Source organism: Crinia signifera, chromosome 1, assembly GCF_055691185.1.
Source record: "Crinia signifera chromosome 1, ASM5569118v1, whole genome shotgun sequence".
NCBI lineage: Eukaryota > Metazoa > Chordata > Amphibia > Anura > Myobatrachidae > Crinia > Crinia signifera.
In genome coordinates, this window is record NC_139217.1 from 462933156 (window position 1) to 463219765 (window position 286610).

A 286610-nucleotide genomic window follows, 5' to 3' on the forward strand; every position below is an offset into this window, starting at 1 on the left:
CTTGTGGTTTTCCTTGTTCTATGCCGTGGTGTAATTATTAGTATATAATTAATTACAGTATCCCTTTATCAACAAGTGATAAAACTCATAGCGAATTATAGCATTTGTTGCTTAATCGGCTCCCAACTGTCGTGTATGAAAAGGACAAGCTCTGATTGGCTGGAGCACCATTTATCAATCACTCGTTGGGCTTGGGGGTCAGTAATCACATGACCAATACCGGGATCTGTTTTGCTTGGTTCATTTTATGACTCCAGATAAAATCTTTTCTGATCATGAGGTTTTATGTTATCTGGGCATATCTATATTTATTGATGCACTCAGTTATTTTATATATGATATGGCGTGACTCAAAGGCGAGCAACTATTGGGCCAGTGCCCCAAGGGAAGTCCAAGAATGTGTGTTTAGGGACTGAATCAAATACAACTAAATACAGAAAGCAGAAATGTTACTCGCATACATGGCCGCCACAGTTGTGATGCAGTGAGCAGAGAGGCTTAGGAACACCCCTCTGAGTGCTGTCTGTAATACCCACCCCCTGTATTCACATGACATGCTGAGAACGGTTAAACTGTTGTAGCCATATTTCTGCAACACTCAGAGATTTTGAAAGGAGATTTGGATTTGTACGTATATTGCCACTTAGAGAAAAACAGAAATCAATCGCTGTATAAACAGGGGTTGATCATTTGAACTTGTGTTACCTACAGTGACAAATTCTCCAAAATGCTGCAACTTATTGGGTAATTTCAGAGTGGCTGTTAAGTTGCGGCATCTGGCTAATGATTTTAAGGAAGCAATGTAATTTGTTAGTGACCCTTTAATGTTTGGACCACACTACTACATATCTACGTAATGGATTTATTGCACAGAGACACTAATTCCATCATGCTACTGGTGGTCTGTACCAACGGTGCTGCAGATTAGTACATTTACTGGGGGACACCTGAAGTGTTTTATTGTCTTGTAGGACCGGCCATATCCCTGTTCATACACATCTGGTTTCCCCTTGGCAAAATGGTATCTCCCAATTTTCTGGTAGCGGGAAGGTTACGACTATAGTGTGGTATAGAAGCTCTACAGTCAGGGCGTTTTAACCCTTTCAGTGCCAACATCTCTGTGATGTTAAAAATGCCAGCGTTGCTCTCATTTATAAATTTAAATAAAAAATGTGTACGTAAAGATTATATTTCCTATATAAGGTAACGCTACAGGTCATTATGACGAATACTAATGTTTGGTTGGCAATTTTCACACCTATTTTGACATTCATTTGGCACTCAAAGGGTTAATAGAGAAATGGGTCCCATGCAGCCTCCATTGCGGGCTGCCTCCTCATCATGAAGGTCTCCAGGAACATGGCAGTCATGCCTTGTTTCTGGGGACAGCTACAGTGTGCACGTGCAAATCACTCGGAAACTGTCATGGCGGCCATTTTCCAAGTGATTTCTGTCTGCAGTGCGGAAACACCACTGCGGAACTCAAGTTAGGCCGACCGTCAATCGATCAGAACCAAATGTTGACTTTACTTCCACGGGTACAAAAAGGTTGACATGGCAGTGGTTGATGCAAGTTGTTGTTTTTTAAGGTTTAGGGGGGTATTCAATCTTGGATTCCAACTGTCGGAAGGTTCAGACAGTCGGATTCCTGACACCGATTTCGCCCATCTAGACAGAGACTCGACAGGCGGAATTCAATGTTCCACCTGTTGAGTGTCAAAGTGGGCGTGTTGGCGAAAACGGACGTGAATTTGACAATCCACGGCCGTTTTCAACAAAACAGATTTGACTTGTTCTAAAGTCGAATCTGTTTTGTCGGAAACCGCCTCCAATGCTATCGGAAACGGCAGCATTGAATCGGTGGGGGGCGCTAATTCCCCTGTTGGAAATAGTGGCCAACATTGAATACCACCCTAATTCTTGAATATTTGGTAATCTGTGACCACCATCAGTAAAATGGTATACCCTCAGGGGCTCTCCACACAAGTTTATTCCCAGTAGTAGTCCACATGTATAGTAAATAATAAATAAAATAAAACAAAAATAAAAGGTAGACCATTTGTGTCGACCAATGTCATGTCAACATCTTATAGCTGTTGACCTTAAGCACTGTTAATGTTTTCTTTGTTGACCTGTTGGTTGTACCTAGATATTGTCTGTCCATCATCCGGTGATAGAAAGCTTTGCGTAGTTATATCCTAATGGCTAAGCACTGGTTCCCAGAAGGTCAACACCAAATCCTCGATGTGTAAAAGATCGACATAAACAAAAGGTTGATGTTAGCAAAAGGTTCAACAAGTGGTAGGCACATGGAAATGTTGACATGAGGTTTTTTATATTTTTGGGGGGTGTCATTTTGTAGAGTTCAGCATGTGGACCCCCCAATTAGTGTAGCGCAGGGCTGGGCAACACCGGCCCTCCAGATGTTTATGAACTACACATCCCAGCATGCCTTGCATCAGTTTCAGCATGGCCACATAGCAAAACTAATGCAAAGCATCCTGGGATGTGTAGTTCATTAGCGTCTGGAGGGCCGGTGTTGCCCAGCCCTGGTGTAGCGGGTACTTTCTCATTGCAAACTCCACTCGCAACACATTACCGTTCTCAATCATGTGGATGGTAAAGTGTAAAAAAAGGAAAAGAAAGAAATAAAATTCCAAAATCTACATTTACACGTCGACCAAATGATGTAAACCTATTGAGTATTGCCCACCACCACTGATAGATGCCGCTAATTGGACATTACCATACACCCTAGCAAAAATAATGGTGCAGATCTACTATAAAACTCCTGGGCCCCTAATCTGGGAGGGGCCCTGAAGCTACATATTTTTTTTTTTTGCGCGAATATTTCAACAAAATCAATGGAGTTTTTAAGTGTGTGTTAATAATATCAAGTTATTTTAGTGATGGAATCGGCACCCGTCTCACTGTTGGCGCAAGAAGATGAAAATCAAAGCTTTGGTAGAGTAGTGTATGGTAATAGCGTGTCACCAATATCACCATGACACCAGGCTTCTAGTACAGGGGGCAATGACGGGTGAGAAGGAGCCGGGACACAGAGGCTGAGAGGACCTATCCTAGGGAGGAGGCCGGGAGCAATGACGGTTGAGAAGGAGCCTGGGACACAGAGGCTGAGAGGGCCTATCCTAGGGAGGAGGCCAGGGGTAATGTCGGGTGAGAAGGAGCTCGGGACAGGGATCGGCTGAGGGCCTGTCCTAGGGAGGAGGCCGGGGGAAATAACGGGTGAGAAGGAGCCTGGGACACAGAGGCTGAGAGCGCCTATCCTAGGGAGGAGGCCAGGGGTAATGTCGGGTGAGAAGGAGCCCGGGACACAGAGGCTGAGAGGGCCTATCCTAGGGAGGAGGCTGAGGGCAATGACGGGTGAGAAGGAGCCTGGGACACAGAGGCTGAGAAGACCTACCCTAGGGAGGAGGCCGGGGGAAATGACTGGTGAGAAGGAGCCTGGGACACAGAGGCTGAGAAGACCTACCCTAGGGAGGAGGCCAGGGGTAATGACTGGTAAGAAGGAGCCTGGGACACAGAGCCTGAGAGGGCCTATCCTAGGGAGGAGGCCAGGGGTAATGTCGGGTGAGAAGGAGCCTGGGACACAGAGGCTGAGAAGACCTACCCTAGGGAGGAGGCCGGGGGCAATGACTGGTGAGAAGGAGCCTGGGACACAGAGCCTGAGAGGGCCTATGCTAGGGAGGAGGCCAGGGGTAATGTCGGGTGAGAAGGAGCCTGGGACACAGAGGCTGAGAAGGCCTATCCTAGGGTGGAGGCCAGGGGTAATGTCGGATGAGAAGGAGCCCGGGACACAGAGGCTGAGAGGGCCTATCTTAGGGAGGAAGCTGAGGGTGATGACAGGTGAGAAGAGATCTGTGACAAAGATGCATCTGATTGGGTAATGTTGCTGGCGCTGGGAAGTGGGTGCTGTTAGGTGAATCCTGATAGAGGGGGAGGGGGCCTAGTGCTGCAAGTGGGTGCTGTTAGGTGAATCCTGATAGAGGGGGAGGGGGCCTAGTGCTGCGAGGTGATTACAGAAGGAGGGTGTCAACAACCCGGTCTCTGTATGTGCGGAGTTGGCAAATGCTCCCCATGTTTGTGGGTCATCTTTCTCCGCAGTCCCAAAACATACCGGTGCGTTAATTATATATGAGGGTGCGTGATAGGGAATTTAGATTGTAAGCTCTGTTGGTGCAGGACCGATGTGAAGGACTAATATTTTCTCTATATGGGAATACGGAATACGATGGACAGTAGATAAATAATAATATAGACTTTATGGACACACAAACTAATTCCAAATTAGTGAAACTCCTCCGACTTTCTCGACCAAAGCCATGTCAACCCATTTTAGCTGTCGACTTTCAGTGGGCAACCCAATCCATGTCAACCTAATGACCGTATCCCTGAGAGATACTAGCAAATGAGAGCAGCCAGGGCCAGAATCCCCCCCCCCCCATGGGGTACTGTCCCCTACTCACATTAGACAAAACAAAACACCCCACCCAGGTGAACCCTCATATAACACCGAGCTGAGGGTGTCTCTAGGCAATGTGACTGTTGCCGCGACGACAGGATGCAGAGACACAACAGAAACAAACGCTCATTCTTAGAATTCTGAGACGGAATCTGCGAAGAGATCACAGTCTCAGATAAAGCGGACGCTGAGAGGATCACGTCTTTCTGCATATTCAGAGAAGATGGGGTGGGGGGACAAACAACAGCCTCCATGGCCTGGGAAAGGGGCAACGTGACATGGGAGAGGGTCTCCAGCCGGAACCTGTGTTAGGGAGGAATGTTTTGATTTAATCAAATTGTGTTTTGTTTGTGATGGTGGTGTCTGGTGTGTGTATTGTGAGGCTTCTGTTACATGTGTGTTTCCTGACTCAGGACTCACACCGGCCAGCATTACATTGTGTGCACTTACTGGGGTTCCTACCCCTAGCAAAGCACAGGCACAGCAGGGATCAGCCGCTGTAGCCCACGGCGACCAAGGCCATGATGCCCACACACTAGGCCTCTGCAAAGTCGCGCACTGCTCTGTTAATGGACTGGTCCTATCCGAGCGCCTGATTTCGCAGGCGCCATCATTGTCGGTGTACCAGCCTTATACCTTACACAGACGGATCTGAAAAGAGGCGCAATGAGACGGACGCATGGCCCGCAATTCTGTCACAGTAGTGAGCCCATGCATCAGTGCCACATTGCATCACAGTTACACCCCCTGGCCGCAGGTGGAGATGAATTTGGCTTCCATCTGAGATAGTTGTTTATACTTGGTTCCTAGCGTGTGGGCAGAGTGATTAGGCTCAGTATACGTTACGCTACGAATTCATAAACCTATCGATTATCGACCGCAATTCGCACGCAGATTTGCACGGGGCTTATTTTCTGGACGGCAGCTATCTACTCACAGTCATCGGCAACTTTGCAGATGAGCGATCGAGCCTGAATCAGGCCTGTATGACTATATCTAAACTCCATTCAACATCTATTTTCGATCATTAAAGGCGAATGTCATTCATTTTAATACGACCAAGGGTTAGAAGCAATCTATTTCTGTCCGCGGATGTATTTTACCTCAGCAGGCATTTGGTAATTCACAGCTAGGCCTAAAACTCAGGCTTCAAGACTACCACGAACGAAACACAATTCTCAGTGATGCTGGGAAACCGCACTATAATCATGGTGTATTCTCCCTGTAACCCTGGTAACGATGACCATCCGCACTCCGTACACCTGGTGACGCTCAGCTAGTCTGTGGAGATAAAGATGGCCGCCGAGCTGATTATTTGCTTTGGACGACTCCTCTGCTGGGAATATTTGAGGGCTGTGGTAATGCTCTGTGTGAACATTGAGGAGAATTAAGTCAGAACATACCAGCGACTCAGGGTCCCCTAGAATGCGTATGCAGCCCACCTGAGTAAATGCTGTCTGGCAGTACTTGGATCTATCGCTCGAACAGAAGAAAACACATTACACAACCCACATGGCCACTAAAGCCCAGAGGAAGGCCACCAAAAGCAGCTGTTTGCCCCAAAATGAGTTGTTTCAACAAGCGGTGGCGAGCAGGACACTATCTTGTGCCAGCGGTTATAAACTGCTGGTACGTTATAGAAAGCTCCAGATGTACTTTGCCTTGGAGAGTGATAAAGAGGGTTTTTGAACACAATTTTCAGGAGCAAGAAATCGCGTGACCGTCCCGAACGCCCGGAAAAGGCACACAGGCGGGACACACAATCCCCCCCCCCCACCTCTGCCATCCACTTAGTGAGCTGCTACCCATCCTGCCCTCTATACCGCATCACGCCTGCCCACCCTGGGCCGGGCGAGTTTGCTACAGTGGGGATTGATTCTGATTGACTCGCTAAGCAGCAAAAATTCACTGCTCAGCGAGTCATGTAATGTCGCCCGCACCAATGCCAGCCCCCCCAGCCGTCATTTCCCCTCGCAACCATGCAAGTAGATGTGTAATCACCGACCATCGAACAATTTCTCCTGCCTTCGCAAATAAAAATCAGTCTCAACTGACTTTTATTTGCGAGCGCCTGGACGAGGACAGGGCAGGCGGCTGGGCACCGGCCCTCCCGCATACTTATGGGACTAGTGCTTCATTCCTTAGTCAGATCACGTAGAAATAGTCCTCATTTCAACCCATGTGTATGCCCCATTAGACTGAAAGGGGTATAACCAGTGGTGTAACTATATTTAGCACCCGCCTGACAAAAAAAATTTCTGGCGCCGCCATCCAGGGCCGGCGACAGAGGAGGGTCAAGGGGGACAAGTGTGATAGGCCCCAGAGCTTCTGTGACCAGCCCGGCTGCCGCCTGTACTAGCTTGCCTGTCAGTGACTTCTGCGGTCCGGCCTTCTACTGTGTGTACACCCCGCCGCCTGTAGCCGCTCGGCACTTGGAACCATCTACTCTGTGTGTGCGCACAGCACAAGGCCACGTCTGCTCGGTACTCGGAGTCTGTACTGCGCGCAGGCGCACGGCCGTACCCACCGCTGGTGCTGTGGCCTCAGTCTCTGGCTCCTGTACTTTTAATGCGCATGTGTGGCCTGCACTGCCACTGCGTTCTTTTGTGTAAGTGACAAGTCAAGGCAGGCAGCACCCACAGCAGCCAGGAGCCAGCAGGAAGTAGCAGTCAGGAGCCAGGCCAGCAGGAAGGAGAACAAGAGAAGTCTGCACCTGAAAGCAGGATCTGGAGCCGCGAAAGTTTGGTGAAGATCATGCAGAAGAGGGTTGTGTGGCCTTGGGATTAGGTGGCGGGATGGGGGCCCCAGAAAAATCAGTGTACAGGGCCCAATACATTCATTATCACTTTACATACATGCTCATTGCCAGGGGTTTCATGTTTGTTGCCAGGGGTTTCATGCTCGTTGCCAGGGGTTTCATGCTCTTTGTCAGAGGTTTCATGCTTGTTTCCACGGATTTCATAGTTCATTGCCAGGGGTTTCATGCTCGTTGCCAGGGGTTTTATGCTTAGGTTTTTACACTTATTGCCAGGGGTTTCATGCTCAGGTTTTGATGCTCATTGCCAGGGGTTTCATGCTCAGGTTTCGATGCTCATTGCCAGGGGTTTCATGCTCAGGTTTTGATGCTCATTGCCAGGGGTTTTATGGTTGCAGGAACAACGGCTTTCCCAGCACTTACACTATATGCTCTGCACTTCCCTAGGACCTTGAGCATCTGTCTTCTCCTAGGCGGTGGCCATTTTTGCAGATATTTCTTCAGAAAATTGCTTGCGGATGGCCATAGAACACAAGTAGAGCCGGCTCCCCCAAGTCGCTGCTTGGTCTGCTGTGACATTGCGATGCCAATGTGCATAACTGAGCTATCACTGGGGGAAACCCGATGATCTGCCTGGCTCTTACTGTGTCTATCCAGACACAGTGGGTCTAGATAGTTTGGCCTGGAGCTACAGCTTCATCAGCCCCTATGTTAATCCGTCCCTGCAGTCATTTCGGAACAAACATCGCAGGACATTACTAATATAATATACTGCATGATATACATTTTTGGGTGGGAGTGCGAGCTCAGTGAGGATAATTTGATTGGGATGGGGAACCCAGTTCCACCTAGTTATACAGGGATTATACTGGCTGACAGCAGAGGATAATAGCTGAAAGCTGAATACAACACAGTGGCAGAAAATGGGAAATACTTTTAGCATACTTGCCTACTTTTAAAAACTAGTTTCAAGGAGATTATAGTTGGTAGTAGAAGTTTGCAAAGCGCCACTTTGTGAGGGCGTGTCATGCTCCACCCAAAGGGCGTGTCTAGTTCCATATATGGAGAGCTTGTGAAAAGAGATTGTGAACGTGGCACCTAGAAGCGTGGGTGTGGACTGCTACATCTGAGGGGAATATTTTATTATGAGATATCCAAATGTAGATGAGCCCCAAAGCAGTTAGTAAGAGATACTATACTTGGTAAAGTGCTGGGAATGGTGCTGATGATTCAATGTAAATGTATCTATCTCTCATTCCTTTTTTCCCAAAAAAGGTAACAGCTACATAATGTGGGCTAGGTGACATGAGGGAGATTGCTAGACTAATGAGGGAGAGAGGGAGATTGCTGCTATTTCAGGGAGTCTCCTGCAGAATGCAGGAGGGGAGGTAACTATGATGTAACAGTGTAATGTGGGCTAGGTGACATGAGGGAGATTGCTAGACTATTGAGGGAGAGAGGGAGATTGCTGCTATTTCAGGGAATCTCCTGCATAATGCAGGAGGGGAGGTGATGTAACAGTGTAATGTGGGCTAGGTGACATGAGGGAGATTGGGAGACTAATGAGGGAGAGAGGGAGATTGCTGCTATGTCAGGGAGTCTCCTGCAGAATGCAGGAGGGGAGGTAACTATGATGTAACAGTGTAATGTGGGCTAGGTGACATGAGGGAGATTGGGAGACTACTGAGGGAGAGAGGGAGATTGCTGCTATGTCAGGGAGTCTCCTGCAGAATGCAGGAGGGGAGATAACTATGATGTAACAGTGTAATGTGGGCTAGGTGACATCAGGGAGAGAGAGAGATTGCTGCTATGTCAGGGAGTCTCCTGCAGAATGCAGGAGGGGAGGCAACTATGGTGTAACAGTGTAATGTGGGCTAGGTGACATGAGGGAGATTGCTAGACTAATGAGGGAGAGAGGGAGATTGCTGCTATGTCAGGGAGTCTCCTGCAGAATGCAGGAGGGTAGGTAACTATGGTGTAACAGTGTAATGTGGGCTAGGTGACATGAGGGAGATTGCTAGACTAATAAGGGAGAGAGGGAGATTGCTGCTATTTCAGGGAGTCTCCTGCAGAATGCAGGAGGGGAGGTAACTATGATGTAACAGTGTAATGTGGGCTAGGTGACATGAGGGAGATTGGGAGACTAATGAGGGAGATTGCTGCTATGTCAGGGAGTCTCCTGCAGAATGCAGGAGGGGAGGTAACTATGCAGTTTTAGCTGTGCTTTGGTGCTGGAACATATATACTTGTTATTACACAACGCTTTTATATATCCAGTGATTGTGTATTCCATGATCAATGCAATCACCTCAGAACTCAACAGAGTAAATTTCTATTGTGTCATTGTTATTCTGCTTCTATCCTGCTCCCTGCATCATAATGATAATAACGTGTAAATCCTGAGGTGCCGGTGGCCGCCCAGCCGAAACCACCTTTATTGAAGAACCATGTTTTCCTTCCTACAGGTGAGAAATTTTGGTACTTGTGAGTTATCCGGGCTGCCGATTTTGTCCTTAAGTTTAGTTAACTTAAGGACACCCGACCGACGCGATGCCCGCGATTTAGCCCCAAATCGGGGGCATCGCGTCGGTCGTGGCCGTTATAAGGGGCCGCGACGCGATGCCCGCGATTTCCCATAGACAGTAATGTTAAAAGACACGATGGACCCGATTTCCCATAGACAGTAATGTTAAAAGACGCAATGGACCCGATTTCCCATAGACAGTAATGTTAAATTAAAATGACAATGTGAAATTGGCCAATATGGGCATTTCACATTGGATATGTTTTAAAAAAAAATGTTTCATGGCCCCCCACCACCGTTAACGCCACCCCGCTATTGACGCCAACCCGAAGCGTGGCGAGCGCAGCGAGCCCGCGAGGGGCGGCGGTACGCGTCCTCCGACCTTTTCATACCCCTACTATCCACTAGGGCGTGGAGTGAGAATAGAATAGTGTGGCGAGCGCAGCGAGCCACCGAGCCCGAAGCGTGGCGAGCGCAGCGAGCCCCGCGAGGGGCCGCGGACACCTGTGAAGCCCGCAAGGGCACGCGGATACCTGTGAAGGTATCCGCGTCCCCTCGCGGGGCTCGCTGCGCTCGCCACGCTTCGGGCTCGGTGGCTCGCTGCGCTCGCCACACTATTCTATTCTCACTCCACGCCCTAGTGGATAGTAGGGGTATGAAAAGGTCGGAGGACGCGTACCGCCGCCCCTTGCGGGCTCGCTGCGCTCGCCACGCTTCGGGTTGGCGTCAATAGCGGGGTGGCGTTAACGGTGGTGGGGGGCCATGAAACATTTTTTTTTAAAACATATCCAATGTGAAATGCCCATATTGGCCAATTTCACATTGTCATTTTATTTTAACATTACTGTCTATGGGAAATCGGGTCCATCGCGTCTTTTAACATTACTGTCTATGGGAAATCGTGTCGGAAATCGGGTCCATCGTGTCTTTTAACATTACTGTCTATGGGAAATCGCGGGCATCGCGTCGCGGCTCCTTATAACGGCCACGACCGACGCGATGCCCACGATTTCGGGCGCGATGAAAAAATCGGCAGCCCGGATAACTCACAAGTACCGAAATTTTTTTATCCAGAAACAGAGTAGTGTATTTACTAAGCCTTGGCTTGGAGAGAGATAAAGTGTACAGAGATAAAGGCATACTCATACATCCCAACTTTGATGGAGACAGAGCAGCAGGCAGGCAGGATGGGCTGCCAACTCCACCCCCACTGCCGGACACTGCCGGGCCTGGGCAGGACCATCCCAGAAAAACGGGACGGTCCCGCAGAAATTGGGACAGTAGGGAAGTATGGCATGCCTACCTACTTTTTAATTGTCCACTCCAGCAGAAGCCCCTGGAATCCCTTTATTGCCACCTGCAGAAGCTGCCCCCATGCAATGCCCCGTAGAAATATCGCATTTGTAGCTGACAGAAGGTTCCATCAGACGGGGCCGATGTGCAGTGCTGGCCACACATGCGCAGACCCCTGGCAGCAGTCACAGTACATAGCAGGGAGTCCTTGTCCTTGTGCACATGGGTTAATCAGCTCGCTGGGGTCGCATATTCTGCCTGTCCCAAGCATGGCGCAGGAGATGTGAATGAAAATGGCATGGGCACACCGTAAGCAGAACCCGGAATAAGCCCCAACTTTGACCACATGTCCGTGACACGCTTCTCTTATGTGCAGATGCCACCCAGTGATGCCCACTGAGATGCGACTGATATGCGTAATACCCTGAATCGTGGATACGCTAAGTTACCTACGCCGACTGCGATGCATGCACTGTTTGGTGAAGATAGCAAGATTCCTATTCAGGATGAGGCCCAGTGCGTAACAGAGCAGTGTGTGTGAAAAACCACCGTTTCCCAATGGAAAACGGGCGAGATTTAATACGGTTCAATTTTGTTTAGCAAAAAAAAAATATTGCACTAAATTGCACGTCACATGTGCTATATTCATCCGAAAATCGCATATGTAATAGGGTGGGAATTTTTAGACAATTCTGGCGAGTTTTTAGTAACGGGAAAGTACGATATTTTTAGTAAAGGGAGTGTGTCGTTTTTTGGTCAAATAAAACAATGCAGCGTGGGGTCTTCCCCCGAGCATAACCAGCACCAGGACTATTTGAGCCGATCCTGGTTTCCTTAAAAAATAAATAAATAAAGCGTTAGGGGGGGTTGGGAGTGTTGGGGTCCCCCTTATTTAAGAAACCAGCACTGGGCTCTTTAATCAGTCCTGGTTCCTAAAATACAGGGGACAAATAGAATAGGGATCCTCCGTATTTTGGAACCAGCAACGAGCTCCAACAGCCAGCGGTGTCATGAACATCCTGGCTGATCAGCAACAAAGGGATACCCCAAGGCTAAAGCCTTCCAGGGCTGAAGCCCTGGGCTGTCCCCAGCGCCCCCCCAGGCAATGCATGCGCCATAACGGATGTCAGTACTTTCTGCACAGGTGCCGTTGCGAACAATCTCTGAACTGCGCAACTGCATCCACCTCAGAACCAGGCCAAGAATAATCCGGATCAGACTTTCTGTCACCACCTGTATGTTACATTATTTGACGTAGGCTTTGGCTTTGGGTGTTTTTAATGCTTTTTTTAATTTATTTTAATTGTTCTAAATAAAAGTTCTGTTTTTTTGGGGCGATAGCAATCTCTCCCACGTCGGACACACCCCGCCAGCCAGACTCCTAGATCCTGCACAGGACTCCTACCTCTGAATTAGCTGAATCTAGCTTTGTACATCTAGTGTAGACGTGCCTGTTGTGTCATTAATCTGTGACTGGGGCCGTCATTATGTCATTACAGCAAACTGCTCTGTCAACAAGTTCAAACATGGGAACGGCATACATTTCAGGGGGAATAGCCGGATATTGTGCTCCAAGTGTAATTGAGACACGCTCTCTACCTCCCTATAGGACACAAACAGCGCGCAGACAATGCAGATACCCCACCGGTCGCTGCTGTGAGGGCCTAGTAGAGGCAGGGGCTCTGAGGACCCCTCTCTCCCTGAATTCCTGCTCAGCACTTTACACCAGGAATGTCTGCAATGCCTTTGTGTTCACATACTGGGCCCGAATCCTCCACACTGCTCGCCTATAATGGCTGAGGATTTGTTATATGCGAATTGTAAGGAGGAGGTGGGTGAGATCTAATTTCTCTGCGACTTTCTCAAAGTATCGCGTTGCAGAGGGATCTCTCTACCCCTCACGACTTGGCCGCACTCTCTCTCTCACAACTCTCCGCTCCGCAAAAGCAAACAGCGATCACACGTGTGTGAGGACACTTGGGAACATTGAAAGCTGAAAATGTACATACATGTAGCTGTGGGAGTGAGTGGTAATGGGATAAATATTGGCACAATTGTGGCACTAACAGTGTTTTGTGGTAAAAAGCAATCAAAGAGGGGAAATCAGCAGGGCATGATCAACCAATAGGCTGATAAGGCTGCTAGGTCCTGGGGGGCCACTGCGCATCAGAGGGGAGCAGAGTCTCTGCAGATTCCATGCGGGTGGCATGGAATCTGCAAAAACGGCCTAGCAGAAATGGCTGCCGTCTTTGAGGAGACATATGCTGAGGTCCTACTAGACCTTTAGGGTATGTCAGCGGAAGACCCCATTGCAACGAGCATGTAACCCCCCGGCATCGAGCATGTAACTCCCTGGCAACGAACCTGAAACTCCCTGGCAACAAGCAAAAAAAATACCCCTGGCAATAAACACATAACCCAAAGCAACAAAAATGTATGTAAAAAAAAATATATATATATTTATATATATAAAAATGTATGGGGGGTGTCCACTTCTGTATTAGCCGATGGCGGCTGGAACCCTAGTTAGCAGGACCACTGAGAGGAAATTCAGGCCCCAGTACATTGTGGTTAACCCTCTGCAGTCCAATTTGTTTTTTTTTGCAATCCAAACAGTCTGGTTTAAAATGTTTCAATTAATTGTCTTTTTTTTTCTTTCTTTTAATTCCCAAGTGGTCTACATTGAATGTTGAACGATGTTAATGATCTTATTTCAGAGCGGCTCACCACTGGATCTGCTACCAGCGCTAGGGCTGTTGAGCCTGACTAGACGTTGGATTTGAAGTACATACTGGAACATACGCTCCGAGGCCAATATCCTTAATGTTATCGGCGCAGCTTCCAGACAACTGATCGATTGCATACACACTGAACGATATCATTAACGATATCGTTCAGTAACATCACTCGGCACCTGCTTGGACTCGCCGTGTTGCCGCTGTGGTCAACATTGATCTGCATGTCCAGGCGACAGTAGAACGCATGAGGACTCATGAGGACTTGGCTTAGCCGCTAAAAAAAAACACCTACATCGCTGTGTGTGTGTGGGGGCCATAGTGATAGCACAAATGTCGCTGGTTGCCAGTGTTCTCTGGTGGACAGCTCCCTCAGCACACAGCGCTGACACATCGCGTTGTGTTCTGAGCAATCACAGTGACATCACCATGTGTGTAGGGCCTTAAGGTATGTCCCCATTTTCTGAATGGCAATTGCAGGTTCCTCAATGCAGGACGCCGGCGGGCAATTAAAATGCTGCACCGGCTTTTGAGCCAATCAGAGCTTGTGTACCATTAGCCAATCAAAGCGGCTGCCAATATACAAGCTCTGATTGGCTCACCAGCCGGTGCTGCATTTTAATTGGCCGCCAGCATCCTGAGTTGATGAAGACTGCGCTACAGGACCTGCTTAGTTCAGCGCGCTGAGCGCAGCGCAGGCAGCACGGATAAGGAGGGGGTGAGGGAGCAGGAGTCCGGCGGTAAGTGAAGAGAGGGGGTGAGTGAGAGGGGTGAGGGCAAGGGGGGAGACTGGAAATCTGTCCCAGGCCACTGGTTTATTGCTGCAGGCAGAACACATTTATTTTTAGGTTTTTCTATCAGTTCTATGTGGATTTTCTGCAATTGATACACCTCTTCTGATGAATTAATTGTTTGCCCGCCTGTGCTTTCCAATGAACCAATCAGGTTGGATAATATGACATCTACAAGGGCCCCTTGTTTCCGAAAAAGAGTTGGAGAGGTTCGGAGTCTCTGGGCCAATGTCCCTCTAAGCTGAGTGATCTCTCTACTGAATAAAGCAGGTAGGAGCCAAATGTAAAAACCCGGTCATCATTATTCCTCCCAGCCCTACCGGTGCCACCTGTGGTCATGCCACTGATTGGCACATCGATGCCCAGAGCATGCACTCCAACCAGAGGTCACCAATACAGCATCACAGGGTCACGACACAGAGAAATACGCTGCTGCGGGCAGGGCTTGTAGGCTGATACAACAAGCTGTACCGTCACTGAATCAGTTTGGAGGAATTTACAGGTACAGATAATGCCTGGAGCATTTGGACGCCTCCCAAAACATGGAAGGGGATGTCCCAAACACTCAGGACACCCTCCGTACAACCTCAGTACAAGCAGCCACATGGCCTGGAGACTCTTGTTTTCATCAATCAGTTATCATTCTGTTTACTCTCCCCCGCAGCACATATCTAACAGGCAGGTATATGAGAACCGTAAGATTCATATCTGACTCCTGTATCATTCACTAGCCTGTTGTGCTAGTGTTTCGCATACTACTTTGGGTACTTGTCTAAGGCTGGACACTATCCAAACTTCCGGGGATGATGCAGTTGGAAGTAATACATTGATTAAAAAAAAAAAAAAAAAGGTGTAAATCCGCCCATATGTAGTGGGGTTTGCAGGGGATGAGAACAGGTGTGTACTGGTACACATCCGTACGCATCCGGCCACCTAGAGAAATAACTCACCATCTAATTACTTTTCCTCTGGTCTTCGCAGCCGCCATGTAGCCCCGGACTTACTTGGTGGCTACGAACAAAACAGCCGCTTCCAGACGGCCACTGATGTCTTCTGCCCTCCCCCAGCAGTAATAACAGGGCTGCATTTTCACGGACACTCCCAGAAATGCATTGTACAGGAAAGGAATCATTTGTGTCAATGGCCCTTATTCTGATCGGTGCGGCCGGATCCGATTATGCGGCCAGGACCGTGCGTGCGAAACCCCGCCTTCCATACGGATCGCAAACTCCGTCCGTACGCGGTAATAAGCTGGCCGAACGGACCGTACGTGTATTTTTCACGGAATACGCCTCCTCCATCTCAGGGAACCTCCCCCATCATTCGATGGTCGCAGACCATCGAATGCAGGACCGAGTGCTCCACCAGCTCCCGCAACCTCAGACCACACGGACATTTTTCCGTGCAAAAGCAGATCTGGGCGGGCAGCTGACATCCGGCGATGTCATATGTCCGCCCCCTACACGTGCGTCACGGCCGCATTACCATACGTACGCCCAGCGGTTGCCTGGGAACGCCCATGAAACGCGGGGCGTATGCATATGGTAATGAGCCCAAATAGCCCTTCACGCCCCTCTCCACCCCCTGTTCGGAGTGTTCACATTTCATGCGGGATTTGGCCGTACGCCCCGCTCGCACATGCGCAGAGACGCCTCTGCACATGCGCAGACACAAAACATTGGCGGCACGAACGCACGCAGATATTACCACACCAACCAGAATAAGGGCCAATGTCCCCAGGTAAGAGCTGGAAATGGGGCAGCATTATGGTGGTAATAACCCTAACCCACATACCCAGCCCTCTAAACCTAATCCTCCCTGCTAAGTGCGTAAATCTAACACCCTAACCCTCACAGCTAATGCCTAACCCACGTACCTGCCGCCTAAACCTAATCCTCCCTACCAAGTGCCTAAATCTAACCACCCTCCCCACAGCATAACCCTGTGTTTGCACTATATCCTTAGGGCCCAGGTTTTATTTTGTGGGAAAATATTGTGAACACACAAGAAATGCACAAACCGCAGAAAATACAGAGCAAAGAATCTGTGATTACAGCAATGTCAGCGGCATATCACAGAGCTAACGTCCGCCTTTACAGCAGAAACTAGAGGGAGTTCCGCCATCAAACACTGCGGCTGGCGGTGCAGATTATTCATATCTCCAATTATTTTCTTTAATTAAGTTTTAATTGCTTATAGCACCATCCCATGCATGGCCAATTTAGCGGAACGCATCGATTTGTATCCATTTTTTTACACAATACTTAAGCCACAAAAGGTCATCTTTCCTCAGGCGCTTTGGGCGGCCGATACATTTCCTCGGGTGACCGGTATTCTCTGGCAGAGCAGACACCTGCAAGGGCAGAAATGCACTGTGTGCATTGGTGGATTACGACACAGGGGCGGGGCCAGTGATGTCACAGCAGCTCAGCAGCAGGAGTGGTGGGGAGAAGCCATCTATAAATGCAAGGGAAATTAATCTCATGACATCACATCTGTGAGGGAGTAATGCTAACCAGGGCTGTCATCAGGGGGGGCTACCGAAACTCCAGGCGGCATGGGAGCCCATCCCTGCATGGATGCCAGGCAGCAAGCTTGTTGCAGCTGGCACCTGGACAGGCAGCCATGGAGAAAGCCCTGGTGGCATTTCTAAATTGACGCCGAACACAAGACAACTGTAGCTTGCGGATCAGCAGCCAATCAGGAGCTGCCACAGTGGGGGCCAGACAATTGTATCCGTCCTGGGCCCCGCAATTTCCGATAGCAGCCCCGATGCTTACCACTACACCAACTGAGCTACACCCATTTTTATGACATTGTATATAACTTGAGACCTTGAAGTCACCATGGGAACATTCAAAATGTTGACATTCATAATACCGGCACAGGAATGTTGACATTTATGGTGTCCACTTTGTTGAAATGTCAAAAGTGAGGGTGCGGGTACTTATGTCGACCCTGCCAGGACTCACTTTTTGTCGACATTCTAACACACTATGGCCCTAACTGTGCGGAGTTTGTATATTATTTATTTACAGTGTCTTATATAGCGCAGCAGATTCTGTTACAGTGTCTTATATAGCGCAGCAGATTCCGTTACAGCGTCTTATATAGCGCAGCAGATTCCGTTACAGTGTCTTATATAGCGCAGCAGATTCCGTCACAGTGTCTTATATAGCGCAGCAGATTCCGTTACAGTGTCTTATATAGCGCAGCAGATTCCGTTACAGTGTCTTATATAGCGCAGCAGATTCCGTTACAGTGTCTTATATAGCGCAGCAGATTCCGTTACAGTGTCTTATATAGCGCAGCAGATTCCGTTACAGCGTCTTATATAGCGCAGCAGATTCCGTTACAGGGTCTTATATAGCGCAGCAGATTCCGTTACAGCGTCTTATATAGGGCAGCAGATTCCGTTACAGCGTCTTATATAGCGCAGCAGATTCCGTTACAGCGTCTTATATAGCGCAGCAGATTCCGTTACAGCGTCTTATATAGTGCAGCAGATTCCGTTACAGCGTCTTATATAGCGCAGCAGATTCCGTTACAGTGTCTTATATAGCGCAGCAGATTCCGTTACAGCGTCTTATATAGCGGTGCAGATTCCGTTACAGTGTCTTATATAGCGCAGCAGATTCCGTTACAGTGTCTTATATAGCGCAGCAGATTCCGTTACAGTGTCTTATATAGCGCAGCAGATTCCGTTACAGTGTCTTATATAGCGCAGCAGATTCCGTTACAGTGTCTTATATAGCGCAGCAGATTCCGTTACAGCGTCTTATATAGCGCAGCAGATTCCGTTACAGTGTCTTATATAGCGCAGCAGATTCCGTTATAGTGTCTTATATAGCGCAGCAGATTCCGTTACAGCGTCTTATATAGTGCAGCAGATTCCGTTACAGCGTCTTATATAGCGCAGCAGATTCCGTTACAGTGTCTTATATAGCGCAGCAGATTCCGTTACAGCGTCTTATATAGCGCAGCAGATTCCGTTACAGCGGCTTATATAGCGCAGCAGATTCCGTTACAGCGTCTTATATAGCGCAGCAGATTCCGTTACAGTGTCTTATATAGCGCAGCAGATTCCGTTACAGTGTCTTATATAGCGCAGCAGATTCCGTTACAGCGTCTTATATAGCGGTGCAGATTCCGTTACAGTGTCTTATATAGCGCAGCAGATTCCGTTACAGTGTCTTATATAGCGCAGCAGATTCCGTTACAGTGTCTTATATAGCGCAGCAGATTCCGTTACAGTGTCTTATATAGCGCAGCAGATTCCGTTACAGTGTCTTATATAGCGCAGCAGATTCCGTTACAGCGTCTTATATAGCGCAGCAGATTCCGTTACAGTGTCTTATATAGCGCAGCAGATTCCGTTACAGTGTCTTATATAGCGCAGCATATTCCGTTACAGCGTCTTATATAGCGCAGCAGATTCCGTTACAGTGTCTTATATAGCGCGGCAGATTCCGTTACAGTGTCTTATATAGCGCAGCAGATTCCGTTACAGTGTCTTATATAGTGCAGCGGATTCCGTTACAGTGTCTTATATAGCGCAGCAGATTCCGTTACAGTGTCTTATATAGCGCGGCAGACTCCGTTACAGTGTCTTATATAGCTTGGCAGGTTCCGTTACAGTGTCTTATATAGTGCAGCAGATTCCGTTACAGTGTCTTATATAGCGCAGCAGATTCCGTTACAGTGTATTATATAGCGCAGCAGATTCCGTTACAGCGTCTTATATAGCGCTGCAGATTCCGTTACAGCGTCTTATATAGCGCAGCAGATTCCGTTACAGTGTCTTATATAGCGTAGCAGATTCCGTTACAGCGTCTTATATAGCGCAGCAGATTCCGTTACAGTGTCTTATATAGCGCAGCAGATTCCGTTACAGTGTCTTATATAGCGCAGCAGATTCCGTTACAGTGTCTTATATAGCGCAGCAGATTCCGTTACAGCGTCTTATATAGCGCAGCAGATTCCGTTACAGCGTTTTATATAGGGCAGCAGATTCCGTTACAGTGTCTTATATAGCGCAGCAGATTCCGTTACAGTGTCTTATATAGCGCAGCAGATTCCGTTACAGTGTCTTATATAGCGCAGCAGATTCCGTTACAGTGTCTTATATAGCGCAGCAGATTCCGTTACAGTGTCTTATATAGCGCAGCAGCAGATTCCGTTACAGGCTCTTATATAGCGCAGCAGATTCCGTTCCAGCGTCTTATATAGCGCAGCAGATTCCGTTGCGCTTTACAATAGTAGACAGAGATAAAACAAACTGGGTAACAACAGACAGACTTGGGGGTTAGAGGGCCCTGCTGCAAGCTTACAGTCTATAGGGATATAGGAGGGAAACACAAGGACAGGCACCAGTAATAGCATAGCAGTCCCACCAAGTTACAAGTCCAGAAGGGAAGCTATATAATACATAAGTGCCTCAGAGGGTTATGCGTGTAGAACTTAAATATGATAGGCTTACCTACAGAGAAAAGAATAACCTCCCACTAGGTCTGTCTTTTAACACCGACTTGCCTGCAACTTCGCCTGCTGATGTGTAGTTATTTATATGCCTTACTTCTCTGGATTCCCCTTCCTCGCCTTTCCTCTCCCACGTTCTTCCCTTATGTGTCTGTCTTGTATGTCTTCCCCATCAGTCTGTTATGGTTCCTTATTACAAAATTTGGTCAGCCTAATGTTTACTTATGCTATTCAAATTTTTTTTGCTTTTCTCTTCTGTACCCAATGTTACAATAATGCATATAATGTGGAAGTAATTGTAGTATTCCATGTTTTCATTTTGCTGACTTAATAAAAATTATTTGGAAAAAAAAAAATATGATAGGCTTGCCTGAAGAGGTGAGTTTTCAGGGAACACTTGAAGGTTTGTATATTCTCCCCGTACTTGCGTGGGTTTCCTCCGGGTACTCCGGTTTCCTCCCACAATCCAAAAATATACTGGTAGGTTAATTGGCTCCCAACCAAACTAACCCTAGAACGTCTGTGTGTGCGTGTACATGTGGTAGGGAATATAGATTGTAAGCTCCACTGGGGCAGGGACTGATGTGAATGTTCAACTCTGTACAGCGCTGCGGAATATGTGTGCGCTATATAAGAAACTGCTAATAAATAATGTCAGCGCCTCATCAGTGTCAACATGATGAATGTCAACAAAACATACTGAGGCCGTAAGAAGGGGTGCTGGTGGGCCGCCACTATGAGTAAGTAGGGTAGACCGCCACTGTCTGCCGCCACCTACCCCCATAGTAGAAATCTCACCTCTCCGACACGGACATCTGCACATCCGCTGTAACTTGAATGAAGCAGTGTTTTTATTGGGATAATGACAGAGGCAGCGTTACACAACCCCATAAAATAAGAACCCAAGTGTATTATGTTAATGATTGGATTAATTAAAAAAAAAACAGATAGAAAAGTCATAAAAAGAGGTACGTGTAATTATAGAGGATTTTCTATTACAATTACAGAGGCCTTTCCAGACTGTGACGCTCCGATCCCGAGATGAGTGTGTACATGGTTCAGTCATTCCATAGATAATGAGGCCTTTGTCTTGGGACTGAGAAGACAGAATGGCTTTCCCAGAGATTATTATTATTGTACCCGGCGCGCCGAGGAGTGATGTGTATAAAGCACTGTCTCATTAATGATAATATGACACTGGGTGAGGCACCCAGATATAAGCGTTATACCATATACTGGGATACGGAGAGCTTGCGGCTGGTCGCTAGGAGCGGCTGAAGGGGTTCCTTATACATTTTTAGTAATAGGCACTGAATTGTCAAGCAACATTTTTCCTGCATTGAGAGGGCATCTTATAGACATGGTAGCCGTAATTATGCGCTGGAAGACCAACTAGAATCATAAAAAAAAAAAGATTTTTTTTAAAAAGTGTCAAATGACTGGCCGGCCACTGATTGGCTGAGAGAGAGAGAGCACTCTCAGCCAATCCATGGCCTCCCTTCCACTTAGCCCCTGCGATAGTCCAGCTCTCTCAGCCAATCAGCGGCCGCCCAAATAGGAGCAACCGTCCAGTCTTTTGAATAGGATTTTCCAATTCCGCCGACTCCGATCTGATGCACACAGGACCGTGCATCGGATCCAACTGGATGTCATACACAGGTGATCGGGAACAATTTCACCTAATTTCTAGACCCGATCTGCCCGAATCGGGTGAACTCTGGCCCAAATCACGTAGTGTTTTTGGACCTTAAAAAGGTACAGGAAATTAATTAATAAAAAATGTGAGATTTTAATGGAATTCCCCTTTATCTCTTTCCACAATATCACTCTCCAAGGCTTTAGTGCCCCAATGTCAGACTAAAAATAACAGTGATATAATAAGCAGTTTTAGGGGTTTATTCAATTGTCCGCCACCTGTTTTTGGATTAACACAGGTATGGGCACTCCTGACCCCCAAGGAATCCAATTTGATAAAAGCCATCCTCAAAGCCGCTCATCTGCTGGTAATACCAGAACGGCTTTCTCAGCGATGATGCGGGAGCGCACAGCAGCGCTCACCGCTCATCATCGGGGCACACACACTTGCTGTTTCATTTCAAAGTCGCCCAGTGTGTGTGGGCCTTTGGAGGGACTTCTGGGACAAGGGTGGGAGGGAGCTTGATGCCACCAAGCCCCGCCCCATTATAGTAAATCTCATGATTTGCATCGCTCTGGGAGGGGGTGGGGCTAAAATGATGCAATGTTCATCATTTTAGCCCCGCCTCCTCCCCAAAAGAGTGGCAAACTGCAGGATTTTTACCCATGGAGGTAGTAGTTGTGGGGGGACTCGGGAGGGTATCACGGACATGTGGGGGGCTCGCACACCCTTCTCAGAGGCTGGGAGGGGGACCCGATTACGACCTTCCCCGTTGTCTGTGATGTACAGATGAGGGAGCACATCGTTATTGAGGGCCATGCTGCTAAATTCCTGTTTCCCTATATACCAGCGCTTCTCAGCTCCTCACCGCGACACGCTAACAGTCCATGTTTTCCAGGTCTCTTCATTTGAAAATAATTATAAACACCCGTGGATCTTTTAAAATGTGTCAGTAATGAATACACCTGTTCTTCCGCAAGGAGATCTGGAAAACATGCACTGCTAGTGTCACATATGAAAAAGGATTGTGAAAAACTCATGTCGACCTCTTCATGCTTTGATCATTGCCGTGTCGTCTTTTTGTCAATGTTGACCCGTGCATGTCAACATTGTCGACATGCACAAACAGACCCCCAAACGGTCTGTAACATGACGGTTAAACGCTGATTGATTGTTACTTTGGGAGAGATGTTCTAAGCCTTGTATATAGAGCGGCCCCTAACTGCCACTTTCCCGACCATACTTTGGCGTCCCGCCCTAATGACATGGGTCGCCCAGATATAACGTTACCTAAGGCCGGCGGATGTGAGCATGGTGCCTGGTAAGGATTACACAGCCTGTGCTGCATATAGGTCACCTGGGTGCTGTATGATGCACAGTGTAAATTGCAGGTTACACCAGAAATATTTACAATGAAACTGTGCATCAGTATTTAATCCGTGTCTGGGGCCGGATGACTGATCCCGTAAACGTGCAGCAGGTACAGCAGCGACACAGACACCTCACACACGGGAGGCGGCGCAGGCTGGGAAGAACAATGCACATATTTAAATATGGTTTAATAGAATCCAAGTGGCACAGACGAGATGAAAAGACGGGATGAGGCTCGGGAAGTCTGTCTGGCTGCAGGCACTATGGAAAATATATGTGCCGCCTCTTCCCTGCTGTAATGAGGAGTCATTTATAGGGCGAGCTCGGGGTGGCCAGAGGGCTGGGCCTACACTATGCTGATTTACAGATCTGGATTTCTATAAACACTAACAACTCCATGAATGGAATGATTCATATTGCAATTAAAGTTTGTGGCGGCGGCTGCTGCGGCGTGGCGGTGTCTTGCTCGGAGGACGAGGCATGACATGGGGAGAGGGCTGACATACTTGTCTGTTGTGTCATTACCCCGTAGTGGGGAGATCTCCGCAGCTCAGAATACAAATTGCTCTTAGTTGCTCATTAGCGAGTATTACAAGTCTAGGTGTGTTGTGTTTGTGACTCTCATTACACACTGTAGTCACACACTGCGACGGGCAGCTGCGTAGTCTTTCATGTCCCCACACCCTGTCTGTCGTCTGACCTTTGACCCTTCTAGGCTTCGGCCCGGCGCTCAGCGTGGCAAAATGAATTGAAATGACACGATATTGATATTAAAAGGGGGACATTAATAGCAGTCTCAGGCAGTGGCATAAGTTCATCCCAGTTGCCTGGAGGCAAGAGAAGTATTGGTGCCCCCCCCCCCCCCCCCCCAAATAGCTCATTCAGTAAGGTGCCTGTCTCCAGTAAGGTCATGGGATCTAATACAGGTTGTGACACTTGCAAAAATGATGTTAGACGGAGGAGTCAGCCACATTAACAATATCAACTGCTTTCAATTAACTGATTCAAAGGGGAGGAGAGGTGCCCCCTTGGGATCAGGAGCCCGGCGGCAGATGACTCCATTGCCTCCCAGAGTTCTGCCTCTGGTCTCAGGGGTATAGAAGGCAGGGAGACAGTGGGCCTGATTCTACAGCATCTGTGCGCGTGCCTTTTGCCGGTATTGCTGGTGCGGCTCTATACAAATACCGATCCAAGCCCCTCCCCCGGTGTACAGCCGCACATCTCCATGTGCAAAACAGGTCAAAATGTCGACATGGAAATGTCGACATGATTAAAAAGATGACATGGTCAAACGGTTGAAATTTATTTTTTGTGACATGTCGACATGGACCCCCAATTAGTGTAACGCTTCGCTCGCCTTGCTTCGGGCCTGGTGCCTCGCTGAGCCCTGCACCCTTTACTGTTCACAATTGTAGTAGACACGGAGGCTAACGTATGAAAATGTCCCCAAAAAAGTATTACGAAATACGTGAAAAACTCATTTTGCCCTTTCCATGTGTCGACCCTTTTCAAGTCGACCTTTTCACCCTGTTTACCTATTGACTGTCTATCTAGACACTGTAGAGCTATCAACCAGACCCACTGAGCTGTCGACATTGACACAATAATAATGGATGAAAAATGCATGTCGACCTTTTCATGTGTCGATATTTTCCATGTTGAGGTCGACATAGACATTGTCTGTGAGCTATACCACACCCCCACCAGTCGTACCATGGAAACCTGCCGCGGCCACGTGGGAATCAGGTCCAATTGCTTTTAAGTCTCCAGCCATTTGACGTGTTAAATGTACAAATGCGCTATCGACATAGGAGGCAGCCATATTGTGGGCGGAGCCAGTATGGATGATATCGCTGCCTAGCGGGGAAAATAGTGATCAACAAAAATTAAAGTCGTCATTTATGGAATCCGCCAAATAGACTCCAAGGGGTTCAATTACTAAAGCTGCATCCTAGAAAATGATGGACAGATTCTGCTTGGTTGCTAAGGGCAACAGCACCTCTTTTCACTTTTCAAGTTTTATTAAATGTACCCCTTATTATCCGAACATGAGGAAAAGCTACTTTAAGATAAACCTATAAACAGACCCTCGATTCTCCATTTGCTAAATACGCATCACCCTATAAATGAGATGATGGTCAGGAGATTTATAATTGCAGGGGAGCGTTCTCTTATTAGCGGTTAGGATAAAACAATGAGACGTCATCTAAATATATTAGAAAACAAAAGTCGGAAATTCTCCGCACACATTCCCAGCAGCCTCTCTGGGGTTTTATAAAACCTTTATTCACAGGCTGATTTTTTTTTCTTCCTACATTTAATTAATGGTCTGTGTATAGTTATTATCTCTGCTTCCTATATAAATATCTCCTGCTTTGATGTCTGCGTGTCGCTCGCACACTCCCTGTGTTTTACAGACAGTTTTTAATTAAATGTATAAGTTAAATCTTTACGGGCAGACGGTAAACTCGGTCGGACAATCCAACTGGATCTAGATACAACCGGTGTATTCCATTTACCGCCTTCCCAGGTGATCAAACGGTCTCACTGGTTTCTTGTCACTATACCCTGGTTGGGATGCGCTCAGATTAGGTCGACACATGAAAATGGTTGACATGGCTAAGGTCGACAGGGTTGGAACGTCGAGACAATCATTAGGTCGACAATGGCAAGGTCGACAGTCAAAAGGTCAAAATGATTTTTTTCACGTTTTTTTCAGGCGCATTGTCAGACTACCAACATGGTCAAAATGCCGGCACAATCAAAATGCCGACATTTAAAATGTCGACATGTCAAAAAGTTTTTCTTTTTTGTTCGGTGTCTATGAGGACATAGACATAGGGGGTGGGCAGAGGGCGGCATGGGGCAGAAGCATGGGGAACGCCCATAAAATGGGTGTGCACATAGAAACGACCAAGGTGTAAAGCAAGTGCCTGGTAGGGTGTTGTGTAACCAGGGAAGGCCAGCTCCCTTTAGTAATACAAGTGGAAAAGGAAAGATCGGTGGAGTAAGTTGATCAATTGGGTATGACAATTATATAAGAAAAAAATTAAATAAAAACACAATTCTTTAAATGTAAACAACTGCACTTCAGAAATACAATAAAAAGATTATTATAAAAAAGGACAATGGAATATGAAGTTTAGTAATACCTTATAGTGGAGTCTCGATTGTTCCCAATGTGCTCCTCAGGTTTTAATGAGTTGTGGCCCTCAATTGGATTTCCTTATAGCCAAAGTAGAATTGGATGGGTTTCCATAAACCTGTGTTGGTTTATGTGACAGACACAGGCAGATTGGGACCGGAGCGGGCGTTTTCACACCCTCCCTGATAACGCCTGCATTTTTCCAGACACACCCAGAAAACGGGATGCAGTCAAAATTCCGATGGTCAAAATCCCGAATGGGTCATAATACCGACAAGGACAAAATCCCGACATTTAAAATACCGACAAGGACAAAATCCCGACATTTAAAATCCCGACAAGGTCAAAATACCGACATATAGAATGTACAGGTGAAACTGTCAACATGACTTTGGGTTCCACAGGTCGCGAGGTTGACATGGTTTTTTTCACAGTTTTTTGACCCGACATGTGCCGACAGGCGGTATTTCATGCTCTACCATCCACTAGGTCGTGGTGTGAGAATAAAATAGTGTGCCGAGCGCAGCGAGGCACCGTGCCCGAAGCATTGCGAGCGAAGCGACCGTTGCGAGGGGCTGCGGTTCACTTCCAACTGTGTCCATGTCTACTGTGTCGACATTCGGGTAAAAAAACTGTGAAAAAAACCATGTTGACCTCGCGACCTGTCAACCCAAAGTCATGTTGACAGTTTCACCTGCACATTCTATATGTCGGCATTTTGACCTTGTCCGGATTTTAAATGTCGGGATTTTGTCCTTGTCGGTATTTTAAATGTCGGTATTTTGTCCTTGTCGGGATTTTGTCCTTGTCGGTATTATGACCCATTCGGGATTTTGACCGTCGGGATTTCATACCGAATCCCAGAAAACGGCCTGGCACCACCCACAATCGGCAGCTTCCTATCAATCAACTTGCAGACAACCTGCGATCAGAATGATTTCTGTCACAGCTATGTACGATGTGTACGCATGCGAAGTCTTTCTACAATTAGTCGCCACGCAAGTTCGCACATCAGCAATCAGGTCGGAGTAATATCCTTCCTGTAGTTGTTAGGGAAGGATTCTTTATGGTAAGGGCAGATAAGCTGTGGGATTTCTTATCGTGGGATGGGGAATGGACTAATTAAAATAAAATGTATATATGGATTGGATACCTTTATTACAAGAACTAGGGGTAGGGACAAGCACTGGAAACGAAGGGTTGTGGATGGAAAGGTCTACACTGTCTAGATCGACATGTTAAATGTCGACATTGTTAAAACAAGCAAAAGGTCACTTTCTCACTAGCACGGTTCACGTTGACCGGTTGAAACCCGCCCATTGTGGGTTAGCAGCTGCTGCACGAGTGTGGCGCTTACTTCATATGTCGACTCGGTTACCGTATAAACTGATAAAACATAAATGGGAGTAATAAACGTTACTGGAAGCTGCCAAATATCTAGCGCATAACTAACGCGAATATAAAGTTTATTGGCCGGTGATATCAGCAGAATAAGGACGTCATTATGATGTCTGTGAAGCTAGCGGGTGACTCAGATTATGAACAGCCCAGTTACTTAACCAGTGGTATTGGTTTACTGCCAGAAACAGGTACAGCCGTACTCACTGTTACATGTGCATTGGTGATGGGGCGGAGTTTGAGCATAACATTGTCTCATACAGTTCTCCAGCTGGTGATTGCTTACGGCAAACAAGGCCCTTTCTAGGGCTGGGCGAGCCGTACAAGCGCATGACACCCCCTGTCTCTTTCAGACAGTATTTCATGCACTCTGCGTGTCACTTGCATGGAATACTGTTGAAAAATGGCGCACCCAAAATGGCCACAGCAGAGACACTTGTAGAGGATGCTAGAGGAGGGGGCGGCCATTTTGCGAGTGACATTTACTAGACAGAGCCAAAGGGAGGAGGCAAGCAGGCGCGATGAGCAGTGACGGGACAGTGGTGTAGGCAGCAGTATGATGAAAGAGCACGTTGTGGCAATGGTAAGGGGGCATTACTACGTGAGACATGTTTCATTGTGTCAGGGGCAATACTGTGTGGGCATAATTAGGTGCAAGGGGCATTACTGTGTGGGGGCAATATATGGTGTACGGTGCACTATTGTGTTAGATTGGTCGCGATCGCCAATACCACGTATCCTTTATAGAACGTCTGACGACCGCCGTTAGGCTCATTGGAATATTCATAGCGGTAAGTCACCCATTTTATTAATGCAAAGGAGATGGGAACAGAGCCAACAACCCAGAGTACAAGACAGAGTATATTCTGTCCCTCTCGCCTCTGCTTATCATTAGCGCCCCTATGAAATATAAATTAGCCTAAGGTGCTCCCTGGCATTCACCTGCTGGAGAGACGGCGCTGGCGCGGCACCACCGTCTCACTAATGAGCCTCACTATCTCTTGGAGATTATTCAGCCTGATACTGATCCCTATTTGGGGAAGGCGGAGGCAGTGGTAAACACACGAGACCTGAGGCCTTATCTGTCGGATCTCAGCGCTGGTCTCTGTGTCTGTGAAACGCTGCTCGGCTTCCAGGAAACATCGGGTCATCTTATCAGTGACATCACACTGGCACCGCCCTAAGTGACATGTACTCACAGATACAGTGGGAGCACAGTTTACATGAGGGCATGCCAGTGCTGGGAGGGGAATGGGCCATTGAGTCGACCCAATTTAGGTCGATATGCATTGGGTTAACAGGATTTAGGTCGACATGGGTCCTAAGGTAGACACAAGCATTATGTCGACAATGGGAATGTCGTCAAAATGATTTGTTTCATGTTTTTTTTTTGTCCTGAATGTTGACATAGTCGACATGAACACGGTCTGTGTTTTTGCGTCCCCTTGCATGGCTCGCTGCACTCGGCACACTATTTTATACTCCCACCATGCCCTAGTGGATGGTAGGGCTTCAAATACTGCTGTCGGCACATGTCGGCTAATGTTTGTGTCGAGCTTCTGACCCTGTTGACCTATTTTAACAATGTAATGACAGACTGCAAAGGCAGCTCACAGCAAATTGCGCGCCATAGACGCATGAGGGCATGAATCAGACCTGGTCTAAATTCAGATGCTGGGCGATTATTGGACTACGGCGATGCGCGTGGCGTGCAGGAGGCCCTGCTGCATTCAGCTTCAGCAAATATTTCTATTTTGTAAGCCGATCGTAGGGTAGGGAGGGGAGGGAGTGGGTGTGTGTGTGGGGGGGGGGGTGTTGTGTGTGAATCCCGGCCGTTTCATGGACGTATCAGCGGTGGGAGCGCCCAACAAAACGCTGGGAGTGTCAGGGAAAACGCAGGCGTGCTTAAGCCCGTGCTAGTGGAGGGAGGATGACGTCAACAACAGGCCAAAAGTAGCGGTTTTGATCACAGCCACTGAGTAAGTTCCGGGCTACCTGGTGGCGGCGAAGACCCGGGGCCCAGAGGAAAAATAAATTGATGGTGAGTGTTAATTGAATGATTTTGCCTATAGCCGTATGGCTGCAAATGGATGTGTACACATCCATTCTCAACCCCGCCTCGACCATTCGTAAAGCTGGGTTCTCTTGGGGGTGGGGGCGGAGACAGACCCTGTGGGAGCAGGTCTGAATCGGGCCCTGAATGCCTCCATTGCATATTATGCCGCACAAAACTAATTAGCTCCAGTGCATATTATGCCATACAGAACTAAGTGCCTCCCGTGCATATTGTGCCGCATAGAACTAAGTGCCTCCAGTGCATATTGTGCCATACAGAACTCAATGTCCCCGGCGCATATTATGCTGCACAGAACTAAGTGCCCCATTGCATATTGTACCACACAGAACTAAGGGCCTAATTCAGGTTGGCTTGCAACAGCAAAATATCTCTCTAATGGGCAAAACCATGTGCACTGCAGGGGGGGGGGGGAGATGTAACATGTGCAGAGAGCGTTAATGTGGGTGGGGTGTGTTCAAACTGAAATCTAAATTGCAGTGTTAAAATCGATCAGTCAGTATTTACCCTGCACAGAAACAAAATAACTCACCAATACGTAATTCTGCCCCACCTGCAGTGCAGCATGGTCTTGTCCATTAAAGAAGGAATTTGTTATTGCAAACCAACCTGAATCACCCCCTAAGTGCCTCCCATGCTTATTATGCCACACATAGCATTGTGCTTACAATATAAAACTGTTAAGGTGCCCACACACTAGAAAGATCTGCGATCGTAAGATGTGCGCATAATTAGCCTTGAAATCTTTTTTCCGTCCTGGTCAAAAGATTTCAGACGAGCGCACATCTTTACCAAAGATCCCGTGTGCGTTCCTATGGATCTTTTGTTAAATCTTCTGATCTTTTGTGCAGCACGTAAGATCAGAAGATTCAGCTAAAAATCTACGGGAGCGCGCAAGGGACCAAAATCGGCCGTTTTTTGACCGATTATCGGTAAACATCGGAAATCGGCCCAAAAATCGTTCTAGTGTGTGGGCACCTTTAGACTGGGCATTCTTGTGCCACTGTATTACTATGAAAGGAACAGGTCATTTATATTCGTGCTACCCCCACTCCCACAGACAATATCAGCCAATGATATCTTTAGGCGTGTTTATGTAAATCAATCTAATAGAGTGATGTGAGGAATTATCTCACAGTCATTTGTTTGAGATACACCAGGTACAGACATCCTGCTACAGATAACCAGTAAGATATATAACAGCCATACAGATGGAATACTCGGCCACACAACCTGGGATCATACTTATATCATACGTGCTGCTGCTGATGTCCATGTCACATACAGTATGACAGGTATTATACATAGTGGCCAGGAAATCGTGGGGACCCCACCTCATTACTGCAGGGCTTCCGGGTGGGGTGGGGATTATTTGGTCTACAGCAATATGGTCGACAGTCATTAGGTCGACATGGGAAAAGGTCGACATGGTTCTAGGTCGAAAGGTCATTAGTTCGACAGGTCGTTAGTTCGACAGGTCATTAGTTCGACATTGTCTAGGTCGACAGTCAAAAGGTCGACATGGGATTTTTCACTGTTTTTTTACTTGAATGTCAACACAGTCAACATGGACACAGTTTGAAGTGCACCGCATTCCCTTGCATTGCTCGCTGCGCTCGCAATGTTTTATTCTCCCACCACGCCCTAGTGGATGGTAGGGCATGAAATATCGCCTGTCGGCACATGGAGTTTTCACTGGTTTTTGAGCCAACATGTGTCGACAGGCGGTATTTCATGCCTTACCATCCACTAGGGAGTGTTGGGAGAACCAAATAGTGTGCCGAGCGTAGCGAGGCACCGTGCCCGACGCATTGCGAGCGCAGCGAGCGATGCAAGGGGATACGGTGCACTTCAAACTGTGTCCATGTTGACATTCAAGTTAAAAAAACTGAAAAACCCCATGTCGACCTTTTGACTGTCGACCTAGACAATGTCGAACTAATGACCTTTCGACCTAGAACCATGTCGACATTTTCCCATGTCTACCATAATGCTGTAGACCAAATGACCGCATGCCCATCTCTCGGTATCCGGATGACAGGTCGACAGTGTCTAGATTGACATTCAAGTAGGTCGGCATTAAAAAATAGGTCAACAATTTTTCATGCTTACGAAGCGTGGCAATGGTCGGCAGTTGAAAGAACAACACCAAAAGGTAGACATGCACATCAAAATCATGACATGGCAATGATCGACACATGAAAGGTCGACATGAGATATTCACAATTTTTTTTACCTTTTTATACTTTACCATCATACTTTAGGTAAAAGGTCTGTGCCACTTACCTAAGGTGCGGGACCCGATAACGCTACCACACTGCAGTGCGTCCAACTGATGGAACCCAGAAGGGCCCACTAGCATCAGCAGATGGCAGCTTCCGGGTTGTGTTCCACAGTGGAATGCAAATCTTGGAAGCGCTGCAGCCGGCCGGTCAGACCCATGGATCAGCCCATGCCGGAAAGAACACACATACATAGCCTAAGGCTTAGGCCCTAAGCGCTGGTCTAGGTGGTGCAGTTATATATGATTGGGCCACAGCTTCATTTATAGAGGAAATTGCTGACCTCTCGTGCCCCCCCCCCCCCCCCCCCCCCAAAAAAAAATATATATATATACAAAGTTTTGACTGGCCCATGGCAAAATTTAGATGGTACTTGTTATTAAGTACATACCTACCTCCGCCACTGTCCTGCTCATCCTCCCCTCCTATGTCAATGCTCAGGGGTGCAGGACGTACAACTGTAACCATCCTTAGTGCCACAGTGAAGCCGATTATTTGGGTTGGGTACAAATAGGTGACTGTCACGATGTCAGCATTCATGTCAACATGAAAAAATGGTGACATTCATCATGTGGATCCTAGAATGTTGACATCGTCCTTGGTTGCCCAGGAGTGACTTAAGGTGCCCATACACTGCCTGCGATGTCTCACAGCAGTGTACGGACACCCGACAGCCTGCGAGCCGCCGGGACCTTCCCGTTGTGATGGATCGCATGCGTCCCTGCTTCCCGCCCGCCTCGTCGCCAGGAGGAACAGGTGGTCGGACGGCCTGCCGGTCCAACCACCTGGTCGAGTCTGATGCGCACGGGACCGCGCCCGTGCGCATCGGACCCGACTGCATGTCCGAGAGGGACGATATGGTCCGATTTAACGGGCCGATTGGTCGCAATCGGCCGAAATCGGACCAAATCGCCTCGGTGTATGGGGGCCTTTACTGTCTACTGGGGGTGCAGTGTGGGTTTCTTGGTCCTGATTGGTATGTGATTATCATTCCAAAACCCTTCGTGAGACGCTCGACATTGAATGATTACCCCACTGGTCCCCACCGCAAGCTGGCCAGACACTTACTTGGTGACTGCGATGAAATCAGCCTGACCTGACGCCGCACACCCTCCCCTAAAACACTTGGCCAAGCCTGCGTTTTCCTAGGCACGCCTGCGTTTATTCTGTCACGCCTTCGTTTATATTGCCACTCCCACTAAACACCCATTTACCACCCCAGTCGCCTACTTCCTGCCAATCATCTTGTGAGCGACTAGCGAAGGAAAAAAGTAGCAGAATATCATCGCTGGAAGGCCTTGTGCATGCGCATTGTGGCCCAGGCGCATGCTAGGCGTATCGATCATCGAGCTGTGCAAATTTGCAGGTATGAATCGTCCCCATTGTTACTGTCAACATTTTGACAACAGCCAGAAGTGAGTCGGAAGTTAGGAATTTCTAGAAAGAAATGAATGAATTAATGTCCATCTGATTTGACGCATAATTATACATCGTCTCTGCGGAATCCATGTTGGAGCGTGTGCCCTAAGCTGCAGGGGAGAGCCCGTGTACCCGCCACCCCCCGCATCCCTGGCACAGAGCTAGCCTGACCTCTCAGCGGATCCATTCCATGTATTGCTAATGAAAGCCAATCACTGCCATTTCTCACTCAACATCTCGCAGTTTCCATGTAAGCTCGCTGGCTTAGCAATATGGCCCCCACCGCTTCCAGGGCCACCCAGCAAGAAGATCTGCTCTCCAGGTAACATGATCTTCAGCCCAATTCTGTGCCGCCCGCCCTCCCCAGTGTCCCAGGCCGCTCACCCATACAATATCACTCTGTTCCTGCAGTCTTTAGGCATGACAGGAATTCCTCAGCCACATTCATCCTCTGATACCTGCGGAAGCTGATTGTACAGGTGTATGAGCTTAAATACGGCGGAGGACACACAAGAAAACCGGGGCAATGTTAGATTTAGGCGGTGGCCATAGTGACCAATCAGATGCTCACTTTCATTTCCTGACACTGCATTAGACAGAACATGGCACACCCTCCAATGTATTATTTATTTATTTACAGTTTCTTATACAAAGTGCCCTGTACATGGTCTTCCTGCCAGTGGTGGTCCCAAACAGCTCTCGGACTGGCACTCACCACACTCCAGTAATGGGCTGCACATGTCCTCCGGAAGATGGGGCGTCTTGCCCAGAAATGCAGTGCCGCGCTGATTTTCTACCCAGATTTTGGAGATCTGTGAATATTTCGTTCTAATTTGGGTTATCCCAAGGTATAATCCATACCTCACTCTTTTACCGTCAAAGAGAACTAGCCGTGTATCCTATTTGATCCTTGGTTACCCCAGAAGAAGTCCCTATGGGACGAGACGTGTAGGGTTATTTCAGGCAATGTTGGCCAAATGTCGGAACAAGTATTGAAACTCTTTGTGAAACCGTCTATTGGGAGAAATATTTTATACTGCTGGTCATATAAACATATATTATTATCTTTTACCATTGTATACTTTCTCTGGTGAAATCTGTATAAGCGCACCTCTACATCCTTCTTCTTCTCATATATATCGTATTTTTCACTCTATATGACCTAGTTTTAGAGGAGGAAAACAGGGAAAAAAATATTCTGAACCAAATAGTGTAATGCCCGCTCCCCCCCCTTGTACTTGTATGCCCGCTCCCCTCCCCTGGTACTTATCAGCAGCTCACAGTGGTCTGGGCAGCAGGGATAATGCAGTGTGCTGTGGGGTCCGTTTGGTGAATTGGATATCATCGTGGGGTCCCTGCGGCAGATGGAAACTAGTTCCCATCTGCTGCAAGGACCCCACCGATGATATCCAATTCACCAAACGGACCCCACAGCACACTGCATGATCCCCGCTGCTGGGGGGGGGGGGGGGGGGGGGGGGTTGGGGGGAGTAGAGGGCTCTGCTGCAGCTCCTGAGATGCTGGTGCAGCGGCATCCAGGAGTTTTTTTGCACTTTTTTTTTGCAGTATTTGCTCCATAAGATGCACACACTTTCCCCCCACTTTTTGGGGAGAAAAGGTGCTTCTTATGGTGTGAAAAGTACGGTAAATAAATAAATAAATATATATATATATAGTTTTGAGGTCGACCGGCACTCTATCCCACTCTGTGGGAGGTAGTTGCCCTGGTGTCTTCTCCGCACCACGTGCTGAATGTGCAGAGGGTACGTGGATGAGCAACACTCTAAGTCTTAGTAATCCAGAGAAAATTTGGTGATTAACACCACGAGTAGCATCAACGTTTCAGTTTTATTTCCTGACGAAAGTTTTGAAGTTTTCTCACTAAGCGCCAGCTCCCCGTGTTTTTTGAAGAAGCGCTGACAGGGTCTGTCCGGTGCTTTTGCTTGAGGGCCTTGACCTATTGACAGTTGACCCATCGACCATCCAATATTCCTACGTAAACGCTTGTACAAGAGAATCCTCCTCTGACGCAGATCGTTCCCTTTAAATCCTGGGAATGTAGCACAAGTCATGGCAGGGAAACTCCAATCCTTGTAAAAGCCAACCGGATACATTATTATCTCTTATTTATAAGGCGCCACAAGGGTACATGTAATTCCCCTGTCCGGGGAACGTGCTCTGAAGCGATGGCAGGCAGGTGCCCCCTTCTCATGCAGTACATGTATCACAGCCCGGCACTTCCTGCAGCGCCGCTGACTATTTTGGGAGGAGATTCCAGTAACGGAGGAACTGAGGAGAGCTGCCACCTAGAATAGATGGACAGACAATGGCTTGTGTTCACTCACGTCTATAAATCTCGTAAAAGTGTCCAATGTACTAAAAAAAGCAGCAGATCAGATGTCATTCTTCCCAAACCTTTCCAACAGCTGAGAGGGTTTGGAGATTAATTCGAGTTCCCATCATAGAAATCTGACTGGCGACCTAGTTACTGGTTGGGTAACAGTGACCGTACAGATATACATAACACATACAGGTATAGGCTAGATGTACTCTGGGGAGGGTGATGGACATGTACAGGGGGAGACACAGGGGACATATATTCGCTAAGCTGCACATCGCCTAAGCAGCCGTCAGCCATGCCATTGGTCACTGCAACAGCCAGTTAGGTGACAGATAAGTAGAGACAGTACAGTTATAGATTGCCATGTACTGTACGAAACAGGGGAGACACGGGGGTACATATGGCTGAGTGGCACAGTTCCTAGGCAGCCATATTGCGGGCCGGCGCCATCTTGGTCATGCTAGAGCTGCAGCTGGGGGGGGGACCAGCATGCAGGAAAAGGGGGGATAGTCAGAAAGAGGCTGTGAGTCCAGGGGGCCAGGAGTTGGAGCTTTACTAAAGCTTTTAAAAATGAAGAGAGGTGATGTTGCCCATAGAAACAAATCAGATTCTGTTACTATGGGCAACATCCGCTCTTAATTTTTAGAAGCTTTAGTAAAATAAAGGGCTGAGCGTACATGCAGTTGGTTGGTGTGCCCCATTCAGGATGTAAATAATTGTCACATGGCCTGCGGGGTTCCCCTGAACAGCATATTTGCAAACTTGTCTCGCTGCTGTAGTAAGACAAGCCAATGGCTTCTTCCCTGATGGAGATTTCTCTGACACTCTCTGATGTCCGCACCCTCACTGCCATCAATGCACCATCCCATTCACTCTCCATGATGTACCCGCTGTCCCTTCTCTTACCTCACGTACAATGGCTCGTTCAGCAGCGGCATCTCATTAGGGGCGGGATGTTTTAACATCCGCTGCCCCCCTCCGCCCGCCCTCCACCACCCATCTCCGACATAATTATCACATATGCTCTAACATATGCAATAATTATGGCAAAGGACAGCTCTTGTGTTAAGGGCTGTCCTTTGCGGTGAGTCAGCGGGTCCCGGCGGGTCCCCCCTCCCTCCCTTACCTGGCGCTGCGGGGGGCTGGCTGTCCTCCTCCTCCCTGCACCCGGAAGAGGAACACAGCGCAGGGAGGTAGAGGCCACAGGTCTGTGCTGCCTGGACACAGGTGAGTGGGGGAGGGGGGGGGGCGGGGCGGCCCCCACATCGCGGTAACCCGGCGGGCAGGGGCGGATTGGGGACTAAAAGTGGCCCTGGAAATTTCTTGGAAGTGGCCTCATGTATGGGGTCAAAAAATCAATAATAGGTGGAGCCTGCCTAACAATAGAGGGCATTACTACATCACTATACTTAAGCCCGTACACACTGGGGGATATATTGCTGAGATGGTCGCTGATTAAAAAGAAATTGCCGGGAGAGCCCGGCAGTGGAAATCAGCTGGTCGCAGGAGCATGTTCCTGCGACCAGCGATCACTATGGGGGAGAAAACGGAAGTGCGCACCAGCGATATATCGCTGGTGCACACTCCCATCGCAGTCAATATGGTCGCTCAGCGACCATATTGCCCGTGATATTACACAAAATCGCCCTGTGTACGCACCTTTTAGAGACATCAGTGACAGGCAAGAGTAAAGCATCAATAGTGTCAGCACCCTTGCACCCTGGACTGATACAGCACACATGGCGGTGCCCCTGGACTGATGCGGCATACATGGAGCACCCCTGAAATTATACAGCACGCCTAGCAGCACCCCTGAAATTATACAGCACGCATTGCAGCACCCTTGAAACTGTACAGCACACATGGCAGCACCCCTTAACTGATAAGGCACACTTAACAGCAAACTTGCAGTAAGAAAAAAACAAAATACATTATTTTAATAAAAAAAAAAAAAAGCCAGCTGCCCTGGACTGAGACGACACACATAGTGGCACCCCTGGACTGATACGGCACCCCTGGACTGATACGGCACACATGGCGGTACCCCTGGACTGATACGGCACACCCCTGGACTGATACAGCACACATGTCAGACACAAAGAGAAATATGTTTAGGGATGCCGAAAAGCCAACATCATGTGGATCCATACATGTATACACAGCCACCCTCATACATGCATACACCGCCACCCTCATACATACATTTATACACCGCCACCCTCATACATACATTTATACACCGCCACCCTCATACATGCATACATTTATACACCGCCACCCTCATACATACATTTATACACTGCCACATTCATACATGCATACATTTATACACCGCTACCATCATACATACATTTATACACTGCCACATTCATACATGCATACATTTATACACCGCTACCATCATACATGCATTTATACACCGCCACCGTCATACATGCATTTATACACCGCCACCCTCATACATACATACATTTATACACCGCCACCCTCATACATACATACATTTATACACCGCTACCATCATACATACATTTATACACTGCCGCCCTCATACATACATTTATACACCGCCACCCTCATACATACATACATACACCGCCACTCTCATACATACATTTATACACTGCCACGTTCATACATACATTTATACACCGCTACCATCATACATGCATTTATACACCACCACCTTCATACATACATACATCAATACATAGTGTCTCTCTCATATATATCCACAAACACAACATAGTGCAGTTACTCAGGTATGCACCCCCCCCCCAACACAGCTCCAAAGATGTTTAAAATTGTCGTCGTCCCCCCCCTTCCCCCAAACACAACCCCTGGCTACCCGGCCCCAACAAGGCCACCTCACCTTCCCCGGGTAACTTACTGGGGAGTTGTCTTCAGTGCACGCTGACTGCACGCTATGCAGGGAGGGAAACAAATGCATCATGATGGCCGGGCGACGTATGGAGAGGGGGGAGGAGCTACGCGGACTGCCGCGGACCGGGTGCCCACTGCCCATAGCTTCTGCGATGAGGGGGGGTGCTGCATAGAGCCGGGCGGCCCCGTCTCCTCTGTCTAGTTAGAGCAGGTGCTCCGCGGACGAGGTGCCCAGTGCCCATAGCTTCTGCGACGAGGGGGAGGGGGTGCTGCATAGAGCCGTGCGGCCCCGCCTCCTCTGACTGGTTAGAGCAGGGGTGGCCAACCTGCGGCTCATTAAGGAGAGAGCCACTGGTTGGCCACCCCTGCTCCATGCAGTCAGAGGAGGCGGGGCCGCCCGGGGACACAGGCTAGGGCTGACAAATGCAGTTAATGCACTACACAAAATGTAATGAGGCGGCCGGCCTCAATTCGGCCTCAATGCAATCGGCCTCCCGGGAAACTTCCCGGTCAATTTAATGGCCAATCCGCCCCTGCCGGCGGGGGATGTTTAGAGCATACCAAAATGCGGTAAAAACCCAGATAGCATGGTTTTTACCGCATTTTTAGTTTAGAGAATCCCCCCCTATAACCTTAAGGATCCCAAATGCTATATTCTGCATATCTCTCCTTACAGTAAGAGAATAATTCGATGTCCAAGATGGGACTTGGTCACGTAATCGATAGGGACACTGTCCTATTGCAGTATAATGCCGGTATTTCCCTAAATGACCCCTTGTCTATTCAAATGGACATGATTAAAAGCATTATTGCGTAGACTGTATTGTGATGACGGTTGCCATTCATATCCCAATGTCCACTTAAATGTACGATAAGACTGTCAACACTTTCTCGCAGGTGCCAGAGTCAGCAACGTGCATGGAGTGCCGGCCACCCACCCACCCACAGGTGACACCAATGTGCCTGCTCCTGCTTAGTGACAGGAGCCGGTAGCTGCACTGTAATTCTATGTGCAGCACCAGACTCCTGTCACCTTGGAGAAGCTGGTACTGCAGTCTCTGAGGGAAGCCAGCATCCATTGAAACCCCCCCCCCCCGAGTGAAGGAAACAGGGGGCCGGGACGGCACACTATTATATTCTCCCTCTATTCCCACTGGGATGGTCAAGAAAAATCATGAAAAACTCATGTCAACCTTTTTCTATAATGCATGTAGACAAACAGTGGTCAACCTTTTGACTGTCGACCTAATGAAAGGCCCGGGAAAGTAACGTGTTCCCGGGGCTTGTAGACCGCGGATGCTGACAGCTTCTATGGATCACTGGATCCATTTGCAAATTAGCATCAACATTGGTTCAGCCTACAGGAGAAACTTTTCAAAATGGCCGTCGTCTCCAGAATTTGCTAGAGTTACCAGATGGCCAGCCTGTCTTAGCATGGACGTATGTACAGTTCACTGTAGGATGAACCATTGACCAACTAGACGGAATCGCAGGTTGCGTCCCAGGGGGTGGTTTATTCACAAAGCTGCAGCTGCCAGCTCCCTGCGTTTTTAAGGAGCGTATTTATTAAAATAATGTGGGATATAAAATAAAATTTTTGAGAGAAACCAGCAAATATTAAACATTCCCAGGATTTAAGGAGGGACCACAGCAAATATCTCTGAAGTCTGCCGCAACCCTTCCATATCCAACCACAACGGAGCTCCCCTTGGTTTCCATGGGAACAAGTAAGTTCCATTAAACGCCATTTTTTTAAAAATAAATATGGATAATGGACATTATTTTGCAGTTATTTCTAATGAGTGGTTGTTATATCCGTTTCCATATCTTGTAAGTGCATAAAGGTCAGGCTATCTCTCTTCCTGGTTCCTGGCTGGTATCAGGCCCTGTCTGGGCCTCTGTTGGGTCTGGGGGGGCCCACTCCTCTATCTGTGTAATCTCCCAGCCTTCCCTGACAGCCAGCAGCAGACCCATTGTCAGGATATTTATCTCCTGACCCCGGTTCATGCTTTGTACTACGCTCTTAATCCACACAGAAGTTCACCCAGACATCTCCTTATCTCCTCTCCTACAGGTTCCAGTCTGACCATAAATCCCTGAATCTACAAACCCGGACAGCTGAGCCTGGTCACGCAGGGTGATGTCATTTGTGTCCACTTTCCCTTCCCAATATACATGTAAGGCTGGTTCTCCGCTGGCGTTAGGACTGGAGTTGGTATCGCACCTAAAGTCAGCATCATTAAGGTCTGGTGGTGGGCGATAAAAGTTAATCTGCTGACCACAATGGGTTCACTTGCAGTGAACATAACTTTTGTGGAGCAAGTAGACTCTAGATCAGTGATTTTCAACCTTTTTTTCCCACACCAAATCAGATTTTAAAATTGGCACACCATCAGACCCCCACAGGAAATATACACATTGGCCCCACAGGAAAAAAAAATACCCATTGGTACTCATATGAAAAAATAATCACACTGGTCCACACAGGTAACAAATATAAAATGAGTCGATTCCCACCATGGCCCTTGTTGTGCAGAGTTTGTATATTCTCCCTGTGCTTGCGTGGGTTTCCTCTGGGTACTCCAGTTTCCTTCCACAATCAAAAAATATACAGGTCGGTTAATTGGCTCCCACAACATTAACTCTAGACTGTCTGTGTGCATGTACATGTGGTAGGGAATATAGATTGTAAGCTCCACTGGGGCAGGGACTGATGCGAATGTACAGTGCTGCGGAATATGTGTGCGCTATATAAATAACTGGTAATAAATAAATGAATAATAAATAAATACATTAGCTCTCACGTTTTATATCTTGCACTGATGAAATCCAATAAGATTGAAACAGCTGTATTGCATCATTTTAGCCCCGCCCCTTCACATGGGCATGCAAATTGCATCATTTTAGCCCCGCCCCTTCACCTGGGCCTGCAAATTGCAGATTTTAACGGTATTGGGGGCCAGTATAATGGAAAAGGGGTTTCCTGGTATACCTGCGCACGGAATCTATCTACGTGTATACCTAGGACTAGCAGCTGCACTTTTAATGGATGACTGAGTCTGTTTGAGGTTTACAGTATAAAGAGAATTGGTTTGGTGCCGCGCTCTGTCACTAAGATTCTAACAATGGTTGGTTAAAATAAATAGGTGTTTTTATTAATGTATAAACAGTATCTGTGCAACAGAACACTTGCTCCTTTCAGTGCATTGTCCAGTCTATAGAGGCTGGAAGAATGCACTCCTTCAAGAGCAATGGTACGTTACAAAAAAAAGAAAAAAATTGAAAAAAATGCATATACATATATATCAAAAAAATGTATCAGAAATAACAAAATATTATCTAGGATAATTAGTTCATAAATGGTGTGTCTAGAACCGACAACACAGTATGGTAGGATATATATGTGGGGTAGTTGCACGCAAATAAATTGGAGTACGGACTGTATATCCAATAAATTGCGTGGTGTGTACACTTCAAAGTGATGTGGGCACAATATTGTCTGGGTTTCAAGAAGGAAATTTTGAGTGATGGTATAATGGATAAGTTCAGCGGCGTCCCGCTATTTGTAATCTTTGGGGTATTGGTTCTATATAATACTGTTGGTACCTGTGCGCATGTAGTTGTTCGTGTTCGGGAGTGGTAAGGGTCTTTTGGAGGTGGCTGGGGAGCCCCGGGTCCCGGACAAGTGTAGCTGCGTCTGTGTCCCTTCCGGCACCAGCGTCTGCGTGCGGTGCACGGCTGACCGAGCCACAGAATACACAGATGCTGCCGCTAGTCTCGGGGAGGTGTCACGGCTCACCGTTTCAGGACGCTGTGCCGTATCCTTTGCAGTGACCGTTATCCTCCCAGACAGGACCTCGCTGGTTCGACCCGCTCTCCCTCTTGCAGATACTCACCGCTGCCGTTACACCCAGTTCTGTGTCAGTCTCGTCCCGGCTTCTGCTGCGTGGCGGCGTGTGCACCCGCCGATCGCTGGATAGTGGGGTGGTTGCGGATGTCGGTTCTTGGATGAAGTTGATTGCTGGATGGATTAGTTCTGGTTCTGTTAAGGATTCTCCAACGCGTTTCGGCTCTTTAAGCCTTCTTCTAGGGATTGGGTATTGGGGGCCCGGCGCCACCCATGGCTAAGCAAAGTTTCCTAGGGATGGTCATCATTGCCATAGATGGTTGCCATTGTTTTTAGTTACCGAAGGTCATCCATTTTCTTTGACGGATTGGCCTGTGGGCCAATCAAAACATGGGGCCAGGGCTTCATGGGTGTCAGGGGCCGAGCTATGCTACATGTCCCGGCCCCTTGGGGGAAAAAAAACCCCTTTGTTAAAGCTTGATAAAAGTATTCTACTACGACCAAAAAACATTGATGATTTTGGATCATCGATGGTCGATGGCCGTCTTTAGCGTTTCCTCTCTGGGCTTCTTCTGGAGAAGTATGCCCTGGACCCAGGGGCCCCTGTGGGTCGCATGCCCCGCACCCATCACGGATACGCCACTGCTGCTGAATCGTTGAGTCACAGCAGAGAAAGCGCCAGTAAAATCTGTGATATACAGAAAAGGAAGAGAACCGACAAACAGAGCCAAAATAATCAACTATATTGTCAGGTTCAGCCAGAGCCCATTAACTTCCACACAAACCTCCACTGCTGAAGTCAGCAAGTTCAGGGACCCGACTGCCCCCATAATAACTCAAGGCTGCAAATGTAAAGGCGCAGGCCGGAGTATGTCAGCCCGGGATAAATATTACTGACTCTCCGCATTCCTCTGCAATTCTCAGTAAACTGCAGAGCGTTTAATATGAAGCAGAGACACATGATCCTTCCCTGTTGTCATCACTTCACCGAATTACATTCCATATCTGGCAAGAAACAAGGATAAATGAGGGGTTTAAAGGCATTTTGTTTTAGGGTTATGATTCAATTCGGACGTCCTTCAAAGCGCGGGGCAGAATGAATCTCCGCCAGTTGTTCAGTAGCCTTGTTGTCATCCAGCATTATGACCCCCCCCCCCCCCCACCCAACGAAATCATCAGATTTTTTTAATGAAAATGTGAAACAAACTATTTTTATTATGTATATATCATATTAATACATAACAAACAATACAAAATAAATGATAGTTATCAACTGCTAAGTACAAAATAAATAGTTGCGTAAAAATGCAAAAGTTGTAGGGTGGGCCTGGCAGGGGAGGCAGGCGGGTCATGTGCCTCAGGCCTTATTGAGTTGACTAGTTTCCAAAGAGTTTAATAGGCTGTAAATTGGCACCGCCCACAAAACTGGAAACAGTAATAAAACAAACTGGGTAGTAACAGACCGCTATAGAAGTAGGAAGGCCCTGCTCACAGGCGAACACTAAGGGGGGTATTCAATACGGCGTCACGACTATTGATCCGTCCTGACAGCCGTGACCCTGGCCCATTTTCGTTTGCATATCTCCAGGCGGGATTAAATGTCGGTGAAAAGGGGGCGTGTCTGCATAAACGGCCGTGGATTGTTGAGATTCGTCCGTGATCGCGGCAATTCACGGCCATATTCATCATAACGGGCCGGTTCTGTCAATCTGCCTCCTCAATGCTGTCGGGCAAGACAGCATTGATTAGGTGCCCGCTGCTATTTCCCCCGTCGGTGCGTTTTTGTGTGGCCCTCACAGAAAACACTGGGGTGTCACACACATATGTCAGCCGGCTGTCATTCACCCAACGTACGGCCTGCAGTCACAGGCCATCGCTGGCTGTGGCCGTACTTGGCTTGGCTAGATGACCTACAGTGGAAATATATACTTGTCTAAGGAGATCAGCGGAATTTCCAGCCAGTTTTCTGCCATTATCCTGTGTCATATAACAGCGCATCGGCCATATCATTACTGGAATCTCCGCGACGTTAGTTTATGGGTGTAGTCCCCGCGGCACTGCGTAAGTTGCGCTTAAACATAGAATTTGGCAGCAGATAAGAACCACTTGGCCCATCTAGCATCAGGGCGATCCTGCAGAGTTGCATGTGGCAGAGCAGGGGTTAAGTGTGTTTATACAGTGTCTGTAATGTAACCCAGGACATTCTCCTTACATCTAGACATCCAGATCTCAATCTGTCTTTTCCTGGCAAGCGTTTAACATGATAATATCAGCTGAATGCACTGACAGAAGTGTTTGGTTAGTCTGCGCCGCGCACAGATCCTTGTCTGGCCGCGAGCAGCAGATCATCTCTCAGACACCGCTGTCTAGAACACAGAGTAGGAAACAAAATGCTGTATGCATAATAAACAGGGAAAAAACACTCCGGGTGTCGCCCGTAGCAACCGGATTCCAGCTATCATTTCTCTATTGCATTTCAGAAAATTATAGCATAGTATTGGTTGCTATGGGCAACGCTGCCTCGTGTGTTTTAGAAGCGTTCATAAATCTAAACAAGGGATGGGGAACCTTCGGCCCTCCAGCTGTTGTTGAACTACACATCCCAGCATGCCCTGCAACAGAAGTAGCATGGCCACATAGCAAACCTGTAACAAGGCATGCTGGGATGTGTAGTTTCACAACAGCCGAAGGTTCCCCACACCTGATCTACAGGATGGAATTACATTCTCCACTGATAATTTTACTGACACATTAACCACACCCCCAAATGCCATTAAGGACCCAGCGGGGAGCAGCACCGGACAGTAGCGATGGACCATCCCGCCTTCCAGACTCCTGTGCCTCCAGCTCCCATTGGTTACTAAGTATCTACCACCCTCCCAGACTCATACATTTATTTGTAAGAAAGACATCAATCACTGAGACTTTGACCATCAATATTTTCAAAATAATCGATAGTTTTATGAATACTTTTGCCATGGATGGTGGGAGAACCAGATGGCTTCCTGCCATCGATGGTGCAAGGACACAGAGCATAGCCACCTGGGAAAGCTTACTTCAGGTTCTGATTGGCCCAGGGGCTGTCAGTAAAAGAACAGAGATGATCATCGGTTGGTGAAGCCATCGATGGTTAACCACTGTATAGTGTGCAACCATCGATTGCCATCTCTAGACATCAGTGAAGAACAGGCTGAGACTTTAAAAGTGTAAAGTTATGATAGAACCAAAATTCCATGTAGTGTTTATTTTCTCTTAGACGTACCCGGGCTGCTGACCTGGCAATGCTGGCACGTAACGAGCCCGTTCTGTGTTACCAAACATCTCTGTTAAAACATATGCTGAAATTGCCTCCCAGATCTGCTCCTAATTACACAGTCACAGGGGGCAGCCATTGCCTGGCCTGAGCCTGGGCAGCGCGGGGGGTACTGGGGGCCTTATTCTGGTTCACTCTTTCTAACAAAATCCTTCTTAGATGGACAAAACCATGTGCACTGCAGGTGGGGCAGATGTAAAATGTGCAGAGAGAATTAGATTTGGGTGAGTTATTTTGTTTCTGTGCAGGGTAAATACTGACTGCTTTATTTTTACACTGCAATATAGATCTCACTTTGAAGTAAAACCCCACCCAAATCTAATTCTCTCTGCACACGTAACATCTGCCCCACCTGCAGTGCACATGGTTTTGTCCACCTAAGAAGGATTTTGTCAGAAAGGGTGAACTAGAATAAGGCCCTGGGTGAGCTGAGGCTCAGATAGCGCCAGGAGACCCTGAGACAGGTGCAGTGCATTGTACAATAATGAGGCTGAGCAAATCCACGTACAGCAAACACCAGCCAATCGGATCCTATCATTTGTTTTAAACACAGCCTGCAACAGGACGGTTAGGAGATGATTGGCTGGTGTTTTATCTCTCTTCACTGTATCACTGTATTACTCTCCAAGGTTTAGTACATCTCCCCTCCCAAAAATGTGCAAAATAAAGGATAAAACAGAAATGTAAAAAACAAAACAAATCGTAGGAATATTTCAATGTTTTTTTTTTTTTTTAAATAAATTTCTCTAGATGATTTTCCTGCCACACCCGTTCTCCTATCATCTCAGTCATATTTACTAAGGTGGAAGGTGGGGGGGGGGGGGGGAAGTGTTTTGGTTCTGGTCGGCGGTGAAAGTTTAACGCCGACGCGATTTCACACATTGATAAATGGGTCCTTGCGAGGAGAACACATATCATGGGCCCCTAACAGCATATCCAATCAGCCCTACACAGTAGTGTAACAACGCCATCGCAGTCCAAGCAATAGCGCGAGGGAGCCAGAGCCAGCGCTGTGTGGGCGTAGGGTCTCTGCAGGGTTACATGCCTTCTGTCCGCCCGCATGGAATCTGCGAAAATGGCCGTCAAAAAATGGCCACCGCCTTGGAGGAGACTGATGCGAGAGGTCCTACTGGACCTCTAGCATTTGTCAGGGAAGTGCCGGATTAGGGGACCACTTGCGCGCCAGCAAGCAGGTGACCCCTGGCAACGGGCATGCAAGCCCTGGCAACAAGCATTCAAGCCCTGGAAATGAACATGTAACCCCTGGCAACGAGCATGTAGGTAAATTTTATGAGGGGCAGAAACTTTCTAGCCCTCCACACACGGTATATACATATATATATATATATATATATACATACGGTATAAAACCCTCACCCAGGTGCGCCATCGGATAACTTTCACACCAATATGTTACCAATCTCTCAGCCGCCTGGCGTGAAATCTGCTTTGATATCTTGTCCCAGCGAGTGGCCTTAGTGAAATGTAGATGTTTTCAAGCGGCTAGAAAATGAGGAGGGGGCTTGGTGCTGGTGTCCGTGGTGCCTTCAGCTGGCCTTGAGATAGAGATGAAATGCAGTGTGTTATAATTCTGCACAGACACCTCATTATCTCACCCTGTGGGGAGGAAAATATCCGCATATTTTCCTAGGAGGCCCCCGAGCCGGCCAGGTTTTCCTCTCTGGAAGAGACGCTTTGCTGAGAGTCATAATAGCGCTTTGCAGAGCGAGTATTTTCTTTGGATGTTTGTGAATTCGGGTCACGCCAAGGTGAGGGCCTAGGTCAGCGCCGGGTCTTCAGAGAGAGACAAGTGCAAAAAAATTAAAAAATAAATAAATACATTTGAACCAAGAGACCTTGTTACGGAAAGTTTTATTTTTATTGACCCGTAAATAACCTCAATGCTAAAAAGTTTCCTTGCCAGCAGCCGGTTTTCCGTACGTGGCCAGATGGTGCTGGGGGGGGGGGGGGGAGCGGGGGGCGGCTTTGGGGTTTTTCCACACCCAGATGATTTTAATCTATCGCTTTATAGTTTTGCTAATCACATTAAAAAAAATAATAAAGTCAGCGTTTTTTTCAGCCCATATTCAGCGAATTAATTCTTAAGACGATCCCTTAAACATATATGTACTAAATGAATCCTTCCGAGAGTAATTAAAAACCTTTACGGTTGTGGTCTGGGGAGAGGTAAATCCCCCCCTATAAGAGGATGATTCAGAGTTGTAAGCTACGCAGTGTCAATTGCGTTAAAGTAGGCTATACGCATTACAGGTTCAGATTGGCCCACGGGACAGTCGGTAAAACAATAGGAATCTCCATTGGTTTCTGCAACCATCGATGCTCATCCATTGAATAGTTTGCTGTCATCGGTGGTCATTTGCCACTTCACCATCAATGGTAAACATAAGATGGCTGTCCCTACCCAGATAACAATAAGTAAAATACAATATCTACAATCTGCATAAAAGAGATTACCAAAGAGCATCACAGTGACCGCCATACTATGCAGAGAGCATCCCAGTGACCGCCAAACTATGCAGAGAGCATCCCAGTGACCGCCAAACTATGCAGAGAGCATCCCAGTGACCGCCAAACTATGCAGAGAGCATCCCAGTGACCGCCATACTATGCACAGAGCATCACAGTGACCGCCATACTATGCCGAGAGCATCCCAGTGACCGCCATACTATGCAGAGAGCATCCCAGTGACCGCCATACTATGCAGAGAGCATCACAGTGACCGCCATACTATGCAGAGAGCATCACAGTGACCGCCATACTATGCAGAGAGCATCCCAGTGACCGCCATACTATGCAGAGAGCATCCCAGTGACCGCCATACTATGCAGAGAGCATCCCAGTGACCGCCATACTATGCCGAGAGCATCCCAGTGACCGCCATACTATGCCGAGAGCATCCCAGTGACCGCCATACTATGCAGAGAGCATCACAGCATAGTTGCCTACCCTCCTGCATTCTACAGGAGACTCCCTGACATAGCAGCAATCTCCCTCTCTCCCTCATTAGTCTAGCAATCTCCCTCATGTCACCTAGCCCACATCACACTGTTACATCATAGTTACCTCCCCTCCTGCATTCTGCTGGAGACTCCCTGATATAGCAGCAATCTCCCTCTCTCCCTTATTAGTCTAGCAATCTCCCTCATGTCACCTAGCCCACATTACACTGTTACATCATAGTTACCCCCCCTCCTGCATTCTGCAGGAGACTCCCTGATATAGCAGCAATCTCCCTCTCTCCCTCATTAGTCTACCAATCTCCCTCATGTCACCTAGCCCACATTACACTGTTACATCAGTTACCTCCCCTCCTGCATTCTGCTGGAGACTCCCTGATATAGCAGCAATCTCCCTCTCTCCCTTATTAGTCTAGCAATCTCCCTCATGTCACCTAGCCCACATTACACGGTTACATTTTTGGGGAAAAAAGGAATGACAGATGGATACATTTACACTGAATCATCTTCACCATTTCCCAGCACTTTACCAAGTATAGTAGCTCTTACTAACTGCTTTGGGGCTCATCTACAAGTCAGTTTAAAAGATTCCTCTCAGATGTAGCAGTACACCGCCATGCTTCTAGGTGCCACGTTCACAATCTCTTTACACAATCTTTCTATATATGGAACTACACACGCCCTTTGTGTGGAGCATGACAAGCACCCTCAATTGGGCGCTGTGCAAAATTCTACTACCAACTATAATCTCCCTGAAACTAGTTTTCAAAAGTACACAAGTATGCATCACAGTGATCACCATACTTTGCAGAGAGTATCACAGTAATCACCATACTATGCAGAGAGGTCATCACAGTGACCGCCATACTATACAGAGAGCATCACAGTGATCACCAGTCTATGCAGAGAGCATCACAGTGATCACCAGTCTATGCAGAGAGCATCACAGTGATCACCAGTCTATGCAGAGAGCATTACAATGATCACCATACTAGGTTAGAGGGAATCACAGATACCACCAAACTACGCAGAAGGCATCAAAGTGACCACCATACCATACAGAGAGCATCAAAGTGACCCCATAATAAAATGAGCATCAGTAACTTCTATATAATTCAGACATCAGTGACCGCCATATAACACAGCGGGCATCTGTTACCATCTTGTTGGGCACCCGGGAAGGTGAAAGAGATGGCAGAACTGCCAGATAGTCAGCAAGCTACAGAATTACTCTTAATTACGCTCTGCGGCTTTATAATTAAATACTTGATCTGACCCTGGATCAAGGCACCAGCTCCAGGAAAATTGCAAACAGCCATGAATATGTCACTAAGAAAGCCTATGGGGATACGTTATCTAATAGTAATTATATAAATGTTAGGGGTACAAACAGCACAGATCGCCTGCCAGGGGCACCCACGTTCTAGAGGAATAACAATGTATAGAAGACTGTATCCATGTTTCTTGTGTCAACAGGGCCCCTGAACTTCATGTCCGCACATACAGACTATCCATCAAGAGAGCACGCAGCGACTGGAGACTTGTTTACTGTGGAAAGTAATGTCATAAGCCCCTCCACATCTGTCTTCCAAGTTCTTAATGCACGTTGCCATATCAGTGGAAAAGTCTGTCACACTCTGTCAGTTGCGCATATCTGGAGACCACAGCAGAGCTTGGGGAATATTACACAGACATCAGCGGGATACTAGGTCGACACTACAAAGACTGACATACATTAGGTCGACCACTGAAGGTCGACACATGCAAAAGGTCGACATGGCTTTAAGTCGACAGGGCCATTAGGTTGACACAATCATTAGGTCGACATGGGGAAGGTTGTCATGGGTTTTTAATATTATTATTTTTTGAGCCGACATGTGCCGACTGGTGGTATTTCATGCCCTACCATCCACTAGGGCGTGATGGGAGAATAGAATAGTGCCTGAGTGGACGAGGCGCACCATTACGGTGTCCATGTCGACATTTGGGTAAAAAAAACGTGAAAAAACCATGTAAACCTTTTGACTGTTGACCTTCCCCATGTCAACCGCTTGTGTTTACCTAATGCTTATGTCGACCTCAGTTTGGTCGACCTTATGATCCACCACTAATATTTTAGTAAATCCTGGTTAGTATAAGGATAGCATACAGCGTGCCGGACCCTCAGATTGTTCATATTACTTACATTTGGTATGTAAATGACGGGTTGACAGTGTCTACGTCGACATTAATTTTTCATGATTTTTTTATTCCGTCTGACTTTCACGCTTTATGATCTACGTAGACTATAATTGAAAACAATAAAGTGTGGGGAGCGCAGTGGTAGCGAAGTGAGACCCCATGTGAGGGTACACGCTACACTAATTGGGGTTCCACGTCGACAGATGTCAACATTGATGCAAAAACATGAAAAATCCACATCGACCTTTTAACGTGTCTACGTTTTCCGGTTGTCCTTTTCTTTGCGTCGATCTTTTATCGATACGTCTCTACCCCGTCATACGGCCCCTCTGCCCATTTGGTCGGTGGCAGCGTGGCGGGCAGGGCTGGGCCGAGGACGACGCTCAGTGACAGGAATGTAACAATAGACCTTACTGGAAAGATAAGAGGAAATTGCATCTTTAATAATTTACTTGCTGGGTTTGCAGGAGCCGCCGCCGCGCTGTAGGTGCTGCTGTCTCTGGAAGAAAGAAAAAAAAATAATTACAATAAAAATCTCCGCCATCTGTTCCTGGAAACAGGGCCGACTCCAACGTGCAGGCCGAGACCGCAGGGGGCTCCATTGGCTCTTTAGAAAAGGGACAGTGCGTTATGAATGGTGTCTAGACAGAGGTGAAAGGTTAAAACAGAGTAATCCATTGAACATGTTAAACTGATATCCTAAGCAGAAGAATAGAAAAGATCAATACGATTTGTACTCAGTGTGGCCATCGGCTCTCGGTATGGCGGAATAAATCCTGCCGCAGAGGGCAGCGGGCACCGGCAGTATGCAAGGGGTTAATGTGGGGGTGCTGCAGGAGTAACATGTATTTCTCTCTGGGCCTATTATTGGAATTAATTCATTAAACTCAGCGGTGCGGCTGGACAGGGGCAATAGAACATGGAAAATGGAGGATAGACAGTGACTGGCAGCAACTTACCAGCGGCAGAAGAGGAAGCGGGGTGGTGGGGCGTAAGAGGAGGAAGCGGGGTGGTGGGGCCTACGAGGAGGAAGCGGGGCCTACGAGGAGGAAGCGGGGCCTACGAGGAGGAAGTGGGGTGGCGGGGCCTTCGAGGAGGAAGCGAGGTGGCGGGGCGTACGAGGAGAGAAACGGAACTTTGCAGCATTTATGTAAGAAATATTATATATTTGGAACAATTTATTCAGCAGTTGCCCATAGCGATATCTTTTATCTCAACAGCAAACATCCAAACTAACTGCAACTGGGGAACGTTGCTTGGTCTAGGGCAGGGATGGGGATCCTTTGGCCTTCCAGTTGTTGTTGAACTACACATCCCAGCATGCCCTGCTACAGTTTTGCTATTTGGCCATGCTAAAACTGTTGCAGGGCATGCTGGGATGTGTAGTTCAACAACAGCTGGAGGGCCAAAGGTTCCCCGTCCCTTGTATTTTGTCATTTTGGGGGTGTACAAAGCAGGACTTCTCCCCTGCAATGTTTAGATGTCAAGTGCAAACTTCCCCCTACTCATAGGACACTGGCACAGTGATCGAAAAGCAAGACTGTCCCAGTGAAATAAGGACAGTTGGAGGGGGCTATGAGCAAAAATTAACTTTTGTAAACTCGCACTTTAGAAAATATATACCCCAGCCCTTAAGTACCACAAACAGGACATGTTTTCTGGCTTTTTTTTTACCATGCTCAAGACATGGATGTTAAATGAGCAAATTAGCGTACGTTTCCGCAGAAAAAGACGTGGAATCGCTGAGCCACGTAATTTCCGAAAATCAGAACATCACTGAATAGATCGAATGTGATTTTGATCTATTATATGTGAAAACGACAGATATTTCCAAGGATCCAGATCTCCTGGGATTGAATAACCCCCTAAATCAGGCATGGCCAAACAATGGCCCTCCAGCTGTTGTGAAACTTCAAGTCCCATCATGCCTTGCCACAGTTTTGCTATTAGGGAATGATAAAACTGTGGCAAGGCATGCTGGGATGTGTAGTTTCACAACAGCTGGAGGGCCATAGTTTGGACATGCCTCCCCTAAGTGCTCCTAATTCCTCCAGCGTCCATAAACCACACTGGCCTGTTAATTGGCAATCTTAAAAACAGCACAAGTCATAGAGATAAAAAAGAAATGGGAATGTCTAAATTGTTCGGCTCTCACATAAAGCTGTTGTTTGAAAAGGACAAGATGGGTGAAGCTGGACCAATCGCAGCCCTCCAACATCAGACCTATAGGTGGTCACAAAATGGCTGCCGCTGTGGTGTGATGGCTAGGCCTATAATACAGCACTTAGCGTGAGGGAAACAGAATCTGGAACCAGAGACCCACACAACACCACAGAGACAGAGACTACCCTGAAACAGGCCGTCTCCCAAGATAAATAGATTTATACTAATTTTGCAGGATTAAATAATTAAAGTGCACTATTAGAACCTTGTCTGATGTGTTCAGAATTTAAACTTGAGGAGACGCCGTGCTTCCATCTGAGGGAACGCGCAGGCTATATAGAATATCAATATGTATTAAATAAGAAAGGAAGAGGAATAAGGCAGGAAGATCAGGTAATCGCTGGACAGAGTGCAGAACAGTTCTGTCTCAGAGGTCTGGTGCCTGTCCGTGTAACCCAACGCCAGCAGACAAGAGGCGCTCAGGTGCGCTCACAGTCAATACCCCCGCTCCTTCCAGCAGAACGGATTATTGCAATAGTTAGGACATTAAAACTTTGATGAATTCTGTTTAATCCTAAACAATTATTATTATTATGACTGGAACAGTTTCTCCGCCTGTGAGCGATTTGTACTGCACCCAAAGCCCGTACGGCGACATGGCCATAATACGGACCCTCTCCATGCGTCTGAACAGACACCCCCCTGTCCCGCACAACAGCGATGGCACTCCTATGGTAATGCAGCAGCAGGGGGGGGTCATGCAGCATCAGATCATCGGCGACACTGTGCGTCGCACATGCCGGCCATCACAAATCCTACCAAATGGCCAGGAGACTTCAATCCTCTTATGGAAATCTTGGCATCCCCCCCCCCCATCAATGGCTGCGTCATGCCTCCATTTCAGAGAGGCTCACTAACAGTTCACGTTTTAAGGATATCCATGGTTACATCAAATTGACGAAGGTACAAATTAAGTCACCTGTGGACAAGCATTTATATACTTAAAACCTGGGATGTAAAGAAGCGTACACACTGGCTGATAATATCGTGCACCATCGTCTAGCCTGTACGATCGATATATCTGTGCAACACAGCCGATGCCTGATATATCTAATGAAAGATTGTTGTATCGTTCTGTGTGTACGAACGATAGGCCGACCGCCCGCACAGCTGCGCTGGGAGCCGCCGGTGATTGACAGCTCAGTGGACGGGTATGAATCATTGGGTAGACAGCAGGATGGTCGACACCATTAGGTCGACATGCATTGAGGTCGACATGCAGAAAGGTCGACATTTTATACTCCCACCACGCCCTAATGGTACGGCATGAAATACCGCCTGTCGGCTCACAAAAAAAAATGTGAAAAAGCCCTTGTCGACCATCCCCATATCTAACTAATGCTTGTGTCGACCAAATGAACATGTCGACCTAATGGAGACCACTCTGCCCGATCTGTCTGTACATAGAATCTACTAGTGTGAACCCAGCTTTAAGCATCTCCATACACACTGCCCGATACGTCCTGCCTGCACTTACATGCAGGTGCATTGGAAAAACAATAACATTAATTTGATACAATTTAATGTTTAATACTTAATAACTTCCATTGTTAGGTAAAAGTTTTGAAGAGTTGCACAACCCAATGGCCGCTCGTGGTTATAAGGGGATCCGCCATAAGCACACACAGTGTAGTAAGACCAGGAGCTGGTTACAACCGGCGTCACATCAGCAGCAGTGTAATACAGAGCTCACACTACACAGCAGCTGCAGGACAGCAATAACTCAGAGACAGGCTGCGTTTCCGCACAGTAATGAAATATTTATTTAGCCATTTACAATATTTTCCTCATAACAGTTGTAATATTTTTTTCTAAAATAAGCCTCAAAACATTAAAAAAATGTAATATTCAGCAAATTAATTATTGCATATATGTAAATTATAGCAGCAACATAAAAAGTTCAATAACACCAAAATATATAGACATATTCCATACCACTGAGGTATTTAGTCAACTTTCTTCAGCCGTCCCTAGCGTAGAGAGTCCGTATGGCCTTTGAAATCATTCCTTTACCACAGGCCTGGCCAACCTGTTCTGAAACTACAAGTCCCAGCATGCCAGGCCAGTACTTTGCTATTATGGAATGCTACAACTGTGGCAATGCATGCTGGGATGTGTAGTTTCACAACATCTGGAGGTGAGCGACAGGTTTTCTGACTAGAGACATAAAATAGAGGGAGGGGGGGGGGGTGTGTGGAGTTGGTGACAAGTGTGAGGCAGAATTTACACTTGGCATTATGGGCCAGCAATGTGTGTAGTGATTGGGCCTCAGTGATTGTTACCGGAGAGTTGTAGGTGCTTGAAATCCAATTAAGAGAGGCTACGGCCACACGTGCCCTTATTTACATGTTAGTGGTATATAAACATCATTTTCACACTCATACTCATAAGCTCCTAGCAAACTTCAGTTATTTACAACATATATGAAGTATTCCCTAGTGCCCGCTTATGACAGAATTAGTCCTGCTGCATTGTATTTTCATATGTAGATTAGGAGTCATTCTGCGAAACGCGTTGGTTAGTGAATATTAACACTCAGAAACAAGATTCCAGTCAAAGTTCCACACAGGTAAAATAACGCTTCTATAGAATAAGGCTGTTAGGTTGCGGGTAGTGTTGGCATGACCAGGCCACATTACAGAGGAGATCATGTGACTGGACATATGACATTTACTATCCGCTCACACCAAAGCTCGGGGTCTGTAGTGACCGCTCGTGGTAATCTGACAGACTGTGCACCTTTGTTGGCGATTCTGTACACCTGGCGTAATGCTTTCCCGCTATGTACACAATGTTAGAAGATTATTAGAGACATTTGGGGCCAATTTATTGTCAGACATTACTGACTTTCAGAAGACATATAAATCGGATGATATGTAGCGCCTGTTTTTAGGTATATATATATTTTTATTTTTAACTCTTATAATCAGTTCTAGAAAGCATGAAAATCAGCAAATGGAGACCTGTTCCGTGTATGGAAGCTTCTGTATGTCTTGCATCAAATAGTAACTAGTTACATAGTGGCAACTTTCGCAGTGCAATAAACACTGAAACTTCGGGGTATATAGTTATTTCAGTTCATAGAATAGTACAGTCAAACACTGCTACAGTATGTGCTGCTGGGGACCCTGCTTCTCCCACTATATAACTCTCAGCCTGTGGCTTCCTGCTGCCTTCATTCCCCTCCTCACATCATGTCACTGCCCCTGTCACATGCAGCCCTGTCCTCACTGACATATCACTCATCTCCTGATATACTCTGTGCTGCTGGGGACCCTGCTCCTCCCACTATATAACTCTCAGTCTGTGGCTTCCTGCTGCCTCCATTCCCCTCCTCACATCATGTCACTGCCCCTGTCACATGCAGCCCTGTCCTCACTGACACATCACTCATCTCCTGATATACTCTGTGCTGCTGGGGACCCTGCTCCTCCCACTATATAACTCTCAGTCTGTGGCTTCCTGCTGCCTCCATTCCCCTCCTCACATCATGTCACTGCCCCTGTCACATGCAGCCCTGTCCTCACTGACACATACCTCATCTCCTGATATACTCTGTGCTGCTGAGGACCCTGCTCCTCCCACTATATAACTCTCAGTCTGTGGCTTCCTGCTGCTTGCTTTCCCCTCCTCACATCATGTCACTGCCCCTGTCACATGCAGCCCTGTCCCCACTGACACATCACTCATCTCCTGATATACTCTGTGCTGCTGGGGACACTGCTCCTCCCACTATATAACTCTCAGTCTGTGACTTCCTGCTGCCTCCATTCCCCTCCTTACGTCATGTCACATGCAGCCCTGTCCTCACAGACACATCACTCATCTCCTGATATACTCTGTGCTGCTGAGGACCCTGCTCCTCCCACTATATAACTCTCAGTCTGTGGCTTCCTGCTGCCCCCATTCCCCTCCTCACATCATGTCACTGCCCCTGTCACATGCAGTCCTGTCCTCACTGACACATCACATATCTCCTGATATACTCTGTGCTGCTGGGGACCCTGCTCCTCCCACTATATAACTCTCGGTCTGTGGCTTCCTGCTGCCCCATTCCCCTCCTCACATCATGTCACTGCCCCTGTCACATGCAGCCCTGTCCTCACTGACACATCACTCATCTCCTGATATACTCTGTGCTGCTGAGGACCCTGCTCCTCCCACTATATAACTCTCGGTCTGTGGCTTCCTGCTGCCCCATTCCCCTCCTCACATCATGTCACTGCCCCTGTCACATGCAGCCCTGTCCTCACAGACACATCACTCATCTCCTGATATACTCTGTGCTGCTGAGGACCCTGCTCCTCCCACTATATAACTCTCAGTCTGTGGCTTCCTGCTGCCCCCATTCCCCTCCTCACATCATGTCACTGCCCCTGTCACATGCAGCCCTGTCCTCACTGACACATCACTCATCTCCTGATATACTCTGTGCTGCTGGGGACCCTGCTCCTCCCACTATATAAAACTCTCAGCCTGTGACTTCCTGCTGCCTCCATTCCCCTCCTCACATCATGTTACTGCCCCTGTCACATGCAGCCCTGTCCTCACTGACACATCACTCATCTCCTGATATACTCTGTGCTGCTGGGGATTCTGCTCCTCCCACTATATAACACTCAGTCTGTGGCTTCCTGCTGCCCCCATTCCCCTCCTCACATCATGTCACTGCCCCTGTCACATGCAGCCCTGTCCTCACTGACACATCACTCATCTCCTGATATACTCTGTGCTGCTGGGGACCCTGCTCCTCCCACTATATAACTCTCAGTCTGTGGCTTCCTGCTGCCTCCATTCCCCTCCTCACATCATGTCACTGCCCCTGTCACATGCAGTCCTGTCCTCACTAACACATCACTCATCTCCTGATATACTCTGTGCTGCTGGGGACCCTGCTCCTCCCACTATATAACTCTCAGTCTGTGGCTTCCTGCTGCCCCCATTCCCCTCCTCACATCATGTCACTGCTCCTGTCACATGCAGCCCTGTCCTCACTGACACATCACTCATCTCCTGATATACTCTGTGCTGCTGAGGACCCTGCTCCTCCCACTATATAACTCTCAGTCTGTGGCTTCCTGCTGCCCCCATTCCCCTTCTCACATCATGTCACTGCCCCTGTCACATGCAGCCCTGTCCTCACTGACACATCACTCACATCCTGATATACTCTGTGCTGCTGGGGACCCTGCTCCTCCCACTATATAACTCTCAGTCTGTGGCTTCCCGCTGCCTCCATTCCCCTCCTCACATTATGCCTATTGGACAGTATGTGTATGAGATGGCAGCATCAGGTTTCGGCAGAAAAGTATTTTCTAAGCTTTGCAGATATCCATAAACGGTATCCAGACTGATCATAGACTGTCATATGGTCGACCACTAATAGTCGACAGTCAAAAAGTCGACAGTCAAAAAGTCGACAGTCAAAAAGTCGACATGGAAAAGGTCATAAACAGATCTAGGGCTGAATAAGCCAGGCAAGCAGCAAAATCCAATGTACATCCAATGGCATCCTTATGGTGACATCAAGATGAGCTCTGAGTCCTTTAGATCAGCAAGAGCTGCTGCAGGTGTACAACATACAGAGACCGGAAGGTGGGGAATCGGAGGATTCTGAAAGGGTGCGGGTTTCTCCATGCGTGACTCGACGATGATGGGCCAGACCAACGCACTGCACATTTTGTTTCCGAATAAATAATAGGTATTTGCTGAATGCCGGTAAATTAAATACGTTTAATACTGTACAACACACAACATAAAGAAACATCTCAATGAGAACAGTTTATTATATGTAGGGTTAAGCATTTAATTACCTAGATGCTGGGTTCTAGAGCGAATACGGAGCCGGAATTTTTCATGAACAGATCTGACTGAGAGGCCATAAGAAGTTATAGGGACGTGATCTGGGTGTACACACCGTGGACTGAACAATCTTCAGCTACTCGTCTTCCAAAGCGGTTACTCATCCGTCTTAACGTAAATACTTCTCAATATACAATAAATACACTTCTAGAAAATGGAAATTACTGTTTTTTACATTGTATTACAGAAAGTTAATTTTCATGGTAAGAATTTGCTCTTTGAACCCAATGACAACATAAAGGTAAAAAAAACAACAACATAAATCAAATATACAGGTATATAAATGCACAGTAGTAGAAGTAGAACGGATACATACATTCGGCCTAGTGGTGCGATTTCCTATAGTACATAAATTCCTATAGTCATGGACTAGATAGAGACAGACAGGCCCTGGATATTCCCCAATAACAGCAGGAAATAAAGAACAATGTTTATTTAATGGATTTGGGATACGGATATTTTATTACATGGTTGTCATCAAGCCATGCCCACCTCATGAATCTCCCAAGTGGTTAGTCACCACCCCCGAGGAGCTGAGTGCTTATGGAGAGGGTGGAGCATGTTGTCGACTGAAACAGCAAATTGCAAGAACACTGCCCACCTCAGCAGACTCCCCTCCCCCTCCGAGTGGCCACCCAGCAGCTCAGGTACACTTGAGAGCAAATTGCAAGAAGCTCTGCCCATCTATTGTTTGTTTTAACCAATTAATAAACGCAACCACCCAAAAAAAAAACCCAGCCTGTAGCACACAAATCAGCTTCTACTATGGTTTGGATGAAAGCCCGTTCAGTCTCTGACTGTGTGGACGTCGGCGAGTACACCAATGTAGTCTGATTCAAGGAGCCAAGTGCCCTTCGGAAGCTAATTATTGTAAACTTCATAAAGGGCAGGTTCCGCCTTCTCGTTTCCCAAAGTGGCTTCAGGATCTAATATGGGCCGGAGGACCCTCTATTGTGTTTGCTGTGCACACACCGTCTCCCTAGTATCTTGTCTGCACTTCCAAAATAATTGAATCCAAAAGGTTGGATTAAAGTATTCCTGCATTAAAACTACAGGCTAACGTCTCAGAACCACACCATGCCGGCAACATGCAGGCTATTAAATACTACAATGATGTTCGAACTGTCCACCATACAGCGGTGTAGAACATATGTGATTGGTGACCTTCAACATGCGACCGGTAGACATTAAACTTGAGAGGCTGATCCCCCTTCCACTCGAAGAAAAAACCTCTAGTATAGAATACCCAACACTACTCGGTCTCCTAAGCCACCATTAACCAACTTTTTTAAAAACAAACATCCTTGAACACTATCCACCATTCTAAAGCACCTAACCATCCAATTCCGGTCCATAAACTTACCTATGTCATGTTTGCGAATCAACTCCGAGAACAAGAGCGGAACATTTTTGTCTGCTTCAGTCATACCGCCCACAAACTCTTGTACTTTTGAATAAGACGTACAAAGTGCATTTCTTGTTGATAACGTGCAGATACATACAGGATAGAACTTGGCACCGTCGTCCCCCCCCCCCATTTACCGAAATAAATAAAGTACTGTAGGTACTGGGTACATTGAAATTGCCAAGGGGAGGTGGTGACATGGAACTATGAGTATCTTGCAAAGAGATGGGTACATTTTATAGAGAAATAAGCTTGAAATGATATATCGAAGCCCAGATTCTCTCCCGGGATAAATTGGAATCATAAATCAATCTGACGTCCACACGAGTGTCGTTTTTATCAGCAGTTCTTGTACCTCCATAGAGGAACAGTATTGTGTTACCGATCTAAACGCCTGAAAGGAATAGGACACTTCCAGGTCCCATCAGGGCTATTATCAATTAAACATTGAGGCATAGGACGGAGTTGGTTTCTCAAAGAGAATATGAGTGTCAGCAATTTGACTTGATCAAGACAAATAATTATATTATAGATTTATCTCCGTAGAGGATGAGAATTCATATTTTGACCGATACCAAGAATCATTTGCTCAGAGCTACTGAGCAATGAGATTTCCATTGAGCATCTCAGGAGGAACAGCGTTGTGGTCCTTAAACGAGAAGCTAATGGGAGAAGGCACAAAATCGGTACATATCCATCGTGGTCGTCAATCTGGACAGAGAACATCTGCCTACATTAGGAAAATGCTCGGTAGGTTCCCCAGCCCATACATTCCATGTGACGTATTATCAGGAAAGGTAAGAACGCGCAGATTCTAAATGCTCGTAGGGTTCAGAGCTGGTGGCGACCAAATATTTGCCAGCAGAAAGCATTCGACCTGCTGGAAATACTACAATATCTTATACCTGCTAATCCCATTCCATGCAAACCACAGCTATACCCAAGTGTTCCTCTTTAAAATTCAAGGAGCGCTTATGGAGCTGCGCTGGTTGCGCGGATTCAATGTAGACATTCCACGCCAATCGGCAAACACAGCTTACTGAAGACAGAGCCCGGTGCACCCAAGATGCCAGCAAGCCACCTTAATGAATACGGCGCAACCAGAGTCACTGTGCCGGAGCTCTGCAGGAGACACCATCATCCCGGATCATTCAAAAGGAAACTAATTCAACGTTTAATAAATATTCCGATTGATCCCGATCATTCCCCCCCCCTTTCCTGCATGAGAGAGGGTGTTTTTTTTTCACATCAACCATTAAAGTTGGAGCAAAAAGACCCAAGTGTTAGTTGTGTTCCTAAAAGGGAAAAATAAATAAAAAAAATCACATTCCAGTCGCAACGCTATTACTTAAAACATTAACGCACGGCCCAAGAATGCAAGGCGCTTATCCCGGTGCTCATTAATGGGGGACTTGGGACATCAAGCCAAATTTCCTTATACTCCCTGTGACTGCAGGATGAGCACAGAACAGGAAACCACCCTGCCTTTCCCCTCTCGTCTTTGGAATTCGACGTTTAATAAGCACCAGGAATGATTTACTAAGTCGAGGATCAATAGAGAAAGTAAATAAGGAAATGGCCAAGCTGTGACATCATTTCCTGATTCCCTGCAGGAAGTGAAGCGGTGACCTGACGTTCTCCACTGCCCATACAGCGGCAGTCGCCTCCTTCATTAACTCTCCTTGGCCAGGACGACAGCTTAAAACACAGTGAGGCAGCAGTGGACTGTCCCAGGCTAATTTTCGTTGCAACTCAAGACAAGGCCTCAACGGAAAGACCCGTCTTCCTTGTGGTTGACGTTATTAGATGACACAAGTCAATAATCATAGCAAAAATATGTGCAAGGTGCTCAGTGTGCCTCGACCCTCCCACCAAGTAGCAATAGCTTACACGCACGTTGTAGAGGTATTATTATGAAGGCCCAGGGGGAAACGCCATTTGATTTTCCAGGCTTATGGCTGAAATAGAGCACATCTGAAAGCTGTTCTGAATGCATTTGCCCGTATATCTGGGGAACCAGCTCACTGCCTAGCAGACGAATGCGAACAGAAGTGGTTCTATGGAAATATAATAAGATTGCATGCTCCTGTTCCATGATACCATGTGGGTTACCTATGCAAAGCGGTGTCTGTACCTCATCTCTCCGATGTGATGCCAGCGCATTCCTATCAATATGGGCCCAAACAAAATGGCCGCCTCCACAGTGTGTCACTTTATCTAACACACTATGGTCTTGCAATTGCCATTTATTGTATACCTGGCCCACGTGCCGGTAAACTTACTTTAGGGTAAGCGTTCTAAAACATTCTAAACAAGTCAATTTCACCAGTGTCGTAATGCGCCATGCCAACATAACAACCATGCCTACACAGTATTTCTAACGCTCCCGATTCGCCCAATACATGCACTTATAACGGGTGCACGGTGTACGATGAAAACTCCACATGGGGCTCCTGGCTTCAGGGGGCCCTGCACTGTACACCTAATATACACTTCCATTGTAGCAGTTATTGGGTCCCTCCTCCACTATGGTACCATCTTTCCAGTGACATCTTCAGGAAAATGGCACTGTAGAGCCAGAGCAATGACTGCAGCATTGTGCTAGAGCTCTCTTGTTGCATATGCCATCTTTCTGAATATCACTGGGAAGATGGTGCCGTTTAGGAGGAGGGACTTGCTTGCCTGCACATGATTACCAGGGCACTACTGCACTATTTTACAGTTACTAAATAATTCCATAATGGATACTTCTGTCTGGCAGACCTAAAACATAGGAGCCAACACTCACAACGGGGGTCATCCTGATGATCATTGTTTAGAAGCGCTGCAAACATCTCAGTATAGACGTCTTAAGCGCCAGACCCTCAACAAAGCCGGATAACCAGCGGAACACAACGGGCGGGCTCCGGACACATTTTAAACATCCTGGGGGATTTGTATCAAGCCTTGGAGAGAAGTAACCCAAACCAAGCAACCAGCGTCTGCCATATATAAAGCACAGTCTATGAATCGACAGACACTTATTGGTAAACTACTCCATTTTCTTGCTATCATTATAACTCGATACATCTCTCTCTCTCCCCCCCCCCCCCATACTTTTATTAGTTGCAAAAAGCTACTTAGATGTACGGTTAGATATAAATTTCCTAACCGCGGTGCAAAACACGTGGAGTGCCCCCCATCGCAATACGCCAGCTGGTGAAGTATCTGCAAACAGACCGATACGCTGTGGGTGTGGTTTCTTTGTGAATAATAAAAAGTTACTGGAGTACGCTGGAGAGCTCGGTGTGACATCAGCGTGACATCACATATGTAATATGTAGGCGTGTCCCTTAACGTCACCCTGACACAGCATTAGAGAGACAAACAAAAGCTACAAGTAAAAGAAAGTTCTTAATCTCACAATCAGGGGTTAAGAAAAAAAAGTGGTTGATGTGGGATGTTTCGTCATCACAATGTGTGTTACACAATGATCTCATTCTATTAGTGTGCATTAAAGGAAACAAGTGAAGGAGGGGCGCCCTATATACAAAATATTTACTATAAATGACTTTTCCCCTAATTGTCATTTTATTCAGTAGAAGCAGCAACATAGTGGACGGGGAACAGAAAGATGGGGGGGGGGGGGAGGGGAGAGACTAACATACGTGAATAGTACATCTGGAGACAGTAACTTAAGTAACACTGTTTTAATTCGAGCCTCTCTGGATAATTCAAATAAGTGTTTCAGTATATATGTACAGTACTGGTGTATCTGTCACCTTCAGATCTCTTTCATCTACAAGCCCACAAATGCCATTCTGCATACATGTAATGTGTCTAGTGAAAGTTGCGTGAGGACACCGTACATGCCATATATATATATTTAAAGTCCTATGGAGGTAGTAAACCCCTTTAACACTCTTGAAAATGCCGGTGGGCGATTAATAATGCACAATCATTTCAGCCACATCCCAGTCAGTTCTTTCGAGCACTGTCTTTTTGATGTCGTTGTTGAGGTTTGTTAATTAGGTTTAATTGTTAGAATAAAAAAGTTAACAGCACAACCTGGCGTTTCCTCTGTCGATATAACCCTTGTGGCGCAGGAAAATGAATAGTTATCACATATTGCACGGCAATTCGTCAGAAACGTTTGCCGTTCCTATAAACGTTAAGCTAAGTGAATGACAGTTGGGTTGGTTAGTGCACACTTCCATATCCACCACTCTTATCAAAGTCTCCCATTATTCCACTCAATACTCAACCGCAGGTAAAACAGCCTCCCATGTTCACCTGCTCAGCCACACGACGGTTAATTACGGTCTGATTGTTTTTTTTTTAACCACACCGTACAAAAGGAAAAAAAAACAATCGTGAACCAGTTCTTTCGAAAGAAAACAAAGAGTGCAAATGAAAACATAACCCGTATTCTAATACGCCATCAATCCGTGATTCAAGGCCTCGAACGCACAGCTCCCCGCTGGCCCGCACACGGCCGACAATAGGGGAGGTCAGCGATGAATGCCTGCTCAGACCGTGCCTCTCTTTTGTCCTCCGGAGACATCTGCCTGGGATGCCTCCTGCCAGTTGGCCTGTACAGGCCCTTGCAATTGTGTGCAAACAAAGACAGCCATTCGCCTTTCAATATACATCTCTATTGCACCCACGGTGACAATGTTTCGGTGCGTGTGCCAAGGCTTATACAATATGCAAATTAAACGACAGAGGAGGAAGAGGCCTTCATCGCTGGGGACCAGACTGTAAAGGCCACCCCCCCCCCCCCCCCCCTTCCTCCCCTGGCTGAATGAGTGCATTAGCATGCTGTTTAATTGACAGGTGTCTTTCCTTCAGTGTTTTCGTAGAAAGGTTTGAGAGTCTGGTTGGTAAGGTACGTCCCGGTTTGCACGAGGGTTGCCCCTACCCTAGATTTGTGTCCTGTGCCTGCTTACCCCGACCCGCCCTCCACATCAGCCCGTGAGTTTCTGGATAGTCTTGTTGTAGTACTGTGTGATGGTTGGCGTCAGGGGGTTCCAGCTGTTGGCGTGTAGCTCTATGACCTCAAGCAAGAGGGACCGCGTCAGCATGGACTGCGATGGACACAGCATCTTGTCCCGGACCGCGGCCAGCAGGTCTGTCATCATCTCAGGCAGCTGTTCCTCCAGGAGACGGCCCGCGCTGTGCAGCTGTCAACAGAGCAGAGGTTACAAGTGTCACGCTAAGTGGCCTTTGCCCCAGGTGCCCAGTGTCCCTTAGCTCAGCTGGCCTATGGCAGACTGACACATATAACTGCCCTCACACTGGTGCACACAGCTCACCGCAGACTAACAGGTATACAGTATATATCCCCATAGTAGTCAATGGCCGGAGAGAATGACCTGCCATGCATATTAGATAGGAAGTGCCCCCCGGCCTTATACATATATGGCATATATGGTGGTACTGAAGGCAGAATGCTGCCCACCTAACTCTGTGTCTGCCCCCTTTGCCGCATTGTATCCTCTACAGATTGTAAGCTCATGTCCATTTCTGTTTTATATACATAATTATGGGGGCGTGCTACAAAATGTTGACTCGTTATGTTGACATAGGGTTTTCATAAGGTTGACATAGGGTTTTCAGCAGAATGTGGCCTGAGAATCTACCTTAACAGCAGCCTAACTCCAAACCCTACCCTAACAGTCTTAACCTAACCCCTATCATAGCAACAGTCTTAACCTAACCCCTACCATAGCAACAGTCTTAACCTAACCCCTACCATAGCAACAGTCTTAACCTACCCCCTACCATAGCAACAGTCTTAACCTAACCCCTACCATAGTAACAGTCTTAACCTAACCCCTATCATAGCAACAGTCGTAACCTAACCCCTATCATAGCAACAGTCTTAACCTAACCCCTACCATAGCAACAGTCTTAACCTAACCCCTACCATAGCAAGAGTCTTAACCTAACCCCTACCATAGCAACAGTCTTAACCTAACCCCTACCATAGCAACAGTCTTAACCTAACCCCTATCATAGCAACAGTCTTAACCTAACCCTTACCATGACAGTTTTAACCCAACCAGTAGTCTAACCCTAAAACATACCCTAACAGCAGTCTAACCCTAAAACATACCCTAACAGCAGTCTAACCTCACTCCTACCCTAATTGCAGCTGAAGCCTAACCCTACCATAAAAGCAGTCTAATCCTAAACCCTACCCTAACTGCAGACTTAACCGAAACCCTACCCTAACTGCAGACTTAACCGAAACCGTACCCCCTACCCTAACTGCAGCCAAAGCCTAACCCTACCCTAACTGCAGCCAAAGCCTACCCGTGGCTACCTGATCACATGACACTGCTAAATCACATTGCTACGATCAGGTCTAAATCCCCCCCCAGGCTTCACCCCAAACCCTACCGCTATCTCTTACCCTAAAACCGTCTGTCAACAGTGTGAATGCTGACATGTTTTCCATGTCGACATAACAGCTGCACATCTAGTATCTGCTCAATGTAACTATGGCCCTCATTCTGGTTGGCAAGCAAAGCAGCGTGATTTTGCTGGTTTGCGAGCCTTGTAGCGCCGCCTGCCCGATCGCCCGCCATCTGCAATCCCGCCCGCAGGGCTGCGAATGGAAGATTTGCATATACATCCATTGGCAGCCTTGTGTGGGAGCCCATTCGATGGTCGATGACCATCGAATGATTTTAGAAGCGCTCTCTCCCTGGTGACTTAGATAAGCGGCGCCCTGCTCTGTGAACAGGGCGGGCAGCTGACATCCGGTGATGGTGACGTCAGCTGCCTGCCCATGGAATCCAGGTAGCCATCCCCGTTTGCATGGGGACGCCCAGGAAACGCTGGCCGTTTGCATGCTTCCTGTACATCCACCCCGCTGCAATGCAAGTCTCCGAGGGCGCCAGCAGAGAAGACCTGCACATGCGCATATACAATTCTACACCGGTCGAATTCGCAACGGGCCGAACCGATTAGAATCAGAGCCTATATATCCATGTGATTATATACTGTCTATACTTGTGTACTTATTTTGGGGAGGGGGATAGACAGTCCACCTTTCGTGAACCCCACATCAGAACAAAGGCAGATATTCATATAAAGCTGCAGCAAGTGCAGAGACAGGCGGCATTTCCCTGCATGCCAGCAACGCCCACCACGCATTCCCTGCATTAAGGCATGGGATGTCCAGGGGCATATTTGCACCCTGCAGCTGGTTCCGATCAGAACCCTTAATGAGGCCCTTAGTGACGGCCTTCAGCATCCATCAATAGTCGGAGAAGGGAGTTGGGACGCGTGAATCAGGACATTATTAGTGGTGCATGTGCGCTATTCTTGGGAGTGACAGACTGTCCACTCCTGCAATAAGTAACCTGGAATATAACATTGTAAATAACACAACTACAGCTATTGCCAGGTGTAGGAAGAATTCCTGACATCATTGGTTCCAAAGGCCACGTACAGGAATCACCCTTAGGGCACTGGGCTGGGGGCTTACTACACACCACTCGGGAACCCCAGATAACACAGAGGAGTCCTCGCCAAGGTTCCGTGATCTTGTGTGCTGCGGAAGGATTTGATCCTGGCGGCATGGCACGTCACGTTCCTGGACACCAGGTTCTCTATGAAGAGTGCTGTTCTGCATGCCAGGAGAGTGTTCCGCTCTGGGATACACAGGAAAGCCCGGTCTTCCTACAGACAGTCACACTGACAGCTCGCTGCAGTGACAGGCGGACATACTATCACTGTAATGCAGGGTTCAGCCAGGCTGGAGACTGGAAGATAGACACGGTTCCCTAATCTAAGTAGGTCACAACTCTGATCCCAGACTGCACTCTTATCCACCTCCCCCAGACACCAGAGACGGAGACTGTCCCGACGCTCTATGGAAGGGGACTGAAGCTACTGTCATCCGGGTACTGATACCCTGTGTATGACATCTGCTACTAATAAGAGTTACAGTAGGTATTGGATGGACTGCATTTTACGGAACCCAATCTGCACCTGGCTCCAGGTACTGTAACAGGTGGGGGATAATATCTTCACGTTTCCTTGTTACAAACAAATGAGACGGTGAAAGGGAGCAGCGCAGGAAGCTGGACACAGTAACATCACAGTACTGGATCTCACCTCCATGGAACAGCACAGTACCGCATCCTCCTTCACATCGTACGACTGTAAGAGCTGCAGGGAAAGAAGCATCAGAAACAAAATGTTAAAAACAAAATGACAGCGAGTATAATATCACTAATAGATCGTACGTCGGGTGACCGTCATATGCACAAATGTAATGCAATAAGGACTTCCCCAATAAAACACAGGAACCCTGCGATGTCACTATAGTGACATCATCAGGGAGATTCAGTTTCAGGCGCAGCTTCATTTAACCAATTCCACCCTTTGATATTTGGAATCTTTTTTTAATAAAAACTCTTAACGGAGTTTCCCTAAAGAGTAAGGGCCAGCGCTAGATCACCGGATATCATCTGCCGCCTGCAATGTAAATACGTGTTATCTAGGCATTACGCTGTAAACATTTACGACAGCCTAGATGTTAATCACTTTTCCAAATGTGTTCCCGAATGACTGACAATTACTTAGCACTTGGTGCTGGGCCAAGACTGGGCTGAAGTCTCAGGGGGGAGAGTACGGAGATAGCGCCAGATCCCCGAGGACTTGTCTGTACTGAGGGCTGTGCTACACCACAAGTACGCAAAACGGTGTATTAGGACATAAATAGCACAGAGAGGGGGTGGAACACATACACACACAGTCATTTATAGAAACAGAATGGGACGGCACATCAGAACCACGTGGGCCATCTAGTCTGCCAATTAATGTACAATTACACCTACTTTTCCTACATGCATTAGAAAGATGTTGGAAAAGAGGTGGTGGTCAGGCTTGGTATGATTTTGTGGCATCAGATGGGTGGGAAAAAAACAATCAAATAACTGTTTACAGGTGTCTCGTTAGGAGGATGGGACTGAGGGAGGTCTCCCTATAAGTCTGGAGTCTCCTGGACATTCTGGGAGAGTAGGCATATTATAAATAGGGCCCTTTCATGTTGCCTCCTCTGAATAATATACATGGGAAGGGAGTGGGGGTGTTCCGGGGGAATTGGTATATCTGTCAGAATGAACTTAGGTCTACAGTCATTAGGTCGACCCCATTAGGTAGACTGGCTGGAACGTCGACCTGATTTAAGGTCGACATGGGCCAATGTCGACATGACTTAAGGTCGAATTTGCATAAAGGTCGACATGAGGAAGGTCGACTGGTCATAAGGTCGACATAGGTTTTTCACTGTTTTTTTATCCGAATGTCGACACAGTCGACATGGACACAGTTGGCAATGAGAATCGGACCCTCGCATCGCTCGCAATGCATCGGGCACGGTGGCTCGCTTCGCTCGCCACAGCTTTAATAACCTCCTCCACACCCTAGTGTATGGTAGGGCATGAAATACCGCCTGTCGGCACATGTCGGCTCAAAAAAAATGTGAAAAACCCCATGTCGACCTTATGACCAGTCGACCTTCCTCATGTCGACCTTTATGCAAATTCGACCTTAAGTCAGGTCGACCTTGGCCCATGTCGACCTTAAGTCAGGTCGACCTTCCTGCCAGTCGACCTAGTGGGGTCGACCTAATCGGCACATGTCGGCTCAAAAAAAATGTGAAAAACCCCATGTCGACCTTATGACCAGTCGACCTTCCTCATGTCGACCTTTATGCAAATTCGACCTTAAGTCAGGTCGACCTTGGCCCATGTCGACCTTAAGTCAGGTCGACCTTCCTGCCAGTCGACCTAGTGGGGTCGACCTAATGACTGTAGACCTAAGTTCATTCTAATAGATGATCGCTTCCCATTCCAGGAGGTCTGGAACACACAATGGTGCAGTGCTGAGCATTACTGCCAGGGTTCCTGCCATGGCCCTAACTGTGTGGAATTTGCATGCCTACAGTGCCGGATTCTGCCTCGATAAATCGGCCCTTTTGCGATATTGTATACAATAATTGTAACGTGTATGGGCACCTTCAAACTCCTCTCATAAGTGAGGCCTTCAAACAGGACCCCCTACGACAACAGCCAACTAACTACCTCTGTATGTGTTCTAGTGATGTCACCGACTCCTACACGACTACAGGCCAAATAATGGTGCAGCTTGTACAGGACCACGTACAGGGTACATTGGGTGTGAAAGGTTCAACAGAAGTGGTGGCAGACCGGACAGTGGTCATTACCTCCCTAAGGCAGGTATAGATGGGGCAGACGAGGACTCGGAAAGGTTCTCCCGCGCTACTCCTCATCGTGCCAAACACTTCGCAAAGGAACGTGATGAACCCCAACCAGCTCTCCACATCTGATTGGTGCAGATCCTCCCGGACAGAGAAATCCTTCTGTAAAACAAAGTCAACAAAAAACCACATCAGTTGGTGACACGAGGCGCCCTTAAGAAATAGGGAACTGGAAGCGCAATCAGACAGCTCAACAAGAGGAACCTGTTTGAGAAAGAAACTACTTTTGTCTTAAAGTTTTGAAATAAATTGGAGAAGAGGAAACCATTAAACCCAAACGCGGTTAGTTCAGTTTGTAAGAGATGAGACGGTTTGGCTGATGTCTTGTGTCGCCGCTGTTGCATCACTTCACCCAACCGCACAATTTCCAACTGTCAAAAAATGTTGTTGCGGCACTCAGTATGAGCTGTACTCCATTCTAGTCCACGGTCAATAGGTCAACACCAAAATGTTGACATATGAAAAAGTCAACGGGTTTTTCACGTGTTTTTCCTGAGCCATGTCGACCTATTTCAATGATCACATCAGGGTAGAATAAGACGTTCACATATAATGTCAGACATCAGAACATATGGGCATTGTCTTCTGAATCCAGTTACTATTATTGAGTGGTTTACTGAACACGTATGACTTCTGTTACTGTGACAGAGGTGTCCTTTTGTAATACGTCCAGGGATCTCCTGTATTGCAATTTTGTTGCATTTCTGAAGCGAATAAAAAGCACATTTTAGAGAAATGGATGGCACAATTTAATTGCAGATTCCATGGGGCAATTTGGGGATAGGTGGATGTGGACACATCTGTGGGCTTCCTGAATAGGCTGCCAGTATTACACCACCACTTGTATATGTAATCACCTTGTCGTTTAGGATAAGGTGGCTCGGGTTCATTAAACACTTTCTGAGCACAAGTAGGAACATGTTGCTTATCTCTGCTGGTACGGAGGTATTTTTAGTGACACAGAACTTGGGAAAAACGTATCTACGATCTATAGACAACTAGACAAGCATCCAAAAAAACATCACGAAAACCCCCCTGCAAACTAGTAAAACTATTGTTCTTCTAAAAAGCAATGGATAAGTTGCTCAGTGCATGCTGCCATATACGTGTTATATATATATATATATATATATATATATATATATATATATATATCTCATATATATAAATAAATATATGAGAGATATATATAACACATATATGGCAGCATGTGTGTGTGTGTGTGTGAGATATATTTAACACACACACACACACACACACACACACACACACACTGTGATGGTTAGCATTACTGCCTCACAGTGTTGAGGTCATGGGTTTGATTCCCACCATGGCCCTGTGCAGAGTTTGTATATTCTCCCCATGCTTGCGTGGGTTTCCTCCGGGTACTCCGGTTTCCATCCACAATCCAAAAATATACTGTAGGTTAATTGGCTCCCATTAAAACTAACCCTAGAATGTCTGTGTGCGTGTACATGTGGTAGGGAATATAGATTGTAAGCTCCACTGGGGCAGGGACTGATGTGAATATTCAACTATTCTCTGTAAAGCGCTGCAGAATATGTGGGTGCTATAGAAGAAATTGGTAATAAATAAATAAACAATATTTTCATGCATACTATCTAGTGTGTACGCACTGTATTGTCATTATTATATCCCGTCAGCTCAATTCTGTCTATATCGTGCAGGGGTGGCCAAACGGATGTGGTACATTTACCCGACAGTCGGGATTCCGACAGTCATTAGTCATACGTCAGAATCCCGACTGCACAGCGTGGGGAGCGCAATGAAGCCCCTTGCGGGCACCTATTTTATTCCCCCTCTATGAGGGTCGTGGACCCCCACGAAGGAGTAGTCGGGATTCCGACGTCGGAGTAATGACTGTCGGAATCCCGACTGTACGGGAGCCGCCCGGCACCCGGCCAAACTGGTCTTCAAGATTTACCAATGGTTCACATTCCCCAGATCACCTAGCTGGTGCACAGCTGTAGTCATTACTAACTGTCACATATCCCAGATCACCTAGCTGCTGCACAGCTGTAGTCATTACTAACTGTCACATGTCCCAAATCACCTAGCTGGTGCACAGCTGTAGTCAGTACTAACTGTCACATGTCCCAGATCACCTAGCTGGTGCACAGCTGTAGTCATTACTAACTGTCACATGTCCCAGATCACCTAGCAGCTGGTGCACAGCTGTAGTCATTACTAACTGTCACATGTCCCAGATCACCTAGCTGGTGCACAGCTGTAGTCATTACTAACTGTCACATGTCCCAGATCACCTAGCTGGTGCACAGCTGTAGTCATTACTAACTGTCACATGTCCCAGATCACCTAGCTGGTGCACAGCTGTAGTCATTACTAACTGTCACATGTCCCAGATCACCTAGCTGGTGCGCAGCTGTAGTCATTACTAACTGTCACATGTCCCAGATCCCCTAGCTGGTGCGCAGCTGTAGTCATCACTAACTGTCACATGTCCCAGATCACCTAACTGGTGCACAGCTGTAGTCATTACTAACTGTCACATGTCCCAGATCACCTAGCTGGTGCACAGGTGTAGTCATTACTAACTGTCACATGTCCCAGATCACCTAGCTGGTGTACAGGTGCAGTCATTACTAACTGTCACATGTCCCAGATCACCTAGCTGGTGTACAGGTGCAGTCATTACTAACTGTCACATGTCCCAGATCACCTAACTGGTGCGCAGCTGTAGTCATTACTAACTATCACATTGTCAAACCTGTGCATCCATTCCTACTATAGATCCGCAGGTGGCCTGAGACATGAACTGTTGGTAGATCTCGAGGACAGGTTTGGCCACCCCTGGTTAGTGTACAGTATATGTACTATATTGTTTATTCAGGAGTTCCAGCCAGTTCAAGGGAAATCGTTGACGACAATGCAACGCTCGCGGTGTCGTCTAAAGTGTATCCAGCTTAAGAGATCTGGTTGTCCCGAGTAGCGGGTCGACATTATGTCCACACCTGGTATCAACATGGTGCTAAGTGACAACCCATAGAGACAGCATGAGAAGAGCTACCCTGGTAACTCTCAGTCACCACCAAGCGGGTACCCTGTGCCCACTCAGGGTTAAGCCCCAGATTGATTCTGCTCCCTGCTAACGCTATCGTCTGCTCCCATGCCAGAGACCGGTGTAATAACTTTAAATATTTACATGTCAGCCCTACTGTGAACACGCGTGGCGCGCTGACTGCATGCACATCTGGCGGACATGTGTATCAGGTCCTATTGCTTCAGTGATTTGTTATTTCACACCTCAATGTGCCGTGCTTCTATGGCAATCATTACTGTTACTAAACTCTGCAACCACGGGAGCCAGGCCGTGGAAATAATGTCTTCCTATTGGGCCACTGCGGTGCGCACAGCGGCGATGAGGTCACGTCTCGCGGTGCTACCATCACGTCATGCAGAACACATTTATTTAGGCTGCATAACTACGTTAGGAATGTTCAATACTTTGGCTGCAACGCGCAGGGAGGACGGAACATTATACCAGTCTGCCAGGCGAATGGGTGATGCCACAGGATTACATTGTAGGGATAGAATAAACTATTTCCTGCTATAACTCACAAGATACTGATGACTACATAATCTACTGCACCTTATGGCGATACAGAGGGCACTGGGATTCAACATCTGGCATAACGAATGATTAGGCAATTGCTATGATGTAATTGGATGATGTCATCGCGGTATGTCATAATTCAGTGACCAGGACAGAACAGGAGGAATACCGAGATCACTTAATTATGGATAACGAGGCCCAGATTTAAGTTTTTTCTGGGTTCCTCATCTGCCAACATAGAAGAGACTGATCAGGCCACCTTAGGACCGGCCATTCCACTAATAGAAATCTTTCCAATTTTCTCCTAAATACAGGTTGTTCACGGGTAGCGTGCATGTGCGCTAGGAGGACACTACTAGGTTTGTAACTCAGGAGATCCAATCTGTGGGTTACTGTATGTTATGCTGACCCATTGCTTATGTTGACCGTTTATGAGTTGTTTACGTTTTTGGATGTCAATTTGTACTATCCCGCTGTAACCCAGGCACATATACTACCGCTCTCTCCCAATGTAACCCAGGCACATATACTACCGCTCTCTCCCGCTGTAACCCAGGCACATATACTACCGCTCTCTCCCGCTGTAACCCAGGCACATATACTACCGCTCTCTCCCAGTGTAACCCAGGCACATATACTACTGCTCTCTCCCGCTGTAACCCAGGCACATATATTACTGCTCTCTCCCGGTGTAACTCAGGCACATATACTACTGCTCTCTCCCGGTGTAACCCAGGCACATATACTACTGCTCTCTCCTGCTGAAACCCAGGCACATATACTACTGCTCTCTCCCAGTGTAACCCAGGCACATATACTACTGCTCTCTCCCAGTGTAACCCAGGCACATATACTACTGCTCTCTCCTGCTGTAACCCAGGCACATATACTACTGCTCTCTCCCAGTGTAACCCAGGCACATATACTACTGCTCTCTCCTGCTGTAACCCAGGCACATATACTACTGCTCTCTCCTGCTGTAACCCAGGCACATATACTACCGCTCTCTCCCGGAGTAACCCAGGTACATATACTACTGCTCTCTCCTGCTGTAACCCAGGCACATATACTACCGCTCTCTCCTGCTGTAACCCAGGCACATATACTACCGCTCTCTCCCAATGTAACCCAGGTACATATACTACTGCTCTCTCCCGATGTAACCCAGGCACATATACTACTGCTCTCTCCCGATGTAACCCAGGCACATATACTACTGCTCTCTCCCGATGTAACCCAGGTACATATACTACTGCTCTCTCCCGATGTAACCCAGGCACATATACTACTGCTCTCTCCCAGTGTAACCCAGGCACATACTACCGCTCTCTCCCAATGTAACCCAGGCACATATACTACTGCTCTCTCCCGATGTAACCCAGGCACACACAGTATACTAATGATGTCTCCCAATGTAACCCAGGTACATATACTACTGCTCGCTCCCGATGTAACCCAGGCACATATACTACTGCTCTCTCCCGATGTAACCCAGGCACATATACTACTGCTCTCTCCCGATGTAACCCAGGCACATATACTACTGCTCTCTCCCAGTGTAACCCAGGCACATATACTACCGCTCTCTCCCGCAGTAACCCAGGCACATATACTACTGCTCTCTCTCCCGGTGTAACCCAGGCACATATACTACCGCTCTCTCCCGCTGTAACCCAGGCACATATACTACTGCTCTCTCTCCCGGTGTAACCCAGGCACATATACTACTGCTCTCTCCTGCTGTAACCCAGGCACATATACTACTGCTCTCTCCTGATGTAACCCAGGCACATATACTACTGCTCTCTCCTGCTGTAACCCAGGCACATATACTACTGCTCTCTCCCGGTGTAACCCAGGCACACATACTACTGCTCTCTCCTGCTGTAACCCAGGCACATATACTACTGCTCTCTCCCGATGTAACCCAGGTACATGTTCTACTACTGCTCTCTCCTGCTGTAACCCAGGCACATATACTACCACGCTCTCTCCTGATGTAACCCAGGCACATATACTACTGCTCTCTCCTGCTGTAACCCAGGAACATATACTACTGCTCTCTCCTGCTGCATTTTGCCAGCCAAGCTATTTTTCGTGGTGAACTATACGTTTATTATTTAGACGCATAACCCGTTAAAATGCCCCATAGACGACAGGGCTCCTGGACTTCTATGTAAGAATCAAAAACCGACAATCAATTTTAAATTGGAGTCCGCTGATCCTCTGCGCCGCTCTCTGCATTTCACGTAACATAACTCTGCATGTACGCAAATAAAAGCAGACAAGTGTTTAAGGAGCCAGAGATAAGGGCTGTGAATGGCTGAGTGAGTCTCAGGAGTAGTCTGGGAGAGTGAAAGGCGACACAGAGCAGCCAGCAGAGATAGTGGAGGAGAGTTATTAGCTGTAGGATAGAAGAAGTGCCAATCACTTGATAATGAAGTGAGGGGAGGAAAGAAATGCAGTGCGATCCCAGATAACATTCCTGAGGAACAGGCAGCAGGAAAGTGTGATAGGACTGGAGAGAGGGAAGGAATGCAGCCTGGGAGGAGGAGATAATGCCTGGCTGGGGCTGAAGGCAGACAAAAGGGTGCCTCTATTCCAGGCACTTAAAGGACCACGGAGCCCCAAAATGGACATTTTCACATATGAACCTTAAGGGGAATTTTTAAAAAAAAAAATCAGCTTTACTCTGGTGCAGTGAGGTTAGACAAGAACGTACTGGAACCATCTCAGACACACCCCTCACCCTGGACCCTGTGCTAGTCGGCTACTATACAGATAGGGCCCCATGGTTAGTGTAATGGTTAACACTGCTGCCTTCACAGCGCTGAATTCTGGGGTTCAGTTTCCACCACAATATTGTGTGCAGTTTGTATGTTCTCTCTGCTGGCATGGTGTCCTCCCAAAATATACTGGTAACTTACGGGGCCTACACACGGGGAGATGAGCAATGTGCTGCTGAGTGATCTGTCAGGGACAGTGGCCCAGACACCGGCAATTATAGAAACATAGATTATACAATTATACATTTATCCAGACTGTTGGATATTAATAGCTTGGGCGATAACAACGCACCAGCCCGCGCATTGCTATCTCTATGGTCCCTACACATGGAGCAATGTAGGGGCATTTTCTAAAGGCGGCCATACATCAGAAAGGGGTGTACACATGCTCCGATTTTGACAGGTTTTAGATTAGATTTTGCTTATAGAAGCAAAATCAAATCGAAATCGGTTTTTAAGAAGCTTTAAACCCGCAATTCGATTCGATGCTCGCTCCCGTTTTTTCTATATCGAAAAGAAAAATAGACTGTACAGGCCAGGAAATATCGAATTCGATATCGAATGCAAAAGTGCAGATCGGAAGTAAAATCAAACGGAAAGCTCAGGCCAAATCGGTCAAACGACCGATTGCATGTGCTTAAAAACATCAGCTCCCAATCCCAACTGATCAACTGATGCAGCACGTCTGATCCGAGGACCAATCCTCCATCCCGCGGGACCGCGCATTGCACGATTGTGTGCACACAATCTGCATAAAATCCATCATACAACCAGCCGAGATTGTACGAATGGGTACAATATCGTTCTGGTGCATGTGGGCCTTAAGCGATCTAGTCAGATCGCTTAGAAAATGGCCGGGGATCGCTATGTGTGTACGAGTTAATTAACTCCTGACAAGAATTAACCCTGGGGTGTACTGTAGACGTGTACATGTAGTAGTGAATATTTATTTATTTACAGTTTATTATACAGCAAAGGGCGGCTCTTGTGGTAACATGAGGTGCAAGCAAGCGGGAGGTGACCTGATGGCAGGATGTAAGCAAAGCAGAGATGGCCAAGGCATAAGGGCAGGGGGTTGGAGAAGCAGCCTCATGGCTAGGTTATGCAACAGAAGGGTACGCTTTGACGGACAGGTGGGTTTTCAGCGCCCGTTGGAAGCTTTGCAAGGCCGGGGAGAGTAGCTGTGAGTATAGATTTAGGAATGTATGTGTACAGAGGGAATGGGATCATTCGTCAGACTGCATTTAGGTGTACAGACATTAGGTCGACTGGCAGGAAGGTCGACCTGACTTAAGGTCGACATGGGCCAAGGTCGACATGACATAAGGTCGAATTTGCATAAAGGTCGACATGAGGAAGGTCGACTTGTCATAAGGTCGACATGGGTTTTTCACTGTTTTTTGAGCCGAATGTCGACACAGTCGACATGGACACAGTTGGCAATGAGAATCGGACCCTCGCATCGCTCGCTATGCTTCGGGCACGGTGCCTCGCTGCGCTCGGCACACTATTTTATTCTCCCACCACGCCCTAGTGGATGGTAGGGCATGAAATACCGCCTGTCGGCACATGTTGGCTCAAAAAACAGTGAAAAACCCATGTCGACCTTATGACCAGTCGACCTTCCTCATGTCGACCTTTATGCAAATTCGACCTTAAGTCATGTCGACCTTGGCCCATGTCGACCTTAAGTCAGGTCGACCTTCCTGCCAGTCGACCTAGTGGGGTCGACCTAATGACTGTAGACCTAAGTTCATTCTAATAGATGACCGCATCCCGTACAGAGATGTGAGGGGATAGCATACGCAGAATATGCAACTCTGTGCGAGTACCAACAGGCTGGCAAGACTGGGGGACAACATTCATACATTGTAAGCTTGCGAGCAGGGCCCTCCAACCTCTATGTCTGTCTGTAATCACCCAGTTTGGCTCATCACGGTTTCCAATTGTTAAGCGTAACAGAATATGCTGCGCTAAATAAGAAACCGTATATAAATAAATAAATAATAAAATGTGACTAGAATATGTAAACTCATAACATGGAAAATCATAACATTTAGAACTAGAGAAGAGTACACTTTGCCAACTAAGAGAGACTACACAAAGCTGGCTTAAGAAACAGCGCCATCTACTGTCATTTTAGAATAATTGATCAAGTAATACTCAGCCTTTAGCTGTTGCAATACTTCCATATCATCAACCAATTTAAATGACTAAGTTAAGTTTTGGGACCATACAAAAGTTCTCAAGGGAGGCAGAGAGGGCCGAGGGCTGGCAGGGGGTGGACCCAAGGGGTACGCCCAGCAAAATGCTGGGCATACCCCTGCGAGTGCAGGTGGGTCGATGCCTGAATGTTCTGAATCAGACCCTAAGTATCATATGAGACAAAAAGGTCATTACAGGGGGCAGGAGCCTCTTAAAGATAAACTGCGAGGGGCCATAATAACCAAGGCAAACAAAAAGTAACAGGATATGTGGTTGGACACACACACAAACACTGACACCAAGGACTCCGGCTCACACATAGTAACACTGTTCCAATACTCTCTGCCCATAACGAATTCTTCAGAAGTGCATTTTTGTCTGTGTCACTAGGAAAGGGCTATCGGATAGCAGTAAATTATGCCTGCTATTCTGAGCCTGTTAGGAGAGATGCCCAGGAATAAAGTGAGGCCCGATAGCTTAGACTGCTCTCATTCTATTTCCCCCTGTCCCCGGGGACAGCCGGATCGGGCATGTTTAAACCATGACCAGCAGGTCCTGACCCAATCCGATAACTAATTGGAAGCAATCATGGGAGCGGGCCTTGGGTTTAAATCACGTTGATATCAGTTTCCCATCAAATGCAAAAAGTGGTTAAAGGACAGCAATGCTAGCCATTACACCAACTATGCCGCCCAAGGCATGCAGACGCATTACACTGGGCGGCACTGATTCTGTGGAAGGTTCTGACGATCAGGGCAGAGATAACGAAGATATGGACGGTCATTAAGAATGGCTGACTGGCACACTAATATAATGTACACGTATATTTAGTGTGCACCATACAACGCATGCTGTCAGTAGTCTGCATTACATTGCGCTCGGTCTCTGTACTGCTAAGGTGGAATAATCCATAACGCCGCGCAGGAACAAAGACGGCACACATGTCAGACAAGACGCTACATGTTCGGGTCTTCGCTTTTACGACTCATATACACATTGGCCTTTAAGCACTGTATCCAGTTATATATTGAACAGGAGAAGCAATGACGGCAGGGTGGACGGGTGTTATAGAGCAGTGGTTCTCAACCTTGGGCCTCAAGGTCCCCCAACAGTGCACGTTTTCCAGGTCTCCACACAGAATCACAGGTGAACTAATTAGCTCCACCTGTGATCTTTTAAAATGTGTCAGTGAGTAATGAGTGCACCTGTGCAACTGCCAGGTGACCTGGAAAACGTGCACTGTTGAGGGTCCTTGAGAACCGAGGTTGAGAACCACTATTATAGAGAATGAGCCGCTCTATGAAGCAGGGAACACAAGAAAAACATTCTAGGCCTCATTTCAACATTGTGGAAAGGCCATGACCCTAATATTTCTACAGAAACATCGCTCACCGCAGTGACTATACACATAATGCCATATAGTAGGGACAACACCTCACATAATGCCTTATAGTAGTGCCATCACTTCACATAATGCCCCATAGCAGTGCCATCACTTCACATAATGCCCCATAGTAGTGCCATTACCTCACATAATGCCCCATAGCAGTGCCATCACCTCACATAATGCCCCATAGCAGTGCCATCACTTCACACAATGTCCCATAGCAGTGCCATCACCTCATATAATGCCCCATAGCAGTGCCATCACTTCACATAATGCCCCATAGTAGTGCCATTACCTCACATAATGCCCCATAGTAGTGCCATTACCTCACATAATGCCCCATAGTAGTGCCATTACCTCACAATGCCCCATAGTAGTGCCATTACCTCACATAATGCCCCATAGCAGTGCCATTACTTCACATAATGCCCCATAGCAGTGCCATCACCTCACATAATGCCCCATAGCAGTGCCATCACTTCACACAATGTCCCATAGCAGTGCCATCACCTCATATAATGCCCCATAGCAGTGCCATCACTTCACATAATGCCCCATAGTAGTGCCATTACCTCACATAATGCCCCATAGTAGTGCCATTACCTCACATAATGCCCCATAGTAGTGCCATTACCTCACATAATGCCCCATAGCAGTGCCATCACCTCACATAATGCCCCATAGCAGTGCCATCACCTCACATAATGCCCCATAGCAGTGCCATCACTTCACATAATGCCCCATAGCAGTGCCATCACCTCACATAATGCCCCATAGCAGTGCCATCACTTCACATAATGCCCCATAGTAGTGCCATCACCTCACATAATGCCCCATAGTAGTGCCATTACCTCACATAATGCCCCATAGTAGTGCCATTACCTCACATAATGCCCCATAGTAGTGCCATTACCTCACATAATGCCCCATAGTAGTGCCATTACCTCACATAATGCCCCATAGTAGTGCTATTACCTCACATTAATGTCCCATAGCAGTGCCATCACTTCACATTATGTCCCGTAGTAGTGCCATAACCTCACAAAATGCCCCATAGCAGTGCCATCACTTCACATAATGCCCCATAGCAGTGCCATCACCTCACATAATGCCCCATAGCAGTGCCATCACTTCACATTATGTCCCGTAGTAGTGCCATAACCTCACAAAATGCCCCATAGCAGTGCCATTACCTCACATAATGCCCCATAGCAGTGCCATCACTTCACACAATGTCCCATAGTAGTGCCATTACCTCACATAATGCCCCATTACCTCACATAATGCCCCATAGCAGTGCTATTACCTCACATAATGTCCCATAGCAGTGCCATCACTTCACATTATGTCCCGTAGTAGTGCCATAACCTCACAAAATGCCCCATAGTAGTGCCATCACCTGTCCCATAGTAATGCCATCACCTCACATAATGTCCCATCAGTTCACATAATGTCCCATAGCAGTGCCATAATTGTAAATAAAGCCCAATAGTAGTGCCATAACCTCATAATGCCCTATAGTAGTACAGTCCATCACCTCACATCATGCCCCATAGTAGTGGAATCATTTTACATAAAGCCCTATATTCAGGGTTGCCTACCCTACCGAAATGGCCAGGAGGCTCACAAAAATCAGCCCCCCCCCCCAGAACTGCACTGAAATTGTTATACACACTACAATACACACAGACTATATAACAACTTTAGTCTTCTATACAGACACATAATATAGTGTGTGTACACAGGAGGTCGTGTGCGTATAAAGTATGTATGTTTCAGGACCGGCTTGGGCAAAGCTGGCAGGGCGTGAAGCTGGTACACATGACGATGTATAGTCTTGCCCGCTGTCATTGTTCCCAGTAACTGGCAAGGAACGGTACACAAGTTCATATAGATGGGTATGTTCCTGCATGTCAATGTCTGCTGCCATCAGCTTCCTCTCCAGACACGATCCCATTACGGGCACATCCCTGCACTTCCTAAAAAACCTCTTTCCACAATAGACTTTCAAGAGTCTTCCTTCATTTTGGGGGAAGCATTGCATTCTGAAGGGCCCGTCTCTCACACTTCAAAGGGAATGTGTTACAGTCCCAGCCAGGAGACACAGTCAACATGTGACCTCTGACTTCTCTTACTGTGGAGTTATCCAAGTGCTCATCATCACTGTCGCCGGCTCTCCCTAAGAGACCGTCTCGAGGGAGAATGGGAATTTGGTGACCACAAGCTATGGGGCCCGTCCACATGGGCCGGTTGCTTTTTTGTTTTTTTTCCAACCTAGCCAGGAAGACTGCCTGGAGACTAGATTAAAAATAGTCCCATGCAGAAAATGCTGGTAATAACTGTGGTCTTGGTTTTCTTTGTAAAATGCATTTTTGTGTTAATTAACAGATGCCGCAGGAACGTCAAAAATGCAAAAACAGTTCTTTTTTTAAGTATTCAATCTTTACGGATGACAAGTGTACGGCTTTATAAAAGGCCCATATTGTTCCTTGTGGACAGTACGAGGCCTTTACTGGCAACTAGAGAGGAGATGCGCTGCAAATGGAAATTGCCGGGACTACATTCCTTACCGTGGTCTCCATGAGCCTTCACAGTCTGCCAGTAAGATGCAGAGAATGAACATTTAACGCTAGAAGATGCTGGAGACACGCTAACACTAACAAATTAGCTGCAACTCATCCCGCCAACTACAAATTTCATAGGCAAACTTTATTAGGGGGTCACCCAACAGTTCAGGGACATAACTATGTCATTGTTTCTGTTGGCGCACCATGACATTCAGTGGTTCGGGCACAAGACTGATGAAGGGAATGGGAGAGAATTAATTTTTTTCCTTTCCCTGTTTATACTTCTGCACCTTAGTGACTGGTAATAATCGGACCCCTTACTGGGGGAAGGGGTGGTCGCTGTTACCACAGATCACAGCCAACGTTGTGGCAGAATGTCCCGAGCCTGATGGCATCTAGAGGACCTTCCCCAGCTGTCGGGACACAGGTCTGACTCTTGGGACAACCCTTGCTTGGAACGGCGTTATGGGCAAGGCTGATGTGATGGAAAGCTCCCTAGCCAAAACTTCAGCTTACTGCGTCCACCAACTCCACCCGCACTCCAATATTGACTTTATTGAACCTCAAATGAAAGTTTAAAGGTGGCGCCTTAACTTTGTGCTAGACTCAGGGCCCCTCCCCTAGATTCCGGAGCCCGTAGGCAGTTGCCTAACGGTAAAGCCGGCCTTGACTATAGGTATGACACAATATCACAACAAGCCGGGTGTGTCCGCATCTTTTGCCGTGCCAGAACGTGGACCACCCCAGACCAGCAAAGCCCAGTTAGTAGCAGAAGTTTCCTTTGGTGAATGGGTCTGGTGGCACGAGCTCAGCTGGTTACAATAGGCAGTCACAATTTGCTGCCCAAGTCTGTGGAAAATAGGTTAACGGATGGAAGCAAGCGGCGTCTGGTAGCTTCTTTCCATGTATTAAAAGGGATTTTGGGTCCCGTTGGCTGCATGACACAGTGACAATAAGCTCCAGGAAATCCTCGCCTCTAATGCAATGGAGTCATTGAGAGAAAATTCTTAAGTTACTTTTCAGACTGGCTGGGATTAAAGGGAGCTCACTCGGTGACAGATGGCCGGGCTCAGAGACTAATGCATTAGGCTGGCACAGTCTGCGGCGTGACAAAGACATCAGCAAAGTAGACTGGAAGACAGCGGCAGTCACAATAACTGGGGAGGGGGGATATGCTGGATGACAATTAAACATTTGTTAACTAATTAGTGTTTTGTCAGCTTAAAGCCTTGCAGTAATTCCTCTAAGAACGCCATAGTACTTATTTAAGCAGATTTGGACGAGGTGACTTAATTCTCGAAGGGTCACACATCATTAATTTATTATAATCGTGGTTTTTGTAGTTTACCCCATTTGGTATTATCTGATTGGAGGGTGGGGGGGAGGCATTTAGAAAATGATGCTGATGCCGCAGTTTGGGACTGAAATAATTCCAAAAGGGAGCAGTCGCCACAGCAACGATGGCTGCCTGGAACCGGCGACCTTCTGGGAGGTATAGCGTACCTCGGCAAAAAGGCGCGACTGCCAGGCTTTTTGGCTGAACTCTTGGCCGCCTTGATGCTCGCGGAGAAATATTTAGATGACATTTTAAATAATCCGACTTTTTTCATAGCTTCTATACATGATATACGCAATTTTATTTGTTCTAGAAGATGGTATCCAGCTATTATTTACATAATGAAGAAGGCAGAAATCAAGCATGGAAGCCAAAAGTTAGCTCCTCGGTTTTAACAAACAAGCAGCATTATCCCACAGCGGCACGGAGCGAAACATGGAAGCGATGCTGGAGACAGCGTCGCGGTGAGGTACAGAGAGGGTTGGCGAGGGGGCCGATCTGAGATTCTCCCATGAACCCCATTATCAGGAGCGAGATGCTTTCCTCACTTCAGGAAGCCTTGGAGACAGATTAAGTGGACAGAGAGAAAAACGGTCATTTTTCAATCACAGCTTGTAACATGGCAGTTAGGAGCTGGTTGGCTGGAACTTTATTTCCGTCCGCTTTTTCGGGTATGGCTCATTAGGTCGATAGTCAATAAGTAGACCATAATTGGTCGACATGCTTTAGGTCAAAAGGTCGACACAGGAAAAAGTCAATTTTTTCCTGGGGCTGTTGGGTGTCTATGTCAACATGTGTCGACATGGACACCAAATAAATGTATCGCGTGTGCTCGTCAAACTTTTATATTGTCCCTCTATACCCACTGGAAAGGTGAAGTATGAACAAGTCGGTTTTAAAAAATAAATAAAATATAATCATGGAAAACACATGTCAACCTTTTTCGATGTCGACATTTTGTCTATGCCAACCTCTTTCATGTGTTGACCTAAAGGTCGACAGTCAATAGGATCGACACCGCTGGCTTGACATATTGCAAGGTCGACAGGGGTCTAGGTCGACACGGGACAATGTCGACATGACATTAGGTCGACACAAGCATTAGGTTAACAGTCAAAAGGTCGACATGGGGTTTTTCACAGTTTTTTTACCCGAATGTCAACACCGTCGACATGGGTCCTGGATTAAGTGCACCGCATCGCTCGCCATGCTTCGGCCAATATTTTATTCTCCCACCACGCCCTAGTGGATGGGAAGGGCATGAAATACCTCCTGCCGGCACAAAAAAAACTGTGGAAAACCCCATGTCAACCTTTTACTGTCGACCTAAACCATGTTGACATAATGCTTGTGTCGACCTAATGTAATGCCGACCGTGCCCCATGTAGACCTAGACCCCTGTCAACCTTGCAGTATGTTGACCCAACGGTGTCGACCATCTTTAGGTCGACAAACCGACCGTATCCCCTTTAATCTACCCTTTCTCCAAGGCACAACCCTGTCGTCCCAGGCCCTGTCGACCGTCAGTGGTCCACCCTATGATCGTACCCAGCAGGAACTGATGGGATCGTGTTATGAATCGAGGTTCTCTTTGCGCTCTGGGGAAGGCTCCTGCAGTTTCTAGTGTGTGTTCTGTACGTGGGTTCAGCCATTGCAGAGGCAGCAGTAGGGCTGGGGGCAGGCGTTCCGGCTAGGGAAGGGTAAAGGCAGAAGAAGCCTTTTTATATCAGCGTCCTGATGCACATCCCGGGTTGCTATTGCTGGAAGAGCTGACTGGAGGTGGATCACAGAGGGATTCGGTGCCCCACCCACCCTGCAATGCTGACCTGTAATTCACCGAGGGGCAGATGTAAATTGCTTCCCCATTTAAAGCTGTTTTTTATTTATAGAGGAGAGAAGAACTTGAGGTTTCTTTTATTGGAGCTGTTGAGGCCGGGCTGGACTGAAATATAAATAATCAGAGTTCACGGCAAGTGTGTCCTTCCCCGCGGCTGGGTAGTGATGAGGGTTCGGGGGCCTAGTGGGATGTGGGAAGCCCGGAGTCGCTCCGGAGGCTGCAATCCGTAGCCGGTCTGTCCCTCCACAGGCAATATTCTCATGGACTTATACCAAACAGGTCAGGGTGTAAGGATATCCATGTCCAGTCAGAGATGGTTAAAAAAAAACCTGACTGAGGTGAAGTCACCTGTGCTCATGCATGGATAGACTTACAACATGGAGTGTTTGGCTGCCTTGAAGTTTGGGATACCCCTGACTTATTCCCACCTCGGCTCTAACTGTGTGGAGTTTGTATGTTCTCATTGCACTTGTGTGGGTTTCCTCCCACTATCCCAAAATATGCTAATTGGTTCCTAAAAAAAATTAACCCTAGCCAAGGTTCCTGGATGTACCAGGAGCTAGTGACATCACAGTGAACGCTAGTCTGCTATTGGCTCATCTAACAAGATGGCAGCCTCCCTTATGCACGGCCACGGAATGCAGTAGACAAAATAACTTAGAAAGCAATTTCTGAGCGATATTTTGAACAATGTCGGCTAGTGCAGGCATGTCCAAACTGTGGCCCTCCAGCTGAAACTACACATCTCAGCATGCCTTGCCACAGTTTTAGCATTCCCTAATAGTAAAACTGTGGCAAGGCAGGATGGGACTTGTAGTTTCACAAAAGCTGAAGGGCCATAGTTTGGACATGCCTGGTCTAAGGGCCTTATTCTGGTTGGTGCGGCCGGGCCGTACGCGTACGTCCCGGGGTTTTTTATGTTCTGCGCATGCGTACATTCGCTAATGCGCAGGCGCGAACACTCCACAACGCTTACGGACGGGTCTCTACGTGCGAAAAAACCTATACGCGAGTGTACGTGCATTGGGGGCGGCATAGGGGCGTGATGAGGGGAGGGGCCGAAATAATGAGGGAAAATGGGCGTAAATATGGGCGTACACGGGGGTGTGCACCAAAAATGAGCGGTGCTACTACCGCACGATCGACTAAAGCACCGTTCATTTCGGACACAAAACAGGCGGCCGCCAACCGCCATCTCAAACCACCCCTACAGATACCGCATGCCAGCGTGCGCCTGGGTTAGCTAATTTACGCTGATTACTACCAAACACATATACCTGAATGTAATAACCAATGCTGCAGTCTATTAAGTCCAAACCATGATTTCACTACCTGCAAGCCACACACATCACTCTAACACATTGGAAGCTTATCTTTCTATACTTCTCTACATTTAAAGGTTTGTTTAATTTAAGGTAAGAATCTTTGTAAGACCTGCTTATATATGCTAAGGTAGGTATTTGTTAAACAGTTAGACACATTCACTACGTGCTTTCATAGACTTTACACAGTAGCACACTCAATCTACACAAGTCGACATGTGTCAACGTGTTCACTCTAATACAAACATAGGTTTTGTATTTATGACACAATAACATAAACCACATCTAACACCTACAAAGGATGTTTCAGCAATGTTTTAAGCCCATGGCCACTATTTTGCACATTAATTAATTCAATCAATTAATTTTCATAATTATAGTTGAAAGGCAAGATTTGCAGGTCCATATATGTGAAGGGTATGCCAGCGTACACGGACGTACGCTCACTCTCACGAGCGGTGACATAAGCTGACTTTTCTATTGAAAACAATAGGGACCCGTCCGTGCAAGCTGGCGTACGCTCAGATAGCCGCAAGAAGTCGGTGAGAAGACGGCCGAGAGACGTCCGTAAACGGTGGTGTACGCTCAATTGTACGCCAGTTGTCGGAGTGTAAGGGCTGGCCCGTCCGTGTACGTTGGCGTACGCTCAATTGTACGCCACTCCCCTTTGCCGATGTTTCTGGCCGTACGAATGCGGCTGAGTTGTGGGTGGACTTAACCCCAACGGCCGCGTATGGATAGCGTACGTTAATAGCGAACGTACGCACGTTTGGCCGCTACGATCAGAATAACCTCCTAAGTGTGTATGGCGTTTAAGGACAGGACTAGGTATGCCGATCCCGGGGCATTTTTTCAATCCCAAATTTTGGGATTGAAAAATGCTCAATCTTGGGACTCCCGGGATTGGCCTCCCTGATTAAAAAAATGCTGTCCCCCTCTCAAACAGGCTGCCCCGCACATACTTACATGGTGCAGCCAGGAGCAGGGATGCGGACTGTGGGAGCATCGGTTGTGGGAGTGGCATATGATCGGTGCGGCAGACAGAGGGTGTTCGTCGGTGCGGGCCCGGGGTTGCTTCCTAAAGCAGGAGGCAGGGCTGGAGGTACGGGCCGGGGTTGCTGCCGGAAGCAGGCACCCGCTGGGTGCAGGGGTTATGCTGGAAGGGGGCTGGGTGTAAGTGGTGCGGCTGCGCAGCTTGACCTCTGACCGTCACGCTGCGCAGAGCCGCACTGTCGTGGATTGGGAAAAGCCGGGCAGCGTTTGAGCAGGTGCTCAGATGCTGCCCACAGTCTAAGTCCCCGGATTGGAAACTCCAAAACCAGAATTGAAATCCCACCTATTTTGGGGTCAAATCCCGGGATCCTGCCAATCCCGGCATTGGCCACCCTAGACAGGACTTGAACAAGCTGTAAAAAAAAAAAGAATCAGAATTTTTAAACCAGATGTAGCAGCTCTGGTCTGAAGAAAGCTGGCAGTGGCGCCATCTAATGGTAGCACAAGGAATAGCAGGAAATCTCTTGCACAGTTTGACACCTTGAGGATGTCCTCAGTACCGGCCATTAGAATTATTATATTATTTGGCACCACAGTTTGCTTAGCACAGAAGCTAGTGCATATTAACAACAGATCAGCCTTATTATGCCCACACACAGTACGATTTGTGCGTTATGCGTTCAGTGCTAGATTGCATCGCATCTACTTCAAATCGCATGCGATGAGCTACAACAGTGTGCGGTTTGAACTAGATGCGATACGATCTAGTACAGAAAGTATGGGCTGTACATACTTTGTTTGACTTGCAATATAATGATTGTATATGGCAAAATGCATCCGACCATCGCACCGTGTATGGGCACCATTAACGGGCCTACACACATAGCCATGTATGCCAGCGATCTCACCGTTGCTAGATTGTACAGATCCCTCAGCACACAGCGATGTGTCAGCAATGCTCTATGGTGAGAACACTGTCGAGCTAACTAGATTTATACTGCATGCAGTACGAATCTAGACGGGCGATAGAGGCCTGCGGAGCCACGCATCGCTATTGCTATGGCCCTGCACACGGAGCGATTTTGGGTCATGTTAATGCCGATGAATTATAACCAAAGAAACAATAAGTGAAAAGCGCAGGTTACGTATTATGTCCGCAACCAGACACAAACCACAGTATAGAAGTAAGGAGATAAGAACTCCGTAAAAGGTTGTATTTAAGTCCCTAATGGACAAAAGGGGGTTACAGGAATGGAAAATACAGGTATAACAGGTAATGCAATAGACTAACAATGAATACAATGATCAGGCTCTACTAAGGGAAGAAAAACAGATACAGGATACAATCAGCCAACAATACAATAAGTATAAGTACCGTGAATGCAACCGTTACCGTCTCATCAAATATGCGAAGCGCAGTCCGGTCAGAGCTCGCTATTGTTCAGGATTGAACTATAGCCCGGTTGAAGGTCAGGGAAAGAAAGATGTGCCGAAGTGGCCGAGGCAGCCCTGGGTCTCCTATCTTATAGGGTCAGAAAGGGGAGGTCAAAGGCCATTCCTATTGGTCAGAGATCGTATGTCAGGTCCGCTGTGATTGGGGGGTAAGATGATACACCTGGTTTGACTAGGTGCAGGGGAGTGAACTTTAGGAGTCCTTTGTTCGTTAGTATCGTCGGCAGGGATTGTAAACAGCTGTAGAAACTGGTTACATCTAGATTCCTTTGTTATATACTTTCAACCGAAACTGTCTTGGGAATATGGAATTATGTCCATAACTATCGGGCCGTGTCTATTGCGAAATATTCGCAATGACCGGAATACTACGCATAAGAAATGGAACGGAACGGTACTAAACATGATACAGACAGATGTATGCAGGGCTAACTAAGCTATGTGTGGCGTAAACCTTTAACTACATTTTACTTAGTGTCGGTATGTATTTATGAATTTATGTGTGATAGTATGGCTACTCTTCTGGTCCACTTTGTCACACAGAATCGGGTATGGAAACTTTATTAGCGCAACTCTGCGAACCAAAATGGCGGCCATTCTATCCTAAAATGGCGTGTGTGCAACTCGACTTCCACAGTCACTTTCTCAGCAATCAGGATCACTGTCTGAGGAGGAGGCTGTTGGCTGCAGGAAACGCGTAGCAGACTAGCAGTATAACTCATTGAGGCAAGAAACCATAGACAGATGGGAACCACAAATAGAATAAAGGATTATGGGCCAGATGTATGAAGCTTCAAAAAGTGATAAATTGGAGAGTGATAAACAGCCAGCCAATCAGCTCCTACCTGCCATGTCACAGACTGTGTTTGAAAAATGACAGGTGGGAGCAGGGCAGCCGAGAGGGGGGGTGGGGGGGGTGGGGGAACGGGTACTAATTACCTGGGCCCAGGCATGCTGGAGGGGTACCGCAGGGGCCCTGGTCCGACCCCTCCCTGGTAGCAACACTTCTACAGCATGTGCTGATAGCAGGCTCAGCATGAGCCTACTGTCAGCACAGTACATGCTGTAGGTGTGTGCTGCTGCTGAGTTTAGAGTTTTTAGAGTTTTCTTTCACCCTCCTCTAAACATTTTGGTGGCGTGGCCTAAGTGCAGGAGGTGGCCACACCTCCCACACTTAGGCCACTCCCTAAAATTTTACCGGGGCCCGGCATTCCTCTCGGCTGCCCTGGGTGGGAGCCACTTTATCACTTTTTGAAGCTTGATACATCTGGACCAAAAGGTTTTAAAAATGAACAAAGCTAATCTGATTCTATCCTTTTCTAGTAGGCCATGAAGAAATGACACAGAACCTGGTTGGTTGCCATGGGCAACATCACCTCTTAATTTTTAGAAGCTATAGTAACCGTGTCTGAAATTGCTGTAGCAGGGGTAAGTGTAATATTTGGCATTTGACCAAATAACTCAATTGTTGGCCACTATGTGCTATATAAAGTATACGGAGGTGGTTCAGTAAGGTAACAAGACCTCTCACGTGTGTCCTGTTCTCCATTTCATTCTACTTAACCTTTCAATGTTGACATCACAACTGTCAACATTGTTGTGTTGACCTATAGAGTGTCAACATGGCGACGGCGTTCCTTCCTTAGGTGGTACCATTATATAGATGATCAATTCTGAATGAGGAGAACATGATCCTGACTGGAAGGCAACCACCACCAAATGGATCTTTGGGTCGACATGCATCGGGTCTACCAGAGGGTGGTTGACACTTGAAATAGCTCGACAGGGTTGGACGGTCGACACAAGAGGTCGACAGTCAAAAGGTTGACAAAAGTTTTTTTGGAGGTAAAAATTGTCCCGAATGTCAACATGGTTGACAAACTGTACAGTTACGCTCGCCTTGCTGCGCTCAGCACACTATTCTATTCTATTCTCCCTTCACACCCTAGTTGACTTTTGGGACAAAAAAACCCGAGAAAAACTCATGTAGACCTTTTCAGTGTCGACCTAGCCATTGTCGACCTAGTAGAACCCCAGGTGCTGGGATTTGTGGTACACCTCTGTAACACTGCGCTGAGTTCGGGGAGTCTCCAGTTACATTATTTATAGTTATACTTAAAGTTTTTGAATAGCGAGATGGGTCTATAAGGCTGGAAGCACATGCTGGGACTTCTAGTTCATCTCCCAGTAGTCAGAACGAGGAGTGCCCCATGTCCAGGAGCCACATCCTGGTCCCGTCTCCAGCCAGGGGTAGAGGTCACAGGATAGACAGTGTTTAAGTTGACAGCCAATAAGTCACTATGCAGTGACACCGTTCCCACAGCTCCCGGAGCTGAGATGCGTCTACCTATGACCTACGTCAACATCACTGATGATACCATGACCGCTGTGAAATACACAGACCTTCAATACTGAACACATATCTCTTACCCAAATGATGCTAAACCCTGACTGCATCTCAGTAAACTCCATGGAAACGCCAGGAACACCCCCCCCCCCCCCGTCACTTTACACCACGTCTCCATATTCCCATGACCCAGCCGTCTGCCGTGCGTTCAGCAACGACTTTATATAATCAGGCACAGAGGCCCAATCCTAACAGCAGCACTGAGCGCTGGATAAACAGTGCACAGTAATAGAATCAGTCCCTGATGCTGTAAAGGTACCGATGAAGAGCACAGAAGGAGGTGAGCAGAAGAGAAAAGGCAATGTATATAGGAAAAGTATGAAAAAGCACATGTAGGGACTAATAGTAATAATTATATATATATATTCTGCGTATGGGTATGGGACATTGGGCCAGTCCACCTGAAATGGGTCAGAAGGTCGACACAAGACTTATGTCAAAGGACGACATGAGTGGATTTTAGTCCCGAATGTCGACATGGACACCATTAAAGTGTAACGCTACGCTCCCCATATCTCGGACACGCCATTCTATTCTCCCACCATGCCATGGTGCAGGGATGGGGAACCTTCGGCCCTCCAGCTGTTGGGGAACTACACATCCCAGCATGCCCTGCAACAGTTGTAGCATGGCCACATAGCAAAACGGCAACAAGGCATGCTGGGATGTGTAGTTCCACAACAGCTGGAGGTTCCCCATCCCTGACACAGTGGATGGTAGGGTATGAAATGCCGCCTGTCAGAACATGTCGGCTCAAAACAAAAGCATGAAAAAGTCATGTCGACCTTTTGACTGTCGACCTAATGCTTGTGTCGACCATACAGCCATGTCAACCTACTTCTGGTGTTGACCTAAGCCCTGTCAACCTTCAGTGGTCCATCCAATGAACGTGTCCCCTGCATTTATTGTTTGTACGTGATGTCAGGGATGCGGCCATTTGGTCTACAGCATGATGGTCGACAGTCATTAGGTCCACGTGGGAAAAGGTCGACACGAGAAAAGGTTGAAAGGTCACTAGTTCGACAGTGTTGACAGCCAAAAGGTCGACATGGGGTTTTTCACTGTTTTTTGAGCCTTCAGGCGGTATTTACTAGGGCGTGGAAACAAAATAGTGCGGAAGCGCCGTACCCGAAGCATTGCGAGCAATGTGAGGGGATGTGGTGCACTTTAAACTGTGTCCATGTCGCCTGTGTCGACATTCGGGTAAAAAAACAGTGATAAACCCCATATCGACCTTTTAGACTGTCGAACTAATGACCTGTCGAACTAAGGACCTTTCGACCTAGGCCCATGTTGACCTTTTCCCATGTCGACCTAATGGTGTCGACCTAATGACTTTCGACCAAATGATCCCAACCCGTGATACCATTGAGGGGCGGGTGACGCTCCATGAGAGGTAACAGGGAAGGCGGCGGCGGCGATGTCCCTGTAAGCCTGCCGCAGACACGGACTCAGCGAATTTCCCCAACGCACCGCTCCAGAGCTGCTAGCGTTCTCTTTCACATAATCACTTCCCACTTAGCAAGCCCCAAGGTCACCCGAAGGACACGTCGCTCTCCCATCCAATATCCTTCATGTTTTTTTTACGCTTCTCACTGGTGGATGCGAATGAAAATCCTTCTAACATACCAGTTGGCAATCAGCGATATCTGAGCGAACACATGGTATCTATTAGAGGCTGTTTCACCGGCATCGTTCTGTTAACTTCTATAACAGCTGTCAGTGCGGACAGGACCTCGGGGAGCCATCAACTTGATGTGGGAATAAAAGTATTAAATACATCGGATTCACTGCTCTACATGACGGAATGGGCAGCTACACGGATCCGGTCGCTGATCTGTGTCACGCCGCCGCGGTGCTAACGTGTCACAGTTTGCATTCCGGTATCTTAACAAAATAAACAAACAAAAGAGGGTGCCGAAACGGTGACGTGTCCCGGGGCAACGCAGACAGAAGAGTTATCCTGCTAGATCATTTTATTCATAGGTAGCAAAACGCTTTACTGTTTATTGAGGCAATAAGACGGCGCTTCCTAGGGGACGGGCTCATCGCGTACCGCGGTGTTCTAAGGCGATCTCAGGCATTTATGGGACAAATGAAAATATGCATGCACGCACGCGGTGGATAATAAAGCGGAAACAACAGAAGAGGTTATAGTATATAAGTGCACCATGCACTCTCTCACCCCCTTTGTATGTTATAGTATGTGCTGGTCTATCGGAGTCCGCAAAGTGGGAATGACAGGCTTGTAGTGCTGCATTGCAGGCGTGCACTATACCAGGCATGTCCAAACTGTCCTCCAGCTGCTGTGAAACTACACATCCCAGCATGCCTTGCCATAGTTTTAGCACTCCCTAATAGCAAAGCTGTGGCAAGGCATGATGGTACTTGTAGTTTCACAACAGCTGGAGGGCCGTAGTTTGCCCATGCCTGCACTATACAAAGTGCTGATTATACAGCGCTGCAAAAGTGATTTCAAGCAGTTTAAAGGCCCAAAGCTTCTTTCATTTATATCTTTTTTTTTATGTACCTAGATTGGAAACTAGGTAGCAAAAAAAAAAAGATGCAGATTTTTTTGCTTGGCAGCCGCAGCGGACACCCAATGTCAACAACCGATTTTAACCCCAACATTTCTACTGTAGACAATTTCCCTTTGCTGACCTTAGCAGGTGTCAACATTTTGAAAGTGGTGACTTATTGATGACAGTATAACAATATGGGTACATACTGTATAAAAACCCAATTGATCAGTCTTCCTTTACATACGAACCAAAATTCTGGGCCGCAAACGCAGCTTAATTCTGGGTCATGTATCAATACCTGCTGCCCACAGAGGGGGAAATCATTTTGGGAGGCGACTAAGCCGGTCATTAGTGGGGACATGTGTTAGAAAGCATTGGTATGATACAATCTTTATGAGGATACGGCAGGGTTGACTACTTTTAGGCTGCCCTTTCTGGTAGAGAAAGGGCAGCCGACAGCTCGGGGAAGTTGGGGGCGGGGCCAGTAGTGTGACATGATAGAGGGCGTGCCAGAGGCAGGGTTTTTGCCCACCTTCCGAGGGTAGGAAAGTATGCCCCAGGTGGGTTCTAGGAATAAGGTTCTGTTCACTTGAATTATATATCATACATATGTTATATTATACTGCACAGGACTATGGTGTATTCCCTACAGTGCATTACCATGCATGCACTAGCTATGTACTATACTTATATTTATCAATAACCCCAGATCATGCACACTCTAGTTAGCCAAGCTTTCACATTGGCTAGCCACACCCCCTCTGAAGACTGACCACACCCCTAAACATGGGCCCCAACTACTGCATCCCCCCACCCCAGTTAGCCCATCATGCCCCGTCCGACACCAGGACACAGTGTACTGATTCACCAAGTGCCTCGTACCTTAATAATATCGGTAGCGGATGATGAGGCTCCCCCCCCCCCCCCATTCCGCGAAATGTCTCTACAGAATGCAGAACACTGTAAGACATTATATTATATTTATACATATAGGCACAACACTGCTTGTTCTGGTAGCAGAGAGGGCCCGCTGACCGCTCCTATAGAACAGGGACCTCATTAAACAAAATGCATATCTGTCACATATCAAGATAAATTGCCTTTCCCCTAAATATTGCACATACCAATCTATATTAAATTGGCAGGGCGGCTGTTAACTGATACTTAATGGGGGGGGGGAGTAACAAATGAAGAGGGGGAGACGGCAGTACAACAGAAGCCTCCGCCGCCACTGTCTCTAAAGTTTTACACTGGGGAAAGTTCTCTGTGAATGTTAGTAAAGAAGCCAGGGACACAATGAAGATAATAGACACAGAGGCAGACAAGGGGATGGTATAATACCTTCCATACACTGCTGTGCAAACACTGCCCATAATAAAAGGCCCTGCCAGAGATACTGTGAGTGTCTCTCCCATGGTCACGGAACAAGTAGTCCCACAATACAGACAAACAAGCGCCGTCTTGTACAGACTGGATGTTGTACGCAGGTTGTTACATTATGGCTTGGTTCGCAGCAGACGTTGTTTGTTGCACGGGATTAGACACAACTCTCAGTAATGCGAAGTGTCACATTATACGCAAGACACAAGATCAGCTTCTGGTGCGATATATCGTTTTATATGCGGTTATAGAACATGTATTGTTGGGCCATAGGGCTGACTCAATGAAGGTTGACACACAGGCTGACGGGGCTTAAATTGACAACTGAAATAGGTCGACACAAGTCGGCTAAAAACGTGAAAAACTCATTTCGACCTTCCCATTGTCGACCTGATGTCTGTGTCAACATTCTAACCATGTCGACCTAGTAACCGTTTCCCGAAGTAAACTGATGCTTCAGGATTCTAGGGTTCCCACCTACCGCGAAGCGAATGCACCTAATCTGTCCGTTCTCTCATGGCGTCATGGAGGTACCGTCGACACGGTGCAAGTATCTCAAACCTTAATGTCGTCAATGGGTCACTGTACCGACACTGGGGCGGAAGTGATAAAGTGGAAGGTGATAATACACCATTCAATCAGCACCAAACTGCCAAGTTACAGAGTGGGTTTGAAAAAGTTACAGTTAGGAGCTGATGTACGTGGTCACTTCTCCAGGCTTATTAAATCTGCCCCACAGGTAAATATAGTAACGTCTGCTCATAGGACAAGTAATGCGAGACATGAATATGTCCGTATCACCCAGGGCAACGGCCTGTCGGCTCACGATGTGTTCTTTACAACAGAAAAAGTGGGTACACACTAACAATGTGTCCAAGCACTTGCCAGAGGATGCGTGCGTTCGGCTTTACTCTGCTCCCCAGGCTCCAAATATACGCAGCCTAGCGAGCGGGGCTGAATTACCCCCAATGAGCATCCTCCACTCCATTATCAACCAATATAAAGTGGTGAGTCTGAATGATTTGTGGGTTAAGGGGAAGCACCAACCTGCTGCACTGAGAATCATTCACATCAGACTAAATTCCCTTCCACACGAGTCCACAGCGACACGGGTGGGGTTAATCGCTGTCAGAAACCAATTAAACTACCAGTATGTTTTTGGCTTTGGAAGGTAACCCATGCAAACGTAAGGAGGACATACAAACTACACACAGAACGAGCCTGCGTCAGGAATTGAGAGACATGGGGGGGGGGGGGGGGTCAATTTTCGACAATATTGTAGACAGTTGGAGATATTGCCATTTTTTCACAAGAACAGACATCAGACCTATTCAATCTATTCAACTGTCCTAAATTTTCTGATGGTCGCTTCAGACTGTCGATAATGTTGAGGCGGTCGGAAAGCCTTTGACCTGCGAAAACGGACGCAGAATCAACAACTTAACGTCCGTTTTCGGCAATGCAGATTCAACTGTTAAAAAAGTTGAATCTGCATGGGCAACAATGCGGCTGAAAAGAGTCGCATTGAATAGGTGTGTGCCGCAATTTCCGACTGTCCGAAATATCGTCTCACATTGAATACCCCCCCTCCCCCCATAAAGTTCATTCTAGCACCCTGCACCTTTCAAAACCAATGCAGATCCTCTTTCCTGTCAGTGGTGTCGCTGACACAGCAGGTAAAAAATAGGAACTTCAGGAGTTATGAAAAGGTGCAGGATGCTAGGATGACCACTAGAGACAGCAGTGTGCAGCTTCCATTACTGGATACAGGACGCAAGTGGGCACACCACTGGAAGTAGAGGTGGTCACTTTGTGTAGGCCACAGACTCGTGAAAGGTGACTTGTGGTGTTACGTAGACCCTGCTGGCCTGGATCCCGGGACGGATCAGCAGTACAGTCTGCGGAATATTTTTAGGGCGCGCTTTGAAATTCCTTTTACCTTGGGTGCCCGTGAGGGTGTCTAGTTTATCAGCAGGCAGAGAGGTGCAAGACGCACATCCTTATGTTTTAGCTGTTGGTAGAAACGGTCGCCAAGGAAAGCAGTGTGCAATTACAACCACCGTGATGTCCTCTCTAATAATACTTTGCTATGCATACTTTGCATGGAGACATCTCTCTTCTAAAAAGAGAACATGGATTTCAAACCATCCATGTGATCCAAGAAATAAATGTCAGCTATCAGTAGCTGATTAGCAGTGGGAATACAGCTGTGCTATGCACTTACGCCACAAGCACTGGGGATAAGAGACTTATTTTTATTATCGTTTCAATGGCGCCGGCGTACTCTGTCCTGCTACTCGGCAGAGGCGGATAATTACACGGGGTATTGGCTGCAACGCTGCCAGTGTCTGGACCCCCACCTCACTGCCTGATATATCCCTGCGATGCATTTCTAACTAATGTATACGCAGACATGGCATTAACGCTGCGGACGCCATTAAACGGCGCAAAGCGCATTGGAACAGAGGACAGGGCTAACGGAACACACATTCTGGTCTACACACGCTCTCTAGTACACTCCTATATGGAAGATCTGTATGGAGTTTGCACATTCTCTCCATGCCGGCATGGTGCTCCAGATTCTTTTAACACTCCAAAAACATATGTATAGGTTAATTGGATCTTAAGCCCCAAGCACACTAGCCGATAAGCCCCGTAAGCGATATAGTCAACAATTCGCTTGAACTCCTGAGCGAATGATATTGTGCATACATACTGAAAGATATTATCAAAATCCCCTATTCCCCCACTAACTTGCAGTCTCTAACATCCACTTTCAACCGGGCAGAGGTTTGCTGGGCGGAACATTTTACACCTTTTCACCCCCCCCGTGATTCGCAACCCCCCTCCCGCGATTCACAGACCCCCTAACCAGCAATTCACGCCCCCCCCCCCACGATTCACGGCACCCTTTGTGCCCCCCTCCCGCAATTCGCAGACCACCCACGTCCCCCCTCCCGCGATTCACGCCCCCTCCCACGATTCATGGCACCCCCCTTCTGTGATTCGCAACCCCCCCCTCGCGCAATGTGGGAGGACCAGATGGTTTCCCTACATCGATGGCAAAGGAGAACCGATCAAGATTCAAATTTTTTTATGGTGCCGGGACACGGAGCATAGCTCCGCCCCCCCACACCCGACAGTCCCGCCACCGAGTTCTGATTGTCCCACGGCCTATTCAGTCAGATATAATGGATGACCAGCGATAGCTACAACAATCAATGGTTATCCAAGTAATATTTTACTATTATCGATGGCAGGGTGCAAAACCGCCATCAATGCCAACTATCAATGGCATCTGCACCAATGGCCATCCCTACTCTGCAACAGGCTAAAACCTTTACTACCCCTCATGCCCACACACCTCTATCACTGCACAGCCTCCTGTTTTCCTGTGTCGTGACCTCCGCCAGTGGGGAGCCGCTGACCCAAAAACACCCTACTATACTATTGCACACACACACCTAAACAATACGCGCACACACACACCCCCCCACCCACAAATGTCACTGTACCATCCACACTATCAATGTACATCTTACTCTGTAACCGCTTTTTAATTAAACAAAACAATACACATCCCCTTCCAAATCATATGCTCTCTATTTAACACATTTCACCTATAACTCAAGTTGCAATACAGGCATCTGTCATACAATTCTAACCATCTTTCTCCTATACAAATGTTCACAAATTAAGGGGGCGCAGCCCCTTACGACGGTGTGAAGAGCGCCAGTAGGGCGCGATGAATCACCTAGTTTCTTAGTAAAAGGTTTAAGAGAATTGCATAAAACAAATAGCTAAGCAGATAATCAAACCCCGTTGATATAGATGGTTTGTTATATGAATACCATAGGGCAGTGTTGTTCAACCACTGTGCCGTGGTACACTAGTGTGCCTTGAGCTGTTCTCACGTGTGCCCCCAGATCTAGAGGTGCCCAAACCCATTTACAGTCACCACCAGTTCAACTGTTATTTACTGGTCTCTTCTTTTTATGTAAAGGGCCAATGTATTTTATTTGTGTTACCTGTGGGGACCAGTGTGATTGTTTTTTAAATGGGGGCCAAAGGGTTTTTATTTTTCCTGTGGGGGCCAATGTGTTTTGCCCTGTGGGGATCTCATGGTGCGCCTTGGCAAATTTAAAATCTTATTTAGTGTGCCGCAAGGTAAAAAGGTTGAAAATCACTGCCACAGGGTATTGTTCAAATGAACTAGCCACCAGCTTAAACAGCCATACACAACAATGAAACGCTGCCCCTAGTGGCCACTTATGTCAAGTAAACTAGCACTGATTGTTTTCCGCATTGCCATGTTGAGCTGTGGAAAGCAATGTTGATGAATCTCCGTCCGCTTAATTACATACATACAGATGCCACTGGTATTAAGTTGCAAATGCCAGCAGCCACAGGAGGGGAAGAAAAAGGATAAAGAAAAAAAAAATTTGACAGATGGCATCTGATTAGTGCGGCGCTGAGACCATTAATTCGGGAGTCAACTGTAATTTCAGTCAGCGCGACGGATCCCTTCTCCCCTGCTGTGTTCCCCAAAATGAGGAAGGGTGGCCGTAGAACAAGAGACGGGAAGGGCCCCCCCCCCCCCCCCACGAGCCTATTAGGGCGGTGCATTAATACCACCTCGAAAAGAAGTAAATCCTGTTATTATATAAGTGTTAAGATGGCCACACGCTGCGTTAATGCAGCTCGCCCCGATGGCATCCATCTTCCCAGCACATTTACACACATGCCCTGTAATAATCCGATATAGACTTCCACAGATTTACTGAGCGCTAATGGCCAACGAGGGCAGAGGTTCCCAAAACTCAGTCCACAGGGCACTCTAACAGAGCAGGCTTTAAGGATATCCATGATTTAGCACCGGTGACTTACTTAGTATCTCGGTCAATTTGATTTAACCATCTGTGCTCAACCAAAGTCACGCATCGGAAAATGACAACAATTAATGACACATAAGAACATTTCTATCGTACAACACCCAAACATTACCCCCGACACTACGCTGCACGGACTCTGCCGACATACCGCACGGCGCTGGTAGAGGTTCCAACACGTCACGTGTCTGTCCCCAGGGTGTAGTCTGTGAGCCTCATCAAGTTGCCCCTATTTCTTCCGACCGGCTCGCGTTTGTTTTTGAAGAATACGATTCTGACTTTTAATATTTTCTTTGGGCGGCTGATTCGTGTGAAAAGGGAGCATAATATTTTTTTAGTAAATACGGTGGAGAAATGTGTTAAGTGTCAAAAAGTTACGGCCTGAAGTTCAACTGTGGATCGGAAGATCGTTCAGAAAGTCAGCGGAAGGACGCCGGGGGGCTTATCCAAATCTCACCGCTAGAAGTAACCTAGATCCTGGGTTCCATAAATGGCAGACACAACTGTGCGCGGAGGGAAAGATCACGTTATTTGTATATACGTTGGAGACGAGCCGCAAAGGCAGTTTTACCAACTTTTTGCCTGTTTACAAGGGTACGGGCCATAGGGCCTACAGTAATTTGTTCCACAGTCAATAGGCTAACTAACATTAAAAGGTTGACATTAGCTTAGGTCGACACCATCAATAGGTCCACATGGAAAGGTGGACACCTTATAAGTGTACCGCTTTGCTCGCCATGCTTCCGCCATGGTGCCTCGCTACGCACGGCGCACTATTATCATCTGTCAACCTTTTCCATGACCTATTGCTTGTGTCGACATTTTGACAATGTTGGCTCAAGGTATGTTGATATTTTTTTGTGTGTCGACCTATGGCGAGTCAACGTATTGACTGTTGACCTTAATACTAGAGCAATGTAATAGTTAGCATTACTGCCTCACAGCGCTGGGGTCATGGGTTCTATCCCCACCATGGCTCTAACTGTGCGGAGTTTGTATATTCTCCCCGTACTTGCGTGGGTTACCTCCGGGTACTCCAGTTTCCTCCCACAATCCAAAAATACACTGGTAGGTTAATTGGCTCCGAACACATTAACCCTATAATGCCTGTGTGCGTGTATATGTGGTAGGGAATATAGACTGTAAGCTCCACTGGGGCAGGGAATGATATATATATATATATATATATATATATATATATATATAAATAAATTAATTTTCACAAAGTCCGCACTCAAGTAGATATCCTTAGATAGGGGGGGGTGCTCCTACCGATGACCAAACATCCAAGTATATACAGGTTGAGTATCCCGTATCCAAAATGCTCGGGACCAGGAGAATTTTGGATAACGGATTATTCCGTATTTCGGAATATTTTAATATTTCAATGATGTATTTTGAAGTATCTTGCATTTATGCTGTATAAACACATAATATACACACAAATATATTTAATTACCACATAAAATACACACAAATATATTTTAATTGTTCAAAAAACAAGGTTTCAAAACGTGAAACATAATGTGTGTACTATCTCAGCACTGAATTTGAATGCCAAGCAATCATTTTCTTGTACATATATAGTGCCAGTTACATATCATGTCCCCAGTGATGCTGTTACAAATGTCCCCAGTGAGTTTTTAGCAAAAAAAAATTTTTTTTTCACTTTCTGGAATGTCCGTATTTCGGAATAATTCGGATAACGGATATTCGGATACGGGATACTCGACCTGTAGTAGAGGAAAAGGGCACTCACCATTGAAGTAAAATTTTCAACTGTATTTTATTCCATAGCATCACAGGTAAGCTGACATATATATATATATATATATATATATATATATATATATCTCGAAAGAAGGGGGGGGGGGATTGGGGTGCGCTACCTATTACAAAATCTGTACCTCCCAATGTAACATAATAAAATCAATATAGCATATTCGATGGTGTTCACAATGATTAGGCCCAGTCCATTTTAAGGTGTAGTCCTTTTATTATAGATGAAAATAGTTTTTTTTCATCTATAATAAAAGGACTACACCTTGAAATGGACTGGGCCTAATCATTGCGAACACCATCGAATATAAGGAAACGAATTTCTGAAATGCTATATTGATTTTATTATGTTACATTGGGAGGTACAGATTTTATAATAGGCAGCGCACCCCAATCCCCCCCCCCCCCCCCTTCTTTCGATACTACAATATTCCTTACTAACAGGAGGAATTTTGGTGGTGCTGCACACACAATTGAGCACAATGCAGAGTCATCTGGATTAGTAAAGAGAGGACCGGCCATCCAGAGATAATCACAGGATCCCCGCCCACAGTATCTAACACCATCACTGGGATATTCAACGGCCAATCATGTATAGGTGCCAAAACACAGCGGTCCGATATGGAGCAATCCCGACCATAATGCCCTCTACTAATTCAAGCTACAGACAGGATATCCTACAGTCCGTGTTCGGGTTCTGCCATTACACCTCTGGTGAAAAAGATGAATATCTTAAATCTTAACCCTCTTACAGTAAAGACTCCCTCCCCTGTAGTAATACAGTAACTGTCCACATTTAGTTAATTGTTTTACCTCTGTCTGTCAATGGGTTATTGGCCGATCTTTCTATTGATGAGAAGTACGTTTGTTGATCTATTGTCTGTCAGGTATCTGTGTTATGAATGTTTATCATGGAATCAGCTATTGTTCATATGTTTGTCTACGTATTGTGATTCGTGTATTGTTGGTATATTGTAATGGTCGGTCTTTTCCATGTTGAACCAAAGTTGTTTTCGATCATGTTGATCAATAGGATCAGTTGGATTACAGACGCATATGTCAACCTTTTTATTGTTGATCAAGTTCAGGTCGATTGGTCGCCTGGATACCCTTTACGCTTTGGCCATATCCGCCAAGCTTTACACCTTTTTGAAATGAGTTACATTCCCAAATTCACTGCCAAGCCATTACAGCCATTATACCCACTTTGGCATAATCACCTTTCCAAGGTTAGGGTTAGGCTGTGTGGGTTAGGTACTATGGGGAGGTTAGGGTTAGGCTGTGTGGGGGAGGGGGTGTTAGGGATAGGCACTATGGGGAGGTTAGGGTTAGGCTGTGTGGGGGAGGGGGTGTCAGGGATAGGCACTATGGGGAGGTAAGGGTTAGGCTGTGTGGGGGAGGGGGTGTTAGGGATAGGCACTATGGGGAGGTTAGGGTTAGGCTGTGTGGGGTAGGGGGTGTCAGGGATAGGCACTATGGGGAGGTAAGGGTTAGGCTGTGTGGGGGAGGGGGTGTTAGGGATAGGCACTATGGGGAGGTTAGGGTTAGGCTGTGTGGGGGAGGGGTTGTTACCGATAGGCACTATGGGGAGGTTAGGGTTAGGCTGTGCGGGGGAGGGGGTGTTAGGGTTAGGCACTATTGGGAGGTTAGGGTTAGGCTGGGTGGGGGAGGGGGTGTTAGCGATATGCACTATGGGGAGGTTAGGGTTAGGCTGTGCGGGGGAGGGGGTGTTAGGGTTAGGCACTATGGGGAGGTTAGGGTTAGGCTGGGTGGGGGAGGGGGTGTTAGCGATATGCACTATGGGGAGGTTAGGGTTAGGCTATGTGGGGGAGGGGGTGTTAGCGATAGGCACTATGGGGAGGTTAGGGTTAGGCTGTGTGGGGGAGGGGGTGTTAGCGATAGGCACTATGGGGAGGTTAGGGTTAGGCTGTGCGGGGGAGGGGGTGTTAGGGATAGGCACTATGGGGAGGTTAGTGTTAGGCTATGTGGGGGAGGGGGTGTTAGCGATAGGCACTATGGGGAGGTTAGGGTTAGGCTGTGTGGGGGAGGGGGTGTTAGGGATAGGCACTATGGGGAGGTTAGTGTTAGGCTATGTGGGGGAGGGGGTGTTAGGGATAGGCACTATGGGGAGGTTAGGGTTAGGCTGTGTGGGGGAGGGGGTGTTAGGGATAGGCACTATGGGGCTGTGTGGGGGAGGGGGTGTTAGCGATATGCACTATGGGGAGGTTAGTGTTAGGCTATGCGGGGGAGGGGGTGTTAGGGATAGGCAATATGGGGAGGTTAGGGTTAGGCTGTGTGGGGGAGGGGGTGTTAGGGATAGGCACTATGGGGAGGTTAGGGTAAGGCTGTGCGGGGGAGGGGGTGTTAGGGATAGGCACTACGGGGAGGTTAGGGTTAGGCTGTGTGGGGGAGGGGGTGTTAGCGATAGGCACTATGGGGAGGTTAGGGTTAGGCTGTGCGGGGGAGGGGGTGTTAGGGATAGGCACTATGGGGAGGTTAGGGTTAGGCTGTGCGGGGGAGGGGGTGTTAGGGATAGGCACTATGGGGAGGTTAGGGTTAGGCTGCGTGGGGGAGGGGGTGTTAGGGATAGGCACTATGGGGAGGTTAGGGTTAGGCTGTGCGGGGGAGGGGGTGTTAGGGATAGGCACTATGGGGAGTTTAGGGTTAGGCTGTGCGGGGGAGGGGGTGTTAGGGATAGGCACTATGGGGAGTTTAGGGTTAGGCTGTGCGGGGGAGGGGGTGTTAGGGATAGGCACTATGGGGAGGTTAGGGTTAGGCTGTGCGGGGGAGGGGGTGTTAGGGATAGGCACTATGGGGAGGTTAGGGTTAGGCTGTGCGGGGGAGGGGGTGTTAGGGATAGGCACTATGGGGAGTTTAGGGTTAGGCTGTGAGGGGGAGGGGGTGTTAGGGATAGGCACTACAGGGAGGTTAGGGTTAGGCTGTGCGGGGGAGGGGGTGTTAGCGATAGGCACTACGGGGATGTAAGGGTTAGGCTGTGCGGGGGAGGGGGTGTTAGGGATAGGCACTACGGGGAGGTAAGGGTTAGGCTGTGCGGGGGAGGGGGTGTTAGGGATAGGCACTATGGGGAGGTTAGGGTTAGGCTGTGCGGGGGAGGGGATGTTAGGGATAGGCACTACGGGGAGGTTAGGGTTAGGCTGTGCGGGGGAGGGGGTGTTAGGGATAGGCACTACGGGGAGGTTAGGGTTAGGCTATGCGGGGGAGGGGGTGTTAGGGATAGGCACTACGGGGAGGTTAGGGTTAGGCTGTGCGGGGGAGGGTTTGTTAGGGATAGGCACTACGGGGAGGTTAGGGTTAGGCTGTGCGGGGGAGGGTTTGTTAGGGATAGGCACTACGGGGAGGTAAGGGTTAGGCTGTGCGGGGGAGAGGGTGTTAGGGATAGGCACTACGGGGAGGTTAGGGTTAGGCTATGTGAGGGAGGGGGTGTTAGCGATAGGCACTACGGGGAGGTTAGGGTTAGGCTATGTGGGGGAGGGGGTGTTAGCGATAGGCACTATGGGGAGGTTAGGGTTAGGCTGTGTGGGGGAGGGGGTGTTAGCGATAGGCACTATGGGGAGGTTAGGGTTAGGCTGTGCGGGGGAGGGGGTGTTAGGGATAGGCACTACGGGGAGGTTAGGGTTAGGCTGTGCGGGGGTGGGGGTGTTAGGGATCGGCACTATGGGGAGGTTAGGGTTAGGCTGTGCGGGGGAGGGGGTGTTAGGGATAGGCACTATGGGGAGGTTAGGGTTAGGCTGTGCGGGGGAGGGGGTGTTAGGGATAGGCACTATGGGGAGGTTAGGGTTAGGCTGTGCGGGGGAGGGGGTGTTAGGGATAGGCACTACGGGGAGGTTAGGGTTAGGCTGTGCGGGGGAGGGGGTGTTAGGGATAGGCACTACGGGGAGGTTAGGGTTAGGCTGTGCGGGGGAGGGGGTGTTAGGGATAGGCACTATGGGGAGGTTAGGGTTAGGCTGTGCGGGGGAGGGGGTGTTAGCGATAGGCACTACGGTGGTTAGGGTTAGGCTGTGCGGGGGAGGGGATGTTAGGGATAGGCACTATGGGGAGGTTAGTGTTAGGCTATGCGGGGGAGGGGGTGTTAGGGATAGGCAATATGGGGAGGTTAGGGTTAGGCTGTGTGGGGGAGGGGGTGTTAGGGATAGGCTCTATGGGGAGGTTAGGGTTAGGCTGTGTGGGGTAGGGGGTGTTAGGGATAGGCACTATGGGGAGGTTAGGGTTAGGCTGTGCGGGGGAGGGGGTGTTAGGTATAGGCACTATGGGGAGGTTAGGGTTAGGCTGTGCGGGGGAGGGGGTGTTAGGGATAGGCACTATGGGGAGGTAAGGGTTAGGCTATGCGGGGGAGGGGGTGTTAGGAATAGGCACTATGGGGAGGTAAGGGTTAGGCTGTGTGGGGGAGGGGGTGTTAGGGATAGGCACTATGGGGAGGTTAGTGTTAGGCTGTGTGGGGGAGGGGGTGTTAGGGATAAGCACTATGGGGAGGTAAGGGTTAGGCTGTGTGGGGGAGGGGGTGTTAGGGATAGGCACTATGGGGAGGTTAGGGTTAGGCTGTGCGGGGGAGGGGGTGTTAGGGATAGGCACTATGGGGAGGTAAGGGTTAGGCTATGCGGGGGAGGGGGTGTTAGGAATAGGCACTATGGGGAGGTAAGGGTTAGGCTGTGTGGGGGAGGGGGTGTTAGGGATAGGCACTATGGGGAGGTTAGTGTTAGGCTGTGTGGGGGAGGGGGTGTTAGGGATAAGCACTATGGGGAGGTAAGGGTTAGGCTGTGTGGGGGAGGGGGTGTTAGCGATAGGCACTATGTGGGGGAGGGGGTGTTAGCGATAGGCTCTATGGGGAGGTTAGGCTATGTGGGGGAGGGGGTGTCAGGGATAGGCACTATGGGGAGGTTAGGGATAGGCTGTGTGGGGGAGGGGGTGTTAGGGATAGGCACTATGGGGAGGTTAGTGTTAGGCTATGTGGGGGAGGGGGTGTTAGCGATAGGCACTATGGGGAGGTTAGTGTTAGGCTATGTGGGGGAGGGGGTGTTAGCGATAGGCACTATGGTGAGGTTAGTGTTAGGCTATGTGCGGGAGGGGGTGTTAGCGATAGGCACTATGGGGAGGTTAGTGTTAGGCTATGTGGGGGAGGGGGTGTTAGGGATAGGCACTATGGGGAGGTTAGTGTTAGGCTATGTGGGGGAGGGGGTGTCAGGGATAGGCACTATGGGGAGGTTAGGGATAGGCTGTGTGGGGGAGGGGGTGTTAGGGATAGGCACTATGGGGAGGTTAGTGTTAGGCTATGTGCGGGAGGGGGTGTTAGCGGTAGGCACTATGGGGAGGTTAGTGTTAGGCTATGTGCGGGAGGGGGTGTTCGGGTTAGGTTGTGAGGGGGAGGGGGTGTTCACGATAGGCACGATGGAGAGGTTAGTTCCTATAATCTAACAATTTTAAGTATACATACTGTACATACATATATTATATGTTAATAGTGTGCAGGAGAGGATCCTCATGTCATGGTGTGTTACATGACATCACAGAGCCAGTTGTGTGACATCACTACTCACCAAATCATCAGGTATAATCATCCTGCTTGTACGACACGCACCAATATACAATGTGCTGCGTTGCTCCAGCTATTAATAGGTGCTTATATACATTATTTACATTCCATACACATGTGCCTATTATTTAGACATGTATAATTCATCGGTAATGCATTAAGCGGAGGCCGAATCCTCCCAGGGAATGGGCCGTGGAAAAAGACACAGTGCGCAGTTCGGATTCTCAGTGTTGGGAAGCATGGGACTCTCGCTCGCAGGCACACAAGGCGGATTTCCTCTCTCCAGCTAGGACATTCCTCAGGAGACTCTGCAGCAATAAACACACACATCCCCACTGGTACAGACAGAACTTATAATTAGGAGGCTATCCAGGAAGTGGACTGCGCAGCCAGGGACGGCAAGACTTCACATATTTCCCCTCTCTTGCGCTTAACCTATTCGCGGCTGGGAAAAGGAGCCTGCGAGAAGCGCTGCCAACACCAATTTACTTTCTGTAGGCGATAGCTATATTCATTGACAATATTTATGGTTGTTGCCAACTACTCGCTGCCATATTTGTGAGGAACACTGCACTGAGTTACAAGTAACTGACCAAACACATGGGTATGGGTTATAGCGTCGACAAGCATTTGGTCTACCATGGGAAGGTCGACAGTCAAAAGGTGGACATGAGTGCGAAAGGAACAATGCACATGATTAGTAATCTGCAAGGTTACTAGAACTATATATACAGATGTATCGCTATAGAATAATCTGACAACACGCTCAAAGCGGATTCGCTGATTTCCAGGAAGAATCTAAAAGTAACGCCCTGAAATTTGCATACAACCTGTGGCAATGTTTATTCATCTGTGATTGGTTTATCTACTGCCATGTGACTTTTTACTTTCAATGGTACTGTGTACAGCGGCAGCGGACATGTGACCGCCCTGCTCAGGAAAACTCTACAGTTACTTTGTTATATTATTACATTGTTATATTGTAACAGACGTTTCCTTAATCACAGCGCTGGTTGATTTACCAAATGTTATTAACGAAAATATATTTAGCCTATAGTAGTAATAATCCGCTCAGAATCGGGCAATTCTAGCCAAAAATACCTTGGGCTGGGTTATAGTTCACCGGCTTCACCCGGCACCTTCCTATCCGCAAGTTACTGCAGAAGCTCAACGCATCGGACGGGTTCAGTTTATTTTGTCAACATACATTATGTCATGAGAATGTCAACAATGTGGATAAGCTTGGCATGTTGGCATTGACCACATCATGTAGACACTGACAAAATGTTCCTGGTGGTCCATTGGTGATTTGCCGAGTCTGGTGGCTACAGTGGTGTCTTCCAGTTCCAGAGGTCAGCTGACAGGGACTTCCTACGGTTCATGCGTTAAGTATTGCTAACACTCCCCAAAGCTGGCCATACATCTACAGATGGATTGGGCTGGTTGGAACAAAAACCTGGTAGTATCTGAGTGGCAGTTTGGCAGTTTTCCAGCAATTCAAAGCAAATAGTCAACTGTCATTTGCTCTCATCCATTACCAGGATTTTGTTCCATCCAGCTCAATCTGACAATCGATCTGTAGATGTATGGCTGGCTTAATGTCTGACCCCAACCTCCCTGCCAGCAGCCTAGCCGTAAGCCTCCGTCCATGTACCCTGACCACTCCGCTCCCACAGACTAACCCAACCTCCCCTCCCACAGCCTAACCCCAACCTCCCCTCCCACAGCCTAACCCCAACCTCCCCTCCCACAGACTAACCCCAACCTCCCCTCCCACACAGACTAACCCCAACCTCCCCTCCCACACAGACTAACCCCAACCTCCCCTCCCACAGACTAACCCCAACCTCCCCTCCCACAGACTAACCCCAACCTCCCCTCCCACAGACTAACCCCAACCTCCCCTCCCACACAGACTAACCCCAACCTCCCCTCCCACAGACTAACCCCAACCTCCCCTCCCACAGACTAACCCCAACCTCCCCTCCCACAGACTAACCCCAACCTCCCCTCCCACACAGACTAACCCCAACCTCCCCTCCCACAGACTAACCCCAACCTCCCCTCTCACAGACTAACCCCAACCTCCCCTCCCACAGACTAACCCCAACCTCCCCTCCCACAGAATAACCCCAACCTCCCCTCCCACAGACTAACCCCAACCTCCCCTCCCACAGACTAACCCCAACCTTCCCTCCCACAGACTAACCCCAACCTCCCCTCCCACACAGACTAACCCCAACCTCCCCTCCCACACAGACTAACCCCAACCTCCCCTCCCACACAGACTAACCCCAACCTCCCCTCCCACACAGACTAACCCCAACCTCCCCTCCCACAGACTAACCCCAACCTCCCCTCCCACAGACTAACCCCAACCTCCCCTCCCACAGACTAACCCCAACCTCCCCTCCCACAGACTAACCCCAACCTCCCCTCCCACACAGACTAACCCCAACCTCCCCTCCCACACAGACTAACCCAAACCTCCCCTCCCACACACTAACCCCAACCTCCCTTTCCACAAACTAACCCCAACCTCCCGTCCCACAGACTAACCCCAACCTCCCCTCCCACACAGACTAACCCCAACCTCCCCTCCCACAGACTAACCCCAACCTCCCCTCCCACAGACTAACCCCAACCTCCCCTCCCACAAACTAACCCCAACCTCCCTTTCCACAAACTAACCCCAACCTCCCCTCCCACAGACTAACCCCAACCTCCCCTCCCACAAACTAACCCAACCTGCCCTCCCACAAACTAACCCCAACCTCCCCTCCCACAGCCAAAAAGCAACCTCTCCTTCCATAGACTAACCCCAACCTCCCCTCCCATAGACTAACCCCAACCTTTCTTCCCCTCCCATAGACTAACCCCAATCCCCCCAGCACAGCTTAACACCCTCCAGTAGCCTAACCCTAAACCCCGCTGCAGTCTACCCCCAACCTCCCCTCCCACAGACTGACCCCAATCTCCCTTTCTAACAACTAACCCCATCCCATGCACAGCCTAAATCTAACATACCCTCCAACAGCCTATCCCCAACCTCCCCTCCAGCAGACTAATCCCAATTTCCCCTCCCGCAGCCTAATCCTAACCGCCATGATAATTAGGATGGACACTACCCCCATGGATTCCTGCATTGGCATATGGACTGCAGAGATCGCAGAGAGTGGGGGGCATGTTAGTCAGGCGCTTGTAAACAAGTCCCCCTGAAAACAAAGATAGCCTGGAGAGCAATCGGATCAGAGTCAGAAGCTGGGGCCGGATAACGGCGCGTTTAATGGTTGGTGGAAATGTGCCAGAGATTAAAGAGGTGAGGGAGAGGAGAATACCGGTGTTAATAGGGTGAAGGTGGCGAGATGCTAGCTGAGATGGGGCCCAATTCAGACCCGCTCGCTGGTCAAGGCCACCCCGAAACAGCCCCACTTGAGTGAAACCACGCCCATGTGCACAGCTGCAAATGTGTTCACAGCTGTGAGAAAAGGGGGGGGGGGAATTCATTCGGAATCACCATTCAGTGGATTCCCCCCTGTTCGCAAATGCTGCGCAGGCCGCTGTTGTAGGTCGGAATGCCTGTGTTTTCTGGGGCACAATGAGGGAACACTAGGTTACTACCACCCTGTGTATGGACAGCGAAGGCTAGCCCTTGCTCGATCCGTTCCTACAGACTGCTTGAACGTTCCTCTGACAAACATCCGCGCTGTAGTTCTGCATCAAGCGCCAAGGCCAGGAAATGCCAGACATCCAACATAACAAGCAAGACTGATCATTTGTAGTATGGAGCCAGAGACGCGTTTCAGAACTGTGCCCGGTCACTCGACTGCGAACTGGGCTAACTGCGCCCTAGGCTTCGCTGGGTACGCGTCGGTTCTCTGATTTGGACAGGGCCTAGAGCAGTAAAAATTCTCCTCTGCAATGGAAGGAGACGGAGCAGCACCACATACATACAGGAGTAGGGCAGACCCCGCGGGTGTCCCGACGTAATAGAGTGCCACCTTGTAGCACTAGTACCAGGGGCTTCCTACGCCTGGTATAGCCGATAAGTCTGGCTAGAACAAAACATACCAAACACAGGACACAAAGTTCAAGACAACAATATTTTAACGTTAACCGGTGATGCAAGATACTAGGAAGCGGCTCCAATCGCTGACCATATTGGCAGGCGCAACCCGACTGGCACAAACCCTTCAGAACCCAGCATCGCAAAGCACACTCGAACTAAGAACAGTAACAACTCAAGTGCAGGGGATTACACGGGGAGGCAGTGCTGAACTTATCACGTATGTCAACAGCTCCAGTCCCGTATGTGACTAATGAAACCCTTTTAGCTTTTTATATAAATATGATCCGCAGACACACTTCTAAATGTAGTAGAGATCTGTCATCCTACATGTTCATTCTGAATGACAGCGAGCCTGGTCATGTGACACATTTTTACATAGCTCCCCAACAGACACCCCTGCTTACCACGTATTCCGCCCACGCCTGCGTGGGCACCAGATCTGCAGACGATTGATGTCGGAGCCAGGAAGCAGCTTAGCAATAAAACGGTGCTGAAAGCTTTAAACCGTGTCTGTTGCTGGAACCTTTTCTTTACTACAGAATCGCGGACTTGTTTAGAGAGACAAATGGCAGCTATTTAAAGTTCGGTAACTTTCGCCACCTTTCCGCCACCAGTCAATCACGTTTTCTGATAGCGGGTCCGGGATCGAGGGTCTGGGTCAGGACTGGGCATCTTGTGGCTTTCCAGCTGTATGGAAACTACAAGTCCCAGAATGCTTTCCCAGATGATCGGTGAGAGGGTATGCTGGGGCTTGTAGTTTCAGAACGACCGGAGAGCCACATGTTGGCCAGGCGGGTATGGGTCATTATGTTGACCAACTGAAGGTCGATATGGGCTAGGTCGACATGCTTATGGTCAACACAAGCATTAGGTTAAGAGTAAAAAGGTCGACATGGGGTTTTCACTTTTTTGTCCCGAGTGTAGACTTGGTCGTCATGGACATCATATCGGTGCTCACCAGACTATTCTAAGTGAAAAACCATGTTGCTTGTGTCGACTTTCAACCATGTCCACCTTAAGCATGTTGACCTTATTTCAGATGTCTTCCTAGCCCATGTCGACCTAACGACCGTATACCGACCAGGCCTGGTCTAGGTGATTTCCTTATTCCTCGTTGTGGAACAGAAAATGGTCAGTAACTCTGAATGTTTAAAATATATATTATAGACAAGGACATCCTTAATACATGGAGCGCAGCTGATATTTCAGAAGTTTAAGCTCATTTTAGCCATGTAAGTATACAAATAATATTGCTATAGGCAATCATTTTGTGTGATTTACATTTGAACTACACAGTGCAAATGTCCCGGGCAGTGTCAGGTCATCCAGGAAGTACACTATGCATTGCGCTGATTGGTCAGTCACAACGACCATGTCTGGACTGGCGCTGCGCCTCGTTCGTGCTGGAGAAAAACAGGCGTACCCAGCATCGTTCACAGCAGCTGGGATGTGACGGGGGCATTTTAGGAGATTAGTGCAGACGGCGGATAATTAATACTATAATCTCTGCTTAATTCAGAAACTCGATTAGTGCAAATGAAAGAATAAATTACTTTTGTAATGCAATGTGGAAGAGCAGCAGTGTGAGAGCAACTAATTACCGGGGAGCAGCGGTGACCGTGTTATTGCATAGAGAGGGAAAGCGAGGAAACCTAAGGTTGCGGGGGAATGGGGTGCTGGCGATCAATGTCAGTGGCAACTCATTGGGGTACCAACAGTTGGAATATTGGGACCCTCTCTGTACTAAAAAAGTTCAACATTGTTGGTCCCACACTTACGCTTGGGGCCCCAGGCAGAACAAGGGCATGTTGTCACGATGGAGCCCAAGGGGAACAGTGGTATGGCGGCCTGGACACCTGGAACCCCAGTCGGAGCAGCAGTACACTGACAATTGAGGATGCAGACAGAACAATCACATACGCCCGTGAATTCAACAATCCATGGCCGTTTCCGACAAAACAGACACGACTTTTTAAAAAGGATATGACACCCTTCAATGCTGTTGTTGACGACAACATAGAATAGGAGAGTGCTGATATTTTCCCTGTTGGGAAATACCGCCACAGATTGAATACCGCCCTTATTGACCAAAGTAACACAAGAATAGCGAATTGTGCGACTTTTCTCAAAGTTTGCCACTAGAAAAGCAGCAGATTACTGACAGGTTCCCCTAAGATGCTACATTCCCCAGCTACTACGGTCAGTGCGTCTGCATTTCGCCACCGATATAAAGATGACATTTACGTAACCGTAGCACATGGGAGAAGAACCACTTAGAGAATACAGTCATTGCTTTGAGCGATTTCTCCGGTGTCTCCTGGTTTTTATAAATATTTTTTAGTCTTTGAAAAATAATAATAAAAAAAACCCTTGAACCATATGGGAGCGATGTTTTCAGTTTGCGCATGTGAGGGCTCCCTGGGCGAACGGACTCGGCGACTTGCATAGCACGGGACAGTGCGGGTGGGGGGAGGCGTGCCAAGGTGTCGCCCATTGGGACACCCAAGTGTTTCATAGGCATTCCCATGATTGCCTATGAACGCGGTGCGAATAAAACACATTTGTGACAAAAAAAATGGCGGCTCACTCACGCCAGTCATCTCGGCGTATTGAGGCTTTATATATGAGAACGCATCCTTATAAATGGTTGTCACTGCCAAGTTGTCTCTTTTCAGCTGGGATGCAGTCATGCAACTGTGGTTTCCATGGCGATCACACAATACTTGTAAAACTATAAGCCATTAACAACCAGGTAAACAGTCTTTTTTGCATAGTGATGAAAAGAAAAACAAGGAGAAAGGGGTACAGACTACATTAGGGGGACCGAAATCTCTATTAATCCACCACATTTCCTTATCTTTGCTGGCTGCCTGACAACAGATCCACTTCTCATTTAATGCATCCTCTTTACATTCCGTATGAAACTCATCACCCTGGTAATGATACAGGCTTCTCCCCCTCTGCTGACGATAATATATGTGGTCGCGGACAGTAATATACCACAAAAATCTTTCTCCAGGAACCAATCTCCGGTTCCCTTAAAATGAGAGGAGAATCCTGCCAGCTGTCTATGCTATGGGTCTGTCCTTCAACAATTTCTGACAAGTGCGATAGGATACAAAAGTCTTTATTTTACTCTTGCAATGAAAATAAATGCGGTTTCCATATTTCATTATATTGGTTAAGTTTCAAATGAGGATTCAATTTGATCAAATCATATAAGGGAGCGTCTCCTGGCTGTCCCATTATTCACCCCAAATAAGGAAAGAAGATCTCTCGTCTCTCAGATACTATTGTGAGGGCACAACCTCCTCTGCTGCCCACCATATATTTGCCACCATAGGCTGCGAGCATTGGCAGCATTACTTTCGGACCTGTATACAGCTTTGGGTATATTCGCCAGTAAATAGATAATGAACAGAAACAGCTACCACTGAAACGCACTCACCTGCAGCATGTTGAGCAGGAGACTCCGGAACTTTGTCCCTTCTACCATGAACAGAGCCATTTTGTCACAGAGTTTGGCAGCGGTGTGGGCGAAGCTCCTGTCCGTCACAGCCTTCTGGTAAATAGTCTTTACAATCTCGCCCAACATTTCCTCTGAGTTGGCGGAGTTCTGCGCCTCCTCCATGAAGGTGGTGAGCTTGTAATCCACGTCGCTGCTGTTGTTCCTCATGCTGTTTAATATTTCTATCAGTTTGTCCATTTTGGTCCGTTGAGGATTGGTGGACTCAACAGCATAGTCTTCCTGTCGGAGGGAAGAAGTGACATATGTATATTATACAGGGTAGGACACACCCAGCAGTCACTAACGTTACAGCAGCACAGTCTTCCTGTCAGAGGTAAGAAGTGACATATGTATATTATACAGGATAGGACACACCCAGCAGTCACTAACGTTACAACAGCATAGTCTTCCTGTCAGAGGTAAGAAGTGACATATGTATATTATACAGGATAGGACACACCCAGCAGTCACTAACGTTACAGCAGCATAGTCTTCCTGTCAGAGGTAAGAAGTGACATATGTATATTATACAGGATAGGACACACCCAGCAGTCACTAACGTTACAGCAGCATAGTCTTCCTGTCAGAGGTAAGAAGTGACATATGTATATTATACAGGATAGGACACACCCAGCAATCACTAACGTTACAGCAGCACAGTCTTCCTGTCAGAGGGAAGAAGTGACATATGTATATTAAACAGGGTACGAGGCACCCAGCAGTCACTAACGTTACAGCAGCAGAGTCTCCCTGTTGGAGGGAAGAAGTGACATATGCATATTATACAGGGTAGGACACACCCAGCAGTCACTAACATTACAGCAGCAGAGTCTCCCTGTTGGAGGGAAGTAGTGACATATGGATATTATACAGGGAATGGGACACCCAGCAGTCACTAACGTTACAGCAGCACAGTCTTCCTGTCGGAGGGGAGAAGTGACATATGTATATTAAAAAGGGTACGGGACACCCAGCAGTCACTAATGTTACAGAAGCAGAGTCTCCCGGTCTGAGGGAAGAAGTAAAATATGTATATTATACAGGCTACGGGACACCCAGCAGTCACTAAATTTACAGCAGCAGAGTCTCCCTGTCGGAGGGAAGAAGTGACATATGTATATTATACAGGCTACGGGACACCCAGCAGTCACTAACGTTACAGCAGCAGAGTCTTCCTGTCGGAGGGAAGAAGTGACATACGTATATTATACAGGGTACGAGACACTCAGCAGTCACTAACGTTACAGCAGCAGAGTCTTCCTGTCGGAGGGAAGAAGTGACATACGTATATTATACAGGGTACGAGACACTCAGCAGTCACTAACGTTACAGCAGCAGAGTCTCCCTGTCGGAGGGAAGAAGTGACATATACACACAGATATTGTGCCCTCTGTCTATATGTTTTCTGTCTCATCTCTCTTCCCCAGAACTCCCAGCAGAAAACCCTGTAAATGCCTCAGTCTATTTTGATTTTCGTCTCGGTGTTAAGTAACAGTGCAGAGGAATTTATTTAATGAGCATAAAGGGACAGAGGCGGCGCAGTCTTAGCTGTCAGATTCCAATTTATAATGTGACTTATCATACCTCTTGCAGCACAAGATTAGTGTCAGCACTCCCCCTGCTTACACTCCCCAGCTGCTGGATCACTCCTAATTACAGCTCATGGCTGGTTGTCACCTACTGTCACTGCCTACCAGATACTTCCGTGGATTGTCAGCTCTTCAGGTTTTTCTGCCTATGCTCTTGCAATGACTCTGGTATCCTCAAATAACACCGGCTTTGTGTCACGGGGATTAACGAGGTAAAACGAGTAATGTGTTCGAAGAAAAACCCAATTAAATAAGCGGCTGGTTCCCAGCCTAGATACAAAAGCGTCCCCTCCCTACGTTAACCAGGGTGTGGTGTAGAAGATCCACACTGTCTGGATGGTCATTAGGTCACCCCTCTATGGTCCACTTGCCAGGGTCAAAAGGACAATCGCTGACGCAAAAAAATAAAATTTACTTTTTTCTCTTTATGTTTTTTGGATTCCAGTTTGTAGGTTTAGCCATTATCTAAGCAGATCATTGTGATAGAAACATTATTACATCATTATGGCTTAAAAGTGGATAAAACTAGTACCATCATGGGCTCTCTTCAGTTGCCGCAAGTGTACATGTTCACCACACTTTGCGCCTCATCCCGCTATGCTCGCCATAAGTTACAATTCCCATTCGCAGTCCACGTGGACCATGGTTCCGGCTTAACGGGTCTACAGTGTCTACATAGACAGTCAATAGGTCGACATGCATAAAAATTTGACACAGAAATGCTCGCCACGCTTCAGGCTAACTGCCGCACTCCACTTCGGTTCCCAATCGGAGACCCCGTGGGTGTTACAGTTCGAAAAAGTAAAAATAAAGGTACTCTTTACCTAGAAGGGCGCCCATCACGGGCATCGCATGTACCAAAAAAATCGCATGCGATGCGACCAACGCGATTACCGCGATTTCCCATAGGGAACAATGTTAAATGTCCCAATTGACCCGATTTTCCATAGGGAACAATGTTAAAAGGCCCACAGAGGCCAAATAGCCACCCAGAAGTGTGAAATGGCCCCCCCAATTGTTAACGCCACCCCACGCGCAGATGTCTCTTCTCCTCCACCTACAGTGTTGGAAGGTATGTTTGTGACATATTGGGCATTGCAGTGTGTGCCATATTATGTCTGGGGCATTGCAGTGTGTTTTTTTTTATATTATGCAGATTTTTTAACATTTTTTACTTTAGTAGCTCTTCGGGCGGTTTATTTTGTCGCGAGTAGCTCCCGACCCAAAAAAGGTTGGAGACCATTGCTATAGAGTGTAAAGATGGCAGAGTGCTGTACCCATAGTTCTTACTATCCTACACAAGTGTTACCCCGGGGAATATAATGTATAGCCGGCTCTCGGGAACCCTAAAGCAGCAGCGCTACATGAATACGTCACCAATCACCGGTTCTCTTCCGTTACTTTCTTCAGGTCATTAATAAAACCGTTTTCTGGGCAATTTTCACACCTATTTTGACAAACTCACTTGGCAATCAAAGTTAGGATATATGGACATGCATTGGCCTTAGGGTGACACCTGAAAAATAGGGCGACATGGCTGAGATCAACCGGGTCGGAAGGTCGACTAATGCTTAAATAGGTCGACATTACATTTTCACTTTTTCTTGGTCCAGATGTCAACGTGTACAGCGCCCGCTTCGGGCACACTATTTTATTCTTCCACTATGCCGTATGGTAGGGCATGAAATAGCACCTGTCGACACGTCAGCTCAAAAAAAGTGAAAACTTATGTTGACCTTCCCTTTGTCGACCTAATGCTTGTGTCGACCGTCCAACCCTGTCCACCTTAGCAATGTCGACCTTCAGTGGTCAGCCTAGTGACCTTATCTCCTCCTCTCTACACCCAGCCCAACCACTGGACAGGGGGCGGGGTAGTAAGCTATGTCGATATACAGGATGTCGACATGATCTGACATTCTGCATGCTAATACTACTATTTTACCCTAACTGCTGATTGGGCAGAAATGAGCCAATCGGTGACCGGCTTTATTGTTCTTCCCCACAGTGGGTTGCCACCTGTGTGGTTTATGGACTTTCCCATTGGGTGTGGATCAGTTGGTCACCAGCAAGTTGTTAGAAAATCATTAGGTCGACATGTGTCTAGATTTTATTCTCCCATCATGCCCTAGTGGATGGTAGGGTATGAAATACTGCCTATCGACACATGTCGGCTCAAAAAACAGTGAAAAACCCCATCTCCAGCCTTTGACTGTTGATGTGGACCTAACCCATGCCGACTTAAGTGCATGTCTACCTAATAACCGTCTAACAAATTGCTGGTGAGCCAATGACGGTATCCCTTCCCACTGATACCAACCAGTGTTTTCCATGTATTCTTATTTGGGAATCTTTCCTTTTGTACCCCTCTGTTGTGTATGTAGGCGATATTCGGCGCAGTCCTGCAGGAGATGATGCCAGTCTCCCCAGGAGGTGGGTTGCGTTGCCACGGCGGCCAGCGCACATTGTATATTTAATCTTATTTTTGCTCTTCTGAAGAGTAGCCAGCAATTACTGGTAATGCAATCAGCGGGCAGGGAACGCTGCACATTGCAGGCATTAAGGTGCCAGATGCGCTTCTTAAAACTATTACATGTTTTAATTTGCAGGCCCTGTTTTAATAATCATTGTTGCTTTGTCAGGGTGTTTGTGTTCATAGGAAAGCAGAACCGTGCGGGACAGTCTGTCGCTGAGCTGTACGGTACGTGCGCAGGCTGCAATGTATATACACTGTGACGCGGGGGTACTGGGGAGAACTTTGTAGTATCCGGTCCACACTAGGTCAACCACTAACGGTCAACATACAAAAGTCAATGCAAACAAAAGGTTAATATGAACATGATCGACGCGAGTAAAAGTCGACACAAATGTATCTTTCTTTTTTTTTACCTTCTTGTTCTTACTGCACGATCCAAGTGGGCATAGAGTAAGATTGTAATTGTATGCCGAGCGCATCGAGCCGTGCGAGGGGAAGCCGTACACTTATACTGTGTACATGTCGACACAGACACCAAAAAACATGAAAAACATTTGTCGACCGTTTCCCGGGTTAACCATGTCCACATCATGGGTGAAATTTCGTAGGATGAGAGATTCAGAAAGTGAGAGATTAGGTAAGAAATCTCCATTTTTTTTTTTTGGTGGCAATCATTTAAAAGTAAATGGGTTTTGCAGTGTCAATGATTGCCGCTTTAAAAAAAACCCTGGAGATTTCTTACCATTTCTCTCACTTTCTGAATCTCTCATCCTATTACATTTCACCCTGACTTTTGGCCTAGTTAATAATATACCTATAGTAGTGCCCTAGTTTAGTTTATGTAGTCCCCTAGTTTACATGATGTCACATTGTAGGGCTGCCAGTACACATTATGCCTCCATTTCTATTTTATATGTATGTTGTTGCACTCCTTTCTGCGGTCTTTCGCTGTGCAATATGTACAAATCAGAATAAGACCCAATATATGGTAGCAATCCAGTGGCTGTAGGTTTTCCCTGGATATTGGGGTAATATTTCTGTTCTACACATACATGACCTGTGCAGAGAGTTCAGATGTGGCAGGGGTGTGGTCACGCATGGGGGCAGAGTGCCAGTGCAGTACATGACCAGTGCAAAGAGTTCAGATGTGGCAGGGGTGCGGCTTGGTATGGGGGCGGAGTGCCAGTGCAGTACATGACCAGTGCAAAGAGTTCAGATGTGGCAGGGGTGCGGCTTGGTATGGGGGCGGAGTGTCAGTGCAGTACATGACCAGTGCAAAGAGTTCAGATGTGGCAGGGGTGCGGTTCGGTATGGGGGCGGAGTGTCAGTGCAGTACATGACCAGTGCAGAGAGTTCAGATGTGGGAGGGGTGTGGCCGGGGGGCGGAGTGTCAGTGCAGTACATGACCAGTGTAAACAGTTCAGATGTGGCAGGGGTGCGGCTTGGTATGGGGGCGGAGGGTCAGTGCAGTACATGACCAGTGCAAAGAGTTCAGATGTGGCAGGGGTGCGGCTTGGTATGGGGGCGGAGTGTCAGTGCAGTACATGACGAGTGCAAAGAATTCAGATGTGGCAGGGGTGCGGCTCGTTATGGGGGCGGAGTGCCAGTGCAGTACATGACCAGTGCAGAGAGTTCAGATGTGGCAGGGGTGCGGCTCGTTATGGGGGCGGAGTGCCAGTGCAGTACATGACCTGTGCAGAGAGTTCAGATGTGGCAGGGGTGTGGTCACGCATGGGGGCGGAGTGCCAGTGCAGTACATGACCTGTGCAGAGAGTTCAGATGTGGCAGGGGTGTGGTCACGCATGGGGGCGGAGTGTCAGTGCAGTACATGACCTGTGCAGAGAGTTCAGATGTGGCAGGGGTGCGGCTCGTTATGGGGGCGGAGTGTCAGTGCAGTACATGACCAGTGCAGAGAGTTCAGATGTGGCAGGGGTGCGGCTCGGTATGGGGGCGGAGTGTCAGTGCAGTACATGACCAGTGCAGAGAGTTCAGATGTGGGAGGGGTGTGGCCGGGGGGCGGAATGCCAGTGCAGTACATGACCAGTGGAGAGAGTTCAGATGTGGCAGGGGTGTGGCTGGGTATGGGGGCGGAGTGCCAGTGCAATACAGGACCAGTGAAGAGAGTTCAGATGTGGGAGGGGTGTTGCTAGGTACATATCCAGTAAGAGAGCTCAGGGCGCCCCCACATATCCAGTAAGAGAGCTCAGGGCGCCCCCCACGTATTCAGTAAGAGAGCTCAGGGCCCGCCCACATATCCAGTAAGAGAGCTCAGGGCCCGCCCACATATCCAGTAAGAGAGCTCAGGGTGCCCCGGGGTACATGCCCAGAAACACTCAGGGGTAGCTTTCTGAAACTTATAAAGATGACATAACAGGTACATTGTATAAAGAGCTGGAATTGGATATGTTGCTATGGGCAACACAATTGAAGATGAAATCTCCCCCTTACCAGCCCCAGTGCGGTCCCACATTGCTATGTAGACAGTAAGACCTCCGTTGATATTTCTTACCTTTTCCTTCAGCCTCCTCCGTAACCGATCTTTGGAGGACTGGAGCAGGGTGACCTTTGGCCTCTCCCGATCCTTGCTGGGAATACTGTCTTTCCGCTTGGCTTCAGGCTCGGTGCTACTGGGCTGCTGGCACGGTCTGTCTGTTGTCTCTGTGCTGCGCTGAAGTGGTTCTAGGGGGGTATGGGCTGTGCAAACTGAGGCATCCTCGATCTTTAGGCTCTCGGTCTCTTTGGCATGTGTCTGTGGGTCTTTGTCATTTTGCAGGTGCTTCTGGTTGTGGTGCCAGCGGCGGTTTTGGCTGTAACCATGGTGACCCTGCTTGCCTGAGGAGTGCTGTGGTTGGCTTCCTTGGTACGGTTTCTGGTGCTCCCTGGCGTTGTGTTTGGCAGTAACTTGCTGGTGCTCGTTATGTTGCGGTGGTGGCGGGGGTAGGGGCGGCTTGTTCCCGCCCGGTGTCTTCTGCTGTTTCCTGGAAAACATAAGGTGCACATTTAGCGTATAACCGCAGTAATGGAAGCAGTCTGTTTTCTACACCAACGGTTCCCAAAATCGCTCTCCAATGCACCCTACGGATGTTGCCAATAGCAACCAACCAGAATCTGCTTATTTATTTAGCCCCTTCTATAAGATAGATAGAATCTGATTGGTTGCTATGGGAAACATCCCATCTTCAACAGAACTACCATTTCCGCAATTAATATCCTTACAGTCCAGGTTTTAAGGATATCCACGGTTGAATTTTTGCCTTTAAATCAGAGTGACCGCAGTACCAATTAAGTCACCTGCAGGGTCATTGGGTCGACATGGGGAAGATTGACAGTCAAAAGGTCGACATGGACACTGAAACGTCGCACCGCGTCCCCTCACATAGCTCGCAGCACACAGTTTTATTCTCCCACCATACCCTAGTGGATGGTAGGGCATGAAAAACCCCATGTCGACTTAACCCCATGTCGATCTTCAGTCATGTCGACCTAGTGGTGTCGACCTTATGCTTGTAGACCTAGTGACCGTATCCCGAAGAGAATGCATGCAGCACATACTTTTTGTACTGTGTGATGCGATGCCCGCGGGGGCCTTAAGGGTATGCATTCAGTGACCCATTTTCTCCAACACCCTTGGTGGACAAAGGGTTACTGGGGACAACTCAAAGCTATACCTAAGGGTAGAAGCCCTCTTTGGTGGGGCCCAAAACTGGCACTCTCAGATGTAAAGTTGACAAATGTATAGAACTTTATAATGTGTGTAGGAAAGACCAGGTAGCCAATACCCCCAGCCAATCAGCAGAGGGCCTGCGTCTCACTGCCTATGAAGTACCCACTGACCTAGCAGACTGTACCCTCACCGGCCCCAATGTAATTCTAGTGACTGAGGACAATAATAATACACAAAGGTTATTATTCAAAATAGGTTCATAGCTCTTGGAACACAAGAGCTTGGACAACATAGAAAATGAGCCCTCTTCTTACAAACACCCGTGCCAACACATAGGCAGAACCACAATGCCCTGATATATGACACTTGTATATCTGTGTACGACAGAGTCTCTGAATCGTAGCAATCTCAGCCTTATTTACATTGCAGGTACTGTTCTGCTATGTATACAGACTCATATCATGCACAATATACAAGTATAATAAACTCATCAGCAGAGTCTCATTGTACATCATAGTCATATCATGTGGTGACTAAGATGCCTTCAGAAAAAAAAGAAAGAGAGAGATGCCGGACTCTAGCAGAGAACTTGGCGGCTCTCTTGTGCCTGGGATCGCACATTGGGTGGCATATTGTGTAGCGGTATGGGCACACATTTGGCCACATCTTGGACCTCAAGTGCAGACTATTGGGCCACAACAGGGCATCATCGTGTGTTGGTGTGTATAGGTGGTAAGTATCCACCAATCCCTCTTTTTATGGTACGGTAGTTGTTGGTGTTGTCCCGGTGGCTATTCTCCAGCAGATGCCAGGTCTGCGCCCCTGCTCTGACCTATTCAGGGCTTTCTGGTTCCTTCCTTTCCAGCATGGATTACTTTTCATTGGACAACGCTGATACAGTTTTCCATAAGGTAGAAAATAAGACTAGAAGCAGCTGGCATCCAATTCATGTGGCTAAGCAATCCTAGGCACTCATGCCTAAAGTTGGCACTCCAGGATGTTTTGTGCCTGGGTACCCGGGGGCAGTGTACGGTGGGTGAGCCCTGCAGCAGTTCGTCCAGCTTACAGGGCGAGACTACAAAGGAAGAGGAGCAGGGAAGACACTAACAGGCATAGCGCCAATCTTACTTTCTGTATGTGCTATAATGGCGGTGGCACTCTGGAAAATGTTTGGTTTGTAATGTTGAACGTCTGGCAGCCAAAGGAGAAAACAGTTGTCCACTCCTGCTACGTACAATGCATGGGGACCACAAAGTGTTCCGGAATAAGGAGGAGATGCAAAGCACTCTGGGGGAAATGTATGAAGCCCGGGGAAGTGATAAAGTTGGCGGTGATAAAGCAGCAGCCAAGCAGCTCCTAACTGTAATTTTTTAAACCAAGCCTGCACTGACAGTTAGGAACTGATTACTTTATTACTTCTCCAGGCTTAATAAATCTTCACCTCTGTATCTTCGGCCTTCCTCCGGACTAACGGGAAGTACTTTTTGGATAAGAATGAGATTACTGGAATGAAACCGCTGGGCAATGCGGGTGGTTTGTGCGGAGCCCTGAGTGGCATATTGGTGGCATGTTTGGGGGCATAGGTAGGCATGTGGGGAGTGTCAGGAGCCATACAAGGATGACTGCGGGCATTTTAGAGACCAAGGAGGGGAGAATTCAATGCCATGCGGTACGTCACAATGGCCACTCAGGGGCCTGTTTTGGGATTAGCGAGAAGGTTGGCAGGCCGCATTTGTTGTCCCCGAGGTGCGACAGGTGGCCAATCACTGAGCTATTTCCACCGTCTCCGGAAACACCGTCACTGGCCTCATTCTGGATAATGTTTTACTATAATAAATCTCTCACTCTCACCGCGGCTAATTAATAGAGCTGGCTGCTAATAACACGGAGGAGCATTTTAGTGATTTGGCGGGGTCGTGTGCGGAATGTGGGAAAGGATATGAAAGCCATTACTCTATTACCAGGAGAGATTCTCTTAGAGGGACACAGCTCAGCCAGGAAGAAGCAGAGCTTATGTATATCCTCCCAAACAAAACTATCTGGGCTGCCCCAGGCTTTTCCGAATGAAAGTGTGTACTGTACAATCCCCCAGGCGCCTGACCTATCAACACAGCAAGCAGGCCGACACCCCCCAAGGGACACACCGTGGAAACATTGGAGAGAAAATAATAATGCCTTAAACGGTCAGTCTGGTCCAAGGCTGCCCTCTCGGAGATACAGTAAGTCATAGGGACATGACAGACAGAGGACATGGAGAGTGGGTGGCTAGGTTACATGTAGTTGTGGTCAATCTTTCTCTGATCACCGCCGCTAGCCAATCCCAAGCTCCCAACAGGCAATGCCAACTAAGCCATTTGCCTTTGGCCGATTGTGGTAGGTCAGAGAGCGCGAGTCCAGTGACTTACTTTGTATCTCACAGACACCGGGAAGACAACGGTCTCCTTATCTGTACTGATCAGTCAGCCAATGGCGGGATCGTTCCACTTCTGGCCGATCCCCTGCAGGATCTGCTCCTCGCTCTCATATGGTGACGGGTGTAATATCTACTACAATAACTATAAATGTGTTACACTGCAGGGCACTGGAGGACATTATAGTCTAGGGGTAGATTAATATTTGTAAAGGGTCCCAGGTGCCTCGAGGGATAAAACTTAACACACTACTGGTGACATTATTCAAAAGTATATAAAGCCCGCCCCCCCCCCCCCCAGTTTATATTATGCCACACCGAAACCACACCTTTGCAAATAACATTATGCCACACCGTGCTCCAGTTCACATTATGCCACACAGTGTCCCTCTACCCAGGTTACTTTATGCTACACCATAACCACACTCTTCCAGTTCACATTATGCCACACACTGCCGCCCTCCAGTTCACATTATGCCACACAGCACCCCCATCTCACATTATGCCACACACTGCCCCCCTCCAGTTCACATTATGCCGCACAGTCCTCCCTCCAGTTCATATTATTCCACACAGCACCCCCATCTCACATTATGCCACACACTGTCCCCCTTTCAGTTCACATTATTACACAGTGCCGCTCCCCCAGCTCACATTATGCCACAGTCACCCCTCCAGTTCACATTATTACAGTGTCCCATCTAATATTATGCAGCACAGTGCCTAATACACAAGTACCCAGTGCCCCTCCCCCCAGCTCACATTATGCTGCACAGTCCCCCCTCCAGTTCACATTATTCCACACAGCACCCCCATCTCACATTATGCCACACACGACCCCCCCTTTCAGTTCCCATTATTACACACAGTGCCCCCAATCTCATATTATACCACACAGTGCCGCTCCCCCAGCTCACATTATGCCACAGTCACCCCTCCAGTTCACATAATTACACACAGTACCCCCACCTAATATTATGCCGCACAGTGCCCCTCCCCCCAGCTCACATTATGCCACAGTGCCCCTCCTCCAAACTGCTACTTCCTCCCTGTGATCTCATATCTTGGAACCCGCAGGCTGGAGCACGATCTTTGCTACACTGAGCAGCCCCACAACCACTGGATTTGTATGTAAACCATCGACTTTATGCACAAATCTCAATCAGGCCCTAATGCAGTGTACACAGGGTACGATTCAGGGTCACTTACTATTTGATTAGTCCAAATCAATTAGACAGTGACCCTGAATCGCACATTTACAGACGTATATGATCCAAATTCGATCCCGATGTGCTGCCCCACAGTATTGAAAGCAGAAATAGACTGTGCAGGCACCAACAAAAAATATCAACCCTAGTGTGTGCCTGTACATATGTTTAGGGCAGACTGGATGGGCCAAGTGGTTCATCTCTGCCTTCACATTCTATGCTTCATATGCCGGTCCTCAGGTCAGAGACCTTCACAAGCGTATAAGAAGTTCATACAATAAAGTGCATATCTATTATCAGCCTAGAGGTATAAAGGGCCAATCGCAGAGAAGAATCCTTTTAGAACCAACAAACGTAATTTGATTAAATAAATAGGAGACTTTTGGGACAGAGACTGACGGATGGTACCCCCAAAGCAATGCACCAGTTCCACAACAGCGACAATTCGGAAAGTGTAGAGTAGGGGGGGGCACTTAAGGCCAAGAAGAAGAACATTAAGGGTATAAGCTGTTTAGGGCCATAATCTTGTACAGCAGCATACCCGCGCGGTGAAGAAATAGAAACTGGAGAAAACTACAAAGGCGGGATCCACCACTGGGTGTGCGTAAGATCACCCTCAGCAAAAAGAGGTGAATTCAAAGGCTATATTATCATGATCACTAGGTTCCATTCACAAATGGCTGAGTTCACCGTGAGACACCAATGGCCGCTGCGGAATCCTTGTGGCGCCATATAAATAAAATATTATTATTATTATTATTATTATTATTAATAGGACACACACTCTTGGGACACAATAGTAAATGGTTATCTAAAACATCTATATATTTTCGATCATTCCCGCAGTTGTCCGGTGGTGTGAAGGCTGCACGTACGATGGAGTCGCTGGTCACATCTCAAGTGTCCGTTTCAGAAATCGGGGTTGGTCAGCCATGATTTCTGGCCGTACCGCGGCTTGTGTCTGCATGTTTTGATATATGGTCTTGGCAGTGGCATTCATGTGGCCATTTTGAGTAAGCTTAGGCTTATCCAGATGGCTAAAGGCTGCCTGATGAGGAGTAAAAACGTGGCATACTGGAAAGGCAGGGGTTACAGATAGAGTAAAGTTTTACAAAAGACATGCACCCTTATCAGTGAGTGGAGGAGTGTATGGTTCAAACCATTCCAGTTTACTGGACATGCAGGAGGATGGACAGGACAAAGGACAGGAGTCATTCAGTGTGAGCAGAGGAGGACAAAGGACAGGAGTCATTCAGTGTGAGCAGAGGAGTAAGAATGGAGGCTAGTGTCCAGTGATGAGAGCCCATGTTGGAGCTGTGCAACACGCAAGGTGAAATTGTATTCCATGGCCCTCTGGAATTATGGAGGGGCAGGTGGGTGCTGCTAGGAAGAGCAAAGATTCCATATTTGTAGTGTGAAAGCAGCAGCATGAGATCAGTGGAATGAACAAGGGGTATAGCCATGTTCAGGGGTACCCTAGAAGAATGACAAGAGGTTTGAGTCTTGGAGAGGATGATCTGGATGAGAGGTTGGAAACCACGTGAGGTGGAAGGCCCCCAGCAATGTGTCCATGAAAGATCCCAATTAGATAGACTGCAGAGAATCCCCATTGAGCAGGGGGGGGAGAAGGCACCAAAAAAAATCCCAGTTTGCAGGATAATTTTCAAGATCAATCTACTGAGTTTCAAAGCCCTACATGACCAAGGCCCAAGGTACCTGAAGCAGCTTCTGATTCCATACTGTCCCAGCTGATTACTGCGATCTGTAGATGAAGGACTGTTAGCAGTACCTAGGATCTCCCGTAATTCATCTGGGGGTGGAGCTTTAAGTCATTCAGCTCTGACTTTATGGAACTCACTTCCCCGCACAGTTCGAGAGACCCCCACTCTAGAATGCTTCAAAATGCGCTATATAAATAAAATTATTATTATTATTTTTGGGACATGGTGGAGTACCAAAGATCCTGCACCTAAAAAAAAAAAAATCAGGCAGTTGTGGAAGCTATACAGACACCATGCACCAACTTATCGCCAAAGGTTATTTCCATTCACGTGTGGATTCAACGCCGCCTCTCTCTTTTGGCACGTCCGTGTACGTTGACAACATAAAAGCCTTTTGAACCTCACGCAGTCAGGACACAGGAATAAACGGAAAACAGCATGTACTTTACGTGTCGAGCTGTACAAAAATATTTTAAATGACTGCATTTCATTCTACTACGAGAGAACGGCAATCGGGGGCACGAACAAAAGCCACCGAACGAATCAGCCAGCAGAGAGAGAAACGCAACAATCTTTTATAACAATTTCTACTATTTGTTTTCACCAATTCCACAGACCTTTTCAGTGAAATAAGTTCTCTGAGGACACGCAAACAAAGCTTGGCCTTAAGAATCAGAAATTGTTTTTCTTTTTTTGGTAAATGACTAAGTTGTGCAGCCGCGTCTGTACAATACTTGACTTTTTTCAACTGCGCCGCAATTCAGAAAGCATAACTGGTGTTATTTTAGGTAATGTGCATAGTGATTACGTACAGAACAGCGGTATGTAATAGTACGGTGTACTGCGTCCTTGCCACTGAAAAGTGTAATTGGGGCCGGCTGGCACTTACCTAGCAGAACGCTATTTATTTCGATTCCTTTTTTTTCTGTTATCGACAAAAACAAGCAGAGCTTACAGTGCATGCAGGTCAATGTAACAAGCAAACCAATGCGGATTTAAAATCAGACCTACTTAGCCTATTGTGTGAAGAGAGAATTTTCGTGCCCTTTATTGACTCGTTCAGGCTGATGCGCGCCTCCGTTCTCCGCCGCGGTGTATATGGAAGTCACATTTGCTTGGACTGTGGCATTAAAACAGGGACTCTGAGATTCCTTCAAATAAGTGAGACTTTAGTTTAGAATTCACCTAAACTAGGTCAGAAGAGGACGCACAGGCAAAGGTCATAGGTACATACAGATGTTTTCACATACATGTAGCCTCCTTGCGGGTTAAACAGCCCTTCTAGTTGCACCATGCCACAGCATGACCCAGGGCTGCCACTAGTAATGTTGGGGCCTGGGACTGACCTTCAGCCCGGGCCCCCAGCGGCGCACCCTGGCACACCCCCCCCCCCACTCGTGCCGGCACCGCCCCACCACCCCCCCTCACGTGCGCTGGCACCCCGCCTCCCCCACCCCAATTACTGTCGGCGGCGCAGCAGCATCTTCTCCAGGGACTTAGAGCACTCACTGCACAGTGCAGCCTGCAGAGCGCCGAGCCCCTTTGTATCCTAGGCTCGGCGCTCTACAGGCTGCACTGTGTATTGTGCGAGCCTGGCCGCCGGCGCCAGGTGTTGGGATTTGTGCGGTTTCGGAGGGGTGGTGCCATTCCACTGTGGGCAGCTGCCCGGGCCCCTCCAGAGGCTGGGGGCCCGGGACAGTTGTAGCCCTGGCACCCCCCTGTCGGCGGCCCTGGCATGACCTGATAACGCAGAGTCTCTTTGGGGTAAATTTACTAAAATGGGATGTTGCTACAGGCAATCAACCATATTCTATCTTTTATCGTCTAGAATAGACATGTGTAAACTGTGGCCTTCCAGCTGTTGTAAAACTACACACCCCAGCATGCCTTGCCATAGTTTTAGCATTCCCTAATAGCAAAACTGGAACAAGGCATGATGGGACTTGTAGTTTCTCAACAGCTGGAGGGCCATAGTTTGGACATGCCTGTTGTAGAAGGTGCTAAATAAATAAGTAGGTTCTGATTGGTTGCTATGGGCAACATCCCATGTTCAACAGAACTCCCATCTTAGTAAATTTCCCTCTTCGTGTGCGACTACCATTTCCATTATTTTAGTCAGCAGAAGCAGCTTGTGTGTCCTATTCACCCCGATTTGCCATTAGAACGCATTGGAATGGAAAAAGTTGCAAAGATTCTTGTTGCTACCGGGTCACACAGAGCTCCTGATTTATGCAACTTGTAGGGCACAGAGGATAGATGTATGTGGACACATTTGTAGTAAGGACCGAAGAGGGAGGAGGGGGGCCTCTGACTTTAGGTCGACATGACAACCGTCGTAACAAGTTTTACACATTTCTTTTACATTTTCATCCACATGGACTATAATTTGGGAACGGTAAACTGCCCAACGCATGGCGAGCAAATTCAGCCACGTTTTACGCTAACTGGTGGTCCAAGATCAAAATGGACACTCCAAAAACCTAAAAACTCTCGACGACCATTTCATGTGTAGACTATGTCCTTGTGTCGATCCGTTTCCTATGTTGACCTTTTGGGGTCAACCAGACCTGTGTGTGTGTTGATCTGGTGAAAGGGACAATAAAATCCCTGTAGCAACAGCTGGAAAATAACCTCACAAAGCAAAAACAAATCCCCCAAAGAGCCGCATAGCCGTTGGTGAAACTCCAATAAGGTGCATACACAACTGAGCGATCTTTACCCGTCCAATCGATTTTCACGGGGGAGGACGGGTTTCCATAGCAGAACGCTATGGGAAGCCGTCAACTCGGCTGGTAATACCAGCAGATGAGCGGTGGTGGCCGGAAGATGTGGGAGTGTGCACTGGGCGGCTTTCTCTCAAAATAGCCCAGTGTGTATGGACCTTAAGACATTGTTTCCCACTCTCGGTCCACCAAGGCTTTGATGATTACCATACTTGAGCACAGATGGTTTAAATCACAAAAATTGTGTTCCTCTTACCATGCTGGGACTTGTAGTTCACAACAGCAGGAGCACCACAGGTTGACCAGTCCTGTTATAGCCTATCTAGAAGGTCAGTAGGAGATTGAAAAGGGCAATTCCCAATACTGATCCCGGTGGGACACCACTAATAAATTTAGCATCGTCTGAAACGGTTCCATTTATAACTACCCTTTGCCGTCTATCAGCCAGTTATCAGCCCACGTACATACTTCTTCCTCCTGGCTGAGTAATCTCCTCTTATGTACAGACTTACGCACAACAGTGCTGAACCCTTTTGCAAAATTCCAAAAATAAATCACGGCCATGAAGCAGACCAAGACGTACCCCTTTCCAAAAAGTAATAATTACTAAGGGTAACCCGTACGTCCAGAAACCGCTGGCAACCCGATTAAGAAAACATCACCTGTAATCTAATTACCAAATCGCTTCTCTCAGGATCCCGTGAAACGACATACGCCTCACTGACGGATTTTAATGTCAGTGTTCCGTCTTTGAGCCCGGTTTGGGGACCCTACGCAACCCCAATGGTTTACGTAAAAATCTAATGTTTGTGGATGTCAGATGTAAGACCTGTTCTCGGCATGTGCAGAATGGCGTTTTTGCGCAGTCGCCTGCGGCCGCCCCTTAGCTGCAACATGATTTATATGCTGTTGCGGCTCAGTGAAGGAAGGGGGCGGTGGCCAATCGCTCCCCCTGGCGTTTCGCCGTTCGTTAAGCAGCAAATTTACGCGGCATTACTGAGCCAACCTGAAAGAGGCCCTTGGTCGCGATGGTGTTCCCACGGTGTCCTTGGAGACAAGAGTGTACACAGTGTAGACCAGCAGACAAGGAATCGTGCCGGAGTACAGTTCAGAAACTGCTACTTGATACTTGGGTAGAGTGACTCTACAAACTGGCAAAGGCCTGGCGGAGACGCAGTTCATCGCTTTTGACGCAATTCTGCTCTAGAAACATACGGACAGTTGGTGCAATGATACCTCGAAGATTTCAAGCCGTATAGAACAAAGTACTAACCCAGTGGTCATGATAAGGGGGCCATGCAATGTGTACTTATAGGCCGAAGCGGTTCATTCTCACACTTGTAAGATCTCTGAACAGACTCCGTCTTATACAGGCCGGCACAGTAAACACCGCTGGCTGGCAAGACATGATTAATGAGCAGCACAAGGTGTATCGGAGCAATTAGAGAGTTTACACGTGTGCAGGGCAGATACAGGAGCTGGCGAGGCGGCTGCACGCGGGAAAAGTGACAGAACCAGGACAAAGGCGCTCTCGCCTCATGCTCCCAAAGGACTGCCGTGATTTATCAGCAGTCAGACTTTCTAGGAAATGATGTTGTGCGACCTTGATTTATGCAAAACTCTAGAACACCGAGAGGTTATCGTGGCTCCAGTTCTGAAGGGTTTTCTTTCCTTACTGAAGAAATTAAATGTTCGACGCTGCAATCTGCATGTACAATGTGACGTCAATGAGCGGGTTATTAAATAACTTCGCTGCTAATGGCACTATAGAGGCAATTGTCCTTTACTCTACCCCATAGGGCTCATTCACATGTATGCGCTAGGAGACGCCTGCGATCCTGCGCGCTTTAGACAGCTTTTAGTTATGGACTTAACACATGTTCTATGTGCGTTTCCTGCGTTACCTTTAAACCAACACAATCTCCTGATTGGTGGCAAATGCGTTAGCAATGTGACATTGGACGGATGGTGCTTGTCCTGGTTCCCATTGGTTATGGTATAAAGGGTCAACGGTCAAAATATTGATGGGTTCTAGGTCAACACCAAAATGATCAAATTGCACAAGGTCGGCAAAGACAAAATGTTGACACATGAAAATAGCATTTATCGTTTTTTGGTCAATTTGTAGAGTTTAGCACATGGGCCCCAAACTTCTGTTGACTATTCATGTATTGACCGTTGCCATGTTGAGCATTTGACCATGCCGGCCTAGACACTGTTGCCCTAATGGCCAGATACCGTTCCCACTGCGCGTAGGACTGAGTCTGGGAACCCCTGATCTACACCACTGTGTTTATATAAAATGTTCCCTTTGGATCCTTTAGGGGAGATGTTCCTAAATGGAAATCAAAGGTCTCCAAAAGTAGAACGGATTCCTATTTATAACCAATCAGGAAAGACGGAAAAGAAATATCTTTGGGGATGGCTACCAAGCAGTGGCGGCTCCAGGGGTGGGGGCTGCAGAACAGTTCCAAATTCAAATAGGGAAGCCACACCCACTGCCAGTAAGTCAGTTTGGAATGGCAGTTGCTGCTGCTCCACTATTTGAATTTTGAACAGTGCTGCAGCCCTGAAGCCGCGACTGGTACCCAGACACTTGTTGCCGACGACCTTGGCTTGCCTGTCTGCGCCCACGGAACCCCACTTCCAGGACTTCCAAAGAGTTACTTGCTTCTATATTAATAGCTCTATTTACGGACATGCTGTCGGACGTGGAGATTGAGCGCTGTGCGCGGCGGAGACCGTATAGGCAATATTATTAGTGTTCAATGACCTCATCGGTAACTGTTGCATTATGCATAGAAACGCCGCCTTCCCTTTGTTTATCCCGAAGATAAGTGTATTTTTACAGTCGTCCATTATTGACATTTGCATTTTCTTTACACAAATTTTCTGGAATGTAACAGCAGTATAATTACAGATCAGCATCAGTCGTAAAACACTTTCTCATTAACTAAGAATAACGCGCGCTCTCGAAATCTATCGCAGGTCAGATTCCTGCAAGTGGTTATATTTGTCTGTGCAGCGCTCATTAATAGAAAGTTATGAACCTCTAGAAATAGCGAGGTAGGCTTACTGGGAGCTTTCCGAGGAATTACCATTTCAGAGGAATTTCGCGGGCTGTGAGATTCTGTGGAGCAGGGACGGAGGACGTTTTATTACACCGACAACCGAGGCGAAGGGGACGGTGACCTCATCTAATTACCGTCAGTATCTAGGGAGGGTGTTTTATACACAACCTAGCCATCCTGGGCCCTACACCAGCATGTCCCTCTAGGGAACGGATAGACCGCACTGGGAAATGGATATGGAGGCTGATTCGGAGATACATGTCCGCTCCAATCGATTTAATGCACACATTTTAAACCTTGGCATATGGGAAGAAGCCGCATTGCGCATGTGCAGATCTGGGGACGCGATGACGCTCAGTGTCCCAAAAACAGACTATTCCCAATTGTAGTTCGTGAGAATCAAGAATACCCCCAAAAATGTCGATCTCGTGACCAAGCCAACATTAAGTACGGTCTACCTTTTACCTGCTGCACCTGTGTACCTGTCGATGTAATGCATGTATACCATATAGGGATGACTTATTAACTGCCGCCCTGTATATATTACAACCTCATACAAAAGACATTAATAGTGACCACCTCTGAACCCGTGCCTCAGACAACCAAATGCTGTGCCTCACATTGCACGGTGTGTAGCAGGTGCACACTGTATGGTGTGTAGCAGGTGCACATTGTGCCTCACATTGTACGGTGTGTAGCAGGTGCACATTGTGCGGTGTGTAGCAGGTGCGCATTGTGCGGTGTGTAGCAGGTGCACATTGTGCCTCACACTGTGCTGTGGGTAGCGGGTGCGCATTGTGCCTCGCATTGTACGGTGTGTAGCAGGTGCACATTGTGCCTCACACTGTGCTGTGTGTAGCGGGTGCACACTGTACGGTGTGTAGTGGATGCGCATTGTGCCTCAAATTGTACGGTGTGTGGCGGGTGCACACTGCTTGGTGTGTAGCGGGTGCACACTGTACTGTTTGTAGCGGGTGCACATTGTACTGTGTGTAGCGGGTGCACATTGTGCCTCTCATTGTACTGTGTGTAGCGGGTGCCAATTGTGCCTCACATTGTACTGTGTGTAGCGGGTGCACATTGTGCCTCACATTGTACCGTGTGTAGCGGGCGCACATTGTGCCTCACATTGGGCCTTATTCTGGTCGATGCGTAAATTTCCGAATTCTTTCGGTTGGTGTTTTTTAGCCGTCTGCGCATGCGTGGGCAACGCTATGCGCATGTGCCACGCACGGTCTCCGTACTCGTTCTCACTAATACCGTACAGAAATGTGCACCGCATTCACTCGTGAAATATGGGCGTCATTCGGAACTACACAGGGGCGCAGTTTCAAAGTGGGCTAAACTGGGCGTAAACATGGGCGTACACGAGGGAGTGCACTAATTCTGGTCGGCGTGCATTCGGATAGAATACCGACTGCAAACAAACCAACAGCCAGGAAATATGCGGTCTTCATAAGCAAGTTTCACTTTGCGGACACCACTCGGTCATGCGCTAGGCATTCGGATCGCCCAATTAGTACGGCCGCACCTGAACCACAGTCAGCTGAACACAATACAATCCACTCCTCTACTCATTACTTACACTTTTCATTGCTTCAATTGGAACCATTGCAGCCTAAATGGACCATTACTAAACACACAAATATATGCTGAAAGCACGGCTGCATTTTTTACACACATTTACACTGCAAGCAATGGACAGAACTTGGTATCACTAATATAAATATACATGTCACATTAACAATCAGCAATAACACCACACATTTGGGGATCAAATGAAAAATTTATTACAGTTAGGGAAAGCATAACATTTTAATAGCATGTTATGTGGCACATGCCAAAAAATAAAGGGACCATAACAGGAATGTACAAAACAAACAAAAATGCTTCCCGTCCGTTCTGACGCGGTAAGACCGTGCAGACGCTGTAAGACCGTGCAGAATATGTGTGTGTCCACCGCACACGCAAGGTTTGGATGTCGTCCGTAAACACGCCCTCTTCTTAAAGAGTGAGTCCGTCCGAATGCGAAGGACCTGTGGGCGTTTCTTCTTACGATGTCCGCACAGCGTGGCGTGCGGTCCGCTCCGAAAGAATTCGGAACGGACCGCACCAACCAGAATAACCTCCATTGTGCTGTGGGTAGCGGGTGCGCATTGTACTGTGTGTAGCGGGCGCACATTGTGCTGTGTGTAGCGGGCGCACATTGTGCTGTGTGTAGCGGGCGCACATTGTGCTGTGTGTAGCGGGCGCACATTGTGCTGTGTGTAGCGGGTGCACATTGTGCCTCACATCTCATCTTTAGTATCTCCTACAAGGGACTATATTAGGCAGATGGTAGGTCTTAGACACAAAACTATTATAAAATGTGTCGGGAAAGTTGATTCCAACAAAGGATATTCGGTAACACTTGGCTCTGGGTGGCTAAAAGGGAAGCGGCATTGTGTGCAGTGGCCCTGTCATGGGCGGAGCAGGGTGTGCCTGACCTTAGGTGGGAGAGGTCAGGATGGGCGGTGAGAACAGGAGAATGATGTCATTGTAAGGGCGCACACACATTGGAGAGTTAGCCTGCACAGTAACCATCGTCTGGGTGATGTGCTGCTACCAACAGGAATCATCACTTTCTAACAGACTTACTAGGAAAATTCTATATAGATAGGCATTAGGACCATTTCATATGTCGACCTTAATCAAGTGTCAACCTTGTGCGTGTTGATCCTATGATCCACACCTTATTAATTCTATAATTCTATACAGGGGCCTTAGCAGAACGTTGTCGGCTCCGTAGCAACATCTTGAAGGGGCCCCTGTACCAATGCTTCTTGAGAGAAACCTCTATGTTGCAGTTTATGCTCCACAGTAGTGCCCTAGTTCATTTTCTGAACCACAGTAGTGCCATAGTTCATTTTCTGAACCACAGTAGTGCCATAGTTCATTTTCTGAACCACAGTAGTGCCCTAGTTCATTTTCTGAACCACAGTAGTGCCCTAGTTCATTTTCTGAACCACAGTAGTGCCCTAGTTCATTTTCTGAACCACAGTAGTGCCCTAGTTAATATTATACCCCACAGTAGTGCCCTAGTTCATTTTCTGAACCACAGTAGTGCCCTAGTTCATTTTCTGAACCACAGTAGTGCCCTAGTTCATTTTCTGAACCACAGTAGTGCCCTAGTTCATTTTCTGAACCACAGTAGTGCCCTAGTTAATATTATACCCCACAGTAGTAGCCTACGTTCATTTTCTGAGCCATCACAGTTCCCTAGTTTACACGATGCCACATTATAGTGCTGCTCGTACACATTACGCCGCATAGTATCTACATTACAACATACAGTGCCCTAGTTCAAATTATGCCACATTACAGTGTTCATATATTGCCTCCATTTAATATTGTACCACATTAAAGTGCTGCAGATGATCCCATATTACGGGGTGTGGTATATTAGGTGAACAAGGTCTAGGATGACAGCAAAAAGTCGACATTGGAAAAAGGTTGACAAGCAAATGCTCAACAGGCAGTTCCTACATTCTTATGTCGACACCTAGCCATGTGGATCCACAATGAGTGTACCACTTCGCTCGCCATTGCCAAATGAAGACCACATGGATGATAAAGTACAAAATAGTTCATAAAATAAAAACAACATTTCCCATAAACTCATGTGGACCTTTTAATGTGTCGACCACAGCAATGTCAACCTTTAGCTTGTGTTAACCTTTTTGCGTTGACCTATTGGGTATTGACTTAGACACTGTCTCTGTCAGACATCCAGATGCCATACATTACAGTGGCCTCCAGCTCATATTTATATTGTCCAATTCATACAGTCACATTACAGTGGCCTCCAGTTCATACAGTCACATTACAGCGGCCTCCAGTGCATACAGTCACATTACAGCGGCCTCCAGCTCATATTTATATTGTCCAATTCATACAGTCTCATTACAGCAGCCTCCAGCTCATACAGTAACATTACAGTGGCCTCCAGCTCATATTTATATTGTCCAATTCATACAGTCACATTACAGCGGCCTCCAGCTCATACAGTCACATTACAGTGGCCTCCAGCTCATATTTATATTGTCCAATTCATACAGTCACATTACAGCGGCCTCCAGTTCGTACAGTCACATTACATCGGCCTCCAGTTCGTACAGTCACATTACAGCAGCCTCCAGTGCATACAGTCACATTACAGCGGCCTCCAGTGCATACAGTCACATTACAGCGGCCTCCAGCTCATATTTATATTGTCCAATTCATACAGTCACATTACAGCGGCCTCCAGTTCGTACAGTCACATTACATCGGCCTCCAGTTCGTACAGTCACATTACAGCGGCCTCCAGTGCATACAGTCACATTACAGCGGCCTCCAGTGCATACAGTCACATTACAGCGGCCTCCAGCTCATATTTATATTGTCCAATTCATACAGTCACATTACAGCGGCCTCCAGTTCGTACAGTCACATTACATCGGCCTCCAGTTCGTACAGTCACATTACATCGGCCTCCAGTTCGTACAGTCACATTACAGCAGCCTCCAGTGCATACAGTCACATTACAGCGGCCTCCAGTTCATACAGTCACATTACAGCGGCCTCCAGCTCGTACAGTCACATTACAGCGGCCTCCAGCTCGTACAGTCACATTACAGCGGCCTCCAGTTCGTACAGTCACATTACAGCGGCCTCCAGCTCGTACAGTCACATTACAGCGGCCTCCAGCTCATACAGTCACATTACAGCGGCCTCCAGCTCGTACAGTCACATTACAGCGGCCTCCAGCTCATACAGTCACATTACAGCGGCCTCCAGTTCGTACAGTCACATTACAGCGGCCTCCAGTTCGTACAGTCACATTACAGCGGCCTCCAGTTCGTACAGTCACATTACAGCGGCCTCCAGCTCGTACAGTCACATTACAGCGGCCTCCAGCTCATACAGTCACATTACAGCGGCCTCCAGTTCGTACAGTCACATTACAGCGGCCTCCAGTTCGTACAGTCACATTACAGCAGCCTCCAGCTCGTACAGTCACATTACAGCGGCCCCCAGCGCATACAGTCACATTACAGCGGCCTCCAGCTCGTACAGTCACATTACAGCGGCCTCCAGTTCGTACAGTCGCATTACAGCGGCCTCCAGCTCATACAGTCGCATTACAGCGGCCTCCAGCTCGTACAGTCACATTACAGCGGCCTCCAGCTCGTACAGTCACATTACAGCGGCCTCCAGTTCGTACAGTCGCATTACAGCGGCCTCCAGCTCATACAGTCACATTACAGCGGCCTCCAGCTCGTACAGTCACATTACAGCGGCCTCCAGCTCGTACAGTCACATTACAGCGGCCTCCAGTTTCGTACAGTCACATTACAGCGGCCTCCAGTTCGTACAGTCACATTACAGCGACCTTCAGCTCGTACAGTCACATTACAGCGGCCTCCAGCTCGTACAGTCACATTACAGCGGCCCCCAGCTCGTACAGTCACATTACAGCGGCCCCCAGCTCGTACAGTCACATTACAGCGGCCCCCAGCTCGTACAGTCACATTACAGCGGCCTCCAGCTCGTACAGTCACATTACAGCGGCCTCCAGTTCGTACAGTCGCATTACAGCGGCCTCCAGCTCATACAGTCACATTACAGCGGCCTCCAGCTCGTACAGTCACATTACAGCGGCCTCCAGCTCATATTTATATTGTCCAATTCATACAGTCACATTACAGCGGCCTCCAGTTCGTACAGTCACATTACATCGGCCTCCAGTTTGTACAGTCACATTACAGCGGCCTCCAATTCATACAGTCACATTACAGCGGCCTCCAGTTCGTACAGTCACATTACATCGGCCTCCAGTTTGTACAGTCACATTACAGCGGCCTCCAGTGCATACAGTCACATTACAGCGGCCTCCAGTGCATACAGTCACATTACAGCGGCCTCCAGCTCATATTTATATTGTCCAATTCATACAGTCACATTACAGCGGCCTCCAGTTCGTACAGTCACATTACATCGGCCTCCAGTTCGTACAGTCACATTACAGCGGCCTCCAGTGCATACAGTCACATTACAGCGGCCTCCAGTGCATACAGTCACATTACAGCGGCCTCCAGCTCATATTTATATTGTCCAATTCATACAGTCACATTACAGCGGCCTCCAGTTCGTACAGTCACATTACATCGGCCTCCAGTTCGTACAGTCACATTACATCGGCCTCCAGTTCGTACAGTCACATTACAGCAGCCTCCAGTGCATACAGTCACATTACAGCGGCCTCCAGTGCATACAGTCACATTACAGCGGCCTCCAGTTCGTACAGTCACATTACAGCGGCCTCCAGCTCGTACAGTCACATTACAGCGGCCTCCAGTTCGTACAGTCACATTACAGCGGCCTCCAGCTCGTACAGTCACATTACAGCGGCCTCCAGCTCATACAGTCACATTACAGCGGCCTCCAGCTCGTACAGTCACATTACAGCGGCCTCCAGCTCGTATAGTCACATTACAGCGGCCTCCAGCTCATACAGTCACATTACAGCGGCCTCCAGTTCGTACAGTCACATTACAGCGGCCTCCAGTTCGTACAGTCACATTACAGCGGCCTCCGGTTCGTACAGTCACATTACAGCGGCCTCCAGCTCGTACAGTCACATTACCATGGCCTCCAGCTCATACAGTCACATTACAGTGGCCTCCAGTTCGTACAGTCACATTACAGCGGCCTCCAGTTCGTACAGTCACATTACAGCAGCCTCCAGTTCGTACAGTCACATTACAGCGGCCTCCAGCTCGTACAGTCACATTACAGTGGCCCCCAGCGCGTACAGTCACATTACAGCGGCCTCCAGCTCGTACAGTCACATTACAGCGGCCTCCAGCTCGTACAGTCGCATTACAGCGGCCTCCAGCTCATACAGTCGCATTACAGCGGCCTCCAGTTTGTACAGTCACATTACAGCGGCCTCCAGCTCGTACAGTCACATTACAGCGGCCTCCAGTTCGTACAGTCGCATTACAGCGGCCTCCAGCTCATACAGTCACATTACAGCGGCCTCCAGCTCGTACAGTCACATTACAGCGGCCTCCAGCTCGTACAGTCACATTACAGCGGCCTCCAGCTCATACAGTCACATTACAGCGGCCTCCAGCTCGTACAGTCACATGCATGCGAGATGGTGTTAGCAAACTGTGTGTGTGTGTGTGTGGCTTTTAAATTGACCGTTTTAATATGGTTAATCTTGGACTGGCGGCCAGCCGTGTGTCTTGATGCGACGTGTCGCCGTAACGCTAATGAATGCTTTTTTCAGTTTCTTATGGTCTTATGCCCACAGACCCATTACCTACAGATGGCAGAAACCCGCCTCCCTGGGGCTCTGTAAAAACGACAAGAGAATTCTGCACAAACTCTTCTACAACTCGGATCCACGGATTGCTGTCCTGGTGTAACCACGAACACTGCGCCCCAATGCCTTCAGGGCAAGCGAGTGTGCGTCCATGTGGCTTCGATTCTACAAGTCATGACGGCTGTAATTGGGGGAAGAAAAGCTTTGATTGAGAAAAGATTAATTTCTGTTTCTGATGAAAGGAAGGCATAAATATAGCCCGCCCGTAATTCTGTCCTTACACACTTCCATAAAGCAAACTCCGCAAAAGTCACATCTTCAACATGGCCAATAAAACTCCATGTGATCTGTGAAACACACATCCGAGCATATTGTGCGAAGCTGTTTTCTGCTGGTTCCTTATTTGCGTTCTATAGAACATCACAATCCCGGCTGCCTGTCTGTCCGTCCCCAGTAGACAACATAGACTTATTCTCCATTCAGCAGGGTCATGTCACTGTGATCGGAAACAATGGGAACTGCGCCTTCCCTAGCCCTCGTTATCATGTTTACCCTAGGCAGCTAGGCAAAACAGATCAGCCATTCCGAGAGTCGGAGAGGAACCTTCACAAACAATGTCATCGAGGAACGGAGCGTATTCACATGGGCGTGTGATAAATATGCCCATTTCTTAAATCAAAAAGTTCAACTTTTGATCCTGAATACTTTTGTGATTCTGAGAGATTCACAGCTACGCCTGGCTCACCGGTGAGGCAGGAACACGGTCGTCCATTGCTACCGGCCGTCTATCCTACAGGAGGACCATCGAAGAGCGGCCTGGTCATTTTGGTTCAATATATGTAGATAAACGTGAAGCAGCCACTAATAGAATCCAGCTTCAAATGAGTTAATAAAAAACACGAGACCTTTTATTTCCCTCTCTCACTTTTATGTCCTGAAGAATAATTGCTTGTACGTTGCTTTAAACAATAAATATTTCTTAAAACAAAAAAAAGTGGGTAAAAAAAATAAATAAAAAAAAGGCAGTTGCTTCCTGTTTGGATGCTGCGAGGAACACATTCGCGTGTAAATTAAGAAGAGTTCTCTGCGGGATATCATGTCAAATAAAGACCATATGTGAAAGCTGCAACTAGCTGGTGGCCCGGGTTAATGCGTTTGTTTTCTTTTTGGCTGAGTCTTTTTGAATTGTATATAATTTAAAAATAAAAAAAAAATCTGCTGTTGATAAAACGGTTGCGGCCATTACTTAACACTACCCAGTGCTCGGACGAATGCGACAAGTGCGGCTTTTAGAGGAGGAGCAATTAGTCACAGTTTTGTCTCATGTCCTAACATAATCCAGATGGAGACAACCCCCCCACCCCCCAACAAAAAATTCCAACCCAAGCAATTAACCAAAGGCTTGGGAGAGATGCGATCGTTAAGATTCCGTCACTGACATCTCTGTAATGCGGCCGTTAATAAATAAGTCTGAGGTTCTTTGCTGATCACCAGAGGATTCTGGGTTCCCGTTACAGAGGGCGGAAAAAATGGCTGCACTGGTGAATTATTGTCATTGGTGTGGGTGCTTTTCCTACGCATGGAGTGTACACGTAATTCTGGACATCTGAAGCTTCTCCCTCCAAACCAGTCCTTCACTCATCAAGGCCTGCAAAGAGTGTCAGACATTCGGTACAAGGACGCTGGCCCACGTCAATGCCAATAGATGTAGACGGAACGGCACGTTCCATCTAACTGTTCGCAGATGCAGGATTGCCTTGAAATCCACAGATCCCGGGCAGCTGCTGGATTTTGACAAATTCACGGTTCTGTTCGTGGAAGCACTGCCGTAGCATTTCCTAGTCTTGGGTGCGCTTTGCAGATTAAGGGGGGTATGCAATGCTCCGCCTCTATTCCCGACGGTGGAAATAGCGGCAGGTCCCCATTCAGTGCGGTCTTTAACGACAGCATTGAAGAGGGATCACAGCAGAACGAGCCTGAATTCAGAAGCTGTGGGGCCCGTTCTGCCGATAACGGCCATGGACTGTCGGGATCCCGGGCTGCAGATCGACTACCGCAGACACGCCCACTTTTCGCTGATCGGCAGGCGGGACACTGAATCCAGCCTGCTGATTTATTGTCGGGCAAAATGTCACCTGGCCTGGACCACGGCTAAGGGAGGGATAGACAGCCGTGATCCGGGACTGCATACCCCCCAAAGCCTATTGCCGGGTGGGTATAATGCTGCCATGTAGGAGCCAGCAATCGGTGATACCTGGCAGACATGAAGACATGGCATACCACTCTGAAAAAGCAGAAAGAAGATTCTGCAGACCACATGGTGGAAACGTATTACAATTTGGAGAGAGCTAAAGTACTAATCATTCAGAGTCCTTCATTTTTCAATTGCAGTCTGTTAACTGGCAGTTAGGAGCTGATTGTTTGATACCATTTCTCTCAAAGCTTTAAAGGCACTCCTGCAGTCGCTAAAATTTTGATAATTACCAGCTGGGGGGTAACGGAGCATGAGAATTATAAAAAAAAAAAATAGAATACTGTAAAAAGAGAAAACCGCTGAGATCAGACCCAGGAGTGTCTCTGACCTCCGAGTAGATCTGTCACCCAGAAGCAGATGTCCCCAGGCTGGCCCTATGAATGATTGATGGAGCAGCTAAGGAGATTTTCGTCTTCTTGGTAATATCTATATTTGCAGTATATCTGTCATGGTTTCAAGACTGTCTTTGCATGTGGATTTGCACTCCGTGGGGAGACTTAGGAAGGGATGACTGGCATTTTGTTTTAGTCCATCTACATAACAAAATATTAATAACATGGATGTTACAGCCATCGCAAAAATACACCAGCATTATCTGAATGCTTCCCCTTCTCGTTGGCCACATAGTATATTACAGTTACTAGGAGACCGGGTCTGCGCCTCTGTGATGTCACAAATTCTAATTACTGTTATGCAGGAGGATACAAACAGCAGAGACATAGTAACAAAATATTACCTGGTACCCAACCAGCCTACGTACACATAACAGGCAAAAACAGTTACATGTATATACAGGACGTCGTTTGTGAGCGATCGGCATGAGCCCAGAGGAACGGAGGGTCCTGCTTGTAAGGGCTTTCACTATAAAAGGTGTTACTAGCTATATACGAAGTAGGCAAGACATCAGCAGGTAGTCACCTGGGATCACAAAGTTGTTGGTAGACTCGAGGGTCTAGGGAAGCATTGAGGTCAGGTAAATAGTGAGGTGTTCAACTTGGATTCTGAAGGGCATAAGGAGCCAGGGGATGGACTAATAGCCCTCTCTATCAGTCCATCCTCTGGCTCTAGATCCCCTTCAGAATTCAGGCAGCGTTGCCTGAAAGTAGTAAGAGTTTGGCGGCAGAATTAAGGAGGGTTTGAAAAAGAAGAGGGGGAAGGTGAAGGGAATCCAGTGAGAAGGTGGTTACAATAGTTGAAGTAGGAAATGATGTGGGAAAATGAAGTAGGAAATGATGTAGGAAATGATGTAGACCTACTTTGGAGGTGTGGAGGGAGAGGAAGGGCCTTATCTTAATAATGTTTAAAGATGGATCCAGTGGACACTAAGGAGCAACTGGCCATGGCGAGACAAGTCAACAGTTATGTCCAGGTAGGTGAATAGGGCGGCTGAAGAGATGGTGGTAGAGTGACGGAGGGGTGGTGAGATGAACAAGAGCGGAAGTTTAGTCTTGTACATATTAAGTTTGAGAATGCAATGAGAAACCCAAAATGAAACAACATTAAGGGGTATATGTATTAAGCCTCGGGGAGAGAAAGTGGACAGAGACAAAAGTACCTACCAAAAAAAAAAAAACACAGCCTGTAACATAGCAGTTATCAGCTGATAGGTGATGGTACTTTATCTCTCACCAAGCCTTAGTACATAGACCCAATAGTTTGAAATAAAAGATAAGGGGAAGATCAACACGTTACAAGGTGCAGAGTGTAAAGGGAAGGTGGTCTTCATCAAAGGTTGCAGCGAGGTAAAGGAGAACCAAGACTGAGAAATTAGCCTTGGACTTGTCAGAGAGAAGGTCACTAGTGACAGACCATGGGTGACGGAGGATGACCACTGTGACAAGCCACAGAAACACATATGGGAAAGTCTACAGTCAGATTTGGAAGGTTGTCAACGGGTATTTTAAATTCCAACCAAGATGAGGAAGTGAAGGTCTAAGGATTTTAGGGGAAATCCAGGTTTCAGTGATGGGGAGGAGGATGAGGGTACAGAAGATGAACAGGTCATATGAGAGGGTGCAGAGTGAATAGAAAGTATGTTCGAGATAGTTCTCGTTACCAAGTTCTATAATATGTACGGAAAATTCTCTAGACTTAAATGTTTGATCTGGATTTAAGCACCGTGAACAGGTTTGGTCATGTCTGAGCCACTTCCAAAATGTTCCAGCTTAGCGAATACATTAACCCCCCCTCCCATGCGAACGGTGTGTTTTAACGCCATAAAGATTGCTGTTCAAATGGCACAATAAGATTCCTATTAGAAAGCTGGAATGTGCAGGACAGAGAACACTTCACAGTCCCGACTGCCGACTGAGAACGTCCCAAATGAACATCTTTTGCGGTTACCAAACCCACGCTACAGGTATAACGGTCGATACAAAAGCGAATTCTCACATCGGAGAGCAGCCGAAAGTTTCCACAGCCCCAGGTGCACTGATATACAGTGTAGGCAGTGACACACAGACACACGCCGCACTCTGTAACTGCGCTTTCTGGAGACCAGTAAGACAATAAATGTCATTTCAGACAGGAATGAATCACGAAGACGGAGCACAGGGCAGACAATGGTTTGTACAGTGTCTTTGTGGATACATTTTCCCACGTCTCTATTTCCACGGTTGGTTTCTTCAGCTCGGGATGTGCCTGAATTCACCTTTTCCTCCATAAAGGTTCCGTTTCCTTCCAAGTTTTGGGGTAATAACAGAACACGCCCAGCTCTGTCTATTATCTGAAGTGGATTGTGGGAAAGGCGGAGAGAATGGATATAATATAGGGACGGAGATGGCTATTTGTAGAAGTACGGGCAGTGCCTTAATTTCCCTTTGACCTATGGCTCGAGAACGGTTCTCCGACTCTCCAGACAAGTACGTGCATTCAGGCGCATTGTTGTCGCCAGTTAAATAAACCGCAAGCTCTGCAGTCACATATACTTACTAAATACTACTTACTTAATATAAGAGAGTGCAAGCTGAAAGCCAGCAAGATAAAGATCTGCAGGGCCAGTGTTCTTGGCCCTGACTGGCAACGTATAGATTTAATTCGGCACGCTGGATATTAATCTCCGGGGGCGATAGTGATGCGCAGGGCACCGCCTCGCAATAGTGACATCGCTTAGCAAAATACCCTGAAATCACCCCCTGGTGTGTATACCCCATTAATGTAACACTTTTACCACCCAAAGGTCTTTTCCCCCAATTACTATTCCTCACCTATGTCACATTTGTAGAACAGAGTTGCTACCTCTCACTAGTGCGATGCCTTGGGCGGTTGGGTCGTGCTGACTCGGGGAGTCCCGTGCTCTGGACTTGAAGCTAGGCACACACCATACAACCTGCTCAGCTGGAGGTGTTCTCGGACAAAGAATTTAGCGCATACACACTGAACAACAATGGATACCGCTGCTATCAACTACCAACTGTCATTTTTTTCAAACATAGCTGATTGGCTGCTGCGCTATCACCAGGCTTAATACATCTGCACCACTGTCCGGGATTCAGAACAATCCCGGGCCGTTTCACTTCTCTCAACCGCAACTCGACTATTGGTATTCAAAGTACCGACAGACAAGGGTCGGAAAGTCCAAGGATTGGTGAAAACGGGCGCGGAGTGTGAATTCTGCAAAACATATCCGACTTGCTTTAAAGTCGAATGCTGATGATCATCTATATATAGGTCTAGTGTCACGGAAACACTGCCATCTGTTGGCAGCATGCAAAACTACATCTCTTTCTCTCTCGCAGAGGCAATCATGGTCCCAGGAGCAGCAGCAGGAGAGGAGAGTGGTGACATTACAGTGGTATTCACACTCCCGCCCAGGTGATAGGACAGAGGATACACGCACACAGTATAGGATGCCACAACATAACCATGTTAATCTGGGTTCTAGGACCTGTAAGGAATCGGAGATATAATGTAAGCTGCAGGCTGAGGCAGCAGGCGCTTAGCAGATACCAACCAGCGAGTGATGCTCCATGCAGAAGAGTCCTCATTACAGATCATTTATAAAGCTTTTTACATGTTCCAGAGCGCCCTGTATAATGCACGGGAGGAAATGAGAAGCAGGCCGTTCTTCTATAAATCTTTCCATGTAACAGCACAGAGGGGAATAGGAGGCTGAGTGCACGACAGGACGTCATGTGCAAGGCCCAGGCTGTAGGCTCTGACCTCAGGGATGGGGAGAGACACCACAATAGACATCTACTATATGGCTGCGAGACCGGTGGATACAGATGCTCCGAAAGTTAAAAACAGTCAAAATCAAGTGATAACCTGGATGGTGATGGTTCCAGGCCTTGGATTGTTCTGTATTTATGTCCTCCACGTGTTGATTCCCCAACCAGACACTGGTCTGCACCAAGCGCGTGACAGGGGAAACAGCGGCAGGGCCCTATTCAATGCTGTATTTCCCGACAGCATTGAACAGGCAGAACGGACCGGACTTTAAAAGCGGTCGGGCCCGTTTTGCCAAGGACGGGCGTGGATTGTCGCGCTCACGGCCGTATTGCGATGATCCACGCCCGTTTCTCGTGGAGATGACCTGTTTTCCAGCGCTCGGACATTGAATCCTGCCTGCCGGATCTCAGTCGGGCGGACCGAGACCGTACCAGGGTCCCGACTGTTGTGACCCGGGATTAAATAGCCCCTAAAACTCCTAGAATGTTAGAGAATTACCCTATATGATGTGGCCAATATGTGGTGGGTAATAAAAAAAAAACCTTTATTTAATTGCAAAATGTATTTAGATTATAATTAGTAACCTGCATTTTTTTCTTGTGGCACTGCAAGTCTCAGCAAGGCAGCACCTCTCATGACCTATAAGGCCTAATTCAGGCAGGGTCACTAAGACCGATCGCTGCAGTGTGCGTTGACGGCGCCATCTTTGTGGCCATATTGTAAGCAGCAGCAGGTGAGCCCTGCTCCCCATTACCGGCCGGCGTGTGCAAACAAACCCGTTGCGTCAGCCCGGCATATCCGCTTAGAAGATTCTGGCCCCCATCCAAATCGTGTTGTTGAGCGGCTTCAAATAAATGGCCTTTAATCATGAGGAGGAATAAAAGGAGTTACGAGCACAAGTTGGACATATAAAGGAAGAAAGTTCCACTTTATGGAAAGAATATGGATTCTTCCTAATTAACAGCATGTGTCGGTCCTGACAGGCCGTACGGGCTGAGAGAAGCGCACAGACGCACGCCGCAGCTGCTGCCCCTGCTATGGGAGAGCAAATGACTTTCATTAAAAAGAACATTCAGCACAGGGCCAGACTGACAACGGGACAGACAACACTACAGCCCCAGTCCTCCAAATATGCCGATCTGTGTCTATTTACTAAGTCTTAGATGGAGATAAAGTGGACGGAGAGAGTACCAACCAGCCAGCTCCTAACTGCCATTTTCATACCCAGCCTGTAACATGGCAGGTATGAATCTTAGTAAATAGACACTTTAGTTACTGTACGTTAAATCCTTTAGCAGACAGCGCACCGCAACAGGTTAAATAAGTTTTGCGGACCAGATTCAGTAAAGGAAAAAAAAAGTAATTTAGTGTCTAGAACAAGCCATGTTGGTACGCAAGGGGAGCAAACACACTTATATTGTTTCTGTGCAGGGTAAACACTGGCTGCTTTCGCATGCAGCCCACATATGTTATACAGCTTTATTTGAACACTGCAATTTAGATTTCTATTTGAACTCACCTCATCCAAATCTACCTCCCTCCGCACATGTAACATCTGCCCCACCGGCCAGGAAACATGATTTGCCCATTTGATTCAGGCTCGTAAGTCATTAGCAAAGCAAAAAAAAGCACTGAAAGTGCCAACATTTCTGGGAGCGATGTTCAAAATATCTGCTAAAAATGCCGGCGTCGCTCACATTTGTTATATAAATTCAAAGAAAAAATGTTGTGTAAACGTAGATTACATTTCCTATATGAGGTATAAATGACAGGTCATTGCGATGAAGAACACTGTCTGCTTGGCAATTGTCAGGCCTATTTCGAAAAATACCCTTGGCACTCAAAGGGTTAAGCACAGTAAAAGTAACAAGAGCTGGTATTGGACGGCGGTTTGTGACGCTTACCTGCGGTCATTTCTTTTTCTCCTGAATAACTTTTTGGTGTGCGCTATCTCTGCTTCGTGGGGCTGCGGGTGATATGCCTGGGGGAGAGAAGAAAGTGTGGGGGGGAGTAAACTCACTCTTAGTCTAACATCGCTTCAGGTAACTTAGACTTCTACAACCTAAAATCAGGCATGTCCAAACTACGGCCCTCCAGCTGTTGTGAAACTACAAGTCCCATCATGCCTTGCCACAGTTTTGTTATTATGGAATGCTAAAACTATGGCAAGGCATGCTGGGATGTGTAGTTTTCACAACAGCTGGAGGGCCGCAGTTTGGACATGCCTGACTGAGATGTTATAACAATGTGAACACAAAGATACAGCAGGAAAATCAGCGAATACTATGACACGGAGAGCATTCCAGGGGACGGGGACAACACATTACCAAGGTAACATTAGAACTCAGTCACCTCCAGCATATGGAATACACCCAGGAGCAGCAGTCTTCTGTCACTACTGCGTCCTTGTGTGGATTTATAGACTTCTATAGAAAACATCCTCTGTGTAGTTGGCAGACAATAGCCCAATACACTATTCCATGTACCTCAAGGTCCCCAGACTGAAGGTTAACGAGGAGCACGCTAACAATTGAACACTTGAATAACTTTATTACATACCGACAGTCACGTATAACGTCACCAGACGCTAACTTACAAGTACCATCCTCCAGGTGAGCAAGTTCATTGGGTTCTCAACCTCAGGCCATGTTTTGTGGATGTGCACAGGTGAGATTTCTGGGTCAGATATACCTTCTGTTCCTCAGGCAGACATCCTTAAAACATGACCTGTTGGCACGACAGGATGCGTTGGAAAATCTTGAGAATCGCTAACTGTGGCACTTCGGCTGCTATTTGACTACATATCCCAGCATGCCCTGCCACATTAGTATTAATAGGATCAAACAGCACAACTATGGGAAGGCATGCTGGTTAGTGTAGTTCTGCAGCAGGTGGAGTGCACCAGGATGCTCTGGAATAAGTAATGCTCAGCCGGGTAATGGTTACAGTAAAACCTTCAAATAAATACAAAGTTTAGTTAAGACATTGAAAGGCTGGAAAGAACGGATATTGCTGCAGGGTTCCAGGACCTCTATCCGGCAGATCATCGCTCTCTCGTATCGCCATAGAGACTGCACGAGCTGGTGCGACATCGCGACTGGGTATAATAGGAAGGGTCGGGCCTGCCCTGGCTAGCACACATCTCATCTTAGCAAGGAGAAGTACATACATAGAGATATATAGATATATATGGCTGAATGCACATTAATGAACAGGGATGCCAAGGTCAGATCATTACTGGTCCGCTTCCAGGACACCCAGAGATATGGAATACACAATTCCCACAAGTGAATCTAAAGCTACAGGAGGCCGGAACAATGACAGGAATTCAGCTTTTACTTCACAGCATCGGCTAGCTAACATTACCGCGCCATCACTACTGCACATGTAAATTACCTGGGGCGCAACAGACATTAAATGAAATACAGCCAATAGTGGCCAGCGACTGCCTGTGCACTCACCTTTGCTGGCTGCATATACTGATGGCCAGTGACTGACTGTATGCTCACCTGTGCTGGCTGCATATACTGATGGCCAGTGACTGCCTGTGCACTAAACTGTGCTGGCTGCATATACTGATGGCCAGTGACTGACTAAGCTCACCTGTGCTGGCTGCATATACTGATGGCCAGCGACTGACTAAGCTCACCTGTGCTGGCTGCATATACTGATGGCCAGCGACCGACTAAGCTCACCTGTCTGGCTGCATATACTGATGGCCAGCGACTGACTAAGCTCACCTGTGCTGGCTGCATATACTGATGGCCAGTGACTGACTAAGCTCACCTGTGCTGGCTGCATATACTGATGGCCAGCGACCGACTAAGCTCACCTGTCTGGCTGCATATACTGATGGCCAGCGACTGACTAAGCTCACCTGTGCTGGCTGCATATACTGATGGCCAGCGACTGACTAAGCTCACCTGTGCTGGCTGCATATACTGATGGCCAGCGACTGACTAAGCTCACCTGTGCTGGCTGCATATACTGATGGCCAGCGACTGACTAAGCTCACCTGTGCTGGCTGCATATACTGATGGCCAGCGACCGACTAAGCTCACCTGTCTGGCTGCATATACTGATGGCCAGCGACTGACTAAGCTCACCTGTGCTGGCTGCATATACTGATGGCCAGTGACTGACTAAGCTCACCTGTGCTGGCTGCATATACTGATGGCCAGCGACCGACTAAGCTCACCTGTCTGGCTGCATATACTGATGGCCAGCGACTGACTAAGCTCACCTGGGCTGGCTGCATATACTGATGGCCAGAGACTGGCTAAGCTCACCTGTCTGGCTGCATATACTGATGGCCAGCGACTGACTAAGCTCACCTGGGCTGGCTGCATATACTGATGGCCAGAGACTGGCTAAGGCTAAACTCACCTGTGCTGGCTGCACATACTTATGGCCAGTGACTGAGCTCACCTGTCATAGCTGCATATACTGATGGCCAGTGACTGACTGTACGCTCCTGTCATAGCTGCATATACTGATGGCCAGTGACACTACGCACTCACCTGATGAATATACTGATGGCCAGTGACTGACTGTGTGCTATTATATCACGCTCGGTTTGCAGCATGTGTGTGAGTGCCAGACACCCCCATGAATAGGAAGTGACCGTTATTATGGTACAGGGACCTACAACACGTGTTACAACCCATGGCCAAGGTAAACAACACCCCAAAGTGCAGAGCAAACTCACTCTGCCTGAACCCCCTGTGCAGAGTTTCCTATAAAGCCCATATAGGTGGAGAACGGATTCAGAGATGGACAGTGAGTCACATTTCCGAAAGCTGGCAATCGAAAGCTGAAAGATCGGTGTAATTGAGGAAGTCAAACTGTAGACATAGTGGTTATATGAACTCTCAGCCCCGCAGCTGTGTCAGGCTGCAGGGACTCCACTACAGCACAACCTCAGTATAACACTGGGAGATGGTCAGGACACAGTCCCCTCATCATCTGCTGGGATCTGGTTATTCTGCAGTCTTCAGTGTCATTGTAATACAAGAAAGGGGGTAACCCTGTGACAAGCAGGGTCCCCAGCAGCATAGAGTATATCAGGAGATGAGTGATGTGTCAGTGAGGACAGGGCTGCATGTGACAGGGGCAGTGACATGATGTGAGGAGAGGAATGGAGGCAGCAGGAAGACACAGACTGAGAGTTGTATAGTGGGAAGAGCAGGGTCCCCAGCAGCACAGAGTATATCAGGAGATGAGTGATGTGTCAGTGAGGACAGGGCTGCATGTGACAGGGGCAGTGACTTGATGTGATGAGGAGAATGGAGGCAGCAGGAAGCCACAGACCGAGAGTTATATAGTGAGAGGAGCAGGGTCCCCAGCAGCACAGAGTATATCAGGAGATGAGTGAGGTGTCAGTGAGGACAGGGCTGCATGTGACAGGGGCAGTGACATGATGTGATAAGGGGAATGGGGGCAGCAGGAAGCCACAGACTGAGAGTTATATAGTGAGAGGAGCAGGGTCCCCAGCAGCACAGAGTATATCAGGAGATGAGGGATGTGTCAGTGAGGACAGGGCTGCATGTGACAGGGGCAGTGACATGATGTGAGGAGGGGAATGGGGGCAGCAGGAAGCCACAGACTGAGAGTTATATAGTGGGAGGAGCAGGGTCCCCAGCAGCACAGAGTAAATCAGGAGATGAGTGATGTGTCAGTGAGGACAGGGCTGCATGTGATGGGGCAGTGACATGATGTGAGGAGGGGAATATGGGCAGCAGGAAGCTACAGACTGAGAGTTATATAGTGAGAGGAGCAGGGTCCCCAGCAGCACAGAGTATATCAGGAGATGAGGGATGTGTCAGTGAGGACAGGGCTGCATGTGACAGGGGCAGTGACATGATGTGAGGAGGGGAATGGAGGCAGCAGGAAGCCACAGACTGAGAGTTATATAGTGGGAGGAGCAGGGTTCCCAGCAGCACAGAGTATATCAGGATATGAGTGAGGTGTCAGTGAGGACAGGGCTGCATGTGATGGGGCAGTGACATGATGTGAGGAGGGGAATGGGGGCAGCAGCAAGCCACAGACTGAGAGTTATATAGTGGGAGGGGCAGAGTCCCCAGCAGCACAGAGTATATCAGGAGATGAGTGATGTGTCAGTGAGGACAGGGCAGTGACATGATGTGAGGAGTGGAATGGATGCAGAGCTGAAAGCAGTATAAAGAGTGGGATCTGTCTGCACTGAAACCAGATATGCTACAAAATCACAGACAGAGCATCTTTTTCTGCATAAAGAAACCAACCAGCACCTGAATTATACTGAGAACCTGCAGGATAATCCGGTTACCAGGTTACCAGCCAGTACAGCAGTCACAGGCCTGAGAAAGATGCTGAAGACATCCTAATAAAGGATTAGTGTGTACGTGTGTCATCTTTCATACACACGTACACAAAATGGCTGCCTATAATATATATGCGAGAGGCGCAGGACGGGCTGCGAGCTCCAACACCCTCAGAACCCGTCAGTAAAACTTGCTTTTGCACTTGATAAACTCTCTCCAGCAGTCATCAGCGGCCCACACATCCCCCTGACAATGGAAGGAAGAGGGTGTAAAAGAGAATTTCATACGGCTGACCCCGGTATTGTTCCAAGTCATGGAAAAAAGCTTCCTCCAGACTAGCGCTGACCACAGGCCGCTGTTCCAGCTAGGAGTCAAAGCGCGTCACGCTGTTTTTGGATACCGAGTTGGAGGGACATCGGCCCGCTCGCGCGTACCTGCTGACTATCACGTATGCGGCATTCTCTGCTTCTGAGGAAACTAAAACAAACTGGACTTTGTCGGAATTATTGTTCGAAAAAATTGGCAAATTATCAAAGATTTCAGACATCTCACAGTAATAAGAAATAAAGGTGATATAAGGATAGAAATGTTTTACATCACGTCGTTAAGCGGCGCTCCTCGCAGTGACTGTAGGAAAAGGATTGGGTCACTTAACCCGGTTCTCGGTTACCGGCAGTAGGCCGGACTAACCAGGGCTACTGGAACCATAAACTTGAGGCCCAAGCCCTCTTACCATCATTCCACCGGCCTTAGGTCAGTTTGCACCAGTCCAGCCAACCAATGCTTGGTGTCAATATCATGTAACAGTTCTGTCTGACAACCACAATGGTCCAGTAACCGTTGGCCATACACACGCAGATTTATCTTCAGATCTGTCTGGCTGGAACAAAAACCTGGTTATGAATGAGAGCAAATGACAGTTGACCATTTGCTTGGAAATGCTGGAAAACTGACAAACTGTCTCTCATCCATAACCATGTTTTTGTTCCAACCAGCCAGATCTGCAGATAAATCTTACTAGTGTATGGGCACCTTTTGGAACACAAGGCGGATGGAGAATATAATAGTGCAGCGAGGCACCGTGCCGGAAGTATGAGAGGGGACACGGTACATTTATATGGTGTCCATGTTGACCTATGTCGACATAGGCACCAAAAAAAAAAACACGCGAAACACGTGTCGACCTTTTTCCATGTCGGCCTTTTGCTGGTGTCGACCTTTTGACCATGTCATCCTAATGCATGACAACCTTTTTGATTAGCCGACTTTTCTGACCCGTACCCAAAAAATTTACTGATCAGTAGATAGATCTAGGAAATAGCGGGATACGGTCATTGGGTTTACAGCAAGTTGGTCGACAATCATTAGGTCAACATGGTCAAGATCAACAGGTCATTAGGTTGACACAAACATTAGGTCGACAGTCAAAAGGTTGACATGGAGTTTTTCCACTGTTTTTTGAGCCGACATGTGCCGACAGGCGGTATTTCATGACCTACCATCCACTAGGGCGTGGTGGGAGAATAAAATAGTGTGCCCGAAGCATTCGAATGAAGCGAGGGGATGTGCAGCATTGGAAACTGTGTCCATGTCGATTGTGTCGACATTCAGGTAAAAAAAAAAAAAAAAAAAAACAGTGAAAAACCGATGTTGAACTTTTGACTGTCGACCTAAACCCATGTCGACCTAAAATCCACAGGAGGGGGAGCAAGCATGCTCTAAGTGCACTGAATGCTGGACTTTGTAGTGCACCAATCGCTCCACTGTTTTATACTGCTAGGAATTACAACTCCTCAGCAACGCCTTATCCCAACCCCAAGGGATTAATAAATGGCCAAACATCCAAGTGCATCACGGAGGCCACAATGGGTCCATCCGGCGTCCCCTGTTGCTGTAGCGTTCACCGGGTCACGTACTGAGGCACGGTAATGGCCCGTTACCTGGCGGCAGCAGACAGGAAGCGTGTGGTGTAAAGAACCTCCAGTCTCTTACATTGTCACCGAGTCTATTTATAACCGCAGCGAGGAAATGCTGGAGGGAGAAGGGGGGGGGGGGGGGGGCAGGAGTCTCCTACCAATGGCTCTCATTTATAGAGGTCCAGGAAACGCTTTGCTGCATTATTTCCTCCAGCGAACTATGAATGTCAGATTGGATTGAAGAAATAAAAGGTTTCCCAAGATAGATAAAAACTCAGAATTTATTTCCCATAGACACAAACACAGAGGGGCGGGGGTCTCAGGGCGCCGGGGGGACAATGGGAAGTACACAGAGTCGGAGCAGATATTGACAGCCCCGTCACTGAAGATCACCGCTGAACGGCCTGGGAAAATGAAACAATAACAGCCATTAAGGAACCTTTCATTTATTTTTAACTGAATGGAAGCGGGACAAAGGGAAACGCTGCTGAAGTTTTGTGTTAATGGAGGCGGCCATTCATAAGAAGGCAGCTCGTCAGATCACCGGGAACCAGCGGCAGCGCCAATCTTCACATGCCACCTTCAGGACAGTGACAAAACTAAGACCTACGATTGGTTAGCATTACTGCCTCACAGCGCTGAGGTCATGGGTTCTATCCCCACCATGGCCCTAACTATGCGGAATTTGTATATTCTCCCCGTGCCTGCGTGGGTTTCCTCCGGGTACTCCTGTTTCCTCTCACAATCCAACAATATACTGGTAGGCTAATTGGCTTCCAACACAATGAACCCTAGAATGTCTGTGTGTGTGCGCGTGTACATGTGGTAGGGAATATAGATTGCAAGCTCCACTGGGGCAGGGATATTCTCTGTAAAACGCTGCGGAATATGTGCGCGCTATATAAATAACTGGTAATAATAATAATTATCTTCCACAGGAAAGTAAAATACACTCTAATATTTTAGGTGTAAAATTGGCGTTTGTGCGCGCATCAGATTATTAATCAACACACACACACATCAATCAGCATAGCCGGGTACTAGCAGCACCCCACTGACAGCACCGATTACATGGAACTCTCCCTATGATCAATGGGATCTGCCAATTAGGGGGGGGGTGGTGTGTGTGTGTGTGTGTCAAGCATTAGGTCAACATGGTTCTAGGTTGACATGGGTCAAAGTCGACATGGTTCTAGGTCGACAGGTCATTAGGTCGACACAAGCATCAGATCGACATGGGGCTTTTCACTGTTTTTGACCCAAATGTCGACACAGCCGACATGGGCACAGTTTGAAGTGCACCGCATCCCCTTTGCTCGCTATGCTTCGGGCACACTATTTTATTCTCACACCACGCCCTAGTAGATGGTAGGGCATGACATACTGCCTGTCGGCTCAAAAAATAGTGAAAAACCCCATGTCAACCTTTTCACTGTCGACCTAGACCATGTAGACTTCAGGCTTGTGTTAGCCTAATGACCTGTCCATCTAAATCCATGTCGATCTAGAACCATGTCGGACCTGACCCATGTCTACCTAATGGTGTCGACCATCATGCTGTACACCAAATGACTGTATTCTGGGAAGGGGGGTGGGGGGAGCGCGTCGCCGGCTGTAACGGAGCGTGTCGCCGGCGGTAACGGAGCGTGTCGCATGCGGTAACGGAACGCGTCACCCTAATCTCCCTACAATCACACACGTCCCGTATAGCAGCTATTAATATGAACTGGGCTGATAGCAGCCTGGACTTGGACGTGCTCTGCACAGGAGACTCCAACGTTCTCGCATTACTTAATGACCTGGACATAACCGACTGGCTGTGACTCCTCGGTGATATTATGATCGCAGGGACAATACCCCTGTGGCGCCAGTGCCAAGATGTCTGCAATGTCCTGGCTCGGGACACTTGTTGTTCGGACACTTGAACTCTGTTTACAGTGTAGATGTAGCTTTGCCGTTACGTGTCATGAGCCAAAAATAGCGGGCCTCGCGACGTGGAAAATGTGATATTACAGAGTTTTGTGGCTTCCTCTGTGCATACTTCACAAGTTCTTGCCAGTTGCAGAGAAAAAAAAATCTATAATAAGCTACTTGGATAGAGTTGTAGCACCCCCAAGTGGCAGCAAAAGGAGCTGCAATAATGAATGGAATCGGGCATAGCCTGACAGTAGGAGCATAAAACATAGAAGGTAAAATACTATATATTTGTATTTATTACCAGTTATTTATATAGCGCACACATATTCCGCAGCGCTGTACAGAGAATATTTGTACAATCACATCAGTCCCTGCCCCCAGTGGAGCTTACAATCTATATTCCCTACCACATGTACATGCACACACAGACATTCTAGGGTTAATATTGTTAGGAGCCAAATTACCTACCAGTATATTTTTGGATTGTGGGAGGAAACCGGAGTACCCGGAGGAAACCCACGCAGGCACGGGGAGAATATACAAACTCTGCACAGTTAGAGGCATGGTGGGAATCAAACCCATGACCTCAGTGCTGTGATGCAGTAATGCTAACCATTACACCGTCCGTACTGCCCCGTATATATAACACATGGTGGGGATAGAACCCATGACCTCAGTGCTGTGAGGCAGTAATGCTAACCATTACACCGTCCGTACTGCCCCGTATATATAACACATGGTGGGAATCAAACCCATGACCTCAGTGCTGTGATGCAGTAATGCTAACCATTACACCGTCCGTACTGCCCCGTATATATAACACATGGTGGGAATAGAACCCATGACCTTAGCGCTGTGAGGCAGTAATGTAACCATTACACCCTCCGTACTGCCCCGTATATATAACACATGGTGGGGATAGAACCCATGACCTCAGTGCTGTGAGGCAGTAATGCTAACCATTACACCATCCGTACTGCCCCGTATATATATAACACATGGTGGGGATAGAACCCATGATCTCAGCGCTGTGAGGCAGTAATGTAACCATTACACCATCCGTACTGCCCCGTATATATAACACATGGTGGGGATAGAACCCATGACCTCAGTGCTGTTAAGGCAGTAATGTAACCATTACACCATCCGTACTGCCCCGTATATATAACACATGGTGGGGATAGAACCCATGACCTCAGTGCTGTGAGGCAGTAATGCTAACCATTACACCATCCGTACTGCCCTGTATATATAACACATGGTGGGGATAGAACCCATGACCTCAGCGCTGTGAGGCAGTAATGCTAACCATTACACCGTCCGTGCTGCCCCAATATGAAAAGCATTGCATCGTTAGGGCTAAAAGGATAGTTTGTGAAACATTGGATGAGATGGTACAAAAATGTCCACACTGAAAGATTCAGCCAAAGCTGTACATAAAGCCATCATGTCCGCTACCATCCCCATGTGTAGAGTCCCCCCTTAACCTTTTGAGTGCCAACATCTGTGAGAGATGTGCAAAATATCCGCAAAAAATGCCAACGTCGCCCACATTGGTTATATAAATTCAAATAAAAAATGTGTAAAAATAGATTTTATTTCCTATATAAGGTAACATTACAGGTAATTATAAATAAAAAGGTTTGCTTGGCAATTTTCACATTTATTTTGACAAATTCACTTGGCGCTCAAAGGGTTAATATGTCTCTCTCTCCGTCAGCCAATGACAGTCACCCACTACCATGGTCTCAGCCTCCAATTTGCAAATCCAAGATTTTTGAGCAAACAGATAAGATGCTTCAGGGCGCTGAAAAGCAGCTAATGAGACTAAAGGCCCCCATACACTAGGGCGACTTGTCCTTAGGACAAGTCGCCCCCGACTTCCCCCTGAGCTTCCCCGGCTGCTCCCTGGGGGAGCTTGATTAGATTGGCACTTGATGTGCCATTTTTTACATGTGATAAATCGTCTCGATTTATCACATGTAAAAAACCCGGGGAGCAGGAAGGGGGGCTACAGAGGTGGGAGCAGGGGGGCGGGGGACACGTCTGTGTCCCCCGCTGCTGGGGACGCTGCGGGGGACAGCGTCTGTGCGAGGCGGTAGAGGGAGCAGGGGGGCTGGGGACGCTGCGGGGGACACAGGCGGCAAAGAGCCGGGCAGGGGGAGCCGGCCGGGAGCTGTCAGTAATGAATAAAAAAAAAAAGCCCATACAATGAATGGGCAGCCTGTGATTGGCTGCTGAGCGCTCTCTCAGCCAATTGCTGACTGGCTGAGAGAGCGCTCAGCCAATCACAGGCCGCCCATTCATTGTATGGGCTTTTTTTTTTTTATTCATTACTGACAGCTCCCGGCCGGCTCCCCCTGCCCGGCTCTATGCCGCCTGTGTCCCCCGCAGCGTCCCCAGCCCCCCCTGCTCCCTCCACCGCCGCGCCGCCCCGCCCCACTAGGTCCCAAGTCGGGTGGTCGGACGTGCAGCAGGTCCGACCACCCGACGCAGATCCGATGCGCACGGGACCGCGCATCGGATCTGAGGGGACATCAAAACTAGCCGATTTTGGTCCGATTTCGGCCAGATCCGACTGATCTGGCTGAAATCTGACCAAAATCGGCTAGTGTATGGGGGCCTTTACTAACCAGAAGTACTCACCTTACTCCCAATACAAATTATCCTACAAAAAGAAAATGGTCACTATCGCTAACATAAAGTAATCAACTATGTTCCCGTCTGAGAGGATTATATTCGGAAGGATCGTGTCCAAAAACTTTTTCCGTACGTTTATACCCTAAAGACAGTGTAAATGAAAAACAAACAAAATACAATAGTGTGGTATGCCCTGAGGAAGTTCCAAGAGGATCGAAACGCGTTTGGTCAAGAGGGGAGCGCCAATTTCCAACAGCTTTTCCAACTTGAGGATGGTTTTAACATCACAGCCAGGGGTCTGATTTGGAGTTCTGGACCTTATGACCAGGTTTTTTACCCCTTTTTCCACCTCTCTCTGGATACATTTACGTGCTCCCCATGTACGGGTTTTGTTTTATTTTGCTCAGATGTATTTTATGAGATTTTTTGTGCAATAAAATAATTTTGATTGACAAACTTTGAAGTCGTCTACCTTTTTGTCAAATAAGGAAAAGAAACCTTTATATGAGTGTTCCTTGATCGCGAGTAGTGGTAGGCTTTCTTCCATCCAAAAGTTACATCAACTCTTGTTTATACGGTGAAGGGCAAAAAGAAACCTTTATATGAGTGTTCCAGCTTCCTTGATCGCGAGTAGTGGTAGGCTTTCTTCCATCCAAGTTACATCAACTCTTGTTTATACGGTGAAGGGCAAAAAGAAACTTTTATGCTTCCACTGATACTTACCTTCTTGTGAGATATGGTATGGTCGTGAAGATTCTTATCTCCAAAAGATACCTGATTGTGAGTTATACCCCTTTTACACCAAAACGCCGGGTCGCACCCGGCTTTTTTAGACCCAGGTTCAAGCCGGGTGCGACCCGGCGTTTAGTGCCATTTACACCGGGCGGACAGCCCGACCCGCCCCCCCCCCGGAGCTTGGAGATGACAGCGCGATGTCATCTCCAAGCGGCAATCATTGCCGCGTGCCACCGCCGGACCGGAACGCTGCTGGGGGCAGCCCAGCACTAAGGTAAGCTGCTAGGCTGCCCCCAGTCCCCGCGCACACTCCCCCCGCCGTCACACAGGAGGTGAATGGATGCCGCACACAGGCATCCGTTCACCTCCCTCCCCCGCCGCCGCTGCTGCTGCTGTCTGCAGGGTAAAGCAGACAGCAGCGCCGGCTGTCAGTGACTGTCAAGCTGACAACCCGCCCAACCTGCGGACGCTGCGGTCCGCAGGTTGGACGTTCCCCATTCATCCGACCCGGCGTTCCCATTTACACCGCCCTCTACCCAGGTCCTAGCCGTGTTCTACCCAGGTCAGGACCTGGGTAGAAGTCCCGTGTAAAGGGACACGGCGTTAGGGATTTACACCGCCGAAGATCCGGGTCTGATCCGCCGCTGACCCGGATTTTTCGGCGGTGTAAAAGGGGTATTAACAAAGGAATAGTGAAAGAACCTGCGCTCTAAACAAAGGGTGCAGCCCTATCATATAAGATAGTCACCAAAAACTATCCAACAATAGTAGATACAAAAAAAGGGTTTTGATAGGGCGCTCCCACTTGGGATATGGATCTTTTCAATATCTGTCGGTCCTGTCGAATTGCGGTACCTCAAAAAGAGAAGAACAAACACATCGCCATCTTCATAGTGTGAGTATTAAAAATAAACATGAATAAAATATCTCTGGTCAAAAAATATTCTCCGTACCGCAAAAGAGCCTTCTCTTAGGCCACAAGATTTTTCGTGTAGTGTTGTCTGATACTCTGTTTGGGATAGTATTCCCCTTTTCCTCCTCTGCTTGTATACCTCGGTTAAAATTAAATGGTGCACATAGTGTAAAAGTATAACAATTTATTTAACAACGATTCACATATAAAATTAGCATAGTACCGTGTCCGGCCTTATCATCAAGGCTATTGGTATCGCTTAATGGATAATCAAAGGAAAAGTTCCAGGTAGGATCCCGGGTGTCCACCAAGGAAAAGTCCTCTCACAACAGCCTTAGTTGGTATAATGGCAAGTCCAGTCCAACGGCATCTATGCATATAATGAAATTCCACCTAGGTGGAATTTCATTATATGCATAGATGCCGTTGGACTGGACTTGCCATTATACCAACTAAGGCTGTTGTGAGAGGACTTTTCCTTGGTGGACACCCGGGATCCTACCTGGAACTTTTCCTTTGATTATCCATTAAGCGATACCAATAGCCTTGATGATAAGGCCGGACACGGTACTATGCTAATTTTATATGTGAATCGTTGTTAAATAAATTGTTATACTTTTACACTATGTGCACCATTTAATTTTAACCGAGGTATACAAGCAGAGGAGGAAAAGGGGAATACTATCCCAAACAGAGTATCAGACAACACTACACGAAAAATCTTGTGGCCTAAGAGAAGGCTCTTTTGCGGTACGGAGAATATTTTTTGACCAGAGATATTTTATTCATGTTTATTTTTAATACTCACACTATGAAGATGGCGATGTGTTTGTTCTTCTCTTTTTGAGGTACCGCAATTCGACAGGACCGACAGATATTGAAAAGATCCATATCCCAAGTGGGAGCGCCCTATCAAAACCCTTTTTTTGTAAAAGGGGTATTAGTTACGCCAGACAGCATATACTGAAGTGTGAAAGATACCTCCTGTATGCATCCATTTATTTATATGGCACAACCAATGATACGATTCGGAATTGTGGTGAAGGCCTTCCTATTAACACCCCTCTGACTACGAGGATCACATTGTGGTCTGGAGCATATAAACGTACAGAAATATTCTAGGACACCATCCTTTCGCATATCATCTTCTCAGACAGGGAAGTACTTTTTTAATTTATGTTAATGCTGTTGACTTGGATTCAAAAAGAAAATGGTAAATATAAAAGATTTTGCCTGCACTGCTCCCCTTCACTGGATGAACTCCCTCGCGCTATTAGTCTCTGCACCTCATGTGACCTGTCCGTCTCCTCCCCTATAGACTGTAAGCTCCGTGGAGCAGGGCCCTCCTCCCTCCTGTTCTCACAGTCCTCTTCTCCTGCACTTCCATTACAGCTCTCTCCTACTCAGTGATGTCTACACCCGCATCTCTTCTCACTCGTAAATACGGTCACTAGGTCAACAAGCATTAGGAGGACTACTGAAGGTCAACAAGGACATTAGGTTGACATAATCATTAGGCCGACAGTCAAAAGGTTGACATAGGGTTTTACACTTTTTTTTAGCCAACATATGCCGACAGGCGGTGTTTCATTCCCTACCATGCACTAGGGCAGGGGTGGGGAACCTTTTTTGTGCCAAGGGCCATTTGTATGGGGAAAAAAATAATTCGGGGGCCATATGTAAAAATATCTCTTACAAATTGTCCTGCTGCAGCTCTCCCACGCTCCGGCGGCTGCCTCTGAATAGGACTGACAGTCTCCGGCTGCTGTGACCGGCACTACCGGGGACAGGGCCTGTGACCGGCACGACCGGGGACAGGGCCTGTGACCGGCACGACCGGGGACAGGGCCTGTGACCGGCACGACCGGGGACAGGGCCTGTGACCGGCACGACCGGGGACAGGGCCTGTGACCGGCACGACCGGGGACAGGGCCTGTGACCGGCACGACCGGGGACAGGGCCTGTGACCGGCACGACCGGGGACATAATGTTGACCATTTAAGCGTCGACCATGTCCATGTTGATCTTAAGCTTGTGTCGACTTGTCAATGCTGACCTATAGTATGTCAACCATTACCAGGTGTTGACCTAGTCACTGTCGACCATTAGTGGCATACCTAGTGACTGTTGACTCAGACATGGTGGACGTGTCTCTGATCTGAGCCTATACAGTAACCTCACCTGCCATGTTGGGAGCACTTTCTCTATGTCATTCAGATTAATTTCATCTGCGTCTTCGCATTTCCCTTTGCCAAACCTAAAAAGAGAAGAGAAAGATAACGGTTGTGGGACGTGCCCCCCCCTTAGAGTGAGTGTGTGAGAACAGGAGGCGCGCAGTGCGGATTCGCAGAGCCAGAGCACAGAATACACCTCACAGCTGCATTATTCCCACACTGGGTGCTGCGGTGCCCTGGGCTGGCCGTATATAACCAATGTAACAGGCAAAAAAGACTATACGGTCATTTGGTTGATCCCATTAGGATGGCATACATTGAATCAACCACTGAAAGTCAACCAGCCTCAGGTAGACACCTGAAATATGTCAACAGGGTCTGAAGGTTGACACAAGCATTAGGTCAATAATGGGGAATTTTTCACTTTTTTTTAGCCGACATGTGCCGACATGCGGTATTTCATGCCCTACCATCCACTACGGCGCGGTGGGAGAATAAAATAGTGTTCCGAGCGTAGCGAGCCATGTGAGGGGACGCGGTGCACTTCGTGTCCATGTCAACGGTTTCAACATTCAGGACAAAAAAAAAAAAAGGTGAAAAACTCATGTCGACATTTTGACTGTCGACATAAGGCTTGTTGACGTTCAGACCCTGTCGACCTTACCCATGTCGACATTTCAGGTGTCGACCTAAAGTTGGTTGACCAAATGACCCATACCCAGCAAACCCTGCCCATCACCACATAACTGAAGCAGGTTCAAATATAACAACAATAATAATAATAATAACAATAATAATAATAGTCCTAAGGATAATATATAAAACACAACTGACTTAATTTTATATTTTTCCACATTTCTCAATGGCCTGAGGGGTGACATGGAAAACATTGTTATACTCTATAGTCTCCAGAATAATAATAACAAAAAGAAAAAAGTTTAGGAACTACTGGTAGAACCAATACCAAACGCCCCCTACTGGAGACAATGGGCAGTATTCAATGAGAAAAATTTGCCGTGTTTTATGGCGAGTTTGTGCTTTTCTCGCGTTGGACGGAGACTTTTGCTCTCAAAAAGCGAGCAACCCTATTCAATGTGCACTTCTCGCCGTCTTTCTAAGTGATTTTCACCGTGTCTCTCCGTGTAGCAATTCTCCATCTTTTCATGGAGAAGTGGAATGTGAACTTTTAAAATAAAAGGTTTTTTGTTTTAATTTTGGTGTAAAAAAAAAATCAGGAATTTTATTCTGAGAAGGGGCATGCTATTTTTATTCATGTGTTTATTATAGCACATGAATAAAAATAGCCGAGAGCCGCTCATTAGATATTCATATATTCACTGCACCCGATCATTACATATGCATGATTGGGTGCAGTGAATACCTGGTCCCCTGTTGGCTCTCCCGGGGGGGGGGGGGCATCTCCCTGTCTGCCGCCGTCCTCAGGCTTCCTGCGGCAGTCACCTCATGACGCCGGATTGGCTGAGACTCGCCGCGAGTCTCAGTCACATTGAATACTCTCTAAAGTGCCGTGACGGAGAATCTCCAAACATGTAGAAAAACACGGCGAGTGCATGGCGAGAGAAAAAAAAAAACTCTCGCCATGCACGGAGAATATTCTCATTGAATACTGCTCAATGAGAATGACCAGGACGAGATCTTTCAAAAATATATTCCAATTGTAACTTGTAAATGGTATATTAAGAAAATGTTCAGAACAAAATGAGAACAAGTAAAACCTTAAGTAAAAGTTACCCTTCTCTGTCTATTTGAGGGAGCGGATGCTTAGGGGTGCTGCGGAGTTTTCGATGAAACTGAGTGAAGTCCAACTTTTCTGGTTGCAAGTCCCAGGTCGCTCCACTGAGAATAAACAAAAGGAAATAGTCATATATTACACGAGAGAGAGAAACAAAACAGTGAATTCTAAATACATGAATCATTATTTTTAAAAGGGAAGGGACATAGGAGCAATATAACACATCATGCGATTCCCTGTGTGACAATATATAGATACAAAAATCACTGTGACACAGACAGAGAGAGAGAGATCTCCTGCAGGATAATATGGAAGAAAGGTAGCAAAACAAACCCTGAAAATTTTAGACCATTCAGCCTTACATCCAATGCGGGAAAAATATCAGCAGGAATAAGGAGAGATAGTATCCAAAATTTCTTAGAACAGGAGAAGGTGATAAGTAAGGCTCAGCATGGGTTCGTCAGAAATTATGTCAGACTAATTTACTTAGCTTCTATGAAGAAGTCAGTAGGGGGCTGGAAATCTGTTGATGTGATACTTCTTGATTTCACTAAAGCTTTTGACATGGTGCCTCATAAAAGGTTATTAATACAACTAGGTAACTCAGGGGTAGCAGATAAAATTTGTAACTGGATTAAAAACTGGTTGCACAGAGTGGTGGTAAATGGCATACATTCCAGCTGGGTTAAAGTCCAAAGTGGAGTCCTGCAAGGTTCAATATTGGGACACACCTTGTTTAATGTATTCATTATAGATATAGGTAGTGACAGAGGGTAAGATTGCAATATTTGTGGAGGACACGAAATTCAGTAAGGAAATTATCTCAGTAGAGGATGTGGATACACTACAAAGCAACTTAAACTGGAAAGGTGGAAAATGCGGTTTAATATACAACAATGTAAAGTAATTAATTATGGGAACAAAAAAAAAAAAAAGCTACTTATAGGCTAAATGGTGTTAATTTAGGGAATTCTGCAGTGGGGAAGGACTTAGGGTCATCATAGATGATACATTGGGTAAAAAGGTCTTGAATCACTAGAATACAAAGATACGGTAACCAGACTGAATATGTTTTCTCTGGAGAAACAGAGGCTGAGAGGTGATATGATTAGAATGCTCACATACAGGATTGGGAATCATATGGAACTGGGAGATGATTGGTCACTATCAGGCCTATACTTAGGACACACGGCCATGTACTGAGGCTCGAGGAAAATAAATTCCGTACTGAATTAAGAGGATTCTTCACCATTAGAGCAGTAACATTCTGGAACTCATTACCGGTGGGGTGGTTACAGCAACTACTTTTAATGAATTTTAATCAAAACTGGATACATTTTTTGGCCACTAAGGGAATCCTATAGATATGACTTAAGCTGGCCATACATCTACAGATCGATTGTCAGATCTGGCTGGGTGGAACAAAGTCCTGGTAATGGAAGAGAGCAGATGACAGTTGACCATTTGCTTTGAAATGCTGGAAAACTGCCAAAAACTGTCACTCAGGGGTAGATTTATTAAGCTCGGTGAAGTGATAAATTGTCTGGTTTTTATCACCGGCCAATCAGCTCCTAACTGTCATTTTTCAAACCAAGCCTGTAACTTCACACTTAGGAGCTGATTGGCCGGTAATAAAAACCAGACAATTTATCACTTCACCGAGATTAATAAATCTGCCCCTCAGCTACTATTTATTTACGGTTCCTTATATAGCGCAGCAGATTCCGCTGCACTTTACAATTGGAAAAAACAGTGATGACACAAACTGGGTAGATACAAACCGACATGGAGGTAGGAGGGCCCTGCTGGAAGAGGTGAGTTTTCAGGGATCGCTTGAAAGTTTGGAGAGGAGACTCTTAGTGTACGTGGAAGGGCATTCCATAAGGTGGGTGCTGCCCGACAAAAATCCTGTGTAAGTGAGTAATGAGTGTGGATGAAAGACGCAGATACTGTGCAGAGCGGAGAGGTCGGGTGGGGATATATTTTGAGATAAGCAAAGAGATATAAGTCGGTGTAGTCAGCGTGATGGCTTTGTATGTAAGTAGAAGTATTTTATATTGAATGCGGCAATATACCGGCAACCAATGGAGGGACTGACAGAGCGGATCAGCAGACTACCAGGTATTTGTTCCAACCAGCCCTATCTGACAATCCATCTGTAGATGTATGGCCAGCTCTACTCAAGTTAAGGGCCACAAGTCCGATAGGTTGAACTCGATGGACAAAATTCTTTTTTCAACCTTAATTACTATGTTACCACTAAGCGGTATATGAATGACCGGCAGAGGAGAAAGGAATGTAAGTGGAACCCCCGAGAGAACGGTAGAATGTGCCGCAACTGAGGGCTAGCCCTGTAGCAATGGGACATCTTACCTAATGGAATCAAACGTGCTCGCTGCCCAAATATCTGTACCCAGCATGTCTAGGGAGCCGTCCTTGTTTCCGTTCTGTAAAAGCAACAAATGAGAAAAAAAAATGTAAGTATTAATCAAAATGAGATTGTGACACTTTAGCTGTAAAAGAAACAAAACCCATTATATCAGCTATGTAGATAAAGGTATCAGGGTGAACTCATACCCAGTCACATTGCCGAAATAACCTGTTACTGGCTGGGCATTCAGGGTCAGGACTCATTGTGAAACGGTCCCTGAAAAATAACCAGCACCGGGCTCAAACAGCCGGTGGTGTCATTCCACAGCCGGGGGACACTTTTTACATAAGGTCCCCCGGCCAAACCATGAGCACCCGGGGTGGTCAGCCCGGGCTGGCGTCCCTGGGGAAGTGGGGACTACCCCAATAAAGGGGTCCCCCTTCAGGGGAACCCCCGGGGCTGTCCCGCCACGTCTGGGCTGATGCCATTGTAATAAAAATATAAACGCATTGGTGGACAGTGGAAGCAGCAGCCTTTGGAGGATTTTCTCTTGTGTCCGAGGCTGCCGACGCTGCTGGATAGAGTTATAGGTGTGGCTACTGAACGGGGAGGAAGGTGCAGCCACTCAGCGGGAAGGCAGGCGCAGGAGAGGAGGCAACGGAGGAGACCTCACAGCAGCGGCGACGATGTGTCGTGCAGCCAGCAGTGGAGGTCTGATGACCCGGTGACCTGGCGTTGGATTTCTCCGGCGGCAGGCATGACCTAGGAGGTGCGACGCAATGCGCATTGCAGCGTACCACCTGTCATGTACATGCAATCTGTGCACTGTATATGTGATTTATTGCTGAAATTGCATGTAAATTGTCCTAGTGTATGGGAACCTAGGCCCAGAGACTAGCAGAGGGCCAAGAGACTAGCAGAGAGCCCGTCTCCTTGGATGAGACTCTCCACCTACAGCTGCGGACTGTCAGGGGACACTGTGCACCCAGCACCTTCTGTTTCATTTTATGGCAGGCGTTGCTATGTTTATTTCTATATAGTTTGTTATTTTGTTGATTTATATTCTTGTTGCGACCTGGCCTCTGCGCTGAGAGATGGGCTTAAGCGTGATGCACCCCGCGATGCACAGCAACGATACTCTGTGCTGAGCGATCTGTGCTGAGCGATCTGTGCAGAGCGTTGGCTTTGCCACGATCTAGCAGGATGGCGACGTGCGGGGGCCCATGCATCTCCATCACCCGTGTCTATACACACAGAGCGATCAGTGCTCCATTTTTAAGCATGTGTATGCCCCTAATTCTTATTTGTTTGCTTTTTTTTTAGCAAGTATTTTAATTGTAAGCTTTAAAATAACACAAGATACGCAACAAAATAGGCAACAAAAGCAATATACAAAAAGTAAAAACACAAACAAAAATTCAATGGAAACATAAACAGGACAGATGTACAAAGCACCATAAAAATATGTGGAATATAAAACGCAGCGGGTACACATAAACGGTTATAGATATCAATAAAATAAGGAATAGGATAAAATATACAGAAAACATAAGAGGCGACCAATGAATAAGACTGGATATAAAATATGGGAGCAGCAATCACGTATAGCGCAAACTGTAAATACTAACACAAAAGTAGGAGGGTGTGGGCACGCGGAGAGGCTTAGACAAGATAATAACTGTGGAGGGTATAGGAATGACCAGGTGTAGGGGGATATAGAGCATATCCGGATGCCTGTCAAGCGGTCCAACTCCTGTCAAACTTTAGAGGACAATTGTTTATGATACATCGAATGCTCATGGTAGACCGTTGCATTAACCATGGCAAGCCCCACCATCAGGGTGGTTCTGATGGGCCTGGTGTCCCGGCCCAAACAGAGAGACGGCCCGGATGGCAGGGGTGTTGATCGTTGCCACCAGGTGATTGAAGTGGGTGTAGCCAGGCAGGGATAGCGCTGGTGACATTTCGAACACAGAGCTGGTCATGAGCCAATCAGAACTTGCAGTCATCCAGCAGCTGCCACAGCAGCGGCCCCCGATTGGCTGTTGGTCTGCAATCTCCAACTATCTCGTATCACTGGCAGAAACCAGTGGGAGGGGCTGCACACTCAAGACAGGTATCCTAGGACACGCCACCCATAATGGGGCTCAATAGTCCCTGCGGATAACAAAAAGTTGAATTTGTTGATAGCGGACATATACTGTGGTCTCCAGGGGGATCCCATGATACATTTCCAGACATCAGTCTAGCGGGTGTGGATTATTAGCAAGACAGTCACCAGGTCATCCCCAAAAGGTCGATAAGCAATAAGTTGACAGGGTCAAAAAGTCGAATCATGAAAACACATGCGGTTTTCACATTTTTTGGTTGTTAATGTCGACAACTGTCGACATGGACCCCCACAATTATTTTGATACATACCCATCCATGGCTCACCATGCTTAATTGCTCGGTGACTCAGCGCTCTTGGCACACTATTATATTTTCACTCTATGCCAACATGGTTGGTGAAATAAGAACGAGCCGGTTTAAAAACATTGAAAAACACGTCAACCTTGTCGTGTGTCTACCTTTTTCACGTCAACCTTTGACTCCCGTCGACCTTTTGCTGGTCATATTTTCCAGGTCCACCTTTATGACACTGGGGTAGACATATTGACTGTGTAGATCTTTCCACCAGCAGCACAGTCCCATTAAGATCCCTCCCACTGGGGAGAATAAGGACCAATATATTTTAAGTACCTAGAATCTCCCGTAATCAGGGCCGGCGCCACCACTAGGCAGCTCTAGGCATTTGCCTAGGGCGCCGGCACCTGGAGGGCGGCAGTTCGCCCCTCACCCCCAGCGAACTTGCGGCCCGGCGTCCCTGCAGTGCTGGGGCGGTCAGGGGTGTCCGTGCCGTAGGGGTACCTGCAGTGCCGTCATGTGTATAAAGCTGGCTGCGGCCGGCGGGGTCCCTGTAGTGAATAGAAAATAACTAGCGCTATGCGCGCAGCGGCGCGGGATGCGCTAGTTATGTTCTATTCACTGCAAGGACCCCACCGGCCGCAGCCAGCTTTATACACATGACGGCACTGCAGGTACCCCTACGGCACGGACACCCCTGACCGCCCCAGCACTGCAGGGACGCCGGGGCGCAAGTTTTTTCCACAGGTACCACCCCTCCCTCCCCCCGGCACTGGGGCGCCCCCACCCCGACTCGCCTGGGGCACACCGGTGCCTTGCACCGGCCCTGCCCGTAATTCATATGGGGTCCGGCTTCTAGCCATGCAGATCCGACTCTATGGAATACGCTTCCCTGCACAGCTCAACAGACTCCCACTCTAGTATCCTTCAAAAATAGACTCAAGACTTTCCTGTTTGCTCAAGCATTTCTGTAATTCCTTTAAGTATAGCTTATGAAAAGCTTTCTGTATTTAACAGATTAAATGAATGTAATACAGTACAGGAACAGTGAAGTGCCTTGAGTCCTATTGGAGAAAGAGTGACATAGAAACAAAATGATTATATTATTACTACTAACGAGCGACCAGATTAGGGGTCTCTCACCCCACGGTGCACAGCGAGCAGATATCTGAAGAAAAAAACAGTTGAGCTGGAAAGACAGAGGTACGGTAGGGGACAAATAAGCAAAGGTGTGGCTAAATAAAACGCACAGGTAGTAGAAACCCCAGAGGACAGCCACATACAACTATTATTACTTATAATAAAATTGTTCTTTGGGTATATTATTTGGTAGACCAATTACGGGAACCATAAACGGTAACCTTCAAAGTTATTGTTACTTCATTTCTGTGAAATACAGCAAATACACCAGATTCCCTGACACTATGGCCCATGTCCAACAAGACCGCCACAAGCTTTCTCGAGACGATTGGTTTCTTTGCGTGCCAACGGAATTGGTTGAAAGAGTGTGAAAATTGCCAGGCAAACCTTTTTTATTAACCCTTTGACTGCCAAGATTGCTGTGATCCTCACAATATCCCTTAAAAATGCCATTGTCGTTCAGTACTGCGAGTGTCGCTAGCATATTTTTTGCGCCTATTTTGGGAATTGCTCACGGCAACATTGGCCTTCAGAGGGTTAAAGGCTAAATTGGGTTGGTTCAGCACAAAATGAAATCGCCAATTTAAAGCTGGCAGGTGTATCACCGGAATCGCCCTGGATCGCAGGAAGGGCCGGATTGTGGTTGAGGCACAAAGCCAGCATAAATTTGCAGCTTAGTGAAACAACTAACCGCACCTGCCAGGAATGCGAATGCCCACACCCCGCCGCGCGTACATTCCCGGCGCCGCATTGCAAATAGATGGTTTGCTTAAACATTCATTTGCAAGGGTGCGGATGATGCCAACATCGGTGATCTAATGATTTTTACCATGTTTGCGAATATAATTGGTCTTGACTGAGCAATATTTGCGCCGTCCGGTCAGAGAACGGGGCAGGCGGCTGACATCCTGTGAGGTCAGCCACCTGCCCCCACCCCCCCCCGCAGAAAGCTGCCCGCCTGCTTTCGCATTGGGGACACCCAGTGTTTTTGTGGGTACTCCCAGGAAACGCTGGGTGTCCCCATGCGAACACCCCCTGCCCGCCTCCATCTTCAGCCCCCACCCATGTGTTGAACACCTTGGTGACTATGCAAGCCATCGGAGGCGTCCTCACCGCAGCCCTGCATATGCGCATATGTGAATATCGTTTGCATAGAGCGCAAACATCGGTCCCTGGTGTGAATACGCTATGGACCCAACATATCACCCCCAAAATCCCATTATACATAATAATCAGCGAAGTAATAGTCATTTTCCGGAGACAAAAAAACGCAGCACGACCACAGTACATATAGTAGTAGTAGTGCAAATATTGTGGATTACATTTATCCTAAAGGAGACGTGGACTGGGCAGATGAAACTAGCAGATCCATAACAAGAATAAACAGGACATCCAGAAAATAAAAGAACAAAGGAAATAGAAGCTAAATATGGGCATTACAAAGAAAACTAGCAGGTTTCCTATATACGTATTGTTAAAGCTAGATGGAAGTCTAGTCCCAATGAGGAAGAAAGGGCTACAAGTTACAGAGGCTTCCAATAATAACCTATGGGTTAAGACTCCAGGCGTCCGTGGAATTGTGACCACCAGTATCAGTCCAATCTTTATTTACTTTCAGGACACTAGCAAACAGTTATGTTGCATTATGGTTTCTTAACACTAGAGGGCGCAGTGCTCCTTCTAATAAATAGGTTGTACATTATAGTACGTGATGTTTTGGGACACGACACCGGTCTTGACCTCTCCCGCCCAGAGTTTATTAAACAGGGATCGGAAACCACAGAGTTGTCTCTCGCTGCGGCTTTGTGTAATAGGGCACTGTGCCTATCCATAGGGATCAATAGAGTGTGTAGGAGATACAATGAAGACCCAATGGACAGTTTTGCTGTTATTTATTAATGCAACCCCGTTGCATTTCATTTAATACAATTTGCAGTTTATTAATCCTGCGGGCAAATGCAAGGAAAGGTAAAGGCAATACCCAAAAGCGCTAAACACCTGGAGAAGTATAAACAACTCTTTCATACAGAATGATGGACCATTGCTAAACGGGAAAGTACAAAACTGAAACTGGCAAATTCTGACAGCAATCTGTACAGGCAAATACATCCTTGCCAATAAGGACATGCATGTATACATCCATTATTTATGTGGCTGCCCCGTATCCTGTACAGAATTAAGAGGGGGGGGGGCTACCTAGAATATTCCAAAAAATTTCAAAAGACAGAGGATCATTTAAGCTAAACCCTGCATGGAAATATCGGACTAGTGCGGCCCAAGCTGGTTCTACAAGATCAACCAGATGGAACAAGAGACTAATACCCCATATAGGCCAGGATACAACATAGGACAACTAAAAGACACTAGAGCGGCGACAGAAATGAACAATTCAGACAACGTTCTCCTTAAATCCAATGAATGAATCGTTGAGATTACAAATGTGACAATAGTGTTACCTAGGAGCCTGCAAACCAAAGATGAAGGTAAAACGGACCAGGGTATATCGCCGTCGTGGGTAGTATCTGAAAACTGAGACACGTCCCCATTTTCTGTGATGCTGGACGTCACGACCCCTAAGCGGCCGCAGTGTCTTAATCTTGCTGCAGCGAAAGCTAGGTACTCAGGGAAGTTTCTGCCGCTGGAAGGTCCCCATATCTGTGCTACACATACAACTAATGTTTTCCATTCACATGTTCTGCCACACCACAATGTGGGCACAAGGAGGATGCGGCCATCAAGATAAACCATAGGAAATCTGGGAAGATTATCAGGAATGCTCACACACACACCGCACGATAATCGGGACATTATGGACGATACTTTCCGCCGAGGACGACTGATCAGATAATCAAAGAGTTTTCAAACCTTTTTATTCGGCATTTGGTCAAAACGCACTACATGAAAACACACACAGGTCAACCGGATTATTGTTCGAGCACCCCAATAATAGCATTGCGTGTAGCTAGCTTTAAAGGGCACTGCGACTGTCGCAACAGACCATGTGTCCCATAGCCGCTGCTTCCTTGTGTCCGCCGCCTCTTCTGTTCCTGTTCCAGTTAGAATGGAGATTGATCATTCTATAGGCAGATTCCCAGACACCGGCTGAACGGCCTGTAATCAGATAGTAATCTGTATGTAAAGCACAGCAGCCAGATTACACCACCCGGCACAATGGATTTATGTATGAGCAAACCAGTACTGACAACTGCAATGGCTGCAAACCTCTGACATACCCGAGTCACAACACACCAATGCAGGCGGCTCAGGGCGTCCGTCCTGTACTTCATACCAAGCATTCCTGAGAAAGAACAGCTAGGAGGCATTATCAATTACCCAGTAGAACAATGGAGGCACCTCAACAGTCCAGGTTGTAGGGATAGCTCTGCTTGGGCACAGATCGTATAATCAAAATGACTAATTAAAGTCACGTGTGACAAAGCATGGATATTCTTATAACCTGGACTATTGAGGACTGCGTATGGGAACCACTGTGTAATCTGTGCCTTGAGGTCTGCGTTTGGGAACCACTGTGTAATCTGTGCCTTGAGGACTGCGTTTGGGAACCATTGTGTAATCTGTGCCTTGAGGACTGCGTTTGGGAACCACTGTGTAATCTGTGCCTTGACATCAATGACAGTAATTATCGATCACACGCTGGCTACAGAGCACGGTCACTTATTACAGATTATAGTGTCCCAGACCTATAAAGGAGGTGGCTAAATACAGTGACCGGCGTTGGGATTGTGGGACAGGAAACAATCTGTGCAGAGAGGAATAACTTCCCCCATAACTCCCTCCTCTACCTGAAATGCACGAGTTTGGTTCAAAAAGTCAATAGTGAGAAGGTCTGACGCCAGTGGATGACATTGCACATATGAAAAAGGTCAACACAAAAAAAAAAAGGCTGACACGAAAACAGCAGACACATGAAAAGGTTGATGAAAGATTTTTTTTTTTTATGTTTTTCTCAAGTATAAAGAGGCTAGCGCACATAATACCCAGTTTAGTGCATTGCTTCACTCGCCATGTTACAGACCAGGATTACCGCTCCCAATCCTAGTCTATATGGATGGTAAACGTGAAAAAAAATCCACAACACTCATGTTGACCACGTGTTGTGTTGTCCACTCACATGCGACCTTTTGACCATGTAGACCGATAATCCAGATACCAAATGCACATTCCTGGGGAGCGCTTAGAATTTGGACTTCTACATTTGTCAATGTGATTAGGAAGCAGAGGATATTACAGGCTCAGAGAGCTATGATAGTTCTGTGTAGATGTGCCGCGACGCTCACCTGACTGTGACTGTGGCTGTGGGCGGGGCCTCTCCTTTTTGGCGACGTTCTGTTTACATCCAATTGTTCATTACATTCCACTGTCCACTGCAGGGATAAAACAGATATAGGTCACACACCAATAGGGGGCATCAGTCCCTGTACAATATACATATAAAATGATGGGACGGAGCCAGTGATACCGCAGCAGCGTGACAGATTTCAGCCTTTTGTCCTGCAGCATATCCCATAACACTATATTAAATATGTGATCTAAGCTTCAGCTCTCTGTAATGGAGAAGGGGAGATCCTGCTGAACCTTATTCTCCAGCAGAGGCTCAGTGGGAAACCTTGAAATATAATACAACAATCTCCTCTAGCCCCCCCAAGTGCGAGGTCCTCCTTGACTCCTCCCTCTCCATTCACGCCACACAGTCCTGTCCCAAACCGGCAGTTTTCACCTCAAAAATATTTCCAGGATCAGAGCTTCTCTTACAACAGAATTCTACCAAGACCCACATCCATTCTCGGGTCATCTCCAGACTAGACTGCTGTAATCTCCTCCCATGTGGAATCCCTGACAAATGTCTCCCTCCACTCCAATCTATTCTCAATGCTGCTGCCCAGCTCATATTCCTCACTTAATGCACTACGTCCATCTCTCCTCTTCTACAAGCCCTTCACTGGTTCCCCTTCCCATTCTGTATTCAATCCAAGCTTCTCACACTCACTTACAAAGCGCTACCCCATTTACATCTCTGACCTCATCTCCCTTTACACTCCTGCCCGCCCTGTTCACTCCGCTAATGCACTCCGCCTCTGTCTACTTATTACTTATTACTTTCGCCCACTCCTACCTCCAATACTTTTCACGTGCTAATCCCTACCTCTGGAACGCTCTACCTCTCTCCCTCAGACTCTGCACCTCTATACAAAACTTCAAACAGGCTCTCAAGACCCACTTCTTCCCCAAACCCATCCAACTCTCACCCTAACCCTATGCACCACACTCCCTGTCTACCCCATATGTCACCCCTGTATGTTTTCCCCTCCCCTTTAGAATATAAGCTTTCACGAGCAGGGCCCTCTTCCCTCGCGTGTCCTGTACTTATCCTCTATTGTAGTCACCTGTGAGTCACTGTGTTCTGCCCCCTGATACTTATGTCAGTGCCGCCTGCTGATGCAGCTGTGGTTATGTCCCCTGTATTTGTCCTCTATTGTAGTCACCTGTAAGTCACTGTGTTCTGCCCCCTGATACTTATGTCAGTGCCGCCTGCTGATGCAGCTGTGGTTATGTACCCTGTACTTGTCCTCTATTGTAGTCACCTGTGAGTCACTGTGTTCTGCCACCCTAATACTTATGTCAGTGCCGCCTGCTGATACAGCTGTGGTTATGTCTCCTGTACTTGTCCTAGATTGTAGTCACCTGTAAGTCATTGTGTTCTGCCCCCTGATACTTATGTCAGTGCCGCCTGCTGATGCAGCTGTGGTTATGTGCCCTGTACTTGTCCTCTATTATAGTCACCTGTAAGTCACTGTGTTCTGCCCCCTGATACTTATGTCCGTGCCGCCTGCTGATGCAGCTGTGGTTATGTGCCCTGTACTTATCCTCTATTGTAGTCACCTGTAAGTCACTGTGTTCTGCCCCCTGATACTTATGTCAGTGCTGCCTGCTGATGCAGCTGTGGTTATGTCCCCTGTACTTATCCTCTATTGTAGTCACCTGTAAGTCACTGTGTTCTGTCCCCCTGATACTTATGTCAGTGCCGTCTGCTGATGCAGCTGTGGTTATGTGCCCTGTACTTGTCCTCTATTGTAGTCACCTGTAAGTCACTGTTTTGCTCATTCATGTAGGATGTAGGATGTATGTAGGATAATAATAATATCACATGCATTCTGCTTCATGAATAAGAGCACTGTTGGGGACATAGATTGTCAGAGTACTACATGAATACATTGAATTTTATATAAGGTAGGCCAGTCCATGAATGGAGGTACTCTAAGCAAGGGTGAGTACATAATACCATTATCTGGGGGTGGTACAAAATCTCTACACCACAATGTCATTCAGAATGTTGACATGGACGGGAGGTTGACATGTCAAATGTTGATATTTACATAATATCAACATTGTCAAAATGGCAAGAAGTATCCTTATCCCTAGCTGCAGCCAATCCCTAACCGCAGCTTAACCCCAATCACAGCCTGCCCTAAAGCTAACCCTAACTGTAGTCTAAAACCCAACATTAACCCCAAACCTATCCCTAACCGCAGCCTAACACTAAATGCAGTCAAAGCCTAACCACGGCCTGCCCTAAAGCTAACCCCAACCGCAGCCTATCCCTAACCACAAAACGCGTCTGGGTGAACACCGAAGAAATATTAAAAAAAGGTGTTAAAACTCATGCTCTTTCAGAGCATTTTAGAGTACACCATGGCAGCTGTACATCTGAAATAAAAACTTTCTGTGGAATTAAACATATAAAAAGGAATATGAGACAAAGGGACCTGAAATCAGCTTTAGCAAGGGCTGAGATGAAGACCATATATGAGTTAGGGACCCTTATTGCCTGGGGGTCTCAACTCAGATCTTTGCTGCTATAAAATTTTCTTTGCTGATACATTTCCGCTGCTACAATACCACTCGAGCACTTTATCTCTTTCCAGCACTTTATGAATGAGCACCTTAAAATGGTTATGTTTTTTAATGGTTTTAATTGTTTTAAATTGACTGTATTTAAGAATGGCAGAAGACTTATATGCTGTTTTTCTGTTCTCCATTAAAAATATCACCATGATAAAGGGAACAAGAGAATATTATGGACACTTTAGAGAAATTTTAGTGAAGGAAGCACGTAACGCCTAGATTGCATTCAGGCGTTCAAGTGCCATGACAACCCTGGACGCTGGGATCACATGACAACGCCAGCGGCAGGAAGCCGGCATCCGAGTGGAGGGGATTATGGGACTTGTAGGAACACAGTGTCTAGGAATCCAACCGGGCTGCCGGAGCTTCGCTAGGATAGGTCAGAAGGGATATATAAGTCGAGTACAGCGGGCGATATGCACACCTTGATACAGTCCCCGGACGGGGAAAAAACGCGTCGGTGGTGAAGCCCGTACCTTGTATCCGTTGCAGCTAATAGAAGGAGAATTTCAGATGCTTGGGGAAGCAGGACAGCGTATCAGAGGAGAAAGGAGAACCAGTATCCCGACTCCATTCAAATAGATAACACGCTTATTTGAACTGTGCGTCTACAGTTCCCCGTCATCTGGTAATTACCCCCTTCTTATGCTGATATCAGAAGGATAACTCCTATGTTGGATTGTTTTAAATGTGATGTCTCTTGTTTATTAAAAATTTGCATGCGGTACTACACCATGAGAGATTCTGTTTATATTCCCTACATGTGGAGTATTTGCTGAATGAAAGTCATTTAGCAGAAGAGGTATGCTACAGAGCGCCGGATAAGTTTGTAACTCCTACTGTGTGTGTTTGGTTATCCCTAACCACAGCCTAAGCCTAACCCTAATCACAGCTTAACCCTAACCACAGCCTAACCCCAATTGCAGCCTGCCCTAAAGCGAACCCTAACTGTAATCTAAAACCTTAACCCCAAACCTATCCCTAACCGCAGCCTAACTTTAAACCTAACCCTTACTGCAGCATGTTAATAATATGGACACATTCCCAATGTCAATATTCTGCGCAAGTCAACAGAGGCCAACATTTTGATTGTATCTGATTATCTTTGTAGTATCGCCTAGCTATGAACTACTAGAAGAAATTAACTAGATTCTTGGATAATCAGACACAACGTTCACTTTTGCAATGCACAACATGTTTTTAAGCCCTTTCTGTACAATTGTATGATAACGAGGCGCAACCTCCCCGTGGGGTGCAGACTATTCATTTAAAAGTGTGATTAATAATGCTGTAAAGAACCTAGGTTATCAATGTGCATGCACTTAAAGGGGCAGATTCAATTAGCCAAAGTGTTTACCACACACCTACAGATCTGGATTTAACATCCAGATATATCCAATTATTAGTCAAATTCCTATGCGATCAACGCGACACATAATTCAGAATCTAAGGTCGGGCTGAATCCTGGGGTGGCTGTGCTTAATTTTAAACCCTGCAGCTCATTGAATCTGCCCCAAAGCTGGTGACCCCCGCTGGCAGCTAATCTCTTTGCGTTTATGAGAATGCAATCTATTCATGCACTTGAATCGCTGAGGTATGAGGCACCAACTTATGAGACATGACCGGTTTACTCTCAAATTAAACAAGCAGGCTTCTACTAATACAGGTATTATGACCCTATAAATCATACAATTACAATGCACATCGATATGTGGTATGGGATGTAGAAAGCAGAGAGGCTTTGGAATCCATGTCTGAGCTCTGACTACACTGTGACATCCTCCCACCCCTCTGCCACTGCATGGCATGCTGAGATTCCGTCTGTGTGATTTTCCCCCAACAGAGAATTTGAAGATAAGATTTCTGAAGGACAGACGCACTGACCGATGTACGAGCGTTTCCACATAACCTCACCTGGGAGATATCGCACTGAGTTTTGTTGCCCTCTTCTTCTGCCTCGGTCTTGTCGGTCAGCAGCCCCTGAACCTGGTACTCCAGAACGTAACTATCGATAAACCTTTCTAGCTCTTCAATTTCCTGGGAGCGGCAGCTGCCGGCTTCTGACGAGGCCGAGGCCACCGATGAGTTCTCCATCGCTTCTTCAGGCTGGAAAGAGACAGAGAATTGAAATGAGATCATCAGGACTTACCCGGATTCATCAGATCAGATCAGGTGCAGCAACTCTGGGGGTTTACTGCATCGTCGGCCTGGTTCACAGTTATACGCAATGTTAATAATTATGTACCTGAGCGGCTATTGGCCCAATGTACAAGCATTACGGTATTCACAAAGTGATTGGCGGGCAGGTACCATTTGCGGGAGGCAACGGGGAGTGGCAGCAAATATGAAGACATGTGATGATCCGTTTTAGGGCGTGTCTCATCGGGATGTGGTAATTTGGTCTACAGCATGACGGTCGACAGTCATTAGGTCAACACCATTAGGTCGACATGGGAAAAGGTCGACATAGGTCTAGGTCAAAAGGTCATAAAGGTGCCCACACACGAAAATGATTTTTGGCCGATTGGCTGACCTCAGATAAATCGGCTGATATTTCATCCGATGTTTACCGATAATCGGTCAGAAATCGGACGATTTCGGTCCGATGCGCGCTCCCGTGGATCTTTTGCTAAATCTTCTGATCTTACGTGCTGCATGAAAGATCAGAAGATTTAACAAAAGATCCATAGGAACGCACACGGGATCTTTGGTAAAGATGTGCGCTTGCCTGAAATTTGTTTTGTCCAGGACAGACAAAAGATTTGAAGGCTAATTTATGCGCACATCTTATGATCACAGATCTTTCTAGTGTGTGGGCACCTTTAGTTCGACAGGTCATTAGTTAGAAAATGTCTAGGTTGACAGTCAATAGGTCGACATGGGGATATTCACTGTTTTTTGAGCCGACATGTGCCGACAGGTGGTATTTCATGCCCTACCATCCACTAGGGCGTGGTGGGAGAATAAAATAGTGTGCCGAGCGCAGCGAGGCACCGTGCCAGATGCATTGTGAGCACAGCAAGCGATGCGAGGGGATGTGGTGCACTTGAAACTGTGTCCATGTTGACTGTGTTGACATTCAGGTAAAAAAAAAAAAAAAAAAAAAATGTCGACCTTTTGACTGTCGACATAGACATTGTAGCACTAACGACCTGTCGAACTAACATCCTTTCGACCTAGAACTATGTCGACCTTTTCCCATGTCGACCTAATGGTGTCGACCATCATGCTGTAGACCAAATGATCCCAACCCCTCCCATCCAACGACTGCAGTACAATATGCAAATAAGTGTCTCTGTTCCCACAGGCCCATACATTTAGGCAGCGATTCCCTGATTTAGGCAGAAGCGCTGACTGGATCCGCCTAGGTCAGTGATGATCTGCGGTTCATTGGGGAATCGGGAAATCAAACATGTTAAAAAGTCAGCCGGAATTTAACAAGGGGATTTAACAAGTTTACCATTAAATTGCCCGGATATGACTCTGATGTACGGGAGCTTTAACTCAAATGATCCACGACGGATGCCGCGCCTTTGAACGCAGTTGCTGGGATCTGCGATGCTGCCTGAGCGCAGATTAGTACAAATCCTGGCGTTTGAGAGATTTGCACAATATCGCACAGTATCTGCGTATGGGACCACAGCTGCAAAAGCATTATAGCCACACAGAATAATATCGTCATCACCAGGCCGTACCCCTCAGACCGGCCGTGCTCACATACGCTAATGACACCATTCATAAAGAAGAATGAAAAGATCAACCAGAATTTTTTTATTCTAAAAAAAGCTTTATTAGCACGGTCTGACTAGTGACAGTACAGCGGTGATACTGTCATTGGGTTGATCCTATGAAGGTCGAAATGCATTCAGTCGACTACTGAAGGTTGCAAGGGCTTCGGTCCACACCTGAAATATGTCGACATGGCTAAGGTCGACAGGGTCAGAAGGCAGACATGAGTTTTTCACATTGTTTTTGAGCTGACATGTGCCGACAGGCGGTATTTTATGCCCTACCATCCACTACGGCAGTGGTTCCCAACCCAAGTACCCACAACAGTGCATGTTTTCCAGGTCTCCACACAGAATCACAAGTGCTATAATTAGCTTCACCTGTGATCTTTTCAAATGTGCCTGAATAATGAGTGCACCTGCCGGGTGACCTGGAAAACGTGCACTGTTGGGGGTACTTGAGGACCAGGGTTGGGAACCACTGCACTACGGCGTGGCAGGAGACTACAAGTGTGCTGAGCGTGGGAGGCACCGTGCCTGAAGCATGTCGAGCGTAATGAGTCATGCGTGGGGACGCGGTACACTTGTCAACATTCAGGAAAAAAAAAAAAAGTCGACCTTTTCACTGTCGACATTCTTATTGTCAACCTAATCCTTGTGTCAACCTTAGCCCCGTCGACCCATTCCAGCACAGCGTCCTTTATCCTACATGACTGTGACTTTCTGCATTGTAACTATGTCAGCGAGCTTAATATTTACCAATCCCGCGGCTTACACAACCACACAGCGGCCTTGTGACTGCTCTCTATGAAGGGTATATAGGTGGCCTGGCCTATCCTGAACTCTGGACTAATAAAATAAAAGGTACAGTCAGGTTGAAGACCAACGATATTTACTCTTATTTTACTTATTACGAAAAGCAGAAGCGATTAGCACTAAATTCCGAACATGGCGCGGACAATGTACACGGTGTACAGTGCTGTGTTATCTCCTCTGACAGTGCCTGGGCATGACAACATCACCAAGCGCTGGGGAGCTCGGTCATTGGACCCTTTTTTTTAAATTGAGATGCATTCATAACGTGGCACAACCTGGGAATAACCTGGGATGTATTGGCGACGTGTAAGGGGGAATAATTTGTTCAGTCTAGAGTAGGGGTTCTAATGAGGATTGCATCCCTTACACACATTAGAACACTTACAAGTTTATGGTCAAGGACATAGAAGCACAGGAGTATCTGTGTGACTCAAACACTGCCATCTGCTGGCAGCAACTGAAACCACATCTACTAGCTTTCGAAGCATTAGCTTCGAATGGGCTTACTAGTACAGAAATAAAAAAAATTGCATATCACATTAGTCATCGTGGCCTCCTTGGTGCATCCTAGTCACATCATATTGCCACTAAAGTACATTTCCGGGTTACGCAGAGCACTAGTAGACTCGCACGGATATGACACGCCGAGTGTGATCATATATACCTTAAATCCCCAAAAATGTGAATCAAAGTTAATTTGTATAATACAATATACCCAACAATAATCTACACAAGCGCCAGTACAGAGATCACCATACAGTAAGTGTTCTGTGTAAGCAATATTGTGTAATTACAAGTCCCTGTGTGGCGTCACCACTGATCAGCCCCACAGCGCAGTCCGTAGTTAACAAGCACAGCGGTAGGAGGACGCCTATTATCAGCAAATGGGCTGGTACACAGCGATTCTAATTCAATAAAACTAAAAGATAAAAAACATTATGTGGCTTTTTTTATGTTTAAAGCACTAAATAAAAGGGCACGGCTCTATGTATTAAAGACAAAAGTTTTCATGACGGGGTCCTTAAAATGATTTTAGTAGCGGGGGGAGGATAAGCGCGTGTTCTACAACGCCTGATTAAACGCGGTTTGCTAGCATCACTGCTTAAAACCTTTGCTCATTTAGGCCTTGAAAGCACAATTGGAATGACAGGTGTAAAACGTGTACACTGTTATCGGTGACATAGTGTCAGGATTTAACGTGATGGAACCCAGGTGTGACCATTTATGGTCCACTCCTGTCTGTACAGTCAGATACGCAGCTAATACGCAGCATCTGTGAGGAGCGAGAAACTGCACAGGAAAAGTATGAACGTTAATACAAACAGCAGAGTCTGCTTATAGGCTACATTAAAAGGCAAACGCCGCATCCCAGCATGCCTTGCCATAGTTTAAGCATTCCCTAATAGCAAAACTGTGGCAAGGCATGATGGGACTTGTAGTTTCACAACAGCAGGAGGCGGGCCATCGCTTGGACATACTTGCTTTAAGAGACCGCACCGATTCAATTGATATACTGTTCTAGGTCAAAAAGTATAGAGGAGCGGTTCTAAAACTGTGGGTACCGAGACCGAAAAGAGGGTCCCAACCATCTCAGCATGGGGTTGTGACTCCATGTTGCCAACCATCAGGCTGAAGACATCTCTGATCTCTCAGCCAGTGATCCGAGGAGTCTAAAATCAGTTGATTTGACTCCTAGGATCACTGGCTCTCCCCAGGCCTCAGTGACTCTCTTTCCCCTCTTCCTCTCCCCCGCCCCCCTCCACCACCGCAAATGGCTGCCTAGGATCTTTGCACAGCCATATGTAACCTTGTGTCCCCTGTGTGATAACTGTACTGTCTCTGCTATAACTGCGATATCTCTGCTCATACTGTTACCTACCTGGCTGCTGTAGCGAACAGTGGCGCCGCTGATGGCTGCCTAGGCGCTGTGCAGCTCGGTGGGTATGTGTTCCCTGTGTGATAACTGTACTGTCCCTGCTTATATTGTCACCTACCTGACTGCTGCAATGACCAGTGGCGCCGCTGATGGCTGCCTAGGTGCTGTGCAGCTCAGCGGGTATGTGTTCCCTGTGTGATAACTGTACAGTCCCTGCTTATATTGTTACCTACCTGGCTGCTGCAACGACCAGTGGCGCCGCTGATGGCTGCCTAGGCGCTGTGCAGCTCGGCAGGTATGTGTTCCCTGTGTGATAACTGTACTGTCCCTGCTTATATTGTTACCTACCTGGCTGCTGCAACGACCAGTGGCGCCGCTGATGGCTGCCTAGGCGCTGTGCAGCTCGGCAGGTATGTGTTCCCTGTGTGATAACTGTACAGTCCCTGCTTATTATTGTTACCTACCTGTCTGCTGCAATGACCAGTGGTGCCGCTGATGGCTGCCTAGGCGCTGTGCAGCTCGGCAGGTATGTGTTCCCTGTGTGATAACTGTACAGTCCCTGCTTATTATTGTTACCTACCTGTCTGCTGCAATGACCAGTGGTGCCGCTGATGGCTGCCTAGGCGCTGTGCAGCTCGGCAGGTATGTGTTCCCTGTGTGATAACTGTACAGTCCCTGCTTATATTGTTACCTACCTGGCTGCTGCAACGACCAGTGGCGCCGCTGATGGCTGCCTAGGCGCTGTGCAGCTCGGCGGGTATGTGTTCCCTGTGTGATAACTGTACTGTCCCTGCTTATACTGTTACCTACCTGGCTGCAGCAATGACCAGTGGTGCCGCTGATGGCTGCCTAGGCGCTGTGCAGCTCGGCAGGTATGTGTTCTCTGTGTGATAACTGTACTGTCCCTGCTTATACTGTTACCTACCTGGCTGCTGCAACGACCAGTGGCGCCGCTGATGGCTGCCTAGGCGCTGTGCAGCTCGGCAGGTATGTGTTCCCTGTGTGATAACTGTACAGTCCCTGCTTATTATTGTTACCTACCTGTCTGCTGCAATGACCAGTGGCGCCGCTGATGGCTGCCTAGGCGCTGTGCAGCTCGGCGGGTATGTGTTCCCTGTGTGATAACTGTACTGTCCCTGCTTATACTGTTACCTACCTGGCTGCTGCAATGACCAGTGGTGCCGCTGATGGCTGCCTAGGCGCTGTGCAGCTCGGCAGGTATGTGTTCCCTGTGTGATAACTGTACTGTCCCTGCTTATACTGTTACCTACCTGGCTGCTGCAATGACCAGTGGTGCCGCTGATGGCTGCCTAGGCGCTGTGCTGCTCAGCAGGTATGTGTTCTCTGTGTGATAACTGTACTGTCCCTGCTTATACTGTTACCTACCTGGCTGCTGCAACGACCAGTGGCGCCGCTGATGGCTGCCTAGGCGCTGTGCAGCTCGGCAGGTATGTGTTCCCTGTGTGATAACTGTACTGTCCCTGCTTATACTGTTACCTACCTGGCTGCTGCAATGACCGGTGGTGCCGCTGATGGCTGCCTAGGCGCTGTGCAGCTCGGCGGGTATGTGTTCCCTGTGTGATAACTGTACTGTCCCTGCTTATACTGTTACCTACCTGGCTGCTGCAACAACCAGTGGTGCCGCTGATGGCTGCCTAGGCGCTGTGCAGCTCGGCAGGTATGTGTTCCCTGTGTGATAACTGTACTGTCCCTGCTTATACTGTTACCTACCTGGCTGCTGCAATTACCAGTGGTGCCGCTGATGGCTGCCTAGGCGCTGTGCAGCTCGGCAGGTATGTGTTCCCTGTGTGATAACTGTACTGTCCCTGCTTATACTGTTACCTACCTGGCTGCTGCAATGACCAGTGGTGCCGCTGATGGCTGCCTAGGCGCTGTGCAGCTCGGCGGGTGTGTGTTCCCTGTGTGATAACTGTACTGTCCCTGCTTATACTGTTACCTACCTGGCTGCTGCAATGACCGGTGGTGCCGCTGATGGCTGCCTAGGCGCTGTGCAGCTCGGCAGGTATGTGTTCCTTGTGTGATAACTGTACTGTCCCTGCTTATACTGTTACCTACCTGGCTGCTGCAACAACCAGTGGTGCCGCTGATGGCTGCCTAGGCGCTGTGCAGCTCGGCAGGTATGTGTTCCCTGTGTGATAACTGTACTGTCCCTGCTTATACTGTTACCTACCTGGCTGCTGCAACGACCAGTGGCGCCGCTGATGGCTGCCTAGGCGCTGTGCAGCTCAGCAGGTATGTGTTCCCTGTGCAGCTCAGCAGGTATGTGTTCCCTGTGTGATAACTGTACTGTCCCTGCTTATACTGTTACCTACCTGGCTGCTGCAACGACCAGTGGCGCCGCTGATGGCTGCCTAGGCGCTGTGCAGCTCGGCAGGTATGTGTTCCCTGTGTGATAACTGTACTGTCCCTGCTTATACTGTTACCTACCTGGCTGCTGCAACGACCAGTGGCGCCGCTGATGGCTGCCTAGGCGCTGTGCAGCTCAGCAGGTATGTGTTCCCTGTGTGATAACTGTACTGTCCCTGCTTATACTGTTACCTACCTGGCTGCTGCAACGACCAGTGGCGCCGCTGATGGCTGCCTAGGCGCTGTGCAGCTCGGCAGGTATGTGTTCCCTGTGTGATAACTGTACAGTCTCTGCTTATTATTGTTACCTACCTGTCTGCTGCAATGACCAGTGGCGCCGCTGATGGCTGCCTAGGCGCTGTGCAGCTCGGCGGGTATGTGTTCCCTGTGTGATAACTGTACTGTCCCTGCTTATACTGTTACCTACCTGGCTGCTGCAATGACCAGTGGTGCCGCTGATGGCTGCCTAGGCGCTGTGCAGCTCGGCAGGTATGTGTTCCCTGTGTGATGACTGTACTGTCCCTGCTTATACTGTTACCTACCTGGCTGCTGCAATGACCAGTGGTGCCGCTGATGGCTGCCTAGGCGCTGTGCTGCTCAGCAGGTATGTGTTCTCTGTGTGATAACTGTACTGTCCCTGCTTATACTGTTACCTACCTGGCTGCTGCAACGACCAGTGGCGCCGCTGATGGCTGCCTAGGCGCTGTGCAGCTCGGCAGGTATGTGTTCCCTGTGTGATAACTGTACTGTCACTGCTTATACTGTTACCTACCTGGCTGCTGCAATGACCAGTGGCGCCGCTGATGGCTGCCTAGGCGCTGTGCAGCTCGGCAGGTATGTGTTCCCTGTGTGATAACTGTACTGTCCCTGCTTATACTGTTACCTACCTGGCTGCTGCAATGACCGGTGGTGCCGCTGATGGCTGCCTAGGCGCTGTACAGCTCGGCAGGTATGTGTTCCCTGTGTGATAACTGTACTGTCCCTGCTTATACTGTTACCTACCTGGCTGCTGCAATGACCAGTGGTGCCGCTGATGGCTGCCTAGGCGCTGTGCAGCTCGGCAGGTATGTGTTCTCTGTGTGATAACTGTACTGTCCCTGCTTATATTGTTACCTACCTGGCTGCTGCAATGACCAGTGGTGCCGCTGATGGCTGCCTAGGCGCTGTGCAGCTCGGCAGGTATGTGTTCCCTGTGTGATAACTGTACTGTCTCTGCCTAGGTGCTGTGCAGCTCGGCAGGTATGTGTTCCCTGTGTGATAACTGTACCTGCTTATATTGTTACCTACCTGGCTGCTGCAATGACCAGTGGCGCCGCTGATGGCTGCCTAGGCGCTGTGCAACTCGGCAGGTATGTGTTCCCTTCATGTAATGTCTCAATGTAATGTACGTAATAAATAAAATCACTAAAATACATAACATAAAGGGGTGTAAACACGCTCCGATTTTGGCAGATTTTCGATTTGATTTTGCTTATAGAAGCAAAATCGAATTCGAATGGTTTCTAAGATGCTTTCAATCTGCATTTGATGCGACGCGCGCTCCCGCTTTCTCTAGATCAAAAAGAAAAATAGACTGTGTAGGCCAGGAAATAACTAATTCAATCATGTACAATGCGCCTTGAATGCAAGTCGAAATCGATATCAAAATCGCTGTTGAATGCAAAAATGCAGAGATAATGTGAAATGTAATGGAAAGCACAGGCCAAATCGAACGGAGGTGGAATTGGGGAAATCTAAAGCAATTCTAAACTAAATTGAATTGAAAGTAAATCGATGCCTGTGTATCGAAAATCCTGTAACGCTGATGGCAAAAACGAACTCTATGAACGGAGAAAAGGGTAAGCGGGGAAGAGTAAATCAGTGAGTGAAAGAGATTACAGTGAGTGAGAGTGACAGTGAGTGACTGGGCACGGAGCAGAGACTGACGGGATTAATAACAGTATCTGTCCAGCCTGGTGTAATATTGTGTCATTGTAGAACAACATCGCCCCCATACTTTGTGTGGGAACATTTATGAATGTGAATGGCATTTTACAGAATTCTCAGAAAACGCAGCCAAGTCGGGTCAGGGAACCTGGCGTGTGTGACACACACACACACACACACACACACACACACACACATAGTGGATTAACAAAGATTACAAGTGGCAGGGATTTCTGGCCTGATCCCAGCAAGTGTCAGGCTCTCACCTTTCTGCAGGCAGCGGGATGTGCGTGTAATCAGCTGGAGGGGGCTTATTCCATCTTGTGGGTCAGCAGGAGACGCGCTCTGCTCTGGCGTCTGACATACCTGCAAGACAAAGGCAGCCTGCGTCAGTTACTACAGTCAGCGGTCTCCTGTAATACAAAGTGCATCACACGGTAGAAGTTTGAGAAATGGTTTGTGCTATGGGCTGGTGGAATCTCATATCTAGGACCCTGGGACACAAACATTTCAAACGACACATAAAAAAATGTAAATAATAATAATAAAAAAAAATGAATTGCTGTCACTCCGATACAGATATTGTCACTGGCGATGCACAGCATCAGCATCGGTTCCTGTTTCGCTCCATTTACAAGAGCGAAATAGGACATCGTCAATATACCGTATCGGAGAAGGAGGGGACACCCAGGTTCACCTCCCAGAGAAATTTAACAGCAAATGCAAATAAAGTTTTTTGTTACATCATCTTGCAGTAAATAAATATCAACACAAACTTGTAAACTTATACTTGCAAGACACCTAACTATGGGCCCGATTCATGTGTGTAAGTAATGCAAAAAAGCAAGCAAGAGGGAAAAAACATGCTGCGCTGCAGGTGGGGCAGATGTAACATGTACAAAGAGATAAGATTTGGGAGAGGAGAGTTAAAACTTAAATCTAAATTGCAGTGTAAAAAAAAAAAATCAAGCTGTCTGTGGGCTACCCTGCACAGAAAAACCACACCCAAATTTAAATCTTTCTGTTATATTCACTGTGTGCTACAGCTGTCTAGTTACTTCTATTGTCCTATTACACATGTCAGCATAAAGTTTCAGTCTCGGGGACTATGAATATTCATGAGGTATTAATGAGTGACCAGCCCATGTGCTGGCAGGAGCATGCTCAGTTCAGTCCTAGGAAGCACCCTGGGCCCTCAAGCTGCCAGCTTCATGCTCATTGGCTTCTCAGAGCTTGTTACAATAGTGGTACCTTTTCTATGGACACCACGTGCTCTACTAGCAATACAAGGCACAATGGGATAACGTTTTCCTTGTTACTAAAGGGATAATGCAGCTTTATCATGTCATAAACGGCAAAACCTAAGTTCACTCAAAACCAATGCAGATTCTGCCGACTGTATTGGGGTCTCTAATGTAAAACGTTCTACAAGGAGGTGGTACCCCGGGACCTTTCCCAGCTGTTCATATTCCTCGCTGGAAGCCGTCACTGATAAACCACGAGCATGAGCTGTCAGGCAGTACATAGCCAGATTAAGATGAGGGGGGGGGGGGGTACTGTACCCCTCTAAGTCAGGGGACCCCCTGCTAGATTACAGTGACATCAACAGCTCTCCCGATTCCTGTTCCCAGTGTGTATTAGGGAACAAGGGGCTGTTACATTTGTTCCGATTCCAGGAAATGAAATGATGATTGAACAGGTCAGTGACCTCTCGCTGTATTTAATGTAAGTGACGTCTGTCCCTCTAATGACGAGCTGCCTTTTATAGGTTCCATATGATCGGTGTATTAGGGAACCCAAGAATATATTACTGGTCTCACTCATTGGGAAACAGGGTAGTGGACGTAAAAGGGGTCAGTAAATCAGAATGGAGTATTCCAGTGTAGGCAATAGACAATATTATAAATAAATCATTAGCGGTTATAGTAAAGTTATTAAGGATTTCCGAATGTAGCAGATACGAAGATGAACTAGTTGGGAGTGGGCTCATGAAGCTGGATTGCGCCATTTATCCTAGAGTAACCGGGCAGCTGAACCGACAGGCAGGCATTGTGGGAAGCACATCGGAAAAGGAGCAACGGTCATCGTGACCCTTTGCCCCACCCACATGGTCATCCTGTTGCGGATCCTGCTTGGCCAGACCCAAAGGATGCCAAAATAAGCTCAGGGGTTATATCCAAATCACAGTTTTTCTAACATAGGAGTGAGAAATGTGGTGTACACGGTACTCAGACGCCGGGTCGACTAAGGGTGGGTGACCATACCATAACCGTCATACACATGGGGCGATTCCAGGGCATTTTCTAAGCGATATGACTTAAATTGACCCTACATAGCTACGTGCGTAGTGGCCATAGCAATTGGGATGCGCGGCGCTATCGCCTGGCGATTAATATCCAGCCTGCTGGGTCAGAGTTCTCACCGGAGAACAGTGGCCCTGACTGATTGCTCAGCGCACCTCACTGACACATCGCTGAGCGATCTAATATCTCTGTGTGTGCAGGCCCCGTACGATGTGCAAGCTATATGGTAAAAGCCATCAGGAAGGGCAGTGACAATGTGCAGCGGCTGGTGGAGTGCGTCTGCCACATATTATCCAGCACCGGGCAGTAATGTTCTGCGTTACATTCCCCGAGCGCTGCTTCATGCTGCACATCGTTATTATGTAGAGGCAGAGGGAGCACGGACGTGGACACAGGATTTCATCCCTTCCTTAGCAATGACGGATAATTAATAGCAGCAATGTGCTTGCTCCAGTGATTGGGAGGAAAGCAATATCAGGCCCGGCAGCCAGAGGCTGAAAATAACCTCCTGGCCAGGAAACACCTTCGCTTCCCTCAGCATTTCCAGCTACGGACAAGCCAAGCCAGGATCTGCAGGCGGCCAGCGACCCCAAGGGGGGGGAGACCAGGAGAGGCCTGTCTGCTCCTGCAGAGTATGTTATACCAACCTACCACAATAATACCTGCACAACTGCAGGTGGGGCAGATGTAACATGTGCAGAGAGTTAGATTTGGGGGAGTTATTTTGTTTCTGTGCAGAGTAAATACTGGCTGCTTTATTCTTACACTGCAATTTCGATTTCAGTTTTAACACACCCCACCCAAATCGAATGGTGCCCATACACATATGAGATGCAATCCATGCAATTTCGATATATCAACACGACAAATCATATGGATCGCATGCCATCGCCGGTCACCCGCCGGCTGAATCTCATGTCGCCAGATATTATGTGCTGCACATAATATATATCGCATCGCTCGAAATGCGATCTGCGGTGGTGATAGTCAGCGGGGCAGGCGGCAGTGTAGCGGAGCTGGTGGCAGAATTTGAATAAAACACCGCTGCCCATCCCCAGAAGTTGTACCAGAAGGAATTTCCGGTGTCCTCACCTCTGGGGATGTCCCCTCAATATTTAGCTTTGAAAAAGAGTCCATAGTGACTCGAAACGCGTTGGCCTGATTGCATCCACCAGGACTCAGCCCAGTCAAACCTTTGGAGCCTTGCAGGGTGTCTTTATTCATGCCGGAAACACTCTGCATATACCATCCCGGCAGGCGCCAACGCCACCACTTGGTTAGGGATCACTCTATGTGCACCATCTCTTTGTATTTTTATCCACCCATTTTTTTCGTATTGTCCAATACATTTTTGTGCGTACATCCAGTGCGCCCAGGGTCCTTTTCACATACAGTATTTCCTATATCAGCCCTGCTAGAGAGCTTTGCCACCGGTGCCTGCATAACCGAGACTTGCGGTTCTAGATGTACTCACAGCAAATCTCCTCGATCAGCAATGTAAGGTCTCTCAATATAACATCAGGGCACCTGCAGCCTCGCTATCATTATGGGGACCCTCAGTTCCCCAGTTGACGCCAGGTCACGCTGCTCTAGCACCTCCCAGAATGTACTACTGCCGGCCTTTGGTCCATACCAGGGACGCTCCTGCTGTATTAGGAGGGAGAGCTCACATGCGGCTGTTTAACCGCCCTGGTGCTCCGCATTCCGTTCAGCCAGTCCCTAGGTTCCGCTTTGCATTGTGCAGACTCTGGGCCTGATCCCGATTTGGAACTTAAGCCAAATAAACAAGTAACGGTGTCTGGAACAATCCATGTTGCGCTACAAAATGGGGGAAAATACATTTTCTGTGTAGGGCAGATACTTACTGCTTTTGCATGTAGCCCACAACTGTTAGGCAGATTTTATTATTTTTACGCAGCAATTTAGATTTCCGTTAGCTTGTTTCTGTAGAACCCATCCCTATACCCGCATGCCGTGTACTATGTGTGGCCAGGCTGCGTTCCAACAAACGTGGCACCTACAAAAAAAATGCAGTCCTGCCATTGGCTGCCTCCTCTATTACCAGCTTAATATGTAAATGCATTATAGAAACGACTATCAGCTCCTTTCAGGAGCACGGATTCTGCTCCGCTACCTCCTGGTTAGCCTGGGCACAGTTTCAGATATAAACAAGCTGCCCACCTCCGGGCGACTTTGATTTATTTACCCTGTACGCATCCTCTGGCAACTTTTACATGAAACCCATTGTTTGTCCTCCGCTGCGTATTTGTAGCTGCAGGCGAAGTTGCTTGTTGCCGCCATCCTGGCACGGAGCACAAAGCTCTGCTGTGCTGTCTGTATGGGGCTGGAGGGTATCGCACGGCAGCTGTGTCGTGTGCTTAGGGAATCAGAACAAGCAGCAGCCAGATTATATAATAAATTCTTCTGAGGAAACCGTCAGAACTAATAGAGACGGAGAAACGTGTAAAGACTCTATCTTATCCATTCCGACTCCCACTATTATTGGAACAGCAATAATCATCATCCATTTGCTGCCCCGTTTCCAACCCAGCCGGACTGATGTAATTCCACCGTTCATCTGACCTCTACAGCGGCACACCAACGCTAAGAGGTGCTTCTTCCATCGCAGATACCCGGGCGTGATTTACCACCTTGTTCCCGTGTCAGCTCCCAGCGCCGGCTCCACCCACATCGGGGCTACGCTGGTAGTTAGTAGACCGACCACCACCCGCCTCCAGATTGCCTGCTCCCGGAGAGGTTCACCATCTTGCATCAGTGGGGCTCCCCCAACATCGGGGCTACGCTGGTAGTTAGTAGATCAGCCACAACCTGCAATCCGGAGTGTCTGCTCCCGGTACCGGCTCCCATTCCATCGGAGCAACACCGGTGGTAGCGGACACCCAGCAATCGGATCTCTGCCGCCCTCTTCATCAAAACATCAGCCGGTAATATATATTCATATAAACATTGCATCCAAAATAAACCGGTTCTACTACAGCATCTTTAATTCAAAGGGATATCTATTCTACCAATTATCATTTTGGAAAACTTTATATGGTTGGCAATTATAATAATAATATGGGCCATAAGTGGTCCTAGTCGGAATCATCATTTAATTTATTTTAAATGTGTATATGTATGTATTTTATAATTTTGTATTTTAATGTGTATCTACTGTATTAAATAATTATTAAGTAAAAATGAATAACAAAGATCAACACAGGGCGCTCTCTTTATTTTTTTTAGATTATATAAATGCCTGGCTGCAAACCTATGGGCCAAAGTCATCTGATGATAGAAACCGACATTTATCCCTGCGATACGTTTGTTGTGACAGTAATAAAGGTCAATAGGTCAGCCGCTATTGGTCAGGATAATGGTCGACGTGAATTTTTCACAATTTTTTTTTTTTACTTTTTAATACTTTACCATCCACGTGGACAACGATTGAGAACGGTAAAGTGTGCTGAGCGCAGTGAGGATGCGGGCCTGAGCCAAGGATGCGATACACTAATTGTGGATCTATGTACTACAAGCGAAAAGTTGACATCAAAAATCATTGTCAACCTTTTCACATTGACCGTTTGCTTGTGTTGACCTTTAGGGTTCACCTAGACACCGTTGACTTTTTCGCTGTCCTTCTGAAGCATTTGCCAGTGTTGTGTGTTGAGAAGGGCACTTTTCAGAACCTGTGTCCAAAAAAATTAGTGAAAATTTTTATTTTCAATTTGCGCGTTTAGGCATTATCTGGAAACGCTGGATATGATAATGGGACGACAATCTTGGCGAGAATGAACCAGGAGAGCGGCAGGGAGAAATGGGAGGAGCAAGCAGGTGATGGGACAGAGTTACCAGGCCGCTTGTCACATCACTACGATTGGCTAGTGCAGTATTCTATGCTTCCGTTGAAGTCGCTGGAGAAGATTTGTTCATCAACAACAACAACGTTACAACAGTTATTATCTCACTCAAGAGGCTTGTTACATAGGTTAGGTATCATACGTCGGCACCCTTAATGTCGACGTTCATTAACTTGAAATATGAGGTGTTGACATTCACAATGACATTTTTTTTAGAGAATCAAGATAAGTATTTCAGCCTAAAACTGTGTTGACATGATTACTGACGACATTCACAAAGTCAACATCCAGTGAATATGTCAACTGGTACCTCAAGACACAAGCTGGGTGGCCGTAACTTACAATAATGGAAAACGGGATACGGTCATTGGGTCGACTACTGAAAGTCGACAGGGCCTAATGCTTTATTTGACCTACCGACCTTAGGCATGTCGACCTATTTCAGGTGTCAACCTAAATTGTGTCCACACATACCCATGGAAAACAGACTACTGTATGTAACTTGCCCTCTCCTGTAGCATTATACTGTACCCTAGTTACCAGCCCGTCCAAACGACAGAACATCATAATGTTCAATGATTTTTCCATCAGACGCCACCTAGACGCACAGCACTTGAATCCCCCCATAGGGGTGAGGAGCAGTGCTAGCCCTTTTTATATAGGGTAAGCTACAAAGGCAATGAGAGCTGCCAGTAATTATTTCAGGGATACAGGCCTCAACCGTCCTACAGAACTATGTGCGGAATCCCAGGTATGAGGAAAGCCTGACCGGCCCCAGCATCACTGGCAGACATCGGCCTACAGCCAGGTGACGGAACACATCCATTACTTGTAATGTATGTACTGAATGTATTCCAACCATAGCAATTCTCCAGCAGCCGGAGGGAACCATATAGTAGGTAAAACCAGTCATAAGAAAGGATCAGTCGCTTATGGACTGGACAGATACTCAGACAGCAGAGGCACAATCAGGGCTGAGTGACAGATACCACTTTTACACCACAACTGCTGGGTCGCACCCGAGTTTTTGGACCAGGGGATGCAGTTTAAATCCCGGCGGTTGGGATCCCGGCGTTCAGAATCCCGACGCTGAAATCCCGACACTTTCTCCCTCCGTGGGTGTCCACGACACCCCTGGAGGGAGAATAAATTAGTGTGCCGAGTGTAGCGAGGCAACGGGCCCGCTGCGTGGCGAGCACAGCGAGCCCGCAAGGGGGGATGATCCACGTCCCCCCCTTGTCGGGATTTCGGCGGACGGTATTCCGGCTTCGGGATTTTGAACGCCGGGATCCCGACCGCCGGGATTTCATACTGAATCCTGGACCAGGATGCAACTCGTCAGTAGTTCCCTTTTACACCGGCGTCCCCACGGGTGGGCGACGCTGACCCCGAGCAGGCGCTTGGAGATGACATCATCTCCAAGCGCTGTGAAACCTGCCCAGCCGGGACAACCTCGACACCAACCGACATGCTGGGGGGGCAAGCCCAGCACCCGGGAAAGCTGCTGTCCATGAAGTGAATGGATGGAGCACACAGGCATCCATTCACCTCCTCCCAGCCTCCACTGCTCTCTGCAGAGTACCGCAGCCGAGGCTGTACGCAGCCCCTGCCCAACCTCCGGATTGACCCTATTGGTGGAAATGGGTCCCCGGGTCGCATGATCCAGGTTACCCATTTACACAGCCCCTGACTCCGGGGAAGCCGGAACATTTGCCGGGTCAGACACCGGGGAACAGGACTCGGGTTATTATTATTTTTTACCCATTTTACACCAAGCCCAGCCCGGAGTGGAGCGGCAATATCCCGGGTCCAGGCTCTGGTGTAAAAGGAGTATAAGAAGCATTGGACTAAAGAGATGATCTGACCATAGTCTGTCTATCAGATTCTAGGATGCAATGGAGAAATGATAGAATCTGATTTATTGGTTATTATGGACAACATCAACTTTATGCATTTTGTGCTCCAACCAATCAACTGGCAACAAGCATTGGATTATGGGTAAATGGATAAAGCTTGGAGAATGTGCTGATAGAGCTGGTCCTCAGAGCGACCCCCTCCCTTCTTCCCAACCAAGGACTCTGACAAGGACACACAAGGCACAGGAAGCCCAATCCACTCAAGCACGCAATGGGTTAATCAATCTCATGAGCAGTATAAGGTACACTGGGTGTGTGCTGTAACCACCAGATAGAGTATAGGAACGTGTACCATGCCACTATAGGTAGGGGATATACAGGCGTAAGGGACATAACCGTATTTTAGGGAAGTGCGTATTAAAGAATCCTCCAGTACAGAAGAGTCCTGCGCTCGCCGATCTGTCGCGTCAGCAGTCCCAGGCATCGCTGCTTTGTTCTGAGTAATTAAACAATACACCCTTCAGCAGATCTCCACCAGTCATTTGAGAGATACCGATGAAAAAGTCCATGGGGGAAGCAGAGACTTAATTGGAAGAGGGGCGGGGGGGGGGGGGGGCACCGCTGTCCGTGGCGCAGCAGATTTCCACAATCACACATCTGTGCTGCGATACGCACATCCTCCTCTCCCCACCGAGCACAGCTACCCCAGAGCTCATACAGCGCTGCAAGGAGTACACCTACGGAAGCACACCCCTGTACAGCACCGAACCAACTGACCACATTCACAACTGTATAAGAGAACCAAACCTACTCAGCAGATGTTTTATTTCATATACAGTAATAGTGTTCATTCGAGTACCCTGCCCCTCAAAATCTGTGCAGCTCCTCTTTATTACCTGGGGTGTCGCGCTCTGCTGTGATGCTTCTAGCACAGTGTGGTGTGTATAGCAGTGCCGAGATACAGACCACACCGTGCTAGAAGCAGCGGAGCAAAGAGCAAAAACCCATGCAGGAAAGAGGAACTGCACCGGTTGTGAAAGGTGCAGGGGGCTAGAATGAACACAAGCTAAAAGATTTATCAATCATGTATATTTCCAACCTCACCTCCTGAAATACTCTGTGCTGCGGTCATTTGTCAGGTTATAACCTTCATTTCAGTTGGAAGCAGCCATCTGCGTGTGTTGCGCAGCACAGATAAGATCCGGGGAAACCAGCCTGAACGCCCTGTAATAATTAGCCATATAAGTAGCCGTCTTAGAGAAGCTTTCAATGTAAGGTCTGCAGATGCGGCCAGAGAACAGATTACAGAGTAAAGCTGGTCATACAATGCTGCCAGCTTCCTCATAGGGGAGCGATGATGAGGACTGACTGGGCCATTACTAGCACTACATCATCTCATATGGGATCTGTGCCGACAACACCTGCGTACACAGGACAATGGTCACTATTAAACCAGAGGTCCCCAAGATGCATCTTCCTCTTATCTGCCTAGGGTGTCCCTCTCTGCTGTGGTGCTTCTAGCACATGCCTGGTCTGCATATCAGTGCTGAAATACAGACCCTACTGTGCTAGAAGCAACACACCAGAGAGCTGAGAATGAACATTACACACCCAAAGTTATGTACAGTTCTAAAGACTATCACTAAGGCCGTTTCTGTTCCAGGCCCATATCTCCAGAGCGCACGAGATGCAGCCAGCGGGGGGGGGGGGGGGGGGTGTGTGTAAGGGGGTAACCCGGTGCCCACGTGACCTGCAGGACTTGGTGGCAGGACCGGCAGGTTCAAGACGGTAGGTCAGCAGTCAAATTGGTCGACCCCATATGGTGAAAAGGGAGACACAGGCGATAGGATGACAAGGCTGTGGTCACAACATGGGAAAGCAGGATATGAACCATGCAAGAAATACGAGCCACATACTCAACACATGCACACACCAAATGCAGCAGAGCCGTAGTGAGCAGGGTTACCAGGTACATGAAGGCTGAACATGATTGGCTGAACACTTCCCTCATTGGATGACTGTCTACCTGTTGTGCCCCGCCCCGCCCCCCCCCCCCCCCCCCCCACACACACAGATCATATAAGGCACGCATGGCCCTCCACCTGGTGTGAGACTACAAGTCCCATCATGCCTTGCCACAGTTTTGCTATTAGGGAATGCTAATACTTTGGCAAGGCATGCTGGGATGTGTAGTTTCCCAACAGCTGGAGGGCCTTAATCCTTTGAGTGCCAATGTTGCGAGTGATCCTCAAATATCCGCAAAAAAACGGAAGCGCCGCTCACAGCGACTGTTATTTTAGTATAAATAAATACAAATACAGCCGAGTCAATTAACTTGAAGTATAAATTAAATATCGCTGGCATTTTGAGGATCTCTAACAGCAACGCTGGCGCTCAAAGGGTTAAAGGTCTGTCAATGTGGGGGTTATTCAAACCTGGTCGCAAAACCCTTTTTTTTTTTAGCAAATGAACAAAACCATGCTGCGCTGCAGTTGGGGCGGATGTAACATGTGCAGAGAGAGTTAGATTTGGGGGAGTTATTTTGTTTCTGTGCAGGGTAAATACTGTCCGATCTATTCATACACTGCAGTTTAGATTTCAGAAAGCTCACCCTCTCTGCACATGTTGCATCTGCCCCACCTGCACAGGTCTGAATAATAACCCCCTGAATGAGTTTGTGATATTTTTCTTCCATGTTCAAACCAGTCTTTTTTTCTTAAGTTAGTGAACAAACAACGCCCAAACGGAGCCGTTCTAATTAGTCCAGCTGCATATGCTGGAATATTTACATTTTACGGATATTACGGATTTGGTGTCACAAGTGGATGATGGTTGAGCAGACAAAAGGCCTAACTCTCCGGCGGCAGCCTCCGAACGCACGAGATACAGCGACGCTTCCCCTTCTCCTGTCACATGGCCATAGCTCAGCTGCTGCACAGAGAATGGATTTCTCTACCAGCTGGAGGATAAGTAGTACCCGCGCTGCTGGCATGCTCCCAGTTACACACGCAGGTTCCTGCTAGGGAGATGGGAAATCCAGCAGCTAAAGGCCCTGTACACGAAGTGAGCATCTAACAAGCTGCTTTCACAGAGACCTTGATCACAGTGATCCTTCCAAAACATCCAGGGTACCACAAGTCCCAGGAAACACTGCCGGTTATTCTCTAATACCACCCAGGGCAAGCTGCTGTTATCCTATGGGATCCTGCAGCCCCTCCAGGTAAAATCTGCCACTGTTCTCTGCCTAATTCCCCTTTCGCACCCAGAAGCTAATTATCAGGATAAAGCTTTTCAACCCGGGAATTTGCTGAAAAATCCAGTTTTTTTCTATGGTGTGAAAGGGTCAACACAGTTCTTAAATTCTGGGTCGTCGACCCGGCTCTTGACCAGGGTTGGTGAACTGGGATTTAAGACCAGGGTTGACCCATTCACACCAAAGAAAAATCTGTGTTTCTCATCAAATTCCCAGGTTGAAAAGCTTTAACCCAATAATTTATTGATGGTGTGATTTGGGGTCAGAATGCACCCGGCAAAATGACCCGGCATTCACAAATGCTGAGTAATTGCTGGTTGGGCAGTGTGAAAGGGGTATCTGTGAGACTGCACTGGCTTCACTGTGACTGGCAGTGACTTCCTATTGGAAGTTCGGCCTGTCAGTCACCCAAGTCAGTCCCATTGGGAGGTGTTCCCTACCCCTGGGGTGCAGTCCTTAGAATCTGGGGTCTGCGCATACACAGTCCTCTCATCCCGGGGCACATGTCACTGGCACTGACTGCACACAGAACGCAGGGTATACACAGTCCTCTCATCCCCGGGCACATGTCACTGGCACTGACTGTACACAGAATGCAGGGTATATACACAGTCCTCTCATCCCCGGGCACCTGTCACTGGCACTGACTGTACACAGAACGCAGGGTATACACAGTCCTCTCATCCCAGGGCACATGTCACTGGCACTGACTGTACACAGAACGCAGGGTATACACAGTCCTCTCATCCCTGGGCACACGTCTCTGGCACTGACTGCACACAGAACGCAGGGTATACACAGTCCTCTCATCCCCGGGCACATGTCACTGGCACTGACTGTACACAGAATGCAGGGTATATACACAGTCCTCTCATCCCCGGGCACCTGGCACTGACTGTACACAGAACGCAGGGTATACACAGTCCTCTCATCCCAGGGCACATGTCACTGGCACTGACTGTACACAGAACGCAGGGTACACACAGTCCTCTCATCCCTGGGCACACGTCTCTGGCACTGACTGCACACAGAACGCAGGGTACACACAGTCCTCTCATCCCCGGGCACACGTCACTGGCACTGACTGCACACAGAACGCAGGGTATACACAGTCCTCTCATCCCCGGGCACATGTCACTGGCACTGACTGTACACAGAACGCAGGGTATACACATTCCTCTCATCCCAGGGGCAACTGTCACTGGCACTGACTGCACACAGAATGCAGGGTATACACAGTCCTCTCATCCCCGGGCACATGTCACTGGCACTGACTGTACACAGAACGCAGGGTATACACAGTCCTCTCATCCCCGGTCACATATCACTGGCACTGACTGTACACAGAACGCAGGGTATACACAGTCCTCTCATCCCCGGTCACATATCACTGGCACTGACTGTACACAGAACGCAGGGTACACACAGTCCTCTTATCCCCGGGCACATATCACTGGCACTGACTGTACACAGAACGCAGGGTATACACAGTCCTCTCATCCCGGGCAACACGTCACTGGCACTGACTGTACAAAGAACGCAGGGTATACACAGTCCTCTCATACCCGGGCACACGTCACTGGCACTGACTGTACACAGAACGCAGGGTATACACAGTCCTCTCATCCCCGGGCACATGTCACTGGCACTGACTGTACACAGAACGCAGGGTATACACAGTCCTCTCATCCCAGGGGCACCTGTCACTGGCACTGACTGTACACAGAACGCAGGGTATACACAGTCCTCTCATCCCAGGGGCACCTGTCACTGGCACTGACTGTACACAGAACGCAGGGTATACACAGTCCTCTCATCCCAGGGGCACCTGTCACTGGCACTGACTGTACACAGAACGCAGGGTATACACAGTCCTCTCATCCCCGGTCACACGTCACTGGCACTGACTGTAAACAGAACGCAGGGTATACACAGTCCTCTCATCCCCGGGCACATGTCACTGGCACTGACTGTACACAGAACGCAGGGTATACACAGTCCTCTCATCCCCGGGCACACGTCACTGGCACTGACTGCACACAGAACACAGGGTATACGCAGTCCTCTCATCCCCGGTCACATGTCACTGGCACTGACTGCACACAGAACGCAGGGTATACACAGTCCTCTCATCCCGGGGCACATGTCACTGGCACTGACTGTACACAGAAGGCAGGGTATATACACAGTCCTCTCATCCCCGGGCACACGTCACTGGCACTGACTGTACACAGAACGCAGGGTATACACAGTCCTCTCATCCCAGGGGCACCTGTCACTGGCACACAAAATGCAGCCCGGCAGACCTGCACCAAGGCCGCACAGCAGCTCCTGGCTTATTGGTTGCAGGAAATGGAGAGCAATCAATAACAGGACACAGCTGATGGTAGAGGGGAGGTGAGCAGCTCTCTGCATGACCAACAGCTGGCTGTGCTGCGCCAGACCTCATGTGCAATAGACATTGGAAAGCAAAATATGGTGCAAGCTAATAGACTGTGATAGAAAAGTAATGGGGATTATACTACAGAGGTCCCTGGCCGGACAATGATCACAAACCAAGGCCCTTAGTCTGGTTCACTCGCAAAGGCAAATGCCTTCTCAAATGGACAAAACCATGTGCACTGCAGGGGGGTAGATGTAACATGTGCAGAGAGATTTAGATATGGGTGAGTTATTTTGTTTCTGTGCAGGGGAAATACTGACTGCATTATTTTTACACTGCAATATAGATCTCACTTCGAAGTAAAACCTCACCCAAATTGAATTCTCTCTGCACATGTTACATCTGCCCCACCTGCAGTGCACATGGTTTTGTCCATTTGAGAAGGAATTTGCCTTTGTAAGTGAACCAGAATAAGGGCCACAGTGCAGCCACCAAGACAATCGGGGTGAAAAGTACCTAACGGATCATCACACATTCAGAATGGACCATAAACTGTACACGACTGATCCCTGCACGACGGTGTAGAAGGAGGGTCAGACACACCTGAGTGCGGAGAGGATTTTGTTACAGAAGATGAAACTCACAACCACTTTGTATGGCTTTATGATGGACTTATATTGAAGATGGGATGGCGATCACTGTATCTAGGCTACATCAGAGCGGCTGGGTAATGACACTAGATTAAAGGCAGGATTAAAATACCTAATAAAAACTTGGCGAACCATCAGCACGGGTCCATGATCCCCCCCCCCCCCAAATCCATTACCAGGGGTTGTTTGCAAACTATAACAAATCAAAGGCAGATGCTCCCACTGATGGCGACACCTAGTCTGTAAATACGATGACAGCTATAATTACCCGTTAGCCAGGATCCAGCTTTCCCAATCCCAATAAGTAGAGTATTCTGAGGACTGTAGTCCAGCGACAGCAGCGATATTCAGGACTCAATACATTCCCCGCGGTTATATTATAATGCATAAAGTCGCAGCGCAGATTGTGAGAATATCTACACTTCAAGGGGCCCCTGATGGGCGAAATGCATCGTTGTGGTAAGTGCAGGAGTCAGCGCAGGACAAGACCAACATACATTTTTAGCAGAAGATAAAAATAACTTTCAACTTAAAGACCAAACAAATACAGGGCAATAGTTACTGATTGGCGGAGTTTGAAAGCCAACTATTATCTGTAGTTCCATTTGCTGTATTCAAAATGGCGGAAATATACAATGTAATAGGAAAAACTGGTGCAAACGGGCAGCTCGAGAGTCCGCAGCTTAGTGGGGGCAGGGCAGCTGTGGGGCTCATTGTGTGCCGCCAACCCCTCGCTAAAGGCCCAATTCAGACCGGTTCACTAGCCTGCATGCAATCGCAGCCCATCGAATGATTTTTCTACTGTTCATAATGGCAAAAAAAAAAAAAAAAATCAGCCAGGACTGACATTTACCTCCAAACTCGTTCTGGGCGCTGGCGTCATGTGACGTCAGCTGCCCTGCCCCAAACAGGCATCGCCAAGCCAGGGTGTGCAGGGGAACACCCGGTGATTTTATGGGGACCTGAATGGGGATATGACTTTATCCCCTCCCAAACAGTTGCCCTTAGACAAGCACCTCTTACAGCGCCTGAAAACCTACATTTGGTAACGTACCTTTCTGGTTTTCTATGGGGACGCTCATAAAGGGCCTTATTCTAGTTCACTCTGACAAAATCCTTCTTAGATGGACAAAACCATATGCACTGCAGGGGGCAGATGTAACATGTGCAGAGAGAATTAGATTTGAGTGAGTTATTTTGTTTCTGTGCAGGGAAAATACTGGCTGCTTTATTTTTACACTGCAATATAGATCTCACTTTGAAGTAAAACCCCACTCAAATCGAATTCTCTCTGCACAAGTGACATCTGCCCCACCTGCAGTGCACATGGTTTTGTCCATCTAAGAAGCAGGGGGGGGGGGGGGGGGGGGGGGGAGAACCGGCAGGTCCGTGTCCCTAGCAGTTCCCCCAGCAACGGGCAGCGGCGGGCAACGGCAGGTGTGTGTGTGTGGGGGGGCACCTGGCAGCTCCGTGTCCCCAGCAACAGGAAGCAGTGGGCTGAGATAAACCATCAACAGCGAGGCAGAGACCGGTGGCTTCCCCAGCGGCGGAGAGTGTGCGGCACTCGCTTCCAGCACCGCGGCCAGGACAGGAAAGCCGGGTAAGTACCTTTCACACCTGTCTGTATACCAGGCTGGTCCCGGGAGAAACCCTAGCTAGCAGGGTTGAAATCGATTTTGGCCCAACCCGTGAATTTAGGCTGGTGTGAAAGGGGTATTCGTGAACAGAACCAAAATGATGTAACAAATTTTATTAAATAATAATAATTTACTCTTTTTTTTTTTATCAGATGGGGAAAACTTTTTTGGCTACACACAAAAAATAGAATGCAAACTTTTGCAAGCAGGGCCCTGTCTCACTAGGTAAACGTGATTTGCAGGTTCTAATTATCTATTGTATTTATTTCCGCTGATCTGTGTACTTGTCACATTCATGTAAGCTACAGATGGAGAGGAAAGACATCAAGGAGTTTATTCTTAGTACAGACCCCCTACTCTTTAGTCTCCTCAATCACCAAAAGTCATTCATAGACTTGTAAGAAAAGATTGTAACGCATGTTGACCTTTTTCATGTGTCAAACATTGCCATGGGACCATTTTGCTTGCATCAATCTGTTGTCAATTTTGACTGCATGTCGACCAATAGCGGTGGATTTATTGACTGTCCACCTACAGTCTGGATCCGGTCAGCAGGGGGACACATTGTTCAAAGGCCAACAGCGAAAGTCAACATCTGCAAAGTGAAATAATGACATTTTTGTGACATTGTTCTGGAACATGCTGCATGGGTTCAAAACTGCGATAAGAATGTGTGGTTCCTGATTTTACCCCCCCCTCCCCCTTTTGTCATACATAAAAGGACTAAAAGTGATGTCTATAATATGGATACATTAAAAGCATAACTAAGTAAAACTCTGTATAGAATGTAGATTGACAGAGTAACGTCACTTGGACACAGAGGTGATGTCACAAGTCCCCAGCCAATTGGCAGGCTGCATCCTCTGGAGGATGGGCTCAATCACCTACTTAGAAAGTAAACCGCAACAGCAACTCCCTGAGCAGCAGTGCTGTGTGTATTCGTGGACCAGCATCCGTGGTCTAGTAATAGGGATGATTATCTTTATTCATCTGTTTCTTTCATTTGCTACCAAGTAATGTTAATAACCTGAGTGATAAAGTACCAGCTAATCAGCTCTCAACTGTCAAGTTTACAGACCAGGTTTGAAACATTTGAGAAATTACAGTTGGGAGCTGATGCCTCATCACCTTCCACTTTATCATTTCACCAACCAGGATTTCTTAGCAACTGCATCAATCACTTAAATCGAATACAGGTAACTCACAAAGGTCTAATTCACAATCGTCAACGAATGTTCATTAGTCGCCAAAAATGCCACAGCGCAGATATCTCATAGCCAAAGGCATGTCCAAACTGCGGCCCTCCAGCTGTGGTGAAACTACACATCCCAGCATGCCTTGCCGTAGTTTTAGCATTCCTTAATAGCAAAACTGTGGCATGGCATGATGGGACTTGTAGTTTCACAACAGCACTTCCTCCACTGCACTGCAGGGAACCCCAAACCGGCGACACAGAGAGACGCCACAGCAAACATGACGGTAACAATAAGAAGTAGTGGAATATATGTTGTTCTGTTTTTTTAAGATATAATCACCTCTAGTTCCACAATAAAATCCCTGAGTACATAAGGCTCTGATTGGCAGGCCACATCCCAAACCTACTCAATTCCCCACTAGTCAAAGAGAATGGCCGTGACTGGAGCTGCGTGCACTGTGCGGTCCACCAGAGAGACAGGCTGTCACAGAGGAGGTATAAGGGGGGGTTATTACTCGCAGATATCCGAAACTACCCAGGTCACAAAATCATCTCAGCACAACCCTTAAGATGTTCTATGGACCCGGGAGCGGGGAATGCCACGGGCTCTGCATCACAGCGCTGCCTGCATGCCGGAACAGGTTCTGCAGCCTCTCACTGTGTGTCTACATCCCCGGCAGGTGCACTGACACCAGCATCTCTCTGGGTGAGCTCACCAGGCCTAGACACAGCCTACTCCTGCCACCACCTGACAGCCAGCTGTGCCCTACCAGGGTGGAATAAACCAGCGCTGGGTGTATTGTAAATAGCCGACCCATACGTCAAGCTTGGATAAAGAGTCCTAATGTTCTAATACATACACTTAGAGGAATCTGCTCCCGCACTGAGGATCAGAGGCAGGGTGGCGAGAAGTGGGGTTATGGGACATAAGGGCCCATGTAACCCAGCAGACTGAATACACGAAGTACGGAACCTCGTATTCAAAATAAAAACTATATCCCGAATTCAAAAATAATGTAATAATTAAAAAGTATGTATTACTATTAAACTAAAGGCTCCATACACTGCGGTAACTCTCTCTCCTCAGAGAAGTCGCCAGCGATCCCCCCTTGAGCCGCCAGGGACTTCCCTGGGTGGCAGGATAGCAATCCCAGCCGACTCCAGGTGATTGCTTCTGCAGCCGGGGCGACTCGGAGGGTGCGGCGCGATGTGCATGGGACCGCACATTGCATCATACCCGCTGTCAGTCATCTGCAATTTGGGCTCTTTTCCTGCGATTGGTTGCTGCTACTCCTTACCTCTATGAGGTGAAGTACCCTATGACCGCTAGATGTACCCTATGACCGCTAGATGGACCAAATTACTCCTTTGTATGCTAAAAGATATCATAACAGAAAGTGAAAGCTATTTTTGTAGGGACACTGACATGTTTCAAACTTGCTGGATATAGAGGGGAGCCGGACAGTTTCCCGAAAGTCATTACTCCGACGTCAGGATTCCGACAGTCAAAACCCTGACACTCGGGGTCCCGATGCCCACCGGCTATTCTACCTTGTGGGGGTCCACGAACCCCATAGAAGGAGAATAGAATAGGTGGCAAGCGTAGCGAACCACCGTGCCCGCAAGGGGCTTTGTTGCGCTCGCCCCACTGTCTGAGTCCGATGTCTGGCTCATGACTGTCGGGACCATATACCACACCCATATGGAGAGAGGGAGCTGTGAAGACAGAGATTGGAGGTAGGAGCAGATAGGGACTGGGGGAGGGGTGGGCGAGTTTGTGGGCTAAAAACTGTCACGGCTCCAAGTGAAAATACATTGCAGAAGCCAATTTGAATGGGCTTTACACTAGTTGTTTATATGGCGCCACAAGGGATCTGCAGCGCCCAGTTACAGAGTACATAAAGGAATAAGCAAAACAGTGAGTACAATAGAGGACAAGTACAGGGTACATACCTTACAGTCTGCTGATGCAGTTATGGTTAAGACCAGGGGGGCAGAACACAGTGACTTACCGTTATATACAATAGGAGGACAAGTACAGCGTATATAACTATAACCCCAGGTTTGGTGCCATCAAAGATGGTTTAAATAAGAGAAGGAAAAGCAGGAGGGCCCTGCTCGTGAGAGCTTACATTCTAAAGACACACATCCACAATGGTTGGTGGTACAACTTCTGCTAAGCGTCATAATTCCCTATTAACCTTTGTATCCTAGTTCTGTCCATGGCACAAATTGTCAAACTAAGTAGATAAATAATTAAAATATGGTTAAATGTCAGCGCACGAATACACAAATACACCTACACACCAGCACATCTGGCCTCTCTGTCCTTTCTAACAGGACAAATCACAATTGTGCGTTGTTTGGGAACAGGAGCACACAACCACTAATACTTCAGCTACGGGCATTAAAATCACAGCCAGACGTGTGCCCATTATAACCACAGCTGCCAATAGCAACCAATCATATAGTGATGTGAGGAACGAGACAACATAACCTGCTCTCCGCTTTAAATGCATTATTCATCACTGGAAAACAAAGCAGGAGGCCATGCCAAAAAGGGGTTGGAGTGTTCCCGATTCCATATACGGATCCGCGTGGCGTTCCCAGTATAAACAGCTCACACGCAGTCTGGCAGGTACACTAACCTCCTAGGCAGGGCTGCTGGCAGCACAGGGGTTAAGGACTGGCAGTCATTTGTCAGCAAATACAAAAGTAACAATTGTTCCAAATGGAATATTCTCATACAATAAAGAGCAGGACACAATTACAGTAGCTGTAGCAGCAATACGCACTGAGTTAGAGGCGCTTACACTGTACCTGCCAAGGTGCTAGGTGGAGGCGCAAGGTCAGCCTCAGATAATGGTTCTATGGTCACAGATGGATACATGCACATAACAGGATAATACAGATCATTATTGTCCCAGTATGGGGAAAGAGGGACCACTGTCTGTCTGACATCTATACCAGTGACACACATATTGCATCAGTGTATTCACAGCCAGATGGGCACATTAATGTTGGGTTCCCAGCAATAAGAGTCTCACGCCCAGATGGTGAACCCTCGCAGGGGTCAGCAGGCCGGGAGTAGTTGGGGCCTATGGAGGTCAGCGCCTGCTTGGGGGCTTGGCTCTCAAAAGTAGCCCAATTCCTGCAGCCGGCTCAAGTCCAGAACATGGGATCCCCTGGGTTAGTGCAACTAAACTGCTTCAGAATATCATTAAACTTCTTAGGAACCTTAGAACGTGAACCCTGGCATGCTCACCACACTTTGGGCGCAGTGACTGGCTCCTCTGCTTCACTCACCGCTGGTTACTAGTCCCATTAGATGCCCAAGTGGATGTTATTCTGTGGCAGTTTGGTTATACTAACACAGGGGTTCCCATGTTCTGAACTGGAGCCCCTGCAACCATCAGAATGCTGCCCCATCCCCCATGCCTGCATGCACCCCTATATGATAGCACCCTCCCCGCTATTATTGCACCTATCCGATGCCAGCACCCCTAAACACCTGCACCCACACAATAGCAACACCTCCTAAAAACCTGCACCCATCCAATGCCAGTAACTACTAAATACCAGCAAACTCCACCCAATGCCAGCACCCCACCCTCTCCCCAATACTGCACCTATCAATGTCAGAACCCCCTATTCCCAAATGCTTGCACCTTCCCAATACCAGCACCCTAACCTTACCCAAATGCCTTCATCCTCTACCCAATGCCTGCACCCCCCTCTCCCCAATAGCTGAACCCTATCCCTCCCCAATGCCAGCACTCCCTCTCCCCATTATCACCACACCCTCTCTGTAGGTACAGGGGTAATAACGACCCCCTGGCAGACAAAGGCAGAGTGCCAGGCTGAGGGTGCTGGGTAGAGCAGCCGGGCACCAGCATCACCCAGCTGGGCACAGCCACGTCCCCACACACATCCAGGAGGGGGCCTAGATGCTGCTGCTGTCCGGAGGGGCTGTGCTCGGCACTGGCAGCGGCCCGGGCCATGGTACGTACCTCGGCAGTGGGTGCGGGGCTCCCCGGAGATCCGGGCCGCCTCTTCCAGCCTCACACCGGGGCACAAGCGGCTGCTGCTGCCTGACACACTGGGAACAGCGTGACGTCATGCGACCCGCCCCGCCGCACACCACCTGACACAGGCCAGCCGCGGGGCACGCCGGGGGATGTAGTCCTGCGCGGCCACCAGTGTTACTATGACAGCTGTCCAGGGTGAGTGTCATACAGTGCAGCACAGCCTGGTGAGAGTATAGACAGTGCTGCATAGAGTGAGTGTTATATAGTGCAGCACACTGTGTTATAATGCAGTACAGAGTGAGTGTCATATAGTGCAGCACAGAGTGTTATACTGCAGTACAGAGTGAGTGTCATATAGTGCAGCACAGTGTGTTATACTGCAGTACAGAGTGAGTGTCATATAGTGCAGCACAGAGTGTTATAGTTTAGTACAGAGTGAGTGTCATATAGTGCAGCACAGAGTGTTATACTGCAGTACAGAGTGAGTGTCATATAGTGCAGCACAGTGTGTTATACTGCAGTACAGAGTGAGTGTCATATAGTGCAGCACAGTGTGTTATACTGCAGTACAGAGTGAGTGTCATATAGTGCAGCACAGTGTGTTATACTGCAGTACAGAGTGAGTGTCATATAGTGCAGCACAGTGTGTTATACTGCAGTACAGAGTGAGTGTTATATAGTGCAGCACAGTGTGTTATACTGCAGTACAGAGTGAGTGTCCTATAGTGCAGCACAGTGTGTTATACTGCAGTACAGAGTGAGTGTCATATAGTGCAGCACAGTGTGTTATACTGCAGTACAGAGTGAGTGTCATATAGTGCAGCACAGAGTGTTATAGTTTAGTACAGAGTGAGTGTCATATAGTGCAGCACAGTGTGTTATACTGCAGTACAGAGTGAGTGTCATATAGTGCAGCACAGTGTGTTATACTGCAGTACAGAGTGAGTGTCATATAGTGCAGCACAGTGTGTTATACTGCAGTACAGAGTGAGTGTCATATAGTGCAGCACAGAGTGTTATAGTTTAGTACAGAGTGAGTGTTATATAGTGCAGCACAGTGTGTTATACTGCAGTACAGAGTGAGTGTTATATAGTGCAGCACAGAGTGTTATACTGCAGTACAGAGTGAGTGTCATATAGTGCAGCACAGTGTGTTATACTGCAGTACAGAGTGAGTGTCATATAGTGCAGCACAGTGTGTTATACTGCAGTACAGAGTGAGTGTCATATAGTGCAGCACAGTGTGTTATACTGCAGTACAGAGTGAGTGTCATATAGTGCAGCACAGTGTGTTATACTGCAGTACAGAGTGAGTGTCATATAGTGCAGCATAGTGTGTTATACTGCAGTACAGAGTGAGTGTCATATAGTGCAGCACAGTGTGTTATACTGCAGTACAGAGTGAGTGTTATATAGTGCAGCACAGAGTGTTATACTGCAGTACAGAGTGAGTGTCATATAGTGCAGCACAGTGTGTTATACTGCAGTACAGAGTGAGTGTTATATAGTGCAGCACAGAGTGTTATAGTTTAGTACAGAGTGAGTGTCCTATAGTGCAGCACAGTGTGTTATACTGCAGTACAGAGTGAGTGTCATATAGTGCAGCACAGTGTGTTATACTGCAGTACAGAGTGAGTGTCATATAGTGCAGCACAGAGTGTTATAGTTTAGTACAGAGTGAGTGTTATATAGTGCAGCAGTGTGTTATACTGCAGTACAGAGTGAGTGTCATATAGTGCAGCACAGTGTGTTATACTGCAGTACAGAGTGAGTGTTATATAGTGCAGCACAGTGTGTTATAGTTTAGTACAGAGTGAGTGTCTTATAGTGCAGCACAGTGTGTTATACTGCAGTACAGAGTGAGTGTTATACAGTGCAGCACAGTGTGTTATACTGCAGTACAGAGTCAGTGAGTGTTATATAGTGCAGCACAGTGTGTTATACTGCAGTACAGAGTGAGTGTCATATAGTGCAGCACGTGTGAGTGTTATAGTTCAGTACAGAGTGAGTGTTATATAGTTCAGTACAGAGTGAGTGTTATATAGTGCAGCACAGTGGGTTATACTGCAGTACAGAGTGAGTGTTATATAGTGCAGCACAGTGTGTTATACTGCAGTACAGAGTGAGTGTCATATAGTGCAGCACATGTGAGTACATAGTAGTAGTAGTAGTAGTACGTTTATTTATAAGGCGCCGCAAAGTGTCCGCAGCGCCGTACATAGCAAACAAAAAAATTACGAGGTAACGTACAGGGTGTGTTGAAAAATACAGTATGAATAGGGGTATAGCTGGTAGAACTAAAATCAGCATCAGTTCAGAAGTAGGTGTCAAAATTGTCGAGGAGACTGAAGATGAAGTAGAGGAAGGGAAGAACAGGACAGGAGCAAAGGTGAGGTAAAGAGGTAGGGTGAGTACGTGAGGAAGGAGGGCCCTACTCATAAGAGTTAACATACTAAAAGGAGGTGGGTGGACAAACGAAAAACAATAGGATAAGTAGGAACGGAGGGGAACGGAGGCAGGATAAGAGGATCAAAAGAGGTTAGGAGGAGGGATAGGCTAGTCGAAAAAAGTGGGTTTTGAGGGAGCGCTTGAAGGAGGTAAGGGAATCAGAAAGCCTGATGGGTGGCGGGAGGTTGTTCCAGTGCAGGGGGGCAGCGCGAGAGAAGTCTTGGACACGGGAGTGGGAGGAGGTGATTAGGTGAGAGGTCAGTCGGCGGTCAGTGATGGAGCGAAGAGGACGGGATGGAGTGTGGATAGAGATCAGTGAAGAGAGGTAAGGAGCGGTGGAGGAGGAGAGAGCCTTGTAGGTGGTGGTGAGGAGTTTAAAGAGAACTCGGAAAGGAATGGGGAGCCAGTGAAGAGATAGACAGAGGGGGGAGGCGGAGGTAGAGCGGCGGGAGAGGAAGATGAGCCTAGCAGCAGCGTTAACAATGGATTGGAGAGGTGCGAGGCGGGTGAGAGGTAGCCCAGTGAGAAGGATGTTGCAGTAGTCAAGGCGGGAGATGACAAGAGAGTGAATGAGAATTTTGGTCGCGTCAGTGGAGAGGAATGGTCTGATGCGTGAGATGTTGCGTAGGTGAAAGCGGCAAGACTGTGAGAGAGCACGAATGTGGGGGGTGAAAGAGAGGGAGGAGTCAATGATGACACCGAGGCAGCGCGTTTGGTCGGTGGAGGTGATCTCGGTTTCACCAATACTGATGGAGATAGTGGGAGAAGAGGGGATGGAAGATTAGAAGTTCAGTTTTAGCCATGTTTAGCTTCAGGAAGCGTTGGGTCATCCAGGCTGAGATGGCCGTGAGGCATTCAGAGACCTTGGACAGGAGTGATGGGGATAGGTCGGGGGAAGAGAGATAGATTAGGGTATCATCAGCATAAAGGTGGTAATGAAAACCATAGGAGCTGATGAGGGTGCCCAGAGAGGTGGTGTAGAGGGAGAAGAGGAGAGGGCCAATGACTGACCCTTGGGGAACACTGACTGGCTGCGGGGTAGTAGGAGAGGAGGAGCTCGGAGTGGAGACGGAGAAGGAGCGATCGGAGAGGTATGAGGTGAACCAGGAGAATACCGTGCCAGTGATGCCAAAGGAGCGGAGGGTGTTGAGCAGGAGAGGGTGGTCAACAGTGTCAAAGGCAGCCGACAGATCAAGCCGGATGAGGATAGAGAAGAGGCCTTTGGATTTAGCCGATATTAGATCGTTAGTGACTTTGGTCAGGGCAGTTTCAGTGGAATGTAAAGGGCGAATAGTTCAGTACAGCGTGAGTGTTATATAGTTCAGTACAGAGTGAGTGTTATATAGTGAGGCACAGTGTGTTATACTGCAGTACAGAGTGAGTGTTATATAGTTCAGTACAGAGTGAGTGTTATATAGTTCAGTACAGAGTGAGTGTTATATAGTTCAGTACAGAGTGAGTGTTATATAGTTCAGTACAGAGTGAGTGTTATATAGTGAGGCACAGTGTGTTATACTGCAGTACAGAGTGAGTGTTATATAGTGCAGCACATGTGAGTGTTATAGTTCAGTACAGAGTGAGTGTTATATAGTGCAGCACAGGGTGAGTGTTATAGTTCAGTACAGAGTGAGTGTCATATAGTGCAGCACGTGTGAGTGTTATAGATCAGTACAGAGTGAGTGTTATATAGTGCAGCACGTGTGAGTGTTATAGTTCAGTACAGAGTGAGTGTTATATAGTGCAGCACGTGTGAGTGTTATAGTTCAGTACAGAGTGAGTGTTATATAGTGCAGCACAGGGTGAGTGTTATAGTTCAGTACAGAGTGAGTGTTATATAGTGCAGCACAGGGTGAGTGTTATAGTTCAGTACAGAGTGAGTGTTATATAGTGCAGCACAGAGGGCAGATTCAGACCAATTCGTTAGGGTCTGAATTCGTCCCCGTACCCGATATTCGGGGTTTGGCTGAGTTTTACACTCGCCGAGCTGTTCGCTCCGGGAAGTGAGGGCCGGGGTGGGCACAGGGGTACGCGCAGCATTCCATGGGCGTGCCCACAAAAACAGTGGCACGCCCATGAAAACATTGGGTGTACCCCTGCGCCTGCAGGTGGGTGCATGTCTGCTAGAGGCGGACAGCTGACATCACATGACGTCAAGGACAGCCCCGAATCTTCAGCCATCTCCAGCCAAAATAAAAGTCAGACATGACTGTGATGGCGGGCATTCGGTGGAGCGGCAGGCGGCGTTGACCTGTTCGCTAGGCTGCGAGTATACGCAGCCTAGTGAACAGGTCTGAATAGGGCCCAGAGTGTGCAATATATAGTGCAGCACAGTATGGGCATGATTCACTAAAGCTCGCCAAGCAGCGACCATTAGCTTCTTAGCGAGCCCTGAAACCCCCCCCAGCCAAACACCCCCCCTCCTTCGCCACGGAATCCACTCGGTACCATGCAAGGAGATGTACATGAACACATTCCCTTGCATGCAATCATTCGATGGTCACCGACTGTCTGAACTGACTGGGAACATGGGCGGGCCAATGCCTGCTGGGTGCGGGCGGCTGAATTTACATGACATCAGCGCCCGCCCCCGAAGGAAATAAAAGTCAGTTCAGAATTGTTTCTGGTTAGGGATTCCAATCCCGGGGCATATTTAAATCCCTGGATTGGAAAATGCTGAATCCCGGGATTCCCAGGATTGACCTCCCTAGTTAGCAGGTGTCCCACCCCCTGGCCCCCACACTGGCCGCACTATTCATTTACTTACATGGGCGGGAGGGCGGGAGGCCGGGAGCGGGGCAGACAGCAGTGGGTGGAGTGCCTATGGGCGCGAGCGAGCTGGTGGCACTGGCAGGAGAGAGGGCGGGGGGCACGGCAGTGCAGTCTAATCCTGAAATCCCGGGATTGGATACACCAAGCCCAGGTTAGAAATCCAGACATTTTGGGGCCAAATTCCGGAATACCTCTCTGGAAAATTCCTTCTTGTTCCTTTACTTTGTCTACATCAATTCATACATACACAACATATATGTGTGGATTAGACACAATTCTAAGGTAAAACATTTCTCTTTTCATGACTGGGATCTTATCAAGGGAACTATTGGTCTGTATAAGGTGATTTTTCCTGGTCTTGAATCCCAATAAAATGAGATTTCCATACTACATAGTAACATAGTTGTTGAGGTTGGAAATAAGTGATACGGTCATTTGGTCTATACAGTATGTTGGTCGGAACCATTAGGTCGACATGGGGATAGGTCAACATGGTTCTAGGTCAACATGGGTCAAGCTCGTATCCCATTGATAGGGCCCCACAACGTTTTTGCCTGCGTGCCTCCACAGACCTTAATCTGGCCCTGAATACCAGATAAGCATTTCCAACTGTGTTATGGAGTAATGTGCATCATTACAACAGAAACCTGCTTATCCACATAGGCAAATGCAGGGGAGGGGGGGGGGGGGGGGGTTTCCGGGTTACCCGGAAACCCCCTCCGCTTGTCAAGTGTCTCAAATTATGACAATAGTAATAGTATATAATATGATCAGTAGCGCTGCCACCACATCATGCGGTGTAAGGGACAGAGCGGAGCTGCTGCAAATGAACAGAGGCAGCAGCTTCTTCTACCAAGTTTTGCTGTGTTTGTGGATCTGAGCCCTCAATCAGTGCAGGGAGTAGCTGCCAGTAAGAAGAGACAGGAGCCTTAGCATGAGGTGGGAGAACATGTGCTTAGAAAGTGCAGCACTGGTTCTATGATGTTTGTGTATTTATTATGATATGTTCAACCTTTTCCTGACCAATTATTTATATTATTTAAATGTTTGATACAGTCGATACCAGTGGCGGTTTTTCCCCCCCAGGTAAAATCCACCACGGTGTGAAGCCAGATGCAGTCCGTGGGACTGCTCTGGCTTCACTGTGACTTCCTATTGGAAGTCCGACCTGCCAGTCACTCAAGGCAGTTCCATTGGGAGGGTGTTCCCTCCCTCCAGGATACCTCTCTATTCACAGCTGCAGGCAGCCCCTAAAAACGGGTTCTGCGGTACTCTTTACCTAGCACGGCGCCCATCGCGGGCATCGCGGCCATCGCATGCACTAAAAAACTGGGTGCGACGCGATGCCCGCGATTTCCCATAGGGATCAATGTTAAAAGTGTCAATGGACGCGATTTTTGTGTTCAATGCCCGCGATTTTTCCATAGGAAACAATGTTAAATGGGCCACAGAGCCCTAATAGTCCCCCTGAAGTCTGAAATGGCCCCCACAATTGTTAACGCCACCCCACGATCAACGTGAACCCGAAGCGTGGCGAGCGCAGCGAGCCCGCGAGGGGCGGCGGTACGCGTCCTCCGACCTTTTCATACCCCCACTATCCACGTCAGCGTGGAGTTGAGAATAGAATAGTGTGGCGAGCGCAGTGAGCCACCGAGCCCGAAGCGTGGCGAGCGCAGCGAGCCCCGCGTGGGGACGCGGATACCTTCACAGGTAAACGCGTCCCTTCGCGGGCTTCACAGGTATCCGCGTCCGCTCGCCACACTATTCTATGCTCAACTCCACGCCGACGTGGATAGTGGGGGTATGAAAAGGTCGGAGGACGCGTACCGCCGCCGCTCACCACGCTTCGGGTTCACGTTGATCGTGGGGTGGCGTTAACAATTGTGCGGGACATTTCAGACTTCAGGGGGACTATTAGGGCTCTGTGGCCCATTTAACATTGTTTCCTATGGAAAAATCGCGGGCATTGAGGCATTGAACACAAAAATCGCGTCCATTGACACTTTTAACATTGATCCCTATGGGAAATCGCGGGCATCGCGTCGCACCCGGTTTTTAGTGCATGCGATGGCCGCAATTTTTTACCCCCGATGACCGCGATGCCAATCGCGGGCGCCGTGCTAGGTAAAGAGTACCGGTTCTGCACATGTGCCGCACCGCGGACGATACTGTGCATGCGCCGGACCCATGACCGTTTATGCAATTCTACAGGTCTGCTTCCGAAGCAGCCCCATAGAGGCTGGGGACAGTGCATGATCAGTACCGAAAAGGCTAGAGACCAGAAGATGCAAGCGGCGGGGACCAGTAGCGGCAGCACCAGGGGGGGGGGGGGGGGGGGGGGCATCTCGGCAGCCCCTCTCCGACGAGATAAGAGTCTGCACTGGTCTATATATAGACCATTTGTAGCGTTAGGTATTATTACTGTATTTCATACAGAACCCAGTGTATAAAAAGACCAATATTGACATTAATGTCCGGGGTCCTTACTCGGTGCTGCAGGGTGGGAGATTGTGGACTGCATTCGGAAACCCCTCTCTAGAAATCCTGCGTTTGCCACTGACCGACGCTTGTCTATCCTTATCTAATTCTAGCCCCCAAGGCTCCCCATATTGGGGTCTTCCCCATTGCCTTAATTCATCTCCTGGTGAAGTCACACTACAGACTCATGTGTGCATGCAGTTGTACAGGGCAGGCAAGCCCTGTGTCTGTACTATCCCTGTGCCAGCTGATCAGCCATAGCACATACCGTACACACCCCTGTCCTCGATCATGGAAAGTTATGGAGCGCTGAATCCAATGCATCTGTTTATTCTGGCAGAGACCGTGGACCAGGAGACGAATCCGGATAGCAGAGGAATTCTTTGAAGTGTTAGAAGCCCAACCGCATTTAGTCATAAGACTTTCTCTCTCTCCTGTTACGTTTCCTTACACTTTCCCTCTAGTTATATAAAGTTCTTTGTTTATACAATATAGGACCAGACTCAATGACAATACATAGTTCTTGGTTGCAGCAGGTTCAATTTCACGACGCAGTTCATATTTTGTATCATTATATTAATATAGTAAATGAGCAAAATGGGTGATTAATATGACATTGTGTAAGATTGAGAAATAGCACCCCCTAGTGTAATGCTGATGTCGCAGCACCTTTATCATTTTACAGATCGCTATGAAAACAACAATAGAGAGAAGAAAAAAGTTTAAACACCCACCTAAAAAACAAATGTATTGAGTGTAGATGCTGACGTGTTAGTTACTTAATGTTCCTTTATCTATATAATAATATCTATATGTTAATCGAGGATGACTGTTATGTCTCTGTAACGCACAATTGGACACCGTAGTCCAGGCGGTGGGGCGGGCAAGCCGGCCTCGCGGGGGTGTAGGGTCTCCTCAGATTCCTTGTGGTCTGGCCGTATGCATGGAATCTGCTGAAAGCGGCCCTCAAAAAAGGAGGAAATAGATCATATTAAATTAAAACGACATTGATATTTAATTTTAGATATATTTCTAAAATACACATTTAATTATTATATATAGATAGTTTTTTTATTTGTATTTATTGTAGCGGCAGGTTAACCAATAGGCTGATTATATAATGGTTAGCATTACTGCCTCACAGCACTGAGGTCATGGGTTTGTTTCCCACCATGGCCCTAACTGTGCGGAGTTTGTATATTCTCCCCCTCATTATATAACATTATCGGTACTTATGTAGTTGCTGGGCGGCCACTAAGCAATTAGCTTAGTGGGCTATTCTGCGTAAGGAAATTGCATCGCATCGCATGACCCGTTTTAGTTCCATATGATGCTTGCAATGCGATGCAATCTAAGTAATGTATTCACTGCTCTTTCCTCAGGCTTTTAGGGTCACTGTGAAGGCAGTGAATTAGCCTTTGGCAGGAGTGTCAGAGTGCGGAGAATTCTGTCAAAGGGATCGGCAGCGCCCAAACTCTTCCTCCACATGAATTCTTGGAGGTATAACTCAAAGTGGCGCCTTGAGGTTCCTCTCTGACATTTATTCCTCTATTTGCAGGCCCCCCACAGCCGCTCAATGTTTTGGGTGTGCACACCTGACTCAGGGTCAACAGAATTGTATCTGTGATTTACCCTGGCATGTTCATACCCTCTCTGCTGAAGTTGGTCGGTATTATATGCCCTCCAGCAATCCGAGTATATCACAGATCCAGGAGATCAGCGTAGTGGCGTCTTTCCTTTCCACAGCGGTAAGAAAGCCGGCGCCTGTCTCCCTGCAGATCCCGGCAAAAACCCATTGCTGGGGCAGCATCCTCCCAACATGGTACTTCGGCTTGACGAAGAGGCTTTCCTCAACCTCCACCACCATGCCAGGGCCTCCAATTTGCCTCTGCGGCTGGGAAAGCAGATCCATGGCACACGCCTCCCTCATAACACTGTTGTACTGCACTGTTGTTTTAATTGACATGCGCAGCTCCCTCTCGCAGTACAGCACACTGGTCAGCTCCTGTGCCCAGGAGTAGACGAAATGAACCAGGGTCAGGAAGGGTAACCGGCACCTCGGGAACCAGTGGGCCGCTCGAACACTGACCTTCCTACATGATTTTATGTGGCAGCGCCACGTCCCTTCCCTCATTGGATGGCCGTTGACGCAATTCTCCGTGACGGGCAGTAACGCGTGTCACTGAAAAAACAGCCCAGCCTCCTCCTCAGATGTAGGCAAGGTGAACATGGTCACTTGTTTACCTGCCACCTGTCACATTCGGAGAACTCAAACTCTCATAAATTATCTCAGACTGAATCGGACAGTGCCCAGGAACACTTGCACAAGTTCTGACTGACTACACTATTTCCATAGCTTAAGTTTATTCTGAAAGCATCCTAACCATCTCTCTATCCATATAAACTACTGAGATCACATCCCATCGCCTGGCACTAAAACAGGACATGCAATGCAATGCGATTTCCTTGCGCAAACGTACGTATGTTAATTGGGCGCCCGGCTACTACATAAGTACCAAATTATCATTTCAAATGATTATTTAAAAAGGGAAAGCGTCCTAGAGATCTAGTTGTGACCTCTATACTGGTGTGCGGACAGGCACTCTGATTAGCAGCAGCCGGGATAATGAGGCCTCCGGCATTTTCCTGCTGTAATCCATGGCCAGGAACAGTCTCCATTCACCAGAGCAGCACATGTGACCTCGTACTTCCCCTCTCTCTGATCGGTGCTTATTAAAGGTCTGTACTGGGATTTGTGACTGACGGCTTGGTACACACATGGCCCAGAGCTCCGTCTTACCTGGTCAGTGGCTGCTTACTCTTCTCTCTAATCTACTTCTATCGCTATACAGAAGTCAGCCATTATTATCCTATATTTATATGGTGCCACAAGGGATTCGCAGCGCCCAATTCCACAGTACCTACACGAATAAGCAAAACAGTGACTTACAGGTGGCTACAATAGAAGCACAGGGCACATAACCATAGCGGTATCAGCAGACGACAGGGAGATAAGTATCAGGGTGGAGGAAAACAGCAGGATTGGGTGGCTTCGATGGTTTAAGTAAGAGAAGGAAAATCAAAAGAGGGAAGAGGGCCCTGCTCGTGAGAGATTACATTCTAAAGGGGAGGGGCAGACATACAGGGTAACACAGATGGGGTAATCAGTGAGCATGGTGCAGAGGATTAGGGTGAGATTTGTTTGGGTGAAGAAGTGAGGTCTTGAGAGCCCGTTTGAAGCTTTCTAGATGTTCTATTACCTATTATAGGCATTGTATCGGCATACTTATAATGAGTGTATGAGGTGTACACAGGCCCCTAGGTCCAGGGGGGCATTTACACTGCTGCAAGGATACCGAAAACACTGGAAAAACTGTTGGTCGGCCATTTTCCCTTAGAGCTTTGCACATGTGCAGTAGAGAATTCATGAGGAATGTGATACTTGCGCCATATTCCTGAAGACCTGTGCATGCGCAGCAATGTCTACCAAGTTTCCAGAGAGGAGGGGATATACGTCTAACTCCCCCTGATGAGGGATACACAGAGTTTGGTTATTAATACTTTACCCCATCCGTAGATCAGTTCGGGTCACAACTTGTGCAGACCCCGCAGTTCTGGCAGCCATTGTGAGAATACAGCCAATATATCATAGCAGGATGAGGTCTCTGTGCATACGTGACCCTGCATACACCATTGCGTTGAGTGTTGCAGTACCGTGCAACCACACAGTACTTAGTTCCTCAGGGGAGTTACCCTGTATGCTACAGCGGCCTTTCCCATCCAATCACATCCTCTCTGTACATTTCACACATATCCTCACTTATTTTAGCTTTCTTTACTTTCACATCCACTTAATCCCTGGCCAACATTGCTGGGTCACCATTATGCAAACACCTATCCTTGTGTATCCTACCTCTAGGACTTATAACCCAGCTTTGTTTTAGAACGGTCGCTTCCAATTCTAAAGTGCAACAGACTCTATAAAAGAAAAATTTAAATTAAACAATAGTTGATAGATGAAAGATTGCCTCCTAGGGGAAACCAGTGACCTCGGATAACAAGAACAGATGACTCCTCCTTATAAACTCCAGATTTCGGGTCAGATGTATCAAGCTTCAAAAAGTGATAAAATGGAGAGTGATAAACAGCCAGTCAAACAGCACCTACCTGTCATTTTTCATATTCCGCAAGAATATACAAATATATTGTTTCAAAATCATACAATGATTTCCTGTTCTTTTTTCCCCCTATCACAGTAGTAGTGTACCTATGATGGAAACTACAGACCTCTCATCCTTTTAAGTGGGTCGACTTGCATAAACGGTGGCTGTCCAAATACTTTTTTGCCCCACTGTATATAGCATGCAATACCATTCCCAGCTGCCGGGAGGCTGTCACAGTCTAATGTTCAAACAGCTCCAATCTCTGACTCCGATGCATACGGGACCGCGCATCAGATCGGATTGAATGTCAAACACCTGCAATCTGGCCACTTTTCAATCAAGTTCTTGGCTCGATACGTCAGAATCAACTTTATTGGCCAGGTATACTCGCATATACTAGGAAATTCTATGCGGTAACATTACATCGCCAAACAAAAATATGTAGGGTACAAAACGTAACACACATTACACGTACAGGATCGATCTATGGGTGCGCATAGTGCTCGACATATTAAATGTTCTTTTACGCATTCGACATTGTTCAGTTGACGGACAGCTATTGGGAAGAAGCTTTTAGGGGTTCTGGTCGAACATCGCATGGATGGACCAGTAGCGTCATCCTGATGGAAGCGCTTCCAAAAGGTTGTGGCCAGGGTGCTACTTATCCGCCAAAATTTTCCCAGCATGCTTCTGGACCCTGGACAAGTATAGTTCTTGGACTTGGTCTGCCCCAATAATCCTTCCCATTTCAGGTGAAAAGTGGCCAGTATAACTTTATCTTGTTGAACACATAACCTTGTTTACCTTGTTACACAAGTCCACATAGACACCAAAGTCGCACAATTGCTACCAATATTTACTAGCACACAAACAAATGAATCAGCACAGCCTCCCAGTGCGTCCTAGTCTTAACGCAACTAAGACGCATTATTGGATACAAAGACACCTGCTGCTAGAGGAGTCATACAGGACCGAGGGGAGGAGGCTGTTTTGTGCAACTGCAGAAATAATGTAGGACACATCTGTACAAAAGGTTGATGTTAAAAAGAGGCAATGGATGTAGACAGACTTAGGCGGTATTCAACCAACCCTGGCTGCTATTTCCGACAGGGGAAATAGCAGCCCCTGCCGTTTCCGACAATCCGACTTTAACACAAGTCGGGTCTGTTTTGTTGAAAACGGCCGTTGATTGTCGAATTCACGGACGGTTTTCGACAATCAGTGGCCGTTTCTCGTCGACACCCACTTTCTGAAACAGTTACAGTTGAGCCGTGCGAAAAGGCCCAGGATTCCGACAGTCGTAATCCCCCCCCCTTAGAATGGTTTAGCGAGTCCATAGCACAATAAACAGATTGGCAAATTTAAATAACCAAAATTGACATGAAAAGTGCATCCCCATATAAAATGACATGAAAAGTGCATCCCCATATAAAATAGCAATCAAAGAAACCCAAAGAGTAATAGATTGTAACTTGGCGCACACAAAGAACCCAAAAATGTGCAGAACAGTTTATTATGAAAAAGAAAAGGTCAGATATACAACATAACTCTATTAACAGAATTAAAATTTAGCAAAAACAAACAGTCGTCCGGAGCGACTAACAAGGGGTATGAAACGCGTCCAGTGTTAAAGTTCAGAACCGAAACCTCATCTAGGCAAAGCCAACGTATTAATCTAACGAATAACACAAACGTTCTTTATATTTTCCCTTATTCTAGGCAGGAACCTAGTTAACTCTTCAGCCTTCATAGTTTTTTTTTCAATAGTCTGTAGCTAAAGGAGACAATTGATTATTATTATTTTTTTTTAATGGAGACTACAAAAACAGTATTCTCAAAAACATTTGGTACCAATTATTAATTCAGATTCACGATGTGTATGAAACCAAAGGAGTACCACAGAGAAATGGATACCACACCTCCGTTAGGGGGTGATGTATCCAATCTTCTAGGGAGAGAAAGTACCAACCAATCAGCTCCTTTCATTTTTCAAACACTGCCCACAAAATGAACGTTAGCTGATTGACTGGCACTTTATCGCCCTTCAAGCTTTGAGGCCACGCCTCCTTAGTGAGGCATGCCGCACTTATGACTTCAGTAGAAGGTCTTCCGACACTACCCAGACTATTTGCAGACCACGTAAATGTTGCCTTGGATTGCAGGAGACTTTTTTTTTTTTTTTAAGTCATCGCATGTATTAATTACAAATGCAAAAAGGTTATAAAGCATAAATAAAACTGTACATTAAAACTGTACAAGAAAACAGTGTAGGAAAAAACATAGACCTGTTGGGATTCTATTATGAAACCATCTTTGTCCAGCAAAATAAAATAGTTACCATGTGCTCCTAATGGTATCTTGGGCGAAGGCTTTTGCTAGAATTAACAAAATTCCAAGTCGCGTTTCACCTTCCCAGTATTAAATATTCCTCTAGGCTTATTTCACAGTAAAAACAATACAAAAAGTTTATTCCACTTTTAGAGCTCTCAAAAAAATATCCCAAGGATCTGAGGACCAACAGCCCCAACTGCAGTCGACTTAACGTCCGTTTTGGTCTCTGCTTAAAGTCGGCAAACAAGAACGTAAACGCGAGAACAAGCTAAGGCAGGGTGCGGACCTTGGGCCTCATCCAACAGTCACAAATCTGCTGCCTTTGTTGATGGTCTGGGACAGTCTTTGTTCCTTCAGTATCTTGAATCGCTCGTTCAACGTGATTCCAGTCTGGTGAAAAAACAAGATGGTGAAAATAGTCTTCAGTGCGTAGTAAAATGTCACACTGAAATACACGTAGCGGGGAGGATGCACAGCGGACACAAGCAATGACAAGTCAAACCAAAATGGCGGCAAGAAAGTCTGCAAACACAAGTGGACAAGTTACCTGTTTTGCAACACTGTTTATGTCAAAGTCCAGAGGGACCCCTTTCGGAACCTTAACTTCGGAGCCTTCTTTTTTCAACAAGAAGGGGAATGATGGCCGGGGTAACCTGGTTCCCACAGTGCTGTAGGGCACAAGAATGTAAGAGACAAAGTACATGATTTCAAAAATTCAGGTAGATTTGTTTAACAAAACCCCATACTTATAAGAGCCCCAAAAATAAAAATTGGCATTTAAATGCCTCAAGAATGCTAGAACATAGCGGCGTACCTTGGCAACGCTACAGCAGTAGGATTAGCGACGGACACAGTCAGGATACCGCTGTTGCTCAGACACGTTCTCCATCTGAGAAAATAAAGAAGGTCGGCTGTGATACTCGCGATATACACTAATCAGCAATGGGGAGAGTGTTGCGGATTGCTAGAGCTACATCATCTACAGCCAGTAAGTAGAGTTTTTCAAAATTTGTGTCGTCAATGTCGACATGGACCATCAAATTCGTGTAATGCTTCGCTCGCCTTTGGGCACGGTGCCTCGCTACGCGCATCAAACGAATAAATTTTTTCCTATGCCGACATGGATGGTGAAGCTTGAATAAGTCCAAAATAAAATTCAAAAAAAATGTGGAAAAATCGTGTCGACATACTGACTATGTAGACACTGTAGACCTATCATCTGGATACATGGGAAATGACATCTATAACCTGCTGATAATTTTTTATCAGCAGGCTGTACATGGGTTAAGGCCCCCGTCCACTTGTGCGATACGGCTACTTTTTATGCGTATTTGACATATTGCTGCGATGGATAGAATAAAAAAAGTGGTACATCGCATGTCATTTACCGGCGATTGCGATGTGAGGCTCGTTCCAGTGCGCCTCGCATCGTAGTCACAGATAGTACCGGCTGCCAGGAATATTTATCACAGTCCATAGCTCTTCTTAGGATAGCAGGAGATACATTGTACACAAAAGGACCGCATACAATGAGGGGTATTCGATTGCTATGACGGCGACAAGTGCCGATAGCTCGCCATCAAGTATTCAACTGCCGCCCCCCCTTCACTCGCTGTATCCACCTCCCTTGTTCCCTGAGGCGGGGTGGAAATGGCGAGTGTGGCAATTTGCGATGAACCTCGCCGTCCTCTCACGGTGAGGATTTGTCCCTTACATTGAATACGGATGGCTTGTTTTCGGCGAGGAAAAGCCATCATCGCCAGCCGCATTGAATACCGCCCAATGTGTCTCATGCGATCCTGCCAGGTGAGTTGGCAGGTCCGCATGTGATACCTCGCACTAGTGGATGGGGGCCTTTACACAATGTTAGCGTATTCTGGAACGCCTGAAACACAAGATTTGCACACTCACGATTTAGGCCTGGTAAAGTCTTCAGGTTCAAAGAAATCCATTGTAGCCTGAACCTGAAAACAATAAAATGTAGAAGAGTCGTAATACGGTAGTGAAGGGATTACATGATTCAGTCACGTAATAACCTGATCAAACCTGCAAGGATTCGATATAAAGTTGCAATGGAAGACACGAGTCTGCTAACTACACCTGCTGGAGGCGTTGCAGATTTTTGAGTCCTGACTTTTATTCATGAAATACTGGGAACTACGTAATGAATAGACTCCACACAAAGAAACATTTGACCAGCAACAAAATGGCTGCCACTAATGTGCACAGGTGAAAGGCTGCCTGCTAGGTACATGCACACTCTAGTGACCGGGTAATTTGCTGTCCAGTGCGGCCATCGATGTGTAGTCAAACCCAGAAGATGCGGCCATAATGGTAAATGACGGAACAGCAGTTGGAGAGGGAAGCGTTAGCCTATGGAAGAATTCTGCTAAGAACTTCCCAGGACCTTAACTGGCTCATATTTTTTAAAATGTTCCCCAAAAAGCGACAGCTTTTAAAATATCGCCCTTGTGTAGGCACAGTTTTAGTTCCTGCAAGAAAAGCAGCCAGCAGCAGTACCTAGATGTTGCTGCGGATCACCCATTAAAGGTCTGAGAGCTGGGCGAGGGGGAGGCAGTGAGTACAGACTGCAGGCAATCCCATTAGAACCACCCATTACAGTCTCCGTATGTCCAGAAGGGAGGCCACGGCTTCCCTGATCCGATCAGCTCGGGCTGCGGCCACTGGTAGATGACCCTTTAGAGAGGTAGATCCTGTGGGTATGTTTCCGAAGCAACAGAGAAGCCGAGTGCGTGTGCAGTACCCAGGGGTTTGCATAAGAGTAATAGTGTTCATTCTAGCACCCGCTATGAAAACCCATGCAGTTCCTCTTCCCTGCCTGGGGTGTCGCTGTCTGCTGTGGTGTTTCTAGCACTAGTCTGGTTCACATATCAGTGCTGATATACAGACCACACTGTGCTAGAAGCACTACATCAGACAGCGACACCCCAGGCTGGGAAGAGGAACTGCATGGGTTTTCAAAGATGGCGGGTGCTAGAATGAACACTCAGTAACTTCCATCAGTCGCTGGTGGGTGCTTTGGACACTGTTGTGCCAGACTAGACCAAGCCAAGGAGATCGCTTGACAGATGGCTCTACAACAATCATGTGGTTAACGCCTTGGCAACAAAAAACAAAACCATTGATCAAAATTTGAAAAAATAAAAACCCCAATATTCTTAAGAATCAATCTACATTAAAAAAGGAAATGATGACCCAGCTAAATTTAGACCTGTGAGCTTAGCGTCAATAGTAGGGAAATTATTTGAGGGAATTGTAAGAGATGGTATCCAGGAATACCTAGAGACGAGTAACACGATCAGTAATCTACATGGGTTTGTAAAGCACCGTTCATGCTAAACTTGGGCCTTATTCTAGTTCACTCTGACAAAATTCTTCTTAGATTTTATTTACAGTTTATTTATTTACAGTTTCTTATATAGCGCAGCAGATTCCGTTGCGCTTTACAATAGTAGACAGTGATAAGACAAACTGGGTAACAACAGACAGACATGGAGGTAGGAGGGCCCTGCTGCAAGCTTACAATCTATAGATGGACAAAACCATGTGTATTGCAGGTGGGGCAGATGTAAAATGTACAGAGAGAATTAGATTTGGGTGAGTTATTTTGTTTCTGTGCAGGGTAAATACTGGCTGCATTATTTTTACACTGCAATATAGATCTCACTTTGAAGTAAAACCCCACCCAAATCTAATTCTATCTGCACAGGTAACATCTGCCCCACCTGCAGTGCACATGGTTTTGTCCATCTAAGAAGGAATTTGTCAGAAAGAGTGAACTAGAATAAGGCCTTAAGTGTTTATGAGGACGGTAGCAGAAACCTCGACATTGGCAATGCTTTATATGTAATGGTTTTCCTGGACTGTACATAGGCATTTGACATGGACACTTAACATGCTGGTCATATAAATGGAGGTTTTTGGGACTAGGGGTTAAAATTTGTAGCTGGGTAAGAAACTGGCTGCAGAATAGAGAACAGAGGGTGGTGGTAACGGAGCATTTTCAAGTTGGATAACAGTACTAAGTGGCGTACCACAGGGCTCGGTGCTAGGGCCTCTACTATTTAACATATTCATTAATGCTATAGAGGACGGGAGACTAAGCAGTCTCCATTTTTGCAGATGACACAAAAATATATAAGGTGGTTAGAACGGTTGAGGATGTCAATATTTTACAGAGGGACTATTGCTGTGTACACACAGTGAGATTTTGACTATATAGTAAAAATCTAATCGAATGGACATCGAAATGTTTTCAGAAAATGCCTCCTTCGATCCTGATAAATTGAACAGTACAATACTCTGTGCAGGCAAGACTATATAGTACAGATATGGAAATTGGATATAGTCCCAATCTAATGCGTTTTGCTTGCCGTTCCATTTGATCCCAATCGAATTAGCAAAATCTCACCACCGTGTGAATACACCTTTAGATAAACTTGATGAATGGACAGATAAATGGAAAAGGAGGTTCAATTTAGATAAATGTAAGGTTATGTATCTTGGAAGACAAAACCAGTGTGTGACTTATACACCAAACAGAGTAGAATTAGGCAAATACGAATTGGAAAAGACCCGAGTCCAAATTGACAAAGAGTCCTAAGGCCAAAAGGATACTAGCCTGCATGATAAGGGGTATGGAAACTAGGGAAGACAATGTCATGTTACCACTCTACAAGGCACTGGTTAGGAATATGGAGTGCAATTCTGGGCCCCACATTATAAAAAAGGACATTATGGAACTGGAAAAAGTACAAAGAGCAACCAAGCTAATGACAGTGATGTGTCCTTAAACTACGAGACTGACTGTCCAAATTAGGAATGTGTATGCTGGAGAAGAGACATTTAATGGGAGACATGCTTAACATGTACAAATATATCAGGGGGCAATAGTCTAAAATACCAGGTAACCTCTTCACTCTGAGGTCGGAAACTAGGACAAGGGTGTAGACTGGAGGGGAGAAGATTCCGTACCCTGAGAAGGAAAGATTTTTTTTACGGTCGGGACGATAAATGTATGGAACACGCTCCCAGAAAAGCTGGGGATGGCAGACACATTGAACACCTTTAAAATAAGGTTGGATAAACGTCTACTGGAACATAACATTCAGGGGAACAACTAATCTCTATTCAGCCATAGTTGGAACAGATGGTAATACTAAAATGGGGATATCACATCTAGTGTACACCCCCTAACGGGTCCTGTGTAAGGTTGAACTTGTTACTATGTATGTTACATATGAACATTTGTGAATGTGACATTAAAACCCTTTATATTATGGATGACATTTAGGTAATTACCTTTAAGCCTCTCCTATGAAGATATGTGGCGTGTCTGTTGTTTCTCTGCTGTCCTCTTCTAAAGCTTCTGGTTTCAGAATAATTGCTGTGACATGAAGTAAAGAGAGGACAGATCTGTGAGAATGGAACGTGCAGCTGTTTCCCCACCAATCAGACGAAACCCAGTGACCCAAAAAAAATAATAATCCAATTTGCACAATGAGGTAGACAGAATTTTCCGGCTTCAACAAAACAAACAATTAATAATACAGCTGATGGCAGAGCAATGACATTGGCCTGGTGGGTAAAGACAGACCAAGACAATTTAGGTCAGTGCTTTCTTGGTTTTGCCAGGTATATGTATGACGGCTGTCATGTGACCATGATGTATGACGCGGTCATGTGACCATGATGTATGACGGCTGTCATGTGACCATGATGTATGACGGCTGTCATGTGACCATGATGTATGACGCGGTCATGTGACCATGATGTATGACGCGGTCATGTGACCATGATGTATGACGCGGTCATGTGACCATGATGTATGACGCGGTCATGTGACCATGATGTATGACGCGGTCATGTGACCATGATGTATGACGCGGTCATGTGACCATGATGTATGACGCGGTCATGTGGCCATGATGTATGACGGCTGTCATGTGGCCATGATGTATGAAGGGTATATGGTCAGCCCTATTTAGGTCGCCGTGCAAGGGTCAACCACTGAAGGTCGACACCAGAAATAGGTCAACACGAGTAAGGTCGACAAGGTTGGAATGTCGACACAATCATTATGTTGACAATGGCAAGGTTGACAGTCAAAAGGTCAACATGAGTTTCGCTTTTTTTTAGCCGACATGCGGTATTTCATGCCCTACCATCCACTACGGCGCGGTGGGAGAATAAAATAATGTGCCGAGCGCAGTGAGGCACCGTGCCCGAAGCATGGCGAGAGTAATGAGCCATGCGAGGGGACGCGGTAGAAAAAAAACTTGCCAACCTTGCCATTGCCGACTTAATGCTTGTGTCGACCCAATGACCCATACGAAGATATCCTATGTCTAGTAATAACGTTTCTGCATTCTAATTGTGGGGTAGATTTATGTACCGGCGCTGTGGGGCATATGCGCTATTCCCGTGCGCTAAAGCAGGGGATAGCGCTTCTCCTCACCGATCAAACCCGCTGTGCGGGTACTTTAACGGCGGCGGTGGAGAGTTAGCGCATGTACTAGTTTTAGTACAGCGCACATTGCACATACCTAATTTAAGAATCTTCGGTACTTGTTTCCTAGCACGGCCACACCGATTTCCATCAGGGTGGTCGTGTCGGAAAAATCGCGTCGATCGCATCGCATGCGATTTGGTCGCATGCGATGCGATCGACCCGATTTTTTAATTGAATCAAATGTGAATAGGGTCCCTGGGACCCGATTTTACATTGGATTCAATGTAAAATATTCCCTAGACCCCCAAATTTTACAACGTAAACCCCACCCCACGATAGACGCCAACCCGAAGCGTGGCGAGCCCCGCGAGGGGACGCGTATAACTTCACAGGTATACGCGTCCCCTCGCCACGCTTCGGGCTCGGTGGCTCGCCACACTTTATATTCTCAACACCACGCCGACGTGGATAGTAGGGGAATGAAAAGGTCGGAGGACGCGCACCACCGCCCCTCGTGGGCTCGCTGCGCTCGCCACGCTTCGGGTTGGCTTCAATTGTGGGGTGACAACGGGGCCATATAGAATGTGAAATGGGTCATATTGGCCCATTTCACATTTTTTCCTATGTGAGATGGACTTAATCAAGTCCATCTCATCTTGTGCCATTATAATGGCACAAGACCGACGCGATGCTCCCGATTTCAATGTTAAAAAATATTTTAACATGAAAGCCTATGGCAAAAATCGGGGGCATCGCGTCGGTCGCGTCGGGACCAATGTTAATGGTCCCGACCTACACGATGCCCCCGATTCTTCCTTTGCCGGCAAAATGGACCTGATTTCAAAGGAAAATCGGGTCCATCGCGGGGATCGTGTACCTTAACTTAAAGGTACACGATCCCAAAGATTGTGGCCGTGCTAGGAAATAAGTACCGAATCTTCTTTATGAGCACTTCGTCTCTCTCTTCCCCTTCTCCATAACGCCAGATTTTACCGGAGCTGTAAGCTCCTCTTGGGTTTTTTTTTTTTTGTTCATTAAAATAAACTTTATTGGTCCTCTACCCGGCAGACAGAGGTTTCGCTCCCCGAAGCCTGCTGGTCCCCGCCGTGCGATGGATGGATCTGTGCATGCACTGGGTACACATAGCCAGACAGGGTAACCGGCGCATGCGCAGTACCCGGCAGAAGGGGGGAGCGCACATACGTTATGTGAGAAAGCATATCCCCGTCAGCTCCCGTAACAAACACCACAATGTTCATACACTCAGGCGATTTGCTGGTGAGCTTCACCACGATAAAGGGGTGAAGCGAACCTGCATCCATAAGGATCGTTATGGACCTAATCATAAATCTACCCCTGTGTTCTTAGCTGTCCTTGTATGCTCTGCCATTCAGTCGTTGGCACCTCCACCAGCTTACCCATTGTAGTAGTGTCTCTGACGTGAGAGTACAGGCTTGTTCACAAAGTCTCGGGGTCTCGCAAAGTTTGGTCTTCTGAAATTCTGGTGCTGATCAGAACTGTTCTACAAAAGCAAAACATGGATATTCGCGGTCAGACTGGAGTAACACAAGCAAAACCGGTTCCGATGGGAGGAGGAGGAAGCCAAGCGACAGGAAGTAGCAACAGCTACGCAGGAATGATATGCTATAACTGGGGGAGCCAACTCCAGCCCTCGAGAGCTACCAGGTCTCCTCACAGAATCATAAGTGAAGTAATTACCTCCAGCTGTGAATCTTATAAAATGTGTCAGTGAGTAATGAGTGCAGCTGTGCAGCAGCTAGGTGGTCTGAAAAATCTGAACTGTTGGTAGCTCTTGGGGACTGGAGTTGGCTACCACTGATCTATAGCGTCTGGAAATTAGGATTAATATAGTCCTATAGATCAATATATCACATAGTCCAATACTTACAGGCCAGACTGGAGTAATCTGATCTCAACGAAAACCTATTATAAGCTCAATGGGGTGGTGGGGGTTATCTAATTAGCCCTAATGTGCTTTTTTGTTATAACAATCAGTATTAAATACCAGTCTACTGTAACTTTCCCCTCCGATAACTAAAATCTTGTGAAATAGGAGCCTCCTTCATTTAATTAAAGCTACTCTGTCAGTCACCTCATTGGTTACCTGTATTCTACCGTACTCAATACTAAATTCTTTTACTCACACACAAAGCCATAAACCAAACTACACCAACATATATCTCTTCTCTTATCTCAAAATATCTTCCAACACGACCTCTCCGCTCCTCCCAAGATCTGCGTCTCTCATCCACACTCATTACTCGCTCCCATTCCCGACTGCAGGACTTTCTTCGGGCTGCACCCACTCTGTGGAATGCCCTCCCAAGCACAATAAGACTCTCCTCTAGTTTCCAAACCTACAAGCGTTCCCTGAAAACTCATCTCTTCAGGCAAGCTTATAAAATTCCAAAACCAGTCACGGAACCTTGCATTCTGGTGGAATCGATGCAATAAAGAATACAGTATCTATCCTTATGTATCAATACCTATTTCCCTCCTACCTTTTGACTGTCTGTAAATACCCTGTTTGTTGTATCACTGGAATATGCTGCGCTACATAAGAAAACTGTTAATAAATAAATAAAATTAGAACTCTAATGGTGTGTACACATGGGCCGATATGGCTTCCGATGTTGACGATATAGTCAACATCGGAAGCCACATCGCATGCAAATCGCATGCTTTTTTAGGGCTTGCGAGCCCGATGCGTGTTCCCGTGTGAGCGCAAATTGGCAGCCAAATAGAGAGGGCAGGCAAGACTATATAGTGCAGATCTGCACTATATAGTCTAAATCTGGGTTAGCCAACCCTAGTCCTCGAGAGCTACCAACAGTGCATGTTTTGCAGGTCTCCTCACAGAATCACAAGTGAGCTAATTAGCTCCATCTGTGGATCTTTTAAAATGTGTCAGTGATTAATGAGTGCAGCAGCTAGGTTGTCTGGAAAATGTGAACTGTTGGTAGCTCTCGAGGGCTAGGGTTGGCTACCACTGGTATAAATTGTGCAAATCCATGCATGCCGTGCGATGCGAGTCCCGATGCGATCTGATCACATCGGGACTCGCATAGCACGGCAATCACCCCCGTGTGTACACACCATAAGAGACCTCTCATATTAGAATGATGGGCTGTGTAACATAGACAATATGCTTAAGTTACAGAATCTCTCACCATCACACGAAGCGGACGTTTAAAAGGCTCAACGCCGAACCTGGATGAGATTCGGTGCAGCGGCTGTTCTGTGTAATCATAATACGGGCGCATCTGCGTCTCCTCTCCTCTCGTGTTACCAGCACCTGTGTGACAAATGCAAACTTTATCAAATCTGACAGTTTACAGCAAGCACAACGGATGGAAGTTATTTATATGACCTCCTGTTGGAGAAAGTGCGCTATAGAAATTAAACTTACTTATTCAGTGTTCACTCTAGCACCCTGCGTCTTTTGAAACCCATGCAGTACCTCTTCCCTGCCTGGGGTGTCACTCTCTGATGTGATGTTTCTAGCACAGTGTGGTCTGTATTTCAGCTCTGATATGCAGACCAGACCTGTGCTAGAAGCAGCAGGTACCCACAGTAGCAGGGAGTACTCGTTTTATGCTGCCATGAGGCCAGAACACAGATGGCACAGGATGTCCCCAGTACTGCTGGTTCAGGAGAGGCGGAGTCTCAATGCATCACCTTAAGTGAAATCACAATGGAAGAACCCCCCCCCCCCCCCCCAAAGACTGTTAGTTTTCCTTCTTAAAAAGCAAAATAAATGAATACAGATAAGTGTCCACTTTCGGATGAGTCCACAGTAGATATAGAGGAGTCTGCTTGCATCTAGGCTTCATGCACGTTACACAGCCCTTCTAGTGGTGCCAGGCAATGGCGTGACTTGGCAGTGTAGACGGTCTACGTGTGCAAATTCATCCTTTAAAATAAGTCTTACTCACAAAACAATACAGGACGCACGAATGGATCTATCATTTTAATCAGCAAAGTCTGCGTGTGCGTCTTATTTGCATAGCGATACTAATAAGACGCATCTGTGGTAAAATAATAATAATAATAATAATAATAATACGCCCCCAGTTTATGGAGCTGCACAAAACCTGTCAGCTCCCAGCCAGCATCTCCCGCTGCATGGGAGACCACACGAGGAGAGATATATGAGAAAACATCAGAAATTACATAGAACCGAACACACATACAATGACTAATATTAACATTGCACTGGTGCGGAACGACAGTAGGTGACACAGGATGAAATGTCACTGTACATACCTTTCTGGTACGGAAGCATCCAATTGTCCTTATGTGCGTTCCCATTGAACAGCAGATCATTTTGTAGTTGCTTATTAAGCCTGATTATGTCATCTGCAGCAAACACAAAAGTCAATAAACAGAATATAAATATGTAGGCGCTAAGCAATATCACTTAGCAATAAATTAGCATCAATTCTAAATTGAGCGGAACTCAGATGATTTAAGATCATTTAAAGAAAAAAAAAACCCTCATAAACAAATAGGAAGCACAAGTAAATGTACACAGTGCATGTTCTCCAGGTCTCCTCACAGAATCAAGTGAAATAATTAGCTCCACCTGTGGATCTTTTGAAAGGGTGCAGTCAGTAATGAGTGCACCTGTTGGGTGACCAACCGTGCACTGTGTCCTGAGGACCGAGTTTAAGAACGACTGCACTAGATAAATGGCAAAACATTTATTGCAGTAGGTTAGGAAATGACCTCACATTGGGACAGATGGGGTATCAGCGCACGTTATGTATGTACGTGCCCCTGTCCATATTATCTAAATCGGGGGTAGCCAACTCCAGTCCTCGAGAGCTACCAACAGTTAATGTTTTCCAGGTCTCCTCACAGAATCACAAGTGAGCTAATTAGCTCCACCTGCGGATCTTTTCAAATGTGTCAGTGAGTAATGAGTGCAGCTGTGCAGCAGCTAGGTTGTCTGGAAAATGTGAACTGTTGGTAGCTCTCGAGGACTGGAGTTGGCTACCCCTGATCTAAATGATAGCAGGCCGATATGCAGGGCGAATGTATCCACCCGCTGCTGCCATCTACTTTGCCAGCATCAGGGTGGTGAAGCCCTATCTCCACAGCAGGGACAGCGCTGTCCCTGCTGCTGGCTCTGGGCTGCGCTGGAGATCTCGCGTGAGTGGCAAGATCCCGCACATGCCCAGTCCGGCCGGCCGGGAGGGAAGGAGACATCGCCGGAGGGGGGAGTTAGCGCTCCCCTACTTCAGTAGACAAGATGTTAATACATCTTGCCGATGTTCCTTCCTGCTTCGCCTCGTTAATGAGCACCTATATAATACATCTGTCTCAGTGTCCCAGGAGTTACTGACATATGTGTAGGCTTACCATACCATCCCTTTAAACTGGGTTAAAAAGGTTCTAGGTCTGATTAGAACCAGGTGAAATGCAGGCTGGAATTAAGCTAGCCACAGAACCATGAGCAATACATGAGTGTCACAATTTACAAGGTGCAGTATGGCAAGCCGATACATATGTATATCCAGTGGTGTGAGAACTGACTGCTGGCCTGCCTCTGCCCTGTCAGACAGGTGTCACTAAAGGTGGCCATACACACCCAGATTTATCTGCAGATCTGGCTGGTTGGAACAAAAACATAGTTATGGATGAGAGCAAAGGACAGGTGACCATTTGCTTGGAAATGCTGGAAAACGGACAAACTGTCACTCATCCATAACCATGTTTTTGTTCCAGCCAGCCAGATCTGAAGATAAATCTTACTAGTGTATGGGCACCTTTACTCCGTAAGCCCAGAGTAAACCCCCCCACCCACTAACAGCTCTTACCCAGTGACATGTCAATCTTGTCAATAATTGCTATCTTGTCGATCCTGGACGTGATATCATCCATGTTTGTCTCGGCAGCAGGTGGCATCATTGCAGGCGCTCCTGTCTCTAAACTCTCCTGCTGCCAACCGCGTCCTGTCTTGCGCCCGCCTACAATGAAGAGAATGGATACCTCTGAGAAAGTAAAAACCTTAGATAAAGCTATGAGAACAAGTTACACACACACACGGCCTGATTCATCAGTGCATGCCGATTCATATGCCGACGAAGATTCCCGCAGCAAGGTCAGGGTCTGTGTCTCTGTAGGCAGACTGCCCGGCCTTACAAGGTGCCCTCCAATGGCCAGTCTGAGCAATCCGAGGCTTACTCAGCTGGCCACCTGCAGGAAACCATTGCAACCATCGGTCGCAATTGATGAACCCAGTCTGCAACCTTTGTGGGCACTCTGGGATCCCAAGCGCAGAAAGGGGCTGTCCGACACCTCCTTCACTTGCAGTTTCCATGGACGGATTTGCAAAGTTTAGTGTGTGCAGCTTGGCAAATCTGCTGCTGAATCAGGCCCACAGTTTCCAAATAAACTTAATTGGACAAACAACAACAAACATTTACAACTCCATTAAATATGAAAAAGAAAAAAAAAACAATTGTGAAATAAACTACAAACAAACAAGCCACCTGCTCACACTGTATGTGTTTGAGCGTGAGACACAAACACATACAGTATATATACCAGCCCAGGACTTGAGGATCGGAGAAGGGGGACAATCCATCGTTGTTACACAATATTGTATAATACAACATACCTGAGGGGGAGGTAGGTAGGTTAGGGCTCGCAGGTTAGGGGTGGTCTCCGGTACATAATAAAAAGCCTTAGTAAGAGACCTCTGCAGCAATATCAGACAGTCTATTCCGAGACAGATCTAAAACAGAACATTATAACAATGAATAATTTTGCAGAGTTTTACAAAGGAATAGAATGAATAATTCATAGTCGCCTTGCTGCAAGCAAATGAGTCTCACGCATAAGAGCTGCTAACTCCTAATCATATTTAAGGGAATTGCACCAAATACTACAGACAACTCATTCTTAACATACATGACAGAGTCGGTACAACTGATCACCAGGCAGCATACAGGGGTAGCTAGGGCCATCGTACAAGCCTTTCCCTGAGGTCCTTCTTTCCTTGTTGTCCAATGCCTAGTGATATTTCATTACAGAAAGAGGCCTGTCTCCCTGAATCAATATATGTTTTAATGTATTATTGACATTACATGTAACCAGTCAAATTTTGATCTGATTGCAGGGCAAATGTGCTCTCAAAATGGGCAATACCATGCAGGTGGTGCAGGTGTAACATGTGCAGTAGATTTGAGGGAGGTGTGTTCAAACTGAAATCTAAATTGCAGTGTAAAGCCCCCCATCCACTATGCAAACAAATATTTTGAACTTGATTGACTAACATTTTCTTCCGGCCATAATTACTGTTACATATCTGAGGCCACAAATCTCTTCAGATTTCCCTTGAACTCTCCCAGGAATCTGAACTGTCCCTGGGCTAATTTTTCACTCTTTTCACTTCAGATACATCTGATCACCAGATCTATGATAAACCCCTGACAGTTGCAGAACAGATGGATCTGTAATGCAACACCAAGTATATTTTTATCAGATGGATCTAAAGGAGCCCATACACGGTCTGTTGTGGACCGGCTCCATTCTGTACTATGCGATGCGTGCTCCCGCGCATCACATAGTACGGTACAAAAAGTATGTGCTGCACATATTTTTTGTACTAGGTACACATTGGCTCGGATCGCAGTGCATGCACAAGGCATGCGATCCGATGTGTTCTATTTAAGTCCCAAACGGATCCGTTAAACGGACCGTGTATGGGCAGCTTGAGACTCGGCTGCACGTCTGATCTGGAATCTGATGAAACCAGTGGAAGAGGGCCTTAACTCTCTGCACAGGTTACATCTGCCCCACCTGCAGTGCAGCATGGTTTTGTCCATTTTGAAAACAATTTTCCCTGCAATCAGGTCTGAATTATGCCCAACAGATTAAAAACCCTAAAAAATATTTTTTGCCCCAGTTATTCATTTGCTTTATGGCACCCAATCTCCCATCTAAAATGACAGGAGATCCTAGGGCAGGCATGTACAAACCGTGGCCCTCCAGCTGTTGTAAAACTACACATCCCAGCATTCCTTGCCATAGTTTTAGCATTCCCTAGTAGTTTGGACATGCCTGTCCTAGGGTGATATTCAAAGGATCTATATATACAACGCAATTGCACATTTCAGCTCACAACCAATGTTCCCTCTAATTTTACGAAGTCTGTGTGCGGCAAAGGATTTTGGCTGTGCAACTTTTGAAGGAAATTAAAATTTTTGTGCGTCACTTATATATAACTGGAAAATTACCTTCAGCATTTGTGTTAACTTTACTTCAAAATGATATTAAACATTCAAAACACAGCACACAATGTAGTTAATGGGTTAAACACACATTAATTGAGTCCACAACTGCAAAAAGGGACCACTGCTGCTTTGTGCGCTCAGTTGTAATGTCTGTGCGCATGCTCGTTGAGTTGTGTGCGCGTGCACATAGCTTAGAGGGAACACTGCTCACAACCCCCCCGGATAGGGAAATGCTGGTGAAAAACAATTAAATACCGCCCTTTAAGTTTTAAATTAAAGCAGGTGACAATTTCAGAACTAAATATAACTTCCAGCCTCAGATGTTAGATCTATGCACAGCAAGCCTTGGCCGGCGGAGCTGAACAAGGCATCAATACTGTGTATATATGGATTACCTAGAACTAGGTCAATGGTGACCAGCTGTGTTGCTTCTCCCATCTGACTGATTAATAATGACCATAGAAGACAGATGTCATTGCAAACAAGTGCTGCAATGTAACAAAACTTCATCCGTCTACATATTGTCTAAGAGCAGGACACACGTGTCACTCGCCTTGCAAACTCCATGGGTGCCAGGAGCTGTAATACAGCGCCACCCACTATAGTCAGAGGTTCACAAATATCCACAGATCATTGTAGTCTCAGTTTGGCAGAAAGAGGGACCACTGCCTGTCTGACAGCTATGCCGGTGACACTTTAGGCTCCAGCTGGCCAGCAGCAGCTGGAGCCTAGTGAGGTCAGCCCCGAGGGGAGGCTTTGCTCTCATGTACACTCTATCCCAAATCCTACACCCTCCCCAATGCCTGTATTCCACCAACCACACATGCCTGCAATCCATCGCCACTGTGCTTGCTCTTAATACCTGCAACCTCTCCTATACATTCACCCCTCCTCTATTCTTGGACACTCCTGCCCTATGATAGCACCCGTATACCCGCACCCTCCCATCAATGCCTGCCCAATGATAGCACCCCGTATACCTGCACCCCCCCCCCAATGCTTGCATTCCCCTCTCCGCTATTCCTGTGACTGCACAATGAAAGCATGCATATACCTGCACCCGCTTCCACAATGCCAGCAACTGCCCAATGATAGAACCCTGCACCTTCCCCCCAATGCCTGCACCTGCCTATTGGTAGCACCCCATATACCTGCGCACATCTGCCCAATGGTAGCACTCCCAACGCCTACACCTGCCTAATGGTAGCACCCAAATACCTGCACCCTCCCCCCAATGGTAGCACCCAAATACCTGCACCCTCCCCCCAATGTCTGCACCTGCCCAATGGTAGCAACCAATACACCTGCACCCTCCCCATTATTCTTAAGTCTGCCCAATGACGCCAACACCTGCCCAATGGTACAACCACATAGTCCCCTGCCAAATTGTAGCACCCCATATTCCTGCTCCTGCCCCCCAATGCCAGCAGCTGTCCAATGGTAGCACCCTATTTTCCTGCACCTTCCCCCCAATGCCAGCACCTGTCCAATGGTAGCACCCTATATTCCTGCACCTTCCCCCCCAATGCCAGCACCTGGCCAATGGCAGCACCCCATATACCTGACCACCCCCCCCCCCCCATTCCAGCACCTGCCAAATGGTAGCACTAGCACATATTCCTGCACCCTCTCCCTATTCCCTACACCCTCTCTGTAGGTACAGGGGTAATAAGACCCCCTGGCAGACAAAGGCAGAGTGCCAGGCTGAGGGTGCTGGGAAGAGCAGCCGGGCACCAACATCACCCAGATGGGCACAGCCACGTCCCCAAACACAGCCAGGGGGGGGGGCCTAGCTGCTGCCCTGAGGGGCTGTGCTCGGCACTGGCAGCGGCCCAGCTCATGGTACGTACCTCGGCAGTTGGTGCGGGGCTCCCCGGAGATCCGGGCCGCCTCTTCCAGCCTCACACCGGGACACAAGCGGCGGCGGCTGCTGCTGCTGCTGCTGTCAGGGCCCGCGTGACGTCGACGGCCCCAACCCCCTACGCTGTCACGTGACACAACCCGCCCGCGGGGCACGCCGGGAGATGTAGTGCTGAGTAATGCACGGTCGCTATGGTAGCGGCACAGGGGGCGTGTTATACAGTCAGTGCCGCCGCTCGGCGCATAGTTGCGAAGTCAGCTTATAACAAGCGGATTTGGGCTTGGTTTTTTTTCGTGAGTTACTTTTTTTTTTTGATGGTTGTTTGTTTTTGGGCTTATAATTTATTTTTAGTAGCTTGTTTTGGGCTTGTTTTATTTTGGGCTTCATGTTGTTTTTCATGTTGTTGGCAATACAAAGACAATGCTGGCAATACGGGCACAATGCTGGCAATACAATGGCAATACGGGCACAATGCTGGCAATACAATGACAATGCTGGCAATACGGGCACAATGCTGGCAATGCGGGGACAATGCTGGCAACACGGGCACAATGCTGGCAATACGGGCACAATGCTGGCAATACAATGACAATGCTGGCAATACAATGACAATGCTGGCAATACAATGACAATGCTGGCAATACAATGACAATACTGGCAATACGGGCACAATGCTGGCAATACGGGCACAATGCTGGCAATACAATGACAATGCTGGCAATACGGGGACAATGCTGGCAATAAGGGCACAATGCTGGCAATACTGGGACAATGCTGCCAATACAGGGACAATGCTGCCAATACAGGGACAATGCTGGCCATACAGGGACAATGCTGGCCAGCATTGTCCCTGTATGGCCAGCATTGTCCCTGTATTGGCAGCATTGTCCCTGTATTAAATACAGGGACAATGCTGGCAATACAGGGACAATGAAGGCACATTCTGCTCACTTTTAAAAAAATGCAAACTCTGCATACTGTACTTAGGGGACGGGCAGGCCGCAACCCGCAGAGGCACTTAAAAGTGCCTCCGGGCTCCGCTGCCTGCACCCCTCTCCAGAGTCTGGACTCTCTCTTCTCTCTCCAGGGACAGCCCTTGCTCGACAGCCCCTGCTCAGGCGTGGGGTGCGGCGTCAGGCAGCTCCTTCACTCAGTGGGCGGGAGGGCAGGCAGCTCCTTCATTCAGCGGGAGGGAGGGCGGTCGGGCAGCTCCTTCACTTGGCTGGCGGGCGGGAGGGCGGACGGGCTTGGCGCGCGCGGCGTCTCCATATGATCACGCTGGCCGCGCCTTCAGCCCCCGCCCACGTGAGGCGCCGCGATAGGACGCTCGCTCGTCAGGGGAAGGAGACGTCATGTCTCACTTCCCCTGGCATAACAGAATTACTGTGAGGTCCGGAGCGCTGGCTTCTGTGGTCCGGAGATGGACCGCGGTCCGCCAGTTGCCGGTCCCTGGTCTAAATTATGTTTTGTAACCAATGTTAACTGATGTTTTCTTTCGATGTCCCATCCCTACTTGTGTGTATTCAGTAGGGCTAATCTGATTTTAACAATGATGCTTGTAGTAAGATTGTTCTATCTTTAATTAAGATGTCCACACATGGTACAATTTAACGGCTCCCGCACACATTGCACAGCACAAAAAGTATGTGCTCACTAGATTGCATTGCATTACATTCAAAGCGCATGCAATCTAGTACAAAACGTACAGCGCCTGTCGCACCGTGTATGGTCAATGCGTACAAAGGAAAAGGTTCACTTCAGATTTTTCTTTAGAGCAAAAATGAAAGTAAAATATCTCCTATTGGGGCAGTTGTATGAAGGCGCGCTATGGGGAAGAAGGGGGTATCAGCGCATGTTATGTGCACTGATCCCGCTTCTCCCACATGTAAGAAGGAGCTGGTGTGCACAGGCCGATATGCAAGGTAAATGTATGAACGGTCCACAGCGCTGACTGTTCCGCCCCCTGCCGCTATCCGCTTCAACAGCTGCAGGGTGACAAAGCCCAATACCCAAAACAGCGACATCACTGTCCCTGATGCTGGCTTCGGGCTGCCCTGGGATCTCACGTGAGTAGCGAGATCTCTCGCATGCCCAGTACAGCTGGCCATGGGGAAGGAGACAGTGCGTCAGTGTTAACTGATGCACTGTCTCCTCAAGGGGACATCGCCAGAGGGGGGAGTTTGTGCTCGCCCACTTCGGCAGACAAGATGTTAATACATCTTGTCGATGTCCCTTCCTGCTTGGCCTCATTAATGAGGCCAAGCAGGAAGTGTTATAGTATTCTTTAAAAGCCAGTTTTATGCTGATAAAATATCATTGTAAAGACTTGAACACAAAAAGAAAATAATGACAGCGCCTGAACTGCTGCAGCCTGACAAAACACCTAAAGATTCCTGAATCTTTACCCATACAACAAATACAAAAAGTGGTGTTTGTGGATGGCGCTGCAGTCCCCTCTTAGCGGGGTGATGAAGTCCTATCACCAATGGGAAATAAGTCCACAATTCTTCCGTCCAGTCGTTTAAGAGGAATATTAGACTGACCTGGGAGAATTTCCCTATGTGCATGTAACGGTTTCTTTAAATTTCTCTTGACCTCTGCATACACAATCAATAGCCAGACAGAATCCCACCAACAGGAACCCCTTGAGATGTGCACTCACCAGGAATAAGTGCCCTATATGCACTGAAAGGTTTCTTTATATCCGACCCTTCTCCTCACACGTTTGGAAGTCAGCTGTCCACCTGTGTCCTGTGAGGAGAAGGGTCGGATATAAAGAAAACTTTCAGTGCATATAGGGCACTTATTCCTGGTGAGTGCACATCTCAAGGGGTTCATGTTGGTGGGATTCTGTCTGGCTATTGATTGTGTATGCAGAGGTCAAGAGAAGTTTAAAGAAACCGTTACATGCACATAGGGAAATTCTCCCAGGTCAGTCTAATATTCCTCTTAAACGACTGGACGGAAGAATTGTGGACTTATTTCCCATTGGTGATAGGACTTCATCACCCCGCTAAAAGGGGACTGCAGCGCCATCCACAAACACCACTTTTTGTAATCATTGTAAAGACATTACATGTAGATTGTATAAATAATACGTAAAATATCTATCTATAATTAAATGTAAGTTGGGCTTGATTTTGGGCTTTTTAGGATTAGGTTGGGCTTGTTTTGGGCTTGTTTTTTGGTCATCTTCCCTCCTGTTGTCAAAGCCCACTTCTCTTGACATGTCACTCACAGCTCTCCTATACTCCAACACTCAGTGACCATCTTCGTTGAGTCCTCACTACTTATATCCAAGCATTAATGTGTATTGAACTGTGGCGCTCTTTATTTGTACTGTGTTTTTGTTATTTATTCAATGTTATGCCAAGCTTTGTCTCCCTGTATTGTTCCTTTGTACGGCGCTGCGAAACACTTGTGGCGCCTTATAAATAAAATTGGTACTTGTGAATTATCCAGGCTGCCGATTTTTTTATCGCGCCCGAAAAATCGTGGGCATTGCGTCGGTCGCGGCCATTATAAGGGGCCGCAACGCGACCGACGCGATGCCCACGATTTCCCACAGACAGTAATGTTAAAAGACGCGATGGACCCGATTTCCCATAGACAGCAATGTTAAAATTATTACAGTAATGTTAAATGATGTGCAAAATAAAATGACAATGTGAAATGGGGCAATATGGGCATTTCACATTGGATATGTTTAAAAAAAAAAATGTTTCATGGCCCCCACCACCGTTAACGCCACCCCGCTATTGACGCCAACCCGAAGCGTGGCGAGCGCAGCGAGCCCGCGAGTGGTGGCGGTACGCGTCCTCCGACCTTTTTATACCCCTACTATCCACGTCGGCGTGGAGTTGAGAATAGAAAGTGTGGCGAGCGCAGCGAGCCACCGAGCCCGAAGCGTGGCGAGCAGACGCGGACACCTGTGAAGCCCGCGAGGGGACGTGGATACCTGTGAAGGTATCCGCGTCCCCTCGCGGGGCTCGCCACGCTTCGGGCTCGGTGGCTCGCTGCGCTCGCCACACTTTCTATTCTCAACTCCACGCCGACGTGGATAGTAGGGGTATGAAAAGGTCGGAGGACGCGTACCGCCACCCCTCGCGGGCTCGCTGCGCTCGCCACGCTTCGGGTTGGCGTCAATAGCGGGGTGGTGTTAACGGTGGTGGGGGCCATGAAACATTTTTTTTTAAAACATATCCAATGTGAAATGGCCATATTGGGCAATTTCACATTGTCATTTTATTTTAACATTGCTGTCTATGGGAAATCGGGTCCATCGCGTCTTTTAACATTACTGTCTATGGGAAATCGGGTCCATCGCGTCTTTTAACATTACTGTCTATGGGAAATCGCGGGCATCGCGTCACGGCCCCTTATAACGGCCACGACCGACGCGATGCCCGCAATTTGGGGGTAAATCGCGGGCATCGCGTCGGTCGGGTGTCCTTAAGTTAACTAAACTTAAGGACAAAATCGGCAGCCCGGATAATTCACAAGTACCATAAAATTATTATAATAATAATAATAATAATAATAATCAGTTGCTTGTTTTACGTTTCAGAGTTGGCAACACTGGCTCGGAGCTCAGGGCGTTGGGCAGTACAAGCGGAGTGTTATACAGTGTTATAATGCAGGTGGAGTGTTATACATTGCAGCACAGGTGGGGTGTTATACACTGCAACACGGGGTGTTATGCAGTGCAGGTGGAGTGTTATATATTGCAGCACAGGGTGTTGGGCAGTACAGGCGGGGTGTTATACAGTGCAACACAGGGTGTTATGCATTGCAGTTGGAGTGTTTACAGTGCAGCATAGTGTGAGTGTTATACCGTGCAGAACAAGGGGGAGTGTGACAAAAGGGTAACGTGGATGATAAAGCATGAAAAAGTCCCCTTCCCAAAAAAATGGAAAAAAATCTGGAAAAACTCATGTCAACCTTTTCACATGTCAGCCATTACCATGTAGACCTTTTGTCAATGTCGACCTTGTGCATTCCGACCACACGGTGTCAACCTCAGTTTCATTATTTGCAGGTTATTAGTTTGTATTTGCGCTGTACTAGTGTTTGTGTGCATTTACTGTAAATACTGCACATGGGCCCTTATTCTGATCGGTGCGGCCGGAGCCGCATATGCGGCTCCGACCGCACAGACGAATCCCCGCCTTGCGTACGGATCGCCACCTCCGTCCGTATGCGGATATGTGGCGATCCGCATGAAATTGGACGGGGATACGCCTCCTCCACCTTGGGAGCAGCCCCTGCATTCGATGGTCGCCGACCATCGAATGCAGGGCCGCACGCTCCACCAGGTCCCGCAACACAAGACCACACGGACACTTGTCCGTGTGAAATCTTGTATTGGGGCGGGCAGCTGACATCCGGCGATGTCAGCTGCCCGCCCCCTACACGCGCGTCATGGCCTCATTACCATGCATACGCCCCGCGTTTGCATGGGAACGCCCATGAAACGCGCGGCGTATGCATAGGGAAATGAGGCTAAGTAGCCCCTCACGCCCCTATCCGCCCCCTTTGCGGCGGTCAAAAACAGTGTGCGGCGATTTCGCCTGCACATGCGCAGAGTGCCCTCTGCACATGCGCAGAGCGAAAACATCGGCGGAACGGCCGCATGCGGCCGTTTCCGAACCGATCAGAATAAGGGCCCATGATGATGTACTTATAAGCACACAAACACAGGTACAGAGCAAAATACACACTTATAAAAACTTTAATATTAATTAAAGTACACAAAATGATACTCTTAATAAGATCTACACACAAATATTATTAAAATAAAATAAACTTCCGTGCACCTCTCTGGTGCAATGCATGCCTTCCTCCAGCTGCATCACACTGATACCCCTTTCAGACAGAAAACCCCCCAAAACCCAGGTATTTCCCGAATACAAAAACCCGGGTAGAACTAGGCTGAAAGGTGCTGACCCCCTTTCACACAGCAACAAAAACCTGGGTATTTCCTGTGTCTACCCCTTTCACAAAGAAGCCGGATTTTTCCTGCAAATCTCTGTGTGTCATAAGGGTACTTGTGTAGTTTCACGGCGCCAGCATGGTTTGTACGCTCGGCAAACTATCTAAAATAAAGTAACTTAACTCCATGCCAACGTGGATAGTTCATACCCCCACTATCCATGTTGGCATGGAGTTGATCTTAGATAGCGTGGCAAGCGTAGCGAGCCACCGAGCCCGCAGCGTGGGCGAGCGAAGCGAGCCCCGCAAGGGGGCTGGCGCCGTGAAACTACACAAGTACTGTCATAAGAAAAGGACAGTTTTAAAGGCACACAGAGATGAGGTCATCAAAAGTGGGTGGTGACTGCTCACTGCAGTGCATTAACCATGGCATGACACAAGGATATGTTGTAAACAAGTTTTATCTCCTATATATTTAGCCAGAACTGTCACTCCCCTGTGTATATAATGTTCCCGCCTAGCGGGATACACAAACCCACCACCCCTAGGGAAAAGACCAGTGTGCTACACACCACCACCCCTTTGACATCACCTCCCCCCGCCCAGCCTGAACCAGGGCTACAGTACACGCCCACCATCCTCCATTACTCCACAGCCACCAGGTTAGCGGCAGGTTTGCCCGCACCCCCCCCCCTCTGCCAGCACACCCCCGCCCCCTCCCGCGATTTGCCCCCCCCCCCTCCAGCGATTTGCGGCACCCCCCCCGCGAACCCCTCTCGCGATTCGCGGATCCCCGCACTCCCGTGATTCTAGCCCCCCGCGGCCCCCCTTCCTTGATTCACGGCAACCCCCGCGCCCCTCCCGCGATTCACGTCACCCCCGCCCCCTCCTGCGGTTCACGGACCCCCCCAAATCCCCCTCCCGCCATTCACTGACCCCCATAACCCCCCTCCGATTTGCGGACCCCCGCCCGCTCCCGCATTTCACGTACCCCGTGAGAATGGGGATCCTGTACCGCCACAAGCCGGTGCCGCCCCTAGGTGGGAAATCCGGCCCTAGCTGCTGGTTCCCCCACTGCCAGAAGTGTCCCACGGTCCTCTGCTCCAGCGCCACAACTTTTATCAATGTAATGCCCACATACCACTATTATACAGCCTCCTGCTCTCATGCACGCTCACTCCCTCCCAGTGGGAGGAGACGCTCACCCACTGCCGGGAGCTGCATACTGTCCCCCACCCTCTTCCAGTTGTAGGGATGCCCATCTACCATCAATGATTTCAAATCATCGATGGTTTATGGCCGATGTTGAATACTTTTGCCATCGATGTGGGAGGACCAGATGGTTTCCCTACATCGATGGCAAAGGAGAACCGATCAAGTTTAAATTTTTTTTATGGTGCCGGGACACGGAGCATAGCTCGCCCCCCCCCCCACGCACACACACCCGAAAGTCCCACCAATGAGTTCTGATTGTAACACGGCGTCTTCAGTCAGATATAATGGATGACCATCGATAGCTACAACAATCGATGGTTATCCAAGTAATATTTTACTACTATCGATGGCAGGAAGTAAAATCGCCATCAATGCCAACCATCAATGGCGTCTGCACCAATGCCCATCCCTACTCTGCAACAGGCAAAAACCTTTACTACCCCTCATGCCCACACACCTCTAGCACTGCCCTGCCTCCTGTTCTCCTGCCCCGTAACTTCCTCCAGTGGGGACCCACTCACCCAGTGTTGCCCACATTCCCCTATCATGCTTTACCACCTAGCCTCCTGCTCTCATGCACCCTAACTCCCACCCAGTAGGAGGAGACACTGACTCAGGGCCACCATCCTGTACTCCTGTGCTGCCACGCTGGACCCTCATCCACTGGCAGACGCTGCACAGTGTCCCCCACCCTCCTCTTTAGTCCCCCGTATGCCCACACACCCCTATCACTACCCAGCTTCCTGCTCTCCTGAACCGTAACTTCCACCACTGGGGAGTCGCTGACGCTGTGTTGCCCACATAACCCTATCATGCTTCTTAGCCCAGCCTCCTGCTCTCATGCACCCTAACTCCCACCCAGTAGGAGGAGACACTGACTCAGGGCCACCGTCCTGTACTCCTGTGCTGCCACGTTAGACCCTCACCCACTGGCAGAAGCTGCACAGTGTCCCCCACCCTCCTCTTTAGTCCCCCTTATGCTTAAACACCCCTATCACTACCCAGCCTCCTGTGTTGTGACCTCCGCCAGTGGGGAGCCGCTGACTCAAAAACACCCTACTATACTATTGCACACACACACACCTAAACAACACACATACACCTCCCACACCCACAAATGAGGGGGTAATTTAACCTGGGCGCTGGACTAGGGGGGCATGTTACTTATTATTATTTTTATTATTTACAGTTTCATATATAGCACAGCAGATTCTGTTACAGTGTCTTATATAGCGCAGCAGATTCCTTTACAGCGTCTTATATAGCGCAGCGGATTCCGTTACAGTGTCTTATATAGCGCAGCAGATTCCGTTACAGCGTCTTATATAGCGCAGCAGATTCCGTTACAGTGTCTTATATAGCGCAGCAGATTCCGTTACAGTCTCATATAGCGCAGCAGATTCCGTTACAGTGTCTTATATAGCGCAGCAGATTTTGTTACAGTGTCTTATATAGCGCAGCAGATTCCGTTACAGTGTCTTATATAGCGCAGCAGATTCCGTTACAGTGTCTTATATAGCGCAGCAGATTTTGTTACAGTGTCTTATATAGCGCAGCAGATTCCGTTACAGCGTCTTATATAGCGCAGCAGATTCCATTACAGTGTCTTATATAGCGTAGCAGATTCCGTTACAGTGTCTTATATAGCGCAGCAGATTCTGTTACAGTGTCTTATATAGCGCAGCAGATTCCGTTACAGCGTCTTATATAGCGCAGCAGATTCCATTACAGTGTCTTATATAGCGTAGCAGATTCCGTTACAGTGTCTTATATAGCGCAGCAGATTCCGTTACAGTGTCTTATATAGCGTAGCAGATTCCGTTACAGCGTCTTATATAGCGCAGCAGATTCTGTTACAGTGTCTTATATAGCAGCAGATTCTGTTACAGTGTCTTATATAGCGCAGCAGACTCCGTTACAGTGTCATATAGCGCAGCAGATTCCGTTACAGTGTCTTATATAGCGCAGCAGATTCCGTTACAGCGTCTTATATAGCGCAGCAGATTCCGTTACAGTGTCTTATATAGCGCAGCAGATTCCGTTACAGTGTCTTATATAGTGCAGCAGATTCCGTTACAGTGTCTTATATAGCGCAGCAGATTCCGTTACAGTGTCTTATATAGCGCAGCAGATTCCGTTACAGTGTCTTATATAGCGCAGCAGATTCCGTTACACTGTCTTATATAGCGCAGCAGATTCCGTTACAGCGTCTTATATAGCGCAGCAGATTCCGTTACAGCGTCTTATATAGTGCAGCAGATTCCGTTACAGTGTCTTATATAGCGCAGCAGATTCCGTTACAGTGTCTTATATAGCGCAGCAGATTCCGTTACAGTGTCTTATATAGCGCAGCAGAATCCGTTACAGCGTCTTATATAGCGCAGCAGGTTCCGTTACAGCGTCTTATATAGCGCAGCAGATTCCGTTACAGTGTCTTATATAGCGCAGCAGATTCCGTTACAGTTTCTTATATAGCGCAGCAGATTCCGTTACAGCGTCTTATATAGCGCAGCAGGTTCCGTTACAGCGTCTTATATAGCGCAGCAGATTCCGTTACAGTTTCTTATATAGCGCAGCAGATTCCGTTACAGTGTCTTATATAGCGCAGCAGATTCCGTTACAGCGTCTTATATAGCGCAGCAGATTCCGTTACAGTGTCTTATATAGCGCAGCAGATTCCGTTACAGTTTCTTATATAGCGCAGCAGATTCCGTTACAGTGTCTTATATAGCGCAGCAGATTCCGTTACAGTGTCTGATATAGCGCAGCAGATTCCGTTACAGAGTCTTATATAGCGCAGCAGATTCCGTTACAGTGTCTTATATAGCGCAGCAGATTCCGTTACAGTTTCTTATATAGCGCAGCAGATTCCGTTACAGTGTCTTATATAGCGCAGCAGATTCCGTTACAGCGTCTTATATAGCGCAGCAGATTCCGTTACAGTTTCTTATATAGCGCAGCAGATTCCGTTGCGCTTTACAATAGTAGACAGTGATAAAACAAACTGGGTAACAACAGACAGACTTGGGGGTTAGAGGGCCCTGCTGCAAGCTTACAGTCTAGAGGGATATAGGAGGGAAACACAAGGACAGGCTAGCGGAGAGTTACTTCAGTGCTGATTGGCGGCCATGGGCCACTTCTCCTCTGGCTCACTTATCCCTTATCACTGCTTCATACATCTACCCCCTAGTCTCTACCAAAGAGCCAGAGTCTGAAGAAGGTGAGAGGAGCAGAGGACAGAGCTGTGGGTTTGGGAGTAGAGGACGTTCAGTGGTTAACCCAGTGCGTGCTGACCTAAATTGGGTCAACAAAATGACTGTCTCCTAAGAGAAGGTATTGGAAAGTATAACGTAAATCCACTGTTGAAATTGAGTTGTTATAGGTTATGGCTAGAATATAGGCCCTTATTCTGGTTGATTCGCAAAGCAGCGATATACTGCTGCTTTGCGATCCAACTAATGCCACCAGCACGAATGTCCACCCACCCGCTGGACGCTGAATGTCTCCATAGGCCTGTGCATAAACATCCATTCACAGCCTTGCGTGCGGGCCCGAAATCATTACATAGTCGCCGACCATGAAATGATTTCTGATTTCTGAAGCGCCCGCTAATCTAAGTCACTCCCTGGTGAGTTGGATTAGCAGCGCCCTGCTCCGCAAACAGGGCGGGCAGCGGACATCTGGTGACATCAGCTGTCCGCCCCTGGAAGGTAGGAAACCGTACCCGTTCGCATGAGGATGCCCAGCGTGTTCCTGGGCGCACCTAGCGTTTTTTTACTGGGTACGCCCAGGAAACAGTGGGCATCTGCATACGAATGCACCCAGCATGCTTCCTGCACGTCCCCCCCCCCATGCTGCGACTGCCTCAGAGACTATGCAAGTATCCAAGGGCGCCTGCAGAGAAGACCTGCACATGCGCATATTTCTGTACAGATCTTCAGCATCAGTCCCCGTTGCGAATCTGAGATGGGGCCAGGGCCAGTGCTAGGGTGTCCGGCACCCTCCTGCAAACCATACATTTTGCGCCCTTTCACATTGCCATTGCAACAAGCTGCAGCCCGATTGTGGGCGCGTATGCAACATGCGATCCTATGGAGGATCTCGGGTGCATGTACATGTATGCATACACCATCTCAGTGCTGTGTCCGAAAAATGTTGCAGGCACTAAAGGTGTCCATACACGCTGCGAGAATCGCATATGTTATGGGCTAGATCGCATCGCACGGCATGCATGCAATGTGAGCGCGATGCGATCCGAAAGCAGTACAAAAAGTATGTGCAGCACTCGTGACTGAGGGGAAAGGAGGGGGGAGAAGGAGGAGATGGAAGAAGAGGGGAGGAGATAGAGAGGGCGGAGTGTTGAGGACTGGCAGCGGCACTGGCACAGCACACTGAGAAGAGGGAAGGAAGGGGAGGCGGCGCTGCTGCTTGTTCGTCATTTGATTGACAGCTGACAGGCGCAGGGAGCAATGGGTAGGGGGCAGATCCGGACATGACATGTCATCCAGGCATTCACAGACAGCGCTACATGTCTCAGCGCAAGTGTCCGTGAGGAAGAGGGGGCAGGTCGCAGGAGGAGGACAGTGTGTGCGCGGTGCCAGGAGCTGCTCACCCTCTCCATACTGCTGCCCGCTGTCAGACAGGCATTGTGGGCGGCGTGCAGGAGGCAGTGACAGTGAGGGCTGGGGCAGCTTTAGCAGAGCAGGGAAGGAGACAGCGCCTTTTCAGCTTGGCACCTCCCTGGAGCTGCTGAGTGGGTAGCGCCGGCCCTGGATGGGGCGACTAAATCAGAATGACCCCCATAGTATTTGTTAAGATTCTTATACAAAGTTGCAAGTGGTCAGTTAGCTTTTTGAGATGGTATTAATCAGATTCGCCACAAGATGTCACTATTTACATGAGAATCTAATCTGTAAAAATGTAGAGAAGAAAAAACAAGCTTGTTATAGTATCTATATCAAAACTATAGGATTAAACACATATTTACTAGACTCACTATTGCATTGATAGGTATTGGTAGTATTTTTAGACAATTTATAATGTCTATTACAGAGTTTGTTTGATCAGACTAGTTTAGTTGAAATAAGGGAGAAAGGTATACTCAACAGAATTAGGTACAGTTCTGGTCTTGTCCAGTCCCGTGCACAGGGCCAGATTAAGGCTTCAGGGGGCCCGGGTCCAGGGCTGCCGACAGGGGGGTGCTGGGGGTACAGCTGACCCGGGCCCCGGCCTCTGGAGGGGCCCGGGCAGCTGCCCACAGAGACAGTGGCAACGTGTGACACCGCCTCCCCCACCCGGCGGCCCCCCCAGCCAGGCACACACAATATACAGTGCAACCTGCAGAGTGCTGAGCCTAGGACACAGAGGGGCTCGGCGCTCTGCAGGCTGCACTGTGCACTCCCGAGGAGATGCACGCAGAGAGTCAAGGTGTGCAGGAATAAGGGCTATGCCGTGCCGCCCCAGCTAGGTAAGTAATGGTACTGGGGGGGCCCGGACTGAAGGTCAGTCCCGGGCCCCACGATTCCTAGTGGTGGCCCTGCCCGGGTCACTTTAGATGGGGGGCCCTCTACCTCTTGTCATTACTGGCCACAAACTGCACGGGAGAATATGACACTGTCAGAACACAAAGCGAGGGCAGTATAAACGTAAAGACAATAGTCACTAAATAGATAAAACAATTGACAATATTAGCAGCAAGGCCTGGAAGGTAGATCTTACATATGTATAATGTCACTGGCTAGGTCACATAAACTAGGAGGAAAGTTCAAATGTAAGGACATGTTATAAAGCAAAGGTAGGAATATTGCGCTGAGAGAGTACATGTAAACTCCAAAATTGCTGGGAGAGTACATGTAAACCCCATGGGTAAGCGTGCTAGTCAGGGCATCTGTATTATCAGAGAGTTGTACCCATAATATACTTGGTCTACAACTGGAGGTGGTCAGAAAGAATAGGGAAAAATTAAGTGGGAGAGTACGTACAAACCTGCTGGTATTAGATGTCTGGTGGGATCTAGAATGTACAACAGGCTGATCATCTGAAAGCTCTAATGGGGAAGTGCCCATAAGGGGCTCAGGGTAAAGGATCAATAGTCAATGGGTAACTGCAGGAGGAGAATATATATATATATACACCACAAGAAAAGCCTGTATTTGTCCCTCTGTACCTTGCTTTGTAGGAGACTCAAAGACTCAGCACTGTCTCTTATTAAAAACCCTCCCATAACGAGGTTGCTGCTGCTGTCCTCCTCGGGCCTGAGAAGCATGTGATGAGCTCCACCAATCAGAGCTCAGCACAAGCCTTTCAGCCTCTGACCTCTTGTGCAAAGTCTCATGGGACTTTTAAGGGCCTCTTAAGTCTTAAGTTCACTCTTTCTGACAAAATCCTTCTTAGATGGACAAAACCATGTGCACTGCAGGTGAGGCAGATGTAACTTGTGCAGAGAGAATTAGATTTGGGTGGGGCTTTACTTCAAAGTGATATCTATATTGCAGTGTAAAAATAAAGCAGTCAGAAACAAAATAAATCACCCAAATCTAATTCTCTCTGCACATTTTACATCTGCCCCCCTGCAGTGCACATGGTTTTGTCCATCTAAGAAGGATTTTGTCAGAAAGAGTGAACTAGAATAAGGCCCTTAGTGCAGTCAGTGTGCCTTGACTCCCGATGTTCAGCACCATAAATCATTGTCTCATCGGCAGATAAGTGAAACTACATCACTACCCCACTCCCAAGCACAAAACCCTGATTCCCCCCCCCCCTAATCCAGCCCTGCCCGTGCACAAGTTCCTGGACCTCTTGAGTTGCGCGTTTCGCCTCAATAGGCTTGTTTACTGGCCGCAGATATAACCAATGGCAGCACAGTCCAAAATTCAAATAGAGGAGCCGCACCAACTGCCATTGAGTCACAGTCAGCGATAATCTGGGTTGGGGTGGCAGTTGGTGCAGCTCCCCACCTCTGCAACCGCTGCTGCCAATGATTATTTCAATCTCTGTTGATATAAAACGGGCGGGCACATGTTATATAAGGGTGTCGTTGGCTTCTCACAGATCCGAAGATTCTGCCAACAGTGACAGCTCATCCTGTTATATTTTATGAGGAACAAAATTAACATAAATAAAGCGATAATGAATGGAGGGAATATTTGGGTGGCTTCTAGAGATTACCGCATGCTGAGCTGTCATCTGTTACTGAGCCGCGTCATTCTCTCATTTGTACTATTTGTATTATTGCTCCTATTATCGGCATCATAACTAGTACTGGCCCCCAGAGGCTGGGCTGGACTGCCTGACATTACAGACCAATGGGGTGATTCAGACTTGCTCATAACGGGACGAATTCTGTCCACTGACCGATTTGTGGGCAGCTGATGTCACATGATGTCAGCGCCCGCCCAGAATTCAGCGATCTGCGGCCAGAATAAAAGTCAGTCCAAACTGTGGCCCTCCATATGTTGTGAAACTACACATCCCAGCATGCCTTGCCATAGTTTTAGCATTCTGTCATAGCAAGGCATGATTGGATTTGTAGTTTCACAACAGCTGGAGGGCCATAGTTTGGACATAGACTGGTCTAGACCATCGAATGACTTTTCTCCCGTTCGGCCGTATGCAAGCGGATGTGTATGCGAATGTATCTGCTTGCATGCTAGGGAGCGGATTCGTCCCGCAGCGCGGGGCGAACATTTGGCAGTGTGCAGAGTTTACCTGCAGGTCTGAATCAGGCCCCAAATTCAACTTGTAAACTCGTTATTTGTTTAGCTATTTCATGTATGCTAAATGTGATTTATCACATGTAAAGACTCCCGGGTAGTTGCGGGGTACAGGAGATTTAAAAAAAAAAAAACCTGGGGAGTGGCTTGGCGGGCAGGGTGGTGCCGGGAAGTGCTGAGCGGCAGCTGCCGAGTGGCCAGTGGCAGCAAAATTAAAAAATGTTTTTTTTTTTTTTTTCAAAAGACAGGCCGGCCGTTGATTTGCTGAGAGTGCTCTCTCGGCCAATCAGCGGCCTCCCATCTTGCGATGTGCCGCTGATGGGTCAGATCCGATAAATTTTTTGTGCACCACGGTCTGACCCGATGCGCATGGAACCACGCATCGGATCGGAGGGGATGTCAAACGCATCTGATTTGGGCCGATTTCTCGGCCCGATCCGTCGGGATCGTGTGAAAATGCCACAAATTGTACTAGTGTATGGGGGCCTTTAGACTCCTTTATAAGTTGCATTTTGAGGTAGTATGTTTGTGCTTTTGGGGAAAGTGGTCATACCACCAAAACAGCTGTCGAGCTATGGGTCCTTATCAGGGGTTAAAGTGAAGGGGAATGGGGTGGAACTGAATTCCACCACCTGCAATGGTAGGATGAACTGAGTTCCACCTCCACCACAGCCATGCACAGTAATTCCAAAAGAAAAGTCTGTCCCAGCGGCTCCCTTTTCTAGGACGGCATATGTGATGTCATGTCGTCACCACCACTGAAGTGAAGAAGAGAGGAGAGGAAACTGCTGCAGGGACAGTGACAGATATATGTATAAAGGGCACTTACTGTGGACATTTTCTACAAGGGGTACTACTGCTGTGGGCATTATGTGTATAAGCAATACTACTGTGGGCATTCTGTGTTAGGGAAACTACTGTGTGTCATAACATGAATAAGGCCGGGGCACTACTTTGCGTCATAATGTGAATAAGGGGCACTACTGTGTGTCATAATGTGAATAAGGGGCACTACTTTGTGCTGTCATTTAAATCAGGGTCACTACATGTGGTGTAATGTGAATATGATTGTGCTACTGTGTGGCCTAATTTGAATTGGGTGGACTATTGTGAGACCACTGTCCCTTTATAATGTATGGGAGATAGGGCACAAACGTTGTAGTTTGCAGGGGACGCAGAAAACCCTGACAGTGGCCTGGGCTCCGGCGGAGGGGAGGAGGCCAGTGGCATGGAAAATGAGTTCCACCACAACTTCAGGACCACTTTAAGCCCTGGTTCTTATGCACTTTCACAGGATCCCGCAGCATGATAAGTCTGTGAAATCTTTTTTTGTTCTTTCAAATGTGCTGTTTTTATTTTTATTTTTTAAACATTATCATTGAAATATCTGAAATGTATTTCTTTAATGCCTGGAACAATTTTCACCAAACTTGGTACACATATGAGTTACAATTTGGAGTCCCAGGGCCCCAAAAAAACTAATCCGCTCACTACAAAATATGGGTCAGGGAAGCAACATATGGCAAAGTTGAGGAGGTAGAGAACATTGATTGGGTTCAGATAAGGTTCATGGCCAGTTAGACCTCCAAACCCGACCCCGCTGGGGGCCCAAAAAGGGGTCCGTCCACTACAAAGTGGGTCAGGGATGCAAAATATGGCAAAGTTGCATAACATAAAGGGGGTAGAGGACACAGGGTCTAAGAAAAAAACTGTGGTCAGATCCAGGTGCCCACCACAGACAGGTGTATGCCGGTCACACCATGGGCCCACCACAGACAGGTGTATGCCGGTCACACCATGGGCCCACCACAGACAGGTGTATGCCGGTCACAACATGTGCCCACCACAGACAGGTGTATGCCGGTCACACCATGGGCCCACCACAGACAGGTGTATGCCAGTCACACCATGGGCCCACCACAGACAGATGTATGCCGGTCACACCATGGGCCCACCACAGACAGGTGTATGCCGGTCACACCATGGGCCCACCACAGACAGGTGTATGCCGGTCACACCATGGGCCCACCACAGACAGGTGTATGCCGGTCACACCATGGGCCCACCACAGACAGGTGTATGCCAGTCACACTATGGGCCCACCACAGACAGGTGAATGCCGGTCACACCATGGGACCACCAAAGACAGGTGTATGCCAGTCACACCATGGGCCCACCACAGACAGGTGTATGCCGGTCACAACATGTGCCCACCACAGACAGGTGTATGCCGGTCACACCATGGGCCCACCACAGACAGGTGTAAGCCGGTCACACCATGGGCCCACCGCAGACAGGTGTATGCCGGTCACACCATGGGCCCACCGCAGACAGGTGTATGCCGGTCACACCATGGGCCCACCACAGACAGGTGTATATCGGTCCCACCATGGGCTCACCACAGACAGGTGTATGCCGGTCACACCATGGGCCCACCACAGACAGGAGTATGCCGGTCACACCATGGACCCACCACAGACAGGTGTATGCCGGTCACACCATGGGCCCACCACAGACAAGTGTATACCGGTCACACCATGGGCCCACCACAGACAGGTGTATGCCGGTCACACCATGGGCCCACCACAGACAGGTGTATGTCGGTCACACCATGGGCCCACCACAGACAGGTGTATGCCGGTCACACCATGGGCCCACCACAGACAGGAGTATGCCGGTCACACCATGGGCCCACCACAGACAGGAGTATGCCGGTCACACCATGGGCCCACCACAGACAGGTGTATGCCGGTCACACCATGGGCCCACCACAGACAGGTGTATGTCGGTCACACCATGGGCCCACCACAGACAGGAGTATGCCAGTCACACCATGGGCCCACCACAGACAGGTGTATGCCGGTCACACCACAGACAGGTGTATGCCGGTCACACCATGGGCCCACCACAGACAGGTGTATGTCGGTCACACCATGGGCCCACCACAGACAGGAGTATGCCAGTCACACCATGGGCCCACCACAGACAGGAGTATGCCGGTCACACCATGGGCCCACCACAGACAGGTGTATGCCGGTCACCCCATGGGCCCACCACAGACAGGAGTATGCTGGTCAAACCATGGGCCCACCACAGACAGGAGTATGCCGGTCACACCATGGGCCCACTACAGACAGGTGAATGTCGGTCACACCATGGGCCCACCACAGACAGGTGTATGCCGGTCACACCATGGGCCCACCACAGACAGGTGTATGCCGGTCACACCATGGGCCCACCACAGACAGGAGTATGCTGGTCACACCATGGGCCCACCACAGACAGGAGTATGCCGGTCACACCATGGGCCCACCACAGACAGGTGTATGTCGGTAACACCATGGGCCCACCACAGACAGGAGTATGCCAGTCACACCATGGGCCCACCACAGACAGGTGTATGCCGGTCACACCACAGACAGGTGTATGCCGGTCACACCATGGGCCCACCACAGACAGGTGTATGCTGGTCACACCACAGACAGGTGTATGTCGGTCACACCATGGGCCCACCACAGACAGGAGTATGCCAGTCACACCATGGGCCCACCACAGACAGGAGTATGCCGGTCACACCATGGGCCTACCACAGACAGGTGTATGCCGGTCACCCCATGGGCCCACCACAGACAGGAGTATGCCGGTCAAACCATGGGACCACCACAGACAGGAGTATGCGTATGCCGGTCACACCATGGGCATGACAAGGAGTTAAGCTCAAAACAAAAGAAGTATAAAGTTCAAGTAATGCTAATTGTAAAACCAAACACAGCCAACGCCGGGTACCTCAGCTAGTTCTTAATAATTGCTGACAGTAGAACAAATACGTTATAGACGGCCGATATCAAAGCATCTCCTGCCGTTTGCCATCGTAATGACTTTTAGAATAAGATAATAGGAGATCGGGAAGTCGGCTGAGCCGTGGCAGAAAATAATGAGGACGCTTTACAACAATTCAATTGTACTTTATTCATCATTGCTCTAGAACGTAAACATGCATCGGCGGCACAATGTGATCTTGTTTCTCACCCCGTACACTAGCGCAGCCGGAAAAAAACAGCAACCTATCATTGATCTTAACAAAATAAGCTATTTCTAAGCCTATTATTTCCTTTGAAGCTGTTTTTATTGAAGCACCCCATATGTAGATAGGAAGCAATGACAATAATTCAATATAATGAACTAAAAAAAAACAACGATCAAATAGTCCACAAATAGAAGACACAATGTCAGAAAAAAATATGGTTATATCATGTTAAAACTGAAAAAGAAAACGTCCTACCAGAACTTGTAATACAATTAGGAGATTGTTCTAATTCCTTTGGTCCCTGGCGTTTTCCCATGGGGGGGGGGGGGGGCGTACTTAGGCTCGTTCATCCCCTGGTGTTTCTGCCATATTTTATAAAGGAGATCAGCGGCAGCACTGCTACTGTTTCCTTGTGATAGGAAACTCAACAGCTGCAGGCGGCAGAACGGTCAGCGATGCTGACCGTTCATAAATTAGGCAGGAGGCAGGCGCATAGTACGAAATATCGTAGCTGCGCTATGCCTCATGCACTGCCATGCCGCACAGCAGGTGTCATAGATCAGGGGAAGCGCTATCCCCTGCCTTAACGCACAGGGATAGCGCATATTCCCCTGATCGACACATCATAAATCTACCCCTCTCAGATGTAGAGAACTTAAATATGATAGGCTTGCCTGAAGAGGTGCAGTTTCAGGGAACACTTGAAAGTTTGGAGGCTAGCGGAAAGTCTAACTGTGCGTGGAAGGGCATTCCATAGGCCCCTCCCCCTCTCTCCATCTCTCTGCCCCTCCCTCTCTCTCCATCTCTCTCCCCATCCCTCTCTCTCCGACTCTCCCCCTCCCTCTCTCTCCATCTCTCTCTCTCCCCCTCCCTCCATCTCTCTCCCCCCTCTCTTTTCCCCCTCCCCCTCCCTCTCTCTCTCCTCCTCTCTTTCCATCCCTCTCTCCCCCTCCCTCTCTCTCCATATCTCTCTCTCCCCCTCCCTCCATCTCTCTCCCAGATCCATCTCTCTCTCCCCCTTCCTTTTCTCTCTCCCTCTCTCATCTTTCTACCCCTCCCTCTCTCTCCCCCCTCCTTATCTATCTTTATCTCCCTCTACCCCTCCTTCTCTCTCCATCTCTCTCCCCCTCCATCTCTCTCCCCTCCCTCCATCTCTCTCCCCCTCCCTATGTCTAACTCTTTAAGTAATTTCATAATTTTCAAGTTCCATATTCAGATATTTATTTACTTTCCAAAGAGCAAAAAGTAAAGACGACGTGAAATGAGCCCAGCTGTGAAAACACATAATCCGTCTTCAGTCAAGTTCTGTGTGGGGGAGAATTGAACACACCAGTGGCTTCACCTCTCCCAGTTCTACTCCAGCCTCATAGACACCAGGAGGATTGGGCTGCAGATTGTGTGTCATCCCTGCATGATGCATCTCTCTGGCAGATTATTTACTGTGTAGTGAGAGGTGGCTTAATGTACCTTGGGATACATGTACCCAGCTGCAGATACACACAATGGACCATTGCCTTAATAACCTAATAATTTATTTGGGGCGGCAGGTCGCTGTATCCAGGGATGTTAATGAGGTGCAAATCAGATTCCGGAACGTCTGGCGGTACCGGCGCTTCCATTGTTATCTCTTTATAGGGAAGAAGAAAATATAGCTGATAGTACGATTAATATTTATTTTTAAAATGTTAATTTTCTTTTTGGTTTGATACAGAATACATTTTCATACATTGTTATATTTCCGGTCATTGTGATATTGCTGGTCATTGTTATATTTCCAGTCATTGTTATATTGCCGGTCACTATTATATTGCGGGTCATTGTTATATTTCCAGACATTGTTATATTGCCGGTCACTATTATATTGCGGGTCATTTCCATATTGCAGATCATTGTTAAATTGCTGGACATGATCATTATATTGTCGTCATTGTTATATCACCGTTCATTGTTATATTGCTGGTCATGGAAATATTGCTGGACATTGTTATATTGCTGGTCATTGTTATATTGTCGGTCATTGTTACATCCCTCTGGGTAATAGGTTATAGGAGTGCAGTTTATATTATATATCGGTCACTAGAATGCTCTCTGGGTTATATATTGTCATTAGAATGCAGTTTATATTGTACATCGGTCACTAGAATGCTCTCTGGGTTATATATTGTCATTAGAGTGCAGTTTATATTGTACATCGGTCACTAGAATGCTCTCTGGGTTATATATTGTCATTAGAGTGCAGTTTATATTGTACATCGGTCACTAGAATGCTCTCTGGGTTATATATTGTCATTAGAGTGCAGTTTATGTTATACATTGGTCACTAGAATGCTCTCTGTGTTACATATTGTCATTAGAGTGCAGTTTATGTTATACATCGATTACTAGAATGCTCTCTGTGTTACATATTGTCATTAGAATGCAGTTTATATTGTACATCGGTCACTAGAATGCTCTCTGTGTTACATATTGTCATTAGAATGCAGTTTATATTGTACATCGGTCACTAGAATGCTCTCTGGGTTATATATTGTCATTAGAATGCAGTTTATATTGTACATCGGTCACTTGAATGCTCTCTGGGTTACATATTGTCATTAGAGTGCAGTTTATATTGTACATCGGTCACTAGAATGCTCTCTGGTTATATAATGTTATTAGAGTGCAGTTTATGTTATACATCGGTCACTAGAATGCTCGCTGGTTATATATTGTCATTAAAGTGCAGTGTATATTATACATCGGTCACTAGAATGCTCTCTGGTTATATAATGTTATTAGAGTGCAGTTTATGTTATACACCTTCTTGGGGCAGACGGCCCGCCACCAATTCAGTGGATAGCAAGCCGAATAAAAGTAAGTCTAAACTGTCTAAGCAAGGGGAGAAAAATCATTTGGGCCCTGGGGCGGTGGCATACAGCCGGGCGGCGTTTACATGTAGCTTAGCGAACAGGTGCAAATCAGGCCCTTTGTCCCTCCTGGAACGGGTCCTGTCAGGAGGTATGTGTATGGTGGGGGGAGGCCCTGCCTATATGGTCCATCCGGGCCCCATCATTTCTGATAGCAGTCCAGGCTGTTACCTCCAATATAGAAAGCTTGGACCACTACCAAAGCACAAAGGGACAAAGATGAACATCTAAGGAATTGCAGGACTTGGAGGGTAATTCAGACCTGACTGCATGCTTTCGAACTTGCCGAGCGGATGATTATTGATACAATGCACATGTGTATGGGTGACAATGGGTGTGTGCCACCCTGTGCTGCAATGAAGTCCTGCGGTGATTGACAGGAAGGAGGCGTCTGGGGGTGGGAACTGGACGTTTACTGTTAAGAAAAATACAAACGTGATAGAAAAAACCCCACTGGCGGCCATAGGTGGAGGGAGTGCAGCTGCTATGGGGCCCACAGCTGATAGGGGCCACCTTCCCTGTCACAGTTACATGTGCTCTATTCATTTCTCGACATTGGCTTGTACAAAGGGGCCGTTGCAAACCTTTGCTATGGGGCCTACAAATATCTAGTTGGCTGGGCTCCGAAGATTAGCAGCCCAGCGATCAGGTCTGAATCAGGCCTAAAATCCCTCCACAGCGATGTGATACATAGGAGTAATTGTAATTATATAAGCTACTAGTTAAAAGCCCATCAAATGACAGCTTCTGCAATGTACTTTCACTTTGAACTGTGACTGATTTTATTTTCACTTTGAACCGTGACAGTTTTTTCTTTAACTTTGAGCTGTGACCGTGTTTAGCCCACCATCTCTCCACCCCACCCCCAGTCCCTATCTGCTCCTACCACCAATCTGTCTTCACAGTTCCATCTCTCCATATCCAGTGTGAAACTGATCAGTGTCCCTGCAAAAATTGCTTTCACTTTCTGTTATGTCATCTTTTAGCACACACAGGAGTAATTTAATCCGTTGAGTGGCCTCTAGTGGTCATCAGCAGTACTTTAACTCATAGAGGTGAGGAGTAGTTAGCCTTTTATATGTGTATAGATGTAGCAAAACTGACATCATCACTGCTGCTGCTGCTGCTGCTGCTGCTGCTGCTGCTGCTGCACTCAACCTCTCACCACCTGAAGAAGATCCTCAGGAACAGGGGGTGAGTATACTCGGACAGGACAGGAGGGTACACGGCGTGGGCAGAGCGGCAGGATGACAAGTTAATTTACTACTTTACAATGTTACTCTAAGCTCTTGCAACTTATGATATACGACAGAAGCTGAAATGGGCAATGTGATCCGGCGGTGCGCTGGGGACCGGGGTGCTGTAAGGTAACATTAGGATAATCTATCTTTTTTCTGATACAACTCTGTGAAGTCTGATGAAAGGTACATCCCCATTATGCCGCCTGTAAGACCATTACATGATTAAAGCTCATTTATCTACCGCCGTACCCTGAATCTCTGCCGGGCCTCATTATATGTATGCATGCTTGTAGCATATATAATTATCTACCAAAAAAATCCCAAATTCGAAAGCAAAAAAACGCCTTTTGCAACCTATTAGCTGTCCCCCTCTGCTCATATCCGTCCTGGGTGGATCGCATTTGTCTCATTTATGGTCGGTGGTAGGAAACGTTGAGGAAATTAATTAAATAAAACAGAATTATTCATATCTGAAAAGGCTATTACACCGGGAAATGCAATGTTTGTTCCTTGCCAAATTGAGCCATTATCGTTATCTGCTAGATTTTGTTATGTAATTGAGAAAATAAGTCCACGTTATAATTAAACAGGATTTTTAATGAGTACGGTTAGAGGAAGACTAAGTAGAGGAACAATGTATTATATATACATTATTATATGTAAAACATTTCTTTTTCAAATAAAACAAAACTCTGGAAACAAGGGGTACATGTACTAAAGCTTCTAAGAGGTGTTGTTGAACATTTCAACCAATCAGATTCTGTCTATCATTTTCTAGGATGCAATAGAAAAATTACCTAAATCTGATTGGTTGCTATAGACAACATCACCAACATCACCTCTTTTCAGTTTTAGAGTTAAATTTTCCCCGATATATTTAGCAGACCAAGGGCCTAGTTCGATGCAATGTCAATTGCAAACCTCCATGGTCCGGTGACGGCGGTCGCAGTGAGATATTACTTACAAAGTGAGTGACAGGGAGTATTTATTGGTGGTAGCGGGCAGGGGGCATGGCCACCGGACAGGGGTGTGGCCTACAGGAGGGGCATGGCCACGCCCTCATGAGCAGGACCTGGGCCCAGTTTTGTGTACGTCGACCAGGTGGTGTTGACCTGTTGACTGTCAACTTTGTGACTGTTGACCTTTTATACCAGGCACCTTGGAAGGGATACAGTCATTAGATCAACCCTTTTAAGGTCAACATGCATTGAGTCGATCACTGAAAGTCGACAGTCCTTAGGTCGACACCTAAAATAGGTCGACATGGCTAAGGCCAATATGGTTGGTAGGGTTGGCATATCGACACAAGCAATAGGTCGACAATAGCAAGGTTGACAGTTAAATGGTCGACGGGCATGTGCCGACAGGTGGTATTTCATGCCCTAATGCTTATTTTGACCTTCCAACCCTGTAGACCTTATCCACGTCGACCTATTTCAGATGTGGACCCACCTTCAGTGGTTGACCCAATACATGTCAACCTAAATTGGGTCCACCCAATGACCCATACCCCCCTGGGCACCTGCGGGAGGCTGTTACCAGCCGGAATGACTTCGGAAGATATATTGGCTTAACATTCATTTATTTACATTAACTTGATCCTAAACTGAGAACAGCAGCGTTACCTGCACCTGTCCCCAGGGGGCGCAGAGGTTATTTGTCACTGCACCGACTGGGACGCAAGCAAGGATTTATGGGATATACAGTGAGTAGGATAAGTGTTATAGCTAACTAGCCGTTTATGTGCTTTTCTGGCATTGTATTGCCTGTTATATTGTTATACTTATAGGTGTTATTCTGTTCTTTTATATGGACACAGCACAGGTTGTTACCTTTGTGTAGATCTTCACAGGGTAGATTCAAAACGGTATGCAGTCAAAATCCCGACAGGGTCAAAATAACGACAAGGACAAAATCCCGACAAGGTCAAAATCCCGACATTTAAAATCCCAACAAGGACAAAATTCCGACATTTGAAATCCCGACATGGTCAAAATACCGACATATAGAATGTACAAGTGAAACAGTCAACATGACTTTCCGTCGACAGGTCGCAAGGTCGACATGGGTTTTTTCACTGTTTTTTTAGCTGACATGTGCCGACAGGCGGAATTTCATGCCCTACCATCCACTAGGGCATGGTGGGAGAATAAAATAGTGTGCCCGAAGCATTGCGAGGGGCTGCGGTTCACTTCCATTTGTGTCCATGTTGACTGTGTCGACATTCAAGTAAAAAAAACTGTGAAAAAACCCATGTCGACCTCGCGACCTGTTGACAGAAAGTCATGTTGACTGTTTCACATGTTCATTCTATATGTCGGTATTTTGACCATGTCGGGATTTCAACTGTCGGGATTTTGTCCTTGTCGGGATTTTGACCTTGTCGGTATTATGACCCATTCGGCATTTTGACCCTGTCGGGATTTTAACCGTCAGAATTTCATACCGAATCCCTTTTCAAAAGAACACAATTTTCAAGGCATGATTTGCGAGTGGCCAAATAAAATGATATTTTTCTAAATATTTGCTGTTAGACCTAATTAAGCATTGCAGTTTAATTACAAAATTATGTATAATTAGATGTAGTGCTGATGAGGCGGTAGTACCCTTTTTAGCCTCTAGATGTCACTGTAACAGCTGATTACAGAAAACATTCCTGTGTCAGCAAACAGAAATACAGAATGCTGTGTATGTAACGCTAATGATATCTCCTGTGGCGCTCTGCGCTGGGAGTCCCCATGTTGGAATCAGCGAGAACAGATTTAAAACACTGCAAAGTTTAAGCACAATAACTGTAGCATCACTTTGATGTCCTTGGACGCATCTCTAGACACAGTTTCATCGGTCCCTGGTAATTATAGGGTATTTTCTAACTCCTGAACCCTGAAGAAGAGCCTCTACTTGCCACTTAAGGGGGGGGGGGGCACTTCATCAAGCCACGCAACCCCACAATGGAAAAACAATGCAGCTTTTCTGGAGGTCCGTGTGTAAAGGGCAAATCTTAAATTGCATAATTTGCATAATTCAGCCCCGCCCCTTCAACAGGACACTTTAATTACATTTAGTATGACCTTATTCTGACCTGATCGGAAGCACCTGTTTGATGAGAGATCCACTTATAGCCCTTTTACACCACCGCAAAAAAATGTGATTTTTGCCTGTTGACTCGGGTAAATGGGGTACCTGAAAAAAAAACTTGGGTCCATTTTCCCAGGAATCCTACCTAGGTCCTGACCAGGGGAGGTTCCAGGTTCTGAGGCAGTGTGAACGCGTATCCCGGGTCATCCGACTCGGGACCCCTTTAAACTAGTGGGGGAGCCCAACCTCCCGACTGCAGTTTCCTACGGTCAGTAAGAAGGTTGGGCAGGGGGCGCACATAACCTCCGCTGCTATACTGTGCAGACAGCAGCGGAACCAGGGAGGAGGTGAATGGCTGTCTGTGTGCGGCATCCATTAACCTCGCAGGGGCAGCCCAGCAGCCCAAGCGATATTGATGGCTTTCAATTAAATTATTCAAACTTTCAGAGGAGAGGTGCCCCCTTGGGAGCAGGAGCCCGGCGGCAGATGAGTCCATTGTCTCCCAGGGTTACGCCTCTGGGACTGATGTATAATGCCCACCCCCTGCCGTATTAGCGCAAGACCCATTAACATGAGAAAGTTCCGGCACAGAAAGCAGATAGGTTGTGCCTGATTCAGACCCACTCGCTAAGCAGTGTTCTTTCACTGTTTAACGAGCAGGTAAGCGCTGCTTGCCGGGCGAGTGAAGCTCTGCCCTCGCGCGAAGGTCCATGCCTGTATGCAGATGGATGTGACCGGCTCGGCGAGTGTAATACTGGCGTTCGCTCAGCGGGTCTGCACATGCGTACTTTCACCATTACACATGCGCAGAACCGCAGCATCGTTCCATTTAAATTTCCTCAATTCCACTTAATAAATCTTTAGGCACATTAAGCACACATCCCCCCACCATGCAGATATTACATCGCTGGCCAAGCGTAAAGCCAACAGCAGGAAGAAATACTTTGTTTGTTGTCACATGGCAAAACCAGGTACAATCCCCAATTGTTCAGTCACCGTCAGCCACCAACCAGCTGGGTCAGAGAATAGGAATCGGAACGCATGTAACAAATGCTTTGTACTGCCAGCCAAGCAGCCGTGTTCCAAGGTTGGCAGCTTTGGTACTGCAGAAACCCTTCATCTTCCCAGTACAATGGGTAAGGCCGCTGGAGTCAGGAGTTAGCACACAACATACTACAATGTGCCACCTCCGACTGCCGCAACCCAGACAGGGCAGCAGAGAGTCTGTCTGGGCCCATTGACTTTTTGGGGGCGTGGTCTAATCATGGGAGGAGTGGCCATGCATCCTTAGAATAACTTACCTCCCTGTCCACAATGCATCCAACACACAGCAGCATTTGCTGGGTTCATGACAGCTTCTTTGTAATGGGTCCCATTCATTAGACCTGGCCGGACAGATGCAGCCAGCGGCTGTGTAGTGGAGAAATCGGAGACACAGCTGAATCTTGCTGTGCTCCGATTTCAGCGGCGTGTGCGATTCACAGGAAGAAAGTGAGGGCCCCTAATGTGTAGGGGCCCCAGGACGATTGCCCTTGTCAACCCTCCTTGGATCCGGCCATGACCCCCTTGCCCCCCTTTCTCTGGGCCACTGAGTAAAGGAACCACACAGCGACCTGCAAAACAAGAGGGAACTGGAGGATCGCCATGATGTTGCTGTTCAGGGGAGGGATGACCATCGGTCTGGTTACTATCCATGGCAATATGGCAAGGAGCCATTCCTGGTTGCCAACTGTGCAATGGATGACCATCGTGGGTTTCACCAACAATGGTCGTCCCTGCTCTTTCACTGACTGACCTGTTTGTCAATCAGAATCTGGGGGTGGGGCTTTCCATCACATATTTAGTTTGGTGGTAAACCATGGCAAAAGTAATCACCATCAGCCATAAACCATCGATGATTAGCACAGTCTATGGCCCTTATTCTGAATCGGACGGTACGGCCCGCGTGCGGCCGTACCGCCGATGTTTTTAGTCTGCACATGCGCAGAGGTCAATCTGCGCATGTGCAGCCCCATTCGCCGCAGACGTATTTCGTCCGCCGCAAAGGGGGCGTATAGGGGCGTGAGGGGCTTCATACCCTCATTTCCCTATGTATACGCCCCGCATTTCATGGGCGTTCCCATGCAAACGCGGGGCGTATGCATGCTAATCAGGGTATGACGCCACTGATGGGGGCGGAAAGCTGACGTCGCCGGATGTCAGCTCTCAGCCCCCATACAAGCTATCACACGGACGATTGTCCGTGTGGTCTCAGCTTGCGGGAGCTGCTGTGGCGTGCGGCCCTGCCTTCGATGGTCGACGACCATCGAATGCAGGGGGCAGCTCCCACCATGGTGGACGCGTACGCCCCACCATTTTTATGCGGATCGCCAGCCGTCCGTGTACGGACGGCCGTGGCGATCCGTCTCGTGGGCGGGGATTGGTTTGTGCGGCCGGAGCACCGTGTGCGGCTCCGGCCGCACCAACCAGAATAAGGGCCTATATCGTGATAATCATTATATTGCTACAGGCTATGATTCTTACATTTCCCTAGGATTCTTTAAACAAAATTTCATCAACATCATTTATTTTTTAGGTACTAGTTTCCTAGCACGGCCACATCGCTTTCCATTGGGGTGGTCGTGTCGGAAAAATCGCGTCGGTCGCATCGCATGCGATTTGGTCGCATGCGATGCGTCCGACGCGACCGACCCGATTTTTTAATTGAATCAAATGTGAATAGGGTCCCTGGGACCCGATTTTACATTGGATTCAATGTAAAATATTCCCTAGACCCCCAAATTTTACAACGTAAACCCCACCCCACGATAGACGCCAACCCGAAGCGTGGCGAGCGTAGCGAGCCCGCGCGGGGCGGCGGTGCGCGTCCTCTGACCTTTTCATTCCTCTACTATCCACGTCGGCGTGGAGTTGAGAATATAAAGTGTGGCGAGCGCAGCGAGCCACCGAGCCCGAAGCGTGGCGAGGGGACGCGTATAACTTCACAGGTATACGCGTCCCCTCGTGGGGCTCGCTGCGCTCGCCACGCTTCGGGCTCGGTGGCTCGCTGCGCTCGCCACACTATATATTCTCAACTCCACGCCGACATGGATAGTAGGGGAATGAAAAGGTCGGAGGACGCGCACCGCCGCCCCTGGCGGGCTCGCTGCGCTCGCCGCGCTTCGGGTTGGCGTCTATCGTGGGGTGACGATGGGGCCATATATAATGTAAAATGGGTCATATTGGCCCATTTCACATTTTTCACATTTTTTACTATGTGAGATGGACTTAATCAAGTCCATCTCATCTTGTGCCATTATAATGGCACAAGACCGACGCGATGCTCCCGATTTCAATGTTAAAAAATATTTTAACATTGAAGCCTATGGCAAAATCGGGGGCATCGCGTCGGGGCCAATGTTAATGGTCCCGACCGACGCGATGCCCACGATTTTTCCTTTGACGGCAAAATGGACCTGATTTCAAAGCAAATTGGGTCCATCGTGGGCATCGTGTACCTTAACTTAAAGGTACACGATGCCCAAGATTGTGGCCGTGCTAGGAAACAAGTACCATTTTTTATTATTTAAATGTATTGTTGTTTTATATAATGACTGTACAAATTTACAATGGTATCACAACAGAGCAATTATTATCAGTCTGAGCATCCGCTGTGCCGCAGTGATGAGTGATGTGTCAGTGAGGACAGGGCTGCATGTGACAGGGGCAGTGACATGATGTGAGGAGGGGAATGGAGGCAGCAGGAAGCCACAGACTGAGAGTTATATAGTGGGAGGAGCAGGGTCCCCAGCAGCACAGAGTATATCAGGAGATGAGTGATGTGTCAGTGAGGACAGGGCTGCATGTGACAGGGGCAGTGACATGATGTGAGGAGGGTACTAGAGGCAGCAGGAAGCCACAGACTGAGAGTTATATAGTGGGAGGAGCAGGGTCCTCTGCAGCACAGAGTATATCAGGAGATGAGTGGTGTGTCAGTGAGGACAGGGTTGCATGTGACTGGGACAGTGACATGATGTGAGGAGGGGAATGGATGCAGCAGGAAGCCACAGACTGAGAGTTATATAGTGGGAGGAGCAGGGTCCCCAGCAGCACAGAGTATATCAGGAGATGAGTGATGTGTCAGTGAGGACAGGGCTGCATGTGACGGGGCAGTGACATGATGTGAGGAGGGGAATGGAGGCAGCAGGAAGCCACCGACTTAGAGTTATATAGTGGGAAGAGCAGGGTCCCCAGCAGCACAGAGTATATCAGGAGATGAGTGATGTGTCAGTGAGGACAGGGCTGCATGTGACAGGGGCAGTGACATGATGTGAGGAGGGGAATAGAGGCAGCAGGAAGCCACAGACAGAGTTATATAGTGGGAAGAGCAGGGTCCCCAGCAGCACTGAGTATATCTCCAGGGCACTCCAGATAAACAAACCGATAAATAAAACCAGGGGTTTACAATCAGATTTACCATGCTGTTTGAGCAATTTGCAGGCAGCCGTTAATATAAATCCTACAGCTGATAATCGCTCCTGATGTTGGAGGTTTGCAATCCACATCACTAACCAAGTAAATTTCCCTCCGAGTATTAAAGGAATGTGATAATTAGTTTTTCTTTTTTTGTTGGTGTTTTTATATTAGTTGGTTTTGTTTATTAACAACGGTACAAAGGCAGAAAGTGTGTGGATGGAGGTGTTCTGTACTTCGGAAGGTTGTATGTGGGCAATGCTTTTAGAATCAGATAAGGTATTTTCATTACTATGGTAACCGGATTCTGCAGAACAATACAAAACAGAACGCGTTCCTTCATCGTTGAGGCCTGTTAGGTCATCTTCCAGTACACTCTCTTCCTGTTACATTATACACAGTGAGGTCCATATATTGTTAACCGCTGTCATAATTTGGGCTCTGTACAGCACCACAATGGATGCAAAATGAAACAATGGGGATGTAACTTAAGTGCAGACTTTTAACTTTCATTCAAATATATCTGCTGATGTTCTGCTCTCATGGCTTTGGGGGGTGATGGCATATTGGGGTGTAGCAGTGGCGCTTCCGTAAAATTTGCATCATCACGAACCGCCCCTGCTACACAATGCTGAGATCACAGGCATAATCAGAAATAAAATGTTACTTTTATATACTTTGTCGAGAATCCTTTGCAGACAATGGCCGAGATATCATGGGATCCGAATAGGGTCAGATTTTCTGAATGTTAGACATTTTAGAAAGTCGGGCAATGTAATAACGTCCGAGTTCATTAAAAGTCTGAGTTTTTTTTGGTTCCGTATATGAGCGGCTGGTAAAAAGTTGGGTCCAGATCATAGTTGCCTACCCTTCTGCATTCTGCAGGAGACTCCCTGACATAGCAGCATTCTCCCTCTCTCCCTCATTAGTCTAGCAATCTCCCTCATGTCACCTAGCCCACATTACACTGTTACATCACAGTTACCTCCCCTCCTGCATTCTGCAGGAGACTCCCTGACATAGCAACAATCTCCCTCTCTCCCTCATTAGTCTAGCACTCTCCCTCGTGTCACCTAGCCCACATTACACTGTTACATCATAGTTACCTCCCCAGCTGCATTCTGCAGGAGACTCCCTGACATAGCAGCAATCTCCCTCTCTCCCTCATTAGTCTAGTAATCTCCCTCATGTCACCTAGCACACATTACACTGTTACACCATAGTTACCTCCCCTCCTGCATTCTGCAGGAGACTCTCTGACATAGCAGAAATCTCCCTCTCTCCCTCATTAGTCTAGCAATCTCCCTCATGTCACCTAGCCCACATTACACTGTTACATCACAGTTACCTCCCCTCCTGCATTCTGCAGGAGACTCTCTGATATAGCAGCAATCTCCCTCTCTCCATCATTAGTCTAGCAATCTCCCTCATGTCACCTAGCCCACATTACACTGTTACATCATAGTTACCTCCCCTCTTGCATTCTGCAGGAGACTCCCTGACATAGCAGCAATCTCCCTCATTAGTCCAGCAATCTCCCTCATGCCACCTAGCCCACATTACACTGTTACATCATAGTTACCTCCCCTCTTGCATTCTGCAGGAGACTTCCTGTCATAGCAGCAATCTCCCTCTCTCCCTCATTAGTCTAGCAATCTCCCTCATGTCACCTAGCCCACATTACACTGTTACATCATAGTTACTTCCCCTCTTGCATTCTGCAGGAGACTCCCTGACATAGCAGCAATCTCCCTCATTAGTCCAGCAATCTCCCTCCTGTCACCTAGCCCACATTACACTGTTACATCATAGTTACTTCCCCTCTTGCATTCTGCAGGAGACTCCCTGACATAGCACCAATCTCCCTCTCTCCCTCATTAGTCTAGCAATCTCCCTCATGTCACCTAGCCCACATTACACTGTTACATTTTGGGTGAAAAAGGAATGAGAGATAGATACATTTACATTGAATAATCAGCGCCATTTCCCAGCACTTTACCAAGTATAGTAGCTCTTACTAACTGCTTTGGGCTCATCTACATTTGGATATGTCATATTCCAAGATCCCTCTCAGATGTAGCAGTACACACCCACGCTTCTAGGTGCCACGTTCATAATCTCTTTTCACAATCTCTCCATATATGGAACTAGACACGCCCATTGGGTTGAGCATGACACGCCTCCTCAATGGGGCGCTGTGCAAAATTATATTACCAACTATAGTCTCCCTGAAACTAGTTTTTAAAAGTAGGCAAGTATAGTCCAGATGTTTTCACCATGTTAAACATACATGTTAGCTGAGCAGGAAAGTTTGACACAAAACATGTCACGATCCGAGCTGTCAGACAGACTTTCCTACCGGCTAAGTGCCTCCGCAGGTTCAGCTTGCGGTCCAGACGTCATCCATGCCGGCGTCCTGTCTGCCGTGCGCCATCACCGCTGCCATCCTCCAGTCCTCTCAGCGCTGCTGAGTCCGCGGCTGCGCGGCGCACCGCTCTCCTGCCTCCCAGTGACAGTGCTCAGTGCACGGCAATCCATCTGTCCGCCGCCATTGCTCCCAGTATCCAGCATGGCGTGCACAAACACACTTTCCCGCCATAACAGACATGGGGGCTGCCATGTTCTTTCCAGTCACATGTCTGTACTGTCCAATCCTGAAGGTTCTGATCTCCCAGTCATACCTGCCCGGCCAATCCTGGCCACTCAGTGGGTATAAGTATGCTGGGAGCTCTCAGAACCTTTGCTAGTGCTTCAGTTGTCTCCAGTGTATGGTCAGCTGTCCTTGTCTCCGTGCAAGTGTATTTCCTGCTGGTGTTGTCTCCTATGCTGCAGTGTATTCCAGGTTGTTCCATCTCCTGTGAAGTCCAGGTTATTCCATCGCCTGGGATCCTGCCTCTACAGCCCAGCGACCAAGCCTAGCTCCGGGACTCTGGTCCTTCGATGCTCCAGCATCACCAACCATCGATGTTCCATCATCGCCTGTAAATCCGATATTCCGGATCTCCAGTTCCCAAGTCTTCCGTCCGTCATTCCGGACCCACAGTCTCCACGTCCGTCATTCCGGACCCACAGTCTCCACGTCCGTCATTCCGGACCCACAGTCTTCACATCCGATATTCCGGATCCGATGTTCCACCATCGATACCATTCTTCAACTCATCTGTAAAGTATTGCAATCTGCATGAACTGTATCATTATTCCTGCATACTTTACTGCCTGTCATATTACAACCATCTGCTAAATAAACTCGGTTGTATTTTACCTTTGACTACTCATTGGCTCCAGGGTGCATTGTCGCGCAGTCCATGCGCAAGGGTCCTCTCCAACCTCCCCGGTTCAGGTACCGGTCCAGGTCCCCACCAGAGGTCTCAGTCTCGTCGACTCAGCCCCCTGGTGTGACAGTAAGCACTAGCTAAATGGATCCAGCCGCAAGCCAAGCATCACCATCCAGCCCTGTACAGCAACTGGCTGTTCGCTTGGATCAGCAAGAGGCTGCGCAGAGCCAAGTGATTCATTGTCTGCAAGATCTGTCTTCCCGGCTGGATAAGCTACAGACCACTCTCAGTGGCCCTGAGCCTGTCAGAGAACTTCCAAGTCCAATTCATCCTCCTGTAATGGCTGCTGCACCTCGCCTTCATCTGTCGGTCCCCACTAAGTATGATGGGAACCCCAAGACCTGCCGAGGTTTTCTCAATCAGTGTGAGATTCACTTTGAGCTGCAACCCAGCAACTTCCCTACTGAAAGGGTCAAGATCGCCTACATCATCTCCCTCCTGTGTGGAGCAGCGTTAGAATGGGCGTCTCCCTTATGGGAAAGATCCGATGCCATCCTGTCCAACTACAAGGACTTCATGTCAACATTCCGGCGTATCTTCGATGAGCCTGGGCGATCAGCATCTGCCTCCTCTGAACTCCTCCGTCTCAGACAGGGATCCCGCTCCGTCGGGCAATATCTGGTCCAGTTCCAGATTCTGGCGTCTGAACTCTCCTGGTGTGATGGGTCCTTATACGCAGCTTTCTGGCATGGCCTATCCGACCGTATTAAGGATGAACTCGCTACCAGAGACTTACCCTCAGGTCTAAGTGACCTTATATCATTATGTATTAAAGTAGACCTACGCTTCCGAGAAAGGGCTGTAGAACGTCACAAGAGCGCTCCAGTTAAAGTGCCAACTCCTCCGCCTTCTTTACCCACTGCTCCTGCGGTCCATTCCAAAGAAGAACCAATGGAGATAAACCGTTTCCGTTTGTCTCCAGGAGAACGTCGACGTTGTCGGTTGGCCCAGCTCTGCCTGTATTGTGCCGATCCTGCACATCAAATTTCTGCATGCCCAAAGCGTCAGGAAAACTCCTCCTCCTAGCCCGTCAAGGAGAGGGTAGGCTAGGAGTAATTAAGTCCTCTCCATCAGCAACTGATTGCGTCCTTCCAGTTTCCCTACAAGTTTGTCAGCATTTCAAGACGGTCTCCGCACTTCTTGATTCCGGTGCCGCTGGCAACTTCGTTACTGCAGAACTGGTCCGCAAGTGGGGGTTGCCCACTGAAAGTCTTTCCAAGACTGTCTTCCTTACTGCTGTGGATGGCAGTAGGATTCCTGATGCGACAGTCTCCCGCAGAACTTTGCCACTTACAGTGAAAGTGGGAGTCCTGCACACTGAACTTTTGTCCTTCCTGGTTTTACCCCGAGCCACTCACGCTCTGGTTCTGGGTTTACCCTGGCTCCGTCTTCACAATCCTCGTCTTGATTGGAAGACATCTGAAATCCTTTCCTGGGATCCTTCCTGCTCCGGTACATGTCTCCAAAAGGTACTCCCAGCTCGTCATTCTTCAGCCGATGCAGCAGACCTTCCGCCTCTTCCCTACCAAGAGTACTCAGATGTATTCAGCAAGTCTGGCGCTGATGTCCTACCTCCTCACAGACCGTGGGATTGCCCTATCGACCTTATCCCAGGCAAAGAACCACCCAGAGGTAGAACCTATCCTCTCTCTCTTCCAGAGACTCAAGCCATGACCGACTACATCAAGGAAAATCTGGCAAAGGGATTCATCTGTCCTTCGACTTCTCCTGCTGGTGCAGGATTCTTCTTCGTAAAGAAGAAGGATGGAGGCCTACGTCCCTGCATTGATTATCGCGGCCTCAATGACATCACAGGAAAGAACCGATATCCGTTGCCCCTCATCACCGAGCTGTTTGACCGTGTCAGCGGTGCAACCATGTTCACGAAACTCGACCTGAGGGGTGCATATAATCTCATCCGCATACGAGAGGGCGACAAGTGGAAGACGGCGTTTAATACCAGAGACGGCCACTATGAGTACCTCGTCATGCTCTTCGGGCTCAGCAATGCCCCAGCCGTGTTCCAGCACTATGTCAATGAGATTTTTCGGGACATTCTGTATCGACATGTAGTTGTATATCTCGATGACATTTTAATCTACGCCAATAACATCACAGAACATCGTTATTGGGTCAAAGAGGTTCTGTCCCGGCTGCGAGCTAATCATCTCTACTGCAAACTGGAGAAGTGTGTCTTCGAGGTGAAGTCCATACCCTTCCTAGGGTACATTGTCTCCGGTTCTGGTCTTCAAATGGACCCAGGAAAACTGCAGGCCATCCAAGATTGGCCAATTCCCTCTTCGCTGAAAGGTATTCAACGTTTCCTGGGTTTTGCCAATTATTACAGAAAATTCATTCGTAACTTCTCTTCTATTGTGGCTCCCATCACTGCCTTAACGAAAAAAGGGTCTAATCCAGCGAAGTGGCCGGCGGAAGCCATTGAAGCCTTCCATCTGCTGAAGCAGAGGTTCACTTCAGCGCCTGTCTTAAGACAACCTGATACCACTTTGCCCTTTATTCTCGAGGTTGATGCCTCCTCCGTGGGTGTTGGGGCAGTCCTCTCGCAGAAAGCGCCCGATGGTCGTCTTCATCCCTGTGGGTTCTACTCCCGTAAGTTCCTGCCTGCAGAGCGTAACTATGCCATCGGTGACCAAGAGCTCCTCGCCATCAAGTTGGCATTAGAAGAATGGAGATATCTTCTAGAGGGCGCTGTCCATGAGATCACAATTATCACAGACCACAAGAATCTTCTGTATCTTAAGTCTGCTCAATGTTTAAATCCCCGTCAAGCCAGATGGACACTTTTCTTTTCCCGGTTCCGTTTCAAGCTGTCATTCTGTCCAGGGACACAAAACCGAAAAGCTGATGCCCTTTCCCGCTCATGGGAGCAAGATAGTGAGTCTAAGTCCACACATCAACATTTCATTATTGATCCAGTGGCCTTCTCCGCAACGGGAGTTTCTAATCTCACGCCCCTTACAGGGAAAAGATATGTAAAGCCAGCTCTAAGGAAGAAGTTGCTTTGTTGGGCGCATTCTTCAAAATTCGCTGGCCATGCAGGCATTCAGAAAACTTACGAGTTTATCACCAGGTCCTACTGGTGGCCGTCCCTCAAACAGGATGTACAGGACTTTATCTCCTCTTGTGCTAAATGTGCTCAGCACAAGACCAGTCGTCAGTCTCCTCCTGGGCAATTGATGCCACTGTCAGTGCCACATCGTCCTTGGACGCATATTTCTATGGACTTTGTAACTGATCTTCCAGAGTCTGACAAGTTCACCACCATCTGGGTGATTGTTGACCGGTTCACCAAGATGGCTCACTTCGTTCCCCTCACCGGTCTTCCGTCAGCTTCCAAGCTGTCCCAGCTCTTCATCAAAGAGATATTCAAGCTTCATGGGCTGCCTCTTGAAATCATCTCCGATAGAGGAGTCCAACTCGTAGCCAAATTCTGGCGAAGCCTGTGCTCCCTGCTTCAAATCAAGCTAAAGTTTTCCACAGCCTATCACCCTCAAACAAATGGCCAAACGGAGAGGGTGAATCAGGACCTTGAAGCATTTCTCCGCACATATGTCTCTTCTTCCCAAGATGACTGGGCTCAACTTCTTCCATGGGCAGAGTTCTGCCATAATAACCAATATCATTCTTCATCTAATGTCACTCCATTTCTTGCCAACTATGGGTTTCATCCTCGAGTTCCTGACTTCACTCTGCAACCTGTGTCCTCTGTTCCAGCGGTCGACACGACATCCGGCAATTCATCAAATCCTGGAAGCTCATTCGTTCTTCACTCCTGAAGGCTTCAAGCAGGTACAAAAAATTTGCCGACAGGAAACGCAGAGCTGTGCCAGCCCTCCGTCCAGGAGATCGTGTCTGGTTGTCAACCAAGAATCTCCGATTGAGAGTGCCATCTATGAAGTTCGCTCCCCGATATATTGGTCCATTTCCAGTTGAGCGAGTCGTCAATCCTGTAGCTTACAAGCTCAAGTTGCCGCCCTATTTGAAAGTGCCAGCTACATTCCACATTTCGCTGCTCAAGCCGCTGGTTCTGAATCGCTTTCATTCCAAGCTCCAGAAGGCTCCTAAGGTTTGCACCCAGCGTGGAACAGAATATGAGGTCAGTAAAATCTTGGACTCTCGCATCCGATATGGTCGTCTGCAGTATTTGATCGATTGGAAGGGCTACGGCCCCGAAGAACGATCATGGACCAATGCCATCGATGTCCATGCTCCCAGACTCATCCGGGCGTTCCATTCCAAGTTTCCCCGCAAGCCTAAAAGGTGTCCTGGGGCCACCCTTAAAGGGGGGGGTGCTGTCACGATCCGAGCTGTCAGACAGACTTTCCTACCGGCTAAGTGCCTCCGCAGGTTCAGCTTGCGGTCCAGACGTCATCCCTGCCGGCGTCCTGTCTGTTGTGCGCCATCACCGCTGCCATCCTCCAGTCCTCTCAGCGCTGCTGAGTCCGCGGCTGCGCGGCGCACCGCTCTCCTGCCTCCCAGTGACAGTGCTCAGTGCACGGCAATCCATCTGTCCGCTGCCATTGCTCCCAGTATCCAGCATGGCGTGCACAAACACACTTTCCCGCCATAACAGACATGGGGGCAGCCATGTTCTTTCCAGTCACATGTCTGTACTGTCCAATCCTGAAGGTTCTGATCTCCCAGTCATACCTGCCCGGCCAATCCTGGCCACTCAGTGGGTATAAGTATGCTGGGAGCTCTCAGAACCTTTGCTAGTGCTTCAGTTGTCTCCAGTGTATGGTCAGCTGTCCTTGTCTCCGTGCAAGTGTATTTCCTGCTGGTGTTGTCTCCTATGCTGCAGTGTATTCCAGGTTGTTCCATCTCCTGTGAAGTCCAGGTTATTCCATCGCCTGTGATCCTGCCTCTACAGCCCAGCGACCAAGCCTAGCTCCGGGACTCTGGTCCTTCGATGCTCCAGCATCACCAACCATCGATGTTCCATCATCGCCTGTAAATCCGATATTCCGGATCTCCAGTTCCCAAGTTTTCCGTCCGTCATTCCGGACCCACAGTCTCCACGTCCGTCATTCCGGACCCACAGTCTCCACGTCCGTCATTCCGGACCCACAGTCTTCACATCCGATATTCCGGATCCGATGTGCCACCATCGATACAATTCTTCAACTCATCTGTAAAGTATTGCAATCTGCATGAACTGTATCATTATTCCTGCATACTTTACTGCCTGTCATATTACAACCATCTGCTAAATAAACTCGGTTGTATTTTACCTTTGACTACTCATTGGCTCCAGGGTGCACTGTCGCGCAGTCCATGCGCAAGGGTCCTCTCCAACCTCCCCGGTTCAGGTACCGGTCCAGGTCCCCACCAGAGGTCTCAGTCTCGTCGACTCAGCCCCCTGGTGTGACAAAACAGATCTATAAAGTTGGATATAATTACAGCTGTTGGGGGTGAGTTGTATTTGGCAAAATGACAGCGCATTTGTAACAAATAAACATTTTTTACAATTGCTTCTAACCCCTCATGTACTGTACATGTCAGTTTTCCTGCGAATGGCTTATCAAAAATATCTCAGGCCTGCGATTAGCAGCTGATCCATTCGCAACTCTCTACCCGTCAAATTATATTTCAACTATGTGCAGTCTGTGCGTAGCCCAGGACATACTCAGCGGCTGTGATAGAAACAGTTGGATAGGGGCGGGAGTTGACGTCACGCACCCTCCCACCAAACGCCTGGACACACCTGCATCTTCCTTGACACTCCCAGAAAACGTCCGGTTACCACCCTCACACGCCGGCAACTGTCAATCAACTTGCGTACGAAGAGTTTCGGATGCGCTCCGTGTTCACAATCATCATGACACTGAATTTGCTGAAAAATGCTCTCACCGCCACAGGGGTGCGAGCAATTTTAAGCGAATTCTGCCCTGCGAAGGGTGCGAGTTAGGCTTAATTCGGTTGGCGTTTTCAGCATTAAAATGGCACCGGAACGGCAACTCGCACCCTTCGGGGTTAATAGGAGAGACCCCAAAATATGGATTTCCTCCAAGTTTATCACCTAGTCAGAGGCAGCAAAGTAAAACCTAGGAAAGATGATGGTGGACAATTGATTTGCGATTAAAGCCCATTTTTTGCCCACAAAAAGTGTTATTTTAGCTAAAAAAATGACCTTTTATCTTTGATGAACCATTCCATTGTGGATAATTTGGAGTCTCTGGAGTTTGTTTTGTGTTTCTGTTATTACATTAGTACTTTATAAATTAACACCAAGACAATATTTAAATTCTATGGAGATTAATTCATCTTTTCACTTATCTTACTATTTTCAGATATTGCTTTCACCGCTTTTGTTATTTGTGTATATAAATGTGACATGATAGAGAAAATCACTGAGTACATTATCTCAGGGTTGCCGACCCTCCCAGAATTACCGGGAGTCTCCCGAAAATCGGGTCCCCCTCCCGGCCCCCCGGAAGGGTGGACAACCCTCCCGGATTCAGGGGGGACCCCCGCTGCGTCCACGATTGCGGCAGTTAAATGTCCGCGGGTCTCAGAGGAGGGGGCGGAGCTAAAATGGCAAAATTGCGTCATTTTAGCCCCGCCCCCTCCACGGAGATCCGTGAATGCAACTGTTTACCACAATGGAGGCGGGGCTTAGTGACGTCGCGCTCAAGCCCCCCCCCCCACCCAGAAGGGTGGACAACCCTCCCGGATTCAGGGGGGACCCCCGCTGCGCCCACGATTGCGGCAGTTAAATGTCCGCGGGTCTCAAAGGAGGGGGCAGAGCTAAAATGGCAAAATCGCGTCATTTTAGCCCCGCCCCGGAGATCCGTGAATGCAACTGTTTACCACAATGGAGGCGGGGCTTAGTGACGTCGCGCTCAAGCCCCCCCCCCCCCCCCTGAGCAGCTGCTGAAACTCTCCTCTCCAGGCTTCTCCCGGAGAGGAGAATATTGAAGTCGGCAACCCTGCATTATCTTTATATTAGGCAAGAAAAAGAAAGATGCAGAGTTTTTAAGTTTTTGAGTAGTGTATTTCGAGCCCACGGGCATCTTTTATAATGTATCATACAGCCATAAACAGGACTGTGCTTCAGCAAGGAGATGTGGAAAACATGTACTGTTAGTGGGTCCTGCAGAAGAATGGAATTAGGGCCACATTCAGCATTGATCACATATGATCGCATATGGCAGCGGGGTCCTGGCAGCGTTGGCTGGGAGCCTGTAGTGCTATTTGCCGGGTGATGGGAAGCGCTGCTGATTTTGAAAAGACTGGCCGAACGCTGGTTGGCTGAATTCTCTCAGCCAATCAGTATCCATCCAGTCTTTTTCAAAATCAGCTTCCCGCCCGGTGCCTGGCAAATAGCACAGCGCTACAAGCTCCCAGCCGCTGCTGCCCGGTTGCAGCTGCCCGCCACCTGCTGCCGCAGCAGCAGCTCCCCGGGGCAGTGGCATCTTCCCCATTGGGATCGGCCCCAGAATCCTTGGGCCCCTGGGCCCAATGGGAAAAACGGCACTGCCCCTGCTGCATACCAAATCCTAACTGCATACGATCTCCTGCTTGCATGCTACCTCCTGCCTGCATACCACTTCCTGCCTACATACCACCTCCTGCCTACATACCACCTCCTGCCTACATACCACCTCCTGCCTACATACCACCTCCTGCCTACATACCACTTCCTGCCTACATACCACTTCCTGCCTACATACCACCTCCTGCCTACATACCACTTCCTGCCTACATACCACTTCCTGCCTACATACCACTTCCTGCCTACATACCACTTCCTGCCTACATACCACCTCCTGCCTGCTTCTGCGATCGCAAACATCACAACAATCGGTTGCTAGGTTCAGTTGCAGGAGGCTTTGCAAGGCCATGGAAACTGCAAAGCAACACAGTTCTCTCCTACACTTCTTCCCGAATGCCGTTAGCCCCCCTCCCTCCCCCTGAACTCCTCTGCCTGTCAACCAGGCAGAGGCATTCGCTAAACGAGGTGATCGCAGGGGATTGCATACTGATTCAGACCCTTAATGCTAAATAAATATTTGACACAAGTGCATTATTGGATCCTGGTTAACATGTACTGTACACGTCACCAATCAGCCATCGGTGGGTTACATAAATGGGCCTGATTTGTATGCAGTGCCAATGTTCACGCCACTGACCGATTATTGGAAGAGTATGTTCCAAGGCCACACACAGGGTCATTAGGTCGACTTTTATAAAGTCAACAGGGTCATTAGGTCGACATGGGGAAGGTCTACATGCAAAAGGTCGACATGGGGTAATTTCACTGTTTTATGAGTTGACATGTACCGAGCGTGGGTGGGAGAATAAAATAGTGTGCTGAGCGTAGCGAGGCACCGTGCCCGAAGCATGGCGAGCACAGCGAGCCATGCGAGGGGACGCGGTGCTATGTTGACTGTGTCGACGCTTGAAAAAAAACAAACTTTTTCACTGTCGACCTAATGACCCTGTCGACCTAATGACCCTGTCGACCTAATGACCCTGTCGACCTAACCCATGTCGACCTTCAGTCAGGTCGACCTAAATGCAAGTCGACCTAATGGTGTAGACCTCATGCTTGTAGACCTAAATGCAGTCTGACGAATGATCCCATTCCATATGTACCCGGCTGCTGCCAACAATGGGCGTCTGTACACGTTTCTGGGCAACAGCTTCCCTTGCTAGTCTGAAGGCTGTAGTCACACAAATCAGAATCAGGCCCAGCATGCACTGCAATGTATCAGCTGGTGATTGGTTTGTGGAGTGCAGTGGCAGAAAGTTGGGTTTCCAGTGTTATGACTCAGTGACAGATGAGCAGAGTGTGCAGTGCAGTTTAGTGGCATAAAGTGTGTGTGTGCGGGGGGGGGGGGAGCTGGAGTGACACATTGGGGGCTTGAGTGACACATGTAGAGCCGGCCCTAAGCATAGGAAGACTAAGCAAATGCCTAGGGCATTTAGAATGCCTTGGGGTATGTAGCTCATAACACAGAGCCAGCAGCAGTGGGAGCACCGGTGTGGGGAACAGGCGGGGGAAACAGCAGCAGGCTGAAGCATTCTGTGCATGCCTGTCTGCAGCAGCTTCTCCTCCCATGGGCCTTTGTGAGTCCAGCAGAATGAGCTTGAACTACCTGCAGATATTGAAGCCTGGTCTGGCTGCAGGGAGTGAGTGTTGTGCATAGGGTGAAGGCTGGAGGATTGGGTTGTAATAATGTGTGGCATACAGTATGTGTAAGTGGCTTTACCATGTGGCATTATGAGTATAGGGACATTACTAATGTGTGGCAGAATGTAAGTGGAAATACTGTGTGGCATTATGTGTAATAGTGCATTATTAATGTGTTTTATAATGTGTAAAAACTCATTACTGTGTGGCATTATGTGTATAAGGTGCACTACTGTGTGGCATAACATGTATAAAGGCACTACTGTGTGGTGCAGTGTAAATAAAGGGAAATATTGTTTGGTATAATATGAATAAGGAGCAATACTGTTTGGTAATTGTGAAAAAGGGGCTATACAGTGTGGTGTAATGGGAATGAGAAGCAATACAGTGTGGTAAAATGTGAATAAGGAGAAAGGTCACGTGTGGCTCTAGACATATACAGGGCTGCTGAAAGGACACATTGGGGGGAATAAAGTGATGTCTGAGGGGTCTCTGGAATTAGCTGCCCCAGCACTGCCGTAATCAATGCCCACCAGCCCATGGGCATTGTTTACGGCAGTGTAGGGGCCCGTGAGCAACTGCACAGTCAACATTCCGTATACTTCAATCCAGCCCTGCGGCTGGTGCAGATGGTTGCGGCTCTAGCATAGCATCAACGGACAGCGCTGGTTTCCACTAACAGACGCAAAAACCCTTTGCATGAGCATAAGGAATTAAATCCGGCTTCCGCGGCCGGCCGCAACTACAGACAATTTGCAGCCATTTTCTGATGCCTATTTCCATAC

General features: G+C 47.8%; 2 protein-coding genes across 4 annotated transcripts; both read right to left on the reverse strand.

Annotated features, from left to right (window-relative positions):
* Positions 1-55341: 55341 nt before the first annotated feature.
* CTIF (cap binding complex dependent translation initiation factor) lies at positions 55342-212105 on the reverse strand. 3 transcript variants are annotated; one of them, XM_083155301.1, is made up of 14 exons: positions 211968-212105; positions 207188-207357; positions 191087-191186; positions 182022-182213; positions 177482-177568; positions 169640-169713; positions 167266-167370; positions 165521-165596; positions 150821-150897; positions 122851-123319; positions 116220-116519; positions 70644-70799; positions 68528-68581; positions 55342-65580 (listed from the first exon to the last, which is right to left on the reverse strand). In XM_083155301.1, the coding sequence occupies exons 4-14, from the start codon at positions 182199-182201 to the stop codon at positions 65365-65367; spliced, it is 1794 nt and encodes a 597-aa protein (XP_083011427.1). In that variant the 5' UTR covers positions 182202-182213; positions 191087-191186; positions 207188-207357; positions 211968-212105; the 3' UTR covers positions 55342-65364. The 3 variants fall into 3 exon arrangements, with proteins under 3 accessions (XP_083011427.1, XP_083011424.1, XP_083011425.1); XM_083155298.1 differs by lacking the exon at positions 207188-207357; XM_083155299.1 differs by lacking the exon at positions 207188-207357 and having other exon boundaries at positions 191039-191186.
* Positions 212106-225340: 13235 nt separating this feature from the next.
* On the reverse strand, positions 225341-242919 carry FYTTD1 (forty-two-three domain containing 1). Its single transcript, XM_083155302.1, has 11 exons — positions 242761-242919; positions 239293-239409; positions 238490-238639; positions 236934-237026; positions 235838-235962; positions 234065-234168; positions 231497-231581; positions 228086-228138; positions 226989-227063; positions 226722-226842; positions 225341-226564 (listed from the first exon to the last, which is right to left on the reverse strand). Exons 3-11 carry the CDS (start codon positions 238578-238580, stop codon positions 226469-226471), a joined length of 843 nt encoding a protein of 280 aa, XP_083011428.1. The 5' UTR covers positions 238581-238639; positions 239293-239409; positions 242761-242919; the 3' UTR covers positions 225341-226468.
* Positions 242920-286610: the final 43691 nt, after the last annotated feature.

What these genes read in the sequence shown, in the direction of transcription:
- CTIF (XM_083155298.1), bottom strand. Translation starts at nt 182,201, where the DNA reads ATGGAGAACTCATCGGTGGCCTCGGCCTCGTCAGAAGCCGGCAGCTGC. An exon ending in CCTCAAATAGACAGAGAAGG is followed by an intron (nt 165,597 to 167,265) that starts GTAACTTTTACT and finishes TTCTCTTTTTAG; the next exon opens with GTTTGGCAAAGGGAAATGCG. An exon ending in TCCTGCTCAACATGCTGCAG is followed by an intron (nt 70,800 to 116,219) that starts GTGAGTGCGTTT and finishes TTTGTTTTACAG; the next exon opens with AAGGATTTCTCTGTCCGGGA.
- FYTTD1 (XM_083155302.1), bottom strand. Translation starts at nt 238,580, where the DNA reads ATGATGCCACCTGCTGCCGAGACAAACATGGATGATATCACGTCCAGG. An exon ending in CAAGATTGACATGTCACTGG is followed by an intron (nt 237,027 to 238,489) that starts GTAAGAGCTGTT and finishes TGTTTGCTGCAG; the next exon opens with ATGACATAATCAGGCTTAAT. An exon ending in CAGAGACACTACTACAATGG is followed by an intron (nt 231,582 to 234,064) that starts GTAAGCTGGTGG and finishes TTCATGTCACAG; the next exon opens with CAATTATTCTGAAACCAGAA.